Source organism: Rhinichthys klamathensis, unplaced genomic scaffold (assembly GCF_029890125.1).
Source record: "Rhinichthys klamathensis goyatoka isolate OS25496 unplaced genomic scaffold, OSU_Roscu_1.1 h1tg000011l_1, whole genome shotgun sequence".
Lineage (NCBI taxonomy): Eukaryota > Metazoa > Chordata > Actinopteri > Cypriniformes > Leuciscidae > Rhinichthys > Rhinichthys klamathensis.
This window is the reverse complement of record NW_026606564.1, coordinates 14914628-15202985: the sequence shown is the minus strand read 5'-3', so window position 1 is coordinate 15202985 and position 288358 is coordinate 14914628. Positions and strand designations below refer to the sequence as shown.

At 39.3% G+C, this 288358-nt stretch overlaps 6 protein-coding genes and 1 long non-coding RNA gene across 10 annotated transcripts; 5 read left to right on the top strand and 2 right to left on the bottom strand.

The window, feature by feature from the left end:
• Positions 1 to 1810: 1810 nt before the first annotated feature.
• On the top strand, positions 1811 to 6369 carry LOC130100284 (uncharacterized). The gene is made up of 3 exons (XR_008808846.1): positions 1811 to 1920; positions 2423 to 2491; positions 5986 to 6369. It is a non-coding gene; the product is annotated as an uncharacterized LOC130100284 (long non-coding RNA).
• A 12748-nt stretch (positions 6370 to 19117) lies between these two features.
• On the top strand, positions 19118 to 20427 carry LOC130096025 (GTPase IMAP family member 4-like). The gene is made up of 2 exons (XM_056262650.1): positions 19118 to 19825; positions 20410 to 20427. Exons 1-2 carry the CDS (start codon positions 19145 to 19147, stop codon positions 20425 to 20427), a joined length of 699 nt encoding a protein of 232 aa, XP_056118625.1. The 5' UTR covers positions 19118 to 19144.
• A 13-nt stretch (positions 20428 to 20440) lies between these two features.
• On the top strand, positions 20441 to 21726 carry LOC130096016 (GTPase IMAP family member 9-like). The gene is made up of 2 exons (XM_056262639.1): positions 20441 to 20444; positions 20894 to 21726. Exons 1-2 carry the CDS (start codon positions 20441 to 20443, stop codon positions 21724 to 21726), a joined length of 837 nt encoding a protein of 278 aa, XP_056118614.1.
• A 7587-nt stretch (positions 21727 to 29313) lies between these two features.
• On the bottom strand, positions 29314 to 67122 carry dsg2l (desmoglein 2 like). Its single transcript, XM_056262626.1, has 14 exons — positions 66992 to 67122; positions 61272 to 61394; positions 57902 to 58057; positions 55778 to 55916; positions 44959 to 45119; positions 44536 to 44670; positions 42430 to 42615; positions 41903 to 42168; positions 41667 to 41809; positions 40876 to 41097; positions 37776 to 37997; positions 36008 to 36135; positions 33386 to 33682; positions 29314 to 30366 (listed from the first exon to the last, which is right to left on the bottom strand). Exons 1-14 carry the CDS (start codon positions 67040 to 67042, stop codon positions 29425 to 29427), a joined length of 3171 nt encoding a protein of 1056 aa, XP_056118601.1. The 5' UTR covers positions 67043 to 67122; the 3' UTR covers positions 29314 to 29424.
• Positions 67065 to 74070, bottom strand: LOC130095998 (uncharacterized). Its single transcript, XM_056262615.1, has 4 exons — positions 73941 to 74070; positions 73422 to 73553; positions 72580 to 72903; positions 67065 to 67132 (listed from the first exon to the last, which is right to left on the bottom strand). The coding sequence occupies exons 1-4, from the start codon at positions 74017 to 74019 to the stop codon at positions 67065 to 67067; spliced, it is 603 nt and encodes a 200-aa protein (XP_056118590.1). The 5' UTR covers positions 74020 to 74070.
• Positions 74071 to 91688: 17618 nt separating this feature from the next.
• Positions 91689 to 115907, top strand: ss18 (SS18 subunit of BAF chromatin remodeling complex). Of its 3 annotated transcripts, none has more exons than XM_056265630.1 (10): positions 91689 to 91848; positions 93337 to 93413; positions 99037 to 99121; positions 100332 to 100458; positions 100714 to 100893; positions 101070 to 101234; positions 101880 to 101957; positions 103322 to 103444; positions 111465 to 111595; positions 115090 to 115907. In XM_056265630.1, the coding sequence occupies exons 1-10, from the start codon at positions 91780 to 91782 to the stop codon at positions 115114 to 115116; spliced, it is 1062 nt and encodes a 353-aa protein (XP_056121605.1). In that variant the 5' UTR covers positions 91689 to 91779; the 3' UTR covers positions 115117 to 115907. The 3 variants fall into 3 exon arrangements, with proteins under 3 accessions (XP_056121605.1, XP_056121604.1, XP_056121606.1); XM_056265629.1 differs by having other exon boundaries at positions 100714 to 100938; XM_056265631.1 differs by lacking the exon at positions 101880 to 101957 and having other exon boundaries at positions 100714 to 100938.
• A 24238-nt stretch (positions 115908 to 140145) lies between these two features.
• On the top strand, positions 140146 to 273128 carry LOC130100056 (zinc finger protein 521). 2 transcript variants are annotated; one of them, XM_056265624.1, is made up of 7 exons: positions 140146 to 140299; positions 161484 to 161642; positions 199398 to 202846; positions 203077 to 203161; positions 257346 to 257477; positions 265275 to 265390; positions 272068 to 273128. In XM_056265624.1, exons 3-7 carry the CDS (start codon positions 199754 to 199756, stop codon positions 272095 to 272097), a joined length of 3456 nt encoding a protein of 1151 aa, XP_056121599.1. In that variant the 5' UTR covers positions 140146 to 140299; positions 161484 to 161642; positions 199398 to 199753; the 3' UTR covers positions 272098 to 273128. The 2 variants fall into 2 exon arrangements, with proteins under 2 accessions (XP_056121599.1, XP_056121598.1); XM_056265623.1 differs by lacking the exon at positions 140146 to 140299 and adding an exon at positions 140679 to 140787.
• Positions 273129 to 288358: the final 15230 nt, after the last annotated feature.

Below are 288358 nucleotides of genomic sequence, written 5' to 3'. Positions count from 1 at the left end.
TTGGTCTTCTGTTTTTTTTTTGTTACCGGTACATTTTCCTGAAAATAGCAATCACACAATAAAAAAGTATTCCAGAGAAATGTCCTTTTCTGCACATTAATGTCAATTAAACTATTTAACATAAATGCTTGTGTACAGTGCTATGAAAAAAAATATTGATTTCTTCTATTTTTGTGTTCTAAAACTAAATGTTCCAGATACTAAATAGTCAGTTATACCAAAGAAATTGAACATAAGACAAAGGCAAGTACAATTACCAAATAATAAACTGTATTTTGAGTTTACTCTGGTTGCCTTTATTACACTATTTTGTTTAAAGATCTGAAACAATTTAGTACATGACAAATATATACGGGACTGTAGGCCTACATGTAACTGGATCTCATTTAAATACTATCTAAAATCAGGTTGACATTTGTGGTAGAATGTGAGTGAGCTTTAATGCATTTACCAGGTCCAGACAGGTCTTGCCATCATCTGTTGAGGGCCTTTTCACTTTCTCTCTTCTCCCCTTTCCCAACGCTTCCTCTGATGCAAAGAGGGGTATACTGTCAAAGGCACAGCCCTTTTCAATTTTTTTCCTCAAGTCAATTAGGGGCTGACGCTCTCCTAGAAACAAACAAACAAATACACATTACGTACATTAAGTAGTTTTGTTTATTCCATTATTATAAATGTTTTTTTTTTTCATAAGTTTTCACTTGTATTTTAATTGTTGAGCTTGTTGATAGCCTATGATTAATCAGTCTCACTTTATTTCTCACCATATTTGAAATTAGTAGGCTACAATCTTTACAACGCAAAGAATGGTTAGTTTACTTCTGGTAATTGTATTACTAAAACATATAGATTACAGCGATTGTATCACCTCTGAAAAAAACCCATTGTTTTGTCTTTCTATCAGAATTGAGTTCTGTGTTGTTGATCAGCCCTCGCTGAGCTCTGTGCTCGTGCAGCATCAGAATCAGCACCTCGCGCACCTGCGCGCGCGCTACAAATCAGTACAGAAGCAGCATTTTCCCCTATTTTCTCAACTGTGTTTGAATAAGATATCAATAAAAGTATTTGTACATCTCTCTAAATTAAATAACCCAAAGATATGAGGACATTAGACGTTATAGATAGCCTACTCACCGCTGAACTGGATGACTCGACAAGGCCAACGCTGCAGCTCGCCTGACGAAGTTTTCTTCCAGAAAACATATGCTTCCTCTCTTTTGTCCCACTTGTGAATGGCATTGGGGTGTAGTTTTGTCATATCTTTGTGTTTTATTTTTGAAAGTTCACATATATGAACGGTGTTGTCTGTGAAAAAATCTACCAAAACGTATTTTATATCCATCCTAAACTAACGAAGACGCTGACTGACAGTTCGCTCATCAAGTATCAGCTGCTCTCGAGACTCGTTGTCAGGGCAACGATTGCGTTGGCGCGAAGGAAGAAGATCTGGTCACGCACCTGCTAATTATCTATGCGGGTGAAATGTCCAAAAGGCGAAAAAAATACAAATCTTTTTTAGAATATGACTCTATTCCAAACAAAAAACATCCCAGAAGAAACAAGTACAAAATATTTCTGGAAGAGGATGAAGAAGAACCCCCCAGGAACACAAGTGTAAGGAGAAATACCAGCGAAAGTGATGTTGCAAGCCTGTCATCTCAGGTAAAATAAATAAAATTCAATTAAATAAATAAATATCAGCCAATATAACCTCCAATTCAGTTCTTTTTAATTATTATTAATTTTAATAATAATAATAATACACATTTTGCAATACACGGAGTCGGAGACATTATAAAACTGGCTTAAAGGTAATTTGTTTTTCTTTAGACACACACAGAGGACCAAGTTGGTGCTGACTCTGAAGAAGAAGACACACAACTGCTCTGCAGAGAAGAGGCAGCTAGGCAACTCACTGAGGTATTGAAAAATATTTCTTTTTCTCTTGATTTTACTTTACAGATCTACATATTTCTTTATTGTAATAATATTATTATAATAATAATTTATTTCATTTTGATTTTAGGCTAAATACAGTCAATCCATTGGTAGCACTTTACAATAAGGTTTCATTAGTTAACAGAATGAGCAATATATTTCTACAGTATTTATTAATTTTAAAGTTAATTTCAACATTTACTAATACATTATTAAAATCAAATGTTTTATTTATTACCATTAGCTAATACACTGTGAACAAACAATGAACAGCTGTATTTGTATTAACTAATATTAACATAAATTAATAAATACTGTTACAAATGTATTGCTCATGGTAAGTTCATGTTAGTTAATAGCCTACATTATCTAATGTTATCAAATGAGACCTTATTGTAAAGTGTTACCAATCCATTTACAGTTTACTATTGTAAAAAATATTATATTTTTTGTAAGCCTGAGGGTCATTTATGTTTTTCTTCAGCCAGATGACATATCAGGTGGTGATATAGAAGATGAAGAGCAAAACACACAATGGTTGAGCAATGAAGAGGTAACTATTGTATAGTCTAATAAATGACATGTTTACTTATGCAAATGTGCTATAATGTACATATACTGATCAAGGTCAAGGTGTCTTTATTAGTACCCGAGGGTAAATTTTTTACACATCTTTGGCCAGTGTCTAAATTAAACAATTCTTTTTTTAAGCTTTACTTTTTATGAAGAAGTTATCCTTTATCAATATGTATTTACAGTAATACAGATGAATAAAAAGTTGAGTAAACTTTTTTTTTTTAAACCCGCTGCAAAGCATTTGAGTTACAACTTCAGTAGTTGTTGTGCCAAACAATTTTTGAAAGTTGTACTGGTTGTTCACCCAAATTAAAATGTTAAGTTAAATCAACCTTCCCCTGGATATACTTTATGGGATGTTACCGTAATAATACCATGGAAGATAACATTTCATTTGGGGAAACCGATTGCGCCAACCATTCAAATTTAACAACTAATATTTATATGATATTATAACTGTAAATTAATTTAATTTAAGAATTAAAAAATTTAAGAATTAGTCCACTTAAAAAAGAATTTTACTTAATATTAAATTACACTGCAATCAATTAAATGTGTAATAAAGTTAACCCAAATCTCATGGAGGTGATCATTAAATGATGTTTTATTAACAAAGTTCGGGAGGAGCACGTTCAGATAATTAAACCTAATTAAACACATGTGGAGCACATTCAGATAATCAAACCTAATTAGACACGAGTGGTGCTTAATCAACGAGTTAAGCGCTGTGTGTATATATACAGCAAACTTACCTCCGTTCATTGACAGTTTAACAGCATCCCTCCACCACCCCATCTCCTCACTTATAGTCCTAATACTCTTACAACAACGGGGGGAGTACTCTGGGTTCGGGCAAAATTCCGAGCTCGGAGCCCTCCCCCCGGACAGCACGCCAAATACGCATAATCTTTACTCTGTTTAATTGATGTAAGTGTGAACTCGTGAAAGGTATGACGTAACTATGTAACTTTTTTTTGTTCAAAACATACAAAATGTATATGATGAGCGAATCCGTCATGAATCCATCTTCCAAACCGTATTTTTGTCTTCTCCTGAATCTCTATGGTACACCTACACTCACCGGCCACTTTATTAGGTACACCTGTCCAACTGCTCGTTAACACTTAATTTCTAAGCAGCCAATCACATGGCGGCAACTCAGTGCATTTAGGCATGTAGACATGGTCAAGACAATCTCCTGCAGTTCAAACCGAGCATCAGTATGGGGAAGAAAGGTGATTTGAGTGACTTTGAACGTGGCATGATTGTTGGTGCCAGAAGGGCTGGTCTGAGTATTTCAGAAACTGCTAATCTACTGGGATTTTCACGCACAACCATCTCTAGGGTTTACAGAGAATGGTCCGAAAAAGAAAAAAACATCCAGTGAGCGGCAGTTCTGTGGGCGGAAATGCCTTGTTGATGCCAGAGGTCAGAGGAGAATGGCCAGACTGGTTCGAGCTGATAGAAGGGCAACAGTGACTGAAATAACCACTCATTACAACCGAGGTATGCAGCAAAGCATTTGTGAAGCCACAACACGCACAACCTTGAGGCGGATGGGCTACAACAGCAGAAGACTCCACCGGGTACCACTCATCTCCACTACAAATAGGAAAAAGAGGCTGCAATTTGCAAGAGCTCACCAAAATTGAACAGTTGAAGACTGGAAAAATGTTGCCTGGTCTGATGAGTCTCGATTTCTGTTGAGACATTCAGATGTTAGAGTCAGAATTTGGCGTAAACAGAATGAGAACATGGAACCATCATGCCTTGTTACCACTGTGCAGGCTGGTGGTGGTGGTGTAATGGTGTGGGGGATGTTTTCCTGGCACACTTTAGGCCCCTTAGTGCCAATTGGGCATCAATTCAACATGCCACGGCCTACCTGAGCATTGTTTCTGACCATGTCCATCCCTTTATGGCCACCATGTACCCATCCTCTGATGGCTACTTCCACCATGTCACAAAGCTCTAATCATTTCAAATTGGTTTCTTGAACATGACAATGAGTTCACTGTACTAAAATGGCCTCCACAGTCACCAGATCTCAACCCAATAGAGCATCTTTGGGATGTGGTGGAACGGGAGATTCGCACCATGGATGTGCAGCCGACAAATCTGCGGCAACTGTGTGATGCCATCATGTCAATATGGACCAAAGTCCCTGAGGAATGCTTCCAGCACCTTGTTGAATCTATGCCACGAAGAATTGAGGCAGTTCTGAAGGCAAAAGGGGGTCCAACCCGTTACTAGCATGGGGTACCTAATAAAGTGGCCGGTGAGTGTATAATAAGTGTTTATATTTGAACTATAGTGTGTATATTTTAGACCAAGTGGGACGCCAGCTGCTGCGGAGTATCCCAGTACCTCCTTGACTGTTCATAGACTTAAACAGAGAGATGAAGCTCCGGCCACAATGTTCTTCCACAAGACACATGCAGTTCTGTTTATTAACTGCTAGAGCGCCAAAAGTTACATACAGTGTGTCTGAAATCACATACTCTCCGAGTAGGTACTATATTTGAATTTGAATTTAATTTGCAAAGTTAAAAACAATATGTTTTATATAATATGAAAGTGTGTATGATGCATGTAATCCGGACATACTACTCTGTCATGTTGTCATTATCATGTGACCAACCAGCATCAGTTACACACCCCTTCACCTCCATTCACAAATACTCTCCCAATGCTTCATGGGATATAAGTGTCTATCGAATGCGCACTTCAGAATCTCGCCGGAAGTAGTAGGTCATCCTGGGACTTATCGCCTACTGTTTTTTTTAAATATTCTTTCAGACGGCTGGCATACTCTTTTTCGCATGTTATATAGTAGCGAAGTATTAGATTTCAGAAGCAGAAATAGTGCACCTTTAACTAGCAACAGAGCATGTGCTAGTGTAATTAGAAAAGACCTTATCGCTGCATCAGCAACTACACATACTGCTTTTAAATAAAACAACATGCAGCATATAGCATGGTTTATTGGCTCATCCTTGATTTAAATACAGGCTCTAGTCTTCACCAAAACACAGACAGATACCCTTTTAAACTGCAGCATAATAGAACATTAAACACTCACAGATTTCATTTTGTGCAAAAACACATAAAATAACACTTCAGTTTAATATTTACTCTCCTGATAAATTGAGTTCACATAACTATTTTTCTACTAAGTGTGATTAACTTAATATTTAAGTGATATGAACTTGTTTTGTTAAGTAAATTTGACTGTTTTACAGTACATTGCTGTATTTCAATTCACAGTACATTTGATTTTACAGTAAACCACTGGCAGCAGAGTTGCCATAGTTTACATAGACTTGATTCTTAATGTGTCCTTACCTGGATGATCCACAACTGTTTTCTGGTTTTGTGAAGGTTGTGCATGAGTAATGTGGACAAATGGAATGTAAAATGACTTTAAATGATCATACATACATTTTTTTCCTTCTCATTTTTCATCTCTAGCATAGCAGTTCAACCAATCTTGAGGATGGAAATATCCCAACCACCACTTGTATCCATGATGGAGACCAGCCTTTGTATCCTGGAGCCAAACTTTCAAAAGGTGAAAGTCTGACTGCACTTCTGGGCTACATGCTACGCCACCATGTGACCAAGGCAGGAAGTCAAGATTTACTGCATCTGCTGCAGATCCTTCTCCCTGAAAACAGTTTACCCTCCACCAACTACATGTTCAATCGTGCTTTTGACACAACCAGCTGGCAGTTACATCATTATTGTCTGAATCCTGACTGTGGAGCTTACATTGGCACACTCGATGTCGAGAGTGTACTATGTCCAATGTGTGATACAGAATGCAAAGTATCAGAAAATCTGAGTAAAGGTTATTATTTGATGTACACCCCCTTGAGAGATGAAATTAAAAATCTTTTTGAAAATCACAACCTTAATGACAAACTATCACAGAAAAACAATTCTGATTGCATCCAAGATGTCAGTGATGGTGCACTGTATAAGAGAATTCCAATGCTGAGAGACCAGAGCAATATATCTTTGACATGGAATACAGATGGTGTCCCAGTGTTTAACTCTTCAAGTTATTCAATGTGGCCAATTCAGTGTACCATAAACGAGGTAGCTCTGTCTGAACGGAAAAACTTTGTGTTGGTGCCTGCACTCTGGTTTGGGCAAAGCAAGCCAAAAATGGAAAGCTTTCTAAAACCATTCATCGAAGAGTGCAGATCTTTAGAATCTGCAGGTGTTGTGTGGTACAACACTGTAACAAAAACTTATGAATGTTCCAAAGTTGCTGCCATTCTATGCACAGTTGACTCTGTTGCAAGGGCTCCAGTGCAAAATATCAACCAGTTCAATGGGGCACATGGCTGTAATTTCTGTACTCATTCTGGAGAGAGAGTGGAAAAGGGTGATGGGTTTACCAGGGTCTACCCACTCTCAGTACCCATTCCTAGTCTGAGAACACACGAGGGCATGATACATGATGCAGAACTGGCCTCTGTAAATAACCCAGTCAATGGTGTTAAAGGACCAAGTCTTTTGACCACATTACAGTGTTTTGACATGGCAGAAAGTTTTGTTCCAGACTATCTACATAGTGTCCTTCTTGGAGTAGTGCGCCAAATAACAGGCTTGTGGTTTGACAACAAAGTGCCAGAAGTAAACGTCAAAAATCCAAGTGTCTTGAAAGAGATAGACAAACGTTTGAAATCAGTGCGGCCACCAAGTGAGATAACCCGACTGCCACGATCTGTAAAAGAACGGCAAAAATGGAAAGGAAGTGAGTGGAGAACATTTCTTCTAATCTCTCCGTTTATACTGATGGGTTTAATCCCGACACAGTATTTCCACCACTGGATGCTACTAGCCTTTGCCATTTATCTGCTAACTAGTTCACATATTTCACATTTGAACATCGACAAGGCTCACATGGCTCTTTGTGAGTTTGTACTTCTAACCGAGTCTCTGTATGGGAAGCAAGAAGTCTCTTACAATATTCATCTCCTCACCCACTTAGCTGAGAGTGTCAGAAGACACGGACCTTTGTCCTTGACGTCAACATTCGTCTTTGAAGGACATAATGGTAGACTGCTCAAACTTTTCAATGGAACACAACATGTACCATTGCAAATAACTCAAAATCTAGCAAGACTAAAAGAGCTAAAAATATTATCGAGAGTTTACATTGCAGAAGACTCCCCGGCACATGAATACGTTTCATCAGCACTTCGGGGTTATTCCTTGTGCAAAAACGTTTCACAGGTCAGTAGCTGCAATTTTTTTGGTCATGGTCAGGTGAAAGAGCTACCACTGTCTCAGCAAATCTTACTAGAGAATTCTGGAATTCATACAGAACAAAATCAAGCCACCTACTTTCAGAGGTTTGTTTGTGATGGGACACTCTACTCCACTGATCACTATGACTCAAAATACTCCAGATGTAATTCCTTGGTAACCATTGGGCAACAGGTTGCAAAAATTGAACACATCATTGTTGTTCAAACACAGGCCACCCCCAAACAACCAGTTTTACTGGTAAGGTTATCAAATCAAATTCAAGCCTTTCACAAAAAGCGAACAGAGTATGTTTGCATGGATTCTCACATACTTAATGTCACATTCTGTGCAAGCTACAAGGCAGTACTTCCAACTGAAGTAACAAACAAATGTATAGAAATTGTAAAAAGACAAGATGGGCTTGTCATTTTGCCCTTACCAAACACATATGAACGAGATTAACAAATAATCAGAATCAGATTTATTGTGACACACCATCTCAATGTAATATGTGAGGAGGATAAAATGAATGCTTTGAGAAAAGAATGTTTATGGTTGAATCATTAGGACAAATTTAGTAAAATTGCATTGTGTATGCTTACCTGTCTATTAATTAAAATAACTCCATATAAATGTTCTAGATGTCTTGTATTAACTGCATGTTTTAATCTCAGAATGTGACAAATGAAATGTATATGTGTATAAAACGTACAAAATGCAATTCAAATAAACATGAATTGAAAATCATATGTGCACTCGCTTAATTAAAATAATTTTCTTAAGTAATCTTAAACTTATGGACGGTCACTATAAAATGACCAGAAAATAGCTTACTGAGGCATTATGGCATATTGCCAGTTTCAGATTAGTACTAAAACACATGGCACACATCATTAATATTAAGATTCCCTTTTCCCATCAAGAATGTTTATTTGCCTGGAAATGAGTTTCCCACAACAAATGGAGCATATTTCATATCCTTTTATTCTACGCGGGAAAGGGTCACGTTTCATGCCTCGTTTCTCCTCGATCTACTTTGATACTTCCCTGTGCTCTAACAATCTCCTGTGATGCTTCCCTGTCCTTTAATTATATACTTTGATACTTCCCTGTGCTCCTGTGATGCTTTCCCAGAATGATCTTCTGTGATTCTTACCCGAACCGCATCGATTTCCTGTGATACTCTGATCTTCCACAATCTCCTATTCAAGTAACCTGCGCTCAAACACTCAGCTGTATCGCTTACCTGCACACTCACCCTTGTGTCCTCGTCTGCTGTGTCTTGTGTGTTGGCTTCCTCCGGACACTGCTAAACCTGGTGTCACATCTCCATATAGTTATTCTTACCATCATCATCATCATACAATACCTCCACTGTGCTGTTGTTGTTACTCATCTTGTAATCTATGGTGTGTTACAAACTTACAAATGAGCACAAATTATATTATTGCCACTTAATTTCTGGTCAGGTATGAACTACCACTGTCTCATCACATCTTACTACAGAATTATGGAATGCATACAGAACAAACCTACTTTCAGAGGTTTGTTTGTGACACTCTACTCCACTGATCAGTATTTGACTCATATGGGCTTGTAATTTTGCCCTTATACATAAATACATACACCAAATACAAATGCACCAAATACATATGAACGAGATTAACTAATAATCAGAATCAGATTTATTGTGACACAGTATCTCAATGTAATATGAGGAGGAGAAAATGAATGCTTTGGGAAAATAATTTTTATGGTTTAATCCTTAGTACAAATTTAGTAAAAATGTCATTGTGTATGTTTACCCATGAATTGTAAGAACTCCATATAATTGTACACACACATTTGCATATTTTATGCTTCGGCTATATCTTCATTTTTGTGTTGTTGCTGATTTCGTGATTTTATTTGACAAATTGAATTCTCAGCAAGTGTCGACAAATCACCAAGTGTCATGCTATTTAGATTAAGTTTAATCTAGATCAACTTTTTTATTATTATTATTTAATATAGCCTAACTTAAGGGTTAATGTTGCATAGCAGTGGTCCATAGCTTTTACTTGCTTTACAGTAGTAGCCTACTGTATCCACAGCTACTTAATGTAGTATGAGTGGTAGGTTTATACATGGATTTCAGTACTTCATTATATTGCAAAACTACAGTTGTACTTCATTTTACTGCAGCTGTACTTACAGGTAGTGTGGTTTTACTGCTGTTGAACTACAATGTACTGCAGTTGTACTGTGATTATACTTCATTATACTGCAAATCTGTGGCTGTGCTTAATTATACTGCAGTTATACTGCTTTGAACTGCAGTTTTACTGCAGTTGTACTTCAATATACTGTAGTTGTTTTTTGTAAGGGCAGTTATCTCTAAACTCTTAAAAACCTTATTACCTTTTTGTTTTACTTATTTGGGAATGAGACACTTGTACCAGTTGCACTGAGACATTTCAAATGATTTCAAACATGTGTAATACTGCATGATAACCATTCACATTAAACTATATAGATTATTGGGTGAATTTCAGTTGATCTCAGCATGAGAGAGAGGGACAACATGGGGGAGGTGATTGACTTGGGGGTGCTAGTTTCTCAAGAGAGAGTCAAATCTTAATTTCCTTTGTTCTCTCAGAGAGTTTCGCTCTCTTCCAGTTTTTCCAGTTATACAAGGCTGACTTACAAGAACAGCCTTCATTTACAGGAAACGCTGTGTTCATTGTAATTTACAGAGAGGAAGGAAATGTAACTCTTTATTTCCTTTTAGACTGATATATTCACATGTACATTCTTTCTTATCACACAGCAGCACATCTTGATTAGACAACAGGTCAGAGTTTACCTGCTGTTTATAACCAAATCATCATAAAGTAAGTTTTCTAATTTATCCTTATGAAAAGGGGAAGATGTGCTTAAATTTTAATGGTGAATTTAAAAAAGATATTGTGAATGAATGTTTTTCTAAAAATGATATTCCTTATTAGTGACACTCATTTTGTAATTTAGTTATGGAGATAAAAATAAATAATCACTGTGTGAAATATTATTCAATCTAATTTGTGTTGAACACTTGAAAGGCACTTTTTAAATTACAGTGATCATTATTAAAGTATATACATAGTATAAGAAACTTCCCAAAATATATTAATAGTTAAAAACAAACCCAACTAAAGAAACCGCTAATCAATATAAGTGTGACTTCAAACGAAACATTTTCAACCAAACATCAAGAGGCTGACTTACAAGAACAGCCTTCATTTACAGGAGACGCTGTGGCATTTGCATTGGGCCTGTTTGTTTGTTCATTGTAATTTACAGAGAGGGAGGGAAATTAAACTTTATTTTCTTTTAGACTGATATATTCACATGTACATTATTTCTTATCACACAGCAGCACATCTTGTTCAGACAACAGGTCAAAGATTACCTGCAGTTTATAACCAAATCATCATCATAAAGTAAGTTTTCTAATTAATTCTTATGAAAAGCTGCTTACATTTTAATGGTGATTTAAAAAAAAAGTATTGTGAATGGATGTGTTTCTAGTTTAGTGATACTCATTTTGCAATTTAGTTTAGGAGATAAAAAGAAATAATAATCAATGTGTGAAATATTATTCAATCCCATTTGTGTTGAACACTTAAAAGGCACTTTAAAATTTGTAATATTACAGTGATCATTCTTAAATTTGACCTATTGATAAGCCCCTCCCCTTGAACACAGATGAGCCAATGGCAGTTGAATATCATTTGCACGGGGACTGGAGGTTTCAGCGCAATAGAGAAACATGGGAAGATCCGAAGCTCTCATTGGTTTTATGGTGTTTATTCCAATAAAATGGTAAAATGCTGTGCCTGGGATACTTGTAACACTGAGTCCAGGTATCCTGAGAGGATGGGCATGGGTATTCATGTATTGAATCACCGTACTGTGTGCAGGTTCACCAGCGCGTTTCAGATAAGATTTGCCCGAACGGACCAATTATCTGCGCAATACGACTGAAGCCTGGTTCATTTATTAATGATGTGGGTGCAGTAACCTGGTTCCCTAAGAATTCAACCCCAATCCCAATGAAGACGAAAAAGTTAATTTTCTGGTTGTCATACTCTCATTAAATTACAATTAAAGTTAGCGAGTCCATGCTATTATACAACCCTAAATAGATAACTGTTCTCACGTCATGTACAGTGTAGGTCAAAAACAGCCAGCTGCGATCTTGACGACCGTTTTGAACCACTGAATTTGTGGAAGCGAATTTCTAAAGTGAAATAAAATGGACCGAAAATTGACTGTTGAATATTATAGGTTGTATTTTTAAACATTTTGAATATTTTGGAAATGAAATATGAAAGGTGAATATGGATTATTGAATTTTTAATAATGAAAATGTGTTTGAAATGTTTTGAATTGAAATATTCACAGCTTAAATATTCAACCATGTTGAATTTCATCCCATAAAAACATAGGCCTATATATTAAATATATATGGAAAAGCTGATAAAGACACAAAAGCTGTTTACATTTAAGTCTTCACGGTTACTTTTGTACAAAGCTGTAAGCAGCTTTCTCTACCGTGAATGAGATAATAAGGTTATTCCCTATAATGCTGATGTACAAATCAAACGTTAAATCTGAGGTAGACATATATTTCTCTTGGTTTTTTAGTTTCCTTAATTTTATATCGTAGCGCTGTGCTATACAGTGGCTACTAGTGTTTCCCTCAATACGTCATAGCCTTAATATGCTTAACGTAGCTTAATAGAGTAATACAGTGACATAAAAGAGTAAACTCACACCATTTTGGGGATGTAGGCTATAGGCTACAGGCAAGCAAATGGACTCCAAATATGAATGTAACGCGCAAAGTTTCACGCTAAGCATTTCCCATTGATATACTGGCATAAAGTTGGCTTGACGTTGGGAGTTCGTCACAGACCGTCTCTAAAGTTACATATGACATTGAGATTTCATATGACGTTTCTAACTTCAATAGCATTTGAAGAGAATGACTTACAGTCATAAAACCAACTGTAAAGAGTTCATGTAGGTGTCAGGAATGATGCACAGCTCGATACGATTTTTGATATTAAAATAAATATGAGCTCATGCGGTAGTGAAAAAATAGCAATATTTACACATTATGCCTGACATCACCTACATGAACTCTTTACAGTTGGTTTTATGACTGTAAGTCATTCTCTTCAAATGCTATTAAAGTTAGAAACTTGTACCTCAATGTCGTATGTAACTTTAGAGACGGTCTCTAATGAACTTCCAATGTCAAGCCAACTTCATTCCACTGGGAAACGCTTAGCGTGAAACTTTGTGCGTTACGTTCACATTCTGAGTCCATGTAGCCTATAGTATAAAGTCGAGTGTGTGTGTGTGAGTGAGTGAGTTCATGTAGCCCATTTCAAGGAGCACTTCACCCATTTCAACATTAATCTTTATTGAACGTGGGTTATATATGTAGTCGAAATGTAAAATAAAATTTGAATTTGGTGCCCTCTTGACCGAGAAAAGACAGAAAATAACTTTAGGGCGCATTTGTATGTAAGACAACAACTCCCACAATGCACCACATTGCACAGCTCCGCAAGCCACTCCCACTAATCCAGAACAGCGCAAACATCAGAGAAAAGAAATCACTCTTTCGTCTACAAGGCTAACGTTAGCTGCCACCAGAGTTAGAAATTCATTTCACACAAAATGTCTAGTTAGTTGGCTGTGGCGAGCAGGACGAGGGACGTGAGAGGACGGCGCGAGTGATAATGAATGACACCTGTGAGACGCAGCGGTCTCATATCTCTCACGGAGGAGCGGAGGCATAAAAGGAACAGGCCTGATTTTATGTTGTGTTTTGTTTCTGTTGTGTGTAGCCAGCTGGCTTATACTTTTGTTTTGTATTTGTTTATTTTACTATTAAAATGTTTAAATGTTTGCCGGTTCCCGCCTCATTCTTCCCACAACAACGAACCCCGTTACATTGGCAAACTCATTAGCGAATTACTCCTCGTTTGTATTTCTTTCTATATGGTGAATTATTGCATGATACCTGGATGTTCAGTCAGAACATATGCGGTGCGAAACTAGGATGGTTCACATCACAACACAAACGTCCGTGTGCTCGTCTGATTCAGAGATTTCGTCCATGAGAAATTGCCATCGTTGAAATTCTCTGCAGCAGACGAACTCTATCTGTGTCCGTAGCGCACAGCGAGAGCACAGGCACCATCAGTCCGCCCAGCTCCAGCCAGCCCGGGCTCCTCGTCCGCCTCCTGATCCTCCATCAGCCTCAGCTGCTCTTCACTATATTGCGGCTCGTAAAAATAGCCACGCACAGCGGATTCGAGCAGCAGAATTTCAAAATCCTCTTCTTCCATATCATGTTTAGTTTCTTCCGTCATTGTCGTAGCTTCCTATCTCCACAGCGCTTGTTAGCTTAGCTTCCAAACAAGATGGCTGATATTGCTTTCTGTATCTGCAAGTGAAGTCCCACCCACTGATCTGTAATAGGTCTGTAGCGTGAGTGGGTCCCACACCCTGAATAAATGATGAGCTCGTGTTTGTAGTCTCTACACTTTTCAATGAAATGTGATAGGGGTGTCACGATTCTCCAAATCCTCGATTCGATTTCATTTTCGATTCTAAGGTCACGGTTCGATTCGATTCTCGATTTTTACATTAACTTTTTTTTAAAGCCGAAACCGGCCAATCAGAATGCTCTCTGTCTTACATGCGCTTCATGAGACACACACGCAAGGTCTCTCGCTCTCTCCCTCTCTCCCGCGCGCGCGCTATACGGTTTGGACTGGAGCACAGTTTTTTCTGTCTTGCATGCGCGCTCTTGCTCGCTCACTCTAGATTCCGGGAGATTCTAACTAATTTGCGAGCATCAGGGAGCCGCTATCAATATGCGGGAGACTCCCGGAACTTCCGCGACACTTTGGATGTCTACAAACTGTGGCTTTTTTGAAGCGCGAACGTTGTCAACATTACTCACTGGAAATCCCAAAAAACTTCCACACCTGCGACTTCAATGAAAGAGGAGGGGTTCACGTTCTGTTGATGGGTCTCCTGCATCTGTAGTTGCCATACTATCTTTTGAATGGCTGTAGCTAAGTTAGAGGAGGTTGACCATAGACTTGCAGCACTTCAACACGCCGTGTTTTTTCCGCTTGGCAAGCCGAACGGACGTGACATGGGGGCGTGGCAGTATCGACGATTGTGAATTAATTTCGATCAATTTCGATTTTAAATAAATTTCGATCGATTTCGATTTAAAATCGAAATCGTGACACCCTTAAAATGTGACTTCCTGCTTATTATGACGCAAAATGGCGATTTTTTTTTACGTCATAATAAGCAGGAAGTAAAACACTTAAATCCTTATTTCTCCCATCTCAGGGAAAAATAAAGGAAAAATCCACAATCATTATAATATATGACTGGGTTTCTAACAATACAAAGCTTAATGGAAATGGGTGAAGTGTCCCTTTAATATAGCCTAAATCCCCAATAGGGTGTGAGTTTGGTCTTTTATATTACTGTAGTAGTCCATTAAGCTACGTTAAGCGTTTTATATGGGTTAAGAGTTTAGAGATACTTTGCTTACTGTGGTTAGTGTGCCCTTTTTCCTGGGGTCCTTCATCCAAACCACCTCCTGCTCCTTGACAAGGTGGGAACTCCCTATAGGGTCGTCCCGCGTGACGTCACGCCATTTGGAGCAGCCATCTTGACGGTATAGAAAATGCAAAACCGCCGGTGATAATACAGCTCGTCGCAAAATATTCCTATCATTTTCAAATACCAAAAGCTAATCTTGTATTTTATTTAACACTTCTTTAAATCGTTAGAAACACAGGTTGAGACAACAGTCTCAATGACAGTTTATCATACTACAGGGACAGTGTCACTGCATGGTAGCCTAGTTAACGTTACAAGTATAAAAAAGTATTATTTCGTTTTTCTTGGATCAAACTAGATTCAACAAATTCATTTAAGATACACTTAATCTTGTTGGTGATTTTGTTTTGTGTTTTTCCCTGTAAACTCAGTTTAAAAATTATTACAGGTAAGTTACTATAATTTGGTGATAAAAATACATTGACCAACCTTTGCGGTGATGATTTAAAAATCCTTCCCCGCTGACGTCCAAATCAAAGAGTTGCTGACCCATCCGGACTCGTTATATCGATAGCTTTTGAATGCTTTTAATGAAGCTCCGGTGTAGCGTGATGGGAAGTGAATAAGGTAGCTGTCATTCATGAACGATCCGTTGATTGCGTCTGTCACGTGACAAATGAACGAAAGACGCGGAAGGTAAATTAATTATTTATGTTCCCTGTAAATTATTTTTGACTGCATTATAATGATTTCTTATTCAGAATATGATCAAGATTGCATAGGTGGATGTGTTCGGGGAATTTGGCGGTTAGAAGTAGAACGTTTAAAGCCACTTGACTTGAATGAACGAAATGACTCGGAAAAAAGATTCGTTCATTTTGATGAACGACTTCGAACAGGAGAGTCAGTAAAATGATCCGAATTTCCCATCACCTCAATGTCAGGAAGTTTTTCCTACACATTTAATGCCTGTAAAAAGAACTTGTGGTGCTTCATGGATCTATGATTCCTAATTCCTTTATCTTCCTCTTGTATATTTCTTTTTGTGATGCTAATAATAAGTGCGATGACATGACGTGAAGAGTTAGCTGACGGCCGCTGCTCTAATAATAGATAGTGGGGGGAAAAAATCGATTCTGTTCAGTATGGAGATATTTTGCGCACGCAAATACGTATTGCAATATTTAGGCTAATTATACTAATAATTATTTTATTAGTATAATAATATAATAATAATATATTATTACACCATATTATACACGCAATATCAATACTGTAGCGCAAAGTATTGCAATATTTAGGCTAATTATAAAATGATTATACTAATAATTATATTATTAGTATAATAATATACAAATAATTATATCATTAGTATAATAATATACTAATAATATATATTACCCACGGCTATTGCCACTGAGTAGCTGACGGGTGTATTCCGTCAAAATGGCTGACGCGCGGCTAGGGGTCACGTGACTGGGAGATCCCTATAGGTCTATGACCTTAGTCAATGCAAATTCCTATCGGAAGTTCATGTTCCACATTATGGGATATTTAGTCTTGGTCTGGGTATTTAAGAAATGCTTAAACAGGCTGTCACCTGCCCATATACGGGCAACCTAAATTTACTTCACTATATTACTATTAAATCCTAATCTAGTCATGACAAACTACATATCGTTGGAAAGGTCTAAGACTCCTTAATAGATATTTTAGTGCTGTTTTTTTTTCTTACAAATTATGTATGAACAGTAATATATGAATTTATGTCAAGAGTGCGCCTCAAAAAATCGACGTCATTACAGGTGTTTCTGACCTTTGTCACAAAAAGTTGACGCACACACTTTTAATAATTGAAACTTTGGTTTTTAATGCTAAAAGTTCATAATAAAACAAAATCTAGTATTTGTCAATAAAAAAAGATAAAATTATATTTTAAAAAGTAAAGTAAAAAGTCCTCTAAAAAGTATAATATATATTATATATATATATTTTATTATTATTATATCACATATTTTAGTAGTTATCACAAATTAGGTATCATTTGAAAGCTTACGAACTCAGAATTCATCCTATGACAACCGTTTTGAAATTGGACGTTGCGTTACCATAGAAAAGGTATTTTTTTATTAGGCCCCTCCTCTTTTGGGCATCATCTTTCATAATTTATTATCAAAAATGTTCTAATCTTGACACAACACATATTGTCAGAAAGGTCTGAGTCTCAAGGTTACATATTTAGTGACAGAAGTGATATTTGGATAGAAATTTATTAACTTGTTATGGCAGAATGCATACAATTAAATTCAATGGAATGCAATGGCACCCGGTGGGTATTTTTGGTATTACGCCTAAACAAAATTTCATGGGAACTTCAATGTTTGTGATATCAACTTCAAATTTGGAACACAACTTGGTTAGATATATGGCTTTGACTTTCTGTCATTTTTAGGCTGAAACCTATATTAATTTATATATATTTTTAATAAAAGTAATATATATATTTTATTATATTTTCATAACAATAAACTTAAACTTCAATAACTTTTAAATAATTTAATTCTATTAATTTATTCCACTTCAGCAATAATCTGCCAAGAGTCTTCTTTTAAAAGAGACCAACCATAAGTCTTTAGTACAAAGGCTTCATGAATTACAGCCGTTTGGGTAGTGCATTTTCACGTCAACGCTCAAAAAGGGGGGTGATAGCTAAAGGGTTAATGCGATTTGTAGCCTGATCCGCCCATAATGCTGAGTATCACCATTGTGTATCATTCAATGTTATAAGTTGTATTAATTTTCTTTTGTATTTATTATGTAATTGTCAACATACTTTTACTGACTAATAATACATTTTTACGTTTTAATTTATTCTGAGTTACTCTGAAACGCTCTGGTTAGTAACACACTAAAATACAGCTTAGGTGGACCAGAGAGGCACGCCAACTGAAGTTTTAAAGATCCGACTAACATCGGCATTAGTCATGTATTCTTAGACTGTAGAGGCTAATAATGGGTTTTCCGTTTAGAAGAACAGAGTGTTGTTAGACCAAAATCTAAATAGGGTGAGCCTCAACCTCTGATTATTGTATAGTATTATTCTAACTTAGTGTACGTGGAAAACCATGGCATGATTATACAAAGTTACCATTAGAATCTTTTGAAAAGGGGTATAATAGGTCCCCTTTAACACTTTGCTGGTGGTACCCATATAAACATCAAACTGTTAATTTACAACGCATTCTCATCCCAAGGCGTCATAAACTGACACTTTTGACATTTCGTCTAAATCCAACGCACATGGCACCCTTTAGCGTCAATATAATTATGGGTAGGTTTAGGTCTGGGGTAGGGTTAGGGTTAGACCACTAGGAGGCGCCTTCTGGCCCATATATATCTGTGTCTCATATTGACGCTAAAGGGTGCCATGTGCGTTGGATTTAGACGTAATGTCAAAAGCGTCAGTTTATGACGCCTTGGGATGAGAACGGGCTCTAATTTAACACCAGGGATTTTGCTGTGTTCATTCTCTGAATCACATGTAAGCACTTTTGAGGAAATTACCTTAGATCAAATGTGATGGTTTCTACTCAACATGCTATAAATGAGGCCCATGGTCTTGACTACATCTCTGTTCTGTACAGAAACACTGATATACAGCCAACACTTAGAACAATTGTGTTTTATACTACTTAATACGAGGTAAGTTTATTTTAGTTTTTGTTTCACAGTGTCTGATATGAGGATTCTCCTGCTGGGTAAAAGTGGATCAGGAAAGAGTTCAACAGGAAACACCATCCTGGGCAGAAATGTGTTTAAAGTGTGTTTCTCTTCTGAATCCACAACTCAACAGTGTGAGAAACATGAGGGAAAAGTGGACGGTAGAAACATCACAGTGATTGACACACCTGGACTGTTTCACACATCCATCCCAAGTGAAGAAGATCTGAAGGTTGAGATTGAGAGGAGTCTGCAGATGTCTGATCCTGGTCCTCATGTGATTCTGCTGGTCATCAAACTCGACAGATTTACAGAGGAAGAGCAGAACACAGTGAAATGGATTCGGAAAAACTTTGGAGAAGATGTTATGAGATTCACCATCCCGCTGTTCACTCGAGTTGATAAATTGGAAAAATCCCTAGATGAATTTCTGCAAGAGAGCATCAAGATAAAGGAACTCCTAGATGAATGGAAGGTGACATATCATGCCTTTAATAATGCAGAGAAGACCGATCGACAGGTCACTGATCTGCTGGAGAAAATAAAGGATCTGATGAATAAAAATAAAGGAATGGATGAATACTACACTGCGGAAATGTATCAGAAGGCTCAGAGTAAGATCAGAAAAGAAGAGGAAGAGAAAAAGAACCAAGAGAAAGAAAAAGAAGATGGAGTTGTTAAAAGAACAATTAAACAATTCGTAAAAGCACATTTTAAACCACTATCAATAGTAGTTGTAATAACATTAGCTTTTAAACTATACAAGATCTGGTCTGAGAGGAAATGATTCATAAATCAGTATGAATCACAGGTCCTGATCTGCATGAAAAAAATTGCATGATTACCCATATTTTGGGATTTGTATACGTTTAATTTTAACCATTCATAAATTAAATCATAACATGATGAGTCAACATAAAGAGCTACTTTTCGTAAATGTGATAACATGGGAATGTAAGCTGGAATCGCCTTGTAACAATTATACATTAAAATAAACAATAAAATGTATAAATTAATACAATTTGACCAGCTGATGTTTTTTTCTTCCTTTTCCTATAGGCTATTAAATAAATGTAATGTGATCTATTGAATCTACTTTAATACCGAACTAAAAGGATTCAAAAGGCAGGATTTGACACACACACACACACACACACACACACATTTATATAATATTGAGGGTCCTAATAGTTGTTTAGAAGGCTGTGCTGTTATACTGTAGAAGTGTTTTATTTGTAGAATTTGTTAATGTGTGTAATTGCAAACTATAATTGTGTCTCGCAGATTTACCTGACGCCTTAAAACTACTGCACAGATGGGTGAGTATGATCTGTATGTTTGCTCTGGTATTATGTGAAATGTTGTTAAAAGACTTGCCAAATCAAAGTGATGGCACAATGGCCTGTGCAAGCTCGAGACAAGAACTGTTTAAGTCCTGGGTTGGACTTTCCTATGAGATAAAGGCAGATTGGTTTAACACAATATATATATATATATATATATATATATATATATATGAAACATATCAGTATAAAATAACTTATTGTTAAGTAATTACTGCCTTATGTATGTATTTATTTGTCTTAAAGAACAAGGCACTACATATTTATTGTACTTTACATACTTAAAGATGCTTTCTGATCATCTATTATCTTTGGATAATCTAAGTGTTAGGTTTTTAAAAATGTTTCTGAGTTAATTCAGTATTATTTATTACTAAAAATATCTTGCATAAGAAAAAAAGCGTATGTATTTTGTCTTATTTTAGAGCAAATAGATCATCTCCGGATCGTTCTGCTGGGTAAAACTGGAGCCGGGAAGAGCGCAACAGGAAACACCATCCTGGGACGAGAGGCTTTTGAGGAGAAATGTTCTTCAGAGTCTGTCACTAAGAAATGTAGTGCACATAGAGCGATAGTAGATGGCCAGATAATCACTGTGATTGACACGCCGGGACTCTATGACACATCAATGAACCAAGCACAGCCTAAAGATGAAATAGAAGATTTGTTCAAACATTCTGGTGATGGTGTTCATGCATTTCTGCTGGTGATCAACCTGTGCACTAGATTTACAGAGGAGGAAAGTAATACTGTGCAGTGGATCAAGGATAACTACGGTAAAGAGGCTTTAAAAAACACCATTTTGTTGTTTACAAATGGAAAACAATTAGACTCCAATGAAACAACAATTGAAGAATATGCAGGGGAAAAACTGAAGAGGTTAGTTGAGCAGTGTAATAAAAGATATCAGGTTTTTGAAAACACAACTAATGATCGTTCCCAGGTCACTGAGCTTGTGGAAAAGATAAAGAAAATGATACAGGACAATAACCTTTACACTAAAAAGAAATATGAGGAAACTCAAAGAAAATTGTTCTATGCAAATGTTGCAGGAGTTGTAACTGGAGGAGCATTAGGATCAGGAGCAGGAGGGGGAGCAGCTTATTTAGCAGCTGCTAAAGCTACAACAATTGCAGCTTCAGCGCTGGGGGGGGGTGTAGGTGTAGCTGTAGCAGCTGGAGTTTGTGGAGTTGGAGCAGCGACATACAAGTATTTTAAAAGTGAATCATCAACTGAAAATAAGGACAAAGAAGCTTGAAATTAGATCATGTATTTTCAAAATGTGGACTAATCTTTCCGGGATGCCTCTGGCCTAGAAAACAGGGATATGCTCCAGCCCTATGACTTAGAAGGTTGTATAAGGAATACGAAAGAAAACGTGGCATGCCTTTGAGTATGCACATTACATAACCATGGGAATTAATAGAAATTTTAAAACATATATTTTATTTTAAATGGCATGTTTAATCCTAAAACAGGCAAAAGTGGAAAATGATCATCAAAAAATAATTTATTCTCACTATATCACACAATATCATCTGGACTTAAGGGAAACATATTCAAAGGATTTTTGGCAATTCGGTCACTGTAAAAAAATGATTCATGGGTCTTGTAATTTTCATAAAATAAAATGAAGGTGATAATTAAAAATATTGTGTGTATTTTATTAAGAAAATTGTGGTTCCGTGTTGCATAAAATTTTTTGGAAAATGTATCTCTTGGTTTTATAAGTGAAATGTTTTCCATATTTTCTAAGGAAACACATAATTTTGAGGCTTGAATTGAGGGACTGATAAAATTAAGGAAAAAGGGTTACCAATTTATTTTAAGAGAATTAGCTCAATTATGCGGTTATAGAGACACCATTATTAGTTCCCAGCATGCTTTGCACATGGCTGGTAATGGAGAGGAAATATTGAAATTAAGTGTTATTTTATGTGTTTTTGAGTAAAGAGAAATATCTGTTAATGTTCAGTTCTGTTTGACATTTGAAAGAGACTCTATTATGTTGAAGTTTTGATCGTTACCATTGCGCAGAAGAGTAGGGCTTATAGTAAGGTTGTGAATAACTGAATGTGTTGACAATCTGAAACATGTTGCTTTGTTTGAGCAAAAACTTTGTAATAATGCCAATGCAGTAACAAGTTTGGTTATGTGCTGTGCTAGCAGCATACAGTCTTTAAATAATGCGATAGAACTCAAAGTCAAATATAAAAAGGTTATTTCTATTCACTCAATTTCACACACTTTTGAGCGTCAACTTAAAATAAAAAAGCATAATTCACTAAAAATATTACACTCATTGTATCATAGACTAAATAATTAAGGGGATTTTACATGCTTTATTCAGGTAGATTCCATGAAAGAAATCAATCTTAACTACTCAAAAATATTATGTGTACCATAGTTTTTTTAATTGAATAGCAGTAACATTTTTTACAGTGTGGACTCTTTATTTCTGGACTGAAGTTGAGTCTTCAGGTCGGGGAGGAGAGAAGGATATGACCCGCAGGTCCAGGGAAACGTTTGGGATATTCTTTTTAGATGCATTATTTCCTAAAGGACTTAATCAGGAAATTGGTAATGGTATGGTTTATTGATTAGTGCTATTGTTTTTTGTGTTTTTCTTTCTCTTCCTCACTCGTTATGTCAGTGACACACATTACATTTTACATTTACATTTAGTCATTTAGCAGACGCTTTTATCCAAAGCGACTTACAACTGAGGACTAAAGCAAGCGAGTCATCGTGAAGAGGCAAAAACAACGCAAGAAGTGCTCAAAATACAAAGTTCAGACATTGCTCGGAGTAGCATAAGCCAGATAAGCAAGGATTTAAGGAAAAGGAAAGAATTTTTTTTTTTTTTTTTTTTTTATTCACATGGTACACACTTAGTTTTTGTTTCTGTATAAATACACCAGGTTAGGGGCATGTGCTGTATTTTTAGTGTAGGGGAGATAAGATGTCTACCATTTCTTTTTTATTAGACAGGTTAAGTAAAAAACAAGTTAGAAAGTTTGCGTTTTTGTTTTGTTCTTTGCTTTGGTACGGTCCAGTTGCCTTAATTATTGCCTGTGTGTGTACATAGATATTTACCTTAGTAAATATTTTCTAGTAAATAATTATTTTGTTTAATCTCTTCCAACCTCTTCGTTTGTTCATCATAGCACCTACAAATAAAAAAAAGTTTCACTTGTTCTGCCATTCCCGCTTGCCGTTTATATGTCTATGTGGTGTTTTTAATATGCTTTAAGACAAAGCATGTGTAAATTCATAAGTCGACAGCATTGCAGAGTATTTTCTGCTTAAAACTGCAGTGAACCAAAGACAGTCTCAAAAACACGGTTTGAAATCGCTGGTGTTTCTGACGTCACAAACGACCTTGTAACCAATCAGATCAACGTGTGATCGTCAACCAGTAGATCTGTGAGCTGAGTGAGTGAGTGAGTGGAGGCGGGGCTCATTTGCATATTCATAGAACCACGTATACTAAATGAGGCAAGGGTGTCAGGTTACATTCAAGATATTTTAAGTCATGAAGAAATTATGTTTCAAGGAAAAAACGCTTTAATATGTAATTTTGGTGCTCAATGATGAGTTTTAAGAGATAAACTGATACCTCCCGAAAATCAGTTTCTGCATTTTTCCTCACAACACTGATTAAATCAGCACTCCTCGCAAACACACATGCACTTTTGTTTCTGTCAAGAACCCTTGTTCTTCACCCTTGAACCCTCATCGCCATACCAACGGTTCGTGGCCAGGTCAGATTACGCAAAAGTTTTAGTAGTTTTTTGCAGTTCAGGCATTTCAAGACCAGACATACGACGCTCAAAGTAGTTGAAAGTCAGATGAGTCAGATGAAAGCTATTGCAGATCGATGCCAATAGACACCGGTGTACGTGTAACAAACTGATCCAACAAAACCTGGTGTACGTGATGCCGTTGTCAGTGTCTGTTGGTGCGGTGTGAAGTGGCCTTTATAAAGTACACACTATTGGGTGGAAGTCCTGCAGACTCAGAAAATAAACTTCAGCTGGTTCAAAATTCAGCTTACGAGAACAATATCTGAATATCATATCCATAGACCATCATTACTTATGTGTACATTATATTGTGCAATAATTTCAAAACCCACAAAAAAAGGCAGATCCTTTTCCTATTTGGCTCATTTGTCATCGGAAGACCAATGTAATAAATTAATAGAGAGAAATCAGAGCTCAATGTTTCTTAGAGAAAGAAATATTGGAAATTGTGAGAAAATGTAAGAACAAAAAGTCTACAGATTACAATGACTATAGTGAGAAAAGTCATTGAGGAGATTTTAAAACCATTAACATATATATGTAATTTATCATTTCAAACAGGTTTATTTCCAAAACAAAATGAAAACAGCTAAAGTAATACCTATACATAAAAATGGGAGCAAACACCACAAACTACAGACCTGTCTCCTTACTTCCACAATTCTCCTAAATTCTTGAAAAAGTCTTTAACAACAGATTAGATACATTCTTGGATAAACATCGATTACTCACTGAAAGTCAATATGGATTCAGATTCAACAGATCTACATCGATGACAATAATAGTCAATTGAGGAAATCACAATTGCCATAGATCATAAAAATTATGTAATGGGGGTATTTGTTGATCTTAAAAAAAGCTTTTGACACAATCGACCATGACATACTTACAAATAAACTGGAAAGGTATAGTATCAGGGGGGTAGTATTAGACTGGGTGAGGAGTTATCTAAGTAAGAGACAGCAGTTTGTGAAGTTAGGAAGATCCAGGTCAGTGTGTTTGGACATTGTTTGTGGAGTCCCCCAGGGGTCAGTGTTGGGACCAAAACTGTTTATTTTGTATATTAATGACATTTGTTCAGTATCTAGGTTGTTGAAGATGGTTTTATTTGCAGATGATACAAATATATTCTGTTCAGGTGAAAACTTACAGAAACTAATGAAGGATGCCACTAAAGAAATGAACAAATTAAAAATATATTTGATAGAAATAAATTATCATTACAACTAAAATAATGTTATTTGGGAATTGTAATATGACTATTCAGGTGAACATACAAATATATGGGGTTATAATTGATAGAGTTCATGAAAATACATTTCTTGGGGTAATTATAGATGACAGAATCAGTTGGAAATCACACATTAATTATGTACAATTCAAACTATCAAGATCAATTCCAGTATGAAACAAAGCAAAGCAGGTTCTGGATCAAAAATCTCGCCACTAGTTGTACTGTTCACTAGTGTTACCATATTTTATTTACTGTGCTGAGATTTGGGGACACAACAACAAAGTTTGATTACATTCACTATCTGTGCTCCAAAAAAGAGCAATACGATTAATACACAACTCTGGGTATAGGGATCACACTCACTCATTATTCCTTCAGTCAAAATTCTCAGATTTTGTGAAGTATCAATCAGCCCAAATAATGTTTAAAGCCAAAAATAATCTATTGCCGAGAAATATTCAAATATTATTCAGGAAGAGAGAGGGAGGTTATAAGTTAAAGGGGAAACACAACTCCAAAAACAAACAGGATAATGGACAACTAGGAAAAGTTTTAGCATTTCAAGCTCTGGAGTAAAGCTGTGGAACAGTCTCAATGAGGAACTAAAGCAATGTCCAAACATAAATCCATTTAAAATCAGGTATAAAGATATGGTTTTCAAGGGATACAGGGATCAAGTAGGGGTGAATAATCACAGAGTGTTTTGAGGGTTAGTAATTATCTTCAGTTTCATATTATTTCTGTACTTTGAATTTTATAATTTATTCTTTCCTATTATTTATTTTTTCCTTGTTTAAATAATTGGTGGACATTTTAAATTGGTTTAGGGGTAAAACAAAGTAGATAAATATTTGGAACGAGGGTCGATTATGTGTAAGCTTTTGATTTGTGGATAGAGGGTGGGATTAAATGTGTTTTTTCTTCTTCTTCCCACTCCTTTTCGTATTTGTAATGGACATTGACAATAGTTTTAAAAAAGTCCTATTGTTAATTCATTTTTTTGTGTTATTCTTATCATTTTGATTTGTCTACTTGATTTTTATTTTCTTGTCGGATTTTCTTTTTTTTATACATAAATTTGAAATAAACTTACTAATGAATAGTATTGTCCAGGAGTCAGACACACTCTCACTCGCTCTAAGTCAAGATTAAAGATTATATTTTTTAGTTAAGCATACAAATAATTAATTCATACCTCACAGCTCATGGCTTTAAAATAACGCATTTCTGTAAAGCTGCTTTCAAACAAATCTATATTGTGAAGTGATATACAAGTAAAATTGACTTTACTTGAGGTAAATTTTAAATTAAGACAAAATGACCGGACACTTGCATGTTCTTTGTTTATTTTATTCAATTATTATTATTGTTTAACACGTTGTACTGTCAGATCTTAACGGCAATACCAATCTAACCATCATTCCTAACTAATACAATAAACTGAAAATGTTTCTTAAAGATGATGTTTAATAAAAACTCTTACGAGCATCCACAGTAAGCAATATACTTTTTAATTCACATAAACGCATACAAATAAGATCATACTGATACATACAGCGTTACATACCACCAAGAAAAGGTGGAAAAAAACTACAGTGCAATTGATACCTTTACAGTGTCTATCACTTTACAGTCATTCTGGACAAATGACTTTAATTCCCATTTACGCATGCCATTGATAAAGGTGTTTGAACAGATTTAGTTTAAATGTGAACTGAAGTATACAGTAGTGGACTATAGCTCATCAACAGCTGGCGTTCATTAAGACACTGACAGACATGAGCTGCTTAATTTGCACAGTATGTGGAAAGGATAAAGCAACTAAATCTTATCCCACAAAATAAAAAAAATCTCATAAACAATGGTGATTATTCTAGATTTTTTCTAGATTAGTAAAAAAACAAACAACTATCTGACAAACAAAATCCTCACAAACAAAACCGTCACAAACATTACGATGTAATTTGTGCGGGAGTTCATCAACGGATGCTCATTACAGCCTTTAGGGTGAAGTATTTACATTTATTCATATAACAGATGCTTTTATCCAAAGTAACGAAAATGACAAATAAACAAAAACACAAGCAACAAACTTCATAAAAAACTGTATATTAGCAGTGCTGCGATATAAAATGTGTACACCTCCAGAACAGCACAAAGTTAGCGAAGAAATATAAATGCAACAAAAATATTTGTTTCTTAGTTTGTTTTACTGATAAGAAGAAGCGTTTATTTATGGTTGTGAATTAATGCTCATAGAAGAGTTGTGTAAGGGTCTCAGAAGGTCTGTTGAAGGCTGAAGACTCATTTCACCACAGTGGGAAAGAGTATGGCCCTGTTTACACTCGCTATTACGATGCGTTTTGGTGGATCGGATCACAAGTAGACGAGAGACACATTCCAGTTCACACCTGGTGTTTAAATCCGTCTCTTTTGTCCACTTTCACACACTTCTGTCCTGATTTCTTCGAGGGGAGGGTCTATGGCCGGGTGAATGTGTGGGTTTCTTCAGATCTCTCAATCTAACAGACAAAGTAAGCTCATGCAATTTACATATGAACACACCCGGAGACGACAGTAACACACACGGAGAGCTTCAGATTTAGTTTCTGCTCTGACAGACACAAGATCAGCCGAACGCTGTGAGTGTGTGTTAGAGATCAGGAATGATGAGGAACATTGTGTTTCATACGTTTTTCATCTTCAAACCAAACTTGTGTCTCCAGCCGACAGATAAACCCCGTCTGGCTATCGCTCTTCTCATAATGTCACGCATTAGATCAGTAGACGGAGAGAAGACGCTCTTTAGTGGCTGTTTGAACACATTCATCACATGAGCGTTTACACTACGAAAGCAATCCGGTCGAATGTGTTTTCAACTTCATCTGGACAGTGGACGAGCTTAAAGCCTCTTAAACCCCGTTTACAGCTGTGTTTAGTGTCTCCACTAGTGATCCGATCGACCGAAACACATCTTAACACCGGCTGTAAACAGGACACAAATGTTCTAGTACAGTAAGTGATTTTGTATCTGGTTGTGGAGGTAAAATCATACACCATTCGCTCTCTGGCGCTGAGGGTCCACAGGACGGTGCTGATCCAGATGCACTCCAGAATATTGAGTCTTGAATTTGAAAAGGAAAGCTACATGTAGGAGAGAGATACCATCGCAGAGTCTTAATTGTATATTATATGTAGTAAATCTACGTTTACTACATCAGCCAAGAGATATCTTGTTGAAACCACTATTTTACCGTTATTTGACTGTGGTGTGTTTATGTGCATACCTATATAAGGTATGCACATAAATGTATTTTAGAACAATTAGACGTGTTATATCACACAGCTATTAGACTGATCGCTAATGCACCTTACAGAACGCATCACTGTGAACTGAATTACCTTTTAAATTGGACATCATTACATATTAGATGGGAAATACACTGGTGTATTTTTAGTTATAAAGTCCTGTTTGGTCTATTACCCAAATACCAGCAAGAGTTGCTGCAACCACATGTTAGTACACATTCGACCTGGTCATCTAATCATATTCTTTTGATTATCCCTATAAAGAAAACTCAGCTTTTGGATTTGCTGCTCCAAATGATTGGAATGTGCTACAAAAGTCATTTTTTTCAATCTCTGCATTTAAAAAACTATTAGGGAATATTTTAATCACAGCTTGTAAATGGTTTAAATGAATGTATATGTGTGTGTATTGTAATATGCTAGTAAGTCTTTCAGGAGATTTGAACTCTCCTACCTAGGCTGTTGTTTAAAATAAGAACTTGCTCTTTAGTGGCTTGCCTGGTTAATCCATCCATCAATCAATCATTATAAATCAGCAGCGAGCGGAGATGAACTTACAGATGTGGGAGGGAATTATCAATCCGACATATTACAGATCGTGAGACTCTTACAGACTCTGAGGAAACCTCATATCCAACGAGCCAATAACGTCCCTCTCTCTGGCCCCTCCTGACATCCCCGTTCTGACCGGATGGACGGCCCTTCTGACCTCACGAGACTCTGAGGACTGCATTACTTCAGTGTTAACGATCTGAACCCCTCCGGAGACACTGCCTTGAGCCTGAACAGACGCTTTAGTGATCGGCTGCTTCTCAACGAGGACTACGCTCTGGTAGTGCTGCATTTCACGATTGGCAGATCCACGCAAGGCGGCATCGGATCTCTTCTGCTCCTCTACTAGCATGTTCTCCTGAATGCCTAGGAATGGGCCGGGCGTCACCAACACAGTAGGATGGGGTTCAACCACATAAATGGGGGTGGCAGAGGAGTAGTACAACGCAGGCTGCTGGACTAACAGAGTTGGGTTAGGAACCATCACCTTCTCATGGACATACACTCCTGTAGAGGACGAGCTGCTTGTCTGATGTGCTCCTGACGTATGAATGGTGGCGGAAGAGCTAGCTTTCTCCTGAGAGTGTAGCAGACTACCCGTCCCATGTACTTTCTCCTGAGAGTGTAGCAGACTAGCCGTCCCATGTACTTTCTCCTGAGAGTGTAGCAGACTAGCCGTCCCGTGTACTTTCTCCTGAGAGTGTAGCAGACTAGCCGTCCCGTGTACGTTGCCATCTTTGTGTGTGGTGGACAGGACAGGTTTGGAGGTCACATGGGTGGTCGTGCTAATTTCAGTCTCCATTGTAGAACCACTACAGATCTCAGCCAGGGTTTTGAACCTTATGTTAAGGTTATCAAGAAAAGCAAGGTCATCGTCTTCTTCATGCAAGAGACTGCAGATGTCCTCCAATGAGCCCATGCAAGATTCCTGACCCTCGTAGTCATAGACCTTCAGACATTCTCCCATTTCTTGCTGCTTAGACACATAGCCTGTTTTCTGTAATAACACACAAATAATGTTGCATTTCCTGACCCATTCATTTACCAAGTTCTGTCATGAAACTCTAGACAGGCTGATAGGTCCTCAACTCAATTTGGTAGCGATCACATCATTATCTACGTGGCGCAGCTGATTGGTTGCTGTTGTAATGAGTTGCAGCTCAACATTCAAATACTGGTAGCAGTAAAGCTATGCTTTCAGAAACCCTCCTACTTCCCCAGCTCCACCTGTATAGATCTGCTATGGGGGTTCATTCATGTGTGTTACATGTACAGCACCAGCATGTCACAACAATGTCTGTGAATAGGGTTGGGAATCGAGGTCAGGAATCGGATACTTGTTATAAAATGTAAATTTTGATTCCTCTTATCGATTCATTTTGTGAGCATTTCAATATGATTTTAAACCATTCAACCGCGAGACGACTCGCGAGCTGTTTTAGTGCCCAGGCATGTGTAACTATACTGGGCAACTCTTAAAGTGACAGCACTAATACTCCTGCTGCCGTCTCTATAATAACACTAATAAAACATCAAAAGACAAATAGAAAATTCACTCGTTCTTGCCTGAATAACTTTTGTAACTATATTTGTAATGTATATTTCATTTATAAAGTTACAGTTGATTACAGTTTCTGTACCTGAACACCTGAAAATCTTAAAACCCTTCAATCGTATCTTTGTTCAGGTGTATCTATTTGTTGCGATTGCTAATTTTTATTTGTCCTTTTTTAATTACTGAGTGTTTACTTGTCTTTAATAATGCTTGAACTTCATATCAGTTGGGCTAGTTGTTTTTCCATGGTATTTTTAAACCACAGGCAAACAGTGTTCTTCAGCCTGTTGATTTATGTTCATGATATTCAGCTACACTTGTTTTGCTTTTTTGATATCTAAGTTTTTTTTTACCTTATTGGAATCGAAATTAGGAATCGATTAGAATCAAAATCGTAATTGTTCAAATTTAAACGATACCCAACCCTATCTGTGAATGTATTTGCAGTAGCAAGTCTCAGTAGCAAGATCTACTCCGCCACGATCAAATACATTAGCATAGCCATATCCATTACCATACCAATCTCTATTACCATACCAATCTCCCGAGAGTTGTCATGACAGAAATACACCAATCACCCAAAAATACATCGCCAAAAAACATAGTTCTAACCGTACATACTATATTAAAGAATATTTTCATTTTACAATTTTTCTAAGTTTAAAGTTCAAGTTTAAACTGTCACTCTTAAAAGCCTTGTTTTCGGGTGCTAAGGGCCCATCCTTCAATCTTTTATTATTATTATTATTATTATATCTTAATCTGTAAAGTAGCATGTTTTATTACTTTCTCAGTGGTATTGCTTCCCTTAAGAGTTTGATTTTATTGCTTGTCATGGTATAATTTCAATCTAAACTAAATGTGGTTTAAAGCAAATTGACATTGTATTACAAATGTCACAATCCCATAAATTGTGATTCAACACAATATCATAATTGAATTGGATCTGAAACTGTGCAAGAGACCACAGCATGTGTGTGGAACAGCAAAAGAGCAATGCATGGATGTCCACTAGGGGTGGAACGGTACACAGAAGTCACGGTTCGGTTCATACCTCGGTTCAGACATCACGGTTCGGTACGATTTCGGTACAATGGAGGGAAAAGCAAAACAAAAATGCAGAAGGCATTGTATTTTTTAAATAAGTTTTATAAATAAAGGCATAGAACCAGTTTATTTGTAGTGCACTGACAATAGTTTTATATAATTAGTTTATTAATTAAATTAATGAAAAGATAAAAAGACCTTGCGATATGTTTGGTAATTGTACCTGAATTAATTTAAAATTAATTTGCTATATTTTAGATCAATATATTTGTTTTCCTTAATTTTAATTAACATTATTAATTAACAATGTAACATTATTCTCATCTGAATTATAAATAATTGATTTCTGTATAAAATAATACTAGCCTACCATTAAAAACACATTCGATTTTCTTTTTTAATCAATGTAGAATGTGTAAGATTAGAGGACAAGAAATGAAAACCAATGCAATATAACGAATGTCCAAAAGATGGGACCCACAGACTGTTTTGAAATGGAGTTGGATAAATATGTTTTTCTTTTAAAACAGTGTGTGTGTGTGTGTGTGTGTGTGTGTGTGTGTGCGTGTGCGTGTGCGTGTGTGTGTGTGTGTGTGTGATTTTGGTTGAGTGACAGTTGTAGGTTACAGTTTGACAAGAGTTTACAGTGTGCACAATGTTGTGTTTTATTGCGAGTGTACACAAATATAAGTAAACACTTTGCAGGTTTAATGATCTGTATGAACAAAATTACGGAATATGTTTTTTTTATGTTTCCACTGTTCGGTCGCGCGCGCCTCTCTCTCTCTCTCTCTCTCTCTCTCTCTCTCTCTCTCTCTCTCTCTCTCTCTCTCTCTCACACACACACACACACAGTTCGATCTCGCCTCTCTCTCTCGCGCACACACACACACTCCAGCATTGCAATCTTGACATCGCAGCCTTCATTATGCGGTCACACCAAACACGAATAGAGCGTCAAATTCGCGTTAGTCCAAAGCGAATAGGACGCGCGTATAAAGCCAACGTTTGAAGTGAACGCGCGTTCAGAGCTAAGCCGATGGTACAGATTATGTGTCCCTAAAGAACCCGCGTATCTAACGGTAGTTCCGCATTACATTAATTAATTTGCACGCGAGTTTTATTTATTTTTATACCGTGTATTCTCCGTGTAAATTCGTGCACCGAACCGTGACGCCCGTACCGTTTCGGTTCGATACGAATACATGTACCGTTCCACCCCTAATGTCCACGAGAGGACTTTTTTGAATTTCGGTAGTATTTCTTACCGGAAAACTACTATTAGATAGACCTATCTGAAAAACTTAAAGCACATATTCATTGGTGTTTTATTGGTCATGACCCCTTTAAACTCAATGCGGCATTGATATTTAATTTCTTAAGCTGTGTAAAACTGTGTAAAACTCATACTTACTTGAGAGTAGTAGTTGCCTAAGAAAGCGTCAGACAGTGCAAGTCCATCATAGTTGTCAAATCTGCTATGTTCGTCTTTCCTTTTTGTATACATGTAGTCCCCATTAGTCTGACTCTTGTGGTGATGATATGCCCCATCACGCTGGTCATATTGGTAGAAAGAGGACCAATGTGAGCCGTCAGCTCTCACTCCACCATGTTTTCCAACAGTTCCCTCACTCCCCTTACGAGCTCCTCCTAAAGCGTCCACATTAATGATGTCATCATGCTCTTTTGACATCTGCAAGAGAGCCATTTTCTGTAGGGCAGAGCACAACATATTTTTATGCCTCTGTTAACAGTGCCTGATACAATATTCACATATGAGCAACACGCAGGGTCTTAAAATAACACTTGCTTAGTGCCGAATCATCTTTGGCAAGTAAATGATATTACCAAATCACTTTAACTTGATAAGAATGATAGTTTGACCCTTGCAGATGTAAGCGAAGTGCATGATTTAAATAAAAGACAAAAAGAAAACTTTCTACTAAAGAAAACATTAAAACTTTAGGCCATCCGAAACTAAAACATACAACCAGAAGTGTGCTCTAAATTTAATCTAGGACGTCTGAAGTTTTTCCCTTCCTTACATGTGGAATATCCCTTTCATAAAGCCACAAATGGGACAAAATCTCCACATCTCCAGATCATCTGTGGAGGAACATTGTGCTTCTTGAGCCTCTTTAGATTTAGATCCCCAAAAGAAACCGCGTTTTGTTAAAAAGACAATTGGGACAATTGTATGAGATGAACCTCAACAGACTGCAGCAGTAAAATACAATCTATTGCATATTTTTGTCAGGGCAAGTGCTATTCAGATTAATAAATAACTCAATAAATAATAGGCATGTGTAATTATTAGGTTTAACAATTTGTGACAGTGAAGAGTAAACATTTCTGCAGCAGCGCTCTTTACTAATGTAACACAAAACCATATAATAATTAATATCTTTCATCCAAAGCCCTTGTTATATTTACAACTATCTCAGAACCAATAAAATTTTTGGTTGGGTAAACGTAAATAGTGGAGAATAGGAGTATAGTGGTAATGTAGTGGTGAACTACAGCAAATATGACTTTGCATTTTTCTCATTCCCATTTTTCTCCAATTTCTATTAGATATTTTAATGCCAATAACACAAATCATAGCGTTATAAATATAAAATGTAAAAATTTCTAAAAATGTGTGTGCCACCATCAGTTGTGCGCTCTGTTCTTTTAGGCATTGATTTGCCGCCATACTAAAAATTGATTGGCTGTTGGCAGCCATTTCTATTGTCTGATTGGATATGACTGGCGATTGATTAGGGTTGCCCTCCCCGATTACGTAACCCCAAAGTTTGGGACGATTCTAACGACCCAGGGCAGCATTTCTAAAAAGCATCATAAGCTTAAGTAGATCGTTGAGCGATTGCCACCAATGGTCTCTACGATAAACTTAGCGTACGATGGTATTAAGAAACGCAGCCCTGGTCAGTAGCCTAGGGAAGTGATTTCAGTCGAGCGGGAACCCCACACCATTCCTCCCACAGCTAATTGGAGTTAATACAGTAGATGAGATGGAAAGTGGTTGTATTTTTGAGCCCAAGACAAATTTCCCCTTGGGACAATAAAGTATACCATAACCTTAACCCTTAAGCGTGGGTTGCACAGGTGCCCACAAAGCTGGAAAAGGCTACAAAAGCATTTCTAAAGACCTGGATGTTCATCCATGATAAGATATTATTATATCAATTCTGGACTGTTGCTAGTCTCCCTGGGAAAGGACATCCTGAAAGAAGTTAGACAGAACCCAAGCCCTCCAGAAGATAAGACATGACATATAATATCTGAGTCTGAACTGCCACTATCAGTCTCTGTTTCTATGTTTGCTGATTCATATACAGTCAAACCAAAAATTATTCAGACACCAGATATCATTTTTGATTTTTTTTTTACTAGTTTGTTCATTTATGTAAGTGAGGAGGGCAAAATAAAGTAAGCTGTGACATAAAACCCAAAAATTCTTCATTCAGTGACTACCAGTAAAATGTATACAAATTTGGGACCAAACATTATTCCTCCACTTTGAGCTGACCATGTTTTGCTCAAGTGTGTTTTCTGTAATTGCTAATGCTCTTTTTACACACAGACTGAACAACATGAAGCATTGCTTGGTCACTGGTTGAGCTAAACTGGTATTATCTAATTGTGTAGTTAAATTTACCAGCTCACAGATATTCAACATAATTCATGTGTGAGAGTCTAACAGAAGGACGGACAAAACCAGTGAAATATCCACTGAGTTCTGCTCATGTTTGATCACCATTTTCTAAACTACAGCGAATAAACTGTGATAATGAGAGAAATGTTGAAGGTGTCTGATAAATGTTGGTTTGACTGTACATGAGGAGCTCTACTGACACTGGAGAAACAGAAACCAAGCAACCGGGAAAAAAGTAGTGTTGGTCATCACATGTCATTGGGACAAAAACTCTCATTAACATAACAGAAATGCCTTTTATCACATGTCTCTACTGCACCACGCCAGCTTAGGGCATGTGTAAGAGTGAAATCTGCCCTGTACTGTGGTGTCACATACCTTGTCCTCTCCCTGTCCTTCAGTGTTGTATGCTATAAGATGCTCTTTAGCATCAAATGCGATGGTCTTGAAATCTGCTGCAGCTGCTGCACCTCCACAAAGACAGAACAGCAGCAGAAGAGGAGCCACTGCGAACACAGACCACGCCGTGTTCATTCAGCTGTGATCATCTTTACACATATCCACAACCACACATGGTTCTTATGTAGCACTTACATTTTCCTGATATGTATGTACAGGTATACTGCGATTTCAAAATCCAGGATGTGTACATATAGGACCAGATGTAATTAGTATTTTGTTATTTTAAGTGCTTATTACTTGATTAGTTTTGGATAGAGTGGCCTTTAGTTTGACAGAGATGTAGGGCTAAAAAAAATAGGTAACACTTTATTTCGATGGTCCATTCTAATAATTATAAGTAACTTTGCAACTACATGTCAACTTATTCTCCTAACCCTAACCTTTACCTAATCGTCTACTAGTACTCTAATGACTGCTAGTTGACATGTAGTTGCAAATTCACTTATAGTTAGTAGAATGTGTAGAGTGGACCATCGAAATAAAGTGTAACGAAGAAATGTCATAATTGATAATAAAATAATTGATAAAGACAGACGGCTGATTGAAAGCCACTCATTTGCTGCTGCTCACTCTCACTCGTATCCAAGGTAAATCATCACCACTGTCTCCCTATTCATGTAGAACTAATGATACTTTTTATCTCACAATTGGAGTTTACATCTCGCAATTCTGACTTTTTATCATAGAATTGAATTATCTTAGAATTTTATCCACAAAATAAAACATTTTAAAAGATAATTGCGAGTTTATCCCACAATTGCTGACTTTATTTTTCAAAATTGCAAGATATAAAGTCGCAATTGCGAGATATAAAGTCAGAATTGCGAGATTTAAAGTCAGAATTGCGATATATAAAGTCAGAATTGCGAGATATAAAGTCAGAATTGCGATATATAAAGTCAGAATTGCGAGATATAAAGTCAGAATTGCGAGATATAAAGTCAGAATTGCGAGATATAAAGTCAGAATTGCGATATATAAAGTCAGAATTGCGATATATAAAGTCAGAATTGCGATATATAAAGTCAGAATTGCGAGATATAAAGTCAGAATTGCGAGATATAAAGTCAGAATTGCGAGATATAAAGTCACAAGCGTGTTATAAAGTCAGAATTGCGAGATATAAACTCTCAATTGCGAGATATAAACTCGCGAATTTCGAGTTTATATCATGCAATTCTGACTTTATAACACGCTTGTGACTTTATATATCGTAATTCTGACTTTATAACACGCTTGTGACTTTATATATCACAATTCTGACTTTATATATCGCAATTCTGACTTTATATCTCGCAATTGCGACTTTATAACACGCTTGTGAGTTTGTCTCGCAATTCTGACTTTATATCTTGCAATTCTGAAAAATAAAGTCAGCAATTGTGGGATAAACTCGCAATTATCTTTTTAAAATGTTTTATTTTGTGGATAAAATTCTAATATAATTCAATTCTAAGATAAAAAAGTCACAATTGCGAGATGTAAATTCCAATTGTAAGATAAAAAGTCGCAATTACCTTTTTTATTTTTTATTCTGTGACGGAAACAAGCTTCCATACTAAACTGTCTGTGTGAAAGCAGTAAAAAAAAATATTTCTAGAAAAAAATACATTTTACTTTTAAATCACGACACAAGCATTTCTATGTTTCTTACAGCAAGAGAGAGGTTAACATTGCTACTCACACAGAAGGAGCAGCAGTCCCAGCAACATTAGAAAAACCCCAGATATCCCAAATCTAGAGACTGTTTTTCCTGGCAGGCAAACTTTCGACGCGTCACATGTGCAGACGTCTATGCGCAGCATCTGAGCAGCACAGATCTTCCCCTGCTGGTCCCTCACGTCCACAAACACATGGTACACACCGGGCCAAAGTGTGGTTTGAGATCTGAATATCGCTGTAGTGTCTGAAAACAAGAAGACATTAAAAGATTCATACATGACCAGTTTGGAGGCAAAAATTCAGTACTAAAATTAGTTTCTAACATTTTTACATTTACTTTACTGTCTCAGGGTATGTTTACGCGACACCATTTTCAACTGAAAACAGATTTTTTGGGCCGTTCATTACACATTTCATTTACATTTTGGGGGCCTGAAAACACAAGCTTTTTGAAAACGGGTTTCAAAGTGACGTCATGCTACATGTTCACGCTGCACGCATGTGTATTACGTGTTCGCGGGGTGTTTCTTGACATCGCCAACTACTGGCCTGGCATGCATAATACAGCCTTTTAGGTCATTTTGGCAGATCTGTGTGAACGGGGATCGTTTAGGCAACGTTATTGTCTGTTTTTAGTTGTCATGTAAACATACTCTTAAGCCCTATTCTGATAGGATGTGGGATAATGTGATAATTACCAGAGCTTCTCCAGGATCCCAGAAAGCAACACAGTGTCGGCTGAAACTATGTTGCTGTCTGGGATTCGAATACTGTCCAAAATCAGACTGTTTCTGAACAGTGCATTCTTGTGCTTGTGGAGAAATGTCCTTGAAAAGGCCCCCAGGCTGCTGATGCACTCGACTGCATCCAGTTATTTATTCACCAGTGAAACGTGTTCATTGTGCTTATCTTTTGTTGTGTGGACTTTCAGTTTGTAGTCTGTTCTGTTTCTAATGTTTCTCCACATCAGTCCTTGTGTCCAGGTGTGTCTTAGTCTATTAGTTCTTGTGTATGTCTTGTTTATACATGCATGTTAATTCTGAATGCTCTGTTCTGTCCCCTGTGTTTCTCAGTTTCTTGGTTTTAATTACAATCAGTTACTTATTGATGGTTTCCATTTTAATGGAAAGTCTAAATGCAATGCTTACACAACACTTCTGTCATGCATCTGCATCTACAGCATTATTCCCATGAAAAGTGCTGTAAAAGAAATATGAGGCAAACCCTATTGCCCCTCATGCTGATTTCAAGTCATTTCTCAGTCTTTCGCTAGGGGGCGATTCATGATGGTAAATAATACCTCATGGCTTTGACGTTCCCAAGAATAACTGTGTATATATATATATATAAATATAATGTGGCACTGGCCGGAACAAAACTAAACAAACTGAACAAGTCCCTTCATGCACACTGTAAGTACAGTAAGCACTTAAGGAGGTGAAGCATGTTTTTCTCAGGCATTTCATTATGCTGTCATTAGGTAATACAGTTTAAGAGTCATTCAACTTTAAATTCATTTTAAAATGTTCAAATTGTTGACATTGTGTCAGCCCCATAAGAGACAAAGAAAGGATTGTATTTTCTTTTGGTTACGAAAATGAAAAAAGTACCCAGGCATGTAATGTTGTGACTGGAATAGAGTGAAGGGAGGGTGATTACAGGCTTATTTTTTGATTTATGATCATGTTTGAATATTTCCTGCATAATAAATTAGAACAGCTAAATACATTGAGATAGGTCAGAAACAAGTGATGGCATTGTGTAAATGCAGGAGGCAAACCCTTCTCAGTAGCGGTTTCCATCCAAAGTTAGGAATTACACTTTTGAGCGAAATTGGAATATCACACAGAACATTTCCAACACCGTTTCCATCCTGGGACTCGAAAAGGACAAAATCTTCACTTCCTGATACACAGGTGCTAAATAGAACTAAGAAAAGTAGGAGAAGCCACTGACTGACTGTATATATATATTTTTTTATATATATATATATATATAATTAATTGTGTCTCAGAGCATGCACACGAAATGCAATACACGTGCTAAAAAAACACAAGAAACGCAATAATCTTGTAGCCTGGTTAAAACCAGACCATTCTCCGTTGTAACTGAGTCATGGTCTGGCAAAGCGTCATAGACAAATCATTTCCAGAGGGGCGTCACCAACGGACGTCGCGGATAGACCTAAACCCAATCAGAGCGATGAAGGAGATGACGTATGCGGAGAAACATCTCCGAGTGTTGTTCTTTGCTCGGTTTTTAACAAAAAGGAAACGTTCAAATTGCTTAAAACAGACGCGATAGCTGATTGGAACGAGTGATGTTCGACGGCGGCATCCATCTTTGTAATGTAGGCTACAGAATCTGCTTCAAAATCCCAGCGCTGTCGTCATCGTGTAAAGCCCGCCCCAGCGTTTCTGATTGGTGCCTCGATTTCGGCGGATTGGAAATGGCGAATGAGCTCTTTGCCAGACTAACTGTCAGAGCAAATCTAAATTTGCCGGAAGTTGTCTGGGTTTTCCCAGGCTAATAATCTTGCTTTCAGAGGCGAATGCTGCTGTTTGGGAGCGCAGTCGTGTAAGTCAGTCCTGGGACTTTGTTCAGGCATTTCAGAACAACCGCAAAACATGTTTCCATTATAGTTTATGCGCATGTTTTCTTATCCGATAAAAAATGTATCCCGACTCAAACGAGTGCATATAGTTTTTATGTTTAGAGTCTATGCGCATCTTGGCATTTCCATCCAGCAGATTTTGATGCGATTTCCCAAAATGCGCATAAAAACAGGTGGACGGAAACATAGCACTGCTTATTAAGTGTGAACGGATGATAAATATGGACGTTTATGACTGAAGAATTAAATTACAGCCTGTCTTCACATCAATCAGTCAATCGCTTCATCCATCATAGCAATCGAATAGATAGACAGTAGAAATAATGCACATGAATAATATGGACTACTTTTATGTGGTGTTTGATTTTGACAGCTACAATCACTATCGTATTATTGTTGAAACACGATTATGATTACAGTAGCTGGAGTGATCTTGGAAAGTATGGTTAATAAAGTATTTTAAAATGTACACACAAGACAATAAGTTTCAGTCCTAGTTTTCCATTACCGTTGAGATATTCGACACGCCATGACTCCTTTGTTCTTTGGGTGTCCACGTTGAAACCAAAGGGGGCTCCGTTGGGGAAATGGTCTTCGTCCACAGCCGTGACATAAACCACGTGCTCTTCATAGCACAGTGTTTGAGACTGATGGATCAGCACAGGACAGTGGTCATTAAAGTCCTTCACTTGAATGGCAATGGTTCCTGTAGCAGTTTTAGCTGGAACTTCTGTAACAGAAGTGATATATTCCTCCCATGACTTTAAATGCAATTTAAATGTTTGCAATACAACAATATGTATCGTGGATAGTTCACCCAAAGAAAAAAATGTGTCAGTACTACATTAAACTACTATATATAATGTTGAATATAATGTGTAATGGGGGGGTTCTGATGATGCCAAATGTCTGATGTTACCAGTAAAAAGTGTCCTACATTATCTTAAATATATCTCGTCCGTGAAAGAGTGCAAGCATATTCGTCTACAATAACTCTGTATTTTCAGCTTCAGAATCATGAATATTGTTACTCTGGTGTCTCTATTGTCCTGTGCTTTGGGTTTCCAGCACCAAGTCCAAGCATATTCATTAACACCCACAATGTAATACCAAATTTAGCATTTTAATCAACAGAAAAAAAAATGTGTTAACCTTGAAGTCTTGAAGTATCGCAATAATATCGTATCGTGAGTTCAGCATCGTGATATCGAATCGTGACATGAGGGAATCGTTACACCCCTATTATTTATTGCTTGCCAATGCTAACTGCCTTACATACGTATCATGAGATTGACTTACCATTGGTGATGCAGATTATGTGGGCATAATATGTGCGATTGACAAGAAACTTGGACTCATAATCTGGAATTTTATTGAGTCTTATATCAGCCGTCCTCTCATCTATAATCAGCCAGTTGTCGACGTCTTGTCCTTTTGCATACCTAAAATGAATGAAATGAGAACTTTTATTACAACATCTGAACAAAACCACAATCTTGAGTATGTTAATTTTCACACAATGTTTGCAGTCTCACCTCACGTTAGTAGCAACTAATAGTGTGTCGCTGTCGATGGCTGCGTAGTTGGTTATGACTTTATTTAAAATAATAGTGGTGCTTTCTTCAGATATGGTGATGACTTTGACTGCGGGTTTGAAGCGAGGGCCCTCGGGCTGGTTGACCACACTGACTTGGATGGTGTACGTCTTGCTCTCTGTAATGACTACTGACGAGTGATACTGTGCCTTGTTAGAGACAGAAACCTGCAGCCGGATTTCCTTCAGCTCCTCATAGTCCAGTTCCTTCAAAGCGAAACAAAGGGTGAAAAGCAGGAAATGGGGGATGCAAGAATGCAGGACGCTTCCGATCGAACTGCTTCACATTTATGCCCGTCCCATGAGGTCCACTTATAATGCTGGTAAGATTTTTACATCAAAAGTAATCAGAAATTAAAAAATAAACGGCCATTTCTACCCCGTTTTTGGACACAGTTAGTGGACAAGGGGAAACAAAGCACTGTTTGTAAAGGCAAAACAGAAAAAAGGACAGTTTGGTCAGTTTACCTTAGTGAGAATCAGGATGCCTTCATTGGTCTTGCTGTCTGTGGTTATGGAGAAATAACTGGCCTCGTTTCCAGACACGATTGTGAAGACTGCCAGCCAGTTCTCAGAATAGATCAGATCGGCATCGATCGCTTGCATTCTCATCACTTCCACATTTTTAGTGTTTTCCTCCACCCTGCACTCATACTACAAACCAATCAAAAGATTCCACATATGTTAATAATTAGGGTTAAGTCATCGTTACCTCACCCTGGTGTTGTTCTAATGCCGTTTCTTCATGCCTTAAAGCTGCTGTAGGTAACTTTTGAAAAAATGTATTTGTTAAAACTGTCATTATGTCCTGACAGTAGAATATGAGACAGATAATCTGTGTAAAAATCAAGCTCCTCTGGCTCCTCCCAGTGGTCCTATTGCCAATTGCAGAAATACACGCTCCCGGTCAGAAACAACCAATCAGAGCCAGGAGGAATGTCTTAGCAGTGTCAATCACGCTCGTGTACGCGCTGATCACACCCCTCTCTTGCACAGCGTGAGCCGTCGTTCAAACTCAAGATTGCCGGCGTGCTGCAGCTGTGCTTATGACGGAGAAACAACCTAAACTGCCAATTCTCGAGTGACACCTGCTCATAAAACAAAGAGGTAAAAGGAAAAAGAATGATGACGATAAACAAGCGAAAAAGAAAGAATTACACAGAGCCCATTGACTCGGTGTCAAAACTCTAGCCGCATAACATGTAGATTAAATGTCACGCACTCTGCTAAGCAACAATTGAAACCTGCTAATTCACTGGCTTGTCATGTTGCTGAAATAATGTACTAGCACACCTTATCTAGCATTATATATCGCTAGAATAATTACTTACATACTGTAACGTTAGTTACCATTATATTAACGTTATCTTACTAGCTATTTATAACTTATAGAAAGAGTGCAACGTTATAAAGTTACATGTAGGCTATTGCAAAATACATAATGATTTGAGGACCAAGTTTGTAGTCAAAGTATGGGCAGGCCATAGTCAATGTAAAGCATATTATTGACGTTTAGTCACTATTAGTAAATGTGCCATATAACTTTTTATCCGCTGTTATCGGTGGCCCTGTTTACTAGCCTGCGCGTTCACGACAGGCTCCGCTGTGGAGGACGAGCTGTGGAGGGAGGGCTGTAGCGCAGCAGAGAGCAAGGGGGTGGGACCTGTAAGTTGTGCTTGTTCAAATTTTCAGGCTAAGTCAACGTTTTCTCAAAACTCCCTACTGCAGCTTTAAAGGTACAATATGTAATATTTTTGTAATAAAATATCCAAAAATCACTTGCACAGTGTGATATTTCCTGCAGTTGTGTACTTACAATATCCCAAAAGTTCCCAAAGTTTTTTAATTTAAGAGAAATTCCAAATTTAAATAATGGCTCGCCCATGTTCATGTTATTACCGTGTTCACATCTGTCAACCGTCATTCTGACTGTTCCGGTCCGGAGATATCCAACTTGGTGAAGAAAACTACACGGATACTTTTTTGTCATAGAGTGTCTAATAGAGTGACACTAACAGAGTGTCATGAACGTGTGCTATCCACAGAAGACCAACGGCCAAGGTCAGGATTTTTGTTAAATAATACATTATATTTTTGTTAATTTTTCACCAAACCCTATCGTGAACCCCAGAACACTTGGAATATATGACACATGTCGCATGGGATCATTCTGTGAGGCTTTTGCGTCTTTTTGATGCTTGTCGCTGTTCACTGCCATTACATGGACGAGCGCGAGTGGGACATTTGTAAAAACTCTCCTTATGTGGTCAGAAAAGAAAAGAGTGGGATACAACAGCAGGGTGAGTAAATGAAGACTTCATTTTAATTTTAGGGTGAACTATCCCTTTAAATTAGAAAACATTTCATATCAATTAAATGCCCTGTCCTTTCAATGTTTGTGAAATGTAATTTAAATATGAAATATAAAATATAATATATGCATTTTACAAGCTCACATCTGCATAAATCTATCATCACATCATGAAATAAAGATGTAATTTGGTATATGTTGCGGTGGCTCTAGCTGGACCTGAGATGTAGTGATACTCAAAAAAAAAAAAAAAGACATCTTACAAAGTGTTTCTCCAAAGTAGGAATGTTGTCGTTGACGTCAAGGATTTTGATGATGGCTGTCCCCATCCCTGTATTTCCATTTGAAGCTCCATCCATATCGGTTCCTTTAATGGTCAACGTGTATGTGTCTTTTTTCTGCGGTGAGAAAAGCACAAACTTCAGTCTCACGAGGAACACAAATATCAGCAATACAATACGGATTCATTTCAACAAACGTTGAATTCTGAAAACTTCATTTCAAAACCTTTAGTTAATATCTGTGGTAAAGCGATCCAGAAAAGTAGAAGAAATCAATGTTCTGAATGTCAGTCGATGGGAAATTTTCAATTTCGAAAAAGTCTGAAGTTACCAACAGAATCAGTTTTAAATGAGTCTGTATGCTAAGCGTTTTAATCATTTAAACTCATGTTAGTGACTGTATACCTCTCTGTCGAGCGTGTTGTGCATGACGTGTATCCAACCAGTCTCTCGATTAATGTAGAACATGTCAGCGTGACTCTCTTGAACGATGCTGTAGGAAATCTTCGAATTCAGACTTCCTTCTTCATCTGCGTCAGTTGCTGTGATTTTCATTACATACGTGTCTGAAAGATGACATACAAGGGTAAATATAGCACACCTTACATACAAATAAACTTGTGAAAAGAGTGTTCAAACAACCTGTACGAGCTCTTTTTTGAATATATAGTGGGAAATGTATTTTGTTTGTCTTTTACTTATTTTAATACTAGTTAAAGATCAAACAGGCCAGGATGGCACACCTCTGACCACTGTATGTGTCCTCGTGGTGCTATCAGCCAGTCAATGCCATCTTGGCCTATTTTCCTGCAGCTCCAAAGAGATTAGTCACATGGCATTTGCATCAAGACAGAACTGAGTGCGTATGAGCAGAGTTTCCATGCTGTCTTTGAGCTTTGAGATGAATGAGAGTGCTAAATGTTCCATGAAATTTGTAATTTGATGGGTTGGATTTTGGGTTTTTTAAAGACCCACTCCGATGAAAATAATGTTTTTCTAGGTGTTAACATGTTCTTGTGGCATTTTTCTGATGTTAGAGGACATATCTTGAGAAAAATAAGCTCAAAGTTGTATTTCTGAGTATTTCTACATTCAAATGGCTGTGAATCAGTAGCAGACGCTAAAATGCCGGCTAAAATAGACTGGAGTTGTGACGTAGTAACTCCACTGGGTGTCTCCACACGCGACGTCTTGGAGTGAAATAATGATCGGTGATCGTTGATAACTTTGATTAACTTCGGATAGTAATAATTAACGTGTATATAATACTGTTGCCCCACCGGTATTGGGGGTGTAAGCTAGCGGGAGAGACAGAGCTCTCAGCAACGGGCAGGGGGAGGGGCGTCTCCGTGCCAACGGCTCCGCCCACAACGCAGAGGCGAATTGCTAATGAGCTACTGCCGCTCTGATGAAGCGAAGTCCCAGAAAACGGCACAGGTTTTGTGATTTTGGCTAAAAAGGGCATAATCATAATTTAAAGACCACTGGGAATGTTTAAAAATAGCTCAAAATATGATCGGAGTGGGACTTTAACTAACAGAACACAGAGAGGAACAGAGGAGTTCCAGGGTCTCCTTAAGGATGTGTACTGTCCCCACTTTTATTTATTTTATATACAAATATGTGTCAAAGCATGTATGAGAACAGAATTATCATAAAATATGCGGATGACTCAGTTATTCTGAGTTTACTTAAGGAGAATGAGACCTCACATGGCCCAATTATTGAGGATTTTACCAACTGGTATGAGGAATCTTATTTACAGTTTAATATAGGAAAGACCAAGGATATGCTCATTGATTTTAGGAAGAGTACTCATCCAAGTGAACCTACCTCAATTAAAAGGCCAAAAAATAGAGTATGTACTATCATATAAATACCTTGGGACTATTATTGATGAGAAACTGAATTATGAAGAGAATGGTAAGGCTCTGTTGGCACCAGCGTTTGTATTGCCTAAGGAAATTATCTGTGTTTAATCTTGACCGAACAATAATGAAGATGTTTTATCATGCTTTTGTTGAATCTGTGTTGTCCTTTGCCACTGTAGTATGGTATGGTCATATATCTTTAAAGGCAAAACGTCAATTAGACCAGATAGTAAAATGGTCTGGCCGTTTGATAGGCGAGTGAAAACCAGGAGTGGCATCCCTAAAAACCAAACGTTACAAAGGATGGCCTTTTCAATTTTAAATGATGACTCTCACCCCCTGCACAGTGAGTTTCAGTTATTGCCATCTGCGAGGAGGTATAAAGTCCCAAGGTGTAGAACGAAAGGATATAGGGCCCTTTCACACCTACCTTGTTTGGTCCGGACTTTCGGACTTTTCAGTTTGGTCCGAATCAAAATTACAGGTGTGAAACCTCCCCTGGACCACGGTCTGAACCAAACAGATGAAATTTGGTCCGACGAAAAGAGGTAGTCTCGGTCCGGATCAAAGTAGGTTTGGTTCGTTTCTGGTGTGAAAGCATTTCTATATGGTTCGGACTTTCAGACCTTTTACAGGAAGATCTGGTGGTTCCCGCATAGCCGAAAAAACAGAAGGTGGCAGGAGAAATGAGCCGTGTAGCACATGAGGAGAGGAGGAGACGAGGTTTTTAGTTGAAGTATGGTCTGATGACATAAGAAGAAGTCAACTTGCAGTCTTCTCCTCCTTTCCTGCCGGCGACGATAAAATGTTCGCACGACGAGGACGTTCATTTGGCGAATTTGAACTAGCCTTGTGTATAGTTGGTGCTGCAGGTAATTACGCCATAAAAATAACAATATAGTTGTGACGATATGCGTCTGTTCGTTCATGTTGTCAAAGTTACCCGCCGAATTGACAACACGCTGACGTCACACACACGTCCATTTACAAACCAATCAATGTCAGGATGCAGCCCACACAGATGATGACGACAGGACGCACGTAAGTCCTTTAGTGCGCTCGCATAATTGCAGTGTGAAACCAAACCAAAACTTTCTGAAAGTATAAAATGTATCAAAATGGGAACTTTGGTTCGGACCTTGGTGCGGACTTTCAGGTGTGAAAACTATGGAGATATTTTTGGTGCAAAACTACTGAAAGCCTGTGACAGTAAAATGTGTAGTTGTAGAGAATAGCCACATGTGTATCAGTAAATTGGAAGTCAGAGAGAAATGTTTTAAGAGTTGCAAAGTTGTAGACTTTTTTTTATCTTCCACAAACACAACACAACAGTTACACCTCCTCAAATTCTCCATTGCAGGTGCACAAATCCTATTCTACAAATCACAAATTAAGAAACTCGTACGCTCACATTTGTGCTACAGTTGCTGCAGTAAATATGGTGCAAAACGCATTTACACACCCGCATCAAGAAATGTGAAGTCACGGAGAAATTTTGCTCATCTGCAAATCAGTATGTGAATTCATCCAATGAGAGTTGCACACTTTTGCACCAAGTGCACCGTGAAATGTGGTGCAAACGTGAGTTGTGCATCTGTAGAGGCAGTGGGCGGAGCCTACATGAATATTCATGAGTTTCCCGGCATGCGGATTAACAAATGGTTTTTCGGAAATGTTGTACTAGGGGTTTTATGATTTTACAAAGACAATGGGCCCTATTTTAACGATCTGAAACGCAAGTATCAAGCGCGAAGCGCAAGTAACTTTGTGGGCGGGTCTTGGGTGCTGTTGCTATTTTCCCGGCGGGATAAATGACACTTGCGCCCGACGCAAGTTTAAAAGGGGTTGGTCTGAAGTCGCTTCATTATTCATAGGTGTGGTTTGGGCGTAACGTGAAATAAACCAATCAGAGCGTCATCCAACATACCCTTTAAGAGCAGGCATTGCATGGCGGATTGTTATTATTATGGCGGATTTACCAGGCGCGCGCCAGGATTTACCAGGAGCGGTTCACAGCCGAGGAGACCGACGTTCTTGTCAGGACTGTGAAAGACAGAGAAGTGACGTTGTATGGGGATGGGAGGTTTTTTTTTTCTGGTTCTTGACGGACAAACTAATTTGTCAGATGTCCTTATATACATATGTGTCTTGCCACTATTGGGCAAACAGGTCTGATCCGTCATTACTACAATTAACCTGAAAAATTTGGGTAAATGTGTAAGCTAGATTTAGGCCTACATTTTTTTACATCTTCATGGACACCACAATGATTTCCCTCGTGTGGTAATATTTTTCCTTGTTATAATGTATGATTTGCAAAAATAAAAACTGCTGCATCTGTGTTGATGAGAGAATCAAAGTGTGTGCGCGTTGTGCACCCGCTACATTATGGCCAAGCATGCGCGCTTAAAATAGCATTATGAACAACGCGCAACGCGCCACTGACTTTAGACTAGGCTTTTTCTGGTCAGTGGCGCAATTGTTTTCTGGAACTGCAAAATAGCTCTAGGGAATGTTTGCGCCGAAACACGCCTCCTTTTTGCGTCGACCCGCCCAGGGAGCGCAAGTTCATTCCCTAGTTTACCAACGTGCGTCTGTGGAGGGAAAAGCCCGCTTTGCGCGGGTGCAAAATAGGAATGATACATGCGTCAGTGTACAAAGTCATTTGTGCCGGGTGCAAGATAGGGCCCCATATGTAATGTTTTGAGAGCACTTTCTTGAAAGCACTTTACGAAGTATGAGTATTTATTTTCTTGTTTTTATGTGTTTGTGGAGTTTTCTTTGTTTTTGTACTGGATGCCATAGAATGTCATTGCACTGTAAAACAAATTTACCTACGGGTACAATAAAAGTAACCTAACCTAACCTAATGAATTCAAGGAAAATAGGAAAAGACACGACAATGCTGGTGCACGAGAACTCGTACAGCCTCATGCCCTTCACTGGGCAGTATCCTGAATACATCCTGGGTCTTATTCACAAGGAAAGAAGGAGGCTGGAACCGGCGAATGGTAAACATAACTTTAATAATAAAATAAATATAAACAACATGAAAGTAAAAGCAAAGAGCCTGTGTTTCGCGTGTGTTCGGCCAGTCAGCGTACAGTTCCTATAGTGCTGGTTTAGACCCGACTCTGAAGGAGGAGCTTATTTATCCTAGAACTAAAATCGTTCCCAGTTCCTGTGGTGCGAATACGCCAAAAAGCATGTGCTTCTGCCATTATATCTAGGAACTAAGAAAAGGTTCCTCCGGTGCGAAAGCAGTAGTCAACATTTGAAGTGATTTTTGATTACTTCAAAAAGTTATACATTCATTTATATTTCACAAAGTTTTTTAACAATACCAGTTCTTGTCTTAGGACAACTTTGATGAACTTTTTTGATCCACTTCAGTGTTTCCTGTAGGATTTTTTCCAGCCGTGGTGGCAGGCCCATTTCGCCAGGGGGAGGGGGCGTGGCCCATGAGTGATATTGACCACGCCCCCTTATCCCAGGTGTTTAAACCTCCCCTAAGCATTATAACATGAAAGGCTCCAATAAGAGCGGCAAAGCAATTATGCGCATCCCGTGTGCAGAGTGATGCACTTGAAGCAACGCAAAGTCACAGCGTGCAGCGCTTCGCATTGAAAAGTTCAAAGCACAAAGCAAAGAGATTATATCTATCTATGCTTAATGTATTATATCTATGCAACAGTTTATTGAGCCTTTTCTTTTAACAGTTTTAAATTTCAGTTACAGTGCGCATGAAGAACAATTCATAGCGCTCTCTACTCTAGTGCTGTAATCTAACAGACACCCGGGAGAAAGGAATATGATTTAGAAAGCGCTATAAACTCCATCAAGATAAAGTCATTTTATGCAAACTATAGACCTTTATCTACAAAAAAAAGTATAATAATGGGAACATTGATCTTGAAGAGAGTGTCGTCGTGTTACTGTCGTAACCGAACACGACGTGCTGTTTGAATGCTGAATGCCTGAGGAGAGATGAGTTTCCATTAACTTTAACTTAACGACCTAAATATACATTTTTACCTCACATTATGCTATTGAATGACTTTAGAAGTCTTGGAATATAGTGCGAAAACTTTATGGTGCTTTACAATGTTTTGTATGCCTTTAGTGGGGCTTAAAAGCTGCAGCTGTGGCGGGATGATTTTAGGTGTGGCGGCCCGACACGGCAGAATGAATGTAGCGGAAACACTGCACTTCAAATGTAGTCAGCCAATCATATGTTTTTGTAAAGATATAATCTATCCTCTGTTTCACACTGGACACGTACACAGAATGGAAGCTGTGTATAAGGTGTGTGTGTGTAGAGTGGAAGCTCCTGCTGCGTCTATTGTGAAATAGGTACCAGGGTTAATGCACTAATCAGAGCATGAACATGTGGGCAAGACTTTACCTGTGTGTCTGTGCTTACATGTCCAAAGCATGACGATTCCTGACTTAAACTCAAAATTCAGTGAATCGTCTTGTTTCACAATGCGCATTCTGATGATTGATGCATAAATATGTGCAGTACAGAATGTGTGGTTCTTATACTACAGGGCCGTTGAATGCTTGAATCTGATTGGTTGACTTGGTTGATTGGCGGCAGACGACCGTGAGGGACTGCAGTCTTTACTTTCATTTTTATATTTGTTTATTTAACATTAAAAGTCTTTGAATGTTCGCCGGTTCCCGCCTCCTCCTTCCCATAACAACGAACTGCATTACGGTGTGCACTTATTTTCAGGGAAACGCACGGCTAAAGTAGTTCCGGCAGGTCTCGACCGCATTACAGCTCCATATCACTGCGCGTAGTCGACTGTAATAACGGAAAATGATACAATCCATAACAAGAAAAAACATGCAGCCCAATGTGCTTGATCTGTCTAACTTCACAATCAATGGAAACATGCAGTTTAATTGTAATAAATAAAGTATATAGTCCTATCTATAATCAATAGAAAATGAAACTGAATATATAAATAATCGCATTACCACCTCGAGTGTGCATTATTTTTCTAATAATTCAACGGCCTGTCGTCAACTATTCCTTACTTATTATCTGCTCAGGTAAGTATTTATATAACAAATAGTAATTACTGTTAAGATTTAGATTTAGTGTTTATTTAAAGGTCAGTATTTACTTTTTAAAGTGACCAGTATATAGCATACAGTACAAGGATCAGCCACAATTTTAAAAGCACCTGCATACTGGGAACAGCCCATGTTTCCAGCTCCCAACACATGAAATTCAAGAACTGGCTGTTGACTTGCTGCCTAATATACCCCACCCTTTGACAGCTGCCATTACGACGATCTGTTATTCACTTCAACTCTCAGTGGTTTTAACGGTGTGGCTGATCAATCATTTACTGTTTTGACTGATTTGAAAGACACTGAACTAAGACCAAGTCTTGGCTAGCTTGAATAATAAACACCCCCTGCTGACTGTCGAGTACGAGTATGGGATTATACTCTTCGGTCTCCCTAACAGCCCGTATCTCACTAACTCCAGAATAATGGCCTTCTTGGCATGCTTTACTGCTATGCATGTTCTTCCAGAGCTGAATATAGGCTATTCAACATGTGAAAACAATGCTACAGCATCTCCAAGCAAACAATACAGCAAACTATCTCCGTAAATGATAGTTAAGACACTTTTTATACTATTTTGGATATGTACATTTCGAAAAAAGAAATGTAAGACATTTTAAAACTTTTCCAGCACCTGCCAAGCCATGCATTTGTGTACTTGGACATTGAAGAATGTCTTTAGCTGACTTTTCCAACCGCGTGGTCATTCACAGTTTGCACATGCAAGTGTTTATTTTAATCAAGACCTTTTTCATCTCTAGCAAATGATGCAGATATGATCAACTGCTTTTATGTAAATATGCATGTCATTGTTGCTGTTTTACTGAGAGATAAACTGCCCCAAACAATTCAGTGAATGTGTGTTTTTGGACTTCTTTAAAGAGTCAATTCAAAAGAGCGATTAATTTAACAATTCATTCACCAAGCCAATTCATTAAATATATATGTATATTTTATTTCTTTGGTCTTTTGACTTTTTCTGCCAAATGTATGAGTTATGGTAATGTTGCATGCACATTTATTAGGGCTGTCAGTTAAACGCGTTATTAACGGCGTTAATGCAAACCCATTTTAACGGCGTTCATTTTTTTATCGCGTGATTAACGGTCTTTTTGGCCAAGCAAACTTTGCCGTTTTTTTCACATGCTTTTGCAGCAGGACGCGGCATTAGACGTTTTGTTGCTTCGTCCATAGATATCCATAATAAAGGCTAGATGTCTTATGGCGGAGTCTCTATCGTCATCACCGGCGGCCATCTTGTCACAGGCAAGCTTTCTGGCGGGCTCTGTGGTGCCTGATGTAAGATGAGTGATCAGCACGAACACAAATACTCTTATCTCGTTGAAATCTTGACGGATTTACAAACGGTTTGGTTTCTTACAAACGTTATTAACGTGGCTATAATTCTGGATGATTATTTATTTATACACTTATTATTCATAAGTATGCAGTGTCATAACTACATCTCTGACGTTTATAACAAACCAAACTGTTTGAAAATCGGTAGAAAAATGAGCAAGCTATGGTTATTTAAGTGCATACACCATTAAAACACAATGTTACGAGTGAGCGAGCTGCCTGTGACAAGATGGCCGCCAGGTGCGGACGTCGACCTCCATAGCTTGTTTTCATATGACGTCACGCCACTGCGTTGCCATGGCGCGAAATGCAAATGGAGGGCAGGAAGTGATTTGCTGTATTTGGAAAGCACTATAACAAACTCAAAATGCCTATGTTTTGCGTCGTTTATGGTTACTTAAATCGATCAAACCACGAGGAGTTTTTATCGTGTACCAAAAGTTGTTGTTCATAAGGGGGGAAAATGCAAGAAATTGACTGAAAAACTCCGGAAAAACGGCTTGCAAACCTATGTCTGTGGTCGGGAGCAGCCGGATGGGAAAATGCCCGTGTGTGCAGTGATCACTTCGTCAAAGGTGAGTTAATACAACTTAAGTGGCTATGTTTGTGTAACGTATAAGTTAACGTGTAACGTTTCCGAACTTTGTAAAGTCAAAGTATGTCTGTAAGACGAGGTAGTTGCTGATATCTACCGCCTCGATGGCAGGAAAATCTTTCAATTCAGTTGAAAAATCGCTCCTCTTCATAACGTAAGGATCACGTCCAACATATGTTTGATTTTTTGTTTATATCTTTCTCTTGTAATAGCGTGTAAAGTAGTACAGTACGGACTTTCCTCCATCTCGTCCATTGCGCTCTTCACTCCCTGCCCTCCATCTGAATTCCGCGCGTCATCATAATCACGTGACTGAAACCCAGCTATTGGCCAGCAGCGCGGACGAGACATCTAGCCTTTATTATGGATATCTATGGCTTCGACGACCAAAGCGCAAGCGGATCTAGCTAGACCGGAAACAAAACAACAGGCACGACGCAAATAGTTGGTTAACGTTACGTTTTGAGTGGATGACGAGCGCGAGACGCCGAAATGGATGCCAATAAGATTCTGAATGGAAAGTTTACTTTTAAAAAGTTGCCAAATGGTTCCATTGACGAGACCAAAGTGATCTGTGTGTTTTGTCGTTGTGAACTGAGCTATCATCATCGCTGCACGTCCAGTCTGAAATACCACTTGATGATGGCCAAGCACACACACACACACACACACACACACACAGCTGATGCGAATTCTCCACCCCCTCGTCAATATCAGGACCTCGTCAGTATTTCTTTCACCCTTTTATTGATGGACAGTAGGGGTGTAACGGTACATGTATTCGTATTGAACCGTTTCGGTTCGAGGCTTCCGGTTCGGTACGCATACAAACCGAACGATTCCTTGGACCATTTTTCCTGCCGACAAAATTCGCGCTGGCGCGATCACCACAACGTTGCGCAACATCAAATGGCAAGCGTAATGATAGCGGAACGAAACTGCGCTACTCATTATTGTGCTTCACGGACCGTTTATAAGTTCGGACCAGCAACATCTGTGCAGCGCGAGCCGATCTCGATCAAGCGACACTGTAACTACACAGCGCTAAGAGATCCAGTGAAGAAAACATTTGAGTTCGCCACTGAAGTAATAACATCGCTGCGAGATCTAGTGAGAAGCATTCACATTTCTCCGTTATTAACCGTAGATCTCTATTAGATCAAACAGCGCTGACGTGGACACCAGGAGAAACATTGCGCCGTGAATGAACTAGTAATACTTTACGTCCACAGACCAGCAACATTCACCATGGATTTAATATAGTAACACTAACTGTAACCAGTTTGGCTGGAATAGTGAAATGCTTTCAAGTACTTCACTTATCTTTTCAAGTACTTCACTTATCTTTTTCCAGCACTTCAAAACTCAAATATTATATAAATAAATATATGAAGAGTTCAGATGCAAAAGCCTCTAAATGCCATTTGAAAATTTCTTCTAGAATGATCATTTTTATGAAGCTTGTATATTTAAGTTCAGTAATTTCACTAAAATGACAATTAATAGGTAATCTTCATTGCCATTTAAGTGAAATTACTGAACTTAAATATACAAGCTTCATAAAAATGATCATTCTAGAAGAAAATTTCAAATGGCTTTTGCATCTGAACTCTTCATATATTTAAATGTTATTTTTAATGTGATGATGACCAAAACATTATTTGTTCATCCTTCAAAGATGACCCCCATTTATAGACCTGAAAGTTTCAAGATGTAGGAAAACTCACACTTATTTAAAACAAATTTTTTCTTTTAACAAATAGGAAATTCTCTGGCATTTCTTACTTTTTGCTGTATCGAAAACGTACCGAACCGTGACTTTAAAACCGAGGTACGTACCGAACCGTAATTTTTGTGTACCGTTACACCCCTAATGGACAGTGTTACATTGTGTGAGAGATTATTTGCTCCAAGTGAGAATGTTAGTGTGAAATTGAACACAGTATTGTCAATGTTGTTTCCAATAAAAAAACATTTGCACAAAGCAAGCCGATCCACTTTTCCATGTTGATAAGCGCATTCAAATGAGAAAAAATAATGGGACAAAAAGAAATCAAGAGACATTTGGATTAGATAAAAATGTGCGATTAATTGCGAGTTAACTATGACATTAATTGCGATTAATCGCGATTAAATATTTCAATCGTTTGACAGCACTAGCATTTAGGTTGGTTTTTTAAACCCACGTCCCCTCTAAATGAAGCTTAGACCACTAGCCTGACAAATCAGGAATCTAATATAATGCAACTCTTCATTTAGTCAGCTGTACAAAAACTTCAAATGATTGAGGCAATTTCATGAATGACCCCAGTACCTCTGCCGCTCAGCTCAGGAACAGATCCAGTCGTCACGTTGAACACAGGAGTACAATCGTTCTCGTCCTGCACCACGATTCTTAACTCAATATCCTTCTCAGCTTTACTCCCATTCAGAAACTCTGCCACCCCTCGAAGCTGGAAGACAGGAGATCACCAAACATCTCAACATGTTCAAACTGGGTTTTGGCATGAACTTACTTAAAGCTGCTGTAGGTAACTTTTGTAAAAAAAAATATTTTTTACATATTTGTTAAAACTGTCATTATGTCCTGACAGTAGAATATGAGACAGATAATCTGTGTAAAAATCAAGCTCCTCTGGCTCCTCCTAGTGGTCCTATTGCCATTTGCAGAAATACACGCTCCCGGTCAGAAACAACCAATCAGAGCCAGGAGGAATGTCTTAGCAGTGTCAATCACGCTCGTGTACGCGCTGATCACACCCCTCTCTTGCACAGCGCGAGCGCGAGCCATCGTTCAAACTCAAGATTGCCGGCGTGCTGCAGCTGTGCTTATGACGGAGAAACAACCTAAACTGCCAATTCTGACACCTGCTCATAAAACAAAGAGGTAAAAGAAAAAGACCGATGACGATAAACAAGCGAAAAAGAAAGAATTACACAGAGCCCATTGACTCGGTGTCAAAACTCTAGCGCATAACATGTAGATTAAATGTCACGCACTCTGCTAAGCAACAATTGAAACCTGCTAATTCACTGGCTTGTCATGTTGCTGAAAAGATGTACTAGCACACCTTATCTAGCATTATATATCGCTAGAATAATTACTTACATACTGTAACGTTAGTTACCGTTATATTAACGTTATCTTACTAGCTATTTATAACTTATAGAAAGAGTGCAATGTTATAAAGTTACATGTAGGCTATTGCAAAATACATAATGATTTGAGGACCAAGTTTGTAGTCAAAGTATGGGCAGGCCATAGTCAATGTAAAGCATATTATTGACGTTTAGTCCCTATTAGTGAATGTGCCATATAACTTTTTATCCGCTGTTATCGGTGGCCCTGTTTACTAGCCTGCGCGTTCACGACAGGCTCCGCTGTGGAGGACGAGCTGTGGAGGGAGGGCTGTAGCGCAGCAGAGAGCAAGGGGGTGGGACCTGTAAGTTGTGCTTGTTCAAATTTTCAGGCTAAGTCAACGTTTTCTCAAAACTCCCTACTGCAGCTTTAAGTTGTGAAATTGGATATATTCTCACCATCTATTTCACAACTTTTCACTTTTCAGTAGAAATGCTTATATATTGCCAGGCATTCATATTTCCCCACCCTTACTCTGTCATCCTTCTCCCATAACACATATGCTTGTCCTCCAAAACTGCATTCAATGAGAACAATGCAACACAAAATGACATGAAACACCCCTTCAAATAAACACAAATGGGATATGATAAACAGGAGGATAAAACAGGGTGTGCTAAAAATATCAGAGTATCGTAAAACCTCCCTTTTCAGTTTCATGCTGTTTATCTGCTCGGCTGAAGTGTGTGAACTCTGATCCACAAGCACACACTCTCTCTATCCCTTCACATTAGCTAGCTACACTACGATAAGCAAGTCATTAGTCGCCTAGTGATGATCATGTTCTTGTAAGCTGTGTAAATCAACATATTTAACTCACAGCTTAAGCCCAAAGTATGCTGGGGTTTTTTATACCTCGTAATGCAGGCAACCTGTCACTCAAATGAGATCCACCAATAGCAAACCACAACCATTCAATCTATTCCCCATGGACAAAAACAAGCCCCACATTTATTCTTGTTTCATTTCAACTTAACTTTGAACTTATTAACGTATCATGATTTCTTTGTGATAACAAATACATGCACACGCACAGTCTTTACCATGTGCTAAGGCTAAGAAAATGCAAGATATATTTTTTTTAGTATGAGCCGCACCTCATTTAGTAATCTAGTCATTCAGACAGAATGCATGACATTCATCACTTCATGACAATGAAGCTCTCCTGTGAAATGTTGCTGCGAGCTGCTATCTTTCAGACTGAGTCATCAGTACACTTTCATAGATTACTCAGGCAAGGACAAACACCCATGCAATAAACATTTACAGTCGTGCATGAAAGATGAAAGGGCTGCTCACGTAATAAATGGGAGTTTTCTCTCTGTCCAACACTCCGGTAATCCTGACCAGGCCGTTCGCACTGTTAACAATGAACAGGTTGACGGGGGGCTGGTTCGCCCCTGATCCAATCAGTGAATATCGGATACTGGTCCTGATCTCCTCGTCTGAGCGGATCTGAAATCAAATACATGTCATTCTTTAATGTGGGTTTAAAAAAACAGGAGCATCTGGAAAAGTGCTTATTTTGTGATCTGGAGAGATTCTCATTATTTCCTATTGCTCAACCCTGAAGTGTTCCCTAGTGTACTTAAGCACAATTTATTCGCATGTACTTAGTATAACTAAATGTATTTGTGGCATGCTATAAATTGGTCTGCTAAATTGGAACAACTAATTTAGTATTAAATGCATTTTAGTTGTACAAAAGCAGGTACTGAAGTTCAACTGAAGTTGTATTTTATATACTTGTTTGTGCTAAAGTGGAAGTATGCTTAAGTACACTTTAAATATACTCTTGTTTTTAAGTTTTGAAATGTAGAATTCACTACATAAACTTCAAATGTATTTTGGTGACATTACAATTGCAATTCGATTACACTACTATTATACTGATAAAAACCTTTAGTGATTTTAAAACATTGCAATGGAAGTAAACTTGAAGTCAAGTCAAGTCATCTTCATTTATATAGCGCTTTTAACAATGGAGATTGTTTCAAAGCAGCTTTACAGAGATAAACATACAATTTACGGTAACATAGATTGTTTTGGCTTTATAGCGATTTTTGAATAATGTTATTTCCAGCTAAAGTTGGTTTTGATTGATTCACTTTGATTGATTCACTTGTTCACTTGATTCACAAGTGTGCTAACGGCATCATTATAGTGTGCTTCAAATAGGCTACAATAAAGTAATCTTTATAAATAATGCCACAGCTTAAGAATTCGCCTTTTACTGACATCCTCAGTATACCAGTAACTCACTTATCCAGAGAACATCAGGGACACAATGGGAGCAGATACATGTAGGAACCACTGTGGTCTGGAATCAAACCCAGGTCTCTGAAACACGAGCTCTATCTTTTTACCAGTTGCGCCACCACGCAGATCCTGTATGTATCACGCAAAACTGGGGTTTCCCTTTCAATCGGACACGTTCGGTTACATACGTTCTTCCTTTACTGTTACAAGTCCTGCTATAAGCAAATAGGTTTTTCCATCAATGACAGCAAAAAAAAAAGTTGTGTTTGGAAATGCTGTCCAGTTAGCAGAAATAATTTCCTCACAATTTCTTTGGTTTGCACAAAAATAAAGTCTTATCTACAATTTTTTTTTTTTTTTTTTTTACATAGCATTTTCTAAAAAAAATCATTCTCAGATTTGAAATACATGGTGAGACTTGTGTCTTTTGCTGCAACGACATTTGCTGACAAATGTGCCAAATCTGCAACACACACTCCCAATAGAGTTGCTCTCTAGCGAGTTCGGTTCTGAAAGCCGATAGTTGGTGAGTGTGATGGCATTGACTTTATGGTCTATCAAGCAGATAACAGTCCGAGTGTCAACTTCTGCTTCAGCCGGAAGCTGAGATCCATAAGTGTAAAAGCCATCTGTTGTGTATAGTGTATTTTTGGCACATACATGTGTGTGTGACAAACTCCTATACACTCACCGCACACTGAACAAGCAAAAGACACAGGATAGAAGTGTTTTACATTTTTACACAACATTTTTGTGTTTATGTGGCCAATCATTTGTTGTGTTGTTTGTGTGTAGAGTTAATATGCAAAAACACCATTTTTGAAAGAGTTAAAATAGTTTTGATGTTTTGCATGTTGTGTGTGTGTGTGTTTAGTTTCAAGAAATAGTTTAGATAAATAGAGCCATAGTTTCAGAAATTGTGTGTAAGCAATTTGAAAAAAACTTAATATAAAAGGTATTGTAGGTAGGAATTTTATAAAAAAAAACTTTTTTCCACATTTGTTTAAACTTTCTGTATATATCAATGCATAATTAAAATGTAAGTACTCTGAAAAAGAAAGTATAAAAATCGAGTGTCTGTAGACCTCTCACGACTGTTTTAAAGACAGCTCATTATTTCCATTCACTCCACCCCCTCCCTTCTGGGCTCCTTCCAAAGCCACGCCCCCAAAACACATGAACGCGCGACTCCGACCGCTGAGCTGAAGAGCATTATTTACCTGAGACGAGCGGAGAGGAAGGAGCGCAGTGCATGTAGTGACATCATGTCAGAATCACATGTAATAAAAAATCTAACTTTATCATTATGAAGATAAACAAATAAGATGTATTTTAGTACTCACTATCAAGCTAGCATATTGATATTGGTAAAGTTTAAAATATATATTTATTGATTCGCTAACGAGCTAGTTATCTATAAGGCAAAGCTAAAAACAGGTTGCATGATACACGTTTTTCCATTGCCATCATTTACACTGTGATGAAGATGAATTTCGTGTAACATTCATAACATATATGGTGTTCTGCATGTAAGAGTTTCCATGATGAAAGCATTGTTGACTCTGATGAGGACTACACTCCAGAGACAAGTACCGCATCGTCAGCTCGAGGACAGATAAATCGTTGTTTATCCAAAGACTTTTTGTTCATTACCTTTTCTTTACTGTCTTCCTTTTTTTGGCTGGTTTGCCTTCGCGAACTGCATATGTGAATTTTGATTGGTCTTTCTCTGCCATTGTTTTGCTATTCCTAGGTTCCGTGCCTCTTGAATTCCTCAAATCAAACGGGTACGCGCAAATGGGAAGGTCCTGTGTGGCAAAAGGGTGGTTGCCATGGTTGCGAGAGAGTGACAGTCGCCTAAGCCAATCCTTTGTTTCGTCCCGGATGGAAATAATGAGCTGTGTTTAGTGCAGATTAAACGGTCTAGAGTCACTCGATTTTTATACTCTTTTTATCAGAGTACTTACATTTTAATTATGCATTGATATATACAGAAAGTTTAAACAAATTTGGAAAAAAGTTTTTTTTATTAAATTCCTACCTACAATACCTTTAAGTGTTAAGTGTTTAATATCACTATTAGTAAGGATAGTATGATCACTGTGTAATTTAAATGCAAGACATTTAAAGTGTACCTGAAGTGTACTACCAATAGTTCAACTTTAGCACAATCAAATAAACTTAAGTATATCTTTAGTTGGACCTCAGCACTATTTCTGGATAACTAAAGTGCATTAAGCACAAAATTACTTGTTCCAATTTATACTTTCAGTATACCAACAGTTCAATTGCAGGGTATTATGTAATGTATTTGTAGTATACTTAGCATAAATAAATGCATTTCAAATACATTTAAGTATATTTATTTTTCACTAGGGTTTATTCCCCCAGAAAACACTGCAGATCTTACTTTGGCTATGTATTCCTGCCCCGTATAGTCCTTATTTTCCATCAGTTTGTGGGGTGGGATTATCCACTCTCTCTTCTGTCGGATTTTCTTCGGCTGTCCTCCAGATGCTGAAGTGTCCAGTATCTACACAAACACAAAAGCACATCAGTGTCTATTTTACCCAAATAATGCGATAAACTACACTGGATAGGCTGTTAGGAGTAAAACAGATGTAAGAATCCAAAACATATTCAATTAAATAATACTTTAACAATTTTTTTGACAGAATTTACAGCTCGGTTGGACATGATGCGTGATTGAGGCTACATTGTTTACACTGAAATGCGAAAGTACCAAATATAAATGATGAAAAAAAAGATAAATAAACTAGTGTAAATGAAGTTTGTGTTCGTTTTAATGCCTGATATAAATGTGATTCTTAATGTAACCCTTAATTCATGTAATAATCTTTTATTTTTATCCTGATTATTTATAGTTAAAGGCATTTTTAGGTATGTTTTGTGACATGTTAATTGTTATTAAAGCTGCAGTCCGTAGCTTTTCCTCTTTGTCGCCATCTCTCTGTTCGAAATCTGTAACTGCAGTGATTCGCGGAATTATCATCTTTACGTGGGTTGTAAATCGGCATGAAACAGCGCGGATGAACACAGTGTTGTGAGGCGAGTGCTGCTGTCAGTCACCGCGCTGTGTGGATACTGGCATACAGAATCACAGATTCACTTTTTGAAAGTTTGACCAACATAAGAATTTTCATAAGAAAATGTCTTCTGAACAAGTAAGTAAAATCCATTTTTGTTCTGACCAACTAAGGGAGAAAAAGCATTCGACATGATAAGCTTCGTTAGATTTAATCAACGCGATTTACAGCAACCGTGCAAATTATAGCCTACTTTGTTCTCAAATTGTTCATGTTAACTACATCACATCAGCATTGCGTGACTAATGTTAAATTTAATGTGTTTTATAGTTACCTGTGTAGTTCAGAATTCATATTCTCCATAATAGCAAAACGAGAAAGGCACAACAAAGGAAACTCCATAACTGTGTGAATTAAGAAAACGTACTGTTACACGATTGAACTATTGAAATGTCTTACTTGTTCAGCAGAAAAAAGCCGTCTCTTCTTCCGTTTCGAACCCCTTCAAAACACGGAGTTCACGCACTTTTCAAAAGCCCCGCCGATGTTTAAATCCTTGTGTTCGCATGAGACGGTTTCTTTCTCTTTCTCTAGCCACCTTAAATCCGAAGTACGAAGTCTTTTGGGTTTTATAACTGCTGAATCTCCAGTTGACACTGATGATTGTTGTTTGGATCTTTCTGGATGCCATAAGTTTAATTATGTAAAGTGCTGCGAGAAAAGCCTATACATCTAAACATCTCCTCACGCGCAGTATAGCCGGCTAGCCGAAACTCCTTCTTTATGTGTACGGTTGTGACGTCATGACGCAAAGACATGCTCGAATTTCCCGCGGAAACCCACCAGTACCACTGGAATTAAAATCATTATTACAAGCTAACCGTTTTGAATCTAGCTATGGCAAGCAGATAGTTTTGACCACTGGCAGAATAAGTTTTTTTTAATATAATTATTTTGGATTATTTTTAACTTAAAAAAGTTACGGACTGGAGCTTTAAGCAATAGCCTAAGGCATAATATACATTTTTCATAGCTGTATGCTATGCTACTATGTAAACTAACAAAAAAACAAACAAAAAAAACACTAAGAACGAGAAATGTTTAATTTCACAATTTTATAGCTTTGGTTATATACTAGTAGCCTATATGAAACATATAATTTAATGGTTTTTATAACGTCGTAGTTTTGTCTGATTTGTAACCAGGCAATCAAGCGATTGCACACATTAGTAAGGAGTATGTTAAACTATAACTGATAGATGTCAAATTATACTGTGTTTTCCATACATTGGTTCACAATATCAACACCACCTTTTGGAAAATCTATTTGTGGTTGGCTTTGACATCGTTGAATAAACATGAGCACTGCACGGCACGTTTTTTATGAATGTATCTGAAGTGAAATGACCGTCTTTAAAAAGTTTCGATGTAATGTTCATTTAATCTTTCTTTATCTCTCCTGATAAAGCAGCGTTCATGAGCACTGCGTTCAGCCGTCACCGGGAAAACCGCTGTTTCTGCCGCTCATAAAGCGCCTCTTGATGGCAGATTTAGGATTTTTTCAATTCTAAGGGAAAAAAAGACTGACTTTTTTCCCCTCAGAATAGTTTATATCTCGCAATTCTGACTTTATAACACGCAATTGCGACTTTATATCACGAAATTCTGACTTTAACTTTAGCTGGAAGTAACATTATTCAAGAACCGCTATAACGCCAAAACAATCTGTTACCTTAAATGATATGTTTATCTCTGTAAAGCTGCTTTGAAACAATCCATTGTTAAAAGCGCTATATAAATGAAGATGACTTGACTTGACTTTATATCTCGCAATTCTGACTTTATATCACGCAATTCTGACTTTATATCAATCAATTCTGACTTTATATCAATCAATTCTGACTTTATATCAATCAATTCTGACTTTATATCTCGCAATTCTGACTTTATATCACACAATTCTGACTTTATAACCTGCAATTGCGACTTTATATCAATCAATTCTGACTTTATATCACGCAATTCTGACTTTATAACCTGCAATTGCGACTTTGTATCAATCAATTCTGAATTTCTGACCTTATATCACGCAATTCTGACTTTATTTCACGCAATTCGGACTTTATTTCACGCAATTGCGACTTTGTATCAATCAATTCTGACCTTATATCACGCAATTCTGACTTTATATCTCGCAATTCTGACTTTATATCTCGCAATTCTGACTTTATTTCACGCAATTGCGACTTTGTATCAATCAATTCTGACCTTATATCACGCAATTCTGACTTTATATCTCGCAATTCTGACTTTATTTCACGCAATTGCGACTTTATATCACACAATTCTGACTTTATAACCTGCAATTGCGACTTTATATCAATCAATTCTGACTTTATATCACGCAATTCTGACTTTATAACCTGCAATTGCGACTTTATATCAATCAATTCTGACTTTATATCTCGCAATTCTGACTTTATTTCACGCAATTGCGACTTTATATCACACAATTCTTACTTTATAACCTGCAATTGCGACTTTATATCAATCAATTCTGACCTTATATCTAGGGGTGGGCGCTATACCGGTATGAACGTGAATACCGGTATTATGTTGTGCCATGATATGGATTTTGCGATACCGAGGATACCGTATTCATAAATTCAAATTTTGCAGTTATATTGTTTTGTTCAATTTGGTAGCCTACTCCTTACAACTGTTAACACTAATGACGATACAGAATCGAATACGCTGTTTAAGGAAATGGCTGATTTGGCGCTTCATACGCGTGAAGTTGCTGAGGCGATTAACCGCTGTCCTGTGACGCGTTCAATGAAGGACCGTAACGTAGAACACATCGCTAGTGCTAAGCGGCTGTTAATAAAGGATGCATCTTTTGCGGTGGAATGGGAAATAACAAGGTAATGAGAGGCAAGTTTGACTTTTAACTTGAGCGCAGCATTTTTAGAATGCCGTTTCATTTGCGAGACGCGGGTGCAACACCAAAACAAGTTCGTCAAGCACAAACAAACGTTAAAGTTCTAGGCTACTGTATGTTTGAGATGTCATGTTTTCATGAAGGTTGAAAGCTGCTATTATTATCTTTGTTTTTACAAAACATTTACTGTTAATAATATTATCCACGTGGAGACATTTCCCCGCAATGCAACGTTAGGCTATGAATAACAGGACACGACACACACATAAGCGCGCGCATACACACACACTGGTCCACTATCTTTGTGGGGACTCTCCATAGACGTAATGGGTTTTATACTGTACTACGAACTGTAGGCCTTTATTCTGTCTCCTTACACTAATGAATTAGTTTGTATGAAAATTTTCATTGTTTTTTTCTTGTAGCCTATACTTTTAAGTTCTATTTATTTGGTGCTTTGTTCAATCTCAAACCATTATTTTATTTTTATTATTAAGATGTCTGAACAAGAGTTAACTGTAATCTGTGCAAACATTAAACTTAAATTAAACGTCTCGCTTTGGTCTACACTGGAAGTGTTCTGCTCGCTCTGCTAAAGCTAAACTATAATTACTAAAACTGAAACTAAATAAAATAAAAACTATATAGAAATGTGTTTGCAAAATAAAAACTAAATAAAAACTAACAAAACCATTAATGAAACTAGCTAAAACTAAACTGAAATTTAAAGCAAAATTGAAAACGATATTAAAATAAAACTAATTTAAAAAAGCAAAACTATAACAACAGATATTCCCGGAGACAGAGCACACCCGAAGACGGCTCTCACTCAGAAATCAGAAGTCTTCATTCGCTGCCGGTTCTCATTATGACAAGACGAGCAAAAAGTGGAAAGACATAACAAGTGCATTCAGGCCTACCTCATGTTGCACGTTTGCACTTTTTGAGGGAAAAAAATGGCACAATAATAAATAAAAAAAATTCAGGTCTATGTCCAATGAAATGCCTCACCTTTTTCTAGTTATCTACTGTTAAAATACATATTTTGCCTGTAATTTAAAATGTGATTCCAATTTTTTTTCTCATATCACGATATAATATCGATATCGTCCGGACAGTGAAAAATATCGTGATATGAATTTTTGCTCATATCGCCCACCCCTACTTATATCACGCAATTCTGACTTTATAACCTGCAATTGCGACTTTGTATCAATCAATTCTGACCTTATATCACGCAATTCTGACTTTATATCTCGCAATTCTGACTTTATAACCTGCATTTTGCGACTTTATATCAATCAATTCTGACTTTATATTTTGCAATTCTGAGAAATAAAGTCAGAATTGCGAGATGTAAACTCGCAATTGTGAGAAAAAAGTCAGAATTGTGAGATAAAAAGAAGCAATTACCTTTTTTATTTTTCATTCTGTGGCGGAAACAAGCTTACATAGGTTTACACCCAGTCATGCTTGAAAAAAAAAAAATACCGTCATATATCGTGAACCCGGTGTAATTTTTAAAAATACCGTGATATGGGTTTTAGCTCAATACCGCCCAGCACTACCTGGTGGCTACATAAAGTGCCAAGATTCGCCATAAGAAAAAATAATAATAGCCCAATTTTTAGACTGCCAACCTTTTGTTTGGACTTCCTCAAACTCGGTAATTCCCACCCTGAGTAAGATTATGCTCTTATCCTCTGGAAATCTGCTAACACAATAGTTTAACCTACCAATAATGTCTGTCTCCATAAACAAATTATGAGTGTGACATATAGCCTATACGTTTCTTCAGTGAATTTCTTTCCTAGAGTTCATTAATAAGACACTCATGTCATATCCCCTCTCAGACTATCACACATCTGTGTAAGAATGACCAGCAGAGAGAACAAACACACACACCCACACACAGACACACACACACACACAAGTTAATATAAACAGAAAACAACCATGTACGCTCTTAAATCATATATGAAACAATTATTTTATATTAGCACAGATTGATTGAAGAGTATTGATAGAGTGTTTAGAAAACAATCCAAAATGAAACAAACGAAACTTTCAGGATAGACAGATTTAAGCTTATATTCAGGTCAGCATGAACACTGGAAACAACTTTTGAATGTTTTCGCTCACCGCCAGACTCAGCAGCACCAAGAAGAGTGCGATCCCGCAGAGCTTCGCCATTCTCCGGCCGCCGCTCCTGCCGTTACTCGCGGAACTCTGACTCCTCGGTCACGGACTGACTAACGGTCAGCGGGGGAGGGGGCGGGGCTTCTGGCGCGGAAGAATGCGGGGTATGCGCGAGAGGGAGACAGTCCACCGTCACACCCAATATACAAGCACTTACAAAATAATTTAAATCAATCTTCTAACTGGACACTCGGATAATCTTCATTAATGTGGGAATTCTGTGTAATAATTATGGTACGTGTCAGTCAGTGCCCTGATAAGTTTGCAGTAAATTGTGTGTTCAGACTTTCTTATTCCTTGGAAAAAGACAGTATAGTTAATAAAACAGGGGGTTGCTTGCATACTTTTTAATCCCCCGCCCCTAAACATTATTATCTTCCCACTTGAGGTGCGTACCTTTTTATTTTATTTTATAAAACTATTGCCTGTCCGCATCCAACTAAAAGAAGTCCTGGGGGCGTTTGCATAAATTAGTCTTACAAGTTAGTCATCGATTTTTTTCAGTTTCATAAAAACGTACATTGGCCTAATGTGGGACTGAAAAGTAAGACTAACCGTCCCTTGACTAACTGGTAGTGGGTCGTACTAGATCTTAAGACACTGACTTAACATAATGGCTGAGTTTATGTAGCCTACTGGCCCCTGATTTCTAGTTTGTATTCTTTTCTTAGTATTTCTAAGTAGCTACACTGCAAATTGAAAAAGACAATTTAATACCCACAGAATTAAAATGAACATTTTCTCAGTGTATGCCTAAGAATCACCATTAACATGTTGAATTTGTCAACTATAAATGAACACAACTGTTACTCTGTAATACAAAAACTGCAAGAAATAGCACTTGAATTTTTCACACACAAAAGGAAGTCAGTGGACTCATTATGTGCTCTTTTTGGCCAGAATGATTGGAAATGAAGGATTTGCAAGTATGTCGCAGGACAAGAGTTACCGCTACAGTGTGAATAAATGGCATTGCACAGAGGGTGTGGGGGTGGCAGGGATTTCTATAAAACCGAGTTCAGGTTAAAAAAATGTGCTGCTGCCATCAGACCCGCAACAGCCTTTGAAACTGATTGACAGTGAGTGACTGGCCTATCGGTTTACTGTTGACAGGATCGACTCGATGCGTGCAGGAGAGACGTGCTTGCATAGTGATCGAACCCCATTCCACGCCTAGAAAAGTGGTTCTCTGAACTGGAGAAAGTACACTCTTTTAGTCTTTCAACCTCAACCCTGACCTTTCCATGTGCGCGAGAACGACATTGATGCTAACTGATGCGACTGAGCTTAAATCAACCATTCGTCAATGTAGTTCAGAATGTGTCTGTCTTGTGCAAGCAGCGGTGCTTGTGCTGCAGCCACGCATTTGGTTAAAAGGTGCGGGGTGATAAAGCTAGACCAAATGGAAGAACCCGATAACATTAAAAAATCCAACTTGCAAATTGTTAACTCAGTTAAAATATTTAAGTTGAGTGGGCAAATTTGAGTGCAATGTTGAGTTTACTTATAAAAACTATTTAACTGCAAGTGTACTACTACTATTTTGTCCAATGAACACAAACAATTAAGTTGAGAAAACTTAATATTTTTATTTCATAGTTCGAACGTTTAACTTCCCGTCATCGCTCATGCGCAGTCTGTCCCACTGTACGTTACCCAACCACGCTATCGAAGGGACTGGATCTCATCTGATTGCGGTACATTTTCTTTAAGCTTTATGAATGAAAATAGGCTATAAATTGCACACATATGTTGATAAAATATAGCATTATGTTAAAATATATATTTCGTGGTGACGATAGGCCTAAGTTTCTATTGTTAGATATTATCCACGTAGCAATTTGCTACTTACCGTTATTGTTACCTAGACTAGAGTGAATTGACTAGATAAGGATGTTAAAAATGTTAAGCTCGGCAAGTCGTGAATAAAGACTAAAATGCGGTGCTTGTGCTGATTGAGAGACAGAAAGTGTCACGGAATGGTCAGAACTGAGTCGAGGATACAAAAGCAGGATGAGATGATTATTAAATACTACAAAATAAAACAAGCTATAAACAAAACAAACCTGAGGGGGAAACCAAGAGGTCTCGGGCAAAAACAGGTAACACAAGGAAACAAGAAACATTGACAACGAACCAGCACAGGACAGCAAACACAGGGAGACTAAATAGGGGAACAAACAAAGGAGGGTAACGAGAAAGACAGGTGGGACAAATTAACCAATAATCAGATAACAAGATGGGAGGGGCTAGACAATAGACAGGAGAACACATGGCACAAAAGAAACACATGACATAACCCATGTGCTCACAATAAACAGAACTAGAACACAAGCACATGACAAACCGGGAATGTCAGAGCTCTGTCACCCACTAAGATAAAACCAGACAGAAGTGACAGAACCCTGACAGAAAGCTGCTTCGTGGCTTATTGTGATTCAATAGTGAAATACACATACAATTATGTCAACAACAACAACAAAAAACACCGTGTGTATAATATTCAAGTAAACACAGTCGGCAATGTTTTAAGCCCCATACACACCAGGACGAATATCGGCGCGCGTTATTCGTCAGCGTTTTTCAACGCGTTTTTTGTGTTCACACCCAAGCGATTTTCGCTGACGTTGAGCGAGTGAACATGCAAATTCATTACCTGACATTAGATGGCGCTTAATGTAAAACAGAAACAGTCCTATTTTGTAGTCGCTGTCGCGTTTGTCGTATAGTTCTTTATGTTCATATAGAACATATGTTCATACGTTCATGTCGTATAGTTTTGATACGGTGGACCATTCAATCCTCCTGACCCGTCTGGCCCAGCAGGTGGGCCTTCAAGGACCCGTGCTGCAGTGGTTCAAGTCATATCTTGCAGATAGAACCTTTTCTGTGATCTCTCTTCTTCTCCAGCCCCATTTTCCTCTGGTGTGCCACAGGGTTCGATCCTCGGCCCTGTTCTATTTTCCTTGTACATGCTCCCCTTAGCTTCTGTGATATCCCGGCATAATGTCTCTTTCCATCTGTATGCAGATGACGTACAAATCTATTTGCCAGTTGCCCAGAACTCCCCAGACACACAGTCCATTCAGACATGTCTGGTTGACATTAAACATTGGCTGTCACAAAATTAGCTCTGTCTAAATGAATCAAAGACTGAATTTATCCTATTTGATGCCTCTAGTTCAACAAAGGCAGCTCCCGATCTTGCACCCCTGACCACCCACCTCAGTTTTGTAGTCAGGAATCTAGGGGTGATTTTGGCCAATAATCTGAAGCTCGATAAACAGGTAGACTCTGTGATCAGGGCAAGTTTCTTCCAGCTTCGTCGGTTGGCCAAAGTCAAACCATTCCTCAGCTGTAGTGACTTCGAGAAAACAATCCACGCTTTTATTAGTTCACGCTTGGACTACTGCAATGCTCTCTACATCGGGTTAAATCAGGCCTCTCTGCACCGTCTACAGCTTGTCCAGAATGCAGCGGCCAGGCTTCTTACCAATACCCGTAAACATGACCACATCACTCCTGTCCTGCACTCTCTCCACTGGCTCCCAGTCGAGTTCAGAATCCAGTTTAAGATCCTACTGTTCGTTTTTTGCTCCATCCATGGCCTTGCACCTCTTTATCTGTGTAATACGCTGACCCTTTATTAGCCCAGCAGAGCCCTGCGCTCTTCTGAACAACATCTGCTGGGGGTCCCAGGGTCCAGGTGCAAACAGTGGGGTGATCGTGCCTTTGCGGTAGTGGGGCCGAAACTCTGGAACGCTCTGCCCCTGGAATTACGCTCCATCAAGGACCTGCCCCTGTTCAAGGCTGGGCTGAAGCACCATCTCTTTAGTTCGGCTTTTGACAATTGATGAAAAACTGATTAGCATAATGATTTTATAGATGTGTTATATTTTATTTTATTGTATTGTCTTGTATTTCACTTCTTTATTTTTTGTCCTGTACTTTTTGTCTCTGTCCAGCGCTTTGATCAACTCTGGTTGTTGTAAAGCGCTTTATAAATAAAAATTGATTGATTGATTGATGTTCCGACACCAACGTGACCAGCAGCTCTACATTCATCTTGCCTTGCATCTTCCTCGTCTTATTTCTTCCCGGCAGTGTAGACCATAGATATCCATAATAAAGGCCATTGGCCAGCAGCGTGGACGAGACATCTAGCCTTTATTATGGATATCTATAGTGTAGACGCTACTTGGCGCATCTTCTTCACCGTTACGTCTGTGTGCTCAGTAAGACCGTTTTGTGTTTGAGCGCCCCCAAGTTGTGTTTTACTGTAACTTCAGAAGCTCCAAACACGTGAGCAAAGGCGCCAATCTCATTGGTCGGATAGTTTTTGCGTCAAACCAAAAAAAACGAATCCGAGGCGTTTTTTAAAAAATGACGCTTTTACGCCTGGCGTTTTTCGTGTCGGTGTGCACACTCACATAGGCGCCCTTTGTTTAGTCACAAGGCGTTAAACGTCGACCCGGTGTTACCGAATATCGCGCGCGATATATGTTATGTTACACTGAACATAACCAATTTGGTGAAACCCAGATGTTTCAGTATTAGATCCATGCATGAGCTCTTAAAGTGACCGCAGTCTGTTCAATTCAATTTAATTTCAAGTTTATTTATCATGTATACAAATGTCAGCTACAATTTGTACATGTTGAGGCTCAGGCATTCTACAGTAGTGCAATAATTCAATACAAGTTAGAGGAAAAACAATAATATATAGGCCTATATATGCTAAACTAATGTGTTATGTTAAGAATATGCATGTTAGCTTTGTATATTAAATAATATAATGGGTAGTATGTGTGCAGTATGTTTTAAAGTGAAAGTGGATACAAATATTGTGTATCCTTAATTATGAGACACCGATGAGTCATCAACGCACTCACAGTGCACTGCCACGTCACAGCCGGTGACGTGGACACGATGAAGATTTTAAACCCGGAAGACGAAAAAAGCGGAAAAACTCAAGTTTAACCCTACTATTAGATCTAACTGATGCTAACATTGTCTTCAATGGTGTTCAACACGCATACCTCTGTAAAAATCTCAGAAAATTTGGTTTGGGGTTTCATGACCCTTTAACACAACTTTCCCTGATTAGACAGCATATAGTCAAGGAAGTTGATTTACGAAGGATGAAACAATTCTGTCGACACAGAGGATAACCACATGTACTCCACAGAAATGCATTGAACCAAAAACTCCAATCAAGCAAAAACATTTCATTAAACATAAGATTTATTTGGTGATAAACAGGGAACATTACATTCGAATAAAGCACTGAATTGATCTGTAAAAGAACTTCAGCGCGAGTTCGGCAAAAATCAATGTCACGATTTACATTGGACATGATGGTGATCGTGACCGTCGTGGCGATCGTGACCGTCGTGGTGACCGTGAACGTCGTGGCGACCGTGAACGTCGTGGCGACCGTGACCGTGAACGTCGTGGCGATCGTGACCGATCGTGACCGTCGTGGTGATCGTGACCTTCGTGGCGATCGTGACCTTCGTGGCGATCGTGACCTTCGTGGCCTTCGTGGTGATCGTGACCGTCGTGGTGATCGTGACCGTCGTGGCCTTCGTGGTGATCGTGGCAGCCGTGGCCGTGACCAAGGTTTCCGGCACACTCAGGGTGCCTTGGCAGTTCGGCTGCAGGTTTTGGAGGTTCGGAGGCAGGCTTCACTGGAGGCTTTGGCGGCTTGGCCGCAGGCTTCACTGCAGGCTTTGGCGGCTCGGCCGCAGGCTTCACTGGAGGCTTTGGCGGCTTGGCCGCAGGCTTCACTGCAGGCTTTGGCGGCTCGGCCGCAGGCTTCACTGGAGGCTTTGGCGGCTTGGCCGCAGGCTTCACTGCAGGCTTTGGCGGCTCGGCCGCAGGCTTCACTGCAGGCTTTGGCGGCTCAGCCGCAGGCTTCACTGCAGGCTTTGGCGGCTCAGCCGCAGGCTTCACTGGAGGGATACAGATAGTCATCTTTAGTATGTCCTTTCAGTGGCATTAAGCACAAAACTAAAATCATGAATAGCAAGTGTTTCAGAGTGAATTGTATTTTCATCTTTATTATTCATTTTGTAAAGCTCTTCTGTGAAACTGTGCTATGTGTGGTAAATTGCAGTTATTGTTGTCATGGAGTAGGATATGACAACAGAATTATAAAAGACAACACTGGGGTGGGGTGGGCTTGGGGAAGCTGACCCAAACACTCCATAACCAAGGACAGTCACTGTCATAGTAACACAACTTGGCACAATTTCCTCGTTACTTGCAGTTTCTTTGCAATTATTTGTGAAGTTCACTAGCAACGTCTGAGTGAAATCTTTCAGTGTTTCTTTTGGAAGACCTCTAGCATCCATCATTAAATGAAACTCACTGAAAACAGGTGGCACACATGCGGGCCCACAGGGAAATTGACAGCATTTATGTCCTCCAGAGCAGTCTCTATCAGAAGTACATCCTCGACTGGATGGCACGACTGTCAGCATCACCGGACACTGACCGGACTCTACAGAAGAGGATTCAAGAGGATCGTTAAAAGGGACCAGGGAGTGTTGTAATGGTTTCAGTATTTATAAGTCAGGGGTTTTGAAATAGGTCTCAAACTTGAAAATATGCAAATCTGCTTAAAATCAAGAATAAATTCCATTTAAATCACTAAACTATCAATCAGTTTTAAAGACAAAGACTGCTGTTACAACCTACCCCACTACTGGTGGGGTGTGTAATATAAGCACAATGCAGATAGAAGACATTGACAGTTAATGTGTTTTTCATAAATTTACTATTGCAACTAAGTGTACTGTAGCTACATGTTCAAAAGAAGTCATATTTTGTAAGGCACTTATTTATACATTTCTTCAGACTGTGTAATGAAGCTAAAAGATCTTCTCACCTGCGACTTGTGTTGTGCACAAGCATGCAGACAGGCACAATAAAACGACACTCAACGAGCAGTACACTCGAGCTGTCATCCTCTCGACCTGTGATCTCACAATAAGCTCTGCTGGAAAACGCGCTGAATTAGTCAGTCAGAAGGACAGTGAGGAACACAAACCTACAATGCAAATATGTGCTACTGAATCCCGCAACATAAATCGCTGTATAAAAGTTTTCTGAAAACGCGTTTTTAAAGATCCAAGGAGGTCTGGATAACTCCAACCCTGATCAAACTCACCTGCCTGTAGCTTTCTAGTAGCCTTATCTTGAAGACCTTGATTAGCTTGTCCAGGTGTGTTTGATTAGGTTTGGAGGAGCAGAGCACTTCGTTCACGCCAGATGTCGTAATAACCGTAATTAGTATTAGGCTATGATTAATACCTTGTCCAAATACCCACACTTGCAGTCTTTGCACTTCACTTGTCTACTTGCATGACGTCTAGCCTACTTGGCGCAGGTGTTTAAGTAGGCGTAGAGACTACAAGTGTAGAACTTTTGATTACTCGATTCGACACACTTATATAGTCTTGCAAAAAATGCAAGTGTTTACAGAACTTTTATTTATTATATTTTCAATGCTTTGCATTTTTTTTTAAAACGTACACGTCTGTTCAGTAGTCGGGCGTTTCTTCACTTTTAGCTTTGTGAAGTTGAATAAAAAAAACTTGTTCAAAAGTCACGTAACACAGTCTCATAAGTTTAAATAATTTGTCTAGTTTTAAGGTCTGTAAGATGACAAACTTAGATTACAAGAGAATTTTTTTTTTTTTTTCGACCTGCCATGAACAAATGTCATTTCCACCACATTTCAATATACAGCTGTTATGTAAAAATAGAATAACTCATGCCACTCAAGAATGGTTTAAGATCATTTTTGTAACTAGTTTTCCACTATGTACAATAATTATACATTTGTCAATGAGATAAATACAATGCCCTAAGGACCAAATTCTGAACTGTACTCTTGTCACACTTTAAAATGTAATATTGGTTTGGGCAAGAGCTTATTAGAAAATACTTGAAAATATAGAACTTGAATTTCTATATTAAGTAGAGCATGATCTCATAAATTGTGGATACATTTTTAATGTGTGATGATAACTTTTTAAATATTTTAAAAAAATGTGTGTGGTGATGGAAATGACAGGGTGTTGTGGAAATGACACTGAATTAACGTAAACGTATAAAAACAGTAGAGATATTTATTAGAAAAAAATTAAACTCATCACACTCATTAAACTCAATTCACAAAGTCATTAAACATAACCACCTGTTTTAAGTGTACTGCTGAGTTTGATGTATAAAACTGATTTGTCTCACAGATGAATGGTTACAATGCATACTTAAATAAAAATGGATACAAATTAAATCAATTAATATTAAAATAATATAATTTAGAAATAAAAATAATATCATAATCCATCCATTCATACATCTTCCGCTTATCTGGGGCCGGGTCACGGGGGCAGCAGTCTAAGCAGAGACGTCCAGACTTCCCTCTCCCTAGACACTTCCTCCAGCTCTTCCGGGGGAATACCGATGCGTTCCCAGGTCAGCCGGGAGACATAATCCCTCAAGCGTGTCCTAGGTCTTCCCCGGGGTCTCCTCCCAGTGGGACGTGCCCGGAACACCTCCCCGGGAAGGCGTCTAGGAGTCACCCGGAACAGGTGCTCGAGCCACCTCAGCTGGCTCCTCTCGATGTGGAGGAGCAGCGGCTCTACTCTGAGCTCTTCCCGAGTGACCGAGCTCCTCACCCTATCTCTAAGTGAGCGCCCAGCCACCCTGCAGAGAAAGCTAATTTCTATATCCGTGATCTTGTCCTTTCGGTCATGACCCCCGGTAAATCGAGAGCTTCGTCTTGCAGCTCAGCTCTTTCTTCACCACGACAGACCGGTACATCGACCGTGTTACTGTAGAAGCTGCACCGATCCTTCTGTCAATCTCCCGTTCCATCCTTCCCTCACTCATGAACAAGATCCCAAGATACTTGAACTCCTCTACTTGAGGCAGGAACTCTCCACCAACCTGAAGCGGGCAAACCACCCTTTTCCGACTGAGAAGCATGGGCTCAGAAGCTGCACCGATCCTTCTGTCAATCTCCCGTTCCATCCTTCCCTCACTCATGAACAAGATCCCAAGATACTTGAACTCCTCTACTTGAGGGAGGAACTCTCCACCAACTTGAAGCGGGCAAACCACCCTTTTCCGACTGAGAAGCATGGGCTCAGAAGCTGCACCGATCCGTCTGTCAATCTCCCGTTCCATCCTTCCCTAACTCATGAACAAGACCCCAAGATACTTGAACTCCTCTACTTGAGGCAGGAACTCTCCACCAACTTGAAGCGGGCAAACCACCCTTTTCCGACTGAGAACCATGGGCTCAGACTTGGAGTTGCTGATTCTCATCCCAGCCGCTTCACACTCAGCTACAGACCGTCCCAGTGCATGCTGAAGGTCCTGGTCTGATAAGGCCAACACGACAACATCATCCGCAAAAAGCAGAGATGAAATCGTGTGGTCCCCAAATCGGACACCCTCAGTGCCCTGGCTGCGCCTAGAAATTCTGTCCATAAAAATTATGAACAGAACCGGTGACAAAGGGCAGCCCTGCTGGAGTCCAACATGCACCGGGAACAAGTCTGACTTACTTCTGGCAATGCGAACCAAGCTCCTGCTCGCACAGGGACCGGATAGCCCTTAGCAAAGGGCCCCGGACCCCATACTCAGAGACCCCATACCCTCCACAGGACGCCGCGAGGGACACAGTCGAAAGCCTTCTCCAAATCCACAAAGCACATGTGCATTGGTTGGGCAAACTCCCATGCACCCCCCAGCACCCTGGGTATAGAGCTGGTCCAGTGTTCCACGACCGGGACGAAAAACCTTACTCTTCCCCCTGTAGTTGGAACACACCCTCCGGTCCCCCTTCTTAAAAAGAGGGACCACCACCCCGGTCTGCCAGTCCAGAGGTACTGTCCCCAAACGCCACTCGATGTTGCAGAGGCGTGTCAGCCAAGACAGCCCCACAACATCCAGAGACTTCAGGTACTCAGGGCGGATCTCATCCACCACCGGTGCTTTGCCACCGAGGAGCTTTTTCTTAACCCTCTGGGGACCAAGAATGCACCCGTGCGTTTTGGCAGATTTTTTTCACATAGCAGAAAAATAGATTTAAACTACTCCATCATTTCTGGTCATACAAAGATATGAAACATATTTAAAAAAAACTTTTAAATGTCTACTTTTTTATGTGCCCACCTACAATCGAAATAAAATATTGTACTTTTGTAAAATAAAGAAAATAAACAGGGTGTGCCGCGTTCTGCCTCTCCGTGTCCGTGAACTTTTTTTCTGGAGCACGTCTCTAAACTTAAAAAAAACCCTCAGCTAATACTATTCACCCAGACATGAGCAATATATGTTTATGATCATTTAAGTTTACTTTTAAATTATCTCATTTAAAACAAAAATAAATATTCCCTGTTTATGTAATCTATATAAAAAGAGAGAGGTGTCAGCCGTTCTCATTATCGTTCTCGCATCTCATTATTCCGCTAATGTGACACGCCCACGGAGAGCGCGCGCTATTCAAACGCTAATGATCTGAAGCAACACATTGAGACATGTAAAACGCCCATACAAACTCTGTAAACACACTTTATTTAGTCAGATTAATGTACTGTCGTTTGGCGCGGCTGTGAGGTATAATCCTGGGACATTTACCTACCTTAGAACAAGTGCTGGTTTATTTTCACTTCGAGGAGCGTGCTGAACTGTAAGTGCTTTATTCTTGTGCTTTGTTCTAATCGCGATATATAATAACGTTAGTGTCTGTAAACGCAAAAATAGCCTACTGTTTAAATTTGAATCATGTTTCTGTGTGTGTGTTTGACTAGTTTAGGATCGATTATAAAGTTTTAACTCTAAAATAGACATCAAATAAGCTTTTGTTAGCAGTTTCTGCTCATATGTTAAATATATAGTATGTTTTGTCAAAAATAAACTTATCAACTGTTATAGTGTTTGTTCCAGCTAGGCTATATCAAAATAATGAATCCTTAACTTTTAAATATGTATAATAAAAAATTTATTTGGCATACTTTAAAAAATAATACTTTATAAGAGATTTATGGAAAAAGACCATTTTCTTTTCAAGATGTTTCCAACTCTAACTTTGAACCAATTCTATTGAATGGCCCATATATGCTATTTGAACAGGATTTGTTTCCAGGTATGACTAAAAATGTGCTTTTGACTTTCATTTATATTTTGATTTTATATATATATATATTATGTCTGTGTGTGTGTGTATATATGTATATATATTTTCCTTGCATTCTTTCTTGTGACACACCTGAATGAAATGAATGCATCTTTGTCTTCTCAGATGAGAATCACCTAATTATACATGAGGGGGTTGGGCCGTTCACGCCCATTCGCATATTGCCTTTCAAACAAAAATTTTTTTTTTCACAATTTAAAGCAATCTATGGTGTTATGTGAATGATTAGAAAGGATGATTTTCAGATCATTTTGAAGCAAATACTCTAGGCCACAACTTCCATGAGTCAAAAGCCTTGTGGACAAATATTTAGTATGTGTATTGTGGCCTTATTTCAGAAACTTGAATTTTTAGTTTTATCAATAAACTTGCATAAACAATATTCTCTCAAAAATACAAACATGTACATACATGTTGCTTACATATTATGGTAGCCCTCTTTGTGCTAAATAGAGTGTAATTTCACCTGTGCCAGTAATATGTTTATAAGCAACTGAAAAAAGCACAAATGTCAGGGCATGTCAAAACATCTCAAGGACCCCAAAAACACCTTGGTCCCCAGAGGGTTAAACAAATATTAGGCTAAATCCTTAATGTTAATCAATTAACAAAAGATAAAATTGCTATAGTACTATAAGAGCAGATTGGGCTGGATAATGTGCAAGACCTTGTCCTCTTGGCTTGATTTATGCCCTCAATGTGAACTATCCTAAAGTATTAAAATTAATAGCTGCAATCCATATGGATAATTGGAAGGTTGAGCATTTATTTATTCCAGTTTGTACTCTAATTTTGAGCGTAGTCTTTTTTTTAAAATAAATCTTGAAGAGTGGAAGAGAACTTCATCACCTTGTGTACCTAATGCAGATAGAAAATGAGCTGTTTTGCAGAATTGTCAATAAATAAGTTCTGTAATGATAGCAATGTCTTTTGTATTGTGTTTTATTTACTGTATGGTTTACTCCCCGCATTTGGATTCGTAATGTGAAGGCTATACTAGTATCTGGGTGAGATATTTGAAGAAGTTGAATCAACTTAAAAAAGTAAAGCAACCAGCTGCAAAGCTTTAAGCTTTTTTGAGTTTACTGAACTTCAGGACCTCTGTAGTTGTGCTTACTCGTTTCTTTGGGTTAGACTGGTAGTTGGATGAACTTACTGAGGAAGGTATAAGTAACTTAATCAAATAAGTTTAGTGAACTTTAAAAAATGATTTGGCACAACTTCGAACACTGAAGTTGAGTTAACTCAAAAATGCTTTGCAGCTGGTTGCTTTATTTTTTAAGTTTACTCAACTTTTTATTTTCTACAGTGTGGTAAGCTTTCCCCCCGAAAGCGAACCTGAGGAACGTCCTGTGTTGTGGAAGGATGGATACGTGGAAGTATGCATCCTTGAGATCTATCGTGGCAAACCAGTCCTCCGATCTGATCTTTGGTACGATCTGTTAGCATTAGCATTTTGAATTTGAACTGCATGACCGACTGATTCAGAATGGGACGCAACCCCCCATCCTTCTTTGGAAGAATAAAATATCGGCTGTAGAAACCGGTTTCTCTGTCGGGGATGGGTACGCGTTCTATGGCCTCTTAGTCTTTACCTCCTCAGAGGTCTGACGCCGTAGACATATGGACCTCTTTCCCGTAGCCTTCTTGGCGATAAGAGCGGTACTCAGATCCACCTTACACCTCGAAGACTGCGGTTGAGACCCGGTCCTCCTTCTCTTTGGGGCAGGGGGGGATGGGTAGCAACGCTCTGCTTTTGTACCGCATGGTACGAGGAACTGGCTTTAGATGTTCGGGGCTGCTTCCGCACAGCGGCCCCGGAGACCCATGAACGACGCCGCTTGCTTATTAGCCTCCTGAAACCTAGCGACGACTGTAGTGACAGCGTCGCCGATGAGGCCAGGGGGTGAAAGCGTGGCGTCCATGAGGAAGTATTAATCTATTTCTTTAATGGTGCTTAGATTCAACCATAAATGCCTCTCCGTGGCCACCAGGGCTGCCATAGCACGACCAACAGCTCTGGCCGTTTCTTTGCTGGTCCGAAGAGAAAGATCTCTGGCCGACGCTTCCCTCATCCTCATTAAGATCTCCTAACATTTCTGCTTTGTAGGCTTACACCACACCTATACTCTGCAAAAAGTGCTTTTCCCTCTTAGTATTTTTGTCTTGTTTCCAGTCCAAATGATTAAATGATTCAAAATGATTAAATCAAGAAGCCAGTTTTGACTTGGGTCGAACGTCCTGCGTCTCCGCTGGCTAGACAATGTTTAATTTGGCAACAGCGCGAGACCAAACCTTCACCAGTTCCTCATTTGCAGGAGAGTGAGATTGGGAGTCATCACCCTCTGCTTTAATGCTTTCTACATCCTCAGAGCTGGATTATGAAGCACTGCAATGTGTGCTTCCTGACACTGGGAAAAGGCACCAGATCTATCAGGTGAGGCCTGAGGTAAGGCTGGGCTCGTCTCAAACCCGATCCCCATGATAGATTGCCACTGTGCCTCTGCAACAGCGAGACTTCGAACTCTGAGGAACCCGAGTCTGAGCGGAAGCGGAGCGTCCCTAAGGGAAGCTGTTCACAGTCAACGCTGCCTGTGCATTCTCCACTCCCAAACAAACAACACAAAGATTGTGTGTGTCCGCACACATGATGTAGCGTGGGCACACAATTTAAACTGCTGTTTGCTTGCCATAATGTATATATGACAGACAGACAACACCAAATAAGACACATGATTCACATAGAGCGACTTGCTGAAGACAGAAGCTAGCGTTACACTGTTTGGTCCGGCTTTATAGTTTCCTGGTTGGTGACGGCACCCACCTCTGACATCTGTCACACCATTGGACTGATTTCCCTCCTGCTTCACGACGCAATCCCGCAGAGATCTGTTAATCGTCCTTGAAAGCGAACCTTAATTTCAAGAGGCATATTATTCCCTTTTACAAAGTCATGTTGTTTTTGGGCTCTTCTAGAACAGTTTTTCCTGCCTGAATGTTGATTATTTTCCCCATATTCTCCATTGTTGCGGCTCCTCTTTTCCCAGTCTGTCAGTAACGCTCTGTTTAGTTCCTGTCTCTATAAAGCCCCTCCTTCTGAAAAGCACAATGCGCTCTGATTGGTCAGTGGACCAGTGTGTTCTGATTGGTCAAGCGCTTAGAGGGAAATGAGAAATGTTTGGGAAAATTTCACATCCCAGACGGTGTGTGCGACCGACAGCACAGGGCATCGCCCTCTACAGGCCCTTTATATAGGCTAGTTTATGGCAAATCTTTTATTAGCTACTGTTTTTCCACCCAACATCGGTAAAAAAAAAAAACCTGCTGTCTCACAATTATGCATAATCAAGGCCACATTAAAACTTTTTACAAATTATTATTATTATTTTTCGAATTTCAATATTATGTTCTGCGCGCTCGCTCCACTGTGTGTTTGCTCTAGGTAACTGCTCATGTGAGGAAGAGAAAAATATGTGGGAATGATTTCGTAGACACGAGTCGGGTGAGAAACGGAAAAGAATTAAAAAGAAAGAATAATTTCAGGTTAATAGCATTTTTTGGCTGCTCTATTATTATTCTTATGAGCGTGGCAGTGACTGTGGTTCTTGCGTAGCCTATGCGTGTCAGTGAGGACGGCATCCCACGGTAAGCTCTATATAGCTTTGCTCAGTCCATTTTAAATTCTGATTGCCGCATCTGAAATAGGTCAAACCACTTTTATTATTTGTCGATCAGATGCGCGTGAAAGTTGTGTTCGTTACTATACTACTTCCTATAGCAGCCCCCTCGCACACCAGGTTCGCGCAGGGCCTCCCCTCATGCGACGGCCTGGTCAAACCCCTTACCATAACCATGAGTTTCAACACACTAACTCAACCAGGCCTCACCCCTTTATTCTGTGTGTGCCGGGAATCAATGACAATTTGTCATACTAAAAGAAAGCACACAGACAACAATATGAAAGCAATACAAATTCTGAAAAAGCCTAAGCCGGTTTAGACTGCTTGAAATTCGTTTTTCAAAGCTGCAGTTATACCAGCTCCAGCAACAGCTCTACTAAAATTAGACACTTTATCAAGCTAAAGATATCAACACACTTCACAAAACTATCTGCCATTTATACTGTGACAGGCAGTCCAAAACCCCACCAGCCAGACGCTGCCAGCCTCCAACAAAAAGATTTTGAAAATGATTGATGCCACATAGATTTAAAATATAGACTATAAACAGAATATAAACAAGAGTGTTGCGCTCCAGCGTGCCTTCATCATACCAACGTGAATGGCTGTGATTGAAGCGTTCCTCGACTCGTCCTTGAAGTGGCAGTTTGTAGGGTGTGATGATGGTGATAGGGGACTGTATGCAGGGATATCCCCCATCACCAAGAAGAAAAAAGCCAGGTGGGGGGTACACAGCATTGACATAAAGAACACAGGTATCATGTACAGAGCCAGGAAAACCAACAAAGATGTCGAGGAAACGTCCCTGAGAGTCAAAGATGGCTTGCATTTGGATAGAATAGAACTGTTTGTCATTAAAATAGTCCTCTTTGTTACGAATTGGAGGCTTGATACGAATATGGCGTCCATCTATTGCTCCTACCACCTTGTCAGATGCTGTATGCCGAGCAAGGCGTCCAAATCGCAGGCCAACTTCTTCAAGTTCATCATGACGTGGAATGTCCATAATTTACCTGCAATGTCCATACCTGCAATGTCCATAATTTACCTGCAATGTCCATAATTTTCTGAGCAATTCTGTGCACCACACGGCACACTGTGGGTTTTGGCACAGAGAACGCCCGGGCAGTGACTCTGTAAGACAGTCCATGGGCAATCCAATACACACATATTAGGACTTCCAAATAAGATCCCCAGCCGTGGTCCTGGTGCCTGTGCAGAATATCCATCAAGCCATCCATTGATTTTCTTGAAAGGCGGTAGTCGGGTCGAATGTCTCTCTCAACATCAAAATACACCAGAAGGACAGGCATGGTATGATTCAGCCTGGCATACCTGATCAGTCTGCCAAACTTAAAAAGACAAAAAACAATTTGAATGATAGATTTAGGAAAACAGATCACACCATGAAAAAGTTTTGATACATTTTATAATTAAATTTATTAGAGGGAGTTGGTCTATTTTCATTGTAATTTTGGACACTCACTTGTGGTGGTGGTGGTGATGTAAACTACACCGCATTATACTGAGAGCTGTTTGTGATATTTTGCCCACATTTACTCACCAAAATTGACTAAAAGCTCTCAGTATAATGCAGTATAGTTTACATCACTTCATAGTTTAGATTATATCACAATTTATCTTAGCCAAAAACTGTTTTAATATGAATAACATTAACAGAAAGGTTGGTAGCTAAGAGTAAAAAAAGATATACATTTTTTCATTCAAAGGATTGTGTCATGTTACAGCTATTATTAGCAGCACACACATTAGCCAAATGATCGGTACATTGAAATGAAAAATAAAAAGTTAATTTACCTGTTGGTCGGGCATCAGCATACATGTTTGGATCCGATGTAGAAGCCTTCTTCTCCTGCGGTTCCTAATTCTTCTGGTAAGAAACTGGTGGTGAGTTGTGATCAACTTTAGCAGGAGAACTGTGAATACCGCGACTGTGGCCAGCGCCATGTTTGCTCTCCTGATCACAACAGAAGTTACGTAGATTGTGACGTGTGCAAAACTGTCCCAATTCTGCTCTTCGCGGCTTCGGGCCCTTACGTACTTACTCCGCCAAGTGCACTTTCAACAAGTGTCCACTTCGAGGAAGACCTTAGGGCGTAGTGTGCGTATTGGGACAGGGCCTATGAATGGGTCATTGAATCTTTGACTCAACCGATCCATTTAAAATGCTGAATCATTCAGTAGCCTGATGAAAACATGGTTGAGTGTTGCTGTGAGATGCGCGATGGTTCTGCTGTGGTCTTTGTTTTGAACCATTTTCGCTGCTGAAACAGAACAAAAAATGTAAGTGACTTAATGTTAACTGTTTATTGAACTGTTGTATGAAATCAAGTCACATTTTCAATCGTGATGTTATTCAGGAAAACAGCACTCGTCGTGTGAGGTTGCTTAACTGTAGCCGCGTTTCCATTACCCTTCAAATTGCGCAAATTGAAATTGCGAATTGAAATTACGCTTAATGGAAACACGTCAATTTCGCAAAAACTCCCATTTATCGCAAAAAAGTTTTTACGCTCGCATGAGGAGGTTTTTCAGGCAATTCGAAAAAGGAATATTTCGCAAAACTGCAATGGAAACAGTTTTTGCGCATTTACAGTCACCTGACTTAGAAGACGCGGTGTGTTTGGGGTCCGTCCGTGGTATACGCAAATAATAATGGGCTAATAATTATCATCATTATTATAACATTTATTAGGCTACATATTTAGAAGATGCTTTTATCCAAAAAAAGGAACAAAGCAATTCGTCAAATGTCATTCATAATGGTTAGACAATAATAATACAGGGCTAAGATTATCACAAAGAAACACAAGATTTTGACGCATATCCAAGTGTTTGTGCGGAGTATGAGCGCGCTGCAGGCAGGGAGACGCGGGCGCGAACACTTGCGTTTTCCTATCAACAGTGAAAACAACTTAAAATACTCTATAATTTCTGGTCATACAGAAAATAATAATACATTATTCGCAACTATGCTTTTATTTGTGTAAACTCAAAATAACAAGAAAACGTTGTGCTTTTGTAAAATAAAATAAAACAATCATGCGCGCTTTCATGATCTCCGTGAAAAAAGCTAAAGCTTGAAATGTCCACTTTAAAACGAACAAATTCGAATCGAAAGCTAATACCTTCTGATTATGTAATCCGTATGAAAGGTGCATTTCTCTCTAAAGGTGCATTCGCGCGGCGCGCCTCAGCGGAGATGGAGATGTTTTTAGCCGACACTAATTTAGAAAACAATAGTTTATAAAATAAAATTAAAATGCCTCGTTATTCTTTCAGACACATTTATTATCATTAGCCTATAACTCACCTAAATCACCTTTCTGTAGGCTGTGGTTCCAGAGACATAGGCCTAAATATGGCTCTTCTCATTCAGCACTGCGGGAAAAATATAATTTTCAGGTTCTAATTTGGCCTTAGAAAACCATTAAAATCTAAAAAAAAATTGTATTAAGTTGGGAATATTTTAAATGTTTAGTAAAGGGGCAAAAAGTCATAAACAAACATCTGAAATTTAGTCGATTTTTTTTTTTTTTCGCAGCATTTGTGTACAGTTTAAATTTAAAAAAAAAAATTGGTGTTCAACTTTGCATTTAAAAAAAAACAACCACCGTTCATTTTTCGTTTTGCAATACGGGTTAAATAAGGAAAAACGAATGGACACAAATGTACACTGACCGTTTGGACAGAGTTCTTTATTAAATTCATAAAAGAAACAATAGGCTACAGGAATACTGGATTCTAAACCTCAAAGAAATGCCACAATCAGACCTCGGAGCAGAAATGAGGGAGAAACACCCAGAAACTCCTTATGCCGTTCGCAGTATACGGGTCTTTCCCTGCCATTAATGCTTGGATAACGCACCACGTCTCCTTCTATTAATAATAATGTCTAGTGTGGTGGTGCGGTGGCTGTGATATAGGGATATAGGCTATAAAACTACCCGTTGATGTTTAAATGACTTATCGCGAGAGGGGAAAAAGTCGCATAACATCAGTTAATGGAAACGCCGTCATTTCGCAATAGTTTTTTATCGACATTTAGAAAAAATCGCAAAAGTTTTGCGCAAATCTGTAATGGAAACGCGCCTTGTGTTATGTTAATAATATAAGTTAAAACTCCACATTTTGAATTTTCTAGGCAGTTTTATGTTGTTAACTGTGTTTCTTTGTGTGAGCTGCACTCATTTGTTTCCATTTCTCCTCATGAAGCAGAGCGAGCCTTAACAGTGCAACCTTGTTACCGTCAGTAATTCGTTCGGGTCACTGTAGCTTTGCGCCGCCATCTTTACGACCGACGGTCTCAGTAATGCCTGCAATATGTTGTGGAGTTGGGCTGCAACAACAGCCGGAAGAGGAACCCCGAACTGGTGTTTTATTCTATACCAAAAGTAAAGGATAGAAGAAAGAAGTGGTTAGCTGTCATTCGAAGAGATCATATTGTATCATGTCTCATCTTTCTGTGCGCACACACCCGACCCGAAGCGCGCAGCCATAGACCCCTATACAGCGCGCGAGTAATGAATTGAGCTCTGTTGCGTGTCTGAATGGACAAATACACACAACATTATGTTTAAATGTCCGTTTTGGAGAGTATTCACGTAAAATAAGTCGGTTATGTCTTTAACAGAGTTGTCATCCAGTCTCTTTGGTAGAGAGAGAGAGACGAGGAAAACAAGCAAGCATGCAAATGGAAATTATCGCGACCAGAAAAATATCGAGCTCATTTTTATTATCATGCGATTAATTGATTTATTGACTATCGCGACAGGCCTAATCCAGATTAATGACAGCTAGCCGTGAGCCGTGGCTAACAGCTGGCAAGCTACCCGCTGTTAGCCACTTAGCTAGCTAACAACTCGCTACCTAGTCAGAGCAAACTACCACCAAAATCATACATTTGATTTTTTTTTTTTATAATACCTACATTTCCCAAGATTAAATATAAACCCTTGGTGGCCAGGAGCCGCACTTTAACTTCTTTTACCCATCCAGCCACAGCGTATTGATATGCATCGGTACTCTTGAAAGCCTTCAAGCGATGCCCACTGTATGGGGAGCGGTTATGCACAAGATATATATATATATATATATTATGGAAGGCAAATTGGGGCAAGTCTGGGGCAGATAATAATGGATAAAAGAAAATTGGGGGTAACAAATAAGGATCAGAGCCTAAAATTTAAATTTTCTCCAGGTATCTCTGTCTCTCTCTCTCATTCAAATGGGCAGTTTGGGCGGCCATACCGGGCGAGATCTGTCGTAAATATGGCGGCGGTCTGTTTGGTAGTGGCGAAAATGTATTTTAATTGCCAAAAACATCAGTAAAGAACTACACTACCCACAATCCTGAATCGGGATCCCAATGGAGAAGTCCCACTACTTCCAGAAATTGATCCTATTGGGAACCTACCAATGTTCAGATCTCTTCTTCTAAGACTGTTTTGATTATCTTTAATGAACATCATCATGAGCTGTTATTATCCCCTGTGTGGTCTGAATGCCAGGGTATGACAACCGCCATACGCAAACACCGCCTCTGGAGGGAATTATTATAACGAGGAATATTGTGACGTGTCGTTCCCGGAAGAAAGCTCAAGTCTACGATGGAGGCGTTTCAGGGAGTTCAGTTCTTTGCACAAACATCATGGAGTCAGTGTGTGTCATTTAATGCACAAATAAATGCAGTTATTAACGTAGCCTTTTGTAACAGTATTATCATATATTTTGAAATGTTGACGGGTGCGATGGGCGACTCGTCATACGCTGGGAGTGGTTTAAACTGGGATATGACAACATTATAGGGAAAATGAAGAGAGATATCCAGTAGATTTCTTACAAGAAAATGGCAGAATTTTATTTTAATAAAACTGAAATTATTAAGTCTTTGTCATCTTTATTCACTTTTCCTGTTATTTAAAGGAGACATATAGAGGGGAAGTAAATGTTTCAAAGATTACGAGGGCATTGGTTTTGTTAATGTGCATGGATACATTTTGATTTCACAGACTTCAGAAGATGAACAAAAGAGAAATGCTACCAGACTATGGTCGTCTGAAGGAGTCTCTCATAAACATTCACCATGTGTTTCTTATCTCTCTAAACAACAAGTTAATGATTCACTCCCAATCAACTGGTAAAGATAAGAGCTCCAGCAGGCTTTCAATGGAAGCACTGTTTCCCACTCATCTTGACATTGACACTGACTTTATTTTTCTACTGTTACAGTTGACAAGAGTGTCGTTTGTCATTGTGCAAGTCCTGTCTCGACAACAGTCAGATTGCATGGCGTATCGTAATGATAGGATGGTGTGTTGGTAAAGACCTACGCTCTGTTCTGTGGAAAAGCAGAGATGTGGGAACTCAGAGGTGTTATTCACTTCCCGCATTGAGTCAGTGACGAGTACGCCCAGTTCACTCCTATCAGTGTATATCAGACATGAGTCAAGTTTATGAACGCTGGTCATGTGGTTGTATATTAGTTTAGTTTTGCATCTCTGGCGCCATCTCTGATTGAAACATAAAATTGCAAGTAATTTTTTTTATTTTTTTTACGTGTCTATGTGGTGTTTTTAATACGCTTTAAGACAAACCATGTGTAAATTCATAAGTCGACAGCATTGATGAGTATTTCCTCCTTAAAACTGCAGTGAACCAAAGACAGTCTCAAAAACACGGTGTGAAATCGCTGGTGTTTCTGACGTCACAAACGACCTTGTAACCAATCAGATCAACGTGTGATCGTCAACCAGTGGATTTCTGAGCTGAGTGAGTGAGTGGAGGCGGGGCTCATTTGCATATTCAACAGCGTATACTAAATGAGGCATGGGTGTCGTTACATTCAAGATATTTTAAGGCATGAATAAATTTTTTTCCAAGGAAAAACGTTTAAATGTAATTCTGGTGATCAAAGATGAGTTTGAAGGGATACAATGATTGACTACAGGGGGACTTTAAACCTATATTAAATGTATACATTGAGGACTATAGTGTTATTTTAGATTTAATTATTACATTTCTGTACCTGAAATGAATACTACAGTTAGACCTTACTTTATTTTTAACTTTGTTATATTGTAATTTCTATGCTTGTAATTATTAGTGTATTTGTTCTTATTTATTTTACTGACTGTTCAATAATTTTTTACCTTTATTAGTTATGCAAGTATGGTATCGGAGTACCTAAACAAAACAAATATCCGATTCGTGACCCATAAACCGTTATATGATCTGAACCGTGAGTTTTGTGATCTCACTATACTACTAGGCATACATCCTAACAAATTTCATCTGACCAAGTAAGTAACATATCTGCCACTTTTGTTCTTGACCAAATGAAAACTAAATCACTCACGTCCCATGTTTATATCTATCGATTGCTCAGTCAGATCAGATCACACGCTGCATATTATCCAGCTATAATGAGCCACAGAAACGTCTGTCCGGCAGGAAAACAAGCCATCTCTCCGTGTCAGTCTTCAACCCCTTCAGATCTCAACAAAACCATATTTACTCTGGGTTTAACACAGGCTCTGTCGCTTTAATTCCTCAGGTGACTCCCCAGATGATAGACCTTTCTAGATTAAAAGTAGCCATCTAGATGACTTTTAAACTCGAGGCAACTGTATCCTTATCACACGCCATGAAGTGGCCTGGTCTTCTTCTGTCTGTTCAGAGACGTGACGTATACACACACAAAGATGAATGACTTTGACAAAAGCTCGAACTATAAATCAGTTTTATAAGCTTACTGATGTGAATCAGGGTAATGTTGGGTTACTCAAGAACTCACTTTTGTTATTTTAGGATGCAGTTTTTAACCAAAAAAAGTTACATACTGAATGACACCATGTCTGTGGATTGTATTTGTTAAACTGCATTTGTCATGATGTGATTCCACATGTCCGACCTCTGCTCCCTCTGCTGGTGATCTTCCCAATGTTGAGGAGACCAGGGATTATATTTAGTCCGTTTTCATTTTTCTCCCTCCATCTCCCAGTTTAGCTTTCGGAAGGGAATCAGAAAAGCTGAAAAAAAAGAGAGAAAAAAACCCAACATGAATTTTCAGTTCCTGTAAATGCATTAAACCAGACAAAAAACTTTTTTTCTTATTTGGAAATGTAAAAAAAATAAAATAAAAAATAAAGGCATTTAAATAAAATTTCTGCGTTTACTGCACAAAAATAAAATAAAAAATTGCAGTCTAGGGTAAGTTAGGACCTTATTTTTTTCTCCTGATGACACAAAATCTCATTTCAGCACTTTTGATGAATGGTTACACTATTTATAATTTTGTCATTTCATCTGAATATCAGCATTTGAGAGATTTAGTCAACTGAAGCAGTTTTGAGGTTAATTTATGTAATTTTGTGTCTATAATAGGCCTATATAATTTTTTATATAGCAAAATTTTTTATAACAAATAGACACAAAATATTTTGTGTCTATTTGTTAATGAGGGATTTGTGGAGTAAAAGGTATAAAGTTAGACCCTGGGGTAAGATGAGCCACCATAATTGGCACAGAAGGTGCCATTTAAGTGACATGTTGTTATAGTGTTATTTTTAAATTTAATAATTATTGTAATTAATGGGGTTATTATTCAGTATTTCCATGAATTAGATGTACATTTCAGACATCTTTGCTTTAATTTTCTATAGGTTAGTTGAGTGAAGTCCTTCAATTTGCATTCATAGTGATGTATAGTGTTGCTTGTTACTATGACATATTTTCAATTAAAACATGGGCAATTAAATATGTAAATACTCATATGCGTGTATAGGCTATAAGTCACAGAATAATTTTACCTTTCAAAATTAATATCTTTTTCTGGGATTATGCTCTCTCTGTCATCATTTATTAAATTATTAAACTGCTAAATTGTCAAAATGCAAGAATAGTTGATTTAGTATTTTACCTTAATGGCACTTTAATTAATCAGAATTATTTCAAAAGTCATTTATAACATTTAGCCCAAGTGGGGCTTTTACCCCAGTAGGGGGGTAAGATGGCCTCTGTGAATAATTTTACATTTTATTCTATAACAACTAAGTTTCTATTTATTTCCTATAATAACACATTGGCTGATGCATCATAATAATCCTGCACATGCTAACCCTATATCTAAATATGTTACAATTTAAAAGTAAATACACATAAATGCTTTCATCTTGCTTTTTTACAATATCTTCTGGTTGAATATACATTTAATTCTAGTAAATGTTGGTGTAGGAAAATGGAAAATTACATAAATGAATTATAATTTTCATCTTGCACCATATGTTGCACAAGCTTGCACATACTGGTACGGGAAATGTAAATTCGAGAAGTATATTCCAATTCCAATGTATTTAAAAAGCACATAATACAACAATGTTGACCATAGAGCCGCACAAACGTATTGTACTTTACATATACCGCTGTTTTACACATTGCATTTTAACTTGAATTGACCAGCGAAACGAACGCCATTTGGAATTCCCCCTCTGTGACCCTCAGGAACGAACCATTATTATGGAAAACAGGTGTGACGCCGCCAGTCTACCACCTATATTTAGGTGTTAACCGGGATAGCGTGTTTTACATACACACTGTTGGATAATATAAACGCCTAAATACTTTTTCCCAAACGCCTGGATTCGAGCCAGTCTTGCTGGTTGTTTGTTTTGTGTGCGATGAGCGGATCGACTCCCCCCGTCGGTCACGTGAGCAGTGGATCGCTCCGGTCTCGCAGCTCAGCGCGTTTGCTCGCCTCGGTCAGTGTGTGTTTGGTTCACCGTAGCGCTGATCTCAACCGACGGTCAACGAACATGTCTGTGGCTTTCGCACAGCACCGGCAGCGCGCCAAGGGCGATATAACGCCTGCCGGGATACAAAAGGTAATTTTCATGTAATCATTTACCAAGCGGAGCGGAATTGCGCGTGCAGGAACGGTTAGTGGGCTCGGCTAGTTAGCCGTTAACGTTACATCTCTCCCGCCAACACTCCCACAACACCGTAAACAAAACATTCAGAGACATGTTTATCGTCGTATTTAAACGCTCATACGAGACTAACACGAGTATGACGCAGAGCTGAAAATCTCTGATATTAATAAAATATATTAATATCTGCTGTGTCTTTGTTAGCCGCTACGCGCTCGACACTCGGATATCATTCACAATAGAGGCTGTTGTGTAACGTTAACGTTACTAGCATCGAAGAGGACACGTTCAATCGGGAAAAACTGACGTATTGTTGCTAATAACGTTACTTTACGCCTGATTTGGTTGTTAATCGCATATCGTTTCAGGCACGTATGCTAAATAGCCGAGTTCTCCGTATCGATTACGCACGTCTGATTTGACCTGTCCACCTTTATTCTTCGGCTTTTCGTCATTCATGTCTGATTTGATCAGTAAAACCTTTATTTTGTTGATGTTTGTTTCGCGGTTTTTATTCAACACGTCTGATTTATCGATATTTGTGCTTAATTTTCATTAATCGGGTCTGATTTGGTCAGTGAAGATTTGTAATTCGGTTTTCTATTACTCATGTCTGATTTAAGTTGATCCGTTTTCCCTCGAGTATTTTTTATTTTATTTTCACGTTTTATTACATTAGAAATTGGTCTCACATAAAATTTTCACAACAGAACAGCTGTATGATATATATTTTATTTAATAAAGCTCAGGATTACACAGAAAATGTAAGCCAGCCAAGCTTTTGCTTCTTGTGTTGGTCTTTCTATGAGCTGCTCTCTCTAAATCAGTGGTTTCCAATCCTGGAGACTCATATACACACAGCATCCACAACAATCACATCCTCCATTATCAGAAATATGATGATCTGAATCCGTATGCAATAAATACACATGCGTGCATTAACATTTGTTTGCCCTTTTTTTTGTCTTTTTGAATATTTTTTCATGTGATATTCATTAATTTGAGTCAGTTTTACTCTGAAATGGCGTGTAATTGTAGTAGTTGAGCAGCTCTGAAAGCTTCACACACACATTAGGTGTTTTTCACCCTGTCTCCCGAAGCTCCCGAAACACCAGCGATTTCAAACCGTGTTTTTGAGACTGTCTTTGGTTCACTGCAGTTTTAAGCAGAAAATACTCAGCAATGCTGTCGACTTATGAATCTACTTAAAGCATATTAAAAACTCCACATAGACACATAAACAACATTAAAAGCTTCAGGGGGACTTTAATGAATGGGAAACGCTGTATTAGAGGACCAGCTAATGTAGATCTCCTTAGTTTTGCTTTCGATGTGATGATCTGTTACTCAGATCTGATATTATTAGGCTTTTTTTATTTATTTATTTAGTTCTTTGTCTATCTTTAATCATGTTTAATTAACACTGTGACATTTCAAATGCAGTTACTGGATGAAAACAATCAGCTGATCCAGTGCATCATGGACTTCCAGAGTAAAGGGAAAACGGCTGAATGTTCACAGTAAGTTCTCGTTCATCAACGATTCACATGCACTTCATCTCTTTATATGTGTGTGTGTGTGTGTGTTTTATTTTTTAATGAGCCTCGGGTAAGTCGTACACCAGACTAGGGCTGTCGCGATAACCGCAATATTGCGGTACCGCGCTACTGAAAGGCCAACCGCAGAGGAATGCAAGTAACCGCAGCAACCGCCAAACTGCGTTTTCTTTTTTCATAAGGCCACCCTTCGTAGTTCGTACCATGTGTATTGAATGTTAAATAAGTTAATAATGATAACAAGACTGTTTATCATGGTGATTTGTACAGAGGCTTCGTGGATTTGGACTTAAGCCTAAACAGACAGTGAATGAGATCGACTGAGCGCGTGCGATTACCTGCGTCTGTCTTTGAAGTCAAGTCATGTATATTCGTGAAAAGGTTGCCGTTTCCAGGGAAAGCGAAATGTTTGTCGTATCATCCTTTTAACGTGTAAGGGTAGGCTATTTTCCATGAATGGCGTCAGCGCTGGTCAGCATTACACAGCGCGAGGAAGCCGTGGGGGGAAAGCAGCGAGTCACGCATTGGTCTCTATTGAAAAGTGGAGCTCAAAGTTAAAAAAAATAATTAACGCCTTGTTTCATTACATCTATCATTTAAGGAATCAGCTTTTTTGAACGTTTTCGTTGAATGAACGGTTTAATGACTCACTCAAAGACAGTCCGTTGGCATAACAATGTAACTGCGCGCTGAGTGACAGCCTTTCAATGCGCAGAGACGCTGTTTAGTTTCGGTTACATTGGTTACATTGTTTTTGTGTATGCTGACCACGTCATAACACGTATTTATAGCAACAAATAAATATAAATAAATAAATTGCGGTAATACCGTATATCGCGCTATTGAGCCACTCAAAATTACCACAAGGGAAATTCCTTCACCGCGACAGCCCTACACCAGACGCGATGCTACGCCGTGATAAAGGAACTTTTCCGTGTTAATCAGAGTTACTATTTCATCGACATCATTCAGAGTAGTGTTGTCACGGTACCAAAATTTCAGTATTCGGTACCAATACCAGTGAAAATCCACGGTTCTCGGTACCAATTTCGGTACCAAAGCTTAATTTAGATTAAATTTACATATATTAAAGTGTATATCACGGTTACAAAGATGGAAATTGTAGTATTAAAAACACTTTATAATAAGATTCTATTTGATAGATAACATTAGATAAAATGACCTAACAAACAATAGTTATATACTGTAGCAATTATTCTCCTTGGGGTTAATTTAAAAATGTACTAATACATTTTTTAAATCAAAAGTTTTATCTGTTAACATTATTTAATGCACAATGAATGAAGTGAACAAACATGAAAAATCAAGTGTTTGTATTAAATAACATGCATAAACATTAATCAATGTTGTAAAAATATATTGTTCACTCAATGTGTAGATGGATAACGCATTAATGTTAATGAATGGTATCTTATTGTAGTGTTACCAAACTATACAGGAGATAAAACATGTTTTATTTGACTTAACTGTACTTTTATTTAATCCAAAACTGCCAAAAATGTCACTCTTGCCTGATGTCTTCAAAGCTTGAGAACCATGTAGCTAATTTCTAATGCAAGGGCTAGAAATCAATTAATCCTTTGCTGATACTTCCTCTTCATCATGGCGAGCGCTGTTCGCACTGTTTTCTCCTTCTCTCCACAAGCGCTCGCTCTCGCGTGTCTCCACTATGCAACCATAAACAGTGACGCGCCTGGAAAAACAAGCTCGCACATTGCTTCTATTATTAAGCGCGCTTCCCGCGCGCCTACATTTGAAATTTGCACGCGCAAAAACGCGCTGTGTGAACGGCCCTTTATGGCAACGTGACATTAGCCTAATTCAACATTAGGGCTGCAACTAACGATTATTTTGATAATCGATTAATCGGACGATTATTTTTTCGATTAATCGGATAGAAATTAAGTTAGTTTTTTTTTTTTTTTTTACTAAATAAAACCGTAAATCAGGGTATTTATGTGTAAAAGTGTACTTTAAAAAGTGCAAAAGCCACACATTGAGTTTTACTAATATCAATATTTGCATTGTTTTTAATGATAATTGCTGATGGCAAGTTGACAAACATGATTATTGATAAAAAAATGATATCCAACATATTATGTTTTAACACAATTTTTGTTAAAACAAATTTACACACACATGTTGTTCAGATGTGAATATCTAAACTAAAAACATCTAAAATATATAATTCATTTAATTTTTATTTAAAATTAATTATATATAAGGAATGTAATGATAAAGAATATAATATATAATATATAAAAGAATATAATATAAGGATAAATTGATTAAATAAATATAGAAAGACTGAAAACAATTGTGTGACCGTAGAGCCGCAGTAGATCGCGTTTGAAAAACAATTAAAACTTAGTAGACAAATGCTATAAAAAGAGAACGGAATAGAGGTAACGTTACCCAGCAAGCTAACAGGCTTGAGTAAAGGACAGGAGAAATTATGCATTAGTGCACAAGCATTCGCTGAAAACCACTGAGTACAGTGACTAAAAAACAATATTTTTCTGCTGCTGTTATTAACTGCCTTTGTATTTAGTGCTTCGCTTTGTAAGCACCGTTTTAATTTAACCTATTTCTGCGGTAGCGCTATTTTAATCCATCACTTACGTTGCGAGCGAACTGATTGCGCAACCTGATGCTCGAGACAAAATACAGACATCCCAAGATCCCGGAAGTCCCGGGAGTCTCCCGCATATTGATTGCGGCTCCCTGATGCCCGCGAATTAGTTCAAACTCCCGAAATCTAGAGCGCGCATGCGAGACAGAAGAGACTGCTCCAAACCGTGTAGCGCGTGCGCTCGGCAGAGCGCCTGAGGGAGAGAGACCTTGCGTGTGTGTGCGTACCAGTAAACGCTCCCCTTGACGTAAGCAGACCAACTAATCGATAATGACATTCGTTGACAACGATTTTCATAATCGATTATAATCGATTTTATCGATTAGTTGTTGCAGCCCTATTCAACATATTTCCATATGTGGCTCTTTCCTCCTTTCTTGTTAACAAGTGGATTCAGAGCCAACGCATTAGCAGCGCCGCCGGTCGCCATGTCTCAGTGTTTTTATGAAGAGGACGCCACTCTGCCCCTTTCAGACAGCGCATCAAGAACCGGATTAACCCGGTACTCGGTACCTAGAAAAGCTGGTACCGTAACCGTTTTTTTTTTAAGTACCGACTTGGTACCGAAGTACCGAGTTTTTTGACAACACTAATTCAGAGTATGACTATGATAATCTCAGGTTCTGATTATGTGCTTTATTTAATGTTGAAAGTGTCTAATATATCATTCTGCTTGACCTTTATAGCCATACTGAAAGCAACGTTGCATATTAAAAATAAGTGAAAGGAAACGAGCGTTCAAACTGTGAACTCAATGTGATTCAGTCACTTCTGATTGGCTGTGGTTATAGCGATGCACCGATCGTGATTTTTCACGGCCGATACCGATTTAAACAGCAAACAAAAAAATAATGTTATGAAGAAAGTATGATTTGATTTGATGATTATGTGAAACCAGATGTTTATTTGATATTTAACAGGCCAAACTGGCCTTATTAAAAACAATAACTGTCACCACCTGAAATAAGTGGCAGTAACTGCGCATTACATTCAGTGTAGTTTAAGGTGAAATAAAAATGATCAGCCTATACAGAACTGACGTTTACTTCTAGCTTTTCAAAAGTGCATGCAAGTTCTTCTTTACAAAAAGATCCGAGGGAACAACAACAACATATAGTATTAATAATAGAGGCTCTCTAGATAATAACAGGCTATAATCTGTCATTTTTTGTTTGCCTGTTTTGCATTATCAACAGATTGTTGATACTCATCATGTTTTTTCGGGTGATGAACTTTCAAATCTCTGATCAAGTTTGTTGTGCCGAATGTCTTCGCTGTTGTTCCTCCACGATTAACTTGTCCTTCGCAGACAATGAGTTTGCAATCTTCACGTCCTGCTCACAGATTTCGTGAACGATTCCAATGGAGCCGGAAAAATCGTCGGAAAGAATACAAAAAAACGATCGTGCGTTAGAAGCAAAACCTGTCCGATTTATGGCCGGTCAACCATTCCTACTTTTTGATTGATTTTGTGGCGTCTCGTCTGGAGTGTACAGACTTAATTGCTTGTCGCTGGACTAGGGATGTGCACGAATTTTCCAATATTCAATCTGTAATTATTATTCGAAAAATAAAATACTATTTGAATTTTACTACGTTGTAGGGGTGTGCCGGTTTCAGGATTGGTGATGACGGTTATGACGTGAGTCAAATGTGACGGTTCGTAACATAACCGTCGTCGTCCGGGGGAGGGGGGGTTATAGGACGTTCGGTTGAATAACTGTTCGTCTGTTATAGGACAACTCGCTCTTAAAATGAACAGCAAGACAACTAGAAGTGAATGTGCTTTCCATTAAATGAATCACACACAGTAAACAAAACCTTAACAAATGAACTTTGCAATTTAGACACGCAAACTGCGTGCCGGTGCGGTGAGACATACATGCTGGGGCAGATTCGGCTTGAAGTCGGTCATCCTCGGACGCGGCGCCGCTGTTACAAAAAAAGCCGTGCACACAGCCAAGCGAAATGAAGTCTTGCCGGTCTTGCGCACCCAGCGCGTCATTTTTTGCCGTGCGGACGCGTCGAGTATAAACAAGGCTTTACTCCGTGTCAGCGCGCGCTCTGACCAGTAAAGGGGGACAGACCTCTCCCGAATCATCTCCAGCACTCAGCCTCCGATCGCACTACTAACTCCGCCTCTGTTCCCCTTTGTAAGCTGATATTAGTATTTAAACATTCTCTATGATAAAAAATGTTTGTAAAAAAATATTTTAATAGCACGGTTTTGGCGGTTATAGAGTTCTAATGACGGTGCTCAACTATAACCGTCGGTCTCACGGTTATATAATAACCGTCACACCCCTACTACGTTGCTTTGCTGGCCGTTAATGCAGTGAATCCAAAATAGCAAAATGATTTTAAGACGTATACAGTTTCATTGGGAGAGACGAGTTTAAGAGCAGAAAACGCAAAGTGCTTTTAGAAACCTTTAACTTTGTGTCAACGTCTGTCAGCGCAGCTTGTTTTCTCACTCGAGCATGTGGATATTATTGTTTTTCTCAACATGAACGTGAAACAATATAATCACGATAACCACATGCCGACTCGAGTGCGTACGTTCTGTACGATAACTGGGCAGTCTGCTTTATTTACATTTTTTCGGTTCGTGCTGCTTGAGCTTTAATGCTTTTGTTCTTTTTTTTTTGTTTGTTTACTCATATTGTTTAATGGATTCAACTAAAAGAAAACCTTAAGATATATAGTAAGCTCGATGAGTATATTGCCTAATAGCTTGTTCAGAAATGGTGACAAACTTTTTTTTTTTAAACGGCTTTCTCGTTAAACGGCATTTGAATAAACGAATATGCGATTTTTATGAGGCCAATTATTCGAATACAATATTGTTCAAGCACAAATAATCTAGGATACTGCATAATTCCTTTCCTGATTCAGTCCGTGATCAAAGTGTTTTTCTCGTTTCTCTTTTGACAGCTACCAACAGATGTTACACAGAAATCTGGTGTATCTGGCCACAATAGCAGACTCTAACCAGAACATGCAGTCTCTGCTTCCCGCGGTGAGTATTCACTCCCCGCTTCCCACGCGGTGGCCACAATTATAATGAAATATTATTATAGAAAATATCTCTGAAGTATATTACCATTAATATTTACATTTTTCTAGCACACCAGGGTGACTTGGAACATGAAATTGTCCAGCCATGACTTCTTGTTTTTACAGGAGTTTAAATATGAGGAAACTCCCTTAATCATCCAGTAAAACAACAGAATATAGCTCTGATGTGCAGCAAAAGATTGTTGAGCTTCACAAAAAAAGAGAGTAGCTGGAAGAACATAGCTAAAGAGTTGGGTCAATCAACTAAAGTTGTTATGAATCTGCCAGGAAGAGGACGTGTGTCTATATTGTGTTAATGCACAGGGAGGAGGAGGGTTTGAGTGGCCAAAGTCTCTCCAATGATCACAGATGGAGAATTGCAGAGATTAGCTGGGGTTTGGGGTCAGAAAGCCTAAACAAAAAAGATCAAACAACCACATGAGAGGGTTTCCAGAAAAATCCTCCTCGCTCCTCCAAAAACAAACTCCAGCATATTCAGTGGTCAGACACGACTGGAACTTAACAGGGACCGGATTCTGTGGTCAGACGGAGCTAAAAAACAGCTTTTTGCCTCAAACCCACCAGATGGTGCAAACGGGGATATAAAGTACCCCAATTTAGCTGGATCTTTAATGCTGTGGGCCTGTTTTATGCTGGAGGTCCTGGACTTCTTGTTCAGATTCATACAGGTTTAATGGATTCAGGCAAATACCAACAGATAAAAAATCAAAACCTGACAGCCTCTGCTAGAAATCTTATAACGGGCCGGGGTTGGCTCTTCCATCAGGACAATGATCCAAAACAAACATCCAAGTCAACACAAGCATGTGTTCACTGCTCTCGTCTCATTTTTTCAACGCAATAACACACTCAGTGTGAACAGCCGCTTAAGAGCGGTTAATCAGGCGCGCCATCATGTGGTCGCATCATTTTCTTCTCTTAACTGTTATAATTGCCATATTGTCAACATGTCTAATTGTAACATTTGCTAACATTGTTATTCAAGAGCGTGATTTCTCGATTTAAAAATAAAAAAATCGTGGCAAAACATTAGTCAAATTAATCGGTAAAAAAAATCTGAATGATCGCCCATCCCCAGGTGCATTAGGGGTATATGTGCTCCAGAGCGGACATCAGTGGTTGAGTAAGTGTCTCTCTGTGTTTCTCTATAGCCGCCCACTCAGAACATGCCCATGAATCAAAGTGGCGCGACTCCTCAGCTGCCCCATGGCCACAGTATGCCCCCCGAGGGGCCGCCCGCCGCACACATGCAGAGCCAGATGAACGGACAGATACCAGGTAAACTCAGACCAGTGCACTCACTGTTAAACTCCCAGAATGAACCCTTTAATCAGCCTAACATTTGAAAATCAAAAATTTAACTGGAACACTAAAGCAAAAGATATAAATAACCATCTTAAAAACAAGGGTTTTTGTGAAGCATCTAATGTGTATGTATCTTCTTGTTAGTGGCTTTGAGTAACGTTCTTATGATTTTTGGGTTTGGCTTGTATTTTCACATTAAATGTTATTGATCTCTGTCTGCTTCTGCAGGTCCGAACCACATGTCCATACAGGGCCCGGGACCCAACCAGACGCCCAGCATACCCAGTGGCTCCATGAACATGCCGGCCAGCAGCCATGGCTCCATGGGGGCGTATAACCACGCAGTGCCCTCCTCGCAGGGCTTGCAGTCACAGGGGCAAATGAACATGAGCCAGGGGCAGCCCATGGGTAATTACGGCCCTCGGCCCAACATGAACATGCAGCCCAATCAGGGTACATCTGCTCTCTAGTCACTGTCTTATGTTAAAACAAAAAATATATATATAGATTTAATACAATAATGTCAATCACATAAGTAAAAAAAAGTTCCACTTTTAAGTGTTTGGGCTTATTTTTTGCTCTAGGGCCCATAATGCACCAGCAAGCTCCTTCCCAACAGTACAACATGCCTCCTGCTGGTGGAGGTGGGCAGCATTACCAGGGGCAGCAGAACCCCATGGGCATGATGGGACAAGGCAATCACGTGATGGGGCAGAGGCCCATGCCCCCCTACAGGCCGCCACATCAAGGTATGCTCGACTTGTTTTGTTGAAGTGTCATGTGAAGGAGGTATTACTCATCATCGTCGGTTGTCTTAAAGAGGACCTATTATGCTTTTGTCCATGTTCAACTTTCTTTAGAGTATAATGTTGCTGTTTGAGCATCAAAAAGCTCTGCAAAGTCCCTCCAGCGGGAGTTCTTCTCTATATCAGTGTCAGTGTTTCTGAACTCCCTGAAACGCCTCCATTGTAGTCTTGAGTTTCTTCCGGGAACGAACGCGTCACAATATTCCTCATTATAATAATTAATACGCAGAATAAAGGGGCGGGGCCTGGTTGAGTTAGTTAGTAGTGTGTTGAAACTGGCGGTTATGGTAAGAGGCGGGACATTTCCCAAACACACTCGAAGCGCTCAACCAATCACAACGCACTGATCCAGCCGACCAATCAGAGCACATTGTGCTTTTCAGAAGGAGGGGCTTCATAGAGACAGGAACTAAACAGAGCGATACTGACAGACTGGGAAGAGAGGAGCCGCAACAATGGGGAAAATAAGGTGTTTTTTGAACATTCAAGTACGAAAATCTGGACTTTGTTTTTGGGCTCTACTAGAACAGACTTCAAAAGAAGGGCGCAATAGGTCCTCTTTAATGGTGTCTGTGTGTGTATTTTTAGGACCTCCTCAGCAATATGCTGGTCAAGAGGAATACTACACGGAGCAATACAGTCATGGAGGACAGGGAGCACCAGAGGGTAGGATGCATTGACTTGCAACCTGCTATTTTTTACCCGTTTTAATGTTTGTCCTAATTTAGATCTGTAGTTAGTGCAGTAAATGTTTGTTTACTCCTTAAAGGCGAACCTTGAAGTAGGGGTTGAACGATTTTTTAAGTCGACATGTATGTGACGAAAGTCGACTAGTCGCTGATGACGTCATTAATGAACAGAGAGACTTGTGTTGTCTTGTGCACAGCTATTGCATATTGACCCAGCGCTGCCTACAAGGTTATTGCTCCTACATGACAGCCTATTTTTATCAGTTATTTGGTCTATGGGTCGTTATATTTCTCACAGATTTCTGCTCGTTCTAAGTCAGTCACAGACAAAGTTGCACAGTAAAGATTACATTTATATGATTGCGTTGGTGAGACGGTGATTGCTTGTGAATTAATTCTTCCTGGCAGCGTCTCTCCACTAATAGTGCAGCTCTGTGGGTTTTAGTTACCGGTACTTAGAAATATATGCTGGAACTTTTCTGTTTCTAAGCTATTTCATTGATAAATCACAGAACATCATTGACAGTAAGTGTCTGCGCTGCTGAATATTTCTGTGCACGTGATCTGCACGTGGTGTGTGAGCTACTGTCTGTGTGTGTGTGCGTTACAATGCAGCAGCGCATTAGTTCAGAACGGTGATTCACTTATGTGTGCAATTAGCTGTTTAAAACCGTGCAATCACCCGATCAGTTTTGAGCATCCAGACGGTTATCAAACATATCTTGTGGAGCGCTTGGAGTATCTGTCATTTTAACTGTTGGAAATGGTGACGTCAAAGATTTCTTATCCTGTTGCGCCCCCTATAGGCCATGATCAGCGACTAGTTGACGTCAAGCTTAAAGCGTCATGGCAGAGCATTAAAGTCGACCATGCAACCCCAACCTTGAAGCCCATCATCCTTGCTATTATAAAACCAGAGTTTTTCCACCCCAAAATCAAACCAAAGAAATAACAAATATATTTTGCTCAAAAGAAAGTTGAAACGTGCTTAAATATCATGAAAATCTATTGTGTATACTAGGGATGGGTTGACAAGATTGATCTTTGATGAACCGATATCGATTCTTACATCCCAAGATCAATCTTTCATATTCAGTTTAGATTAATGCGTCTGCCATCCAATAATTACAATAAGCTTTGTGCTTTGTTGCTTTTGATTTAAAAAATAAAATAAAATCGTAGCTTTTTGTGCACTTCCCTCCACCCTCCCAGCCTGAATGTAGTAGTGCAGGAGGGCGAACAGTTGTGCATGATGTGCTGGAGTTCCTACAAACACAGTTCATGTTACTTGGCGGATAGCCTTAATAAAGTCTGTTAATTGCCTGGTCTTTTTTTGTGTAGGAAACGCACAGTATGGTCAGCAGCAAGAGGCGTATCAGCAGGGTCCGCCGCAGCAGCAGGGTTACCCGCCGCAGCAGCAGTACACCGGACAGCAGGGATACCCCGGACAACAGCAGGCCTATGGTAGGAATTATATCATCACATTGACAGATTAAGTCTGGGGTAGGGTCTTAAAAAAATGCCCTGCTTTTTTTCACTCACACAATCACATCCCTGAATGAACAAATCAAACAAAAGTAATTGAAATAGCTTAACACAAAACATTTTTTCAAGTGGTTTCCCAAAAACCAACTGAAAATGCACCTTCTACAGTCTCAAAATACATAGAATGGTCCAAAAAGTTAAGAGAAGATCTTATCGCCCCTTACAAACAAGGAACCGGATGCAAAAAGATAGCGAAGGAACTAAATCTCCCTAGAGAAACCGTTGGAAGCATAGTTTGCAAGTTCAAAGTTAAAGGTACAGTGGTTACACTACCTGGACGGGGCAGAAAAAGGCAAGTTTGGAAAATCACTCGAGTGACTGCAAAAGACCTGCAGCCAGACTTGGTGGCAACTGAGAAAAGCACAGTAAAGCTCGTACTAAACGCGTGCCAAAACTCTTAAGATGTACACCACTACTGACCCTAAAGCACAAGAAAAGTTGGCTCCAATATGCAATATTCATATAAATAAGCCAAAAAAGTTTTGAGATTCTGTTCTGTGGAGTGATGAAACTTTTTGGCCCTATGGATCAGCGGTATGTCTGGAGGAAGAAGAATGAAGCACTTGCTGAAAAGTCTCTGTCTACAGTTCAGCATGGTGGATCAGTGATGCTCTGCGGCTGATTTATATCCTCTGGCTCTGGAAACCTGCAGCGTGTGGAAGGCAAGATGGGTTCATTGAAGTATCAGGAAATCTTAGGAGAAAACGACATTTCATTTATACAGAGAGTCTGGCCTCGCTCCATTGACAAGCGTTAACTTCCTTGTAGGCGGGTACTCTGTTGAAGTTTAAAACTATTGGATCTGCCCAGAGTCACTCTGGTTCTGCCATAACCAATCGCTGACGTTTGGTCGTGACGTATGACGACTCAACCTAGCGCACGACATCAACGTCATCGTTCTCAGCCACTCCCTCTGTTCGCTGATAGGACCGGTAAAAAAATGACCGGAGAAAACCAAAGAATACAGCACAAGCCCAGACGTAGTACTGAAGGAAAATGAAAATTTAGCGGAAGTACGAAATTCCACCAAGTCAAAATTTGCACCAAAGTGCTGTACAATAAAACATTGAGCATATAAAGAAGAAAGCATAAAAATAAATCATGCAGCTTACAAAATATTAACACATTAAACAAAATACAATAAAAAGTAAAAATAAAAACCTTTAACTAATCTAATCTAATCAAAAGACAGAGAGAACATTAAGATTTAAGATCTGATTTAAAATGGCTAATGAAGGAGCAGACCTTACATTTTAAAGGGATAGTTCGCCCAAAAACTAAAATTAGCCCATGATTTACTCTCCCTCAAGCCATCCTAGGTGTATATGACGTTCTTCTTTCAGACGAACACAATCAGAGCTATATTAATAAATGTCCCGGCTCTTCCAAGCTTTATCATGGCAGTGAATGGTTGTTTCTGTTTTGAAGTCCATCAAAGTGCATCCATCCATGATAAAAGTGCTCCACACGGCTCCAGGGGTTAATAAAGGCCTTCTGAAGTGATGCGTTCGTGTAAGAAAAATACCCATATTTAAAACTTTATCGACTAAAATAACTAGCTTCCGGCAGACGGCGAAAGAGAAACACTTGACCCGATGCATGATGTAATGAGGATAGTGCAAAACACCAGTCACGAGTTAGAAGTCTAAAACGAGAATTCGTTAAGAGAAATGTGGGAGGAGCTTGATTTTGTTGCCTAGCCCTGTTTGTTTGAACCGCGAGAGCTTACGATTCTCCTATATCTACGTCACACGTCAAGGGCCGTACACACCGGGACGAATATCGGCGCGCGTTTTTCAACGCGTTTTTTGTGTTCACACCAAAGCGATTTTCGCTGACGATGAGCCGAGTGAACATGCAAATTCATTCCCTGACATTAGATGGCGCTTAATGTAAAACAGAAATAGTCCTATTTTGTAGTCGCTGTTGCGTTTGTCATAGTTCTTCATGTTCCGAGACCAGCAGCTCTACATTGATCTTGCCTTGCATCTTCCTCGTCTTATTTCTTCCCGGCAGTGTAGACGCTACTTGGCGTAAATCTTCTTCACCGTTACGTATGTGTGCTCAGCAAGACCGTTTTGTGTTTGAGCGCCCCCAAGTTGTGTTTTACTGTAACTTCAGAAGCTCCAGACACGTGAGCAAAAGCGCCAATCTCATTGGTCGGATAGTTTTTGACGCGGTGCGTCAAACCAAAAAAACGAACCCGAGGCGTTTTTAAAAAAATGACGCTTTTACGCATGGCGTTTTTCGCGTCGGTGTGCACACTCACATTGCCGCCCTTTGTTTAGTCACGAGGCGTTAAACGTCGGCGAATATCGCGCGCGAAATTTGTCCCGGCGTGATCAGGCCTTTACTCTTGTGGCGCAAGTCGACTTGCGTACGGCCGTCTGCCGTTAAACTGGTAGATAAAAAAAGAAGAGAAAAACTCAGTTGTAGCTGGTAGATAACAACATGCTACCAGGTTTCTTCTGCACCAAGGCTTGGTCACCTGACTTGAACCCCATAGATAATCTCTGGTGGGGGTTAAAGAAGGCGGTTGCAGTATGCAAACCCAAGTGTATTACTGAACTGGATTGTTCATGAGGAATGGGCTAACGATTGCTCAGAAAAGCTGCTGTCTGCTTATACATCTCGTTTGCAGAAGGTGTTGTAGTGCTGAATATGCTTGCCATGAAGGGGCTAATTTTGAGAATAAGTTGCATTTTCAGTTGAATTTGGGGAAACCACTTGAAACTTTTGTTGTTGTGCTATTTCAATTACTTTTGTTTGATTTGTTCATTACAAACAGCTGAAAGTCTGTAAATGTTGCCAATAAACCTGATTTCCAATGGGGGTTGAATAATTAGGTGTTCAAGCACGAAGTGCTGAAAACCTATTGTATTTGTACTGATTTTTATTATTATTATTATTATTATTATTATTATTATTCTTCTGCCGTAAAACGCATCGTGCAGAACAAACCGTAAGTGCTGGAGCTCTGAAACTTTGTCAGAGGGTAGTACAAAAATCGAGGAGAGCCTCAGAAAGTATGACCCCGATTGGCCTATAGGTGGCGCTACAGCAATCAATTGCGCGAAACTGCTCATAACTCCTAAACCGTATGTCGTAGACTCAAGTGTCTTATATCATTGGAAAGCTGGAGGCCTGAAGAACAAAACGTATATCTCCGATTTCATTTCCGGTATGCAAATTTTTCCGCCATTTTGAATTTTGTCAAAAACCTACTTTTGCGAACTAGTCCCTGGTTTTTCGCCCGATCAAAACCAGACAAATGCATACATGTTCTCTGGAGTCTGAATATCAATAATCATTGAAAAAAAGTTGAATTTTCGATTCACGGTCGCTAGGGGGAGTAAAATGATCGTTGTGGGAGGAGCCTATTTTACTAATATGGCTATAACTCGAGAAGTAAATGAGATATCTTCACCAATCTTGGAACACATGTGTATGAGTTCAATCTGAGGTCACAGTAAAAAAATCGCGTCGACCTAACACTAGGTGGCGCTATAACACACAAAAAACCTAAATCGGGCTATGACCACCTGACCGTTAGTCCGATTGACTTAAAAATTGGTATGCAGTGTCTTGGTCCAAGGTGCCATGTATGTGTATGAGGAAATTGGCGTAACTCAAAAAACATGGCCGCCATCGGCCAATGAATTTGAGCACCTATTACACGAGGTTAACGGAGGCCAATCGGAACGAAACTCGACGGACATGTTTGACTCATGGCCCAAGAGGTCTGTAAGAGTTTTGAAAGAAATTGGCCACTAGTTGGCGCTAACGAGTTTTACGGCTCTGTAATCACGTGGTGTTGCACACATCCCGAAAATATGCATATCATTTGATAGATCTCCTCAGGATGAACAACTTTCCCTCTAGAACCATTGCTGTCAATCAAATCGTTCATTAAATATTCACGAATATGTTAAAAACCTACTTTTGCGAACTAGTCCCTGGATTTTTGCCCGATTGGAACCAGACCAGTCTAGGACAATTCTCTGGACTCTCTAGATCAATAATCATTGAAAAAAAGTTGAACTTTTGCATTTTTCGTATGGCTATAACAGGGTCATTTAGAAAAGGGGCGTGTCAAATACACACAAAAGCCTATAAATCATAAATAAAAACTCAGAACTAAACAAAAATTGGTGAGCATATGTGTCATAACATGGTGAAGAAGCATGCAAAGTTTCATGGAGATCGGACCATAGTTGGCGCTATAACTGTCAAAAAGCTTTAAAACCATACATTTCCTATGGCAAATTGCCTGTATTGGCTGTAAATGCTGATCTCTTAAATGAATGCTCAGATCTTCTTTAAAAAAGGTCAAGAACATGTGTAATATCACTCTGTACGGCATTGAAAAATTTCAGACAAATCAGACAAAATTTGCCTCTATAATTAATTGTCACAGGAAGCCTCAAAACGAAAGTAAAACATTGGGCCACGCCCCCCCAAGCACGAATTCACTCATAACTCGAAAACGGAAAGTCTCTGCCCGCTGAAATTTTGATGGTAAGGTCCTCTCGGGGATCTTGATCCAAATCTTTCGTCGCGGGGCTCGGGAGCGCCCCCCCGCGGATCGCTAATCTGTGAGAACCCCAACTTGAAACGGCTGTAACTCTTGATCCAGACCATCTAGATCCTTGTGGAAGAGCTTGTTGGAAAGGGCTCGTCCTCATCTAGCTTCGATTCGAGTTTGGTGCGATTTGGCCTGGGCATTCCCGAGATATAAGCCCACAAAGATATGCATTTAAACGGACATTACTCCCGACAGCAATCACTCAGCAACACGGGAATGGTCTTGTTCAAGAGGGCTCCTCTAACCCTATCTAAGTTCTGAGTTTCAGATTTTTTCACTTTCTCGTTCCCGAGATATAAGTAAAAAAAAAAACGAATTTCCTGTCATTCATTTCAACCGTTTATGTAGGCTGTAAAACCGCTGTTGTCCACTAGAGGGAGCAACAGCATTAGATATTTTTAATCTTTTTTAACCAGTTTTCAGCAATGGCTAACAAACAAATGCTTATAATATAATATTAAATAATGATTTATTAGATAGTTTAATATTTTTACATCACAAATAAATATCTGAAATGCTTAAGGACCACAAAAAGAGATTTTCACAATATCATAACCCACAATTGTGTGTTTGTGTGTGTGTGTAAGCATGCATAATGGTATTCACATTGAAAGACTGGTTTGCTTTAGTGCACAATACTCAGGGTTTCTGCAGGGTTTAGTCAGTCAAATTTAAGACCTTTTAAGACCTTTTTATGACCAATATTATTTAAATTTATGACCTACTCGAATTACGAAAAATAACTTCCTTTCAAAAGTCTTTTTTTATTGACTTTCATTAAAAGTAATAAGTTTAATTATTTAAAGGTTCCATTTTCTTAAGAGTAACAAACTGAAGGCTCCCTTTTCCTAAGTATCAATAACACAGGAACAACACAACACTTATCACGATAATATCAGTCAATATCGATAATTATGACGATAAATGTCAATTCTTTATTTCTTTGAACTTTGAAGGCAGATTTTTGTTCCTAACTGAAAGTTGTAGAAACCAGAGCGTTAATTGTGGTTTTAAACTACTCTTTATTGTCAAAACATATCATGACAAACACTTGCCAAACAGGTGAACATTTCACAAATCTGAGGTAGAACATTCAAACATTTGTATTTTTTCCTTAACAAAAATAATATCTTTATTTCAAAATTAATTTCTTAGTTTCTGCATGTGCTAATGGGGGATATTGTTTCAAGTCTTGAAACAGGTTTGTGTTGCCTGGCTTTGATGGCACGTATCTTTATGAAATGTATGAAAAACAGTAGGCTATAGCCTAAATACATAAATACTGTAATTATATTCCATTAGTCCTTTAATACATTGTCTACATTAATAATATAATACAATTCAATATGTATCCCACATTTCATGGTGCAGTTAATATTACTAGGCTAACGTTACAGTAAAACCATGGTAAAGGATGTAAATGTGTAGATGGAAAAGCTTTCTGACTGTATAGTTGCGCACAGTGTTTCTCCTGTTCGTCAGCGCTGTTTCATCTGCCTTTAAACTGGTTTAAATCACTGAGACATTTGTGTTCTTCGCTGAATTCAAGTGCTTCTCACTGGATCTCGTGATCGAGACTGATCAAAGTTAACCATAGACAGTAAAAGAACGTGTCTGCTCTAGTGAGCTTGATCGCGCTACGCTGCCGTTTGGACTTTGAGCCGAGCGGATAAATGCTCCGTGAGGCGCGCGCGGTTCAAATGAGTTTCGTTCCGCTTTTGGCGCATAAACATGATCTAACATTTATCGAACTCTTGATATCGTTTTATAGAGAAAACATTATATCGCGATAATGAATGAATGAGCATATCAATTTAAGATGTGGCTAAATGTAATTTATGACCTTGTATGGAAAAGCCGGACGTTTTTATGACTTTTTATGACCCCGCGGAAACCCTGATACTGATTAAACCAAGTAGTTCAAAATAAAAGTGGTACTATAGCAATAAGTGGTCTTCTACTACCCTCTGCTGGACATTATACTTATTAATAGTCTTTTCACATGTGCTTTTGCATTCATATATTCAGACACTAAAAAATAACCTTATGTGACAATTACTATAATAACACAATCATATTTTGTCTTTCAATTCACTTTACTGTTCTGAAGCTTCACATAATTGCTAACAACGTGGTAAATCATAGTAAATCATGCTACAATCCTGCTGAATCATTCTAGAATGTGGTATATCATGATAAATTATTGTGTAACATTCGGTCACAACAAGGTAACATCAAGGTAAACTAAGACAAACCATGGTAAACTGACTATTGTAGTACATTGAGAAATATGAATCCTGAAGGACAATTGCAGTAAACATTTCTTTTTTCCATCACATAGTTCAAATATCTGTATCTACAACAGAATGTGTGTGTGTAGTCCTAGGTTTCTGAATAAATGCTGAATAATCTGATTAATAGCTTGCAAAGACATTAAATCCTTATAGACCATTAAAATATATTTATATAATGACTTTGTGTGTATGTGTGTGTGTGTGTGTGTGATCAAATGTCTACATATGAGTGTAAAAGCACCTGTGAAAACACTTTATTAATAAGTAGAATGGCCAGCAGAGGGCAGTAGAAGACCACTTATTGTCTCACTCTCATTTTGACACACTTGATTTTCAACAGTAAATCAAAGCACTAAAGCAAACCAGTTTTTCCATGTTAACTATTATAACACAATCATTTTTTGTCAGAGTTTATCACTTCATTTTTATTGGCCCTTCACATCAATGCAGCAATGTGGTAAATCATGGTAAATCACGATAGAAACATGGTAAATCATAGTAAAAAATACTATTACATGGTGGATCATGGCAAATCATGCTAGCAATGTGATGAATCATGGTAAATCATGCTACAATCCTGGTAAATCATTCTAGAATGTGGTATATCATGGTAAATCATCCTATAACATGGGAAATCATGGTAAACTGTGGTAAATCATGCTAGATTCATGGTAAATCATACTGGAACATGGTAGATCATGAAAAATCACACTAAATTTGGTATATCATGGTAAATCATGCTAAAACATGGTCTATTCCATCTATGATGTCAATGTTTAAATGCTTGCTACATAAAACTTAATGTCTTTTGATGCTTTTGTGCTTAACGGCCTTAAAGGCCTTAACTGCTTGAACACCGCTAAATGCTGCTAGCAGCTTTAATTTCGATTATAACTGTATAGTTAGTTGAATGTCTGAAGTAGACCATTAAAATAAAGCGTGGAACAAATCGTGAAGGTCAGCAATATGCTTAATCTACGTTCAGTCTACATTCCTAGTAAGAATACGGAGAACTTTCATTTATTCCCATCTATGAATACACTTCCTTTTATACCAACAGGTCAGTCTCAGGGCGCTCCCAGTCAGTACCCAAACTACCCCCAGAGCCAAGGGCAGCAGTATTCAGCCTACAGACCCCCACAGCCCGGCCCACCACAGGGACAGCCGCAGCGCCCCTACGCGTTTGACCAGGTGAGAAACCTCAGGCAGAGCATTTTCAAATGTCCACTTGAGAGCAGTAGCACCAGTGCCACTAAACTCTACAGATTATACCCATTTTCTAGCACTGGGGCAACATTTATCATAAAGTTGATTTAATCAGAAAATTACTATTGTTTTGCGTTTAAAAGTGCAGTTACTAATAACATTACATGTTTGTTTTTGTTTTTTTGAAAATTTAACCGTAAAGCAGTGAGCTTGAATTGATATGCTGATAGAATTAACTTTTATTAACAACAGTAATGTGCAAAAACCTCATTTTTATTGGGGAAAAGTTAAATATTCTGCTTTTATGTACCATTGTTGTTCTATAGTATCATAATGAAGTGACTGACAGCTTCATTGATTATAAAATGAGTGCTCTTTTATAGCTTTCTGTGAAGGTTTAGTTTTTCATGAGACTTTGGCTCAATCCCAATTCACCCCTTGGCCCTACCCCTCCGTTTTGCGGGTTCACGTCAAGGGGTAGGGTGTCCCGATTCTTGTTTAGATCGAGGGGTAGGGCTACATAGCCCTCGAAACGGAGATTTTTCAGAGGCACACTCCAAACGGAGGGCTACGAGAAAGTCCGAAGGCTTCACAAACGGTTAAACATTTAAATTTAGCGCCAGATGACACCATCGTGCACTTTATTTACTCTTATAATAATGATATAGTCATTTAAATCAAGAAATTGTATAATAAATTACCTTTCCGAAACAGAAAAGACATACATTTCGAGGAAGGAACGTTATAAGCATCATGTTTCCTCAAAGTTAAGAGCAGCTGCGCTGTTTGTCAGTCGTTGTCATGGAGAAATCCTGTAAAAACTCCGTAACGGCAGAGCCATCGCCGACGACTGATGACGTATCGGGTTCATGAAGGGTTGTTCCATTTCGTAGGGGAATATTTCAACCCCTTGGCCCTTGTCACTCTGTTTTAAGGGCCAAGGGGTACACTCAAAAACAAGTGGTAGGGCCAAGGGGTGAATTGGGATTGAGCCTTTGTGACCCTACTTTGTTCTATATTAAGGATTGGAAATGGCTTATAAGTGGTCCTCTGCTGCCATCTACTGTTAGAGTGGGCATTTCATGTCTTTTTTTTTTTTATTGCCACAGTGTTAGTTTTCCTACATCTTTAAACTTTGTTTTAATATCACATGGATATTTAGAGATTTGAAGTGCTGGAAAAAGTGTGAAGCACTTGAAAGTGCTTGAATTATACTCTCAAATGAGATGAATAATGTAAAAAAGAAAACCTTTCGACTATTTCTGCCACATTACCAGTTAGTTGCAGTTAGGTTACAGTTAGGGTTGCTACATTAAATCCATGGTGAATGTTGGTGATTTGTGGATTGAAAAGCCTTCTTTAACTTGTTTGTTCATGGGGACAGTGTTTCTCCTGGTGTCCACGTTAGATCTGATATCTGGTTTATAACAGAATCTGAGCTTGAAAGCTTCTCGCTTGATCTCGCTGCGATGTTATTCATTTTCACACTTTCTCACTGGATCTCCCAGCGCTGTGCAGTAACAGTGTCGCGTGATCGAGATCGGCCCGCGAGTAAACCTGTTCTGAAGTCAAACAAGTAGCGTGATTTTCGCTCTGCTTTTGTTTCATTTGCCATTTGATGTTTCTTATATGCAACCGAAATGGCAGCTCTCATCAGTTGGTCAACGTGGCGACCATTTGGTCCCAGTCTGGAGCCCTGACTTGAGATATTTGTTTATAAATACCGTTTAAAGGTAGCCTGACTTCGTCATACTCATATTCTAGAAAGAACAAGAGTCTGAAACTGATCCATTGGGCTGTGATTATGGGGCGTGTTTCAACCGAACCAGGAAAGAAAATGCCTCTGCATTCAATTGGATAGACCTACAACCAATCAGAGCAACGGAGTAAATGACGCATGTTCTTCATTCATCTTTCCGACCGACAAATGCCTTTATCGCGGTTCTCTGTTCCTCTTTTAAAAGCAATGCGCTGTCGATATCTTCTATAACAGACGCGATGGCGGAATATACACATGATGTTTCATAAACAAAGTTCGGGAGGAGCACGTTCAAATAATCATTCTAATCAACTTGTTATCAAACAATACCATGTCTAACGTTAGCCTATCAGCCTGAGAGGAAGCATAATCACTCAGTCAACTCACCTAACACTCCTCGACAGTTTTTCAGCATCTCTCGTCCACCACCCCGACTGCTCACTTTCTGTTATTTAGAATACGGGGGAGTAACGTTACTCTGGGTTCGGGCCGAATGCCGATCACGGAGCCTCTCCTCAGACAGCACGTCATATAGGCATTTATTCTATCTGACTTACTTGTAAGTGTGAACTCGTGCAATCTTAATTCTCCAGCGGCAGTTATCTTTGCTGTAAACGATTTCAACCCAAGCGCTCTTCAATGACGTGATGAATGCGTAACTGCAGATCATCTGTCAATCATCGTATAAAGTCCGCCCTGGCAATTTGATTGGCCCGACGTTTTCTGAACCGGTCATAATTACTCCTCAATGGAGCGAGTCCAGACCGAACTTCCCGACCAAAAAATGTTGTGGGCGGGGTTCGGGCTGGCATCCAGGCTAGTTTAAAGGGACAATGAGTAGGAATTTCTCCCATCTAGCGGTGAAATTGTATTTTGCATTCAAACGAATTGTGCTCTCAGCGCCTCGCTTTTTCAAATGCGTGTTGTATCTATGGTAGCCGTTATGTACCAAAAAGCTATGACAGGATGTCTTCTAATAGCACTTCGTCGAGTGTTCCTTCGGGTGGACAGGTTTGTTATTCAAACAAACGGCAACTTGACACAACGAACAAACGAATGTTACAGTATGAATTGCTGACTGTGAAACTTGCCGGGGCAGAGCGCCTCTCACCGCTCTGCCCCTCCGTTTCTGCCGCTTTCAGCTACGTGACGCTGGCTCTGAACGAAAACGCGTTGGCCTAGTACTTTTTGTTGGAGTACCTTTGTACTTTTTGGCGGAACTACATGAAAGCCTCCCTGGACCTACCCGTCCCATGTATATAAAGATAATACATTTTTCATTTACGAGGATAAGTCAGATAATTGGCAGAGGTATTTGTACACCATTGAGGACATATTTATGAATAAAAACATTGATTTTAAATAATAAAGTACCTAAAAAAGTACACATTGTCCCTTTAAATGAGAATCTGAGGTGTTTACAGTGTGACTGTAATCTGCTGGTGGCATCATGTTCACTAATGTAGTCATTAATTCTTGGTGTTCTCTTTTGAATCATTGCGTCTGTACTCGTCTGTGTTGACAACAACTCCTTTTCAAACATTAGTTTCTCACGGTCTTGGAATCCTTAAATATTTTGGATTAAAGCAACATTTAATCATCTCAGTTATGTCTTTGAAAGATAAAGAAATAATATTTTCAATTGTGACACGACTCTTTTCAGTTAATACAATGTCAGTTGCCGAGTCTGTCTTGCTTCAGCTTGTGTCTTTCGTTACAGGGGCAGTATGGCAACTACCAGCAGTAGATGATGAGGATTCGACTGCCCGCCCTTGCGTCTCCCATTTGGAGCTGTGTGTGATCCGGTGACGGGCCACTGCGCTCTCGAGATCTCTATACATCGCCTATGAAGAGATGAATCTTCCCCGCTAATGCAGACTGAACTCTTCATTCGGCCACAAGCATTTGAACAAACTGAACAATGATTGGCTCGATATCAGCACAGGTGATCTAATTGTGAAACGCCACAAAACACAATTGACAAAAAAAAAGAAAAAAAAAGAAAACGTTCATATTTTAAGAATTTCCTGTCGACTCGTATGTGCATTTTTAGGTTTAAAAGAAAAGCAATTCATAGCAGCAATGCCTTAAGTGAAACAGCTGCCTTATTTACAGCAACTTACAAAATCAGTGAAAATACATAAACATATACACACACAGCAATGTGCATAAGCTATGGGAACGTGTTTTGTTTTATAATAAAATTCAATGTGTGTTGTTGTTGTTGTTTTCTTCTCCTCTCCCGCAAATGTCAGAGAAGCAATAATGCTGAGGTGCGAATGAAGGCTAGCGGAGAGGGGGAAATGGTTTTAAATTTCAGGTTCAAAACTATGCTATGATGTATAAATGTATTTTATGCTTTATCAAATAGAGCTCAGATTGAGTCCAGGTGTTGAACAGTAGCTCAAAGTGTTGTCCCGTGTGCTTATTGACTGTATTGAATTATTTTTTTCTTGTTGTTTTGTTTTTGGAGGTGGGACGTTCCATTTAAAATATGTATGTCTTGCTGAAATTTGATTAAAACGATCTGGTACTGTAGTGGTTTGTATTGAAGTCATGTTTGAATTATGGTGCCGTTTTAAAACATTGAGTGGACTTAAGAGTCTCAATGAAATTGTCAAACTTGCTATCAAAGCAGCGATTTGTCTCTTTAGGGTCTAGTATTTGTAGGGTACCTGATTAGAGCTGGTTGCTAATGATGTGTTATCTTCAGTTAGCCTATGATATGTATGTTTTTGCTTTAGTTTAACGTAAGTGTGTAGAAGCTAAATCAAACAATCAAGTATGGGCTACACACCTGTGAGATTTTTTTTTTAAATATATGTATATATAAAGGTATGCACATACAGCTTTCACCTTGTACAGTTATTCACTGTGGTAATGCTATTGTGTTATATTTTTGATCATTTTGTTTTTGTACAGTCGAGTGTTTTTTGTTAATGAGTGAACAGCAAGTCGTGGAAACATAGATAATGAGTTAAACGCTGATATTGACATTTTACCAATATATAAAAATAGCGCTTAATTCACATGCAAGTAAAGACAGAATATGCGCTCTCCAGCCTGTAGCTCTTCAACTCTTATTGTTTCTTGAAGAGTCTCAAGTCGATGTTGGTCAATGAGAAGACATCAGAAAAGGAGACGTTTCATAAATTATTCAGTAAAATAAATAGTGTTGGCTGTTGCGTATAGACACAATGAAATCAAAATGAGAGCTTTATGGGTTTTAGCCTTGTGGTTATCTATATGCACTCCTAATCTAAAAACAAAACACTGGAAAAAAACATGAACTGAACAACCGGTAAAATGCAAAGAGAATAAACAATGAACTGAACTACTTTAGGATTTAAATAGAAAACAAAAAAATCAATCAAATGAACAACAGGTGCAAATCATAATCAAATAAAAGAGAAGCCACGGAAATGAACGCACACAGGAAACAGAACTAAATGCAAACCCACCCAAAACAATCACACAAACAGAACCCATCGTTACATGTATATTGTAAAATTGTGTATACAATATCCACTTATTTGAATTTTGAGACAGCAACAGAACAAAGCCAAGCACACACAGGTCATGTTGCAAGACTTCATCTGTACTGCAAACCCCTCCGTGTTGCTGCTGTGTGTTTGCTGTAGGATTTCCCAAAGCAATGTCATTACCATGGAAACCAATGCAGATATCCAAGGAAACGAAAGAGTGCCACAGGACACACAAATTGAATCTGAACAGTTGATATACACGGTGTGGACAGTCGATCATTTAGATCAGATTTCAATGAGATAAACAAATAATCCGATTTGGACCGCCAGTGTCTAAGTTAGAGGATATTCTGCATTGTGATAAGAGGGTTAGAAACGGCAAAAATAAGACGGCAACCAAAAATAAATCTGTTCACGAACCGTGCCGTCATAAAGATCAACACAGCTTCTGTTCATCTCACTCAATATTCAGACAATTATAATTCACAGCAGCTCTCAGGGCGAGACTCGGTGAACGACTGCAGTCGTGCTGGAAGGCAGAGTATTCCCCCTCTCTCTCTCTTCTTTGTCTTTCTCTCTTCATGACTGAGGAGTGAGGGGGAAATGCAGTTCTCTGCACACTTTAATTGGAGATGTGTCACACTAAATAAATAGTGTGAAAGCAACCAGAGGCTTGAACTGGTGGCCCAGGGGGAGCCGGCCGCAGCCACAGTGCCACGGGCCGCAGACGTGACGGTAACAGGCTTTTTACCAGTGTTTTACATCTCTGCAAAACCAGAACCTTTTTTCAACATGTTTATTCTAACTATACAGTACAAACATGGAAACACTTATTATGTGCCAATGTGGGAGAAATGGGCTTGAATCTACTCAGAAACCGTGTATGAATCCACACAAAAATCCGTAGTAAACATTCGAACTTTATTATCGTATTCTAATCTGTTCCGTTTTGAAAAGCGCATTGGTTTGTGTAACTGTATTCCAGTAATAGTGACTGATGATCTGTGGGATCATATCTAGTTCTGATATCATTGCTTTTGGCTTGTAAACCAACATGTTCATATTAAAGTAAATTATCCAATCAATCAATACTTTAAAATGTATCTCTACCCTGACTTTACTGTATCATAACATTGACATTTTCTATTTATGAAATATATGTAAATAAATATCGTAACGTATATCAATGTTTTTCAAAAAGCACCTCGAGTCTTCTGTAACACCAGTGACTCTTCATTGAACTGAGTGAGTGTGTCCTGTAGGGGGCGTTAGAGAACCTCAAATAAACCAATGTTTCATGGGTTTCACAAACCTGATCACAGCTCTGGAAAAATGTGTGCCAATGGCGGCTATCATATCTTATCACTTTAAACACAAATGGGCAAGTTAACAATGATTTTGACTTTAACTTGTTCTGACAGAAAAATCAGCAATACGAAACATAATGCACAGCCAAAGACGTTTCTGCAAGTGTTGAAGTTATAGACTGACAGACTTGATTGCAAAATTGAATGTGAACTGTACACCAGTGGTGGAGTGCTGCAAAGAAGAATTTACATGATATACATTTATACAATTATACATGATGCAGATTTTATGTAGGGTAGTGTTTTTGCATTTTTGGTGCTTGATAAAAAAAGGAATAGCAAAAATCAATGCTTTTTTAACATTTAAAATGCTCAATGTTGATATAAGTTTATTTGCTGTGAGTGTTTGATGGAGAGACAGAGCATGAGATTGAGTGTTAGTTACAGTGTAGTGAAGATGTTGTCCTTGATGTGAATCTCTGAGCCAGAGGATGATGGGATGCGTTGCTCTGGTGTGATGTGTGTAAAAGAGGATGTTACAACACCTATATGCATAGATATAAGCTGCTATTAGTCTATTTAATACACTTCACAGAACTTATAGAAGATGATGGTAAGCAAGTTACATGTAGCCAACATAGCATGACATTTTTTAAATATATTAAATCTTGTATGAATCATCATTAGTCTGTTTCATTCAGCATAAATGTCACCTGCATTTTGAGCTTCACTGAGTGCAAGTTGTGTTCAATATATCCCTTTTTTTATCACAAATGTAATTTTTACCAATGCCATTTATCTGCATCAGATACCAGTTTATAAAAGAAAACATTGGAAGGGCACATTTTAACAGAGGAAACCTTTTTAATAACTCTGGTCTCATTTTACATGAATATTTTATTCAGTGGCAGCCATGTGTGTATGTTTGCTATAATAAGTATGGATATTGGCCAAGAGCAAAGTTAAATATCCGTTTGAGATGCTTTTGTCCTTGAATGGAGCAGTGAGGGAACTCAGCGTGCAGTGTTGGTGAATCCTCGAAATAGCCCTCGGCGAAAGAAAGCCTGATTAACATGCCAAGAACCACTCCAGCTATCACTTACCAACTGTTTGTATTTATAGTTCCTGTCTGTGTGTGTTTGTGTGAAAGAGAGCTTGAGAATTTTTTGGCTTTTGATAGTGTGTTGTCCTGTTGTGTGTGTTACTGTGGCTCAGTCCTCACAGCTCCCAGCGGACAGGAGGTGTGTGTGTTTGTTCTAGAAAGAGCGCGGCTACATCTCACTCAAGGTCAAACCGTAATAAGGTCAGGATTGGAGAAGAATGCTATCGACTGCTTTGCTATCCCTAAGGTAAAATGTTTGAATATTAGATAAACTTTCCTTTTTTTAATGTAAATTCATAAGTATTTAAAAAAAAAAAAAAATCATAGCTTGCAGTAAAAAAAATAATAATAATCCACATTGAATCCAAAATGGCTGACTTCTGTTCTGACTCACCACTTTAGTCACTACAGAGTTATGCCTAATGGCTGAACACTGATGTCTGTGCCAATATTATTATTATTTTTTTGCCATGTTCAGCATGTTAAGTGCCATGAAAACCATGAAAGGTAATATATAGTTGTAATGATATGCTTAGAACAACAGCAGGGCCCTTCTCACTTTCAATGTCTGGGCCCTAATAAAGTAAAACAGAAAAAATGACTAAGGTTATCCTATTGTCCTTCCAAGAGTCTTTCATATCCACCTTGATATTAAATTAGAACTATAGAGTATATTTGAAATATTGAGTAAACATTATTCTTGCAAAGCACCTTATGTTATTGGCACTATGTGAAGCACATTTACTGTGACTGGCTGTAAACAAAGGTTATTTCACATAAGTAGAAAAATCACCAAGAAACCTCCCATTATGTAAACTCTTCATATGGAACCCATCAACTGCAGCAATTTTGAACAGGTTCATGCTAATTTGTTACAGTTTAAATATACTTAAGGTTTCAACCCTGATTGGATTGTGGAAACAATAGCTCTGGCTTATAGTTCGCATAATGTGGGGTGTCCTGAAGGTGGATTCCTCATGGGCATGGGATGTCTATGGAGGACATTTTCTCAGTAGCAGGATGGGCTTCCCACTTTTGCCAGATTAAAAAATCTGGATGTTTCTTCACTAGCTTCTCGTATACTCTCGGTGCAAGAGAGCTAGTTTTACGTTGTGTAGCCCATATAAACTGCTTATAATCTACAGTTATCTGTTTTCTTCTTTAGCGTTCTTATTGCCTTAGAACAGGGGTCTCCAAACTCGGTCCTGAAGGGCCACTGTCCTGCAGAGTTTAGCTCCAACCCCAATTAAACACACATGAACCAGCTAATCAGTGTAGTAAGACTAATGCTGCGTCTCAATCGCAGCTTTTCTTGGCCAATGACCGCCAAGAGGACGTTTGACTGACATGTAACGCAACCAATCACAGTTCGTTATGTTCCGCGTCATGTTTGGGGACAATATAATGTCGATGACCCTACAATAACAGACCAGCGTGCATCTAATAAATTATTCATTCAAGAACGTTGTGCGAGTTTACTGCAATAATCGAGCTCAATTACTGCAACAATTAGGTCAGTGTTTCCCCGACCCTGCTCCTGAAGGACCCCCAACACTGCACATTTTCTTTGTCTCCCTAATCAAACACACCTGATTCAATTCATAAGCTCATTAGAAGAAACTCCAGGACCTGAAATGGGTGTGTCAGAAAGAGGAGACTTTCAAAATGTGCAGTGTTGGGGGTCCTCCAGGACAGGGTTGAGAAACACTGTTATAGGTGTACTTGGAACTGAGTTGCCCTGGTTCAGACCCTTTCTTAGTCATGTGGGAAGAGGATGAGGCTCAAGCAGCTGAATGAAATGCAAAGATGATACTGCCAACACTTGCTCTGCCCTGATCCGAACAGGTTGAGCCTTCTGAGGCCCCGTCCACACTACTGCGTTTTCGTTTAAAAACGGAGACCTTTTGCTACGTTTGCACCTCCCGTCCACACTAAAACGGCAAAAACGGAGACCCAAAACGGAGAAGTTTAGAAACGCTGCCGATCCGTTTTTCGTTTTGAATCTCCGGAGGGCGTTTTAGTGTAGACGGGTCAAGACGGAGGACTTTAGAAACGATGACGTAGTAGAGGCTCACGCTCGGCTCTATGATTGGGTGTCATCAGTCATGGCGTATATCTTTGCTAGCAGCTGTTGTACAAGTAAATTCTGCATTTTACAACGCTATAACTGCCTACATGCGCCGGAGTCAAGCTATTATTCGAGCGATCTGTGACAATTCCCGTGTGCAGCGGCGGCGTTGACCGTACATGGAGCGTTGGTTTGGGGTTAACCCAGAGCATGGTGGGATAATTTTATCAATGAAGTTGTGTTTACAACGGCACGCGCATGCCCAGTGTTGGTGAATGGTCACGTGATCCGCGTTTTCAGTCGTTTTAATGTGGACGGAGAGCAATTCTAATATACGCAGCTAAAACGCTGGTGTGGACGGAGATCGTATTCGTTTTAATTATCCGTTTCTAAACTAAAACGCAGTAGTGTGGATGGGGCCTGAGGAAGATCTCAAGGAGTCAGAGAAGGATGGGGAAACCACTCTTCCGAGCACGGCACCAGAAGCCACCCCGGTGGCATTCTGCACAGCAGGGGGTTTGTTTATTGCCGTCTGTAGTCGGGCTACTGCTTGTCTTGGCATTCAATGGCTGGTAGATAGACCATGTCAAACATCTATCTGACTGGATGGTAAATTTTTTGCCCAAACATCCTCTTTTCCAAAGGTGGTGATTCCAGCGTTTCAGGATTGCAACGTGACAACGACCTGGGAAAAGACCTGGCGTTGGTGGAACCTGGCAAGGTGATTCCTTGCCCCAGAGAGGAATCTAAAGTTAAACTCTGTAACACAACTGTCGCACAAACAGCCGAGAGTATCAGCACAGATCTTTACAGCCATATCACCCTGTAGCCCAAGACTGGTTGCCCACTGAAGCTAAGCAGGGCTGAGCCTGGTTAGTACCTGGATGGGAGACCTTCTGAGAAAACCAGGTTGCTGCTGGAAGAGGTGTTAGTGAGGCCAGCAGGGGGCGCTCACCCTGTGGTCTGTGTGGGTCCTAACGCCCCAGTATAGTGACGGGGACACTATACTGTCAAAGAGCACCGTCCTTCGGATGAGACGTTAAACCGAGGTCCTGACTCTCTGTGGTCATTAAAAATCCCTGGATGTCTTTCGAAAGAGTAGGGGTGTAACCCCGGCATCCTGGCCAAATTTGCCCAGTGGCCTCTGTCCATCATGGCCTCCTAATCATCCCCATATATATATACACTGATTGGCTTCATCACTGTCTCCTCTCCACCAGTAAGCTGGTGTGTGGTGAGCGTTCTGGCGCAATATGGCTGCCGTCGCATCATCCAAGTGGATGCTGCACACTGGTGGTGGTTGAGGAGATTCCCCCTTCCATGTGAAGCGCTTTGAGTGCCTAGAAAAGCGCTATATAAATGTAATGAATTATTATTATTATTATTAGATCTTGTACATGACCTATAAACCCCAGGTACAAAGGGCCAGAGCACAGAATTCAGTTTTGCTTCTGTTGGCTTACGTGGCAGTGCTGGACTTTGTAATGAGAACTACAAAGAGCAGTAACTAAGTTGTGGGCCACCATATGAGGCTGACGGTAGCAGCGCAAAGACATCTGTGGTTGAACCTGTCTAGAAACATGGGTAAGGATTTCTGTATTTTCTTGACACACCTATGTCCCCCGACTGACTTTTCCGATCAGCAGTTGAAGCCATATAATCCCTCCTTGAATCTAAGAAAAAGAAAGGACAAGGCTTTTAAGTGACCCCAACCAACAGGCTGCTCGGCGGATCATCCTCATTACACTACAGGGCAGAACACAGCATGGGCCAGGGCACGTCTCACCGCCATCGCTCCCCAGAGCCGCAGAGTCCCCAAGGGCAAAGAAGAAGAAGCAGGGGTTGCGATACAATGTTCTGAAAGAAGTGGGGCCGGTGAAATTTTGCCCTGCCCCCACTCCTTTAAAATTCACCTCACATCAAGCAAGGGATTTGTTCCACACAGGACAAATAAACTGCCTACAATGTGTTATCACAATCCAGAGCATGTTAGCAAAGTCAATGGCGTCTTAAAGGGTTAGTTCCCCCAAAAATGAAAATTCTGTCAGTAATTACTCTCCCTCATGTTGTTCCAACCCCATAAGACCCTCGTTCATCTTCGGAACACGAATTAAGATATTTTTGATGAAATCTGAGAGCTGGATCACTCCTCCATACTAGTCCATAGGCTTCTTCAGGGATTGAACTTGCTGGCCTCGAAAAGTTATTAAAGACATCGTTAAAATAGTCCAAGTGACTACAGTGGCTCAATCTTAAGTTTATCAAGCGACGAGAATACTTTTTGTGCGCAAAAACAAACAAAAATAACGACTTTATTTCAACTATTCATGTCCTTCTCTTTGGGCCTCGAGTCAGTTAGCGTAGTGTGATTCCGTAGAGCTACGTCACACGTAGGCTCACTATTGGTCGACGCTGGTCATGTGGGTGATGCGTGTGACGTACAACAACAGAAGCTTACGCTATTAGACTAGTGAACTGACTCGAGGCCCACAGAGAAGGAAATGAATAGTTGAAATAAGTCGTTATTTTTGTTTTTTTTTGCACACAAAAAGTATTCTCGTCGCTTGATAAACTTAAGATTGAGCCACTGTAGTCACTTGGACTATTTTAACGATGTCTTTCATAACTTTTCGAGGCCGGCAAGTTCAATCCCTGAAGAAGCCTATGGAGGAGTGATCTAGCTCTCAGATTTCATCAAAAATATCTTAATTTGTGTCCTGAAGATGAACGAAAGTCTTACGGGGTTGGAACAACATGAGGGTGAGTAATTACTGTCAGAATTTTCATTTTTGGGTGAACTAACCCTTTAAAGGGCACCTATTATACAAAATGCACTTTTACATGGCGTTTGAACATAAATGTGTGTTGGCAGTGTGTGTACACAACCACCCTATAATAAAAATCCACCCAGTGATTTTTTAAAAATCCCCATAAATCATAAGCACTGCCTCAGAACAAGTTTTCAGTTTTGGGGATTCCCGTTTTCAGATTCGGGGCAATGTGACGTACTTTTGAACAAGCCCCGGCCACAACTGTTGACTGACACTGCAGTTTTAGCGTAGACCCACCCTGAGTGAGCTAAACACAGTCCGCCATTCTTTCGACACCGGAGCAGCTATAGACAAGATGTAGGAATGAACACGTCTTCATTTACTCTCGTTGTTACTCAGGGATGGATCTGTACTGTTCGTGGTCCAGCTTACAGTCTCCGGAGATAGGCCTAACGTTACTGGTCACCGATCACGGCAGAAATTAAAGTGAGAGCGCGCACTTTATGACAGCTCAGCGAGTCGTTTTACGGATATAAAGTTCACCAGTTTATTAAGCACCCACTGAAAAGGTGTGTATCAGTGGCGATTTCTTTAAGACTGCAAGGGAAGCTCAGCTTCCCCTATAATGTCAAAAAAATAATGGTCAAACGTGTACTATTGTGTTAACATTTTATTGACTAAAAATGCGTTAGAACACGTTCATCTCAAAGACGAGTTCGTTCAGAATCAGATACATATTGCAGGTCGGCTGACTCGATTTCCTTCTCATACATTCCCGTAGCGTCACAGTGCATTTCCCTATGGCATTTCCCCGTTGAAGCCGAGCGTCCATTGACTTCAATGGGGCTGCTTCGAACATTTTATTTCAGTGCTTCGAAACTAGACGGTCATTGGATAAATGCTGCGATTATGTCCCGCCCACGGACGCTCAGTGTCTCTGGAGCTGTGTCCCAATGTGAAGGCTGCATCCTCCGAAGGCCGTATTTGAAGGCCGATTGGCCGTATTTGAAGGCCGATTGCGTCACAGTGGCGTGACGAAGGATGTCCCAATTCAAATGCTGCACCCTCAGAAGGCCGTCTTTGAAGGCCGGTTGCGTCATCGCGGCGCGACGAAGGCTACCCTGATTCAAAAGTGACGCCAAATGCACCCTTCTTTTCTCCGTGAAAGAAAGGATACATAAATGGATCCTTATCGGCCTATCCTACCCCATAAGTCATTGCGCTGGTGACGACAGCATTTTTTTTTTTTTTTTAAGGGCGGCCGAGAGTTCGGTGATGGATGGCAAATTCACACTTAAATGTAAGTATTATGTTTTCATTTACTCAAATAGCTAGAGAAACCAGAGTTAAAAGCCACAGGTTTTTCTTTCTTATTCATCTTAATTCATTCGTCAACATTGTGTGGCTTCATTTGTCATGTGGCTTGAGGCAAAACTTGTGCTAATATTAGTGTAATAATTGTTTCAGGGAGCAAGGAGCAGACAGCTCAATTTATTAAATTGCTGTCTGAAAATGACCATTTCTTTCCCGGGCGAAAAACTCTGCCAGCGTGGCTTGGAGGTAAGACAACGACCTATTTGTAATATTTGCAGTAGTCTGTCTCACTTGTGTATTATAAAAAATATCACTCACCCTATAAAGCCCACAACGATAAGAAAAGCAGATAAGGCAATGGGGTTTCACTTTTACGTGTTTTTGTAGTGCTGTCATGCAAGCTATGTCTACAAAGGTTTTAACCAAATTTAAGTATCCAGAAATATGATTTCTGAAGTATTTCGTATGCATGTCCTGATGTGTCATATTTTGTAATGTTAAGGTTGCAATAATGTTAAGATTGCACTCATGTCTTAATATTTTTCATAAGTGTTTCCCCTTTGTTTTGTTTCGGGAGAATTCTGGAGAAAATGGACCTGCTGGGGAAGGTGACTCCCATGCAGGACAAAAAAGAATGGGACAACTTAAAAATTATATATATAAAGTAAGACCGTTTGACACATCTTTGCTTAAATGTATTGTGCCGTTGTTGTTGTTGTTGTTGTTAACAGGCATCCTTTATTTGCTCTGCCTTAGGACTGCAAGTGTCCTGGGACAGGTGAGGGAGTGAGTGGGAAACCCACTGCTGAAACTTGGCCCTGGTTTGTCCTCATGGATGCGGTGTTGGGACAGAGCCACACCAATTGCCCTGTCCTCATTGCCTCAATCCCTGAGGACAGACCAGGGCCGAGTTCAGGATTGTGTGACCAAGAAGAGGACGAGCCAGCATCACCAGCACCAGCACCAGCACCAGCACCAGCAGGACCATCAGCACAAGCACCACGAGCACCAGGAGCACCAGCACCACGAAGAAGGCGAGACAGAGAGGACAAGTTTTTGGACTTGATCAGAGAAGACATGGGACTGCAGAGGGAGGCAGAGGCCAGGAGAGCACAGGAGATTAGGAAGAGGATGGACAGGCTGTTTTCTCTTCTTGAAAGAATGATTGAGAATTTATATATATATAAAGAAAAAATAATAATTTCTGTACATTTTTTTTATGCAACTTTAAATGTGTAAATAAAAGAGAACTCATGGCTCTGGACATTGTTTATTTTTGTAATGGTCTCGGTGTTTGACTGCATATTTCCACTATCCACTAAGTTGTCTACCAACAGGTTTGCAGGACTGACTTGTGAAATAAATATTGAGATACTTTATTACGCTAAAGTACTTTTAATAACCACTAATACCGCATGGAGGAAAAACTACTAGTCATATATTTCAAACCTTAGTTAAGCAAAATTATCTTGCATACTCTAATATACTTAAGGCATCAAGAGTAAAAGTAAAGGTATGTATTCTTCTGGAAAAAAAACTCCTTGTCAGGGTTTTTATGATGGTTTTGCATTTATATTACTAGGCTACTTCATTACTGCGTATGTTGCATTTTACTTCTGAATATTTTCAAGGTTGATACATTTAATTATATACTTTTGTGTAGTTTAATGTAAAACAATGCATCATATTGTAAAATAACATAATTTTGTAGTGTTGCTGTCCTGTGAGGGAAAAAGTAGGCTACTTCACATTTGTGCCTGAATACTTAAAGAAGTATGCAGTTCCTTACATTCCACCACTGGTTATTTTGAAAATTAAAGTAACAAAATGTAGGTCTATTGTCACAATATTAACAAATCGTTGCTAAGTACAGCTGCGTCCCATATCAAAGTGCGCATCTGAAGCGCTCGGACAGGTCTAGCCTACGGAGGATTGTTCTTGTCGCCTAGCAACTGTGACTGACAGCTGCCGATGACGAGCACTGGACTTTTTTATATTCAGCTGGGTTTTATATTCAAATAGGGTTGAAAACCTGTGTAAATATATTCACCACGGTCCATTTCTGTACATAATAAAAAGAATACACTAGCCTAGAAAATCGCATCAAGGTGTAAGATATAAGTGAACATTTAACCTTATATATAGGCCTATTGTCTTTATATATATGCCTGGTATGTTTTTTTTTCTTTTCATATTTCATTACATTATTTACGTAAGTTAACATCCAATACTGGAACAGTTTAAAGTGTAATCCGGCCATTCAGGACGCATCCTCTGAATAGGTACGCAGTAAACCAGCTCTGGCCATGGTCTGGGTTAAGCCAAAAATACATGACTTGGCGGCACCAGAGCTGAAACTTCCTCCCCATGTCCTCCAGTAAAATATAAAACAAAAAAATGACAATAGCCAATTCTGGCTCCATAGCTGTATACTCAATTATATCAAATGAATGATCAGGATGGCAGCTGTACTCTCGCACCGTTCCTTGTCCCTTTTGTGTTTGGAGCATGGGGTCTGTCCTGACGCTTCTGTCTTGTTCAGTATCGGTTCTGGTGTTGGGACCTGGATGCTCCATGATATCTTTTTTTGTGGAATAAAGGTTTAGCCACTAAAATCATTGTCAAAACTTCCTCCATCACTCTTACCAGGACATGCGGGATGAGGTGGATAGGAGGGAAGGTGTTGAGAAGACTTCTCGGCCACTGGGCGCTTCTCAGTCCCGGATCGAGAAAAACTCCCTGCAGTGCATGTTTTGCCCTGCCAAACCGTACACAGATCATCTGAATTACCTGGGAATGCACTCTCGACTCTTGATTGGAGATTGCAGTTCGACACAGCAAATCTATCCCCTCCTTTAAATGTCCTGGGACATGCGTTGCCCTTAATGAACGTAGCGAGGGCCTGCCCACATTAAGATCAGGTGTTAGAATGCCGTTTATTGAGTTCAGCTCAGTATTCAACACAATCAGACACATATGCTAGTCAGATACACAGAAGCTAACTGAAAAACTGTCCAAGCACATCAATGTGAACTTTCTAAGCAACAGACCTCGGGTTGCCAGAATCAACACACGGACCTCTTAACCCATCTGACACATGTCTACACTGCAAACACCAAAGTAGAAGCATCGTAATATTTTCTTTTTTAGAGTGTTTTTTTTTAGTATGTTCCAGTCTGGTGTTAAACACTGCAAACATAATATCTTGATTTCTCGTTTGGACCATATGGCAATTAAACACAGGTCAGGAAACTTAACTCAAAGAACCAAAACACAACAGAGAATATGTGAGACTATTGTTTTAATTTATTACTTACTGAATCCTATTTTCTCGCACAAGCAATGCCCCAGGTCATCTTCCTCCCTCACAGTTCAAGTTAAGTAGCATGGATGTAGCCCTGGGCTATTGAGACCCCCCAAACCCCCCTAAAAAAGTCAATATTTTATGTTTTTCATATATTTTTTATTCACACATTTTTGTGATTCACACACAAACCAACACTATCCAGAGCTTAGTACAATTCAAAGGATCAAAATAATTTAGTTAACAAAATATTGTCATACTAACATACTGTACAATTTTTCCACATAACATTTATCTGTTCCTGAGTCTGACTTATATCTGTGCTTTCTTTATGCTGGCTATCCTATAACATAATAATGTAGCTGACAATGACCTGTACGTTGGAACAAGTAAGCGTGGATTCAAATAATCATCCTTGAAAATCCACCAATCTCACCTTGAGCACTGATACCAAAAAATCATACAAGTCTTTGCATGAAATTGGGACCAGGATTTGGATACATCCAACATCGTGAGTGATTTCTGTTTGCAATGGGTCAAATTATGCTTTGACTGACAACAAACCCAACTTGCATACAATCTAAAATGTTGTATTTTAATATCCATGTGCTATGTCTTTCTATATGTATCTGCTTTACTTTGCATGTTGTTTTTTCCCACTTCTCATACTTTTATTTTAGTCACTCACTATTAGCCCATTTGTTTCTGATGGTGAGTTCCACCCATATCTATTTGGTGTAGAGCAAGGATCCTCAAATCTTGCCCTGGAGGGCCAATGCCCTGCAGAGTTTAGCTCCAACCCTGATCAAACACACCTGAGCAAGCTAACCAAGGTCTTCAGGATCACTAGAAAACCACAGGTAGATGAGTTTGATCGGGTTTTGAGCTAAACTCCGCAGGACAGTGGCCCTCCGGACCGGATTTGAGGAACCCTGGTGTAGAGGGTTTACAGGGTTAGCTAGGCTTTGCTTTGTTGATTTCTTTCCACCGGCACAGATTACAAATACCTCTCGTATATGTGTGGCTGTTCCTCTCTGAGAATCTAAGAGACAGAGAGCTAAAGGAAGAGGGACGAGGGCTGTGTGTATGTCATTTAGTGAGAGGAGATCCATTTTGGAAAAGGGAACTATGGGGATGTAACTTTGCTGTCCGCTGGAGCCGTTGGTCCCTGGGTCTCTCATGTCAGACATACTGACAGCAGAGATGAGACCAGTGCAGAGATGAGACCAGTGCAGAGATCATCCCTCACCAGTGAGGAATATTCCAGTGAGACTATTTGACAGCACTGCTAATAAACTTGGGTCTGACATGTATGTATGAATGAATGAATGAATGAATGAGGCATTTATATAGCGCTTTCATATGTACTACTGTACACCCAAAGCGCTTTACAATCATATCAGGGGTTCTCTCCTCAACCAGCACCAGTGTGCAGCATCCACTGGGATGATGCGACGGCAGCCACAGTACAACGGCGCCAGTGCGCTCACCACACACCAGCTATAGTTGGGGAGGAGAGAGAGTGATAGAGCCAATTCAGTGGATGGGGATTATTAGGAGGCCATGATTGGCAGGGGCCAATGGGTGGAATGTGGCCAGGACACCGGGGTTACACCCCTACTAGAAGTGCCATGGGATTTTTAATGACCACAGAGAGTCAGGACCTCGGTTTAACGTCTCATCCGAAGGACGGTGCTCTTTGACAGTATAGTGTCCCCGTCACTATACTGGGGCGTTAGGACCCACACAGACCACAGGGTGAGCGCCCCCTGCTGGCCTCACTAACACCTCTTCCAGCAGCAACCTGGTTTTCTCAGAAGGTCTCCCATCCAGGTACTAACCAGACTTAGCCCTGCTTAGCTTCAGTGGGCAACCAGTCTTGGGCTACAGGGTGATATGGCTGCTGGCTGTAGACTGTATGATGATGACACCTTTTGAATCGCAAGTTAGTACAGAAGAATAAAACGTCATCAGCATGTGCTAGTGGTAAACAAATAGAGCAAGATGAAACGCACTTTGGCAATTGTGTTTTTTATGCGCGCTGAAAAAAGATAGTAGATGTAGGTCATAGCAGCAAACACACTGTGAGATGATCATGCTAAATTTACGACACTGTCAACGGCAAGACTGTGACAAGGCCGTCTTTGAACCTCTCTCACTGCACGATGTAGGACCAGCGTTTAGGAGCCCTGACCACAGAAATCACCACGATTGGCCATCTTTCATCTGGGACAGATCAAAATTGTACAATATATATCAGGCATCATGCGGGATTGAGTGTCTCAAAATGCATTTCAGGATCAAATAACTTCTAACTTCTATGTGAGGTCCAGGTGATTACCAAGCTTTATCTCACAGGTCCTTCCGACGTTTGCGGCTGGTTCTGATGTCTCAAGATCACGTGAGGATCTGGGCTGACACTATGGGACAGCAACAACCTGCACTGGGGCCCCGGATACCCTAGCTATTCGCCTTTGGCTAAGCCACACCCTAGAATGTAGATTGACCAATCACAGCGCAGCCGAGAACGAGCTCCCACAGAGGTCCGACACTTTTTCACAGCGCTCCATTGACTTTAACACAGGCGTCTCATATTTTTGGTCTCGGCAGGCTATTACCGTCGTAGTTTTATCTAAAATATGGTTAAACGTTGTGCCTGGGGCATTTGTAACACAGATACACGCGTTTCCCAGAGAGGTTGGAGGGGGGTGTCCGTTTTTTTCCCTTCCCAAAACCGAAGTCAAATCCTGACAAGTGTCATCTAGCACACGCTGCTAATAAATACAACGTTATACTCGCGTAGTCCGTTTGCTTTGTAATAACGATAATAGAAGTGAATAGAGACCTACCCAGCTTTGCATGAACAGTGTTGCTCCTTGATATTGTTAGTCCCAGCCTCCGTCTCCATTAGTAGGATATCTGCGGTGGGTCATTTGTTGACTGTGACCGGTTTGCTTTTGCCTCTATTTGGATGCCTTGTTGTTCCTTGCGTTTCACCTGTATGTCGTGACTCGTGAATATAGCCTTCGAACGTATATTGCAGCCGCTTTTGCCTACTTCTATCGGACACTTTATTTGCTGCTTTATAAAAGTTTGATTAATTTCAGCAGGAAGAGCTGTCACAGCATAAGCCATGTTGATTCCAGAGCCCAGATGAAGTTTGTTTGTCGGACGTAGCAACAGTAACTAAGGGGGGCGGGGCTTAGCCAAAGGCGAATTGGCCTGACTGTTCTACTTATTTCCGATTCTTCAGAGGTGTCCAATCCTGCTCCTGGAGGGCCACTGTCCTGCAGAGTTCAGCTCCAACTCCAACTAAACACACCTGAACCAGCTAATCAACGTCTTACTAGGTATACTAGACACTTCCAGACAGATGTGTTGAGGCGAGTTAGAGCTAAACTCTGCAGGACAGCGGCCCTTCAGGATCCCAGTAATAGTGGTCCTATTAAATAGGATAAATAAGATAATTTGATAATCATACCATTTAAAAACTAACAGCAATCACAAAAACATGACTATGTCCTTTTACTCACTGGAAATGTGCAAATCAAAACTTCCACAGAAACACTGCTGAGGTGAATGGCTGAACATGTGCTGTGATGAAACGGGATATGAATGAGATGCTGCCAGACGCTGCTGTCATGCTCTGCCAAAAACCCCGATCAAGGGCACAATGTCCCACCACCACCCCGATCTAATCTGTGCTGATGAGCCGGTGTCGGCCTCGCTCCGCGGGACGCCTCAGCCTGCACTGATCCAAATTGGAAGGTTACAAATATTAGCGGTCAGTCTTAACCAACACACTGGCAACACGGTGAAGGTGACAAATCATGTGCATTTCAAAAGAATGCATTCCAATGACTATATCACTGGCCTGTTTTTGTGACAAAGAGCACCAAAGCATTAAACAGTGCTGTAGTATGAGAGCAATAGCATGAGGAGTTTGGCAGCGTTGAGCTGTTTAATGGCACAAACCCAATACGGCGCTGCTGTGGGTGGTGGCATCACGTATTATAAATATGTCAAATATATTTTTTTAGAACTTTGAGCAAATATTGGGTAAATGCAATTTGTTAAAGGGGTCCTATTATGCCCTTTTCACATCCGTGACAAGACTTGCCAGTTTCAGGCCATTAAAGTAAGTTTTCACATTTCACATAATAATAAACATGACAATGAAAAGTTTGTATGCTTCTAACTACATCAAACTATGTGGAAGAATAAGTGTTGTTCCTAATGAAAGTTGGAGAAGCCTGTGAGGGTTTGGAGCACTGTTTGTTTGTGTTTGTGAGAGACGGCTGGGGGCTGCAGGTATAAAAGAGCCTCAGATTCGGGGAGAGAGTTTGACAGCGTGTTGGGACCATGCACACAGCTCACATTCAATTGAAAGACAACAGAGACCTCTTGACAGAACGAAACCACATACAAAAAATGTTTACATCCTGCAAACACTATGATTGCAACAAAAAAGCAAATCACATCAATCTTGCGTCTTTTGATCACACTTTGCTTGTGCTTTTGTCAGATGGTAAGTGGGGAATTTACTTGGGGGTGATTCCAAATATTTAAAGAGAATTCTCAACATGTAAAGGCTTTATAAATATAGTGAACATGATAAATAATACAAAGTATGGAGGTCACAACATGAGAGTCCTTGCAACCAGAACTGAGGGCCCGTGCTTTAGAAAACAATATCTAGTCTAGTTCCAATAAATATCCTAAAGGATAAACCAGTTTGGGTGCTGTGTTCTGTGCTGAAGAGTTTTTGGGCACGACTCAAGCATTGTTTAGATCAGTGGTTCTCAATCTTGGTCCTAGGGAGCCACTGCTCTGCACATTTTAAATGTCTTCTTTATCTGACACACCCACTTCAGTTAATAAAGCTCTTTCCTAACGAGCTGATGATCTGAATCAGGTGTGTTAAATGAGGGAGACATACAAACTGTGCAGAGCAGTGGCTCCCTAGGACCAGGATTGAGAACCACTGGTTTAGATCATGAACTGAGCTATTTTACACTTTCTTTCTTTTTTGCTGCTTCGTGGTCTTGGGGACCCAAACCATTGCATTTTCTATGTCTATATGCCAGTTCTTTAAAATTCACTTAAATGCGTTGTAATTAAAAATATAGCTGCAAGCAGCAATTAACAGGGTTCAAGCACTTTAAGGCCTTTAAACACAAGCTTAAAAAGCTATTATGTTTTATTTAGCAAGCCTGTAGCCACGTAGATCATAGATGGAAAAGAACATTTACAGCCAAAACAGGCAATTTACTAAGGAAATATATGATTTAAAGCTTTTTAACAGTTATTGAGGTTGAGCCTAGGACTGGTTGGCGAAAGTAGGTTTTTGAAATAATCTCCAATATTTAAAGCTGCAGTCCGCAGTTTTTCCTCTTTGTCGCCATCTCTGTTCGAAATCTGCAATTGCAGTCATTTGCGGAATTACCAACTTTACGTGAGTTGTACCTCGACACCCTTGACACGGCACAGCGCGGATGAACACAGTGTTTGAGGAGACTGTGAGGCTGTCAGTCACCGCGCCGGTGTCGATACTGGCATTCACAATCACAGATTATTATTTTTTGGAAGTATGACCAACATAATAATTTTAACCGGAAAATATCATCTGAACTAGTAAGTAACATCCACTTTCGTTCTGGTTCTGACATTGCAGTAAATCGCGCTGATTAAATCTAACGATCGCTTATAAGTTATCATATCACGCAAAACCGTGCAAATTATACTTTGTTCTCAAATTGTTAATGTTAACAACGTCAGCATTGCGTGACTACATGTAATGTCCTTCCGATATTATCCTTGTTTTGTCACATGCCTGTCCTGTCTTGTGTTGCACATGGGTGTTTTGTTATTTTGGGCCATGTGCACTTGTCGTTGTCTGATCCCTCCCCCTCGTTACCTGATTATTGTTTGAGTTCTTCCACCTGTCCCCTCTTGATTTGTTCCCTTCTTAAGTCTCCTCTTGTTTGCAGTCTTTGTCGGATCGTTGTTTAATGTCTCCAGTTCCCCGTGAATTCCCAGCACTTTCAGGTTTTGTTACGGTTTATGTTTATTCATTTTGTTTTCCCCCTCGTGGGTTTTGTTTTATGTTTGTTTATTTTGTAATAAATATATTCTCCTGCATTTGAGTCCTCACACCTTTTTGTCTTACCCATTCCGTGACATATTTTCACATGGGCCAGTTGCAGTCTCTTTTTTTCTGTAGCCACTCCGAAGTCCGAACGAAGTCTTTTGCATTTTACAGCGGGTGAATATGTTGTCACTGGTGATTTGTCTTTTGAACCTTTCTGGATCCGCCATCAAATTGATAAGTTTAATTATATCAAGTGCAGTGAGAAAAGGCTATAAATCTCCACCTCCAGCATCCTCACACGCAATATAGCCTACTAGCCGAGACTCCTCCTTTATGTGTACAGATGTGTGTGTACGAATGTGTGTGTACAGATGTGACGTAATGACGCAAAGACATGAACGAATCTCCCGTGGAAATCCACCAGTACCACTGGAGTTAAAAACATTATTACAAGCTTACCGCTTTGAATTGAGCTAAGGCAAGCAGAGAGTTTTGAACACTGGCTGGTTATGTATTTTCTCAAATATGTATTTTGGATCATTTTTAACCCAAAAAAAGCTACGGACTGCAGCTTTAACGAACGGTTCGATTGACAGTGGTTGTCCTAGAGGCAAAGTTGCTCAGAATGAGGAGTTCTACCATGCGGTATGAATGTTGTGGGGATGTGCGAAAAATTGTGTGATATACAATCGTTTAAGCAAATGCAAAGGTAAATGCGAAGGTGCTCCCCCCTAGGTGGCCGATTTCTTTCTAATTTCTCACAGGGCTCTAGGGCCGTGTGTCAAACAGGCCCAGCGAGTTTCGTTCCGATCGGCCTCCGTTAACCACGTCTGACTGACAGCCACTCGAACTTCATTGGCCAACGACGGCCGTGTTTTTCGAAATATTCGAATGTCTTTGAAGACAATCATCGCACCTTGGGAAAAGTCAATCTGACTGATTGTTGCGTAGCTATTTTTTTGTGGGTTGTTTTTTAATTTTTATAACACCACCAAGTGGCCAGTCACTGCGTCCTTTTTAACGCGACCACAGACCGAGCCCGAACATACTAACGCAGGGCTAGCTGTAACACACTTGTTTTAAATACTTCCACTCATGACCAGCATGACGAAACTTAGTGTATTTATTTACTAGTTACTTACGATATCATCACTACATAGAGAAATTGCACCAAAAATCTGAAATCTTTGGAAGATATCACTGAACATTTAACCATAGCAATAGTACATTTCTTAAAGGATTAATTCACCTCAAAATAAAAATTTCCTAATATTTTACTCACCCCAATGCCATCCAAGATGTTCATGTCTTTCTTTCTTCAGTGGAAAAGAAATTAAGTTTTTTGAGGAAAACATTTCAGGATTTTTCTCCACACAATGGCCTTCAACGGTAGCCAAATTGTACTTACGCCTACGTCCAGCGTGACCTTTCCAACGTGATTACATAATGCCTGGCGCGTCGCAGACCAGCACAAGACGAACAACTGTGGTAAAAAAGTATATACATTTTTATTATTTTTTAAAATAAGGATAAGACCCTATTCCTCAGCTGGGAACTGCACTGATTTGGACTTCAACAATTTGGTTACCGTTGAAGTGATTGTGTGGAGAAAAATCCTGAAATGTTTTCCTCAAAAAAATTAATTTCTTTTACACTGAAGAAAGAAAGACATGAACATATTGGATGGCATTGGGGTGAGTAAATTTTTCATCTCTGTTTTTTGTGTTTTTTTTAAAATTAGACAAATAACCAAATGTGGACTTTAGGAACCACTATCAGGCTCTTTACAGCTCTGAATATTTAGAGAGGGCCACAGAAAGACAAAAAGTTTTCCTGGATGCACTGGACTTTGGGTCAATGGATTTGGGCTTCATAGTATCCCTTGAAGATGACCTAAAGTCTGAGGAGCTGTCTGAGGCCTTTATCAGTATGAAAGGAGGGAAGACCCCAGGGCCAGATGGCATACCAATAGAGTTATATAAAAATTTCCATCATAAATTAATTCATCCTCTCTTGGAAATGTACCAGGAATCACTTGTACATGGGGCTTTGCCTCCCTCTTTGTGGTGATCACTCTGTTGTTAAAACCTGGCAAGACACCAACTGATCGTGGTTCATACAGACCAATTTCTCTCCTGAATAATGACTTCTTTAAAGCGCTAGCAAAGAGACTAGAAATACATTTGCCCAAGCTTGTTCACATTGATCAAAACGGCTTTGTTTGGGGGAGGCATGATTTCCATAATATTCGTAGAGTACTTAATATATTACATGAAAAATGTAATACTCGCGATAATGCACTTCTGTCATTAGAGCGTTTGACAGAATTGAGTGGCAGTACCTATTCAGAACTATGGAAAGGATGGGGTTTGGGGATACGTTTATGAAATGGGTCCGGATCCTGTATGCTAACCCTTTAGCTGAGGTATTAACAAATGGAATAACATCTGGGGTACACGCCAGGGCGGCTCTCTCCCTTGCTTTTCATCCTAGCAATTAAACCTCTGGCTATGGCAATTCGTACTCATGCATGCACATATTTCAGATATTACAGTTGGACCCCTAAGAACATCGTATTTCATTATATGCAGATGATATAATTATAATATCTTCTAATCTAAAACAAAGTCTATCCCAGCATTGCTAAATTAGATTGAAACATTTGGAGAATTCTCGGAGTATGAAATTGCCCCCGTTTAATCACCCTTTACACTCTCACAGGAAGGTTTTACTTTTCTTGGGATCCAAAGTACACCAACTGTTTTTTTCACCAGCTATCAGATTTGGCAATTGACCTGTTGAACAGATGGACAAAACTTCCTATTTCATTGATTGGCCATGTTAATATATCAAAAAATGTCAATCTTACCCAAATTTTTATATCTTTTCTAATCCATCCCCCTTCCCTCCAGATTCTTCTTTTTATGTCCTAATGAAAAAAACTTTTATAAGCTTAATTTGGAACAAGAAGCGCCCTCGTCTCAGGCTCTCCTTGCTTTACTTGCCTTATGATAGAGGGGGGTTAAACCACGACTAGTTCGCAAAAGTAGATTTTTTCGAAAAATCCAAAATACCTAGCCTGGTTAAAACCAGACCATTCTCCGTTGTAACTGAGTTATGGTCTGGCAAAGCGTCATAGACAAATCATTTCCAGAGGGGCGTCACCAACGGACGTCGCGGATAGACCTAAAACCCAATCAGAGCGATGAAGGAGATGACGTATGCAGAGCGGCGGAGAAACATCTCGAGTGTTGTTCTTTGCTCGGTTTTTAACAAAAAGGAAACGTTCAAATCGCTTAAAACAGACGCGATAGCTGATTCGAACGAAAGATGTTCGACGGCGGCATCCATCCATCTCAAAATCCCAGCGCTGTCGTCATCGTGTAAAGCCCGCCCCAACGTTTCTGATTGGTGCCGGATTGGAAATGGGCTTGAATGAGCTCTTTGCCAGACTAACTTTCAGGCAAATCTAAATTTGCCGGAAGTTGTCTGGGTTTTCCCAGGCTACAAAATACCCCAAAATCTCGCCAAATATAACAATTGAATCTGAGACGTGCGTTTTGTTTGTCTTGTTATAGACGGTTTCATCGAACGCACGCGCGTTGCCGGGGTTACGCGCTGGCCCGAAGTTAACTTCCGGTCTGTGTTTGTTAACCGGTAATATCATAATATCATTCTCTGGTAATATGGCGCCGACTACAAACGCAGTGAAAATTAAGGTGATGAGTAGACTGAAGTTGGGCTCAGGTTGTTGTGTTGTGGGATGCAACCTGAGGCTCTGGGACAAATACCTTATCAAAAAAAAAAAATGTCGGTTTCCTAAAAACGAAGGGAGACGGCGAGCGTGGATCACCGCTGTGCGATGAGAGGCTTGGCAGCCAGGCAAGAATTCAAGGATCTGTAGCACTCACTTCGTTACAGGTAACAAACTCATGATAAGCAACAGATAATTATGGAAGCTTGTTTCCGCCACTGAAGAAATAATAATAATAATTGCGACTTTTTATCTCACAATTGCGAGATAAGAAGTCAGAATTGTGAGAAATAAAGTTGCAATTCTGAGAAATAAAGTCGCAATTGCGAGGAAAAAAAGACAGAATTAACTTTTTATCTCACAATTCTGACTTTTTTCTCACAAAAAGTCTATGATAAACTCTGTTGTTATTGACTCTACCGGAAGTTAAGTTTGGGCCACAAAAGCGCGCATGCGCAGTAACGTTTGTTTATGTTGTTGCCGTTGAAACCGTCTATAAGGATTCCCATGTCATAAGACACTTGAGCCTGCGACGAACGGTATAGCAGTTACGAGCCATTAGGTACTTTTCCCCGCTGTAGCGCCACCGTCAGGCCGATTGAGGCGAGCCTTACGCTGTAGGCGGTGTGAGCACTACCAGCCAGGGGCGCCGCCAGCCATTTTGGGTCCTATGAAAGAATATGAGGTTGGGGCCCCTACCGCACCCATTCAGTTAATAAAATCGATCTCTGGGGCCCCCAAAAGTGCGTGGGCCCTTAGAACTGTCCTAACTTTCACCCCCTTAGCGGTCCCCCTGCCACCAGCCCTCAAAGTTTCAAGTCTCGAAGCCTTACGGTTTGGTCTGCCGATCACTGTAAGGGGAGAATGCTGATCCTGGAAAAATGTAACAATTACAAAAGGGTTTCACCACTTCGCACTTGAACCCCTGAAAAAAATGTAAAAAAAAAAAACTTTATTACAGCAAACAAGTTGGAAAAATTATTGAACAAATACGAAAAGCATATGCTAAGTATAAAAAACAACAGCATAACATAAAATTTGTTTATATGTAAATTAACCGGGAACCTTGGAAAGCACAAGAAAACAAATAGTGGGAATCTGTGTAAAACAGCCAATCAGATTATACTCTTATACTAAATAGAGAAAGTGCTTTCAAGTTTTGTGTAAAATATGCATCAGATGTATAGGCAGTCAGTGAGCGTAACATTGTTTCAGTTTAATGCCTTTGCATGCTGAAAATTCCTAACACAAATTTGTAGTAGAAATTAACTGGGATCAATAAACTACTACTACTACTCCATTGGGAGGAGGGACAACCCTTTAATATTCGATTTGAAATGTAATATTCAGCTGAAATATGTACAATGGTTATGTATTTGAATGGCTATAATGTAGGCTACTTTTCTCACAGAGCCACGTCTATTGAGCCTTGTCTACCAGAAGGGGGACCAATCCGCCTTCATAAGACGCGACAGAAGTCCAGGGCTCCGGATCCAGCGACTCCGGGATCCAGACGCCAGATCTTGCCGACGTCCCGCGGATTTTAATCATGCCTCTCTGTCAGTGTTTGAGAGCAGCAGGCTGACAATGATTTCCTCCGTGATTACGCACAGGGCGCGTCCCCGCGGGGATGGGGCCCCCTCTGGAGCCGTCCTCATGGCTTTGGGGGCCTCGCTTCCATTTTCCATTATTATGTGGACTACCGGAGCGACAGCGCAGAGCGAGACCTCGCAGGTTGGTGATGAGGAGGGAGCTCGCATGTTCCTCTCTGACTCTCTCTCTCTTTTTTTTATTTAAAAACAAAACAAAAAACAGACTCAGTTCTGATTCTCAGATGAAATGAGAAATTTGACAGCGTCAATTAGTCTTTAGTTCGTGCCATTGTGAGGAAATAATTATTTCTTTTACTCGTTTTTCGCTTTTTTAGTTTTTTCCCCCCGATCATTTACACCGCGTTTGAGGTCTGTCGTGCGCACTTATAACAGATACAATAAAGCATATGATATTAGTAGAGATGGATATGACATTTTAACTCTTCAGCTGTTTGAACAGATAGGCTAACAGGAATTGACCTGTGATTTTACCTCAGTGTGCAGTGTAATCTGGTGTTAGACTGAATGAGCTTTATGATCATATTGGAGATATAGCTCTAGATGTGTGATCTTCAGCGGGTTTCTGTAGGATGTCGCGTCGCAAACAAGCCAAACCAAGAGCTCTGAAAGGTAAGTGATCCTCCTCCTGTATAACGGGCTTTCGAGAAAGGAAAATAGGATGTCAAACATCTTCCCACGGTATATGCATGTGTTAGGCTATACAACGCCGTTATTTCCACAGGCAGCGCGCGTGAACGCAAACGATTCAATGCGCGAGATTCACGAACAACTATAAGCCAAAGGTTTGCGTTATGAACTACTTAATGTACCTGAGTGGCTATTTACAAAGGTCAGAATGAAAGTAGAATGCCATTCTGCTCTGTGTTTTATGATTTATTGCATATGTGGTGTACAGTAAGTGATGATATACGATATGGACGTTAAATTGGCACGCAAGTTTGGAGTGACGCATCACGTGACTGGAGCTTACCATGAAAGTGGGCGATTACCAGTAGGATAAATATTACGATAATCGTTTGACCATTACAACATGGACTTGATTATTAGGCTACTAATACTTTACCAATGATGATATTCCTTATATGTCGCAATGGATTTAATAACTTATGCTTGCAAACAAAATCACACACAATGGGGTGAATCAGGATTTTTTTAATTAAATCATTTATTAATATTGTTATTGATTTATTGATTTATTTTAAGAATAGTTATGTCATATAGCCTATTTCTCTGTTATTTCAGATAGGTATTCGGTTTTATTAAATTATTTTGGCATTTTGAATAAGCACTTTAAAGTAATGCTGTTTAATTCCCCAAACGAGTCAGAAACAAACTTGCTGGTACATTATGCTTGGAACCACTTTATATCAAGTTTCTTTAACTACTAGGGTAAGATGAGGTAACATAAGATAGTCTCTGGGAAATGGTGATCTAAGTTGAATATCAAAGTTTACTGTCTATTTGTTAATGAGGGATTTGTGGAGTATCTTTTTATTATTATTGGCAAAACAGAAGGCCCCGAGTTACTTGTTACTAGTGTTATTATATTTAATTGTGAACTTATTGTAATTCATGGGGTTATTCTTGAATAATTCCATGATTTAGATGCACATTTCATCTTTGCTATTCATTCAAACCTATAGGCTCATCGAGTGAAATCAATCCATTTGAATGAACAGTGATGCTATTAATTAAGCATGTATGTATTCACATCCTTGTATAGTCATAGAATAAATGTACCTTTAAAGATGAATCTCTGACCTGGATTCTGCTTTGTCTGTCATCGGTTAGGTTCAGTTTTTCAACTGAATTGCCAAAACAATTTAAATGTAAATAGTCGATTTAAAAGCAAATGCACATTGTTCTTAAGGGGGACTCTTCCCTCATCTTACCCCGCTTACAGTTAATGATAATTGGTTACACTTTATTTATAAGTGTCTATATTACAGTATTTATACATTTAAGTACTGAGTAATAATATTTAACTACATGTACTTAGGGTTTGGTTGAGGTTTAGTTGCATGTAATTTTGTATAATTTGTAGTTATTACTGCAGTAAGTACATGCAACGTGTGTACCAATGACACTGTAAATTAAAGTGTTACCTAATAATTTTATACAAAACTATTTTACATGTTTTTTAAGCTGTAAATGCATCTACTTCTGTAACTAACTACAGCTGTAATTCATTTCATCTATAATTACACTGTCAATATACTGCTCCCCTTAACTCTACTCATGCCATTAACCCTGTGCTAACCCGAGTCGTGTGCTCCTCAGTAACAGCACTGCTCACTGTAACACCCTCACTGTACTCGATATTTCTATGTAACTAGTTAAAGACACCTAATATTAAGTGGGGCCTTGTATATTGGTATAGTACAGCTGGAATTACATGCTGTTTTTTTAATATACAATGTAAAATCATGTATGTACACAATAAGTGCATTGTATCAAATGATTAATTTAAATGTTAGTACATATAGTAGTTAAAGACATAATATAAAGTGATGAATTCTGATGAATATTAGCTACTTGAATTCAGTTGATTTTTGCAACTATACACACACATTTAGCATTTTTATCCTAAACAACGTTGCATTTTCAACATCTACATTTTATCAATACATTAATTTCTTGGTAGTTTCAGGCAGTGTGTTGGTGTTGTAGAGCCATGCTCTGGTGTTTGAGCTGGAAAGAAACACATACAGTCTTCTTACTTACACTGTTCACATTGTAAACGCTCTGGCACTGATGAGTGAAGTGTGTGTGTGTGTGTGTGTGATGGAAGTCAGTGGGCACTGAGTGTGAAATCTTCTGTCATGGAGACTGAAGGTGGATTAAATGCGTATGAGTTGTGTGTTTGATCTTGGGGAAGAGAATTCATATATACAATTATTTTTTTTTTTGTGCAAAAGGCCATTTTAATATATAATGTGCTGAACAAGGGTGACAGCGTTATTGCTTAAGGGAATACATCATGTCCACAGGCCAAAGACATACATCATCCGCTCGTATGCAAACACTTTCTCCTCTCATGCTGACATTTACTCAGAGCTGCCCATCTGCATTACACACACACACACACACACACACACACACACACACACACACTCTCCCGCTGTGTTTTGCAGTGTTCTCTGTGCTACTGTAGATTGTCAGTGTGTGTGGGACAGCTCTCCTGATGGCCATAAACGAGAGTGCCTTTATTTCTGTACATTAGCTGGATGCTTTTTGAGGAGCATTTTATATAAAATACCAGCTCTACAATTTTTCATGCAAATATTTTGACTGTATTCGATTACTGATCAATAGCTTTCTGGCTGATAAATGTTGTACATGGCCATGTCTTAATAATACATTATTTTATGCATGCATTGTATACACAAGGGATAATCCACGGCTAGGTGTGCATTACACGGTCTTAGAAACAACCACCTGACGCAAAGTGCATTAAAGTCGTGTAATGCACAGCTAGCCGTGGATTATCCTGGTTATACCATGATTACTGGCCAACACTGACAAGTTAAAGCTGGCGTTGATGTTTGCAGTGCAAAATGTGACTTTTATATTGAAAAGTTATTTTTGTCAGCTTTGACTCGTGATATCTCACATTCTGTACCCTTTAAATCTGGCGGAGAGACAAGTATAGTGCGCTAAGATTACTTTTATTTGAGTTATAAAGTTTATTTAAATCATTTATGGAGAAAGAGTGAGATGCATGTGTGAATTACCTGCGTCTGTGCAGCGTCTCTCTCTACTAGCATTGAAGCTGTGAGTTTAATTACTTCAAAAACAGCCATTACCCCCTCGTTGCTGAGAAATATGATCTAGGAATTCAGTAACAAAGCTAATTTATTAATAATATGTTTCTTTGTGTGCACAGCACAATCTACCATCAAGTGATGTGTGTGTGTGAACAGTGATTAAACTGACTAGAACTACCTGTGAATTACATGGTTTAAACCAACCCCTTCCAGCCAATCAGAATCGAGTATTCAGACAGACCATAGTATAATTATATTACAACTGTGCATAATTTTTTTTTTTTTTGTCTTATGATATGTGATATAAAATCAGGTTATAGATTAAGCAGAAACTTTTGTGTGTACATTTCATTTCTTTGCCATTGGATAATACAACAGCCAATGGTATTGAAGGCGTTCTAGTTGACAAACATAGCGAATGTTCATAGATGTAGTTTTACTGTTAGTGGTCCGTGATGAAGCGCTCATTAACTTGATTATCATTAGGAAGTTTAAAAGTCATTAAACGGTGGTATCACTGTCCTTGTTGTGTCTTAAGAGTAATGACTTTCTGCTTAACTTCAATGGTCTTTTCCAGTCTAAAATATAATATGGAAAATATGATCACATTTTACTTCATAACTTTAAACGACGATGACTGTCCTCACACATCTATAAACCTAAAAAATGTATACTATGAGATTAAGATATTGAAGTATTTTTTTCTCCCTTCAATGAAAATAAATCATACACGTTTATGGATCATATAAATTTTAAGAACAGTACTTTGTCAAGAAGACTCTTTTAATTTCATGCAAATGCTCATTTTATTTTCTTTATCAAAAGAATTCACCCCACAGTCTTATAGAAGTATGTTGTAAGTATGAAGTAAGTATAGAAGCAGTTGAGTCAGTATCTCCTAATATATTCAGAAATACTGTAAAAATGTAATTCACACACACAATGACTTGAATACATCACAAATCAAAAATATCTGTCCTAAAATCATAAAAAAATAACTATTTGAAGAAAATTCTTGTCAAGAAAACATAAGAAATTTGGTGTAATCATTTATTATTATTTCTTAGATAAAATATTTTAATACGACTGGCTGCTTCACTGCTTATTGATATTTGAAAAAAGTTTTGTTCACAAAGTCAATTTTTGAAAAATGTATAGAATTCTTCAAATACTTTCCCTAATGCTTTTGTGGTAGAACATAAGAATGCCAAACTACTATAGAATAATTATTGCACAATATCTTAAAGGCTACCTGGAGTACATCAAAAAGTGCAGGACAAACAATGACCACGTTTACACAGCAGCAAAATACGGTCTTGTATGTGAGTCCTTAAAGGAGAACTCCGGCGCAAAATGAACCTTTGGTCTAATTACACATTGGTACCTAGTCAACCGTTATCTGAGATTTGTTTTCATGATTATCGAATGTAAATAGTTTTATCTCTAAAAACAGTTTAGCCTATAAAGCTAGTATAACGCTAGTATATTGGGCATCGAGTAATGACAAATAAAAATCGCTTGTTAATACCACTAACAAGGCTGAAAATAGCCCCACACTAACACGGTAGCATAATGAGGGTCCCTACCTTCAAACCGAAGCATTGAGAACTTTGTCAGTGTCCAGACAGTTTAATAAGAAGATATTTAATACATACAGTCAACTTCGCGTATACAGACAGGAGCCATCTTTGAAAAACAGTCTCTACCAGTCGATCTACGAACGCCGATCCAAGCCTGCTGTTCGCGCTCACCTTATCACAACTTATAGCTCGTTCACATCTCACCAGCGCACTTCGATCGGCGTTCGTAGATCGACTGGTAGAGACTGTTTTTCAAAGATGGCTGGAAGATGGCTCCTGTCTGTATACGCGAAGTTGACTGTATGTATAAAATATCTTCTTATTAAACTGTCTGGACACTGACAAAGTTCTCAATGCTTCGGTTTGAAGGTAGGGACCCTCATTATGCTACCGTGCTAGTGTGGGGCTATTTTGAGCCTTGTTAGTGGTATTAACAAGCGATTTTTATTTGTCATTACTCGATGCCCAATATACTAGCGTTATACTAGCTTTATAGGCTAAACTGTTTTTAGAGATAAAACTATCTACATTCGATAATCATGAAAACAAATCTCAGCTAACGGTTGACTAGGTAACAATGTGTAATTAGACCAAAGGTTCATTTTGCGCCGGAGTTCTCCTTTAATACAGTGATGTTCACACACAGTTCAGTTATTTACGGGAGTGAACCGCATTCTATAACCGAACACACACCTGTACATTTTCAGGAGGTTTCGGATGAAGTCGCAGCTCGATTTGACTCTTGTCGTGTCAAAAGTGATACGATTTAAGTTGTATAGACGTCATCATCATCTCTGATATGACTTTGGTCACTGTTGCTACGGTTACTAGTAAGAGCACACAGGCTTGACTCCTGTTACACATTCATACAGACGGTATTCGAGACGCTACTGTAATTTGCTGTTTGAACAGGACATTTCAAGACTCTGGTAGTAAATGTTGTAAACCCCCAAAACTGACCGTAGCCAATATGTCTATAAGTGGAGATTATTATTTTAAAAATGTATTCTAGTACAAATTAACAATTACTTATGGTTTTACACTGCATTTTCGTGCAATATCCCAAAGTTTACTTGGGAAATATGTAGATTGAAAGCTGGCAGGTATTAGGCATGTGAAGAGTCGGTGTCAGAAAATAAATGCCTCATCTAGAAGTAATGATAAACTGCTGGATTTATAATACAGTTTGTGCTGCTGGGTTTACATGGGTCAGGTCTAGAAGGTTTTGTCACAGTCTGGGCAGAAAGGAGTAATTCCTCACTTTCTTACATGGATAAAACAGTGTTCACATTTAGGTGAAATTAACATTTTAAAGGTACACTATGGTCGTTTCTCAATACCAAGTACGCAAACTTCGGAGTAGTTCGGACTTGACAAGTTCGACTCAGGAGAACGAACTCCCGAGGAGTTGATGTTATAAAACACCACTCTGCCTCTTTTCATTTTCATTTAAAAAATATCTTAAACATATTAATGGCCTCACAAAAGTGGTTCAGGCAACGCAATTGATTATCTTCACTGCATATATTTAAAACAACACAAAATATAAAACACAACCCTGACTCTATTTGTTTCCATTTAAAAAATATGATACATAAAAAATAACATTTTAATATTGATCATTAAAACTGACATTTAGCAAAAAGAGACAGGGTTGTGTCATTTTATTTTATTATATATGTACATACAGTGAAGATAATGTAGGCAATAATAAAATAAATATATAAAATAAAATGAGACAACCCTTTTTGTTAAATGTCAGTTTTAATGATCAATAATAGCCATTATAAAAGTATAAGTAGCCTAAAGGTATAAAAAGCTATACAATAAGAAATAAAGCAAACGATTTTTAACATAAGTCAACTCTCTAGGCTACAATGTTAAAGTTAAATAGACTAAATATATACAATTATGAAACTTCACTTTGCCCTCAGCCAAAACGTTTCACCAGGGAACAAATGATAGATTAATGAGACAAAAAATCGCCCGTTAGATATACACAAGACGAATTATATCTCATGTTTAACCACTAAACTAGAGACATCCGAGCCAGCGACAAACGTCAGAAGCACTAGCCAAGGTACGGCTGTTCCAGGCGGGGTAGACGAGCACTGAGCGCCCGGTGATCGCCTGGGTCTCACAACTCCGAACCCGTCAGATCATATTTTCAAATAAGCGCTCTCTTTATAAATAAACTAAAGATTTGAGCTTTAAAAAACGACACTCTCGCCTGAAACACTCTTAGAATTACATTTCGTGACACAATAACTGTAGCATTTTTAAATTACGCGGGTTTTCTAATCTGCTATTGACGCTTGCTGGTTGGTGCGAGATGCATTCTGGGATACCTGGCTGTCTCAAGTCCGCACACGTCACCTCTCGATGCATCCTTGGGAAAAGGGGCGGCTCAAGAACACATCCGGGGATTTGAACTGGCTAGATGTGAACTCTGAATTGGAACAATGACTGATGACGTTTCACAAGTCTACAAGTACAGACAAGAACGCATATTGAGAAACGGCCTATGTAACTGACAGAGGTTCACTATGTATAGCAGAGGTTAGGTGTCAGAATGAGTGAGGAAGGTTGACGTGGAGCCGCTAAATCTCCAACCTCCGGAGAATCACCCGAACGCCGAACAGAGGAGAGTCTGCTGGAGAAAAGAGAATGAGACAGAGCTCGTAATAAAACAAGAATCAACATTAGCTCAGCTTTTCAGAGATGGAGAGAATTGAAATGTTGTAAAAGCGATGCGGAGATGATGGTGTTTTTATTCCTCAACCGGCGAGTAAGGTGTTTTATTGAACAGATACATTGCTATATGTATCTCTTTAACAGAGTTGATTGTAAAGCATTATCTATTGTGAAGAGTTATTTCATTGGTTAATGTTGCGCTGTGCTGGAATTTATTTTCAAGGAAGTACCGCAGGGCTGCCAACTTTTGAGTTCAGCTTAGTGTGAGATTTTGGGGGGCGGGGCTTGGGTTATGGGGGAGGGGCTTATTGAGGGGCGTGGCTTGGTGTGGGGAAAGATACAAACACTAAATCCTTGCATTAGCAGAAGTGTATTAAATATATATTGATTGTCAAAGTATTTGGTATCTGTACAGAATTTCTTGGGAGATTTACATTACATTTAATTTTACATTTAACATTTTAATTGACATTCTGTTCTTAGAAAACAATAATTAACATTAACTACTAGGCATGTCCATATTTGTCATCTGGAAATGCTTTTGTACTGTTTTTATGATAAAGTTATGTAAAATAACTGCTCAGTGCTACAAAACAAACAACTCTATATTGCTAACTTAATTCTAAACTATATAACAGGCCTATTACCAGCCTAAACTGGATGGAGACAAGGAGCGCCCTGTAACTCACTGACCTGCCTGCGTTCACAATTCACACGGTGCAGATGGGAGGGAGAACGGCTGACTACACAGTTTATGGGAATAAATTGTGTATTTCCCTCACAATTTTCACAAAAAACTCACACTGTCTGTCTGGTCTCCAGAGCCGGTCCGAGCCTTTTGGGGGCCCTAAGCAGAATTTGATTTGGGGGGCCCCTCCCACTACGCGAAGTCCCCTGTGCTTGACGATTATTGACACAAATGTCACGCAATAATGATACATTATGAATGAATACAGTAAGGTTATGTATCAATACAAAATAAATAGGCCTACTTAATAAACAATAGATGCCTACTTAAATAAAAAAGTTTTAACTTTTACTTTACTCTTTTACTAACTCTTTAAAACTTCTTCAAACAAACTGTCTCAAAACATATAAAATAAATTATTTGCTAAAATAATGACAAAACTGAGAAATCAGAAATATAATAAGAGCAAGGGTTCAACAATGCCAATTATTGTTGAAAACTGTAAAAATATTATTATTTCTCAACTGTATCAATACAGTGTAACTGTCCACTGGGTTGTGTTGCGAAAGACACGCAAGCTCGCTTAATCACCTCTCTGCCGCCGTGCGCGTGCGCGATTAGGAGCGCGCAGTTAAGAGCTCAACACATCTGTCTCGCATGCACGCTCGCTCGCTATAGATTACAGGATATTTGAACTAATTTGCGGTAAAACTAGTCGATCACGAATGGCTCAACTGGTAGATCTATAGATAAACTTATCTTTCAGGCATTTGACCGACCGGGTTGACACTTCAGCGTGAGAAATCGGGGGTGTGGCGTGAGAGCGTGAGAATTGGCTCAATTGCGTGAGTCTCACGGTGAATGCGTGAGAGTTGGCAGCCCTGGTACCGTGTCCAGGGTTTGAAATTAACACCCGCCAAATGCGGGTAAAAATCAACTGTGGCGAGTAACGCTGTCAAATCACGAACCAATTTGGCGTGTTACTATGTTTACTCACTTTGCTGGGGAAGTCCGTGTAAGCCAAATACTGAACTCGTGAGTCATCGTGGTCTATTAAATACAGCGTATTGTGCAGAATCTGAGCATATCTGGGTTACTTGAACATGGCCGTCACTACACAACAAATAACAGCGCACTTCTTCATTTGCATTAAAGCAATAGCGGAGATTAAAAAGCATTTGGTTAACAGAAAAGACTAACATTTGGTTAACATTTCTTTGGGTGTTCTTTGTACTGTATTGATTTGTCCACCTTAAACATAGTTTTGGTGATGAGGATGAAAGAGGAAGCTGGAGATGGCTGGATGACAGGATTTTGATTAAACAAGAAATGAATGAATGAAATCCCAAACTTTATGAAATAAAATCTATCTATATCTTTATAATGATTTCCATTACACGAGAGTAGATGTTAAAACTTCATGCTGATTTGTACTCGGCTTTCGCCAAGATAAGCAAAACTAAGACGTAGCTTTACAGTAACCTATGCTTCTCCATCCATTTACGCTTCTTTCCATATATATATATGCAAGCTGTGACATAGTTAATCTGGTTAATTTCTTTTTTCTTTCTTTTTTGGCTAGTAGAAGTTCTAAATGGCCGGTGAGTGAAAAAGTTAATTTCAAACCCTGACCGTGTCTATTAATGGGTAAAGCTACAGTGCTGTCTTCAGCTTGTCAGCTTGAGATGCTTTTTAAGCCTAGTAGTCAATGTTTTATGAGCAGTAGGATAGTCTCTCTTTTTTTAGTTATGAGAAAGAACCATATTCATCCTCACAGTCACGCAGAGCCAAAGCACAACCAAAACAATGTTCTTCCGCAAAACACATGCAGTTTTTTTTTTTTTTCTGCCAAAATGTACCTTTTAGTTGCCTTTAAATGTGACACTGCTTTCTTTAAAAGCTAGATTAAGAAAGACACTTACAAGTAAGGTATGCAATTTTCGGAGAGGCTAGCAATAGCAAGCTAGCTTTGACAGAATAAGATCCCACCATCCCTTCAGAGCGCCTCCAAAACGTGTACAGTAGAGTCTGCAAAGAGTCCCGAGACGAGAGACGGCGTTGAACTACCTCATTTCTCAAAGCACATAACATTACAATCATACTGAACAAACAACGTAAAGAGCAGTGACCTGTACCACCTGACTGCTGCAGATTCATTTCAGCGTTGATAGTGTGGACATAGATCCGAGTATAAATCCGAGTCACAAACCGCTGTGAGTATAACGTCACGGGTTTCCATCTCTTCCAGATTGCAGTAGTTCAGTCGTGAAAGCAGCATAAGCTGGTTGTTTTGGGTGAGGAGGAACTCTAAAAGGCGGCTGCTGTTTCGTTTGCGGTACTCTGTGACTAACGTCTGTCTAATTCATAGCATGAATCGCGCTCATGATGTGTGATTATGGAAATACATATCGACAGGCAGGTAGGGATCGTATCGTTGCATTCGTATGCAATGACTGGATGAATATTTTATGGTCCTAAACCTTCCACAGACAATATATCTACACATATAAATACTTTTAGACCACTTAACTTAGTGATTGCTCTCAGGATGCGAAGAGACTTTGACCCAGCATAACAAAACAGTTTCTGGAACAAATCGCCTATACCCTGCCTTTAATACTTGAAGCTCTGGGATGAAAAGGTAGTTTGAAATAAGACTGAGCCAAAGATATAATTCCATCAGCTCTCCAGTCTGTCAGTCTGAAATACACTGCCAGACTCGTCAGTATAACTCCACAGGAAGACCGACTGGTGCTGCTTTTCATCGATATCTGCTAAATGGCAAGCAACTCGGTTAACTTATATTTTTGCATTTAGATGATCTTGGTTTTGGATCATTTGGCTGATGTTCGACGCATCTTTGCGCTTGACCAGAAAGCCTTCCTTTTGCTTTCTATTGTGTGTAATGGAGGACTTTTTGTTCTGCACTGTCGGTCAGTGCCAGCGAGCAGCGGGGAGGTCCCGTCAGGCGTCCCGTTCCTCTGTGCCAGGGAATGAAAGTGCAGATAGTGGAGGTATAATGGAGACCGCAGGGGTAGAGCTGAAGTCTCCTCGCAGAAAGCTTCATTTCTCATGAAGCAGGTGGGAGTCTTTGTTCTCCTCGTGCTCATAAAATCCATTTAGTTCTGTACACCTGGCATACAGGAGGAACATTTTCTGTTTAATGGGTAGAGAATGAGGCCGTAATGAAGTGGCAGACACATTTTGCAGCACAAGCTCTGTGGATGGAAGACATTGGTACCTGTAAAAAGCACTTTATTGGCATTGGTTTAGGTCTTTCAGTGTAGCTTACATATTCGCTGGAAAGTTGCCATTTGTACAAAGAAAATGTAAGGATTGTTTTTAGAAATCATATCAAACCAAAATACTGTAACGATCATAGACATTGGGGAGGCACCAGAGAGGTTTTGCATCCTCATCAATATTAATGGTCAACAAATATGGATTTTTCTGCTTTCTGCTATGGGCCTTAAAGGACATCAGCTAACAGTCGAATTCTCATTCTCTGTGACAGAAGAGCAACAGAGCCACAGGCAGTCTGCTATTTTAAATGGTAATGCTTTATTCTGTTCTTTCAGCATTGAAAACTGTGTATTTGTAAAAATCTGTGTGGTGAGTGATTTACATACAGATGGAGGTTTGATATAAAGTAGAAAAGTAGAATAAAAGCGAGATTTAAAAGATCTAACTCAGCTGATGTAAAGGTAAGCGGCGTGCTGAACCGTCGGAGAGCTTCCGTAACACCACAAAGCAATATAAGGAAACTACATGGCTCCGTTTAAGGCCAAATAGTCAGAAACCCAATTGCTGGTTACAATAAAAAAAATCAATGTGTAAGAATTGTGCCGTTTTAAATGCTAATAATGCAGATACTGAATCAGCTGCTCGAGCGGGCCAGGGAGTATAAGATGCCGCTGGTCCTGGCCTTCGTCGACTACGAGAAGGCCTTCGACTCGGTCGAGATCAACGCCGTGCTGCTCGCCCTCCAACAACAAGGCATCGGTGACGAGCACATTGCCCTGCTGCAGGAGCTGAACACCACCATCACCCTGTTCGACCGGCCGCTTAACATCGAGGTCGGCCGCGGGGTCAAGCAGGGCGACACCATCTCGCCCAAGCTCTTCACCGCCTGCCTCGAGCAAATTTTCCGGCAGCTCAACTGGAACGAGGTCGGCATCAAGATCAACGGCCGCTGGCTCAATCACCTGCGCTTTGCCGATGACATCGTGCTGATAGGCTGTTCGGCGGTCGATGTACAGCAGCGGCTCGACCAGCTCAACCAGGCTGGCGCTCGGTTCGGCCTCAAAATCAATCTGGTCAAAACCAAGTGGATGCGCAACGACCAGGTGGCCGTCATGTCGGCCACCCTTCATGTCGGCCAGCACCAGCTCCAGCAAGTCGATAGCTATATCTACTTGGGCCAGGAGCTGACCACCGACCACAAGATTGGTCGAGAACTGGCACGACGACGCCGAGCCGCCTGGGTCAGCTTTGGCTCAATTGCAGACGGCCACCAACAGAGCTTTTGACCCGGACATCAGGGCCGCCCTATTCAACAGCACCGTCCTGCCGGCCATGCTCTACGGGGCCGAGACCTGGACAACGACGGCGGCCGACCGGCAAAAGCTGGCCGCGACTGAACGCACAATCGAGCGCCGCATGATCGGGGTTAAACAGATCGGCCACGTCCGCAACGAGCAGCTGCGGGCCATGACCAGGGTGGCCGACGCGGTGGACCTGGCCAACAAGGCCAAGAAGCGCTGGGCCGGGCACCTGATGCGGCGGACGTACGAAAGATGGACGCGCAAAGTCACCGTCTGGTTGCCGATCGACATACAGCGGCCACGCGGACGCCCTGCAACACGATGGCGCAACTCGCTACGACAAGATCTGGGACACAATTGAATGGGGCTCGCCCAGGACCGACAGACCTGGGCAGATCGTTGTGGTCTGCGCTGACCACCTTTGGCCGGCGAAGACAGACCGATTCTGGATTCTGGAATGCAGATAACACACACTCCATTGTTGCTGTATGGTTGTTTAAGGTCAAGAAACGTGACTTTTTTAATTACCATTATGGTAAAGCATTTATATAGCGTTTCTCTCACATTCTAGATCATGGGTGTCCAAACTCGGGTCTGTAGGGCTTCTATCCTGCAGATAAATAAATGTCCCATTGTCGCTTTATGGTTTTTCCCTTTTTAGGCTTAAACAAACTCCAAACAGAGGAGAGTCTGCTGGCGAAAAGAGAAATGTGACACAGCTCGTAATAAAACAAGAATCAACATTGGCTTGACTTTTTTGGAGATGGCGAGAACAGCGATTTGAAGTGTTGTATAAGTGGTTATATCTCTTAAGCCTAGAAGTGAATGTTCAAGTGTAGCTTCTTGAGTGTGGAGTAAATTAATTTATTCCTCAAAGATCTCTCTTTATCCCAGTTTGCATATTATTTATCTTAAACCAAAAACCAGATTAGAGTGAATGTGTTCCATATAGCCGTCTCTACCAAATTTCAGTAGTTTGTATTGTACCAATTACAGTGAAAATTAATAATACCTATTCCGATACCACAGCAAAAATGTATTTGCTGTTAAACACACTCCATTTAACTTTGTAACTATTAATAATTATAAAGAGCCTTTTAACATTTTTCTATTAAATACACTTTGCTTCAAAAAAAGACAATTAAACCGTAAATAAGAAAATGAAGAAGAAAACTAATTGGAAGCAATAGACAAAAAAGCACTGTAATGTTCTAAGTACACTCACTTTAGATTACATTGGATAGATGTCTTTTCCTTTCTTATTAGTTCTGTTTGATTATTTTTAACAACTTAACTGACATTTACACTTCAAGAGTTTTTTGAAGTGTGTATCCGCGTGTTTTTTCAGCTAATTGACCTTTTCAGTTGAAAATCCGAGAATGAAGCTAGCAGCAGCAGTTGTTAAATGTATCAGCATTTTACTGAATTTTAATGCAATGAATTTAACTATAGCTCATAAAGTTTAGATATAAGATGCCAGCACTCTTATAAATGTCTCCCAGAGATCACCATCACTTTTCAAATATCCATTATGAGGACACGTTGTGGCTTAATGCTCTTATTTTGTCTTTGTATATGTGTGCTGTGAGAGCCAGCCCAGATGGATAATGTATTTGTGAATCTGGCCTGCACATGGCGGTGCAGCAGAGCTCTGTGCGCTGGCATATGGATGTGAGGTGTGGTGCTTGAGTAGACGAATGCCTCCTGTCATGTGTGTGGCGTTCAGCGGCGCTGAGCAGTATTCAGGTCATGACTGAGTCCAGCGGATCTGCTGCTTCATTTGTCTCATGCAAAGGTCAGCTCTCATGTGTGTTTATTTTAAAGCTCATATGGATGATGGTACCTGGAGCCTGTCGCCCGTTAGCGATGTTAGCCATGTAGCGCTGGTGTGAAGACATAAATACAGTACAACGGATGATGAAGGCGTCTGATATTTCATGTTTGAGAGTTGTTTCTTTCAAATATTCACTCTCATCCGAGAGATTTTAGAAGACACGTTTACATGCCCCTAGCAGAAAATGCATGCTAATAATTTAAACGAAATAAGAGGGATCATACAAATTTCATGCTAGTACTGTCCCGAATAAGCGGTTTCACAGATGTTTACATACTGTGTTGTCCACAAGACAAAATAATAACTGAATTTACACAAATCAACAAATGTTGCAAAAGTTTACACCCCCTAGCTCTTAATGCATAGTGTTGCCATTGTGATCCCTGTAAGTTTGTTAAAATTAAGGCAATGTGCATATATATAAACTTATGAGCAGAACTGTAAGTGTCAACAAAAAAGGAGAAATTTACAGAAATAAATAACTTTGGGCTTAAGCTATTAGAATTGTAGATTAATTATATTTTTGGTTTCGAAATCAAAAAATTAAATCAAAGTTTCCCTTAATGACATGCTTTTTAATGTGTCATCCTCTCTGGAGATGTGTATACACAGTATGTATGTTGGTACAGTTTAACATGGATAGTGCGCACGCACTTACGTAAGTTTAAAGTCACCATGAAATCTAATTGGACATTTCTCGATTTTATGAAATATTGCAGTGTTGATTCTAAAAGATTTATCCATGCACAAACATTTAGTTAAATTCATGTTCCTGGTAATCTTGAATCAGAATAACTTCCTCTTGCAGCATCTCTTCTCTTCTCTGATGATGAGGGCGGGGCTTTAACCTGTCAATCACGTGAGATCAGCCAATAGCAAACCACAACCATCCAATCAATTCCCATGTCATAATCAAGCCCCTCCCTACATTTTACTCAGAAATACATCACAATAGAGAAGAAAAGACTAACACAACTTTCGTTTCATGCTGACTTTAAAAATAGTTATGTTATTATTGCTGTCCTGATGTGTGAAACTTTCTGTTATGCCGTGTTTTCCCTGGAAACCAACAGAAGCAAATTACGGAGGGAGACGGCAGCGTTATTAACTGGCTCTACACAGTATTATGTGTCTTCATAAATGAACAAAACAGATAAATTATGGATAGAAAAGTAAAGTACGCCATTCTTCTCACAAAAAGTATTCATTAATGTTCAGTTGCTGTGCAATATCGTACTAATCCATGACCTGATTCTGCTCCATCAGGTCACATGCTTTATTATATACGTGACAGTCGAGCAGTGGATGTTGTTCATGTCATCTGTGGAAACTTACATATAAAAAACAATAGTGTGAAAAGTAATTTCCTCCAGTCATCCTAGCATTGGGAGAACAAGTCCTCTGGAGCGGCACCAGATGCCATTGAGCTGACTGAGGAGAAATGCAAAGTCTGGGTATAATGTGCAATAAGCAGCAGAATATGAGTGTATTATCTCTACAGTAACACTGCTGTGTGTTGTGTTGCTGGGATCAGTGTGTTCAGCCGTCTCATCACAACCATTTCTCTCGCTGTCTCTCTCTTACTCTTATAAAACTGTATTTTTTACAGCTCTGGCCCTTGCTATTCTTTGGAGGAGAATATTAGTCGAGGAGTGCATTAGAGTGTGTGTGTGTGTGTGTGTGTGTGAGAGCTACGACAGTTCAGAGAAAGAAGATCGATATACAGAATAAACTTGTGCTGCTGGAGGAATTAGAGAAAGGAGAGAAAGGAGAAATCACTTCAATTCATGGCATTTGCTGTATTGATAAAGCTGCCTGCACTTTTCAAGATCTGTCTGTTCACACATAGAGGGACCAATTTCTCAGGAATATATATTTGCATTTTATATTTTCTTGGAAAGATGTCATGTGATGCTCTGCTGCGGGGTCGCTTGTTTGTTAGACTGTCGACAGAAGAGTGGCAGGACTGTGCTTTTAGAAACAGACTGAGACTTTATGGCATGCTATACAGGGAGAACCAAGGAGATTGTCTAAATACTTGATGATGTTTCCCTGAGTTGTTCAGTAATGCTCTCTTTCTACAGTGCTTTGTGTGGCGGCTGGGGTGTATTCCAGGAGAGCGGTCAGATCCTCAAACGCTGGGTTATTGATCCGTCTCGCTGCAGTGCACATCCATGGCAGCATCTCTGGGGAATTCACTTGCACAACGATTGTTAATGTTCAATCCTAAAATAACAGCTATAGGTGCAGCTCATCTCTCAGCGAGTTCAATCACGGATCGCTTGCGCTCGAACTGTTATCTAGTATAAACTTCCTTAGTCTGATGATGCAACGTGATCACATGGGTATTTGTAGGTATTTTACATAAAATACGGTTCCACCACGTGCACATTTACTTGCATGCACTTGCACACTAAAACGTACAATATTGAAGAATGATGACACCAACTAAAATGTAAATCATTTACATGAACAACTTTGCAGATGCGGAAATGAATATTTTATTCATGGGACTAATCGGTTGACTTCTGGTGCCAAGTTGTTTCAAAGCATTACATAATTTGAAAACCCTTTAAAATCTACAAATAAATCGAATTTCTGTAATCATTATTTTTCACGTATTTTGTTTGCCGTGGGACACTGTAACAAAAAAAAAAACATAAAATACACCTCAAACGCTGCATAAAATGACAATAAAATAATCCATTTTATTCTTGTGCTGTAATCCAAATTAAGCAGAATCCAAATGATTGCTTTATGTAATAAACAAATACAAATACCGGCCTTTATTTAGTAATTGTAACCTTCAAATCTCACTCTGTCTGGATGTTGGTTAGAGTAGGTAACAGCTGTCGAGAACATAAAAATGCAAAATTAAAAGCCATCTCTCAAGAACATGAGACGACTTTGTTCTTAGTTGTGCTTTGAGACCATGATCCATTAGATCATGCCACATATTTGGAGAATAGACTCTGGTTGTATCAGGTCTGGTGGAGAATGTCACATCTGGGAACCAATAGTAGAAAAGGACCATTGAATCTAATGAAGATCAGGGCTTAAACAAAACAAAACTTTCGCTTCTTTCTGAGCTGAATCGGTATTCTACTTTTACCATTATGAAAACTTGTTTTAAATTATTTTTGCCTATACTTTAGATAAGAACTTAAATATAACTTAAATTATTGTTTGAATAAATACAGCGTTTTCTTTACTCAAAAAACACAACGTTGGTAACGGCTAATGTTTTATGTGTTTGAGGAGCAGAGAAGAGATTCTTCTATAAGTCTGGTATTTGTCATCTAGTATTCGCCAATAAATCCTGCACTTCATCTTTCATAAGTTATAAGATTATAAGATTTTGGCCAAATGTATTAAAAGACAGGAAAAACTGAGCACCCACAGCTACCGTTAATGACTGATAAAACACACATCTCTGACATTTGCTGGTGAAAAACCTCTTTACTCATTTTGAGCTTGATTTTGGTAAATTGTTACAAATATAATGATACATGTGACCTTACATAAAGCCGCAGTACTAACTTTGACCACATGGTGTTTAATTATTTAAAAACATTTCCTCAATAGTTTTTCACTAACCTCTAATTTTCACTGGTTTCAAAACACACACCACGCTGGATATTATCTGCAATTTTCCCTTAAATGTAAAAAGCATAACGGTTGGTTACATATCCTCGGAAAAAATCCTGCGATCCAAAAGCTAATTTAGCGACTTTGACAACTGTCGACAAGTAACTTTATAATCTCCTTTGCGCTAGTGCATACATATTGCCTACAAGGGAAAAGTAACCATAAAGATGTTGAATTAAACGTAAACGCAGCTTTTCCACATATATCCTGGCGATTATAATCGTAGCATATACTTACCGCTTTTCACTCAATTTCTGCAAATCAGTTTTTGTGGATGAATGACTGTCTCTCTTTAGTCTTCGTCAACACGCGCTTGCACCTCCTGCTGGTGAGGATGACTTACAGCAGGGGGAGATTATATATCGGTACTCTACTGCTATTCCTGCAGTTCCCCGATGTGCAATGTTGAATTTTCTGTCGAACCCCTGAATTTGTGGAAGCGAATTTGCAGAGTGAAATAAAATGGACCGAAAATTGAAAATTATAGGAGGTATTTTTAAATAGACCGAATTTTTTGGAAGTGAAGTCTGGAAGGCGAATAAGGATTACTGAATTTTTAATAATGAAAGTGTGTGTGAAATGTTTTGAATTGAAACATTCACAGCTTAAATATACAACCATGTTGAATTTCAGCCCCTAAAAATGCAAGCACTGTTAATGCAATGCACTGTAACAAATTTCTAACCTCCCCAACTCAAAATTTTCTAGTGACTAGGGCTGTCAAACGATTAATCGCGATTAATCGCATCCAAAATAAAAGTTTGTGTTTACATAATATATGTGTGTGTAGTGCGTATAATTATTTTGTATATATAAATACACACACACATGCATGTATATATTTAAGAAAAATGTGTTATTAATATATAAAATATTTATATTTATATATAATATTAATTATGTATAAATATATATATAATATATACATGCAAATATTTCTTAAATATATACATGCATGTGTGTGTATTTATATATACAAAATTATTATACACACTACACACACATATATTATGTAAACACAAAGTTTTATTTTGGATGCGATTAATCGCGATTAATCATTTGACAGCCCTACTAGTGACTGATTTCTAAATTTAATTTTAACACTTTGCAGAATTTCACTTGAGCCAATTGAAAAATTTAGATAGAAAAATTTTGAGTTGGGAGGTTAGAAATTTTTTTTTTTATTGCTATACAAGCTTTTTTTATTAGTGCTATTCAAGCTTTTTGTTTGTTTGTTTCAAATACATTTGTCATTATTTTCCTTCCATATCAAAACTAGTAAGTTCGACCTGCTGTAAGTGACCGGGCAAATCTGTTTGGCAGCCATTTACTGGCGGACGCTAGACTGCAATTTGTGTTCCTAAGATTCCCACATGCCAGGCAATCTTTCTAAAATGAGCAGTTCTCTGAGGACAAAATGGAGCCCATAAGTTCATCTGAGAACAGTCAGTGGTTTCTCCATTATAGACAAAGCCGTGAGTTACTTGAAATGGGTACATTGAAGTTCCTTGAGTGCAATAGGTAATCACAGAATAATGTCGAGAAACGGGGATATTCGCATCATGGTCCTGATCACCTCTTCTTGTTTATTTTGCAGCTGATAGTACATTACGTCTTAAGTGATCTATATGGTCTACTCAATTGGGGACCACGTCCGGCAGTTTATTTCCAACCATGCTCTTAGAGCCTAAATCTAATGGCAGCCAATCAAACACCTAGCCTGGGAAAACCCTGACAACTTCCGGCAAATTTAGATTTGCTCTGAAAGTTAGTCTGGCAAAGAGCTCATTCAAGCCCATTTCCAATCCGCCGAAATCGCGGCACCAATCAGAAGCGTTGGGGCGGGCTTTACACGATGACGACAGCGCTGGGATTTTGAAGCAGATTTTGTAGCCTACATTACAAAGATGGATGCCGCCGACGAACATCACTCGTTCCAATCAGCTATCGCGTCTGTTTTAAGCGATTTGAACGTTTCCTTTTAGTTAAAAACCGAGCAAAGAACAACACTCGAGATGTTTCTCCGCCGCTCTGCATACGTCATCTCCTTCATCGCTCTGATTGGGTTTAGGTCTATCCGCGACGTCCGTTGGTGACGCCCCTCTGGAAATGATTTGTCTATGACGCTTTGCCAGACCATAACTCACTTACAACAGAGAATGGTCTGGTTTTAACCAGGCTATCAAACACCAGCTTTGTGAACACCTCTTCCTCAATACATTACGTCCAATACTTTAACAAGAATGCATTGTTGTTGTCAAAGGCCAATCCATGACAATTTGTCTGCCACAGTGTTTCTGGAAGATCAAATTACCTTCAATTGCCTGGCGGCAAGTGTTAATTTCCCACACTGGTCCTCCTGAAAAACAAATCAATGTAAAGCAAAGCAAAAGTAAAGCAAAAACAAAGTAATGCAAGTTATCAATACAATTACTGCTTGAGCAAAAAGATCTCTATTATCTCTGAGAATCTCTGCTTGTCTAATGTGGGAACGGATCTCAAGCTAGGGGTCACCATTGATGACCGTCTCTGGTGTGCTTGATCTCTCAGATCCAGACGCTGTTGCTGAGGTTGAGTCGAAGGATGAAGGAGATGGCCATCTGAGGAGCCGGATCTGTCCCGAGGAGGAGGAAGAGGAGGAGGAAGAGCAGGTGTTCGAGCCCCTGAGCTCTCTCACGCCACACAAGACTCTTCAGTGCCACCTCACAGGTAAACAAGGACCACAGTACATTTCTAAATTAGACACACCATCACTTTAGGCTCGCTAATGATAGCTAATAATAATGCTAAGAGAAAGGGATAACAGACAAAAATGTTTGGAACTGCACAAAAGTACAAATTAATTGCACAAGCTCCTCCAGAATGTGCATTATAAGTGAACTGCATTGTGGACCGCACTCAGATCGCCTCTAGTTTGCTTTAAAATGGTCAGAATTTCTTTGAAACATTGACTTTGCTAGCTAATAGCTAACAGTGTTGTGTGAAGCTAAACATATCTTTCTGTTTTATAATTTGAATGCTGATTCATTGAGAAATACCTTGACATTTGTGCATTGAGCCCATGTGTAGGCGTTAGTTGTAGATCCATTAAAAAAAAAACATGAAAGTGTACATGACTGAGTCTAACACTGTTGTGTAGATGACACTCGGGTCTGACGCGTGTCTGCCATGTTCAGATGCAGCCGACCTTGCTTCATTATTATGGCTTTTTCTCTAGGTTGGAGATTAGGTTTCTATAAGTCAGTACTTCTACATGATTGATTTTACTGTATTTGATCAGTGACTTCAGAGCAGCCCCTCATTAAAAATCCCTGTGTCTCTGACAAATATGTCTTAATTGTCCAGTACTTGAGATGGGGGTTTAAATGAGTTCCCTGTGGAGGCCAAAAGAAGAATGTAGTCGTCATTTGTGAACGTTTATTTATGATTAAATACGTTTTTGCTTCAGATGGGTCTGATATTACAGCCGTGCCGCAATTTTTATAAAATTTTCACAGATTAAATTCAGCAGAAAAGGCTTGAACACAGTCATTAAGCTTCATAATAAGCCTGATTTACTGTAAGCCATGCAAACCTTAAAGTGTAACTTTGCCGATTTTCAACCCACTTTGTGTTGTGACAGTGTCGGTAGTACAGTGCGTGCTGAATTATTAGGCACGTTGAATTTTTTTTTTTTTTAGGCACATTTTACCAATTCCAAACCACATTAATCTTAATAACTACTATTAATTTTGTATTTAATCATTTATAAGTGATATATACACTTGTTCATGAAGGCTGTAAATGAAAAACGCCTTATATTCAGGTGTGCAGAATTATTAGGCACGTTTTCTTTTACAGCCAAAAAAGAGATTTAACTCAGACTGAAAAGTCAAGAATTATTAAATGCCCATGAGAAGGATGCAATACTAATGCAATACTAGAAATTGCAGTTAAGGCATGAGCATTGGACAGGGAAATGCTCAAATACAGGTGGAGAAGAAAAGACTGAAGAATTAAGGTGAAGAATTAAGTGTGAAACCATCAGGAACCCTTTAGTCTACATCTGAGTTAACGTGTGTATATATATATATATATATATATATATATTCCTTGTGAAATACTAGTGTGTGTGTGTGTGTGTGTGTGTGTATATATATATATATATATATATATATATATATATATATATATATATATATATATATTCCTTGTGAAATACTAGTGTGTGTATATATATATATTCCTTGTGAAATACTAGTGTGTGTGTGTCTGTGTGTATATATATATATATATATATATATATATTAGGGCTGTCAAATGATTAATCGTAATTAATCACATCCAAAATAATATTATTATTTTTACATAATATATGTGGGTGCACTGTGTATAATTATTTTATATATATAAATACACACACATGCTTGTATATATTTAAGAAATATTTTCATGTATATACTGTATATAGATTTATATATAATTTATATTATATCTAAATATAAATATTTTATATATAAATAATATTTTTTTCTTAAATATACATGCATGTGTGTGTACAAAATAATTATACACAGTGCTCCCACATATATTATGTAAAAAAACTTTTATTTTGGATGTGATTAATCGTGATTAATCATTTGACAGCCCTAATATATATATATATATATATATATATATATATATATATATATATATATTTATATTCCTTGTGAAATACTAGTGTGTGTGTATATATATATATATAATTTACTAACAATTACAGAACAAAATAAAATACATTTTTTAATTAAGACGTAAATTAACTTTAGTCAGACAGAGCTTGCTACATGCAAACTTCCTATATACTGGACTCTTATGTCAGAACTGGCACAGTGTAATTGAATGAATTATTATGTGTTAAACAACGCATATCTTTCAAGAGGTCAAGGTTTAGCTGGTTAGCATGGTGTAGTTAGCCCAGCTAGCACAATACATGCAGTGACTACACCATTCATTCATTCATGGGCAAAAAAGCCTCTTTCTCCTGGGAGGACTAGTGAAGGTGTGGAGACGGTGCTCGTTCTGGTGCTACGATCAGCCAATCGGCACTGTCATGATGTCATTTAGCTGCGGCTCAGGTGATTGGCTCAAACCTGATCGCCCATGAGAACAAATGGAAGCAAGCAGGTTGTGTATTTCTGGGAAGGCCTGAGCCAGGTGAGATGGTTACAAATGCTAACGAACAGCTTTCTCCTGGTATTACAGACCCGGGAAAAAACAACACAATACGATATTTATTGCATTCCTCATATCTCAGGTAGAATATACAGTCAAACCAAAAATGAATCAGACACCAGATATATGTTTTTATATTTGTTTTACTAGTGTGTGCAGGACACTATAGTTCATTCATGTAAGTGAGGAAAGCAAAATAAAGTAAACTGTGACGTATTATACATAAAAATTCTTCATTCAGTGACTACCAGTAAAATGTATACAAATTTGGGACCAAACATTATTCCTCCACTTTGAGCTGATCATGTTTTCTTCAGTGTGTTTTCTGTAACTGCTAATGCTCTTTTTACACACAGACTGAACAACATGAAGCATTGCTTGGTCACTGGTTGAGCTAAACTGGTATTATCTAATTGTGGAGTTAAATTTACCAGCTGACAGATATTCAACATAATTCATGTGTGAGAGTCTAACAGAAGGACGGACAAAACCAGTGAAATATCAACTGAGTTCGTCATGTTTTACCACCATTTTCTAAACTATAGCGAATAAACTGTGATAATGTGAGAAATGTTGAAGGTGTCTGAATACATGTTGGTTTGACTGTATTTGATATACAGTGGTGCAGGGAACACTGACTAAGGGTGTGCGAAACAATTTTCCAACATAAAAGCGAGTAACACACAAAGAGAGCGAGTCTGTAAGAGATGTCACGTGTCACCTGGATCAATGGCTGCCGTCGTCTCGGCCCGGTCCAGAGCAGCTTTAACACCTCTCTGTGCACTTAAGCCATGACCACTGCAGTGCGTTATGGGAATGGGCCTGATGGATCCACCCGTGTCCCTGATGTGATTGGACTATTGATCGTGCTAATGCAGAACTGCAGAGAGAGAGAGAGAGAGCTATAGGAATGTCTCCCACAGGACCTGCTGTCTTCCACAGGAACAGGAAAGGAAGAATATCCGCACCCACCCAGCGTTCCTCACACTAACCCCCAACCCGAGCTCTGGGTCCCCCGGGGGGGGGGGGGTCTTTCTGCCGGGGTAGAGAGGTATAACGCTCCCCAGAGAGGGGTGGGGGAGCAGTGTTTACCTCTCGAAGCTCTCGCTGTCGGTGGGGTTCTGGCTCCGGCCCGGCTGAGGATCGAGTTTCTGCATCCTGACGGTTCAGTCCTCAGGGACGCTGGAAATGCAACAGCTGTCCATCTCCTCATAAACGCTCAGTGATACAGATCCTCAAGGTCAACATCATAGGCAGCTGACAGATAGACACACGTATCCAGTTAAACAAAGAATGTTTTTTATTCATTTATGTGCAAATGACCGTTCGCAAAGACCCGGCCCCTTTAGTTACTGTTGCTATGCCCGACAAGCCATGCCGCTCATGTTCTCAAGCAGTGAAAACGCCTCAACTTTGAAATTTGTCAATTTTTTAAAGAAATTTAAACAATAAATACCGTTTTGTGGCACTTTAATGTGTCTGACAGATCGCTGTATCCTCAGTTAAAGCTGCTCGTGAACCGATCATCTTTTCCTTCTAGTTAATTTATAGCATCAAATAAACATGAATGAACATCAGAAGGAATGTTGTTTCAATCGTGGAAAGACGTCAGTACACACCGTTTTTCAAGATCTAATCCACGGACGTTAATCTACTAACTCTCCTGACTGCTTTGTCGGACAAAAAGGGCAGATTCGGCGGATGGCGGATTTTGATTCGTCAGATCGCCTGTCAATCAAACAGGGTGAATAGGCTTTATGCCGAGCGTCACGTGACCAAGCCGGAAAACAGATCACATCGCTTCCGATTCAGGTCTTTTGTATGTGCTTCATGAATTTTTTTGTGGTTTTACTCAAGATAACTTAAAAGGAGCAGGCAAAAATGAGCATAACCAATGTCCCTCGCATGTGCAGATTGATATTTAAACGTTTTTTAAATTTTTCTTCTTCACACTAACGTTTAGATATTTAAATAGCATAAAACACCGATAACAAAGTGAACTTAGTAGGTTAGCTGATTACCTTAAAAATCCATTGATATCGTAGTTAGTTCTTACGGCCGTTAACACTTTCTCTGACAAGCGGATGCAATGAGACCCGTTTTCCGGTTTGGTCACGTGACACTCGGCATAAAGCCTGTTACTGTATACGAGATGACAAGATGTGACGTTCTTCTCAGAGCGGTTCATGATCTCGGACTCAGAGTTATGTGTGTCTATGGCAGCGCTATCAACACCAATATGAATCTGCAGTGGTCACATTGTACAAGTCGGAGCTCTCCGAAATTTCAGAGATTAATTACGAGTTCTACGAGGATGGGAACACTTTCTACATGTCAGAATCTTGTAATTACGATAATTACGACATGGAGTGAACGGATATATAATTATAAACTGCTAGCAGGCACTGAAGCCACCAGAAGTTTTGGAGCGGCCATATTGCTTTTCCCAACTGACGGAGGGCATCATTGGTTGACAGCCAAATCTATGTCAACGTTTATGGTCTTTTCAAGAGGATAAGAAATATATAAAAATCATTAAGATGCGTGCGTCTACTGCACACTGATGACACATAATATTTATTTATGTACACAATTATGTAAACTTAAAAAAATGATTAAACATGAACTTATCTGGGACTGATGACTGATTTGATTATACAAGCGTCTGTTACTATATTACACTATATTCTTTTAAAATTCAAAGTTTATGCTCAGGAGCTTAAAGTCGTGAAGCATGTATTTTATTTTCTGATGTCTTTTTATTGACCAACATCCTCTTCAGTCTCGATCTGGAAACTGTGACCATTAAAACATTACAGGACAGAGCAAATCCAATGGTGTTTTAGTAGTTTGCATAGGAATTAAGTGTTAAATTATTTATTATTTAACCAATGTTTAAATTATTATCTTAACTGCTTCAAGATACACTCTGTTAACAAACTCATTTTTAAGTCAATGAATATTTTCGTTTTAATGAGCAGGAGAAATTCCTGAGCAAAAAATAATTACCATTTACATGCTTAATTTGCATTTTTTTAGAATGTACAGGGAAACTTAAGATACAAAAATAGTGACTCGTTAGGAAATGTTTAGTCATTAAAACCAGATGATTTTCTATTAATTCAATAAAATGAGTGAGAATATGACATCTTGAGCAAACCAGTTGTCTTTTACAGATCAGTGGATTAGACCTAGATTAAACTAAGGTTATTCTTCCATTCTACCTTTTTTTCAATTAAAGAATCAGAAATACATTTAAAAAATGCTAATAAACTGCCTTAAAGTCTCACTGAAGTGCCTTGAAACGCACAGCTTTATTCAGTGTGATGTAATTTCCACTGAAACAGGGTGACTGGGCGGGGCTTATTGAGCAGCCCCTCCCCTTTTCTTATATAGCCAATAGCGTTTGATTTATATCACAGCGCCTTTGAGCTCGGTAAAGCCGCATTTGACAGCTTATGACAGCCACAGTCTAATAGATTCCCCTTTTAGATTTTATATGAAACTGTTACTGAAGAAAAACCGTGATCATGCTGAGGATGTGTAGTTTGAAATGTGTAATTTATGTTGGTGCACGGCACTGGTGTTATCTCTTCTACTCAACTGTGCTGTTTCTAATGCAGAGTCTGTCTAACCGTTTCTCCTAATCTCATCCATTGCTATAAAATACGACACGTTTTGTGGTCCACGCCGACTCGTGCCTATGATCCGCTCTGTGTTCTCGTGTCTCTGGACCAGAGCTGCGGCGGTTCGTTTCGTTCCAGATGAGGTTGGACGTGGGAATATCCCAAATAAAATGGCAGTCAGACGTCACATACACATGTTGTGACCACATGATGTCGCTGGCACAACGAGACGCATCTTGTTTTCCGCCAATTATGGCAGAAACAACATAAAATCGCTTAGAAAACAGCTGACGAAAAACAAAAACCAAGGTATTATTATATTAACTTAATGTCTAATGTTAAAGTTTGTTTTACGTTTATGCTCATTGGAAGCAGCCGATATCTTGGAAGTGAAATGAAGTGACGCGTCTCGCTGAGGTTCGGGTTGATCGATGTACCCCGAGTTCATAGGCCGAAAGTTGCATTCCAGATGTTATTTCCCAGAACGAGGTGGGAAAAAAACAATTTCCAGGCTGTCTGGAATGCAGCATTAAGCCTTGTGACGTAGTTGTCATCATCAGTAGGGATGTGCGTGCAGCCCAATTTTTGCACAATGCGGGCGACTTTAGCGCTTAAAAACAAAGTCCACTCTTTTCTATACTCAAAGTAAACTTCTTTGGCCATAAATCTGTGTTTTTTCTGCACGAGACGGAGCGGAATGTGGAAACTGAAGTACACCCGGAGCTTTACGCAAAACCAGACTTCATTCGCCCTGATGGAAAGCATATTTACACTGAATCATTCGTCTGAATCATTCCCTCTGCCCTATATAGTGCATTGTGATAAACACTCACCTAAAGGATTATTAGGAACACCATACTAATACTATGTTTGACCGCCTTTCGCCTTCAGAACTGCCTTAATTCTACGTGGCATTGATTCAACAAGGTGCTGAAAGCATTCTTTAGAAATGTTGGCCCATATTGATAGGATAGCATCTTGCAGTTGAGGGAGATTTGTGGGATGCACATCCAGGGCACGAAGCTCCCGTTCCACCACATCCCAAAGATGCTCTATTGGGTTGAGATCTGGTGACTGTGGGGGCCATTTTAGTACAGTCAACTCATTGTCATGTTCAAGAAACCAATTTGAAATGATTCGAGCTTTGTGACATGGTGCATTATCCTGCTGGAAGTAGCCATCAGAGGATGGGTACATGGTGGCCATAAAGGGGTGGACATGGTCAGAAACAATGCTCAGGTAGGCCGTGGCATTTAAACGATGCCCAATTGGCACTAAGGGGCCTAAAGTGTGCCAAGAAAACATCCCCCTCACATTTACACCACCACCACCAGCCTGCACAGTGGTAACAAGGCATGATGGATCCATGTTCTCATTCTGTTTACGCCAAATTCTGACTCTAACATCTGAATGTCTCAACAGAAATCGAGACTCATCAGACCAGGCAACATTTTTCCAGTCTTCAACTGTCCAATTTTGGTGAGCTCTTGCAAATTGTAGCCTCTTTTTCCTATTTGTAGTGGAGATGAGTGGTACCCGGTGGAGTCTTCTGCTGTTGTAGCCCATCCGCCTCAAGGTTGTGCGTGTTGTGGCTTCACAAATGCTTTGCTGTATACCTCGGTTGTAACGAGTGGTTATTTCAGTCAAAGTTGCTCTTCTATCAGCTTGAATCAGTCGGCCCATTCTCCTCTGACCTCTAGCATCAACAAGGCATTTTCAGAAACATACGGGTGACGTCACGGACACCACGTCTATATTTTTATACAGTCTATGGTTGTGATATACTCTGCAGTAGTCAAAAAAGAGTACGGAAAGAGTAAACAACACAAAGCAGCAGATCATTCTCCATCATTTTTGTTCCGGTTCAGATCCGCTACTTTTGTTGTTCTATCTTTGTGAGCAAATGTCCTGTAAATGACGTGACTCAGTGATGCCCTCTGACGTCTGGTAGAGTACAGAAAAGAAATTGAATTGCACATGCGTTGAACTCGTCCGTCCGCGGTTGAGTATACTTTAAAAAGCTGGTGTGGAAAACAAGGTATGTGCCTTTTGTAGGCACTATTCACTCTTCACTGCTCTCCTTCCATTGCATTTTGAGAGTGAAAACAAGCATTTAGAGTCTAATACAGAGAAAGTAAGGTTTGGGAATCTGATAAACCCTCAGACTGAGGATCCATTTGCAAGGTTTATCGATAAAAGGTATGCGGTATATGGTGGCATATTGTATGAAATACTCAAATCTTGTACTTGAATTAAAGTGCAGATACTCCCATATCATTCCAGTAAAAGTGTGAGTACTCCTTTTACATGTCTACTTACTTTTAAATGTACTAACGGTACTGATCTTTAAGGGCGATACTTTGTTTCAATCAATTGATATCCTGCTTCCTAGTGCTTAAAATGCCTGTTTAAGAAGAGAGGAGTCTAATGTCACAGACAGAGAGGTTAATAGACGAGAGCTCAGTCTGACATTATGAGTCGTCAGTTAGCCAGCAGAAAGGAAGATCAGTGGACGCCTGCATTAAATATGCATGATTGCAATGACGAATTTTTTGTTAGCAAAATATTTCATATTTTAATATCAAATCCATTAAAGTGTACATGCATGTTGATGACAACATACTGAATAAAAGGTGTTAAAATGTGTAAGACTAAGAATAAATAAATTTCACTTTAAAACTGACACGGCATCAGAGAAGATGCTCTAAGCACTAAAAAAATATAATAACAATTTTTTAAATTATTATTATATATTTACAGTTAGGGTTAGGTTTAGATTTAAGTTGTTTCAAACCTGTATGACTTTTCTTGTTCTTCTGCTGAACACAAAAGAAGATATTTTGAAGAATGTCGGTAACCAAACAGTTGATAATGTTTTCCCCCATACAATCAAAAAGCTGATGTGCAGCAGCAAGCGCGTAAAGTCGTCATTGCAACCAGACACATTGCACACAGATTTCCTAAACGGACTGCACTGAAAAGCTAGCTAGAAGCGTAGAAATATGTTAGAAGAAGCCTCATTCGTTAAGGGTTATATGTGAGTACATGCTCAGCATTACTCACAGCACACCTGCATGTGGAAGTGATTGGACTGTGTCATTAGATAATAAACCCGCCCACCATTCGATTAATGGGCACAATTATATTTAATATTTTACATGTATTAAAGGGGCGGTATAATGCCCTTTTCACAAGATTTAAAATAAGCCTTTGATGTCCCCAGAGCGAGTATGTAAAGTTTTAGCTGAAAATACCACACATATATTTTTATAAAGCAAGTTAAAATTGTCACTTTTTGAGGGTGAGCAAAAACTCACCGTTTTTGTGTCTGTCCCTTTAAATGCAAATGAGCTGCTGCTCCCGGCACAGGGGGCGGAGCTTCAACAGCTCGTGTCCTTTTACCTCACACAGACGTGCGCTGAAAATTTCATTTAGCCTTTTATGTTCAAACCAGAGTCATATGATGATGGAGAGACTCAAGAAGAAGTGACAACATGTAGCTGATGTGTAGTTATCTGCTAGACATTGATTAGCATATTCTGTCATGATAATCTATAAATTGGGTTCCCAGAGGGGGGGGGTTTATGTAAATATTAGGGTTGGTGATGTCACTAACCCGGGAGGAAGCTCGTGTAGTCTCTACCAGCCTTTGTTGTAGTCCTTAAAAAGCCATTTCTGTAAAAGAAAATATCTCCCTTTGCTTTGAACTCTATGCGTCGTAACTTTGCAGATGTTGTTTATTCTCAAACAGCAACATCACACACTAACTAAAGTTAGAAAATTGAAATCATAATCAACCACTTTTAATCAAATTATGAAGAACGAGGGATTGGAGATGCTTTTCTCAGTGTTGTACATTGATTCCACATGCTTTTCTTTTTCCAGTGGCTTTCAATATCCCAACATTTGTTATAAAAAAGTAATAATTTAATTGATAAATCAAGACATATGCATATGCAAGATTTGTTATGTCATATTGTTATGTGTTAAAGTCCCCCTTGTGGTGAAAATTCAGCTTTTAATGTTGTTTATATGTCTATGTTGTGTTTTTAATATGCTGTAAGACAAACCATGTGTAAATTCATAAGTCGACAGCATTGCTGAGTATTTTCTCCTTAAAGCAACACTAAGTAAGATTTTTTTACCTTAAAATAATGTTTCCAAAATCGTTTCAGTGGTTCATCAAGTCGTAACAGGGTGAAAGGCACTCGCTTTGCGGTCCTTTATCTGTTATATCCACGCTGTATAAGATTAGTAGTATTAGCAGTAGATTAGTAGTCGGCTGCGCTAGGCTAAATTATTTACCACAGCGGTAATGGACAATTCCGCTTCCAACCTGTAGGGCGACCGCAGAGGAAAAGTTACTTGGTGTTGCTTTAAAACTGCAGTGAACCAAAGACAGTCTCAAAAACACGGTTTGAAATCGCTGGTGTTTCTGATGTCACAAACGACCTTGTAACCAATCAGATCAACGAGTGATCGTCAACCAGTGGATCTCCGAGCTGAGTGAGTGGAGGCGGGGCTCATTTGCATATTCATAGAGCCGCGAATACTAAATGAGGCAAGGATGTCGAATTACATTCAAGATATTATAAGGCATGAAGACATTTTTTTATGGAAAAAACGTTTAAATAAGTAGTTTTGGTGATCAAAGATGAGTTTTAAGAATACAGGGGGACTTTAACTTCTCAATATGTTAACTGCTCAAATCCGAATACAAATACAATTTTTTTTCCATCACAACAGATACAGTATTCGTTTTTTTCTTGATGCATCTATTACAGATCCTGCCAATGCATATGCATCGATCCGGAAACGTGGATTTTTGAATCATGAGCCATTTGTTAAAAATGGAATGAATTGCGATTTAAATGCTTAAATTAAAAAGATCGGTCCGTAGCTCTCATCGACACATTTTCTGAGCAGCTCGTGTTTGATCTCTCCTCAGGACTCACCGGAGCAGAAGACATCTCTCCGACAAGAGCGCTGTAGTCTCGGGTCAAAAAGCTCAAACTGATAAAGCCTCTCGTTTTTTGAAACGTGATTACATGCATCATTGTCTTCCGAAAACCACAGTTCATAATAATTTCAGAAATATAATTTCTGTCATGACAGGTTGAGCTAGTGTTTTAGCAGTGTCACAAATGAATGAACTAATCACTGATAAATTCCCCAGTTCAACAATGCCAAAGGACTGCAGTTATCTTGTGCTTGGCAGTGTTAGTTATGACTGTGTATATCTGTAGCGTGTGCCACAGTCTCAGTGTTCAGTGCAGCCCATGTTAAAGTCAAAGTGTCATTAGATATTCAAAGCAGCTCCAGTCTCAGGAGACATATCTATTCCTCTTCCCCTCTCTCTCTCCTGAGCCTCACACGGCACATCCAATCCTGCTCCGTATAAACTATTCATTGAGCTCTGTCTACCATCCATAGCTCTTCCCTGATAAAGAATAAAGAGAAACAGGTGAGCTATCTTTCTATCGGTCTTTCTGGACTTAAGCCAATGGCGAACGAGTTCCTACTCTGCTTTCCATTGCCTGCAACATAGACATTCAGAAATAACATTTTTATAACTTAATGGAAACATCAGCAAAATGTTCTTTGAACATTTTTTTATTTATTTTTTGTCAGCTGGGATATTATTCAATTAACGGGGAAACGCAGATCCCAAGACAATGGCAGTTTTTTTTTTTTACACTGCGACAGCAGAATTAAACAAAAAACACAAACAATGAGAGATCTTGTGAAATAAATGAAACATTAAAACCACATAATCGAATTTTAATTTATGTTCCGAACAGAGAACCGATCCTGAGCTTTAGGTACTGAAGGTTTTTGAGACTTAACGCACAGACTCATTGTTCACATTATAATCATCTGGATTGAATCACTTTCAAAGTACTACATTTGATGAAGAACGTTTGCCTTAACCCTTTAGAACCTGAAGCTAAAATAGGTGTTTTTCACAAATTTTGATTTTTTTGACTGCAAAATTCTAAAATAATGTGCTATCTTCATGTGCAAGGTGTCATCTTTTTCAGAAAAAGATTAGCTTTCAACAAATTACAGTTATTGACCATTATGGAGTGGTGAGTTTGTATATAGAACTTAAATAGACAAAAAAAAAAAATTAAAAACGAGAATACTTTTTCTGATTTTTATTTAGAAAAAAAACAGAAAAATCACAAACGAAAGGAACTAACACTTTAAAGTTGAAAAATGAAGTATAATACATCAGATACAAGTCTTTTTTGTGACATTGCACAGTTTTCATTTAGGACACTTTTTTTCATACACGCACACATACACATGCGTACACCACATGTAAAGATACGTGAAAGAGTAACGGCCATCCGCCTCCCAAGTTTCATTAAATATCATCCCAATCCCCTCTTCTGCTGTCTTCCACTTCTTTCGCGATGTATTTGTAAGTTTCTTTTACTATTTTATGCAATCCAAAACACTCTAACCTGCCGCGCTCGTATCTCTCTGTTCAAATCCTTCCTTCCCGCTCTGCCAGAAAGCTGCTGTCATTTGCTGACGGAATTACCGTAATAAGCCGTATATTGCCGAAAAGCGCATGTTGTCTACTGTCAATTTGAATGGTTTTGATAGTGCGAACGGTTGAAGAGTTACGGTACAATGAATACAGCTTGCTGGTCTGTGTCGGCGACGACACAGCCGGTTCTAAAGGGTTAAGCATTAATAAAGTATGTTCTACAAATGTGTTGTACTATGAATACTACTATATTTGTTTGTTTTTTTGGACCATGATAAAAACCCTGACTGAATGCTCATCAGATCAGAGTTTACCGTTTAATACTAGTTTATACAGCAGATCTTAATTATTTAATTACTGACATGAATTACCAAGCAAGGTCATGTATTGGGAAAGACAAAGTAATAAAAAAAGAAAGAAAGAAATCATCCTGGCTTTCATTGAAAACACTCAGGTCTTAAGCCTGGAAATCCTGCCTTATGCAACCCAGTCTTTTTAGCAGGCATTTATTGCTTCAGAACACAAATCCTCCGCTAAAGCAACCCGTTCATGATCCAGAAACCCTCACGCATGTCTGCAAACGCACAGCCTATACTCAACATCGCTGTGGAATAATTCCTCGCCCCAGATTTTTGTGCTCTCTCTGTGTTTGCTTGCACGGTTGGAAGCCGTATTAAGTATTAAATGTTTATAAGTCTGTGTCTAGTCAAGAGGAGGCTGGTTTGCTCTCTCTCCCTGTTTGGCACGCGACTGCAGATGTAGAAAACAACTCAATAACAGTCTGTGTGTAGAACAATCCAGGCTAATGTAAAACTATGATGCCATGGAAAAGGTGGGATGAACATTCACTTTCCCGGGTTTCTACAGAAGCGGAAGGCATCATAGTTGAGTAGACTTCTAAGAGAGACAACAAGCAAATATAATTGTAGTATTCCCATTTACTCCAATAGCAAAATATTAAATATGCATTTTTTTTCCACGATGTTCCAAAAGAGGTAAAAAAAAAAAAAACATTGAGAGATTGAATGTTGTTTTAGAAAAACCCTTGCAGCAGTGCTAATTTTTATTTTAAATAAAAAGGGAATATAACACAGTATAGTGTTATAACAAGTAAACTGATATAAATGTATATTAAATTGTGATGTTGATAACTGTGGAAAGGCATCATTACAGTCTGTGAAAAGGGTCCATAGAGAATCATCCACAGCCGATTGTAGACTGTAAAATGTAATATTGATTCAGCTGAGATATCTGTCTAGGTAAGGTAGGCATTTAGCTAGCAGGAGTTATTCGACTGCATAAGAAAAACAGCACAACATTAGGAACAACAAGACTCTGCAGTTTGTCTGGGTCCTTCTTTATATTGTACTGTGCAGATTGTGCTTAGTGATGCCCTTTAGCCATGACTATATTTTAAATGTAGCACGACTTCTCATGTATCACTGACATTACTGCTTAAACTTTCCAAAATGTATCCTGCCCTCTTTGACTAAAAGGCAAAAGTCCATACTGATGGCCAACTTTCCAAATCTCAGTTGTCATCATATACTTTCTTAGGACCTTGTTCAAAAACATTGACAAAATTAAGCTGATTGCTACAGTGGTCCCATAGTTTGAACCACTTTAATCTTCATTTCTTCTGTTTGAGTGCATAAAAAAAATTTATGACAGTCATTGTGGATATGTCAAATTTCATAATGAGTTTTTCACATATTACACTTTATTTCGATGGTCCACTTTAGACATTATACCAATTATAAGTAACTTTGCAACTATGTCAACTAACTCTCATTAGAGTATTAGTAGACTCTCTGCTTGATATCTGCTGACTCTTTATTTTGATGCTCCTCCAAAGCACTCTACTGACTATAAGTAACTTTGCAACTACATGTCAACTTATTCTACTAACCTCAACCTAACAGTCTACTAAAAGCTGGAATACACTAAATGATTTTTGCCCCGATAGTTGCCGAATGTGTATGATGGGCACAGACTTCAGGCTTTGATTCCATCCAGTCGGAGGACATCAAAACATGTTTGATATTTTGAGTGGATTTCAGAACACATAAAGTTTTTATAAGCAATGCATCATACACTATAATACAGTCATTATACACTGACCAGACGATGACAATCAAGGGTGCGAAGTCACAAAGATCGAGAAAAAAACGGAAACAACTTACGAGATTAGATAAAGACAAAAAAAAAAAAGGAAAAACTTACCATCAGGGATCACGAGCTTGGCGCTTGGCGAGTGATCGTGTTGAGATATTAGATGGAGCCGCGAGCTCGCAGCGTGCCATGCATGAAATAAATGTTAGAAAACGCAGAATCTGCCGTTTGTTTAGTAATTGTTTGCATCAGTTTCAGTATTCACACAGTGGGGTTAACCAGCTGACTTCCCTCCCAGGAAAATACTAAAATCCTTATAAATATGGAAAAATCACTGAAGAATGCGTCATGTGTTTCTGTTTAGTGTATGTATGATGCCTAGCTTTTCTCTCAAACCATTTACAAAGTTGGCAAGTTTATGATGTCTGCTGTTAAAAATTTGTTCAGATTTTAAAAGTCGTGTAGTGTATTCTGGCCTTAAGATAAACCCTGGAAAAAAGGAGAAGAACATTTGAAAACCTTTGCAAAGCCATATACAGAGGGAAGAATCTGACCAAACTGCTTGTTTCTTGACATTTAGTCTCTGTAATGATGGATAAAGTAACCTGAAGGAAGCATCGCACTGCAGTCATTTGGGCCGAGTAAACCCTTCGCCTGAGGATGGCCAGAGGTCAACTCCACACGAGAGCCCACTGCCAGTCCTCTACCCCTCCCGATATACTGTCTGTTTAAATCCAGCGTATGTCTCTCACCGGACGCTGGAGGAATGACTGATGGTGCAGATCTCCAGAGACTATTGACCTGAGAGGGATTGTGAGGGACACATTGGTTTAGATTGGCTTCTCATGACTGTTTCAGGCCAGGTGTGTTTGATTCATAATTACATAAGAAACAATTAAAAAGAGCAGTGAAATGCAAAAACATTTCTTTTGACTCACACACCATTGGATGCATTTGTATCTGAGTATTGCTGCTGCTGTTTCCCCATTTGTTAACACACATCTGTCACAGTTTCGGCCTCTCTCTACACTGGCCTGTTCAGTATTCCAATCTCGTCCTCCGTTGAGTGATTTTGCTCAGACACGTCGAGCTCTAGGTAAAGGGTCCCTAGAGAGCGCGCTCTCAACCCCTGGGTCGCCACATCATGAATACATTATGATCCCCCCCCCCCCTTTCCATTCGGTTGCCACGACAGCACTTTCTGAGCCAGCGGCCAATGAAGATGGCGTCACTGCCGCCGCCTCACTTCAGATCTTTTTAACCAGCGTTTGCATGGCGTCTTCTGGTCAGTAAAGGAAACGCTGTGCTACTTTTCCCATTTGCCATCTCTGTTCCTTCCTTCAAAAGACCTGCTTTGTTTACAATCTGCTCTTCGTTGTCCTTTCTTTCAGCATATGTATAAAACATGGTGCCTCAGGTAGAGGAGGTTGTCCTGTAAATGGCCAGCGTGTGCACGCTCCGAACACTTCACTGAGCAATCTGTCAGCATGTCAGCAACACATGTTTTGTAAAAAGCTTCCAGTGGGAGCCAGGGGAAAAGATCGCTCCTGCCAGACCAGAGAGGAAATGCTCCCCCCCGCCTCCCTCCCTCCCTCTCCCTCATTGTGGTGGGTTTTCTAATGCTCGTATGTTCAGCCCAGAGCCGTCTCTCTCCTCCTCCCCTGAACTTCAGAAATTTGAACTGCCAGACCCTTGGGAGACTTCCAGCTCTTTCCTTTTTCTTCTTTTTCTGCTACTTCTTCCTCTCTCGCTCAGATGAAATGGTGGAGCTATATTGTAGCCGGTCCCCAAGCGGTCTTCTCTAATACCTGAGTTTCTATAGAAACTGGAAATTACCGGCAGGATCCTTCGGGGACTGTTTTATCCGCAGCAGGATGAGGGAGGCCAGACCGGCGGGGAGGTGAACACACGGCTGAAATGAAGGAACGTCTGAATGACGGGGGCCGCGGGGCTTCGTCTCGTCTGTGGGTGGGTGGGGAGTCTTCACGTGAAGGGCTCTTGTTTAATAAACTTTCAGCACGGCATCATGGGGGTAGACAGCTCCACAAATACCCGTGTGTGTTTCCTTTTGCCTGAGCGGCAGCTTTATGTGTGTTTCTGCAAATTTGATTTTTCAGACTGCCTTTTTTCCACTGCGACTGCCTTCTCCACCCCCTCTGCCTCTTAGTATGCTGTCGTCTTTTTCAATCTGTTTACTTCCCTGTTCTTTTCCTCTCTCACCTCAGCGATGTTGTTGTGCGGTGCATGTCTGGATCACCACTCCCGCTGCTGTATTTAACAAAAGTTGTATTATTAGGCTGGTTCTGGTTCATGCACTGAGGCTTTACACTTTTGTCACAACATTAAGTTTATTTTTTGTATCATAGCTTCGGGGATACACATATCAAATCATGAAAAACAGAAATGAAACAAAGACCTACAGTGGAGCAGGGATAGGTAACTTCGGTCATGGAGGGCCACTGTCCTGCAGAGTTTAGTTCCATCCCAAATCTAACACACCTGCCTGTAATTTTCAAGCAATCCTGAAGACATAGGTTAGATTGTTCAGGAGTGATTAATTTGGGATGGAGCTGGACTCTACAGGACAGTGGCCCTCCAGGAACCAAAGCTGGCCATCCCTGACCTAGACCAATTTCTAAGATGGGATTCCTCAAATCAATCCCTGGAAGGCCAGAACTATACAGACTTCAGTTCAACCCCTGATCAAACCTACCTGTAGTTTCCGAGTTACTCTGAAGACCTTGATTAGCTTGTTCAGGTGTAATTGACTAGGATTGGAGCTAAACTCTGCAGGACATTTGTCCAAGATCTAGACCGAGGGGTGGTAGTCGAGGAACTAGTCTATTTTAATTAACTAAAATTGATAACATGCTACACTTCATGTGGCATTCATTTCATACACTGATATGTTTGTAATGGTGAAGATAATGGGTCGACCTATGGATGAGGTCGTGTTTATATAAAGTTTTTAGGACAGTCTTGTCTGAGACCCAGATCCAAAAGATTTTAAGAGCAAGACCATAAGTCCTCTGGTGGAAAATTGGGTTCAGTTGGGTCCAACTCTAATCTTCTCTCATTCCATAAAGAGGATACTAATGTCCTGCAAAACTATTTGGGGTTTGTAAATAAGTAGATGGCAAACAGATCAAAATCAATTCTAATCCTCAATTATTGAGTACTCTACTTGAGTCCACTCACTCATGAATATTGCTTTAGACTTGAATCCTCGGATTTAGTGAAAATAATTTTCTTTTCAACTGTATCAGCTTTCTGGAACGATCAGTCTTGGTCATTGTGAGTTTTTAGAGCATGATCTAGACCTCACTTCAGGTCCAACATATATTAAATCTGTTTGTCTATTGCAGCCAACAACCTCATCCAGTGTAAGTCCTGCTTTATGCAAAGCACATCTGAAAATCTTAAGTTGGCATCACACATGGGTTCAAGGAATGGAAAGTTTGAAGTACTGTATGTAGCTACTAGTGTTTTTCCCCCTCATGCAGTTATAAAGAATAGGGACTCTAGCATTTGCAGAACCTGATTTCGCCCAAGTGAAACATGTTCCTGGATCAACATCTTTGTTGATCCTGGATCAACATTTAATTCAACAAATCAGATTTGAGTTTATGTCAAGTTTCGGCTTTAAACCAGGGTTTGGTGCTTCTACACCAGTGTTATTCACCTATCATTTCCCTCTGATTCTAGGGATAAGTTATGGGTAGGGGTAGGTTTCGGGGTAGGGATACGGTTAGGATTACATTGAATTACAAAAAATATGTTGACCCATGAACACGTCTAACTCGGCAAAATCAGGACGTGCCTAGCATTAAATCTTTTTAAGTCTTCTGAAGTCATACGTTAGCTTTGTGTAAAGAAGAAATAACTTCTAACTGCCATTACCAGATCATTTAACTGGACCATTTTTAACTGGTTTTGTGAATTAGATCAACCAATTCATTAAAAAAATCTAGTCACAACTCTAGCTTTTTTACATCTCTCATGAACATATTTCAAGGTTCCAAAAAAATTGTGATATACATTTATTATATTAAATGAAGCACGCACCTGATTGCTAACAGGACTCAGTTGCTCATATATTGGATTTAAAATACCATTTCAGCATATGCTTTTTTTATTGCCACACATCTTTCAGGCTAGCGTTAATGACTCAATGATCTAAATGCATGTCCTTCATTACTTTAAAATTCTGTAGTTGTTGTAGGGCATAAACAAGTGTGGCACAGAACTAGAGATGGAATTGGGATCAGAATGGTAAAACCGTAATTAAACCCTGAAGAATAGATGGAGTTAGTCACTTTATACCATGGGTATGTGTAGATGCCATTTCTTGCATATTAATGAAGCACTGCAGATATCTCACAGTAGTACACACACTAAACTGTATATGCGCCTTTGAATAGTGGTCATGGATGTAAATGAGGTTAAAGTCAATATGCACCATAGGCTTTGTTTTCATTGTTCTAGCTCTGTCTGTACTTGTGTCTCTCTTCTGTAGTGAGGAATAAGGGAGGGTGAGATGAATCTGACTGGGGAGAAACAGAGATGTTTGTTCATCTGGAGCGGATTAGAGTATGTGCAGTTAAAAAGACCAAAGCAGAACGCCAGTGTGTGTGAGTCTGGTTTGCTCCACATTGTTGGGACTGAATGTCCTCGCAAGGATAATAAAACCTGAAATCAGCTCCGTTATTGGGAGCAGCCAACGGTCCCCTTGAGCAAAACGGCTTAATAAACATACTAAATAATGTCTTGATGAAAATGTAAGAATGCAGCAAGGTTTTTGTAAGGCTTAGGTTTTGTGTGTAGAGGTAAGGTTAGAGGACAGAAAATATAATTAGCTTACTATCAAAACAAGAGTCAATGGACATTCCCCACCATGTTTTGAAGAGAAAAAAAAGCTAAAAGAAAACGAACACTTAAAGTCTGACTGCTGTTTTCAACCCGCTTTGTTTTGTTGCAATGTTGGTACAGTAGTATGTGTAAATTTACAATGATTACTTATTTTCCATGTTATCTGGACCGTGAAATGCAGGTTTATTCGTCAGCATAATCTGCCGGATGACGCAATATTTCTACAGCATATCTTTGTTTTAAATTACCGGAAAATATTATGATGTTAGCTTGAGAAAGACAACATACTGTTATATGATGTAAAAGCTGGATTTGATTTAAAAAGTGTTAAGCATTTTGTATCTCTCATACTTCTTCTTAATCTTTTTCTGGATAAAACAGTCCTTCGCTGTTTGTCGCCCATGGATGAGGTGTCAAAACCTTCAAACTGACTTTCTAATCAGGCTTTCTCAGGCTAGCATTAAAGATTGTTCACAAACTTTACTCATGTATGTACTTTTAGGATTTCAAGTATACAATCAGCACACATACAAAGACTTTCAACAGGCGACAAATACACCGATTAAATAATAGTTTCTGCTTTTTAACATTTTAACATTTCTTGACAATTATTACAAAACAACTGCAATAATAATACATACAAGAAAAACAGTAGTAATATTTAGTGTATGTTTTATTTACCTGGTACTCAACTATTATTCAAATATTTTTAATAATCACAGATCATTAGTCATTTAATGCTCAGTAAATGCTGTGTGTGTCATTATGGTCAGCTTTAGTTTACCGAACTCTGGCACTGCCTCCCCTGCCACCCTCACTGGTGTGTGTGTGTGTGTGTGTGTGTGTGTGTGTGTGTGAGCTCGGACAAGGAGTTTTGCCCACCTTTGTCCAAATCTAATCATTAATGAATGCAGTGTGTGTGTGTGTGTTCAGGCTTGGCAGTATGTCAGTGCATCTTCACACTGATGGGGAATTCATCCTGACATTTCAGACAGGAGTGCATGAAAAACACGCTTTTCACTTGACACTTGTTTTTTCTCTCTTCCTCCTCTCCTCGTGTTTTTTTTTTTTGCGTTCAGACATGTTCTGCTGTTGTTTCACCTGTGACGTGTGAAACTGGAACGAGTATTAAGTATTAATCTGATTAATCAGATCCAGGGTGAAGGGTCCGCCCACTGTGCTGATTTCTATTTGTTTTATTGTTTTGTTTTTGAAACTAGACTTTCCCAGATCAGCCATGATGTCACATGCCTCCTGATACTATTTCTCTTTCCATTTTCGCAGTTCTGTGCATTTATGCACTTGACATTTATTTTCGGTATCACTTTATTTTACAGTGTCTTGTTACATGTAGTTACTATAGTAGTATTACTATAAAATATGAATAATTACAAGCAACTAACTCTAAACCAAACCCTATTCCTGTAGTAAGTACATGGAGTTAATAATTATTACTCGGTACTTAAATGTATATTTACACTTTAACAAGGACACTTTCAAATAAATTGTAAACCTCTTTTCTTTCTCATCTAATGAAAGAGTTCTTGGTAAGATGTAAGCAGCTAAATATTAATATTTGGCAACCGTTGTGTGTTATAAATATTGAAAAACCTACTATAATATCCTGTGATGTAAAGTACTTTTTTGTGTGCAAATTTTGCCGTTTTGAATAAGGTTACACTTTATTTTAAGGTGACATATTTACATTGTACATACTCAAATAAGTACTGAGTAATGTTAGTTAACTACAAGTACTATAGAGTTACGGTTAGGATTTGGTTTAGGGTTAGTTACCTGTAATTATGCATACTTTACTGATATTACTATCGTAAGAAGGTTGGGAATGTAGTAACTAGGGTTGGGAATTGTATGAAATTTTCCAGTTCCGGTTTCAATCGTTTCAATTTTAACGATTCTTATTGATTCCTAATTTCGATTCCTATAAGGTACAAAAAAAAAAAAAAACTTAGATATCATTCACATTTATTTTAAGTCTTATTGCAAAATATTTAATTGTAGTTGAATATCATGAACATAAATCAACAGGCTAAAGAACACTTACACAAGGTGTGTTTGCCTGTGGTTTAAAAATATCATGGAAAAACAACTAGGCCAACTAATATAAAGTTCAAGCATTATTAAAGACCCGTAAACACTAAGTAATTAAAAAAGAACAAATAAATTAGCATTCGCAAACAAATACATACAACTGAACAAATGTTCGATTGAAATAATCAGTGTTTTAAGATTTTCAGATGTTCAGGTTCAGAAACGTATCATATGTAAAATAACACTGCACTTGACAAATAAAATACATTACAAATATGTTACAAAGTTATTCAGGCAAGAACGAGTGAATTTTCTCTTTGTCTTTTGATGTTTGATTAGTGTTATTATAGAGACGGCATCAGGAATATTAGGCTGTGGTCACTTTAAGAGTCGCACGGATCCATTCAAGCGATATTTTTTTTTTTGAAATGCGCGTTTCTAATCGAGTCACCGGTTCTTGGAAATTTGGAACCGGTTCTAAAATTTACCCGGTTATCAATACCCATCCCTTGTAGTAACATATAACTAGGTCACCTTAAAATAAAATAAATGTTGCCAAAAAACATAGGCTATCATTTACATGACTATCTATTTGCAAATAGATATATAGAATATATATTACTTCACAATCTTAAGGTCTTTTTTCTTCCCTATTCGCCTTTGGCTAAGCCACACCCTAGAATGTAGATTGACCAATCACAGCGCAGCCAAGAACGAGCTCCCACAGTGGTCCGACATTTTTTCACAGCGCTCCATTGACTTTAACACAGGCGTCTCTTATTTTTGGTCTCGGCCGGCTATTACCGTCGTAGTTTTATCTAAAATATGGTTAAACGTTGTGCCTGGGGCATTTGTAACACAGATACACGCGTTTCCCAGAGAGGTCGGAGGGGGGTGTGCGTTTTTTCCCCTTCCCAAAACCGAAGTCAAATCCTGACAAGTGTCGTCTAGCACACGCTGCTAATAAATACAACGTTATACTCGCGTAGTCCGTTTGCTTTGTAATAACGATTATAGAAGTGAATAGAGACCTACAGCTTTGCATGAACAGTGTTGCTCCTTGATATTGTTAGTCCCAGCCTCCGTCTCCATTAGTAGGATATGCGGTGGTTCATTTTTTGACTGTGACCGGTATGCTTTTGCCTCTATTTGGATGCCTTGTTGTTCCTTGCGTTTCACCTGTATGTCGTGAATATAGCCTTCGAACGTATATTGCAGCCGCTTTTGCCTACTTCTATCGGACACTTTATTTGCTGCTTTATAAAAGTTTGATAAAATTTCAGCAGGAAGAGCCGTCACAGCATAAGCCATGTCGATACCAGAACCCAGATGAAGTTTGTTTGTCGGACGTAGCAACAGTAACTAAGGGGGGCGGGGCTTAGCCAAAGGCGAATTGAGTCTTAAAACCAAGTGAAAGAAGAAGAATAAATGTGGGCGGGGCTTGATTTTTCTGTGGGGAATTGATTGGATGGTGGTGGTTTGCTATTGGCTGATCTCATGTGAGTGACAGGTTGCCCCGCCCTCGTCATCAGAGAAGAGAAGAGGGAGGGGAAGTTATTCTGATTCAAGATTACCAGGAACATGAATTTGAAAAAAAGTATGTGCACGGATAAATCATTTATTGTATATACTGTAATATTTATATTTAAATTTTTTATATCCAAGGCCCTTTTTCAAAACAAGCATGCAAATTGTTGAATATTAGGTAGAACGTAAGTATTTGTCTTTCCAAAAAAATGAAAAAAATGAAATAAAGTAAAAAAAAAATAGAACAAACGCACGGACACTTGGACAACGAACCCCTTTAGAGCGACTCCTGATACCAATAAACGTTGTCACACACTGTTTGCCATTTTGAAGTTGTGGAAACAAGACATGCTGGGAAATGTGTTTGGTGTGAAACAGACATATGAACTGCTATGAGCAGTTGGAGTTTGTTTGGCTCATCCATCTGCTTTTTCTTGGCCGCCTGTATTGGTTGTAGCCGAGCACACACTGGTGTGTATGGCACTCGCTGTCTCAGGGTGGGGAGCCAGTGAAGCGGGCCGGGCTGGGCCGGGCTGGGCTCTGCTGGGGGACAGATTGCCCTCCCCCCGGTGGGCCGCAGGGGACAGAGACCCAGCCAAGGCCCCGGGCAGAGCCTTCCTGTTTGCTCACTCATACCTGACCCGCTCAGCAGCACTTCCCTCCCCGAGCGCTTCACGCTGAGATGAGCCCGAGGACCAGCTGAATAATGGAGCGAAGAGCTGATACAGAAACCTTGCTAAAGCCAGTATTAAGCTGAAAATATTCGCTTTTCCATCATGATTGTCCCATGATCGTTGAAAATCTCTGCAATCAGCTTTTAAAAAAAATATGTCTCCTTTATTGAGGGAATCCAGACGCGTTCTGATCAATATCGGGTCTCGGCAGTCTGCGGTTCTTAGTCTCGATCGATGTTTTCTCGCACAGTAAATCTGGAGAACAGAAGGAGAGGCTGTCCTAGTTTTCATGTCCCAATCTTTCATTTGTCTCCGTCTTTCTGGGTGTCCACCTGTGCTGTGTGATTTCTGGGACACTGACCAAGTGTTAGTGCGGGTAAATGTGGACGAACCCGTTGACGCGCTGCTGCTCTCCTGTGGTGGACAGAAGCTGTGTGTGTCAGACGCGTGCTCGGATCTCACAGGAAGAGCGCTCAACTGTATTGATCGTGCACTTGCGTAAAGTGTACTTCAAATCTTAAAAATATATATTTACTAGGTACTTGCAGATAATATTATAATAATGACACAAAAGGCCACTTAAAGGGATTTTAAATTCTGTCAGTAATTACTCTCCCTCATGTTGTTCCAACCCCGTAAGACTTTCGTTCATCTTCGGAACACGAATTAGGATATTTTTGATTAAATCTGAGAGCTGTCTCACTCCTCCATACTAGTCCATAGGCTTCTAGGCAATTTCATTCTGCCAGTCCAGAAAAGTTAGTAAAGGCATCGTTAAAATAGTCTGAGTGACTACAGTGGCTCAACGTTAAGTTTATCAAGCGACGAGAATACTTTTCGTGCGCAAAAAACAAACAACAATAACGACTTTATTCAGCTATTCATTTCCTTCTCTGTGGGCCTCCGACGGGTGTTCACGAGAGCCGCGACGCATGCGCGGGAACTGAGAAGAGGACGCTCACGATCATTTGATGGGAAAGTGTGAAAGGTAAGCCATTCATTTTGCGGCATTGGTAAGGCACTTTTACGTTTTCTCGTTGGTTTCTCACGACATCCAGGAAATGCACACTTTATAAAACACTACATCGAGACCCATCTGCGTCAATTTTCCACACAGAAGAAAATCAATAAATTAATATCTTAATTTGTGTTCCGAAGATGAACGAAAGTCTTACGGGGTTGGAACAACATGAGGGAGAGTAATTACTGACAGAGTTTTAATTTTGGGGTGAACTAACCCTTTAAGTAAGGAGAGAGCACTTTCATGACTGTTTCTTAATACACTTCTTGAAAGCCACGGACAATACTAGACCAGGGCTGCGTTCAGCTCCGACAAAGCGTTGCACAACGTTTTTTTAAACCGAAACGGTGATGCGTTGAACGAACTGTTCTGATGACGCAAGACTTGCAACTATGGCAGCTGAGAAAGGCTATTCTTTGTGTTCTTTGTGAAGAATTTTCTGAGCCTGATGAAGTCGGTATAAATATGTGTTTAATACTACAAAATATGCCCGATGTTACAGTTACTGCACTTGCCGCCCAGAACACAAGAGAACATCCCAATCGAGTGAAGGGATTTGTGGAAACTGAAATGGAAGCTCATCTTACCTAATAAAGACTAAAACACATCTATTTAGCCTCACATACTGACTTTATTTGTAGTTCATACTGTATTAAAACCCTGTATTTTCTTTCTCATTTTTAGGAAAAGCACTTAATTACCATTGTTTATTTCGATACCAAATGTCATACACTTGCAATGAAGCTAAAAATATAAACAACTACATCATTATGTTGATATCCTATATTTTACGATAAAACTTACGACAAACATGTCTTCTAATATCCTCAGTTGTTGCGTATACCGAGCTGCATCGAACACATTTGTAAATGACTTTCCTTGAACCCATTGTGCGAGTTCACTTTAATACCGTGTGCTTTATATACATGTTGTTGCTGATTGGACTGCAGTTCTGACACACCCACCAAACAAGAGAAAACACATCTCAAACCCGTTGCACACCGGTGCACGCCGTTTCCAGGAAACATGACGTTCAACCCGGAAACTGTAGCAAAACGCTGCGCACCGTTTTGAACTTGAACGTGCCGCCAGAGACGATGGTAACATTAGGGCTATATATACACAAGGACTAATGACTCAACAAGAAACACCTGAACACAATGTAACAATGAACCAATAAGAATGTAACACGAGAGACTAGGGAAGCACATGACATAATCACATGACGGGAAAGGAATAACATGACAAAACCAGGAACCTAGACAACGCCAAATTAGAAAATAAAAGACATGAAACATTCAAGTGAAAACAAAACCCAAAACCAAACGTGATAAAATGTCAAATTAAAGTACATTTTAAATCTTTGTTTTAATGATCTTTTGTTGTGTTTTAACCCTCTGGGGACCAGAGTGTTTTTGGGGCCCTTTGGATGTTTTGACATGCTCTGACATTTGTGCTTTTTTCAGTTGCTTATAAACATATTAATGGCACAGGTGAAATTAAACTCTATTTAGCACAAACAGGTCTACCATAATGTGTGAGCAACATGTATGTACATGTTTGTATTTTTGAGAGAATATTGTTTATGCGTGGTTATTGAAAAAACTAAAAAATAAAGTTTTTGAAATAAGGACACAAAAAACATACTAAATATGAGTCCACAAGACTTTTGACTAATGTACGTTGTTGCCTAGAGTTTTTGCTTCAAAATGATCTGAAAATCATCCTTCCTAATCATTCACATAAAACAATAGATTGTTTTAAATTGTGAAAAACATTTTTTTGTTTGCCAAGGCAATATGCGGATGGGCGGAACGGCCCAACCCCTATCATGAATAATTAAGTGGTTCTCAGACAGTGACCCTGCATAATAATGAGCCTTTCATTCAGGGGTGTCACACAAGAAAGAATGTAAGGACAATATATATATATATATATATATATATATATATATATATATATATATATATATTGTCATTGCATTCTTTCTTGTATATATATATATAGCCTACATGTATATATATATATATATATATATATATTTTGTCATTGCATTCTTTCTTGTATATATATATAACCTACATGTGTATATATATATATATATATATATATATATATATATACACACACACACACACACACAAACACACACATATATATATATATATATACAAACAATCAAAATATAAATGAAAGCCAAAAGCACATTTTTAGTCATACCTGGAAACAAATCCTGGTCAAATGCTATATGGGCCATTCTACAGAATTGGTTCAAAGTTACAGTTGGAAACATCTTGAAAAGAAAATAGTCTTTTCCCATAAATGTCTTATAAAGTATTATTTTTTAAAGTAGACCAATACAATAAAAATAAACCAGTCGCATTTCAAAGTCGCTCGCGAAATGACCGCCAGGTGGCGCAAAGGGACATTTATCAAAACGTAAGTGGGGCTAATGTCAATTAACAACAGTAAGGATGAAATTCTACAAGTTATGGTAATTTACAAATAAGCCTACAACAAACATTTATTTTTAAACAAATATTTTTAAATATGCAACATGCACGTTTAAACAACAAACAATACAATCTGAACCAGCGCTCCTGTATCGAGACATGCAGCGCGTTTCAGTTACGATCCTGGTTCCAGTGGCCTTAATACATTCACGGCTTTTTAAAATGTCACAAAGCGTTTTGAGATGGTTTTGAATGAAATATTGAAGTTTATAATTAGGGTATTTTGGCACACCACGCCGAGTGGCTATGCATTATTCTAAAATCTGGCTTTATTCTGGCATGTTGAATTAGAGTTTGACAAACGCGGCGGCGCGTTCATTTGGATTTATTTTTCTCATAACAGCTAAAAGAACTTACTGCGTAATTGTTGGTCATACAGATAAGATATCATCTTTTAAAACTGTAAAAGGTCTACTTTTATTCATGTAGGCTAAAGTAGGCCTACACTCACACAGGCTAACGACAAAACGTTTTCTCGCTCATGTGAGAAACAAACGTTTGGGCATTTCTCAGTGAGGAAATTAATAGCCGAGCGGTAGAACTTACGGTTCATCATCAAGATGACACGGGTTCAAATCCCGATCAAACATGGTCTACTGCAAATTTTATATTTATTAATGCAGAGAGATTTGTCTAGCTCTAAAACTCTGTTACGCCATACAGTTTTTTGGTTATATTTATAAAATAAAATTACCATGCATTTCCATTTTACACTAGGAACAATAGTATCGAACACAACGACGTTGCATCTGTACCAATCGTACGAGGCTACCAATCGTAATTTCAAAAGCAGTTCTGTAAAAAAAGTAATTTTACATATATAGCCTATATATATATATTTTTTTTTATTAGGCCTATTATTATCATTATTATTTTGATTCCCTACAACCTAGAGTTTTTAAAAACATGGTTTTAAGTAAAGTGTGATTTGCCAGGGGGGACGGGGATTTCCTTCTGGTCTAAACATCCCTGCTTCTGCTGAATTATTTGAATCCCCACACCCCTCCCTCCACAGTAATCAATGCTATAGGCTACTTCACCAATAGACCATATCAAATATAAAATAGAGATATGCAACAAGCACGTTTAAACAACGACAAACAATAAAATCAAAACCAGCGTTTCAGTTGTTCATTAGTTCAAGTGGCCTTAATGCATGCACGGCTTTTCAAAATTTTACAAAGCGTGTTGAGATTATTTTGAATGAAATATTGAAGTTTATAATTAAGTGTTTTGGCAGACCACGCCGAGTGGCCCTATGCATTTTTCTAAAGTCGGGTTTTATTCGAACTTTTGCTAACGACAAAAACAGTTTATCTGTCGTCTCTGTCTCCGGGAACTGCGCGTCACAAAAATGAACCGAAGCCACTTCAGCTCAGTCACTATAAGAAATCGGCTCTGTCTAAAGCCTTTAAATGTCTAAATATTCTGGCTAATAAATGTTATCTGATTATGTAATCCATATGAAAACGAGAGGTACAGAGGATGTACTCAAACATGTAGCCTGTAAGCGCTTCCCAATGAGAAAATGACAAGGGTGAAAATCTCGCTCTAATTAAATGTAGCAGGCTAAATCGCCCTGAATTAAAATGTAAAAACAGATCAAATAATGTATTTGTCGAAATGTTGCGATATTGTTTCATTTAAGTTCATAATTATTCAATACATGTTATTTAATTTAGCAGCATTACCACAAAGCACCGTGGTTCGATATTTATTTGAATAAAAAAATAAAAAATAAAAAACTTAATTCACAAATTGCATGCCTGGTTGAAAGGATCCAAAGATCCATGTAGACTTTAATATTGAGTTGAACATTTTGTTCATGAAAACAAATTAACATGCGTTTTTTTCAGATTATATTTAGTTTTGCTTGGAAAAAGCTGGCCCAAACCAGTTTTATTTCATCAATTACTGAAATAATGAAATATTTAGTAATAAACTTTTATGATAGAAATATCACTAGGCTACATGTAACTAAATCATTTAATTCCTTCATTATCAACACTGTCTAGAATAGCGATTTAAGTGTGAATTGCGACTTCTCTTTGTGTTAAGTCAGCCTCAGACTCCGATAGCCTGTGGGGGGTTGGGGGACAGTTCAGTGCTGTATCGAGCGCGCAGGACAATAGGCCTAGGTGTTAATGTTCCTCTTTCATATGGAGAGCGAGGGAGACTAAATAAACTTGTTAAAAAGAGATTCAGCGCGAGAGAGGCAAAGAAAAACGCATGTTTTAATTTAATTATGTTGCTTTGGACAATTTTCGTTTTGTAGGCCTACTGTTTTAATTGTTTAATATAGCTGTCATTTCTTTGGCAATACAAATTTAAAATGTCGCAAGAATAAGATTAGCCTAGTGTTTCTTATTTTGCATCGCAAAAGAAATAAACTCTAAACCCGATGCAACCCTGTTTTAAATTAAAAAAACTGTCCCGACACTTTATTTAAACCTTGAAATGTTCGAACTTGGTTTCAAACTTAAGTAATTTTAGTGTTCTTTTACATTACACAATAATTTAGCAGACTAAAGACGAGCTTCTTCATTTTCATTTTCTGATGCAATCGGCTGACAATCTTCCTTCATCAGTTTTTGTCGTTTGTGCAGCGGCTGCGGTTCTACAGGAATGTAGCAAATTTATGTTGTAATAATAATTAAACAAAACTCTTGACTTTAAATAAGTAAACAGTTATAAACAGTTAGCTATTTAAGCATCAAGAAGGTTAAATATAAACGCTGTTGGCCAACATCAGTTAACAACATGTATGCTACATTGAGATTCGATCTCGAGTCGATTGAAGCTCCTCGAAGCTCGTGTTGTTGCGTTAACCACTGAGCTATCGTCTGTACGTCTGTAAATGTTTTTATTGCAATGTTTTACTTTTTCATTATTTATTCAATTTCATTTCAGTAGCCTAATTTCAGTATTGTGATTATGAATTATTTTAACTATACGTTTCACTTGTTGAATTCATCTGCTACCAGCTTTCAATCGCTCTGAATCAGTGCGGTGCGGCAGCAGATTACGCATTAGAGAGAATAAACAAACACTTTTCAGAGTCTATGATTGTAGCGCCTCTTGGCGGTAAAAGGCAGCAAATACACCACACATTTTACCGCCGCGGTGGAACGGCTGATGTGGGCATTGTCATGGCTTGCCTCAACATTTGCGTTTGAATAGCGCGCGTCCTCCGTGGGCGTGTCAGATTAACGCGTAATGAAGTGTAATGAGCTGGGGAAAAAAAATCTGACAGCACTCTCTTTTCGTACAGATTACATAAACTGAGAATATTTGTTTTTTATATAAATTACATCATTGAAAAGAAGAGAATTCAAGCTTCATAAAGAAAAATCTCTCGTGCCTGTATGACAAGTATTTGCAGAGTTAGAGTTAATTTTTCGGACGTGTTTCAGAATGGACTGCACTGACAGAGAGAAGGCAAAACTCGCATCATGTTTATTTTTCTTTATTTGACAAAAAGCACAAAACTTTGTTTTTATTGTGAGTATACAGAAAAATAATAGACAATTAACAAGATCGATTGATGTATAACACTTATATGTACGATCAAAATCAACAGAGTATTTTAAGTCTATTTTTCTGCTATGTGAAAAAAAAACGGCAAAACGCGCGGGCGCGTTTCTGGTCCCCAGAGGGTTAAAGAAGAACCCTTATTTTGACATTGTAAAGTATGTGATTTTTGAACTGTAGTGTTATTTGATAATACAAGATAATATATTTTAAATGTTCTATAAATTTGTACTGAACTTCATCATTAAGTCCCCTTCACACCAAGAATGATAACTATAACGATAACTGTATTTCATCCTCACCAGCGGACGATATCGTCCTGTTTATTATAATCGCGCACTTCAGTTTTGCCGTCTGTCGCTTTAAATGCTCGAGCTCTTAAAGCAGGAAGGATTCTGATTGGCTGTCAATGTTTTTATCATTCATCAGCTGGAAAAAAATCGTTCTGTAAGTGATTCCAACGATATTGTTTCTCTGTGCCGTTATCATTATAGATGTGGTGTGGGATCTGCTATTCTTTTATATTTAGATTTTTTTAGAGCTATATCTTTAACGTTATCATTTTAGTTATTGTCCTTGGTGTAAACGGGCCTTTACAGCTGTATAATGACAAATATATTGAAATACATGACATACAAGTTTCAATATAAATGGCATTAAAGTATATTTTAGTTGACCATAAATGCTTGTCAGTACATTCAGCAGTGCACTTTAACCATATCTCAAAGACAATAGAAATAACTATGACATTACATATAAAGATGCACTTATGCAATATAAGTACGTTTATTATCTTCTTAAAAGGATTGACCAAGTTAGAAACAGAGCTTAGAAACACATGACTGAAGTTAATCGAGGACCATATTAGTACAAATGTATTTGAATGCAAGCCTATATAGGACTTTTGATTCTACAATTAAATTCTTGCAGTGCCATATGAGTCTGGATCTTCTCATATGCAGATAATCAATACTGGATGAGTGTAATCTTGTAAAAGAAATTTTCTGAAGGTTATTGCGTATTGTCATGCCAATTCGTATCTGTGTGTGCATTTAATATAAACTATGGCTATACAGTGCTTTACAATGACCCAAAGCGTCCAACACTGCATCCCTGCTATCATATTCAGGTCTCGTAACAACGGTAGAAAATATATGCAAAACTAGTTTTCCAGTGATATTTGGCTAGATTATGTTTTTCTCAGCGGTCCGGGAATTTAGGTCAGCATGATGCAATCCCAGCTGAGGAGTCAGTAACTGGCCTCCTGAACGAGATTAAACATCTTAGCCGCCGCCTGTTTGAAATTATGATGGATGAAGACTCTAGCTGATCTACAAGTCAAATTCATCAATGCATTCCCATATTGCGCAAGGAAAGGAGCCTTCGAATGTTGAAACGTCACATTGAAAGTAATATTCCAGCTTATACATAGTTTAAAGAATTAAGGCACTGGCGAACTCAGTGTGAAGCACACACTCATTCAAATGAGGCATAACCAAACCTCATTGGTATTAGTATTATAAACAACAACAATAATAATAAGTGATGTCAATTTTTGGAAGTTCCTAAAAGATGGGTCTCAGTCCACTTCCAAACATACTCTGGTGCGCTTCGACTGAAATATGAACACAAGATGTGACCCTAAAAAGGACAGAAGGCTCAAGCATCATCATAGTCACGATGTTGCCCATCACAGTTCAGTACAGACGTCAGAACCGTGTCTCCTCACAGCAGATCTTCGTTTGTGTGTGTGACGGAGGGATTCCTGCTGCTGTTTTCACTCCTTTGGTCCGTGATGCGTTCAAATTTGAGTCGAACCGCACCAGAGTATGTTTGGAAGCGGACTGAGACCCATCTTTTCTGCGTCTCGGTCCGCTTGTTTGGTTCGGTTGGCAGCGTTCACACTTGTTGAAATGAACCCCACTAACAGAGCAATCGCACCAGGGTTCGGTTTAATACAACCACACATGCCAAGTGTGAACACACCCTAAATTGTTTCAGTTTTTTGGTCAGGACCAAATGAACCAAGTGAACTGAACTACAAGTGTGAATACACCCGTAACTCTTTCCCCTCCAAACACAGAATTTTTCCAGGTGTCCGTGTTTTCACTGTTATACGGTAGGGGGCGCTATGACGCATCTTCTGAAAGAGTACTGAATCTCCTGATCTAAACGCATGCGAAGATGACGCAAGAAACAAACATCTCATATGTAATCAGATGCATATATAAATAACGCAATCATCAACATTAAACAGCATATTTATCAAAACTGCCGACCCAGGATGAGCTTTAGGACTGTGAAGCTGGACTCGATCGACTCCAACCGTGTTTTGATCATCGTTCTGAATCCGATCGAGACGGTCTTTGACAAAAATTTTGCTCAAAATGTTGCTTTTTTATTAAACCCACATTCAAGTGTTGATAAAAAACAGAATAGAATAAAAGTTAGAATAAAACTTTTTTTTTTTAAAGCAGAGGCCCTGTTCTTTCTTTTGAAATGTTCAGATATTCATACAACAAAATATTCTGGGGGCCATGACATTTTTGTGAAAATTATCAAAAACATGGTGGCTGGCAACTTTTTTCAAAAATGCTGGCGGGTAAAGAGTTAATTACCTTTTAAGTAACTATACTTAGAACTGGTATTTTCCTTTAGTAGGTTAATATATTTTTTTGCATTTATGTTAAGCATCAGTTTTGATGTGAACATAAACCTCATTCGTAGTGCAATGTTCCTGTACTTGACTTTACAGTGAGCGCTTATGCTGTGTTTCATTTCAGACGCCTCTAGACTCAGTCATTGGTGACACAGCTTTTGCTTCTGCTTAAGGTCAAGCCTAAAAAAATTGGGTTATTGACACCTCCGACTTGGGAGATGGCCGATCATCATTTTGAATTTTGTGATGGCAGCTGGGGTGGCAAAATACATTTTAGGGGAGGTCAGTGCGACCCCAGGCAGCCCATCTGGATACTTCCCATTTTAAAAGTATTGCCTGAACACCTACACATTATACTTTCTAGCCTGAGACTGGTGATGCCTACCAATTTGAGGTCATTTAATTCTACATATCTTTTGCATGATGCCTGCTAGGTTACAGAGAAGGAAGGGTTTTTTTGCCTAGAGAACTGCTCAAATAATGCACCTTCTTCATTCCTGAGAAGTACAAGCATTTTCCCATTGTTTTCACAAACTGTTCATTATCACCCTTACAGCTCATAACATCGTCCTCTGTACTAAGAGATTTCCCTTTAAACATGCTTTCATGTCATTTCTTCCTGTCTGCTTCCTTCTTTAGAGAGACCACACCAGTGGGCTGTTAGTTAGCAGCGTACAGTGCCTTCAGGACGTATTCACTCAGCTAAACCTTCAAATGTCAACAGAAGGAACTCTTATTTTCCCCCTAAGGAACTATTCAGGTGATTCAGCACCTTTTTATGTAGTTGTTTTCGAAGCAAAAAAATAATGACCAAACTTCAGTTATAATGATTCTTTACAGATCTACATCTTTATAGAAGCCATTAAAACTAGTTTGTTCTGTATACAAAAAAAAGATACTTTTGGCCAAATTCTAAAAAATACTCTAGTTCCTTATATTTAACCTTAAACTAACCTTAAATATTTTTACAAAATAAAAACACACACACACATATATACATACATATATATGTATAGTAAAAATATTATTATTTTATTAACTTAATTTAACCATAAACAAAAGCTAAATTAAACATAATATAAAAGTAAAATTTGTACTTTTTTAGTCGATGTTTAATTTAGTTTACTTACTATAAATAAAGACAGTAATAAGAAATACCTTAATGTTTCAGTGTATTAGGGAGCAACACTAGTTATACTTGTCTATTTAAATGCATTATTCCATTTCCAAGCACTCATAAAGCTGATGTTTAAAGTGTTTCCAGCTGTGCAGAGCAGAAAAAGTGGTTACTTTAAGAGCTACATGCACTGTATGCTTAAAAACAAACCAACGTCAGCCCATAAGATGGAGGTCTTCCTCTCTAGAGTGGCAGGATGTTGGACGAGTGATGCTCAGGAAGGCTTTGGCAGGCCAACAAAGACAGACCCTCAGCTGTAGGGTGTAGGTTTTCAGGACCAGCATCCCCTTTGGCAGGCGCACAGAGGCTGCTGCCATTAGCCGGGGATGAGGACCCATGAGACTCTGGCTTTTATTTACTCAGGCGGCTAGCGTCCTGCACATTTCTCGTCTGAGTGAAGTAAGGGTATAAACAAGACAAGAAAGAGAGACAAAAACATGCTTTCATTTGCCCTGACTCTGATCCCATCAGTCAGTGTTCACACACTTGCTCATGGACACTAGAAAATCCTGACATTTACATCTTAAAGTGTGTTAAATCACAGTTGGCTTGTTGATCGGAAGTACATTATTATATATTGCATTGCATTATTGGTAACCGTTTGTGTTTGCATTGTGACTGAGCATTACTTTTTTAGTTCTAAACTGTGCAATAGAAAAGGGAGAATTATTCAGATTGTGTATCTTGGGCTGAGCTGTGTAAAGCTGTGTGTTTAGAGGAACAGCAGGTCAACCTCTATTGTCATCTGTTTCCTGAAGATAGGCTGTCATGGCTTGAGTGCTCATAAATGCATGTTACCCTGGCAGAACCTGAGGTAAAAACAAAGGAAGAGACATGAATATGCGAGTGGGTTGCTTGAAGATGTCTCATAAATCCTAGCCATTTCCCCTTGTTTTTTCCCTTTCCCAGCAAAACCTCATTGGCAGTTCACTCCATTATTTAAGTAGGGATATGGAAAAATTGACCAGTTTATGGTTTGTATGAAGAACTAGTTAGTTCCCTTTAAATCGGTCAATCCCGACGTAACTACGGGTCAGTGAACCGACGAATTGATATCCCAACTCGTCGGTTCACTGACCCTATGTGACGTCTCCGTTCCCTCCTTCAGGGAACGAGGTTTACATACGTAACCGAGACGTTTTAAGGAAAGCCTGTATAATTAGGTTGCATATTTCCACCAGCTCCTGATCAGACATATTTGTTTGGGATATACGGACACTAAGCAAAGCCCTTCAAATATTGTAATTAATAGGTAATAAACTATGTCATAACTTTTGTCCTTGGGGTGATTCTCGCTCTGCTTGCAAAAGTTCATTACTGTTAGGTTAGAAATATGGTGATTGCACAACATCCAACAGTTTGAGACTTTTTTTTGTACTGCAACTATTTTAAAGGGGTCATTTTTCTGTTCTGACAGACACCTGGGAGTGTGGGTACCACACTATAACAAATCAGCACCGGAACATATCAAGCCCAAAAAAAGAAAAGAAAAAAGAAGCAATGCTTTTCATTGGGTGTAGTTACTTTTTCAGTGGAAAGTAATAATGTGAACACTACTCACACCAGACAATTTCAAGGGTGACAGTGATTGTCTGGAAGTTTATTGTTGAATGCAAAGAATCTGCACAAAAGTGGTGTTTTGATGGCTATGGCGGATGCTTTAAATTGGATGAATTTGGGAGACAAAACCTTTCGGTTTTAGTCATTTCCAGTGTTGACTATTAGCATAAATAAATTACAACATGCTATCAGCGTGCCAAAATGCTTGCAAAAAGGTGACTCTTACTTATTTGAAAATTGCATCTCACTTTAAATTCATATCATATACAAACTATTAAACTCAGTATGTTCACCTCACTGTCATTCAAAAACCGACTGGTCGATTAGTCGACCAACTTGGACTTTCCTTATATTGGAGGAAATTTTACTTGTTTGCTGTGGCTGGTCATCTTTTAAATGATTGCAAACTCTGTTGGGTATATACTTCAAGTATGTAACCACAACACATTACAGCCACTCGCGCACGGAAGATTGACAATTAGCATACAGTTTGGATTGGCGGTATGGTTCAGTTCTGGGCAAGAACTCCCTGCGCATCCATGCAGCCTAGCGTGGATAAGAGCAGGAGAGCAGCAATAACCTCCTTAGGGTAAACGGAACCGAACCAACATGAATGTATGCAGATATCATTGAATCAGAATAAATTCTCGAATTATGTTGTACTTTAAAATCTTGAATTAAAGGGAATCAGAATGCCAGAGAGGAGGGGACGAGACGAGAGGAGAGGAGAGGAGGAGCTGGGGATGGAGGAGGGTAATTAGCTATATAGGAGGGTAATTAGCGATAGCTGCTGATAATACTGAAGGAGCTTATATATGTATACAGTGATAGGCGTCGTATTCCTATAAGTAGACGTGGATCAGCTGAGAGTCAGCTGATGTGAGCTTGACTAACGTGACCTGCCAGAATTGACTCTATGCTTGATAATTGTGTGTTATCGAGGGGCACTTAAATCGTGGTAGCATATCATCAGGAAACAGATAGAACTGCCTCTAGACAACTGGAATGATGAAGGCAGGGGTCTGTGAATTTTCAGCCAATCTAGAAGTAATTTTCTATAACATACTACTGTAACTTTCCTAAAACAAGTCCTTGGCTAATGTATAATGACACCTAACCCCCCACCTCATGTTTTTTTAATTAAACATGAAAAACAAATATATTGTCTGTGTCATAGTTTGAAAGACTAGCATCCTTGCAAATATTACTGGAATGCATGGCATAATGGACCTTGCTTTTCATATAACTTTACCAATATATATATATATATATATATATATATATATATATATATATATATATATATATATATATATATATATATAATTTTGAAAGGAGAAATTTCTCACAAATGCCATTTTGTTAGAAGACAGACATCTTGTTGCATCTGAATACCACAAAACAGTAAAAAGTTAATATAATCTATCTTGTCTTCTGGATGTTTTTGACAGATGGAACTGATATAGAAGATGACCCATCCTGCTCTTGGCCTGCATCCTCGCCATCTAGTAAAGACCACACATCTCCAGGCCATGTCGAAGACTATGAATATGGTGAGGATGAAGGAGGTGCCAACCTACCCTACCCATGCCAGTTTTGTGCTAAATCCTTCAGTCGCCTGAGTTTCCTTAAGTGCCACGAACAAAGTCACAGAGATAAACTTCCCTTCAGCTGCACATACTGCAGTCGCTTGTTCAAGCACAAGCGCAGCCGTGACCGACACATCAAGCTTCACACTGGTGACAAAAAGTACCACTGCGGAGACTGTGACTCTGCTTTCTCACGCAGTGATCATCTAAAGATCCATATGAAAACACACGCTGCCAACAAGCCCCATAAATGCCCAGTGTGCCGCCGTGGGTTCTTGTCCACCAACTCGCTTCATGGACACATGCAGGTGCATGAACGTGGGAAGGATGGAGCGAAAGGATTGTCTCCTCAAGAATGGAGGTTAAAAGAGACACGCAAATGCAGCCGCTGTGAGGAGGGTTTCGACATGCCTGAAGAACTGCAGAAGCACATTGCAGAAAGCCACCCAGAGTGCTCTTCTCCTGTAGGAGGGAGTCTAGAACCTGGTCTGCAGTGCATTTATTGCCACGAGCCATTCAGTGATGAGGGAACGCTTCTTAGCCACATCGATCAGGTGCATGGGAGAGACCAGAAGAGCAACACATGCACTGTGTGCTTTGATAACTTCCCCACTGTAGAGGAGCTGTACACTCACATGGATATTCACCAAATACCAGAGTCCAGCAATAGCCCCTCCGTGTTGCCCGTAGGTTATACTTCTGTTTCAAGCACTACCCCAGACTCCAACCTTTCTGTTGACAGTTTGTCCATGATGGAGACCGTTTCCACTGTCCCCAAGACACGTGGGAGAAGAAAGAGGGCCACTCATAATGACGTGTATAGGCGATCTGCCAAACAGCCAAAAATTGAATACAGCTGCATTTACTGCAACAAACAAGTTTTTTCAAGCCTCGCTGTGCTGCAGATTCATCTTAAAACAAAGCATGTTGACAAGCCAGAGCAGGCGCATACCTGCCAATTTTGCTTGGAGATCCTTCCATCCCTTTGCAATTTGAACGAACACCTGAAACAGATCCACAATGCCGAGGATCCCTCAGGTGTACTTGCTAACCTGTCTGATGGCCTGCTACAGTGCAATTTCTGCCCAGAGGTGCTTGGAGATCTCAATGCTCTGCAAGAGCACATACGGCACTCACATGGCTTTCCTAGTCCAGTAGCCAAAGAAAGTAATGCATTCTTTTGCCCCAAATGCTTTATGGGATTTTTAACTGAGGCCACTCTAGAGGAACATGTCAGACAGACCCATTGTGACTCTGGAAGCTTGCAATTTGACTCTCCTCTAGCCGTCACTCCAAAAGATTCTGTTGTGGATATCTATTCTTGCTCTTACTGTACCAACTCCCCCATTTTTAACAGTGTTCTGAAGCTTAACAAACACATAAAGGAGAACCACAAGAACATCCCTCTTGCACTGAATTATATCAACAATGGGAGAAGATCTCTGCGAGTCCTCAGCCCCTCATCCCCAGTGTCTGGAGAACAGGCCTCACTATTCAAACAGAACAGCACTTCCTTATGTTCAAGCGAGTTCATTTGTAACCAGTGTGGGGCTAAGTACACCAGCTTAGATCTTTTCCAGACACACCTAAAGACCCACCTTGATGGTGTCGTGCCACAGCTTACCTGTCCACAGTGCAACAAGGACTTTCCTAATCAGGAGTCTCTGCTTAAACACGTGACTGTTCATTTCACCATCATGTCTACATACTACATCTGTGAGAGCTGTGACAAGCAATTCACATCCGTTGATGACTTGCAGAAACATCTCCTGGATATGCACACCTTCATGTTTTTTCGCTGTACTCTCTGCCAAGAGGTGTTTGACTCTAAAGTGTCAACTCAACTCCATCTTGCAGTGAAGCACAGTAATGAGAAGAAGGTATACCGATGTACTTCTTGCAACTGGGATTTCAGGCATGAGGCTGACCTTCAATTGCATGTCAAACATAGTCACCTTGAAAATCAGGGCTGCTCACACCGTTGCATTTTTTGTGGTGAGTCCTTTGGCACAGAAGTAGAGCTGCAGTGTCATATTACCACCCATAGCAAGAAATACAATTGCCACTTTTGCTGCAAAGCCTTCCATGCTGTTTATCTGCTAGAACGTCACCTTCGTGAAAAGCATTGTGTGTTTGAGGGAAAGACCCAGAACTGCAGCACCAATGGGTCCATGTCAGGTAGCGGTGATTCAGTTGCCAAAGATGATGGAGACTTCCAGGGCTTTCTGACCAACAGCCATGGAGGAACTGGTGCAGGGGAGTCTCGCAACAGTCATGATGGCAGCGAAGAAGACTTTGATACCTCAGAGGTCATGTATAGCTGTGACATCTGTGGTGCATCCTATACCATGGAGTCCCTCCTAACCAATCACCAATTTCGTGACCATAACATTCGCCCGGGAGAGAGTGCTATGCACAAGAGAAAGGCAGAAATGATCAAGGGAAACCACAAATGCAACGTCTGCTCTAGAACCTTCTTCTCGGAGGGAGGACTTCGGGAGCACATGCAAACACACATAGGGCCTGTCAAACACTACATGTGTCCCATTTGTGGAGAGCGCTTTCCTTCACTACTTACTCTGACAGAACACAAGGTCACTCACAGCAAAAGCCTGGACACTGGAAGCTGCCGGATTTGCAAATTACCTCTGCAGAGTGAGGACGACTTCCTAGAGCATTGTCAGATGCATCCAGATTTGCGTAACTCTTTGACTGGTTTCCGCTGTGTTGTCTGCATGCAGACTGTCACCTCAACCCTAGAACTCAAGATCCACGGCACCTTTCACATGCAGAAGACTGGACCAGCATCTACAAATCACCAAACTGCATGTTTAGCTGCCACACAACTTCAACACAGTCAAAGCCAGAAAGTCTTCAAGTGTGCTGCATGTCTCAAAGAGTTCTACTCTAAGCAGGACTTGGTGAAACTTGACATTAATGGTTTGACATATGGCCTGTGCACGTTATGTGTCAATGCTGCTGGTAGCAAGAGCTCAACTGTTAATGGAGGGAAACAGTTGCATCATGGGTCTCAAACGTCAACGGGTCCTGCTGCTGGATGGACCCAAGGGGAGAGCCTTAGCCCTGGTCCTGTGAAGAGAAAGACTCTCTCTTCTTCTTCCTCGTCTTCATCAGTATCGCCCTCTATTTCCAAGACCCGTTGTTCCAGCTGCAATGTTAAATTCGAGTCAGAGGCGGAGCTTCAGGCACACCTGCAGACAGTACACAGAGACCAAACACCAGAGGGTGCTCACTTCAGGACTCCAGAGGGCTCCCCCATGTCACGAGTTAGCCCCACCCAAAGTGATGAGGTAAGGTGTGCCTCACAGTAAACCTACATACTCAGAATATTTGCCATCAATACAATAGTGATAATTATTGTTTTTAAAGATTTATTGTATAGTTTACTGAATTAAAGAGGAGTGGTAAAAACAACAACAAACAATTTTTATGCATACAAAAGACATGTATTTTCTTGTTTAAGCATTATTGTCCTACACTATTCATCTTTATATGATGTTTCTTTTTTTCCACTATTCAGAAGAAGACTTACCAGTGCATCAAGTGTCAGATGGTCTTTTACAGTAAATGGGACATTCAGGTCCATGTTGCCAATCATATGCTAGGTAAGACTTTATTCTAATTGGATCTGTAACAACTGGCTAAACATATTTCAATGTCAATTTTGGGTATGTGACCCCAACATGAACCCCTTTTCCTGTTTTTCCATTTGGTTCAGATTATTTTTATTTATTTATTACACCTTAATGATATTACTGGAAAACCCACTGAAATATATCTATTGTCAAAGAATGTTAAAGAGAACCAAGTTTTTTAAAGAAAAAAAGACTTTGTGGTTGTCTTCTCTCTTGTTCTTTATTTGTTACTTTTATTTGTTCCTATTCATGATTTGAGGGGTTTTGTGGGAAAATAATGTTTTAACTGAATTCCCTCTGCTTGAAATAAGCATGTTCCCTTTTTCTCAATAGAAGCTTTTCATTTTCAGTTGGTTCTGCTGAAGCGCATTCTGTTGCAATCTCACATCAAGTGTGTGCAAATCTGGACTGTAATTCCCTCTTAACCAGCATGTGCCAAAACTGCAAAGGGAAAAACAAAAGCCTGATTTGAGAAGCTTTAAATACCTTTTCCCTTGAAAAAGAGCATAATTCCTCCTGTTAATGGCCATCTGTAAAGATGAGGTGAAACGGGGGCCGTCGGGTCATCTACGCTCAGCTGTCAGTGCTATTAGCGTATGTAATGGAGCAGGCGCTGCTCTTCAGGGTGTTGTTTCTAAGCACATGTCCCTGTTTTATTGCCATCGATAACTCAATATGTAGAGAATTGGAGGCTGTTAAACATGGGCACAAAAGCCTTGTTGGTCCTTGTAACCTGACCTTGTGGTTTGTAAATATAGAAAAGTGTGATTTCTTTTGTGCATATTTGATTTACAGTCATTAATATTGCTGATTTCCACAGAGACATCTTTCAGAAAGCAATCAGATCTCACACCGATAAGGCAAGGAGGCGGAGGTAGGTGTGAACTGGACGGTAGGGACGGGTCTTGGCCACAGGAGCCCTGAGGTGCCTGCAGATAGGAACTCACAGCTTGAATGGCCCAAATCCATATTTGCACTTTTAGTTGGTTTGTCTGTTGTTGGAGATGTAGAAAGGCTTCAGCGCGACAGAGAGCTTGACTTTCATTCAGAGACCTCTTGCATTATCAACCCCCCCCCCCCCCCCCAAAAAAAATCAAGAACATTCGATTTTTCACCATAATTGTCACCAGCATATTTCAGATGATGCGAGATGAGGCAAAAGGAAAGATGGCAAATTTCCATCATCCTCTAAAGCATCCTTTTTTGTCAAGTTGGTTGACCACCTTCTCAAGGACAGTCACACATGGGGGTCCTGCATGTGGCATGAGGTGGGGGTGGCTGATTACAGTGGCTGCAAACACATCCAGCCTTGTGTCGTTCCGTTCCACGGTGGGGAGTGAGTGACCCGGGCAGTCCAGCCAGGGTAGGGTGGATGAAGTGGATGGCAGAGACAGTTGGTGGAGGCTTGGAGCAGTGCATGATGCACATTTGTTGTCCAGCAGGCCACTCTGTGTGAGGCAGCACTGTGGGCTGATGTCATGCTGAAAGGAGAGAGGAGAAAATCTTGTGAAAAAAGAGGAATGAAGTGGATAAACAGAGCAGGGGAGACATTATTGCAGTGTGCAGCATGTTTTATTAGATGAGTTATTTTTAAATGGATGTTTAAATGGATCATGTAGATTGATACATGTTTTTAAAATGTCAGTCAGATATTGTTATATATTAAAGAAGACTGTGTGCATTTCTTGACAATATTTCTTATTTTGTTGGCTTTTCCATGGTGACGGTTTCAGCGTGGCAATGCCCAACGGAAACTCTAATGGATGTGAATAAATGGGACAAATGGTTTGCATTCTAGGATGATTCAAGAAACTTGAAATTACAGATGAACTGAATATCAATACATTGAAGAAGGGGAATGTGAAATGTGCAAGAATAGAAATGTACAAGACTCTCTGCTGCATTGACTTGTAATGGATTATTAAGGCCATAATCAATGTACAGCAGATTTGTTTGTTTGATTTGTTTGTTTATTTAAGAGTTTAGATAACATTTTCAAACTTAAATTTTCAAAAGACAAATCTAGACCATAAGGATTAAATTGCATTAAAAAATTTTTTTTTTTGCATGTTACAAAGTCAAGTCAATAACCCAAAGGTGAGGTTAGTATGTGGAGAGTACGTCCTATGGACTTACCTGATGGGAAGTACTACATAGGGCCACAGCGAGTGGTGACAGAGCAAGGCTTTGTCCAGGGAAAGACACAGGGTTCACTAACAGGGAACCCAGACAGTAGAAGAATACATACTGTATATGGGATCACCATTAGGGAATCAGCACTTAGCCCACGTACAAGGGCTCACCTGAAAAGGGGCATGCCACAAGTAATGGGCCTGGTAGCAAATTTCTCCACCAAACTCAACCACCGATGAGTGTTTGGAGGTAGGAAAAGGCATCCTGGGTTCACCAGACATGGGGAACTCACAATGACAAAAAAGTGCACATTATCACCTCAGAGACGGGAAAGGCGCGAAACGCAAGCGACACAGCCAACAAGTTGTCTGAGTTTTTACCTGTCAGTACCCAACACTCGCGATGAAACTGGATCTACGCATAGATTATAGAATCTTGTGAAGGTGTTGGGTGTAGCCCAGTCCGCAGCTCTGCAAATGTCTTCCAACGAGGCACCATTCGCCAAATGGTGATAAAAGGGACTGTGATACCCCCTGGGAGTGAGGGCTCACTCTACCAGAGGCATGGTACGCCTTGGGCTTGATAAGTCAGGAGAATGGCATCCACGATCTAGTGGGCCATTCTTTTTTAGAGACAGCCATCCCCTACTGCTGACCTCCAAAGGAGACAAAGAGCTGCTCGGATCATCTAAAGCTCTGTGTGCGGTCCAGGTATATGTGCAAGATGCGCACCGGGCACAACAGAGATAGGGCTGGGTCTTTCTCATCAGGAGGGATCGCTTGCAAGTTCACCACTTGATCCCTGAAAGGAGTAGTGGGAACTTTGAGCCGTGCTGGGCCAGGCTGGGGCTTTCAGGACCACATGAGAGTCAGCCAGATCAAACTCTAGGCTAACAGAGAGGGCTTGTAGGTCCCCAGCTCTCTTGATGGAGGTAAAAGCAGTCAGCAAGGTAGTCTTCATGGAATGTCTTCAGGGCACTGAGCTAAACTGACCAAGGACCAACGAGAGATCCCAAGAGGGGATGAGGCGCAGTCTCGGCGGATTTAATCTCCGTGCAGGAACCTAATACTTTGGTTGTCTTTCCCCAGAGTCCTGCCACCCACAGTGTTGTGGTTTGCTGCTATTGCAGTCATGTACACATTAAGGGTAGAAGAAGACAAGTGCTTCTCTAGGCCTTCATGGAGGAAGGAAAACACTGACCCAAAGCCATATCTCCGTGGGTCTTCAACTCGGGAAGAACACCATGTAGCGAAAAGGAGCCACTTCAAGGCAATAAGCACACCTAGTAGAGGGGGCTCTTGTCTGAGCATTTGAATTCCCTCCCCGTCCCTTCCAGGGACTAGACATGGAGGTTACAGAGATCCTTCTTCAGGGGGATTCGCCAGAGAGGGTCTGACCATCAGCGTGAGCTCCAAGATCCAAGTCTGGTTAGGCCAGTATGGAACTTGTTCTTCTTCCTCCCTGATCTTGCACAGTGTATGATAAGGCCCACTGATGTAAACACATTCTTGAGCAGGACCCGGGCCAGCTTTGTCCCAGTGCGTCCCTGCTGAGGGGGGCCTCGATCAGGGTATACCACACAGGACAGTGGGAGGATTCCTGGAAAGCAAACAGGTTTGCCTGTGCATCTCCGATTCGACTCCAGATCAGCTGGACCACCTAGGGATGGAGTTTCCACACTCCGCGAAGCATAACCTGTCGTGAGAGCAAGTCCGCTGCGCGATTGAGGTCGCCCGGGATGTGAGTGGCTTGCAGTGACTTCAGGCGAGTTGAGACATGCGACGAGAGCAGAGACCGCCCTTGCAGTGTATATACACCACTGTCGCTGTGTTGTCTGGATCAACACATCTCTGCCCTTACTCCCACCCGTAGAAATGCAATGTCTGTCCAAGGGCTGAAAGTGCGGTGACAGATCGAGTTGTGATGTGTGCCAAGGTGCCATGCCCATCTCGGGACTCGAGCATGAAGCCAGTGTTGAAACGGTCTCATATGCATTAAAGTGGCGAGTGGCGTTACCACAGCTGAGGATGCCATATGCCCCAGAAGCCTCTGAAAATATTTGAAAGGAACCGCTGTATTGTGCTTGTATTCGACACAACGTGGAAGTGACTGACTGATAGGGAACAATATTATAACGATAGACAATAATATAATTATTAAATTGCCAAAACAAGAAACATTTACAACATTAAAGACATACGTTCAGAGACAATGTGCAAGGCATCTGTGTCTAACACAAAGCAGAATTATGAATATTTCTATGCTTGTGTCACCGGCTTGTGTATGAGAGGCCAGGACCATAATTTAGTTCAGTAATTATGCACCAAAATATTTACAAAATCATAGACAAAACCAAACTCCGCCCTACATTTGTTCTTGTTCCAAGAGCCGTTTCACTTGTAGGTCACAATAGAGAAGAAGATAAGAAGAGACTATCTCAACTTTAGTTTCACACTTACTTTAATGACTATGTTTCTTAGAATACTTAAGTACACATTTAAAGAGTGCACTAAGATTAATTAAAAATAATATTTTGTCGTGCTTTAAAGAAGTACCCCTACTTTGATGTGTACTGTAGTGTGTTATTCGATATTACATTTTAAGTTGATGTGATTTATACATGACATGCAAGTTTCAATAGAAATGACTTTGAATTATTTTAGTTGACCATAAATGCTTGTCAGTACATTCAGCAGTACACTTTAACCATATCTCAAAGACAATATAAATGTAAAATTATAAATAAAGATACTACTTGTCCTACTTGGTCAAAATGTTAATTCACTAACTTTAAAAAATCAATTTTAACTATAATACATTTAGTTGCAATTAACATGCAGTTAAGTGTGCTAAAACATTAAATTCAGTTCACTAAATATATTATTTTACAGTGTTTATTATTCCCGTAATAGGTGCTCTTTGCTAAAGTGCACTACTTATTCAAAAGGGCATTCAGCAACTGTTACACATGACTTGAATGGTATGAATTCTGTAGATGTTTAGGGCTCTCTGTGTTTGTGGCATTTGTGGAGCTTGGCTCAGTTTGGTTTCTCTTGGTTTTCTTATTGCTTTGGCCCCCTGGGGTCTGCTGGTGAACAGGATGCTGATTAGTGAGACTCTCATTGAAGTCCTTCATCATGCCCTCTGGCTGCAGTCATGGAACCCTGTGGAATGTTCCAGAGAGTTCTAATAAGATTCAGGTGCTTCAAACCAGTGGCCCCATGCCAGATCTTTCCTAACTCCCAGCACCATCGTTTATATCTGTCCTGCCCAAAAGATCTGAATACCCTATGGAGATTTATATTTAGATATACTATAATGATTATTGAAGCAGTAGGCTTTAGTATTATTGTCTTATGCTAATGTTAGTGATGTCAAATTATTTTTATGTGTATGCACATTTTCTTTTCCGTTGAGGTGAGTTGAGAACTGTAGGTGCGGTTGCTTGTAACACTACAGAAAACATTGATATATACAAGGCCATATAAATAAAATAATAATAATAACAATAAAAATAATGTGCACAGATAAATAATTTATAATAATCACTGCAACATTCTGTAAAACACATAAATAAATAAATAAGAAGTGTCTATTTTGATTTTATGGTAACTTTAAGCATTTTCATTCAAAAAGATATACAGATATTTAGAGTAAATATATAAGGATATATGAATTGTACCAAAAAGAGAATTCATTCTTCCATGGAACACAAAAGTAGAGATTTTGGAGAATGTCCACACTCCAATAAGGACAAAATACAGAAATGCCAAACATGAGGGTTTGTAAATGATGAGAGAATTTTCTTTTTTGTTGGAATATCCCTTTAATTTCTGAGGAGACAAAAATTTCAGTGAAGAGCATGAGATAATTAAAAAAATGTAAAGGTGAAAACTGAAGGTAATTCTTTTTTTATTTAGCATAATTTTCAAATAAATGTTGTCAAATTTAGCTAAAACTGCATGTGAAAATATATAATTGAATTGTGTGCCTTCATAAAATGATTGCTATGAAGTTAATCTTAGCTAGGGTAATCAATTTTAGTTAAAAATGTTATTAATGTAATTTACATCACCATCATTTCCACCATAGAATGCTATTAACATAATCAAACATCATATAAGATGTAATGGAAATTATACTGATTGAAAATAATGACAAAATTCTGCCAAACTGAGTTTGTTTTCTGAACATCCATAGAGCCTAAAGTGCCTATAGTTGAAGAAACACACAGAAACAGAATATATACAGTAAGCTCCATTGATTAGCTTTGTTGCTCGTGTTCAAATGCCCTTGAAAGAGGACCATGAGCAATGTCACTGCCCACATTGCCATCCCCACCCCCCACACACACCTTGAGACTCAAACCTTAAACACTCTGTTTCTCTGATTCATTTTTTATGTTTCTAATTACTAATTAACTTGAGAGATTTCTAATGTAGTCCTTCTTCAGTGAGGTGCGTGGAGGGCAGCAGATCATTAGCTTCAATAATGAATGTGGACAGGGCAGATAATGGCCTGTGATGTGCCCACACCGACGGCAGTCTTCACGAGACAAAGGCTTGAGCCAAATACAGCGAGACGACACAAAAAGACCGGGAAACGTTGGTTGCTCAGATGTTTTATATGTTGATGTTAAAGGCTGATCAAATGTGTTTAAAATAATTATAATTTTAGCATATTTAGACACTTTTTATTATAAGCCATTGTCTTAGGACCTTAAAACATGGTAAATAAATCTAATGTATAAACTGAATTGAATTGAAATGGATTACTGAGTTTAATTGTCAGTTAACCCAGTAACCTGGGTTGTTCTTTAAAGAGATGTTGTCAAAGCATCATGTCCGTCAGCTCAAACCAATCCAACTAATCATTAATCTGCCATGATTTTATCTCATCTTTAATGATATTTCTTACTTGCCATCTATTAACGAAATCGTTAATCGTTACTTTGGCCTGAACTACATGAGATCATGTTTCAGACCTTTCATTACATGCTTTAAATAAAGATTTTAAAGGGATAGTTCACCCAGAAACTAAAATCACCCCATGATTTACTCTCCCTCAAGCCACCCTAGGTGTATATGACATTCTTCTTTACGGCGAATACAATCGGAGTTATATTAAATAATGTCCTGGATCTTCCAAGCTTAATAACTGCAGTGAATGGGAGCCCAAATTTTGAAGCCCAAAAAAATGCATCAATCCGTCATAAATATAATCCATACGGCTCCAGGGGTTAATAAAGGCCTTCTGAAGTGAAGCCATGCGTTCGTGTAAGAAAAATACACGATACTTCCGGCCGTCTGCAGGAAGCTAGTTATTTTAGTCGATAAAGTTTTAAATATGGATATTTTTCTTACACGAACGCATCGCCTTTATTATCAGAAGGCCTTTATTAACCCCCGGAGCCATATGGATTTACTTTTATAATGGATGGATGCATTTTTTTGTGCTTCAAATTTTGTGCTCCCATTCACTGCCATTATAAAGCTTGGATTAGCCGGGACATTTTTTTAATATATCTCCGATTGTATTCGTCTGAAAGAAGGACGTCATATACACCTAGGATGGCTTGAGGGAGAGTAAATCATGAGATACTTTTCCTTTTTGGGCGAACTATCCCTTTAAAAGCGGGGTTTCACAGCGATGCCATCGAAGACCACTTTGGGTTCCAGAAAGACCACTTTAGTTAGTTCATTTTTCTTAGTGTGAAGAACAATTGAATAATCTAAAGAACCTTTTTCCACTATAAAGTACTTTTTTGTGTGAAATGGAAAGGTTCCATGGATGTTATTAAATGCCTACACGGAATACATTTGATATATTTATGTATTAGGCCATCTTGAGTCTATGATTTTTGTGTGCGTGTGGGTGCAGTTGGTGCTAAATGTTTTAGTAAATTTAGAATAATTTAAGTAATTGTTTTAATTGATGGATTAATCTTTTTTGGCATGAAAACACCCACTAAAAATCCTTTTTAATATGACAGGTCACCCCTTTCCAAATGCTGCACCGTAAAGAACATGCATATTTTGGTTGTGGTTTGACTTGAATTTAAGCATATGCATATTGATAGTGGACTTTGTTATTTCCGAAAGTCTTTTTTTTGCTGCTGTTGTTGTAATGTCTTTCATCTTATTCCGATCTGCTGAACCGTGTACATAGACAAACTTTCCCCAGAACAAAACATAACTGTGGAAAAAGTGTATGTTCATTTGGGAAATCATTTAGAACTTTAAGTCATTTTCAAGGTTCACCAGCGTGGCATGCTCAGCATTTCCCGTCATTAAGAGCATGAAGTGTTAATTGCAGTTTGATCTCATTAGTGATAAGAGTCATTTTCTGAACTTCTCTGATGAAGACTTCTCTTCTCGCTTCTTAATGGCAGCGTTTGCTGCCAGTGTCTGCTAACTCTGCCGACTTTGGGGAAAGATGCTTACGCTGTAATGATTACTATCATTAAGAAGTATGGAGGTGCCAAGCGTTGGTGACCCAGCTGTTCATTAAAGCTGAGGGTTTTTTCGTAGCCGGAGCTTGAGCACCCACCCATGAGCAGACCTCCACCTGCGCATCTCCATCTCTGTCCACACCACACCATTGACCTCCACACAAGTCCTGGTAATGTCTGTCTGTAGGTTGTTGGTTCAACTAAGTGGAATTTCATTTTGTTCGTGTAATAGTATAAACATTATCATTTATTCTTACTAAATATCATTTAATTGTATATGCCATTTGGATGTGAACGGAAACATTTGCCCCTCGCAACTCTGCTCTAGGGTTTTACTATGAAACAGAAAGATCTGTACTTTTACTTAATACATTATTATTGTCAAACTTCAAATCATCTGCTGTGAGCAAAGTTTCTGTTATTTTCAATTGTAGTTAGTTGAATATCTGGCTGGACATTCTCGCATTCAGTCTGTGCTTTTCTTTTTAACATTTACATTTACATTACATTTATGAATTTCCCAGACGCTTTTATCCAAAGTGAGTTACATTGCATTCACGATATAGATTTCGGTCCAGACATTCACTGGGAATTGAACCCTCGCCGATGTTAACACTTTGCTCTACTGTTTGAGCTATAAGAACACCTCATTAACACATAATGTCGTTAAAAATATTTGTACAAATTCATCTTGTGACCCCCTGCATTCTTTTATTCTGTGCTTCGTTTAGGTATTTTCAAATGGAAGAACACATCTTATGTGAACACCTTTTTTAACCCTTTGATGCGCAAGCTATGGATACCCCCTCTAATGCACAACATGGGTCTAAAAAGACCCGTATTCATTTCCTATGTTATTTCATGCATGGATTGGCATTTTTTTTTGTTTCACCTTTTGAAATCACTTTATTTGAGCATTTAATATTTCATGATCTATAAATTTCATGATTTATGAATATTCTAAATATCTTGTTTTCTATTATCACAAAATTATATTTTAATATTTCCAAGGTTTTGTGTTAATACATCAAGTTTACACACATGGGTCTAAAATGACCCATCTATGCAAGCGTGATAAAACAAAAGAATAAAGAAAGCTTTTTGTTAAAATAACCAATGTCACAGTTATTTAGATCAACACATTTACTGTAACACTTGAAATATGTTTATTGGCCACTTTGTCACACATAACACACATATAACCGATAACACTGAAATTGAACTGTAGTGTAGTGCAACTGTAGGGGGATCTCCCCACCACCAATGTGCAGCATCCACCCGGATGATGCGACAGCAGCCATAGTGCACCAGAACGCCACCACACGACGGCTTATGTGACCGATTGCATTGATTTATGACCACAAATAAAAATGAATATGGAGGTACAAGGTTTCTGCCCAACAGCCACAATATATACTTGTATATATAACTTTCTATTGCAACTTTTATTTTGTTGACCTAGCTATTAGATAAAATAGAATATATCGACCGCAAGCTAGCTAATAGTATTGGACATGTTTCTCTTTTGCACTAGTAATGGATTTCAAGGTCAAGGTAACCTTAGCCTAAATGTTCAAATATTAGGCCATATCTAGATGTCTTTCACAAAATATAAAATATTTTCTCTGTGACAAAAATTTATTAAATAAAACTTACATGCATGAAATATACAAAAGCAGCTGTGTTGAATTGTGAAATGTGTGGCAGATGAATAGTTTTCTGCAGTAAATGTATTTATACTATTTATAAATATCAAAGGTTCCTATATGGGTCATTTTTTACCCATGTGTGTAAAATTGATGTAGAAATACAAAAACCATGTTTGTTTATAAAGTAAGAAAGGAAAAATAAACATAATGATTTGTGGAAATCAAAAACAAGATATTTAATGAATACCTGGATTAATAAATGATAAAATACATTTCTTTCGAATATTCAGCAAAGAAACATGAATACGGGTCTTTTTAGACCCATGTTGCGCATTAGAAGGGTAGTGACACAAAAATGATTTTTTTTCGAAAAGTAAGAAAGGAAAAATTTAAATAAGGATTTTTAATGATCTAAAACAAGCTAATTGAGGAATACCTGGAATACTGAATGATAAAATGAATTTCTTGCAAAGATATAGAAAATGAAAACTCAGTCGGGTCTATTTAGACCCATGTTGTGCATCAAAGGGTTAAAAAAGGGTGTAACTGACTAAACAAGTAGTCTTTTAGTCAACTGGCTATCTGAAAATGTGTTGTTCTTCATGTCTATCATAAGAGGAAAATAACTCTATTATCACTCCACAGTCTCTACCTTTTCATACCAAAGCAAGTTTGTTGCATTCTTAAGGCCCGTTCATTACCAAGAACAATATAGTTTTAAAAATTGTTCTAAATATAAAAGAATAGCAGAGTTCACGCCACAACTATAACGATAACGGCACCAAGAAATAATATTTCAGAATAATTTTTTACAGCGGAAGAACAATAAAAACATTGACAGCCAATCAGAATTCATCCTGCTTCATAGGGCCCGAGCATTTAAAGTGGCAGATGACAAACCTGCAGTGCGTTTTTAATAAACAGAACGATATCGTGCATTAGTGTGGATGTTCATATGGTTATCGTTATAGTTATCTTTATAGTTATCGTGCTTTGTGTGAACAGGTCTTTATATCTAGGCATGCATTTCTTAAAACAACAACAACATTTTAACTAAAAACTCTCAAAAAAGTATTTCTTGACTTATTGAAGTTGAATAATGATCCATATAAAATACAACACAAGTAAATGGTAAAAGTAAAGGTATTCCTTCCTCGGGCCAGACCATGTGTCACCTTTCAGATAAAACATAAACATCATTGTACACGTAATTAAAACTGATTAAAGATTAAATTATAAAAGATTAAATTATCATTCAGCAAAAGATGATGATACAATGGTGGTGGTTGAGGAGAGAACCTCTGATATGATTGTAAAGTCATAATTATATGAAAGCGCTATATAAATGCCTCATTCATTCATTCAAAATATGTCCATTTAAGAGGGGATCATAAATAATATTGTAATGTTGTGTGTCTTTGTCGTATTACTTGATTCTTTCTCCGCTTCAAATTGAGGTTCTAATAAACCTGTGGGGCTTATTTAGCTGTAATGGCTGTCTCGCTTATCCCGTCCATACCTGTCATGCACATATAAGGCTTGCTATTGGATTCATCTCTCCTGTGCATCTGAGACCATGGGTCCTGACGTGGCCACAGCCTTCCGGTTGTTTGCCAGCTCTTGTGTCTGTGTGGAATTGAGGTTGTATGAAAGCAGTTCGGCGGCGGCGGCGTCCCAAGCTGCCCGTTTGCTTGCCTTCATCAGCATTCCACCGATGAGAGTAATTAAAGCTCAAATTAATTCTGCTGTAAGCAGACGAGCCGCTGAATAACTGATATTGGAGGCGCGATGATGAATGCACCACATCAAGGGTGAAGCCCTGGAGACACTGCAGAAAAAAAGACATCTCCTTTGTCTGCTCTCATTTTTACTCTGGCTCAGTTCCATAACCTAGTGAGCTGACTTACTGCCTACATGGGGACCTGCCTTTTAAGGCCGCATATTAACTGAGATGAAACCTCAGATTTGAAACACTCTATAGGTAGCAACAACAATAGTGAAAAGGACTGTAAACAGTGCCTTAATGTGGCTTGGCATTGACTCTACTGAAGGGATGGAACGGCATTCTTCCGAAAGATATATCTAACATGTCGGTCCAAAATCTGCCATTTGGCTGAGATCTAGTGCCTGCAACGGCCTTAGCATATGACCCAATGGACCCAACCCATGCCAACAAAATTCACCCACAGCATAACAAAGCCACCAGATCCCCAATTTTTCATTTGATTTTTCATTGTGCATACATGTATATGTCCTATCTCAATGTCCAATATGGCCCCCTCTACAATATCCAGTTGGAGGCATCTTACCCTCTTCTGCCGGAAAACTGCAGCCAGATGGAGGAGTTTGATTAAACAGCAGTGGAAGACCAAATGTTCTGTTGGATCCAGAGTCAGGCTGTGAGGGTGATCATGTGGGGGGTGTTGGGTGGGAGTCTGAAATGGCCTTCTGGTGTGAGTGGGCCAGCGCTCTTTCCAGAAAGAGGCAGCCGCTTGGGTGCAGTAATGTAGAATCCCTTTTCCAACAACCAGCTGGGCCTTTTAGGAGCTGCTATCCCCGCAGCAGACACCCAGCAGCCTCTGAGCAGCTTGACTTCACCATATGTGGAGGTTTTTTAACGCTCCACCTGGTTTCCCGGGAGGAAGTTGAGCCGCTGGGATGCCAGGAGCAGGTGAAATGCTCTTAATGTAGCCAACAGTTTTAGAGAACAGCTCGATGCGGATGACCTTGGAGCTTGTACCCAGGAACATGGTCAGTTTTAACCGGTAACTTCATATCCAGATCTTTTTGTATTTTCCTACACCTAAAACACTGGACATAAGAGTGTAAAACAGGGACAATGCCCATGCAGTATCCCTGCCCCCGTCACCACACTTAACAGCGTACAATCTCCCAGGAGATGAAGTGGGAATTCTGATTAGACCCCTTGTAGAGAAGGCTCAACAGAGGATACTCTTTCTTCACCTTTTTAGGAAGTTCAACCTGCAACAGGAGCTGCTTTAACAGTTTTACTCAAATTTCATTCAGTTTGTCCTGCACTCTTCAACAACTGTCTGGTTTTGGACAAAAGAAGGCTACAACAGACAGTCATGATTGCTGAGAGAATGATCAGTGACCCTCAGCCCACTCTCTAGGACTTGTGCTGTACACTACCAGAATACGGAAACAAGCAGAGAAATAAATGTACTAATCCCACGCACTAAGGCCCTCCAGCAAACGCTATAAAATCTCCAGGAGTCTAAGTAGGAGGTTAGTTTGCTGCTCAATGGATTGGCAACAGTCCTTCTACAGGAGAACTCAAACAAGCTCATCTACTTCAGTGCCATGCATATTGTGTTTGGCTTTTCGGTTGGGCTACCATGAAATCCATGGTTCAATATGTACTGTTCCTCGATGGTAACTTGGAATAGAAATTAGTGAATAGAATCGTAATTACTTGTAGTAATAGTGATTAGTTTGACAACGTGAACCATCTATCCATATATTTCCATGTCTGCTACATGTACCACACTTAAAAAAGATTCCACACTTTAAATGTATTTCTGGTCACTAGTGTGGGCTTGTTAGTGCACAGCACAATAAAGTATTTCTGTCTGTTTGAATGAGTGCTGTGAGTGAGGTGTCAGAGACCAGCGCTCTCTGTGTGTCTTGAAGCATTTCTGTTCATGCTCAGATGGGCAGAATGAGAAATAGCTGTCTCCTGTTCATTTTACACGTAGAGCACTGTTTTTATGGCACAAATAACAAAACATTGATATGGAATTGTTGTGTTTTGTGGTCTGAACGTCAGTGGAATGACACCGGACACATCACAAAGCTTCAGACATAGAGGTTATGCGCGTGACGTCACCGCCGGCCGGAGGGACTGCTGTTACGCCCACTGAGTGGCAAAAACACTAAGTGCCAGCTTTGTTTTCAGAGTGAATGCCGCGAAAAACACATAAAACACATCTAAAACAGGAAAGAGCTTTGAGATTGACTGTGCAACTAGATTTGACAAGAAGTCTAAGGTATGTTTTTACAGACTGCCGAAAGCTACAGATCAGAGAAATAAATGGATTCACTGCAATTCATAGAAACAACTGGATCCAGGCAGAGAAACGTGGATATGCACTTATCATTTTTGTTTTAATATACTGAATTTAGGGGTAAAATCATACCCTAAATATATATTGTATTGCCAACTCATCAATTCATTATTTACCATCGTATATTCTGCATAATTGGATGTTTTTAAATAAACACTGACAAAAAACGATACAAGTTTTAGGGCTGGACAGATATGATGATGTATATACAACATTGATATTAGCCTGACTTCGTCATACTCATATTCTAGTCAGAATGCTCCATAGGGCTTTGATTATGAGGCGTGTCTTATCCGAACCAGGAAAAAAAAACTCTGCACTCAATTGGATAGACCTACAACCAATCAGAGCAACGCAGTAAGTGTTTTTTTATGAGCTACGCAAAGTTGTCAACAGAACTCAACTACACACACGCTGGAAGAAGTAGTAAAATAATGAGTGTTGCTTCTTTTACTTGGTCCTCCATGAGTGCGACCAAAGGAGAAACCACAACGACCGCAGGGTTTTCATTGCGTCCCATCTTCTAGTGACCATCGAAGCCAGCTGATAAAATAAACTTTTGCCGAATCCCATAGGAAGGACGGCAAACACATCTTTCCGATCGACAAATGCCTTGATTGCAGTTCTCTGTTCGTCTTTTAAAATGAATGCGCTGTCGATTTCTTTTACAACAGACGCAATAGCAGAATCTCCACATCTCAGTTCTCCAGCGGCAGTCATCTCTGGGGGAAACCAGTTCAATCCAAGCGCTCTTTCATAACGTGATGATTACGTAACTGCAGATCATCTGTCCATCATCGGATAAAGCCCGCCTTGGCAATTTAATTGGCCAGACTAATTCTGAACCGATTATAATTACTCCTCAATGGATCGAGTCCAGACCGAACTTCCCGACCAAAAAATGTTGTGGGCGGGGTTCGGGCTGGCATCCAGGCTACATTGATATGAGTGATCACCCAGATTTAGACCTACCTTTGTTGTATTTATATAAAGTGCTCACAGGCAAATTTGCTTTATGTATTTCCCTGGCGTCGAAATCAGGCTCATATAGGCTACCAAAATGTCAGGAAACACGATTCCTGGCTGCATGTCAATATCCATGGATCACTGGATCTTTGGTAACCGTTAGTCCAACCGTTAGTTTAAACTGATAATCGTTTGTTTTACCCGTGTTTCCCCTATTAAATCCAGTCACACAGCAGCTCTTGTGCCACTCAGTCCGACTGATTAGACATTTACCACAAATAAGACGGTATCAAAAAGTACTGTTGTTTAAATATTTGAATGACTATTAGTGTTATTTTTCTAATAAGTTGGTTATAGTCACGTCCAAACACTTCAGGGTTTAGACAAAAACCTGACATTCACCTTTTACACCTCAGCAACAGAATAATTGTTTCAAAATAAACAAGAAAAAAGAAAGTCTCATTAATAACAGCGTGACAAATGTGTCGGATGGCAGAATCAGCATGAAGTGTACAGTTTGCAGGACTGTGTTATTTGACAAGCCTTCCTCTTCCTAGACTGAAATTCTGTCTGCTGAAAGAAGAAACCGTGTAGTTTGTATTTAAAGGCTGTCTTCCCCCATCGCAAGGCTGCGTGAGTTCAGCGCTTTGACCTCTGTGAGGTTTGTGTTGGTCTGTTTTTTTCTTTCGCTTGGTCTTCTTGACAGGTCTGGCAGCAGATCACAGCTGGTTTTCTACTGGCAGGAGTCAAGGGAAGCTGATTTCCTCCAAAGCAAACAGCCATCTGAGAGCTGAGGCTTTTCACTGGAAGAGTAGCACATGTGGAAAACGGGTGACTTTAAAGTGGAAAATGGAGCTATTCACACAATCATCTTTATGAACAGAGCAATCGCATGAGAGTCCTGTTTGTGCAGCTGTTGCCCCCATTGCATTAGATGTTTTGTGGCTTGTTCCTCACACAGTGCCTACATTACTCACCCTTAGCCAGCACGACTCCCAGAAGACCCGAGCTGTGTCACATTTGGGCATACCGATCACGTGTACTCTTCACATTCCCCATTACCTGGAATACAGCAGGGTAATATGCCTTGACTCCAGCTAGGGGGCCAGAGAGGGCTCTTTCCCTTGAGATGAGAGCGCAGCCGCAGTCACATCCAGCGGGAGGGAGTTGCTGAAGGCTTTCTTCTGTGCCTGTGTGTGTATAATTGCAAGTGCAGAGGGAGCGTGTCTCTCAGTTTTGTTATTGTGAGGTGCAGACAGCAGCCCGAGGGTTGCCTCCATCAGCGCGTGGCCTCACACATCAATACAAACACACACACAACACATTCTCCCACAAGGGCGCCTACCCTCAAAATCCCCTGCTAATGGAAGCCACTGCAGGTTTTCATGCACAGCTCCGAGTAAATGTGATGCCAACAGACATTTCCTTCATGAAGAAAGAGAAGAATACTGAAAATACTAAATTGTGTTCATCGTAGTTGTTTTACAACATAGTGCCTTGTATTTGATTCAGGCTAAAGCCCAAAGTATACTTCGGTTAATTTTTTTGCGCATATGCATACAGTTGAATGTGTAGCCTTACAAAGTACACTCCATTTGAACGCTTGCACAGACGCAGGCGGTCGACACATGTGCTCTAGAAAGTTTCATCTTTGTCCAGTATCTGTGCTATTTTTCTCCAGAAGTCAAAAATGTCTGTATTATTCTAAAGTAAAGTTGTGGCTCTCTCATAACCCTCACACAAGCGCTTGTCAATGCGGGTGTCTGTAGTTGTTGCAGTCTCTGGTATTGTGTTGTTGTTCCATCTCTCTGCTGTGGAACAACAGCCTGGGCCAGTGTCGTCTCCTTGTGGAACATCTGATCAGTGCAAAACAAACCAAAATCTGTCGGTGCATGTACTATTATGGTGATGAAATTTGCATCACGCTTACTGTACGTGAAACGCCTCGTACACGTAAAAATTAGGGCTGTCAGTTAAACGCGTTATTAACGGCGTTATCGCAAACCCATTTTAACGGCGTTAATTTTTTTATCGTGAGATTAACGGTCTTTTTGGCCAAGCAAACTTTGTCGTTTTTTCCACATGCTTTTGCAATGCGCTATGAAACCCATTCATTTCAATGGCTTGCGCCGCGCAAGGACGTTTTGTTGCTTCATCAACCAAAGCGCAAGCGGATCTAGCTAGACCGGAAACAAAACAACAGGCACGACGCAAATAGTAGGTTAACGTTACGTTTTGAGTGGATGACGAGCGTGAGACGCCGAAATGGATGCCAATAAGATTCTGAATGGAAAGTTCACTTTTAAAAAGTTGCCAAATGGTTCCATTGACAAGACCAAAGTGATCTGTGTGTTTTGTCGTTGTAAACTGAGCTATGATCATCGCAGCACGTCCAGTCTGAAACACCACTTGATGATGGCCAAGCACACACACACACACACACACACACACACACACAGCTGATGCGAATTCTCCGCCCCCTCGTCAATATCAGGACCGCGTCAGTATTTCTTTCACCCTTTTATTGATGGACAGTGTTACATTGTGTGAGAGATTATTTGCTCCAAGTGAGAATGTTAGTGTGAAATTGAACACAGTATTGTCAATGTTGTTTTCAATAAAAACACATTTGTACATTTGCACAAAGCAAGCCGATCCACTTTTCCATGTTGATAAGAGCATTAAAGAGAGAAAAAAAAGGGACAAAAAGAAATCAAGAGACATTTAGAATAGATAAAAATGTGCGATTAATTGCAAGTTAACTATGACATTAATGCGATTAATCCCGATTAAATATTTTAATCGTTTGACAGCACTAATAAAAATATATTTTACACCCGACGTATACTTTTGGGATTTAGAATATTATTATTATTAATATTATTTTTTTTACTCTTTCCCAGCCATTGACAGAATTTTCGGGCTTTCCGTGTTTTCACTGTTATACGGTAGGGGGCGCTGTTACACATCTTCTAAAAGAGTACTGAATCTCCTGATCAAAACACAGGTGAAGAAGAAGCAGAAAAAAACGATATTATATGTAATTAGATGCATATGTAAAACATTAAACAGAAATGTCAACCCAGGACGAGCTGTAGGACTGTGAAGCTTTGGGGTGTTTATGGACTTGATCGACTCCATCTGTGTTTTGATCGTCGTTCTGAATCTGATCTGGATGGAGTCTTTTTGGATGTAGATTTTCTCAGCTTAAGCTAAGTGTTGATAAAAATAATGCATGAAGCTAGAATAAAAATGTTTGTTTTGATTTTTAAAGCAGAGGGTCTGTTCTTTCTTCAGATATTTCTGCCATGGACATTTTGTGAAAATTATCAAAAATGCTGGTGGTGGCTGGCAACTGTTTTCAAAAACGTTGGCGGGGAAAGAGTTAAAACCCCCATGATATCAAAATATTGTTCATTTGTGTTAGCTTTGTGTTCATCTTTAAGCTCATGTACTCCTAAAAGTTGACAACTAACTTTTTATCAGATTTATGCATGTAAAATATACAGTCTTCTTCTACCAGAAAAATGGACCAAAGATATTAAAGACATCATTTCAAAACGCATTGATCAATATGCTTGCGTAGACTTCAGTGCGCTAGTTTCTCTCCGCATTCTGATGGTGAATTCTCATCGACAATAAACACAAGCTCCATCCAGCACATTTACATTAAATGTGATTAATAGTGGATAATTTCACGTATTTGTGCTTCTGTGTCAAAATGATCTGTTATTATATCCGTTTAAGATGTGATTTCTGTTCATGTGTGCCAAGATATTTGCGAAATCCCAACTGGACGATGTTTTACGGCCATGTCCAGGATAAAGAGTATGTATGATCACCCAATATACATACAGTTATGGTGATATTAAATGACTTAAACCGTGATATAAGACTTTGGCCATATTGCCCATCTCTAAGTCATTCATTCCCTGTGTGATGTGCAAAGGCTTGCGTTTGGTTTGGTCACACACCACAAGGTGTCACTGTGGCCTCAAAGCTTCAGCACTGGCGCTCATACCTGTCAAGTTTTGGATTTGAAAATAAGGGAAATTTTCCGGCGCCCACCGCGAGCAGTCCCACCACCCCAACCAAGCTACAGTATCCCTTACATTTTAAGACAGGTGTTATAGCCTAAATGAAAACACACACACACACACACACACATATATATATATATATGTGTGTATTGTAGGCCTATATATATGTATGGTATAGCCTATATATGGTATACATTAAGAGCATTATTTAAAGGCTTATTTGCATATTTTCTGTTCATTTAACATTGCTTGTCTTTACATCTACATTTTATTTTCATTCCACACATTATTTTCATTGCATATTGCTTTTCTTTTACAGTTTTTCTTTACATTTGCAGTTTTTCTTATCATTTCACATAACTTTTCTTTACTCTTTTAGTGAGTTATTGAACAAATTTGTTGCAGACTTTGTAATTAACTGTTTTGGAAGGAGTGTATTTGTGGGCTGGGCCAGAGTGGTTAATTTTACATGAGAGTAGAGCAAACAGTTGTGTTGTCTAACGTCATCCTATTCTCTGTAACAATCTTTCGTACCATGCTAAACACCCTTTCTCGTGTTGACATACATCATTCCTTCCCCGTGTGAGATGCTAAAGTCGCAGTTACAAAACGCGTGACTGTCCCCCACCCCATGCTCCTCTTCAGAAAAGTAAATTCGCTATCCCATTGATCGCGGTATTAGTACATCAGGGTTTTGTTTTTTTGGCAGGAGTGCCTTGCTCTGTCCTAGCGTCCATCATCCGACTCTGTTTTTGTTTGTTTTTTGTTTCCCCCGCGTTGTCACTCATCATCTGACCTCACACACTAACCTCGCGACAACTGCCACCTACAGTACCTGTAGTTATCGCGAGGCTATAGTGACAGAGCTCAGATTGGGAATGTTTTTTTTTTTTTTTTACTCCGCCCGGGGTATTATTATTTTTCAATAACGCAGGTTAAAATACGGGAGATTTACGGGAAAATCCTAATACGGGAGGACGGCGGGAAAGAATGGTAAAATACGGGACTTTCCCGGCCAAAACGGGATACTTGACAGGTATGCTGGCGCTCTGAGCTCGATTGCTGATGTCTGAGGTAAAACACGCCCCCCTCATTAGCATACGGACAAAGACATGTAGAAACAAATAAATGTGGAAATAAAAAAATCTTAGAAACAAATAAATGTGGAAATAAAAAATTTTTGAAATAAATAAATGTGGAAATAAATAAATGTAGAAATAAATAAATGTGGAAATAAAAAAAATGTGGAAATAAAAAAATGTAGAAATAAAAAAATGTGGAAATAAAAAAATGTGGAAATAAATAAATATAGAAATACAATTTTTTGGAAATAAATAAATGTGAAAAAAAAAATGTAGAAACAAATAAATGTGGAAATAAAAAAATGTAGAAATAAATAAATGTGGGAATAAAAAAATGTAGAAATAAATAAATGTGGAAATAAAAAAATGTGGAAATAAAAGTGGAAATAAATAAATGTAGAAATAAAAAAATGTAGAAATAAAAAAATGTGGAAATAAAAAAATGTAGAAACAAATAAATGTGGAAATAAAAAATGTAGAAATAAATAAATGTAGAAATAAAAAAATGTGGAAATAAAAGTGGAAATAAATAAATGTAGAAATAAAAAAATGTAGAAATAAAAAAATGTGGAAATAAAAAAATGTAGAAACAAATAAATGTGGAAATAAAAAATGTAGAAATAAATAAATGTGGAAATAAATATGGAAATAAATAAATGTAGAAATAAAAAAATGTAGAAATAAATAAATGTGGAAATAAAAAAAATGTAGAAACAAAAAAATGTGGAAATTAAAGCTGCAAGCAGCCTTACGGGGCCAAGCCTTCAATGGTTCCATGGGTTCAAAAAGTACTTAAAAATACTTTGCTTTCCAAACTTTAAAAGAAACTTTAATAACCAAAGTATTCTTACTTATTAACTTCTTACCTCACAAAAGAAATGAGATCATCCAGCTGCCGAGGTTCAGTAGTAAAAAAGAGAATGGACTCAAAATAAAGACTTTGCATATAAATGAAACACACGTTGTATTTAATAGGAAGAAAGAATAGTACAATGCTTTTCAGTATGATAAAGAAATTGAAATGACACAACTTTATAAAGTTGTAAGACAAAGGACTTGAACCCACAATCTCTGGGTCATATGCCTGTCACTCATTGAGCCCCTGGGAAGTCATGTGTTTCCATAGATGTAGAAGTTCCATAGTTCAAATGAGAAATAACTCAAAATGAAGATTTAGTATTTAAATGGACAGCATGTTACGTTTAATGAGTTTAGTTGATATTATTGTGATTCACTGTTAGGTGGTTGTCCTGCACCTTTAACAAATAAAGTTAGTCCAAGATGCAGTATATAGATCAATAAAATATTATTTTACAACATTAAGATTAACAGGTTCTTGTAAGAATCTTACAATTCTGGACTTTTGGTACTACTTAGGATATTGAACTGCACTAAAGGAGAGAATGTTTTGTTTTTGCATGTGGGTCCTAAAGTCTGGAGCAGGTTTCCTGATAATATTCACTATTCTGTCAAACATTCCTAGTTTAATTGTAGATTAAACACTTCTCTTTAAACAAGAATTCACGCAATGCATTTTATAATCTTGTAATTTTGTTATATTAGATCTAATACATATTTTTATGTTCTATTTTCAGTTTCTAAATTGTCATGGGCATATTAGATATTAGTTCATTAAGTTAATATTCAGAAAAAATACAAGTACTCCACAGCAACTCTAGGGGTCACTGTTTGACAAATGGAAATTTTGCATGGTGTGTCTTTGATGTAATACAACACTATTAACTAAAGCTTAAAACAATTATTGAACCTGGTCTTTAAACTGTAGAAGTTTGTCAGTTTATAAATCCATTAACACCATATACCTAGCCTCCCTTTGTTCTACTAATGGTCACAATTGTGACCTGACGAATAATCAAGTTTTTTGTATGGATTTTGAGATATATTTTTGACGTAATTGTTAAAGATTGTTTAATATCCTTATGTATTCATACATGTTATCTCAGGGAAAAGAAATTGGAATTACATGGGTTAACTGCCATATGCAACTGTAACCTATATTTTTGCTACAAGTACATTACTTTGACAGTCACCTTTGATAATGTCTTGTACAATTAAGTTTTTTTTTTTTTATGCTGCCTAGAAACAATATTGTGAGAGGTGATAAAAATGTGAATTAAAAATAACTATTATTTTTAGTTTAAATACCATTTAGCACATTGGATAAAGTAAGCAAATTAGAGGGGGCCTTTGAAGTGATTTTAAAGCACCATTGTTGCATATTTAAATCTTTACAGAAAAGAATACCAACCGTTTATTTAGTTATTCACAATGACACTTATGGTTACACTACTTGCTTTTCCCAGTATGGTTTGTGAAACTAAACTTAGTGCCTAGTTAAGAATGGCTAGAAGAATGCACGCAACTTTCCAAATGTAAGATAAGCCCATGCAATAAAGGTCACATATTCCAAGAATTGACACACATTTGTTTTAATAAAATAAAAAAATACATTAAACAACATTTAACAAAGCTTTGCCATAAAAATGAAATAAAAATCAATCAGTAGCATTTCAGAACATAATGGACAAAATTAACCTAATTTCAATAGAAAACATGACTTAAATCAATATTTGCCATTCATTAAAAAAACACAAAAAAAAAAAACACCAATACCATCATTTCAATATATATACACACACACACAACCATCTTAGTTGTGCATTTCAATACAAAGTCATTTTTGTATTATTTTTACAGCACTCTTCTTAGTCAAAGGTTTTTTAGCTGGTGTAATAGGAGGCGTTGTTGGCTCAGATGGTCTTTTAACTGGAGACTTGGGTTCTGGAGTGCTTTGTGTCTCTGTGACACAGAGGACAGGGTTGATTTCATCGATATTAACTTCAAATAAATCCTCATCACTGGGATGAGCGGATGAAGCGTTTTCAATATTGGTGACTTCCAAACAGTTATTATATGTTAAAGTCAGTTCATCGGAGGATAGAAAGTTCTTCTATATCTTGTGAATCACAAGTTGACAGTTCAAGTTCTGGTGCTATGAATTTTGACAAAGTTGAGTTCGAAACCGTAAGAGAAGTTATTTGACTGTCTTGATTTATCTCAATTATTCCATTGCATTTTGTTATATAGCTTTTTGTGTTCCGTAGAATTTTGCAAGTCGGGCAACGGTGAAATTGCTGTTTGATGTTGAATTGTTCTTGTGATTTGTGGCATTTTGGACATTGTTTTTTAATGTTTATTTGCACCCCTATTGGCTTTTGTTTCACCACTGTATTAGGTAGAGAGGGTTCTTTACTGATTTTAGGGCCTTGACCAGGTGGGAAAACTTGGTCCTGTGCAATAGGTTCCATGGTTGTTTTCAGGGTTGTTGTGAGGCTCTTAAGGCTGTTGTACAGTCTAGTTTTAAGATTGGTAAAGGTGTAGGAGTTACCTAGTTGCAGTTTTGAAACTTGGTTTTCCCAAAGAGTAAGTTGAATTTCTCCAGATGGATCTTGCAAGGAACATTCTTGGATCTCACAGTCTGTACCCCAGGCCTTTACAGTAGTTGCGTTGTTTAGCTTGCATACTGTTGCAGATATTTTAGTGATCTGAAAATTTAAAGAAAATCGTACATGTACAATCAAAAATATACATCAATAAACATGATTACAAGGGAAATGTATACAACTGCTGTTGTGGTCATAAGAAGAGGAAATAGCCAAACTTTTCCACACATTAACCAATTTGAAACGCATTAATCATGTTTGTAAAGCATCTAGCAAAGATAACTGAGAAGCAGAGTAATCTTTGCCTGTGCATCTGAAAAATCTTTCACATTTTAGCATTTTTTTGAACGTCAGGCTACTTTAAAATGTTTTTCTCCCCATAAAAACGATTTTGCACAATCTACAGAGGGCTAATATATGTGATTGTACTACTCTCCAGAGCATTACTACAACAAGTAAACAACCCTGTAGGCTATTTACACAGTGAGAAGGTTGAAAAAAAAACAGCTTACCAATTGTCGTGATCCCAGAGTTTTTGCTTCTTCTACAGTGAGTTTTTCTATCTCTTTTGGTGGTTTGTGGGGAAATGTAGATGTTGCGACTTCCACAGCAGTACTCCGATCACACTGAATGAAATATTCAGAATTATTGAGGCCTAAAGAATGAAAAAAGTGAGAATTGATATGGGCTTGTTTGTACAATGAATTTGAAAGGAATACGATTACTGAAAGTTTATCAGATAGAAAACAGGATTAAATAGCTAGACTACCACTTACTTGGCTTTTTTGTTATGTTTGACAGTTTAACCGCTGTCCGATTTAATGCTAATGTTGTCCAAGTTTGATGTTTTTCGTGCGCAAAGATGACAGCTTGGTGATATTCACTGCGACCTGTTTGCAAAGTTGCATTAAAAAACTTTGAGTTTGTTCTAGACAGTTGCACTCTGGAAACTGCATGAATGTAAACATAAATGCAGTTGTCAGATTCACTGGTCTCTGGTCTATTTAAATATTTGTTCATTTTTGCTGTTGCATGAAAAAAGAGGTTTGCAAGTGGTGTGATTTATAGTAGATTAGGCCTACTAGAACAGAAATTGACAATGCTTGGTATGCAATTAACAAACGATTCAATTAGGGTGATTGCAGGAATTAGTAATACATTCATCAAATTGCTGAGTTAATCATTTTAGAATTGGGAAGCTTGGTTTAGTGGAGGCAAGAAATGGATCTGAAAGTCTGCTGGAAATAATTGAAAGGTAAATTTACTTGTATAATGCCTTTTAGGGATGGAGAAATGAAGCCTCTTGAACTTAATTAAGCTTTACTCTGATTGTTTTGGGAAAATATTCAAAGCATCAGGAGCAGCAATAAACCTGGAGTGCAGCTCTGTGTATAATGATAGTGTATTGTTTGATGTGTAATGATATTTTGTTGCTTATTTGAGAATAAATAATTGTATACATTATGTAAATTCTTTAGGTTAGCTTTTACTAGTCTTTTTGGCAATATACCTCAACTAATTGATGTTGATCCAAATAATGTACTGTTAGAATAGTAACTATTTGTAATTTAACATTCATGTAGTAACTAATTAACTTCTATTTACAATTACAATTTATTTTTTAAAACAATTCTTAATGTTAGATAATACAAAAATGTTCATGTATTTTAATGTGATTTTATGGTTTACTATTATGATAAAATTACTTTTATTTATTGTCCACATGACGAGAAGGAAAAACTGATATTCAAGTCACTAAGTAAGTCTAATGTTTATGGGACTTAAAATAATTAAAAGATATGCATATGTACACATTCAAATGTTTAATGTCAGATCAGTTAATATTGTGGAGTTGGTCAAACCATTTCTTGTATGGAATTGAAAGTATTCTTTACTATATACTTTGCAATAAAATGTTGCCAGTGGTTGATCAATTGAATAGGCATTTGTGTTCTGTTTGAAGCTTTATGTATTTAACTTGAAATGTAAAAAAGGCAGCACAATTTAAAAAAATAGAGGTTTACCTAGACCACCACAAACATCTTATCATACCCTTCTGCTCTCCAGTTCACTACTTTACACACAATGCACAAACACATATATGAAGTTGAGAATTAACACATGGAGGCAAAAAAAAAAAGAGGATACGACTATACATAGGAAGAAAACAACCAATTTATGTAACTGCTTACAATGCAATTAGAATAGTTGAAAGTCAATGACTGCTCATTTGTTCACAAACCTTTCTGGATATTTAAGACTTCAGGTAAGAATCAACATAGAATGAACAAAAACACATTTCTAATCCCAAAAGAAAGATTACAACAATGCTTATCTGGATAATAAAGGAATTGAAATGACAACTTAACACATTTTTTTTTTAAATTAAAGTTGTCCCACATGGGGCTTGAACCCACTATCTCTGGGTCAGATATCTGTCACTCATCTCATTGCACCACTTGGAAGTTGTGTTTTGGCCAAGATGCAGAAGATCCATAGTTCAAGTGAGAAGCAACTCAAAATGAAGAATTTTTAAATAAATTATCTGTGTGTTCTATTCTACTAGCTCCTTCACCTGGAACAGAAGCAACTTGTCCACCACTTAAAGCCTTATGGTTTAGCCTGATAACTGAAGAGCCACATTAGAAAGAATGGCATCTGGCTAGCATGCTAACCAATTAGTATGCTAAGCTAACTAAGATAAGGCAACAAACACAGGCTAGGTCAACTGCAGAGAGGAAGATCTTTGGTATGGGGGCTACTATCAAAAACCTGTTCATCATTTCTGTGCAGCTCGGTCCAAAGATCATCTGATCACACGTTGGACTACTCACTACAAGTGTTTCATAATCAATTAATTTCATAATACACAATTTTAAAGTTGTCCCACACGGGACTCGAACCCACTATCTATGGGTTAGATGCCTGTCACTCATCTCGTTGAGCCACTTGCCAGACATGCATCTACACAGCTGCCGAAATTCAATATTTTCAAGAGAGAATCAAGTCAAAATTAAGAATTTTGAAGTAAATGGAGAACATTTTGTATTTAAAAAGTTTAGATTAAATCATCCAAAATTGGTCAGATTACTACTCATTACCATCACTACAAGTGTGCCAATTTTCTAACTTGTGGTTCATAGGGCTGCCATTGACTACCCTTCTGGAAGAAGAACAACAATGAATTGGACGTAAAAGCACTGCATGTTGTGTGTGGCAGCTTCAGATGAGATCATTCTTATGCACAATGCCTGGAACAGATGCAACTTCTGCATCTTTTCCTGCCACAGTACCTCATGCGGTCTGGGCACATGTCACACTGAGTGGCGAACCCACGACGCTGAACATCGGGATCCGTGGTGTAACACGTTGAGCTAATCACTCATGCACGTTCACCAGCCTGCTGAGTAGAGGTTTCAGTGTGAGAATGAGTTCACAAAAAGTTCCATGACATGTTAACCAGATAAGCATGCTAAGCTAGCTTAATGCTAATTTAGCTTATAACGTGGTACATCCAATCCTGGCAAAATAGATATCGTCGGATTCGACATGATGCAAGGAATCGATAGACACCAATTTTATGATTTTGTGACAAACTGTTCACAAGTTACAGCCTCTTAGCCAATTTTGGGTTGACCTTGTTAAATTTGTGACATCATAACTTTTTTATTACAGTATAGCAAAAAAATCGGGAACAGTACTTTTATGCGGCTCGGTCCGAAGATCATTTGAGCAAATTTTGGACAATTTTGGACAAATTTTGAAGGAGGAGTAGCGAAAAAACTGTTTTACATTCGCTCCAATATGGCGGCCAGTCACATTGTTGGAAAATGACAAATGAGATATCGTCTAAATCGGCATAAACCAAGGAACATAATGTCATAAAGAACTCAAAATTTGAACAATATTTTCAAATGTTATAAGCGTTTTTTCAAAAAACAATGATATATCTGGAACACTAGGTGGCGCTGTGATCAAACTTCTCATGTCGCTTTAGGACATGGTGTCGGTCATCCCTACCAAATTGTGTGCTGATATGTCAAATAGTTTAAAAGATATTGCAATTTATGACAAAATTCAAAATGGCGGACACGTGGTACATCCCATCATGGCAAAATCGATATCCACGGATTCGGCATGACGCAAGGAATCCATAGATACCACAATTATGAATTTCTGACAAACTGTTGAAAAGTTATTGGCCAAAATAGCAATTTGTCATATCTCATGACCCGTAGGTGGCGCTATTCCCAACTTTGGCATGGGACCTCAGAACATGCTTCCGATGAAGTGTACCAATTTTCGTTTCCATTGATCAAACTTTGGCCGAGATACAGCCTCTTAGCCAATTTTGGGTGGACCTCGTTAAGTTTGTGACATTATAACTTTTTTTTTCCAGTATAACAAAAAAATCGGGAACAGTACTTTTATGCGGCTCAGTCTGAAGATCATTTGAGTGCATGTTTGGAGAAAATTGGACAAAATTTGAAGGAGGAGTAGCGAAATAACTGAATACTGTACATTTCAAAATGGCCACTACTGTAATGGGCGGGGTCTTAATGTAAGGTATTGGTTGTGATCAGCATGATGAGTGGAATCAGGTGTACTAAGTTTCATGTCTCTAGATCAAAGGGTTCAAAAGTTATAACCATTTCAATGTTGAATTTTTGAACTGGTGGTGGCGCTATAGAGTTGGTCCTAGAGGGTCAAAAATTGGTCCAATTACTATTCATTAGCATCACTACAAGTGTGCCAAATTTCATCATTTTCCTATGTACGGTTCATAGGGCTGCCATAGACTTCCATTTGCGGAAGAAGAATAATAATAATAATAATTAAAGCTGCAAGCAGCCTTACGGGGCCAAGCCTTCAATGGTTCCATGGGTTCAAAAAGTACTTAAAAATACTTTGCTTTCAAAACTTTAAAAGAAACTTTAATAACCAAAGTATTCTTACTCATTAACTTCTTACCTCACAAAAGAAATGAGATCATCCAGCTGCCGAGGTTCAGTAGTAAAAAAGAGAATGAACTCAAAATAAAGACTTTGCATATAAATGAAACACACGTTGTATTTAATAGGAAGAAAGAATAGTACAATGCGTTTCAGGATGATAAAGAAATTGAAATGACACAACTTTATAAAGTTGTAAGACAAAGGACTTGAACCCACAATCTCTGGGTCATATGCCTGTCACTCATTGAGCCCCTGGAAAGTCATGTGTTTCCATAGATGTAGAAGTTCCATAGTTCAAATGAGAATCAACTCAAAATGAAGATTTAGTATTTAAATGGACAGCATGTTACGTTTAATGAGTTTAGTTGATATTATTGTGATTCACTGTTAGGTGGTTGTCCTGCACCTTTAACAAATAAAGTTAGTCCAAGATGCAGTATATAGATCGATAAAATATTATTTTACAACATTAAGATTAACAGGTTCTTGTAAGAATCTTACAATTCTGGACTTTTGGTACTACTAAGAATATTGAACTGCACTAAAGGAGAGAATGTTTTGTTTTTGCATGTGGGTCCTAAAGTCTGGAGCAGGTTTCCTGATAATATTCACTATTCTGTCAAACATTCCTAGTTTAATTGTAGATTAAACACTTCTCTTTAAACAAGAATTCACGCAATGCATTTTATAATCTTGTAATTTTGTTATATTAGATCTAATACATATTTTTATGTTCTATTTTCAGTTTCTAAATTGTCATGGGCATATTAGATATTAGGTCATTAAGTTAATATTCAGAAAAAATACAAGTACTCCACAGCGACTCTAGGGGTCACTGTTTGACAAATGGAAATTTTGCATGGTGTGTCTTTGATGTAATACAACACTATTAACTAAAGCTTAAAACAATTATTGAACCTGGTCTTTAAACTGTAGAAGTTTGTCAGTTTATAAATCCATTAACACCATATACCTAGCCTCCCTTTGTTCTACTAATGGTCACAATTGTGACCTGACGAATAATCAAGTTTTTTGTATGGATTTTGATATATATTTTTGACGTAATTGTTAAAGATTGTTTAATATCCTTATGTATTCATACATGTTATCTCAGGGAAAAGAAATTGGAATTACATGGGTTAACTGCCATATGCAACTGTAACCTATATTTTTGCTACAAGTACATTACTTTGACAGTCATCTTTGATAATGTCTTGTACAATTAAGTTTTTTTTTTATGCTGCCTAGAAACAATATTGTGAGAGGTGATAAAAATGTGAATTAAAAATAACGATTATTTTTAGTTTAAATACCATTTAGCACATTGGATAAAGTAAGCAAATTAGAGGGGGCCTTTGAAGTGATTTTAAAGCACCATTGTTGCATATTTAAATCTTTACAGAACAGAATACCAACCGTTTCTTTAGTTATTCACAATGACACTTATGGTTACACTACTTGCTTTTCCCAGTATGGTTTGTGAAACTAAACTTAGTGCCTAGTTAAGAATGGCTAGAAGAATGCACGCAACTTTCCAAATGCAAGATAAGCCCATGCAATAAAGGTCACATATTCCAAGAATTGACACACATTTGTTTTAATAAAAAAAAAAATACATTAAACAACATTTAACAAAGCTTTGCCATAAAAATGAAATAAAAATCAATCAGTAGCATTTCAGAACATAATGGACAAAATTAACCTAATTTCAATAGAAAACATGACTTAAATCAATATTTGCCATTCATTAAAAAAAACACAAAAAAAAAAAAACACCAATACCATCATTTCAATATATATACACACACACACACAACCATCTTAGTTGTGCATTTCAATACAAAGTCATTTTTGTATTATTTTTACAGCACTCTTCTTAGTCAAAGGTTTTTTAGCTGGTGTAATAGGAGGCGTTGTTGGCTCAGATGGTCTTTTAACTGGAGACTTGGGTTCTGGAGTGCTTTGTGTCTCTGTGACACAGAGGACAGGGTTGATTTCATCGATATTCACTTCAAATAAATCCTCATCACTGGGATGAGCGGATGAAGCGTTTTCAATATTGGTGACTTCCAAACAGTTATTATATGTTAAAGTCAGTTCATCGGAGGATAGAAAGAGTTCTTCTATATCTTGTGAATCACAAGTTGACAGTTCAAGTTCTGGTGCTATGAATTTTGACAAAGTTGAGTTCGAAACCGTAAGAGAAGTTATTTGACTGTCTTGATTTATCTCAATTATTCCATTGCATTTTGTTATATAGCTTTTTGTGTTCCGTAGAATTTTGCAAGTCGGGCAACGGTGAAATTGCTGTTTGATGTTGAATTGTTCTTGTGATTTGTGGCATTTTGGACATTGTTTTTTAATGTTTATTTGCACCCCTATTGGCTTTTGTTTCACCACTGTATTAGGTAGAGAGGGTTCTTTACTGATTTTAGGGCCTTGACCAGGTGGGAAAACTTGGTCCTGTGCAATAGGTTCCATGGTTGTTTTCAGGGTTGTTGTGAGGCTCTTAAGGCTGTTGTACAGTCTAGTTTTAAGATTGGTAAAGGTGTAGGAGTTACCTAGTTGCAGTTTTGAAACTTGGTTTTCCCAAAGAGTAAGTTGAATTTCTCCAGATGGATCTTGCAAGGAACATTCTTGGATCTCACAGTCTGTACCCCAGGCCTTTACAGTAGTTGCGTTGTTTAGCTTGCATACTGTTGCAGATATTTTAGTGATCTGAAAATTTAAAGAAAATCGTACATGTACAATCAAAAATATACATCAATAAACATGATTACAAGGGAAATGTATACAACTGCTGTTGTGGTCATAAGAAGAGGAAATAGCCAAACTTTTCCACACATTAACCAATTTGAAACGCATTAATCATGTTTGTAAAGCATCTAGCAAAGATAACTGAGAAGCAGAGTAATCTTTGCCTGTGCATCTGAAAAATCTTTCACATTTTAGCATTTTTTTGAACGTCAGGCTACTTTAAAATGTTTTTCTCCCCATAAAAACGATTTTGCACAATCTACAGGGGGCTAATATATGTGATTGTACTACTCTCCAGAGCATTACTACAACAAGTAAACAACCCTGTAGGCTATTTACACAGTGAGAAGGTTGAAAAAAAAACAGCTTACCAATTGTCGTGATCCCAGAGTTTTTGCTTCTTCTACAGTGAGTTTTTCTATCTCTTTTGGTGGTTTGTGGGGAAATGTAGATGTTGCGACTTCCACAGCAGTACTCCGATCACACTGAATGAAATATTCAGAATTATTGAGGCCTAAAGAATGAAAAAAGTGAGAATTGATATGGGCTTGTTTGTACAATGAATTTGAAAGGAATACGATTACTGAAAGTTTATCAGATAGAAAACAGGATTAAATAGCTAGACTACCACTTACTTGGCTTTTTTGTTATGTTTGACAGTTTAACCGCTGTCCGATTTAATGCTAATGTTGTCCAAGTTTGATGTTTTTCGTGCGCAAAGATGACAGCTTGGTGATATTCACTGCGACCTGTTTGCAAAGTTGCATTAAAAAACTTTGAGTTTGTTCTAGACAGTTGCACTCTGGAAACTGCATGAATGTAAACATAAATGCAGTTGTCAGATTCACTGGTCTCTGGTCTATTTAAATATTTGTTCATTTTTGCTGTTGCATGAAAAAAGAGGTTTGCAAGTGGTGTGATTTATAGTAGATTAGGCCTACTAGAACAGAAATTGACAATGCTTGGTATGCAATTAACAAACGATTCAATTAGGGTGATTGCAGGAATTAGTAATACATTCATCAAATTGCTGAGTTAATCATTTTAGAATTGGGAAGCTTGGTTTAGTGGAGGCAAGAAATGGATCTGAAAGTCTGCTGGAAATAATTGAAAGGTAAATTTACTTGTATAATGCCTTTTAGGGATGGAGAAATGAAGCCTCTTGAACTTAATTAAGCTTTACTCTGATTGTTTTGGGAAAATATTCAAAGCATCAGGAGCAGCAATAAACCTGGAGTGCAGCTCTGTGTATAATGATAGTGTATTGTTTGATGTGTAATGATATTTTGTTGCTTATTTGAGAATAAATAATTGTATACATTATGTAAATTCTTTAGGTTAGCTTTTACTAGTCTTTTTGGCAATATACCTCAACTAATTGATGTTGATCCAAATAATGTACTGTTAGAATAGTAACTATTTGTAATTTAACATTCATGTAGTAACTAATTAACTTCTATTTACAATTACAATTTATTTTTTAAAACAATTCTTAATGTTAGATAATACAAAAATGTTCATGTATTTTAATGTGATTTTATGGTTTACTATTATGATAAAATTACTTTTATTTATTGTCCACATGACGAGAAGGAAAAACTGATATTCAAGTCACTAAGTAAGTCTAATGTTTATGGGACTTAAAATAATTAAAAGATATGCATATGTACACATTCAAATGTTTAACCTCTTAACCTTCTCCAGAGCGTCGGCGCACTGAAGCGTTTTTTTATTTATTTAGTTCAAATATACTATCAGATTTAATGTTATACCTTGACAAACTATACATCATTAAAAAGATATAAGACTCAAGATTCAGTATTTGACCACTATTGTATTCTGAGAAACTTATAGTGACAGTTATGTCTTAATTTGTGTCAGGAGTTATGAAATGAAAAAAACGAGTCGATACCTTTAATATGAATTATGAGCGTCAGCTGGTCCATTCATAAAAAACACTCCGTGCTGTCCTCATGATAGCGATTCACAAAACAACGTCCCTGAGGGCTTTTAGCTCAACAATGTGCAGATGTGGAGAAATATTGATATATTCTCATAGATTCACATCATATTTCTATAGACAGGAATAATATTTATTGAATTTATACCCAAATGCGTCGATGTAATCATAATGATCGCTTCTTCCTGAGATGTGCTGTGTTTTCCATTCATACCAATAGCATGGGGGCGCTATTATGTCCAATAAAAGTCCATATATGGATCATGAAGAAGACCCATAGTCATGTGACATTCCAGGACGTCACTGAGTGATACAGAAAGTACAGAGATCGCTGTAACATGCAGATAAAGATGTTTTGAAGACAATAAACATGATTGCAATGATATTTGAGTTACCTGTGTTCTTCAAGCCATGCCAGGTATTTCATAATAATAGATTATATTTATAATGTAATGCTAATCGATATAGATTTCATCATCGTTCAGAACACTAAATAATACATTTTCTGTCTGATTTTTTTTTTATCTGAAGCCAAGTTAGATCACAGAAGATTATTTAAAACACTAGACTTGCGTTATATAGTGAGTTTGGAGCGCAAACATAGTTTTAATCTCATAAATGGTCGTGTATTGATGGTGTGCTAAGCTAACATGCTAGCGAGCCCAGGCGCACCTGCCACGAGCAGTTATTGTTTTATGATTTTTTTCTAAATAGGAATGCTTACTGAAATGTTTCAGTGCATTTGATACCAGTTTCAAATATTTAGTGAGAACTTTGATAAAAGAAATTAGGGTTTGAAACCCTATGAATAGCTTGTGAATAGCCAGTCGTTAGTAGCTATAATGCAGACAAAAGAAATGCATATTTAGAGCCATAATAACCAGTCTGGAGAGGTGTAAATGTGTGCAGGGGAGACTGAGACTGAATGGGGCACCACAAAACAATAGAGACAATAGACTGAATAGATGACTCAGAAGATGACTAAACATCAGTTTGCTAATAGAGTCTAATCAAAATAAAGTAATTTGACATGATCTTGAAAAACATTTAACTAAATACAGAGCTTTATACTTAATCATTTTCAGATTTTAAATATAAAATGGTCAGACATGTGGCTTTAGCTGCAGTGCATTTCTAGATTGCTCCAGGGCCAACTTCAATTTTATTTTCATGAAGATGTTTCATAAAAATAAATTTCTAATAACTTTACAAAACTTTGAAGCTATTTAAAATTGTTTTTTTCATTATGACAATAATTAATTCTACATTTACAATAAACAACCAAGTGTCAGCTTTCAAATGAGATCATACTTGTGCTTTTAGTGCAAAGGGTTCATGAACTGTATCTGTTTTAGTTTGGGTATGTCATTTCTGGGGATTTTTCAATAGTGGGCTTGAAGCTTAACAGGTTAATGTCAGATCAGTTAATATTGTGGAGTTGGTCAAACCATTTCTTGTATGGAATTGAAAGTATTCTTTACTATATACTTTGCAATAAAATGTTGCCAGTGGTTGATCAATTGAATAGGCATTTGTGTTCTGTTTGAAGCTTTATGTATTTAACTTGAAATGTAAAAAAGGCAGCACAATTTAAAAAAATAGAGGTTTACCTAGACCACCACAAACATCTTATCATACCCTTCTGCTCTCCAGTTCACTACTTTACACACAATGCACAAACACATATATGAAGTTGAGAATTAACACATGGAGGCAAAAAAAAAAAGAGGATACGACTATACATAGGAAGAAAACAACCAATTTATGTAACTGCTTACAATGCAATTAGAATAGTTGAAAGTCAATGACTGCTCATTTGTTCACAAACCTTTCTGGATATTTAAGACTTCAGGTAAGAATCAACATAGAATGAACAAAAACACATTTCTAATCCCAAAAGAAAGATTACAACAATGCTTATCTGGATAATAAAGGAATTGAAATGACAACTTAACACATTTTTTTTTTAAATTAAAGTTGTCCCACATGGGGCTTGAACCCACTATCTCTGGGTCAGATATCTGTCACTCATCTCATTGCACCACTTGGAAGTTGTGTTTTGGCCAAGATGCAGAAGATCCATAGTTCAAGTGAGAAGCAACTCAAAATGAAGAATTTTTAAATAAATTATCTGTGTGTTCTATTCTACTAGCTCCTTCACCTGGAACAGAAGCAACTTGTCCACCACTTAAAGCCTTATGGTTTAGCCTGATAACTGAAGAGCCACATTAGAAAGAATGGCATCTGGCTAGCATGCTAACCAATTAGTATGCTAAGCTAACTAAGATAAGGCAACAAACACAGGCTAGGTCAACTGCAGAGAGGAAGATCTTTGGTATGGGGGCTACTATCAAAAACCTGTTCATCATTTCTGTGCAGCTCGGTCCAAAGATCATCTGATCACACGTTGGACTACTCACTACAAGTGTTTCATAATCAATTAATTTCATAATACACAATTTTAAAGTTGTCCCACACGGGACTCGAACCCACTATCTATGGGTTAGATGCCTGTCACTCATCTCGTTGAGCCACTTGCCAGACATGCATCCACACAGCTGCCGAAATTCAATATTTTCAAGAGAGAATCAAGTCAAAATTAAGAATTTTGAAGTAAATGGAGAACATTTTGTATTTAAAAAGTTTAGATTAAATCATCCAAAATTGGTCAGATTACTACTCATTACCATCACTACAAGTGTGCCAATTTTCTAACTTGTGGTTCATAGGGCTGCCATTGACTACCCTTCTGGAAGAAGAACAACAATGAATTGGACGTAAAAGCACTGCATGTTGTGTGTGGCAGCTTCAGATGAGATCATTCTTATGCACAATGCCTGGAACAGATGCAACTTCTGCATCTTTTCCTGCCACAGTACCTCATGCGGTCTGGGCACATGTCACACTGAGTGGCGAACCCACGACGCTGAACATCGGGATCCGTGGTGTAACACGTTGAGCTAATCACTCATGCACGTTCACCAGCCTGCTGAGTAGAGGTTTCAGTGTGAGAATGAGTTCACAAAAAGTTCCATGACATGTTAACCAGATAAGCATGCTAAGCTAGCTTAATGCTAATTTAGCTTATAACGTGGTACATCCAATCCTGGCAAAATAGATATCGTCGGATTTGACATGATGCAAGGAATCGATAGACACCAATTTTATGATTTTTTGACAAACTGTTCACAAGTTACAGCCTCTGAACCAATGTTGGGTCGACCTTGTTAAATTTGCGACATCATAACTTTTTTTATTACAGTATAGCAAAAAAATCGGGAACAGTACTTCTGTGCGGCTCGGTCCGAAGATCATTTGAGCAAATTTTGGACAATTTTGGACAAATTTTGAAGGAGGAGTAGCGAAAAAACTGTTTTACATTCGCTCCAATATGGCGGCCAGTCACATTGTTGGAAAATGACAAATGAGATATCGTCTAAATCGGCATAAACCAAGGAACATAATGTCATAAAGAACTCAAAATTTGAACAATATTTTCAAATGTTATAAGCGTTTTTTCAAAAAACAATGATATATCTGGAACACTAGGTGGCGCTGTGATCAAACTTCTCATGTCGCTTTAGGACATGGTGTCGGTCATCCCTACCAAATTGTGTGCTGATATGTCAAATAGTTTAAAAGATATTGCAATTTATGACAAAATTCAAAATGGCGGACACGTGGTACATCCCATCATGGCAAAATCGATATCCACGGATTCGGCATGACGCAAGGAATCCATAGATACCACAATTATGAATTTCTGACAAACTGTTCAAAAGTTATTGGCCAAAATAGCAATTTGTCATATCTCATGACCCGTAGGTGGCGCTATTCCCAACTTTGGCATGGGACCTCAGAACATGCTTCCGATGAAGTGTACCAATTTTCGTTTCGATTGATCAAACTTTGGCCGAGATACAGCCTCTTAGCCAATTTTGGGTGGACCTCGTTAAGTTTGCGACATTATAACTTTTTTTTTTCCAGTATAACAAAAAAATCGGGAACAGTACTTTTATGCGGCTCAGTCTGAAGATCATTTGAGTGCATGTTTGGAGAAAATTGAACAAAATTTGAAGGAGGAGTAGCGAAATAACTGAATACTGTACATTTCAAAATGGCCACTACTGTAATGGGTGGGGTCTTAATGTAAGGTATTGGTTGTGATCAGCATGATGAGTGGAATCAGGTGTACTAAGTTTCATGTCTCTAGATCAAAGGGTTCAAAAGTTATAACCATTTCAATGTTGAATTTTTGAACTGGTGGTGGCGCTATAGAGTTGGTCCTAGAGGGTCAAAAATTGGTCCAATTACTATTCATTAGCATCACTACAAGTGTGCCAAATTTCATCATTTTCCTACTTACGGTTCATAGGGCTGCCATAGACTCCCATTCACGGAATAATAATAATAAGAAAACTAACAGATACAATAGGTGCCTCTGCACCTTCGGTGCTTGGCCCCTAATAATTAAAGCTGCAAGCAGCCTTACGGGGCCAAGCCTTCAATGGTTCCATGGGTTCAAAAAGTACTTAAAAATACTTTGCTTTCAAAACTTTAAAAGAAACTTTAATAACCAAAGTATTCTTACTCATTAACTTCTTACCTCACAAAAGAAATGAGATCATCCAGCTGCCGAGGTTCAGTAGTAAAAAAGAGAATGAACTCAAAATAAAGACTTTGCATATAAATGAAACACACGTTGTATTTAATAGGAAGAAAGAATAGTACAATGCGTTTCAGGATGATAAAGAAATTGAAATGACACAACTTTATAAAGTTGTAAGACAAAGGACTTGAACCCACAATCTCTGGGTCATATGCCTGTCACTCATTGAGCCCCTGGAAAGTCATGTGTTTCCATAGATGTAGAAGTTCCATAGTTCAAATGAGAATCAACTCAAAATGAAGATTTAGTATTTAAATGGACAGCATGTTACGTTTAATGAGTTTAGTTGATATTATTGTGATTCACTGTTAGGTGGTTGTCCTGCACCTTTAACAAATAAAGTTAGTCCAAGATGCAGTATATAGATCGATAAAATATTATTTTACAACATTAAGATTAACAGGTTCTTGTAAGAATCTTACAATTCTGGACTTTTGGTACTACTAAGAATATTGAACTGCACTAAAGGAGAGAATGTTTTGTTTTTGCATGTGGGTCCTAAAGTCTGGAGCAGGTTTCCTGATAATATTCACTATTCTGTCAAACATTCCTAGTTTAATTGTAGATTAAACACTTCTCTTTAAACAAGAATTCACGCAATGCATTTTATAATCTTGTAATTTTGTTATATTAGATCTAATACATATATTTTTATGTTCTATTTTCAGTTTCTAAATTGTCATGGGCATATTAGATATTAGGTCATTAAGTTAATATTCAGAAAAAATACAAGTACTCCACAGCGACTCTAGGGGTCACTGTTTGACAAATGGAAATTTTGCATGGTGTGTCTTTGATGTAATACAACACTATTAACTAAAGCTTAAAACAATTATTGAACCTGGTCTTTAAACTGTAGAAGTTTGTCAGTTTATAAATCCATTAACACCATATACCTAGCCTCCCTTTGTTCTACTAATGGTCACAATTGTGACCTGACGAATAATCAAGTTTTTTGTATGGATTTTGATATATATTTTTGACGTAATTGTTAAAGATTGTTTAATATCCTTATGTATTCATACATGTTATCTCAGGGAAAAGAAATTGGAATTACATGGGTTAACTGCCATATGCAACTGTAACCTATATTTTTGCTACAAGTACATTACTTTGACAGTCATCTTTGATAATGTCTTGTACAATTAAGTTTTTTTTTTTATGCTGCCTAGAAACAATATTGTGAGAGGTGATAAAAATGTGAATTAAAAATAACGATTATTTTTAGTTTAAATACCATTTAGCACATTGGATAAAGTAAGCAAATTAGAGGGGGCCTTTGAAGTGATTTTAAAGCACCATTGTTGCATATTTAAATCTTTACAGAACAGAATACCAACCGTTTCTTTAGTTATTCACAATGACACTTATGGTTACACTACTTGCTTTTCCCAGTATGGTTTGTGAAACTAAACTTAGTGCCTAGTTAAGAATGGCTAGAAGAATGCACGCAACTTTCCAAATGCAAGATAAGCCCATGCAATAAAGGTCACATATTCCAAGAATTGACACACATTTGTTTTAATAAAAAAAAAACACATTAAACAACATTTAACAAAGCTTTGCCATAAAAATGAAATAAAAATCAATCAGTAGCATTTCAGAACATAATGGACAAAATTAACCTAATTTCAATAGAAAACATGACTTAAATCAATATTTGCCATTCATTAAAAAAAACACAAAAAAAAAAAACACCAATACCATCATTTCAATATATATACACACACACACACAACCATCTTAGTTGTGCATTTCAATACAAAGTCATTTTTGTATTATTTTTACAGCACTCTTCTTAGTCAAAGGTTTTTTAGCTGGTGTAATAGGAGGCGTTGTTGGCTCAGATGGTCTTTTAACTGGAGACTTGGGTTCTGGAGTGCTTTGTGTCTCTGTGACACAGAGGACAGGGTTGATTTCATCGATATTCACTTCAAATAAATCCTCATCACTGGGATGAGCGGATGAAGCGTTTTCAATATTGGTGACTTCCAAACAGTTATTATATGTTAAAGTCAGTTCATCGGAGGATAGAAAGAGTTCTTCTATATCTTGTGAATCACAAGTTGACAGTTCAAGTTCTGGTGCTATGAATTTTGACAAAGTTGAGTTCGAAACCGTAAGAGAAGTTATTTGACTGTCTTGATTTATCTCAATTATTCCATTGCATTTTGTTATATAGCTTTTTGTGTTCCGTAGAATTTTGCAAGTCGGGCAACGGTGAAATTGCTGTTTGATGTTGAATTGTTCTTGTGATTTGTGGCATTTTGGACATTGTTTTTTAATGTTTATTTGCACCCCTATTGGCTTTTGTTTCACCACTGTATTAGGTAGAGAGGGTTCTTTACTGATTTTAGGGCCTTGACCAGGTGGGAAAACTTGGTCCTGTGCAATAGGTTCCATGGTTGTTTTCAGGGTTGTTGTGAGGCTCTTAAGGCTGTTGTACAGTCTAGTTTTAAGATTGGTAAAGGTGTAGGAGTTACCTAGTTGCAGTTTTGAAACTTGGTTTTCCCAAAGAGTAAGTTGAATTTCTCCAGATGGATCTTGCAAGGAACATTCTTGGATCTCACAGTCTGTACCCCAGGCCTTTACAGTAGTTGCGTTGTTTAGCTTGCATACTGTTGCAGATATTTTAGTGATCTGAAAATTTAAAGAAAATCGTACATGTACAATCAAAAATATACATCAATAAACATGATTACAAGGGAAATGTATACAACTGCTGTTGTGGTCATAAGAAGAGGAAATAGCCAAACTTTTCCACACATTAACCAATTTGAAACGCATTAATCATGTTTGTAAAGCATCTAGCAAAGATAACTGAGAAGCAGAGTAATCTTTGCCTGTGCATCTGAAAAATCTTTCACATTTTAGCATTTTTTTGAACGTCAGGCTACTTTAAAATGTTTTTCTCCCCATAAAAACGATTTTGCACAATCTACAGAGGGCTAATATATGTGATTGTACTACTCTCCAGAGCATTACTACAACAAGTAAACAACCCTGTAGGCTATTTACACAGTGAGAAGGTTGAAAAAAAAACAGCTTACCAATTGTCGTGATCCCAGAGTTTTTGCTTCTTCTACAGTGAGTTTTTCTATCTCTTTTGGTGGTTTGTGGGGAAATGTAGATGTTGCGACTTCCACAGCAGTACTCCGATCACACTGAATGAAATATTCAGAATTATTGAGGCCTAAAGAATGAAAAAAGTGAGAATTGATATGGGCTTGTTTGTACAATGAATTTGAAAGGAATACGATTACTGAAAGTTTATCAGATAGAAAACAGGATTAAATAGCTAGACTACCACTTACTTGGCTTTTTTGTTATGTTTGACAGTTTAACCGCTGTCCGATTTAATGCTAATGTTGTCCAAGTTTGATGTTTTTCGTGCGCAAAGATGACAGCTTGGTGATATTCACTGCGACCTGTTTGCAAAGTTGCATTAAAAAACTTTGAGTTTGTTCTAGACAGTTGCACTCTGGAAACTGCATGAATGTAAACATAAATGCAGTTGTCAGATTCACTGGTCTCTGGTCCATTTAAATATTTGTTCATTTTTGCTGTTGCATGAAAAAAGAGGTTTGCAAGTGGTGTGATTTATAGTAGATTAGGCCTACTAGAACAGAAATTGACAATGCTTGGTATGCAATTAACAAACGATTCAATTAGGGTGATTGCAGGAATTAGTAATACATTCATCAAATTGCTGAGTTAATCATTTTAGAATTGGGAAACTTGGTTTAGTGGAGGCAAGAAATGGATCTGAAAGTCTGCTGGAAATAATTGAAAGGTAAATTTACTTGTATAATGCCTTTTAGGGATGGAGAAATGAAGCCTCTTGAACTTAATTAAGCTTTACTCTGATTGTTTTGGGAAAATATTCAAAGCATCAGGAGCAGCAATAAACCTGGAGTGCAGCTTTGTGTATAATGATAGTGTATTGTTTGATGTGTAATGATATTTTGTTGCTTATTTGAGAATAAATAATTGTATACATTATGTAAATTCTTTAGGTTAGCTTTTACTAGTCTTTTTGGCAATATACCTCAACTAATTGATGTTGATCCAAATAATGTACTGTTAGAATAGTAACTATTTGTAATTTAACATTCATGTAGTAACTAATTAACTTCTATTTACAATTACAATTTATTTTTTAAAACAATTCTTAATGTTAGATAATACAAAAATGTTCATGTATTTTAATGTGATTTTATGGTTTACTATTATGATAAAATTACTTTTATTTATTGTCCACATGACGAGAAGGAAAAACTGATATTCAAGTCACTAAGTAAGTCTAATGTTTATGGGACTTAAAATAATTAAAAGATATGCATATGTACACATTCAAATGTTTAATGTCAGATCAGTTAATATTGTGGAGTTGGTCAAACCATTTCTTGTATGGAATTGAAAGTATTCTTTACTATATACTTTGCAATAAAATGTTGCCAGTGGTTGATCAATTGAATAGGCATTTGTGTTCTGTTTGAAGCTTTATGTATTTAACTTGAAATGTAAAAAAGGCAGCACAATTTAAAAAAATAGAGGTTTACCTAGACCACCACAAACATCTTATCATACCCTTCTGCTCTCCAGTTCACTACTTTACACACAATGCACAAACACATATATGAAGTTGAGAATTAACACATGGAGGCAAAAAAAAAAGAGGATACGACTATACATAGGAAGAAAACAACCAATTTATGTAACTGCTTACAATGCAATTAGAATAGTTGAAAGTCAATGACTGCTCATTTGTTCACAAACCTTTCTGGATATTTAAGACTTCAGGTAAGAATCAACATAGAATGAACAAAAACACATTTCTAATCCCAAAAGAAAGATTACAACAATGCTTATCTGGATAATAAAGGAATTGAAATGACAACTTAACACATTTTTTTTTTAAATTAAAGTTGTCCCACATGGGGCTTGAACCCACTATCTCTGGGTCAGATATCTGTCACTCATCTCATTGCACCACTTGGAAGTTGTGTTTTGGCCAAGATGCAGAAGATCCATAGTTCAAGTGAGAAGCAACTCAAAATGAAGAATTTTTAAATAAATTATCTGTGTGTTCTATTCTACTAGCTCCTTCACCTGGAACAGAAGCAACTTGTCCACCACTTAAAGCCTTATGGTTTAGCCTGATAACTGAAGAGCCACATTAGAAAGAATGGCATCTGGCTAGCATGCTAACCAATTAGTATGCTAAGCTAACTAAGATAAGGCAACAAACACAGGCTAGATCAACTGCAGAGAGGAAGATCTTTGGTATGGGGGCTACTATCAAAAACCTGTTCATCATTTCTGTGCAGCTCGGTCCAAAGATCATCTGATCACACGTTGGACTACTCACTACAAGTGTTTCATAATCAATTAATTTCATAATACACAATTTTAAAGTTGTCCCACACGGGACTCGAACCCACTATCTATGGGTTAGATGCCTGTCACTCATCTCGTTGAGCCACTTGCCAGACATGCATCCACACAGCTGCCGAAATTCAATATTTTCAAGAGAGAATCAAGTCAAAATTAAGAATTTTGAAGTAAATGGAGAACATTTTGTATTTAAAAAGTTTAGATTAAATCATCCAAAATTGGTCAGATTACTACTCATTACCATCACTACAAGTGTGCCAATTTTCTAACTTGTGGTTCATAGGGCTGCCATTGACTACCCTTCTGGAAGAAGAACAACAATGAATTGGACGTAAAAGCACTGCATGTTGTGTGTGGCAGCTTCAGATGAGATCATTCTTATGCACAATGCCTGGAACAGATGCAACTTCTGCATCTTTTCCTGCCACAGTACCTCATGCGGTCTGGGCACATGTCACACTGAGTGGCGAACCCACGACGCTGAACATCGGGATCCGTGGTGTAACACGTTGAGCTAATCACTCATGCACGTTCACCAGCCTGCTGAGTAGAGGTTTCAGTGTGAGAATGAGTTCACAAAAAGTTCCATGACATGTTAACCAGATAAGCATGCTAAGCTAGCTTAATGCTAATTTAGCTTATAACGTGGTACATCCAATCCTGGCAAAATAGATATCGTCGGATTTGACATGATGCAAGGAATCGATAGACACCAATTTTATGATTTTTTGACAAACTGTTCACAAGTTACAGCCTCTGAACCAATGTTGGGTCGACCTTGTTAAATTTGCGACATCATAACTTTTTTTATTACAGTATAGCAAAAAAATCGGGAACAGTACTTCTGTGCGGCTCGGTCCGAAGATCATTTGAGCAAATTTTGGACAATTTTGGACAAATTTTGAAGGAGGAGTAGCGAAAAAACTGTTTTACATTCGCTCCAATATGGCGGCCAGTCACATTGTTGGAAAATGACAAATGAGATATCGTCTAAATCGGCATAAACCAAGGAACATAATGTCATAAAGAACTCAAAATTTGAACAATATTTTCAAATGTTATAAGCGTTTTTTCAAAAAACAATGATATATCTGGAACACTAGGTGGCGCTGTGATCAAACTTCTCATGTTGCTTTAGGACATGGTGTCGGTCATCCCTACCAAATTGTGTGCTGATATGTCAAATAGTTTAAAAGATATTGCAATTTATGACAAAATTCAAAATGGCGGACACGTGGTACATCCCATCATGGCAAAATCGATATCCACGGATTCGGCATGATGCAAGGAATCCATAGATACCACAATTATGATTTTCTGACAAACTGTTCAAAAGTTATTGGTCAAAATAGCAATTGTTCATATCTCATGACCCATAGGTGGCGCTATTCCCAACTTTGCATTGGAACCTCAACACATGCTTCTGATGAAGTGTACCAATTTTCGTTTTGATTGATCAAACTTTGGCCGAGATACAGCCTCTTAGCCTATTTTGGGTGGACCTCGTTAAGTTTGCGACATTATAACTTTTTTTTTCCAGTATAACAAAAAAATCGGGAACAGTACTTTTATGCGGCTCAGTCTGAATATCATTTGAGTGCATGTTTGGACAAAATTGGACAAAATTTGAAGGAGGAGTAGCGAAAAAACTGAATACTGTACATTTCAAAATGGCCACTACTGTAATGGGCGGGGTCTTAATGTAAGGTATTGGTTGTGATCAGCATGATGAGTGGAATCAGGTGTACTAAGTTTCATGTCTCTAGATCAAAGGGTTCAAAAGTTATAACCATTTCAATGTTGAATTTTTGAACTGGTGGTGGCGCTATAGAGTTGGTCCTAGAGGGTCAAAAATTGGTCCAATTACTATTCATTAGCATCACTACAAGTGTGCCAAATTTCATCATTTTCCTACTTGGGGTTCATAGGGCTGCCATAGACTCCCATTCACGGAATAATAATAATAAGAAAACCAACAGATACAATAGGTGCCTCTGCACCTTCGGTGCTTGGCCCCTAATAATAATAATAAGAAAACCAACAGATACAATAGGTGCCTCTGCACCTTCGGTGCTTGGCCCCTAATAAAAAATGTAGAAATAAATAAATGTGGAAATAAATAAATGTAGAAATATTTTTTTTTTAAATAAATGTGGAAATAAATAAATGTAGAAATAAAAAAATGAAGAAATAAATAAATGTAGAAATTAATAAATAGATTTTTAGTTGAAAAAATACAACAATACGTATAAATAAGGAAAGAAAAGTATAAATACTCATTTATTTTTGTTTTTTTACATTTCTTTGTATATTTATTTATGTATATATTTATGTTTTTATTTTATTTTTTTACATTTCTTCACATATTTATGTATTTATTTATTGATTATTTTGTCAGATTTGGAATTCCATACAGAACACTGTACTGTAATATTAAATATGTCCATTACAACATCCCTTTATCTTACTTTCAGGATAATTTGTCTAAATATGATGTAGTTTATTATCTGTGACCTCATCTGTGGACACATCTCTGACTACATTACAATTCCACTTCATCACATATTTAACAATTGATAAATAATTGAACTAGTATGAGTAGTATAGTAGTCTAGCGGTAGTATAAGCAGGGAGAAATTGTCTTTGGGCTATTACATTTATAAATGGTAATTCAAATCGGTTATTATATAATTTATAACATTTCTGTTGTTGTTTAAGAAAAGCATCATTGGGGTAATTGTTTTGTTGAAACGTGTACAGAACACGTCTGTTTTTACTCATTTGAATGCATAAGCCACGCACAAGAAATAATCAGTCATCCAGGATGTATCACATTATGGCGTATAATAATTGTCATACATGGCTGCCTCAGATCTGTGTATCTCGCTGGCTGTTGTATAGCAGGACAGGATCCGACGCGAGCGCTTGGTTATATCCGGCGTGTAGTCTCACAGGACCGGCTCCTTCATTTGGCATGCTGCACAACAATCTGACTTGTTTGCTAATTGTGTCCTGTTCAGTCTTTATCTGATTGGTGCTCTTGCCTCTTTTGAATTGTGAAACTATGGCAACAGGCATCAGTGGGGCGGCTACAGGAGCGCACGAGCCAGAGCTTCACATGTAGAAGAGATATCATCGAAATGCTTTATAGATTGGCACGGAAACATCCAGATCTCTTCAAACGCTTATGCTTTAGTCCCAAGAGTCGAAATGGCTTTTATTGACCATGTCTGATGCAGTTCCACAGGCATCTGTCTCTCGTTCGCGCCGTAATTACAGACAAATGTCTCGCTTCTCATTTTTTCAGCAAATTATTCTTGATCTCAATGAAAATGTAAGAATAGAGAGAGAGGAAGGGCGGTGTGGAGGAAGTGTGAATGTGCTGCGCGAGGCAAGATCTCGTCCCGCGTTGATTCATCACGTCTCACTGCTGGATTGTGAAGGGCCGTCTAATGAAGTTCAGCCCGTCAGAATGAAGGGACTAATTCTGATTTAGCTGAGCTAATGAACTTCCTCTCTCCCAGTGTGAGCGGCTCACGGGGCGGCCGACACACTGGCGGAGAGAGAGCGTGGAAAACGCTTGGAGAGGGTGTAAAATGAAACGTGTGCGCGCTGAAATTATGCTAATGCTTGACTTCAGGTATATCTGCTTAATATTTTACGACAAGGATACAGAATTGTTCAAATCAAGTCTTACATTTTGGAACAAAAGCACTTACAAAACGATGTTTAAATCTTCACGTCACAGAGTGAGGAGTGCATTTAACCCTCATCCAGCCCTCGCACTTCGTCAAATATCTTTCCCTCGCGGGTCAAAATGACTCGAAGCCCAACAATTTTTTTTTCTATTTTTTTTTTTTCAGAAAGCTTATTTTATTTCATTTTGAGAATATTTTTTATTTTTGAATGCATTTTTTGAAGATTTTTTTATATTTTTTTTTACCTTTAAATTACTAGATTTGATCAATAAATAATAAATAAATAGTAATTTAAGCACATTCCTCGCATTCTTCCAACTTAAATTCAAAATAACTCACAATTCCATGTATAACCCTTTTAATTCAGCTCAAAATATCATACATCGGGTGTCTTTGCTGACCTAATAATAAAATATAATAATATAACCTGATATTTCATGACTCTTGCCACTAGAGGGCCTTATAGCTCTATATGCAGCAAATGAGCTGTTCCTCTGGGTCCTAAAGTCAGTTTCTCTTCAGTGTGCATTCACATACACATGTAAAATAATTTTTGGTAATGTTTTAGCATTTTTAGTTTGAATTTTGAGGTTTTTCTATGTGTACTGAAGCATTCCTCGCATCCCATTCATTCCTATGGGGGTCAAATTGACCCGCGAGCGAAGGATTGTTACTTTTTTAAATTTCCACCACGAAACTCCTCGAATACATTCAAATTTTTTGTGTGTGTGTGTATTCGTGGTTCAAGTGCGACAGAAGTCCTAGTGTCTTTGACCCCTCTGGCAATTTGTAATAATATATATATATTTTTTTTTAAAGAGTTTCGGGTCAAAATGACCCGTCGTGGATTGAGAAATCAATTTTTCCTTGATCTTTTGACATGTAATAGATCATTGTGCTGAGTTTCAGACCTTCATAAGGATGCTAATGTTGGGAAAGTGGCTGTGAATGTCTCAGTAGAGCATTATTTTGTTTGTTCGGTTCTTTCACTGTGGATTCTTTGGTAAACCAGTCACAATTCAACGCAGGCTTTTCAAACAGACTTTTTTTAATGGAAATATATAAATATATCCGACAGTAATGTAAGGACAGACGTTCAGTCAGACATTCTTTGTCACAAAATAGTTTGTTGTTTATGTATCAGTAAGTTAAGCCAATGACGAAACAGTCAACTTGTTCAACAGTCGACAATCCTCTGCTGTTATTACATTATATACAGAAACCAATCAAAGATCGCCCGCTTTATAATGTTTGACTGCGTCACACCACCGCTGAAATCTACCGCATCTGGCAGGTGTTAATGTCAATCACTTCAGTCCAGCATTCTGCACTCTTGCTGTCTACACCCCAGTGATGACTATATGCCAGTTAATATGATATGATATCAGTTCTTTGTCATAAATGCAGTAGACTAAATATGAAGTGGGAGCAATTCAAGATGGTTTCCCATCCACTGTAAAATCTGGGCTTATTTTTGTATTTGTCTATGAACTTCCTTTCATCTAAATGTCATGAGACTTTGTGACTTATGCTATAAAATTGCTTAAATTTGTTATAATATTAATTTTATAACCGAAAGCAAAACTATTACAGGGAGTGATAAGTGAGTGAGTGCTCCTCTGCGGCCGTCTACTGGTTATAGTGGTATTGCATGTTATCTTCATGTTAAAAGTCTTTGTTTTCCAACAGATGACAGAATTACATTAAGAATTACATGTTGAAAAAAATTAATTATTTTTCAATCATTTTTTAATAATTTAAGTATTTATTTAACTAATATTTGCATGTATAATATATATATATATATATACATCATTTATATTATATATAAATACTTTATATATAAATAAAAAAATTACTTAAATATATACATGCATGTGTGTGTATTTATATATACAAAATAATTATACACAGTACACACACACATATATTATGTAAACACACACTTTTATTTTGGATGCGATTAATCACGATTAGTCGTTGCCCAGCACTAATATAAATATTTTACCCTCATATTGCCAATTTAGACAATTACAGTAATATACATTTCTAATGTCTGTATTCTTAATGAATATTAATGAATATTAGCTGGTTATCTTAAATGATCAGACATTAATTAAATATTCAGGGATTGACTTGATAGGCAGTGTAGAACCTACTGTATTGTTCATGTATGCAAACAATATATTAAATTGATTTGTTTTTCACTCATACGCTCATTGACGACTCCCCCCTAATATTGAAATCCTACAATCGCCGCTTCCTGTAATAATTTGAGAACAACCTTTAATAACCTAAAATAATTAGAGTTTTCTTCTGAAGCCAGTCCTGATTTGAATATGGCTGTGAATCACATTAATAAATGAATAATGATCTCCTGGAAAGATGAACGTATGAAAGCAACTAAAGAGGTTTCTCTCCCTTTGTCTTCATCAGACGCGAGATGTCAGATTTGCACGCAGGTCACATGCAGAAACGCTACAGCGAGTGTAAACACGTGTCTGTGTGTGTTTGCCGATCTGTGAATCCACAGCTCAAAACCACCATTAATCATAAACGTTTGATTTGATACATTTCCCTTTTAACGTCCTCCTACATTATTTCCAGCGTTAAATGAATAAAGAGGCGGCAGTCCCACATGAGCTGCTGAACTCATCAGGGAAATCACACACACACACACACGGGAGGAGGAGTCCGTGTTCAATTCCCAGGGCTTTAATCACTGTTAATTTGGCTCATTATGTATGAATAGATGCACGACTCCCCCTAGTGAGCTGTTCTCAGGTCAGTGTCTGCTGCCGTAGAGCTGCAGCTTCACATGTTTCCGTTGCAGATCAGGCAATCTCTCAATCCGCTGTCACAGGACTTTTATATTTATACTTCAAATAAATACGGTTCTTCAAAGTTTGTTCAGCAATCTTTTTTTCTGCTTAAAATGGAGCTTTGCCATCACAGGAAATGTTACATTTTAGAAAATACCACAGTAGAAAACAGTTATTTTATTGATTTATTTATTTGTTTGCTTGCTTGATTACAGTTTTTTTTAAGGATCCAATATTCATGATCAAGTCATTTAGATAGTACCCGGATTTTGGCGTGTTCGCACCGCAGGAACTAGGAACGATTTTAGTTCTAGGAACTCCTTTTGGAGGAACTAATTGAACTCTTTCTTTAGAGTCGGGTCTAACCCAGCGCTATAGGAACTACCAGTGACGTTAGTGTGCGCTGACTGGCCGAACGCATGCCAAACACATTCACCCGCCATGTGGTAAAACGGTTAACCCAGCGCTATAGGAACTACCAGTGACGTTAGTGTGCGCTGACTGGCCGAACGCATGCCAAACACATTCACCCGCCATGTGCTAAAACGGTTAACCCAGCGCTATAGGAACTACCAGTGACGTTAGTGTGCGCTGACTGGCCGAACGCATGCCAAACACATTCACCCGCCATGTGCTAAAACGGTTAACCCAGCGCTATAGGAACTACCAGTGACGTTAGTGTGCGCTGACTGGCCGAACGCATGCCAAACACATTCACCCGCCATGTGCTAAAACGGTTAACCCAGCGCTATAGGAACTACCAGTGACGTTAGTGTGCGCTGACTGGCCGAACGCATGCCAAACACATTCACCCGCCATGTTTTAAAAAGCAGTGTAAACAGAAGAGCTGACACAGTTATGGTTTTGTCGGGAAAGGATGATTCGTCTTAAAGACGTGTCCACTGAGTTCCTACTGGCGGTGCGAATGCAACCAGGAAAATGTTCCTAAGGGAACCATTAGTTCTCGGGGTAAATAGTTCCAGTGCGAAAGCCCCTATAGTGTATTGTGTTGTTGTTCCTGTCCGTGGTGTAGCTAGTAAGATCCACTGGTTATCACCAGCAACCATGAGTACCTCAAACCATCACATTCATCTGTTCAGAAGTGCAGCTGATGTAAAGATGTTCAGACTTTTCTGAGTGATCAGACTTGCATTATATAACGGGCAATAAAAGCAAATAGAGTTACACTGATATAGAGACCAGAATATCAAGACTTGGAGGTGGGTGCAAAAAGATCAGAAGCCATGCAGACAATGTAGCCTAGCAATGCCCTGACAGTCACCCAGAACGCCCTGGCCTTGCGAAGCTGCAAACACAGATGTAACATGAGCTGGTAGTTGTGTGTGGACTGCTGTAGTTGTGTTTGAGGACTGTCACAGTGGAGGCTGTGCTGAATGCCATCTGTGGCCACCTGTGCTAACGACTCCTCTGGGGGTTCGGCGGGCAGCAGATGTTCCCATGAGGCCCGTTCCCCGGGGGTCACATCTGCGCACACAGGACACCTCTGATAGCCTTCAGAAAACCAACTCCACTGTATACACACATGTGAAAGGCACATTTAACACAGCGTAAAAGGGTACATTTGCACGACAACAACTAAAAACGTGGTATTATTCATGCTAGGCCAGTAGAGGGCGATGTCACTTTGTAAAGAACCGCTACACGAAATACACATGCGCATGACGTCACCGGTTACACCGATTCGTGTTTTTGTTGTCACTTTGTCGCCATCTCTGTTCGAAATCTGCAATTGCAGTCATTCGCGGAATTATCAACTTTACGTGAGTTGTACTTCGACACCCTCGACACGGCACAGCGCGGATGAACACAGTGTTTGAGGAGAGTGTGCAGCTGTCAGTCACCGCGCCGATGTGGATATTGTCATTCAGAATCACAGATTATTCTTTTTGGAAGTATGACCAACATAAGAATTTTCACCGGGAAATGTCATCTGAACTAGTAAGAAACATTCACTTTTGTTCTGGTTCTGACATTGCAGTAAATCGCGCTGATTAAATCTAACAATTGCTTATAAGTTATCATTTCACGCAAAACCGTGCAAAGTAGCTATACTATGTTCTCTAATTGTTAATGTTAACAACGTCAGCAAGCGTGACTACATCATGTAATGTCCTTCCGATATTATCCTTGTTTTCGCATGGGTCCGGTTGCAGTCTCTTTTTTTCTGTAGCCACTCCGAAGTCCGAACGAAGTCTTTTGCATTTTACAGCGGGTGAGTCTCTAGTTGTCACTGATGATGATCGTCGTTTGAACCTTTCTGGATCCGCCATCAAATTGATAAGTTTAATTATATCAAGTGCTGTGAGAAAAGGCTATAAATCTCTACCTCCAACATCCTCACACGCAATATAGCCTACTAGCCGAGACTCCTTCTTTATGTGTACAGATGTGACGTAATGACGCAAAGACATGCTCGAATCTCCCGCGGAAATCCACCAGTACCACTAAAATTAAAAACATTATTACAAGCTTACCGTTTTGCATCGAGCTAAGGCAAGCAGATAGTTTTGAACACTGGCTGGTTATGTATTTTATCAAATATGTATTTTGGATAATTTTTAACCCAAAAAAAGCTACGGACAGCAGCTTTAATGACTTAAAAACACTTGCTTTTTATTAATACTTTTTGTTTATTAAAATAAAATGTTTTCATGTTGTTGTGAGCTGATCCATATCCTATTGTTGATTTGAAATACTTATACTGTACTACTTTATTAGGTCGTGATGAAACACAATTCAAATAAAATTATAAATTTAAATGAAATGTATATCTGAAAAAAATATGTATATTTCTAATCTGTTCAGAATCATTTGTTATGGTTTTAGGAGCAATATATAGAACACATAATAATGATTTACTTTAGTTTGTTGGGGTTCATCAATAAATATGAATTTAATTCAAGAAGAACATTTACATTTCTAGTTATTTGAGCCCTTTTTTATTGTGGTACAGAGTTGTCGTCAGGTATATGTTCAGTTTGTTTGTGTTTTAGTTTACGTTTACATGACAACAATGTAGGATACTACAAACTGAAAAGTTTTCCCTTTGCGTTTTTGAAAAGTACAGATGATAACGTTGTGAGAACGATCCTCTTTCACACAGATCCACAGAAATGACTAAAAACGCTGTATTCTGCTGCCAGGCCAGTAGAGGGCGATGCCACTGTAAAGAAACACTACGCTCCTATAGACTGAACGCGTAATACGCATGCGCATGATGTCACCGTTTTCACAGATTCATGTTTTTGTTGTTTACATGGAGACAATAACTATAGTTTTCAAAAACGTGCACTTTGAAACGCGTAAATTTGTGTTCTCAGGCCCCAAAACACTGTTGTTGTGTAAATGAATGCTCAAAACACATGAAAAGTTTCTGTTTTTAGTTGAAAACGGTGACGCGCAAACGGCCCCTGAGTTTTGTTTTCCGTCCGTCTGTTTCCCTTGTTAGTTTCTGATGATGTAGCGCTCCTGTTTCAGTTTCTGTTGATTACTCCATGTGTATTTAAGCCTTCAGTTCTCACAGCTCTTTGTTCGGTGTCGTCTAAGTTAAACGTGGGTTAATATTAATAATTCCTGAGTTTCTAGCACGTGTTCCTCGTTGGATTTATTATTAAAGACGGTTTGTTTCTTGGAATCTCCAGCGTCATGCGATTATTGCAACCACTCGTGACAGTTGTCTTATTTATTCATTTGTTTATTATTGGAGCTATTGTATGGCAACAAATCAATTGAGAAAAAGTATTTGGTAGAACATAACATGTACCATACATTTATGCAATTAAAAACTTACTCTGCCCATACAAGTCTTTGTTTCAAATCTTTGTAAATTAGAAATCAGATTGCCATGAACTCTTATAAAATGAAAGATAACGCACATGGATATTAAAGTAATGAGCATCTGATGGCTTCAGTGTCTCATGTTCTTGATTCACTACATAAGATCCTATAATGTGAGATTTCCAGTGACACAGGTTGTGTTTGTGTTTTTCTGTCTTCTCCCAGAGGAAGGTCTCGTTCATGAATGTAAACTATGCAGTCAAACCTTCGACTCTCCAGCCAAACTGCAGTGTCACCTCATCGAGCACAGCTTCGAGGGGATGGGCGGCACGTTCAAGTGTCCCGTCTGCTTCACAGGTACTTTTTCTTATATTTGTGTGTGTGTGTCTATATGTCAGAGCAGAATCAAATCAAACCCCTGATTGGGAGGTACATCAAGCGTATACGCTGCACCTTATACGACCACACTTCTGCCACCACAGTAACATGCTTCATTTGTCTTCCTCTCTCTTTCTCTGGCTCTCTCATTCTTATTGACTTGATCTACAGGGTTTTTCTCTTTTTTTTTTTCATTTTGGCTTTATTTCGAGTTGGCGCCTGACAGACAGGTCCCAGATCTCCTTGCGCACTCATATTGATCATGCAGCAGAGAGAGAGAGAGAGAGAGAGAGAGAGAGAGAGAGAGCAGCTTGGTGAGGACAGCATCTGCAGTGCAGAAATCATGACAAACATAAGACTAATGCCCCGTTTACACGCATAAGACGCAGATATTTCCCTGCGGTTTGGCCTCTCATTTACACGAAAACCCCGTTTTTATCACAGAAAACGATGATTTCAAAAAACGGGGTTCTCAAACGTCACATTATGCGCCAGAAAATGCTTAACGTCATGTGAGCGCCCTATGTTTACACGTGTTGTTCGTTGTTGTCGATTCTGATTGGCTCGCATGGCTTTATCCTTCTCCCTACACTGCCGCCCACAGGTTTGGCAGAGTTATGATGGCGCTCGACGGCGTATTTATGCGGGTTGATGTAAATGACAACTTTTTTGAAAGCGATGTTGTGTGCACGATGTTATTATTGAAAACGGAGGGGAGGAAATATTCGTTTCTCTAAATACCCGGCTATGTGTAAATGTGGCTTAAAGAGTTAGTTCACCCAAAAATGAAAATAATGTAATTAATGACTCTCCCTCATGTCGTCCCAAGCCCGTAAGACCTCCGTTCATCTTCGTAACACAGTTTAAGATATTTTAGATTTAGTCCGAGAGCTTTCTGTCCCTCCATTGGAAATGTATGTACGGTTTACTGTCCTTGTCCAGAAAGGAAATAAAGACATCATCAAAGTAGTCCATGTGACATCAGTGGGTTAGTTAGAATGTTTTGAAGCATCGAAAATACATTTTACAAAAAAATACAAAAAAAAAATACAAAAAAATGCAAGTCTTCCTCTGTGTGGAACTCTATAGACATGTTTGCGAAGATTGTTTAGTTTCCAGCGTGCGTCTCCCTCAGACTGTAAACGAAGCTCGGGCGCACCAGACACACACACACCAGACACACGTCAGCAGCGTCTTACGTCAGCAGCGGCACTGAATGCGGATCCACAACAGAACCGGAATACACACACACACACACACACACACACACCAGACACACGTCAGCAGCGTCTTACGTCAGCGGCGGCACTGAATGCGGATCCACAACAGAACCGGAAGACACACACACACACACACACACACACACACACACACAAGACACACGTCAGCAGCGTCTTACGTCAGCGGCGGCACTGAATGCGGATCCACAACAGAACCGGAAGACACACACACACACACACCAGACACACGTCAGCAGCGGCACTGAATGCGGATCCACAACAGAACCGGAAGACAATACAATGCTGAATAAAGTCGTAGTTTTTGTTAATTTTGGACCAAAATGTATTTTTGATGCTTCAACACACTCTAACTAACCCACTGATGTCACATGGACTACTTTGATGATGTCTTTATTTCCTTTCTGGACAAGGACAGTATACCGTACATACATTTACAATGGAGGGACAGAAAGCTCTCGGACTAAATCTAAAATATCTTAAACTGTGTCCCGAAGATGAACGGAGGTCTTACGGGCTTGGGACGACATGAGGGAGAGTCATTAATGACATCATTTTCATTTTTGGGTGAACTAACTCTTTAAGGCCTTGTCCACCCTGGTTTTAGTTTTATAAACACATCTTTTTCTTCTTACAAAGATGACAGAAAATTGACATTAGCGGGCAAAACATGAGAGTAGTTTTAGCGTTTTATAATGGTGAGTGAGTGCGACCTGGACGCTTCAGTGAATGCTGAGATATTTAGCTAAATAAAATTATCCTGCCAGAAGAACTGCGTGATAACTTGATTATGTCTGTTCCGTCTGTATCCTCTCACTGAGCTGTCATGAGGTTTTCCACATGCTCAGTGAGGTGAATTTGCCGTTTTCCGACATTTCAGTGTGGATGAAACTTTTGGAAAATGATTGAAAACGGTAGTGTGGACGGAGAGCGTTCTGAAATGAAAACGCTGTCTCAAATGTATCCATTTTAGTGTAGATGTAGCCTTAAATGCATACATGCATAACATATAAACACTCATCGAGGGCCGTTTTCCCACTAGAGCTTTATTTGGCATGGACCCGAGTATGTTTGACATCAGAGTTTGAATCATTTGATATGTCATATTATTCGCATCTCTTGCAACTCTCAAAATTCACAGAATGGCATTTGGAGCAGATGATGATGATGACACATTTTATTTATATTGCGCTTTTCTCCAACCCAAAGCGCTACACAACCAATATACAGTACCAATATATAAAGAAGAGATAAAAAGAAAAGAATGCTCTATGATAGATGCAAGTATGGTTCTGTGCAAATATCTCCTTCATGGTTATGTATATCTACAGCGGTGCTAGCACTCTCAGTGGCCGCTTTTCCATCACCCTTCCAATTGCGAATTGAAAATACGGTTTGAAAATAAGGTTTTTACGCTCGCATGAGGAGGTTTTTCAGGCAATTCCAACAAAAAAAAAGGAATATTTCGCAAAACAGCAATGGAAACAGTTTTTCGCGTTTACAGGTCACATGACGCACGTCCTTTAAAGATGACGCGGTATGTTTGTACAGAAGACGAGAGTTCATTATTAAACTCATAAAAGACAAAAGTATTACGAGAATACTGGATTCTAAACGACAAAGAAATGCCACAGTTTATCAAGATCTCGAAGCAGAAATGAGGGAGAAACACCCAGAAACTCCTCATATGTGTATAACCCAGTATAATCGCCATTAATGCTTAAAAATACGTCTCCTTCCATTAAAATAATGGCTAGTTGGGATAAACGTGAACTTACCAACGTCCATTGCCATGATTTTTGCAATGATTATCGCGCGAGGAAAAAAATGACGTTTTAGTCGCATAACATCGGTTAAAGGAAACGCCGTTATTTCGTACTCGTTTTTTATCGACATTTAGAAAATATCCCAAAAGTTTTGTGCAAATCGGTAATGGAAACGCAGCTACTGTTGACACCAACGTACTGTGGTTCAGAGTCAAATATAGTGTGAAGACAGACCTCCAGGGTCTACGAGTGCAACTGAAACTATCAAATCTAGTGTGAAAACCGCCTCAGACTCCAGCTGATACATTTACCAGTTCCACTGGTTCTGCCTGGCCTCTACAGGGACAAATAATAATCGCAAGTAATAGGATTTCAATTCACCAGTGGAAAATCTGGAATTATATACATTTTTATTTCATTATTTCAACATGACTAGTTTTAATAGAACAGGTTTGTTTCGGGACTGTAGACGGAGAGAGTGGAAGCAGAAACGAAGGAACGCGTTTGGGGAAGGACAGGCGCTGCGTGATAATGCAAAGCGAGGGAGGATGAGAGGGGGAAGGAGGTAAAAGAGGAGTTGAGGAGCCATCCAGAGGCAGCGGAGAGATGTCAGAAGTGTCGCTCTCACGGGACGATTTGACAGCTATGTGAAGTCAGGCAGCCCGCAGCTGAAAGTAGCTCCATGTACCCTGGAGGAAGCCGAGCGCAGAACAAACACTCTGCGTGCCACTTATGAGCTTTTGTCTCACTTTACACAACAAAACATTCCAGTTTTACACTCAATTGTGTACACAATGATGCTGCTTGGCTTCGTAAAAATAGGCCCATTAATGCAAATAAATAACTAGTTAATTGTCCTGTACATTGTTTTTCCAGAAGAATGTGGCTGAAAAACACATTTAATAACAACAATTAAAAAGTCAAATATGCTCAAATTAGTTTCTTAATATTGAGTCAATTCATATGAAAATCTCATGATACTGTTTCCTATTAGCCAATCATAACAGGGACATTTACTGACAAACCTTGAAAACTGATTGTTTCAGACAGAGGGTTGAAAATAGTCATTTTTCCTCATAAGTTAGACCAATTCTTACGCCGTTAGTTTATATTAACTATTGCATTATCTTATGTTATTACACGGCTCTGTGGAATACTTGATTCTGATTGGTCGATAGCGCCATCCAGTGTTGTGTTATTCCCCGATAACAACCGCTAAAAACAGAAACACAGGCTCATCCGGGTTACTGAAGCCAACAACGCTATACTCTTTCTAGGAACGTTTTTTCTTCATGGAAGTTTTGCTTTTGGTGAGCTAATAAAGTATTAACTCAGTCGAATCAATATTTTGTGTACATTTATTTAATTATGCCATGCAGAATCGTGGACTCGCTCTCTCTTGTTTCATACAAACGCAGCGGCGGCCATTTTGCAACACTGTTGGATTATAGGATAACAAACATCTCAAATCAAAATCTCTTATCTCCATAGTTATCTATGTGGCGAAATGCTGTGTAATAAGTGTATGACTGTAAAACGTATCTCTTAAATGTCCGTCGAGTTGAACTTGCCGGTGAAACTGCTCTCTCCGCGGAAGCTTTGCGTTTAAACGCCTAATAAAATATTTCAACTCAAGTCAATATTTCGTGTGTAATTATTTACTTATGTGGCAAGTAGCCGTGTAATAACAACCGGCTGGATGTACATTATCCCGCTTATCGCAGAATAAACCCCTTCAGTGTGAGATAACAACCGGGTGGATGTACATTTTCCCTTACTTGACAAATAAAATCTAATTGTAAAGTGTTACCGTTAAAGGAAATTGTACTCTACTGTTTGGCCAGTAATCTTTCTCCACATGGTTGAAAACAAATCACATCCATCTTTTTCTCCATTTGTGCTCGTGTTTGGGATGTTAAACCCACAGATGGACGTCCAGATCATGTTACCTGAGTAAGTTGAATTAGAAAACACAGGTTCTCGTTGCCCCTAATAAAGCTAATTTGGGTCTAAATCCAAAATCCAGTGCAGTGGCATGAAGGCAAAAGTTGTTTATCCCTCGTAAGAAATTCAAATGAAGACCAGAACTCACTCTTTACCTCAGAGACACGACTAGCCACCCTTAAACATATGGGTCTCTAAAAACAAACAGCATGTTTGAAGTAGTCCTGTGAGAATAACTGCATACTCGCACTCTCATTCAGCAGCTCTATGGCGTAATTAAAGGCACTATGTGTTTTAAGTGCCATTTCAAAGATTAGATGTGACTGAAATCAGGCTACGCATAAATAAAGAGTCTGCATGAATATTAATATTGTCAATATAATTAGCACTGTTGACTAATAGAGACAGTGTTTTTGCACGTAGAAGGGACTGGCGTTCCGGTGCTTGTTTATTTTGCAGCGTGTCCCTACAGTGGCTCTAAATAAAGCACATCATTATTCCTCACTGTTCACTATGACTCAAAGCACCGGATTGACCATTACCCAGAGCCAGCCAAATCACGGATTGGGAAACAAAGCCGCGCTACATGTGCAGTGTTTTGACGCAGGTGGAATCGGTTCTCCCATGATGCAGAGGACTGGAAACATTTGGGTTTCCCAACATCTTGATTCACTTAGTTGTGACAATACTTCTTTCATATGCTGCCAAACTGTAAGATTTGTGCTAGGAAAACAGCACATGTATCTTTCCTCATTTGAACCGAGTAATTTTAGGGGGGGGAAAAGAGGAGAAAATTATTTCCAGGTCTGATTCACTTAAATAGACATTAAGGCATTTTACACCTGGTGTTTCAATCCGTCTCTTTTGTCCACTTTCAACCACTTCCATCCTGATTTCTTTGAGGTGTAATGTATGGATTTTTTCAAATCTTTTGATCTAATGGACGGAATAATTTACATATATAATTAAGCAATTCCATATGAACGTGTCCGGAGACGATGGGAAAAACACACCGAGAGCTTCAGCTTTAGTTTCTGCTCTGACAGACACAAGACCAGCCGAACGCTGTGAGTGTGTGTTAGAGATCAGGAATGGAGAGAACATTGTGTTTGGGACATTTTTCATCTTCAAACCAAACTTGTGTCTCCAGCCGACAGATAAACCCCGTCTGGCTATCGCTCTTCTCATAATGTCACGCATTAGATCAGTAGACGGAGAGAAGACGCTCTTTAGTGGCTGTTTGAACACATTCGATCACATGAGCGTTTACACTACGAAAGCAATCCGGCCGAATGTGTTTTCAACTTCCTCTGGAAGTGGTCGACAGTGGACGAGCTCAAAGCCTCTTAAACCCCGTTTACAGCTGTGTTTAGTGTCGTCCACTAGTGATCCCATCGACCGAAACACATCTTAACACCGGCTGTAAACAGGGCCTCAGTGTCTACATTTCTACCAACTTTTTAATATTCGAAAAGATTCGCTTTGCCTTCTGAAAAGGTAGTTTTATTGTTTGTACACGGCTAGTCAAAATAAACCCCCACTCATTCTTTATTATAACTTTTTTCACATTTTTGAATGATAGTACAGTCATTTAAACTATGAAAAAACACAAATGGAAGTATCAGAATTATGCAGTGATCAAAAATGTTTAATATTGTCTTTGTCTTGTTTCCAGCTGTTCTCGCTCTGTTCATTCTCTCAACCAACTTCATGAGGTGCATCATGGGATGTTTTATAAACAGTACTGACATTGTTTAAATACAGTTTAACAGTTTTTGTCTGTTTTCTACACTATCTGCTCCAAGTTAACTCTAAAAGAAATAAATCATTCACACTTTTAGTTTTGTTTTTGCATATACACTACTATTCAGAAGTTTGGGCTCAATACGTTTTCTGAAAACTTTTATTTAAATCAAGGACCAGTGACAGTGAAGACTTATACACTGTTGCAAAAATTCTGTTTCACTTAAATGCTGTTCTTTTAAACTTTACATTTATCAAAGAATCCTAAAAACAACCCAAAAAATACCATAGTTTCCACAAAACTGTGAGTGCCAATAGCCTGCCTTGTTGGCAGAGGTTATTTACACTAACTCCGCCCACAACACTAACTCCGCCCACCTCTGTCTGATTAAACCAGACACGATTATAACAGAAAACCTGTGGAGACTTACTCTTTTATAATCACGTGGCGTTAGGTTTTCACGTGACCGCCCAGAGTTTAAATCTGCACTTTCCCCGACACATAACAGCTTGGAAAGGTATTTATTTATGAATAAAAATTAAGAAAATACATGGAAATAAAGTGTCTAACAGGTATTAATAGTGGGAATAAAGGTGCACGTAGTGTCTGTTAGTATTTTCACTTACTATAAATAGCAATTAACACTATATGCACTTAGTGCAAATTATTGAAAATAAATATTTGCACTGTGGCTAAACATTCAGCTCAATTGTTTTCAACCTTGATAATAATCAAATGTTTCTTGAGCAGCAAATCATCATATTAGGATCATGTGACACTGAAGACTGGCGTAATGATGCTGAAAATTCAGCTTTGATCACAGGAATAAATTACATTTTAAAATATACTTATAATAATTCACAGTATTACTATTTTACTGTATTTTTATCATCAAATAAATGCATCCTTGGTGAGCTGAAGATACTTTAAAAAATCTTACCGACCCCAAGCTTTTATATAGGCACAATTTGTATTTTTCTAATTTCAAGAAATGAAGCATTTCCAGCAAAGGGTTTTAAAATGCATAACTGGCAGTGTTTGTGGAAAGATGTGCAGTTAACACCCGTGTTGTGTCCCGTTGCAGTGTTCGTGCAGGCGTGTAAACTGCAGCAGCACATCTTCACCGCACACGGGCAGGAGGACAAGATCTACGACTGCTCACAGTGCCCGCTGAAGTTCTTCTTCCAAACCGAGCTCCAGGTGAGATGATCTGAGGAGAGCACTGAGGGCGGTCACATGACCACACCCCGTCTTCTGGGTAGTAGAAATAAATCATGGGAAAGAAATATGGTCGTAAACTGCAATGGCATCATTAACCAATACACTTTGCATGATCCGTGTCAGTAGATAACGCCCAATACCACTGTTATGTCAGCCAGTGAAACGTGAGCAGAAACAAAAAACCAAAGCAACATTGGGAGTGCCGTCATGGCATCAGTCTTACTGTAATATAGCATTTTCAGCTCAAATAACTGACGGCAGAACTGAGCTCATGACCATAAGCAAGTGCCATTGAGCAACTGTCATTATAGACCTCCCAAGTTGATTTTCTCCGCTTGTGACTTTGACTTTAATTAGCTAATGAACTAATGCTTGTGTTTGTAATGTCTACACTTCTAATGTATAGTATATCATAATCTATAGAGGATGGAAAACTGGTTTTGTGGCCCCCTTTGCCTTCCACAATTAGTTAAAACAAGAGGATTTACATCATGTTAGTTGCAGGTTTCGACTCTTGAGGGTCGTGTGACCCCATGGCAATCGAGTTTGGTCTGAGCTGTGGATCTCTCTGAGAGGATTCATAACTTTAGTGTTGTGATGAATATAAACAGCTCTCGTGAAATCTCTTGGTTGACAATGAGACATTTCATTGATAAATAAATGGGACAAGTTATCCAGACATAAGCAAGGTAGCCTTTCCTGGGAGTGGCTGGAGCTCTCCTGGGAAATATACTAGATATTGCTTGTTATTAATATAATACATTTTATATGATCTCATACATGTGCAATTTCAATGTTGTCTATACGCGTTGGGCATTGTGTGCATTGATGTAACAAGCAACTATCACTAAACCAGACCAAACCTAAACGAATATTAAATGCACGTTAATTAATATTACTCTATACTTGTGTAATTACACTGTAATGAGGACTCCAAGTTGGAATAAAATGAAAATCACCCTATCTATTGTCTAAATGCACAATTCATCCATGCATGTTTAAATTTTTTTTTTTTTTGAAATTTTTTTTGAAATTTTTTGACTGATTCAAGCTGATAGAAGAGCAACTTTGACTGCTGTATACCTCGGTTATAACGAGTGGTTATTTCAAAGCATTTGTGAAGCCACAACACGCACAACCTTGAGGCGGATGGGCTACAACAGCAGAAGACCCCACCGGGTACCACTCATCTCCACTACAAATAGGAAAAAGAGGCTACAATTTGCAAGAGCTCACCAAAATTGGACAGTTGAAGACTGGGAAAATGTTGCCTGGTCTGATGAGTCTCGATTTCTGTTGAGACATTCAGATGGTAGAGTCAGAATTTGGCGTAAACAGAATGAGAACATGGAACCATCATGCCTTGTTACCACTGTGCAGGCTGGTGGTGGTGGTGTAATGGTGTGGGGGATGTTTTCTTGGCACACTTTAGGCCCCTTAGTGCCAATTGGGCATCGTTTAAATGCCACGGCCTACCTGAGCATTGTTTCTGACCATGTCCATCCCTTTATGGCCACCATGTACCCATCCTCTGATGGCTACTTCCAGCAGGATAATGCACCATGTCACAAAGCTCGAATCATTTCAAATTGGTTTCTTGAACATGACAATGAGTTCACTGTACTAAAATGGCCCCCACAGTCACCAGATCTCAACCCAATAGAGCATCTTTGGGATGTGGTGGAATGGGAGCTTCGTGCCCTGGATGTGCATCCCACAAATCTCAATCAACTGCAAGATGCTATCCTATCAATATGGGCCAACATTTCTAAAGAATGCTTTCAGGACCTTGTTGAATCAATGCCACGTAGAATTAAGGCAGTTCTGAAGGCGAAAGGGGGTCAAACACAGTATTAGTATGGTGTTCCTAATAATCCTTTAGGTGAGTGTATATCTCCCTGTGAAAACGACAGACTTCTCTCTGGTGACAAAGAGTTAATCACATCACCACATTTACAAGCCGAAATCGCTTCTAAATTTCACTAATATATTAAGCATGTTTTCATCTCAGAAATCTGGTCATCTTAAGCTAGACTGCTACCCTGTAACAGGTGTCTGATGTGTCAAGAGATTATGGAGAACTTGCATAGACAGAAGTATGAATTCAAACAAGAGGGTTTATTTGTTGGTTTACTTGCTGTCAGAATTGTACCTATTTTTTCTGTCATTCTGAAAGTGAAGTTTGTTTTCCGTGGCTCTAGTTCTCCGAGTTCTTGACACAGCAGTCGTCTCAGCTCAGTCGGAGAGGTCAGAGGTTATCAGGACGGATGGATAGAGTGATGATTTATTTATTTGTGTAGAGCTGAAGATGAAGGGCTGTGTCAGACAGTCTTCCCCCTACCATCTCCTTAGGCTCAGTGAGGAATCCTACATCGCCACTGACCTGCCAAGAGCACAATGGGAAAAACTCAATCTATTCAGCTCGTAAAGCAGCAAACACCTCACCTTTACACCCTTATTCACACAATAGCACACACACACACACACACACACACACACACACACCTAAATACAAATATGAATGTTACTTATTTGTCAGATTTAATGCATGTGCTTATCATTTTCCAACAGTTTGGACTAAAGTCCTGAGCCTCTTTCGATTCCATAGTTGCATGTTTCAAGGTCAACCATTGCAATTTGAATGGTTTTGCTGGTCAGTTGGGTTAAGGTTATATCTGCTGATATGGAAATATTTGCTTATAAAATTAGGTCTGTCTCATGATTGGACCCTTTACTTGCACATACTGTCTTCTCCACAATTTCATCAGCATTTTATGAGTTACAGCTGCCTTGATTGAAAAGGAAATGTTAAATATGGTAAATTATGGTCTGCTTTCTGGTGGTACATCCAAAGAATTTTTTTTTTTTAAATTCTGTTTATCAGGTTATCAGCCCCTATGCAGGAGAGGTAATATAACAGCATTAATTGCGAAGGCACTGATTGATTGATTGATTGATTGATTGATTGATTGATTGATTGATTGATTGGTTGGTTGATTGATCGGGCAAAATCTATTAGTTTACATAGAAAGGCATTGTGTTTGCACTGAGAAGATGTAAATATGACAATGTCTTTTAGTCCAATCAGTGACTGGTTAAACTGGATAGCAAGTGGTTTATGAATAATATGCAGGTATTTGCACTGGAATACTAAGGAGCAATTGTTCACTCAATACCCAAACCAATTAATGGAGCTATTCCTCCGACTAATTCATGACAGCAACAACATGAAAACCCTGTTTCCCTGAATATGTTTTTTACAGTGGACTAAACAACTCACCCAGTTTTCTAACCATAGTTTCCTATCACACAGACTTTTGACATCAACTCTGAATTTCTATCTTACAGTTCACAGCAAAGCACAACAAGGGGAAAAAAAGCTTTATAGTTCAGTTTTAAGATTTGCTCGGATGTTTCTCAATTATTTGTACACAAAAGTGTAATGAAAGCTCCGATATTACCCATGAGTGACACACATGGATACAGGTAGATCAGATACAGACAGCAACGAACTCCGGCGTCCTGTGAGAGTTTGCGGTGTGTTTGTTCCCGCCTCTGGCTGGGTCTGATGTGTGTATGCAAACACATCGTCTTGAGACGGTGACAAACCCTCACTGCAGCCCATCAGCGAGCTCATTCTCTGCTCATCACCACTGGGACACGCTCAATCCAAACAAACACTTTTGATCTCTGACACACTTCTGCTTCCTGTAAACTTCCTGTGAACTTTTTACAAGCAGTTTTACTAATGCGAATTAAAAGATACTTTGCTTCAGCACGCTGTTGTGAAAATGTTTCATTTCAAGCCGTTTCATAAGAATCATTGTACTGATGGCATTATTGAGGAGAATGAATCTTGCTCAAACTGTAATATCTCATGCAGTGGGACTTAGTAAAGCCCATTTAAACCAGCATTTTCAAGTTGTAGCCCATGTGTAGTTAGTGTGCATGCAGCTTTCATCAGCTAGTATCAATTAAGATTTGGAACATTTGTACATTTATAACGAATTGTGTCACCACACCGGTCAAAAAGACAATGATGAAGTAGTATTCACGCGCTGATGTATTCATCTTTATTGTGTGATAAAGGAGGAATTAGAAAAAGTTATTATTTCCAGGATTTCCAGGAAACATGCACTGCTGTTCACACACTATGAAACAACTCACAATCTACTGTAATGTATCACAGAAAAGCATAATTGACATTACTTTCAAACAGATCTTGGGTAAGTGGTAACAGTGTCCCTTGTGTAACAAATATATCCCAGCTCTCTTCCATCGGACCTGTTTAGGGAAGCAATAAAAGGCGCACTGAGAGGGCATCAACTACCATGGCAGTGCTATGTTGTCTCCCCAAGGCACCAAATGGTGATTTCAATTTCAGGTGCTCATGTCGCAACATAGTGTCGGACCAGATCCGGTGCATGTGGAATCCACGTGTACCAGACGTGGGCCGGATCTGGGCCGACACTATGTTGCTGTCTGGGGTGTAAGAGAGAACCTAAGTGTGTTCTTCACAGTGTGGTGACACGTTCACAAGCTACAGAAAGAAACTTGTAGCCCAAGCCAATGACACAGTAGACTTCAATGAGTAGGTTGTTCAAGACCGGAAGATATGCACACTGAACAAGTTCTGCTCACCAACTGCAAGCCTAATCACCTCCCAGAGAGGCTTTCAGCCACTCCTGAGAGCTCCTATCCTGTCCTCACACAGAACATATCTAAGTTGACATCTCCAGCCTTTCCCAGTGTGTCATCAAGTTTGCCAGACCTGAATGTCCCTACTGTGGCACAGTCATCATAGTTGACCAGAAAATTTGCTAAAATAACAAATTGCACGTAACAAATTGCAGTTGTATGCCCTGGATGTTCTGCAAGTCGCTTGGATATTTGCTTCTAACTGTCTATAGATGTAGTGGTTCTTTGTAGCCTGTACAGAATGATTGTAATAGTGCTTAACGGTTACTAGGTGGCCTAATGAAATTGTGACAACATTAGCACAAGTTATCAAGGTTACAGTATTATCGGATCAGACTGTACGGTTTGACCATGATAAATCTGCACCATTGGTCGCTGCTGCAGGGAAGAGTGCCAGAAGATGAAAGGATAAATGGATGGGTAGAGGGAGGGATTTTTACTAACCAAATCTGAGCCATTGTGGAACATCTAAGAGATACCATCTGGGGGGAAAGAGATAGCATTCAGGAAGGGAATGAGTCTGGACTGGTGCTCTGTGCTCATGATGCTCTGTCAATTTAGTTGGTTTTCCAGTGACAGAGCGTTTGGGGATTTGACGGGGTCCAGGCATGGGTATTGGAGAAGTCGAGCAGCATAGCGTTCTTGTGTCCAGACAGCAAAATAGACACTATATTTCTGTCTGGGGGGATTCCCGCTATTGTTGGATGCTCTGATGGGCTGTCGCCTCTCTGAAATTGGCTGAATCCGTAATCGCCCCCTAAACCCTCATTCACTATTCCCTACGTTAGTCCACTAATGCTGTTCACTTGAAGAGGTGAATGAAAACGAGTGAGCGAATTCGGACAGCTGTTGAGCATACGTCGGTTGTGCACTCGTTATTGCGGTGCAATGTGGGATTGAATAAGTGCACTCAATAACGTCCACTATGGTTTTGGACAACATTACAAATGGCTGTCCCCTCAAATAACGCCCTATAGTATAGGTAGCCATTTCGGATTCAGACATTGTCTTATTTGGGAAGATTTGGATCCTCTTCACAGCATCTCTAGTGTGCATTGTCTCCGCCAGCTCCACTACTTCAAACAGCTTGAGGAATCTTTCATTTTCAGCCCAGGGCAGCAATGTGAAGGAGTTTGTTAATGACCACCTTCTCGCCGACCTGGACCTGTTGGGTTGACCGGAAAAACAACCAGCATTGTGCCAAGTGGGCTGTCTGAATATGGATGGAATCACTCAAAAACGCTGGATCGCACCAACCAGCGAAAGTCCCACCTGGATCACCCAGACAGCAACGTAGTGTCGGCCCAGATCTGACCCACATTTGGTATGCGCGGAATCCATATATACCAGATGTGGCCCGGATCTTGGCCGACACTGTTGCTGTCTGGGTCAGTATTTCCCATTATAATTGTCTGTAACACTGAGAGGGAGAAAGAGTGTCCACATCATGCTGCTCTGTGAGAGTCAGAAAATGAATTCCAGTGATGCCCTGCTAATCTCCCGAGGCTTTTACTGCTACATAAGCTCCCTTCCTTTATGAAGGATATTGCCTTCAGGTGTTCCCGACTCATTGTCTCTGTTCTGCTGCTAGAGGTCAGAGAAATATACTCTGGTCAAGGTCAGGCACTTTGATTAAACCACTGTAGATTTGTCACATTTCAATAATGTTCGAACAAATGTAAATACAAAAGCAATACAACAGTTCTGTTCTGTCTTCTGCCAAGTTCAGAATCAGTGAACTTGGCAGAGTTCAATCAATTTTTAAAACTATTTAGATTTTGTCAAACAGGAGCAATCTAACGCAATCTTGTATTTTTCAAAATCAAAAGATAATTGTGCAGAATCAATGTGTTGAAATATACGAACCCAGTGTGGAAACATTCCCATCTGTGCAGAATGCTTTAGGATGAATTGAGAATCGGTTACAATGTTTATTAACTCAGCGTTTTCTTTTGCAGAACCACAGTCTGAGTCTGCACAGCAGCTAACAACAGAACTGCCTGATGGAGAACCAAGACCCCACCCTGACCAATACATATATGGATATTTCTTTTTGCGTTGCACTCAACTTTTTGTCAGTCAAACAAAACGATTATAAAGAAAATGAAGACTGAGGGTAGGAGTTTGATTTTCAGTGTTTAATATCCAACCAACCTATTTGTAAGTAAACCTTCATGTTTTGCCTTTCCTTTTCTTGTAAAGAGTCTTGATTTTTATTGTAAAAAAAAAAAAAATGTGTTCGAACACTACAAAACAAACAAATCGTCAACCAGATTCCGCTAATATGAGGACAAACTTGGGCTCACAAACCAAGATGATATCAGGAAAAAACTGAGCCTTCATCACTAGCCCAGCCTGCCCATGTCTGATGCCACATGCCTCATGTTACCAGAACACCATGCTCAAATGTCACATTTTTAAATGACATAAAATATAAAGAATGATATGTTAAATATATGCAAAATCAGAACAAGACATAAGCAGCAGCGTTACATTCTTAATGATCTTCTCCTGATCCCGAGGACATCACTCAGAGTTAGAGAAACTGCTGTCCATCCATGTTGACTTATGACTTGTATATTTATGTTATTAATGTTTACTGCTTGCTAAAGTCTGGATGTATCTGGAAATTGTTCTTTCTATAAGAAAGGAACTTATTCTCTGTTGTCTCTCTTTGTCTCATTGGGATGGGCTACACAAATGCTGTCAGGAGCATGTCAACGGCTGACTGATGTGTATTGCCCTGCTCCTACTGTATCAATGCTGTGTCCTATATGTACAGTGTATACCAGTTTTGCATCAAATGAAATTGACATGCACTTTTGCAACACTCCATACTTTAATGGATGTTCTTGTTTTGAGCTGACTACACACTTGATAAAGTGGCAGCTGGACATTTTATTATGTGTCATGACATGTCAATTAAAAAAAAGGTATAAAAAAATATTAACTGGGGTCCGATTTTGTTGGACCTTTTTGTGTTCTCATGTGATGAAAACATTAAAATTGTATGAAGATATGGATGTACTGTGCTTTTCCAAAGATGTTTTATTTTTGTGTTCTATGTGCTTGTATGTATATATTATTTTTCCAAACATCATCATATGGAATGAAAGAAATATAACCCTGTGATATATATATATATATATATAACACCTTTATTTAAACAGGACATGTCCCATTGAGACAGTCTCTTTTACAAGGGAGTCCTGTATAAAAATGCCTGAATGCCTTGGGAAAAATGCCTGAATTTCTGTGATTGGCTTTTTAATGCATTTTATAAAACGGTTAGTTTACTAGGTGGCATGACTGAAGATGAGTGGTTTGAGGAACAATGTGGAGAGACTTCTGAAAGATTGAACCATCATGCTCCAGTGCTGGAAGATAATATTGATACATTCGAGAAAAGTCGTAATGAAAAGAATACCGTGCAGTAACCCCAGGGTGACTGGTGTGGTGAAAAGGGTTGCAGCTCGACACACTTCAGCAGTAATGTAGCGTTACGTGAACAGATATCTGAATGATCCACCTTTGAGTTTGTCCTGGTGTTCAATGAGAGACCAATTCACTTCATCAAATAATGTTTTTGCTGGAGTCGTAAAGACGATGAGAAGAGAGGGCCGTGATAAAATGGAGCATCACACACTGATTTCTGCACCATTAAACTGTCTGATGCGCTCAATCCCATGCAACACACCTGAAGGACTTGTAAACAAAGTCTGGTTTGACGTGCAGTTACATTTCAGAAGTAGATGAAGAGGGGGAACCGAGAACTTGTGCCAGACTCATTCTGCATTTTAACCAATGAAAATGGTCTCAAGTATGTGCCACATCTCGGCCGTGTGGAATCCACGTGTACCCGATGTGGGTCGGATCTGGGCCGACACTATGTTGCTGTCTGTGAATGTGTGAGCTTTAATGAAGAAACAAAAAAACACAAGGACCCACATGAGATAAATAAGGAGAGCAGACTTCATGTTCCAACAAACTGGGAATCCGCTTTGTCCTGTTGCTTCTCTAGAAAAGTACTTGTCTCTTCTGCCATCAAACCCCCCTGCTTTTTACCTGCACCCCAAAAGGCAAAACCTCTCTAAATGTGTTTGGTACGTAGATCACGCAGTGACACATAAATCATGTTAGCTAAATATAATTTACATGATCATATCGGCTGTGTTTAATCTTAGTGATTGTTTTCTCGTTTTTGACTGTTGCAGATACACTAGAGAGCCTGTAGGTGTGAATTACCCAGCAACAATGTTGCAGAGAATTTGTAAAGCAGCAGGCACCTCCAAGATTTACACAAATCACTGCCTTCGCAGCACCATGGTGCAGAGATTGTCCAATGCAGGTCTCAAATTCAGGGAAATTATGCCTGTGAGTGGACATTAACGTAAAAGTTCACTACAGAGCTACTGGAGGCCAAACTTAAATCAAAGAAAGCGCTGGAACGATATTCCTGCTGCAACAGAAAACCCTGCTGAGCCTCAACTAAAGACAATCACATCGAATATCACCACAGTGGAGCCGTTTGAAATGAGGCAAATATTGAATGCATGCACAATAAACGCAAATGCTCAAATAAATGTAAATAAACAACAAAAACAATAAAAAATTATATCTTGGTAGGCAGCATTCTAGTAGCTAAATTAATAATATTTCATTTAATATGTTAATGAAATAGATTAATAAGACCCATCAAAATATGTGTCCTTGTGTTTTTATTTTGTTGTATCCATTTTGGAAATAAACCATTTAAAACCATAAACCAAGTGAAGAGGGAATATAACAGAATAGATGGACAACCAAAGTTTTCTCATGCTGAGAGATAAGCAACTTTATTTGTGTAAGGAAATATCACATATGGTTTCAAATCTAACTTGGATTCCACATTATTAGTCTGTTTTCCTTTTGGAGATCAGCACAGGTATACTATATGGACAAAGGTATTGGGGCACACCTCTTAATTCTTGTACTGGTATTACCAACTACCTACAATTAGTTAGGGGTAATTAGTCTTACTTTTCGTAATCAAATTAGACCAATGTACGTTTTTATGTAACTGACTCAAAAAGGTATGAGCAGTCTGTGGTAGATTTTTCCCTAAACTTTACCTTACCTGACCTAACTCTACCTGGGGCGTCTCCAATCGACACCCAAACGTCTGCAAATCGACCCTTAATAAATAAATCTGGGGCGTCTACAAATCGACACCCAAGCGTCTACAAATCTCTTACGTCTCATATAAAGTATATTAAAACCAAAATATCCAAGTCATTAGCAATATTAAATAAAGCCAAAGAACGTCTCGGTTACGGATGTAACCCTCGTTCCCTGTGTAGGGAACGGAGACGTTCCGTCGGATGACGACGAATGGGGTTTCGCTTAGGAAGCCTATCGACTTTGAGTACTACAAAACGAGCCAATGGCAAAGAAATGCCATGGGTCTGTGGAATTTGCATGGCGCAACTCCGCCCCACCTCGTGGGTATAAAAGGAAAAAGAGCTCGTCTGCACAGTTCAGGGCTCCAGGAATATAAACGGCACGAAGCGACCTCAGATGCTTCTGACTCCATAAGAGGAGGTGGCGGGCGAGTTGCGACATACGGCGGGAGCGCAGACCACCTTGACAGTTGATGTACGCTACAGTCGCGGTATTATCTGATCGGACTAGTACATGCTGGCCCCTGAGCACGGCTCGGAAGCAGCGCAGGGCGAGCTGTACAGCCACCAACTCGAGGCAATTGACGTTGCACATGGCGCCCCAGCCCGTGGCAGAGGCATCTGTTGTTACAACAACATGCCGGGAAGCTCGTTCCAGATCCTGAGTCAGATCTCAGGATCTGACTCAACAAATGCCATATGCACACCCGAAAGTGGCAGCATCGAATCTTCGCTTCCTGAAGATTCTAGCCCGCCCTGTGATGCTGCGATGGACACCCGAAAGTGGCAGCATCGAATCTTCGCTTCCTGAAGATTCTAGCCCGCCCTGTGATGCTGCGATGGACAACAGATCCGATTCTGGAGCGTCAAAGGAAACCCGCGGGGCATCCGAAAAATAGACCCGGGGAATCCCTGAACACTCGCGGGTTGCGTCACTGAAGAGGGGGGCGTGGTCCACGGACAAACAGTCGGCGGATTTGTTCCACACTCACACCCTCAGGTCACCCTGGCCACCAGCCGAAGTAGCACCTCACATGGAGAGTGTTAGATCGGGGTGTGGATGAGGGGACTCTCTCTCTAACGAGATCATTGAGTCTCGACCGTAATGACGCGATGGTCACGTTCCCGCGGGGAGAACGTGAGTCATCCACAAACGCTGCTCTAGCGTGATCAAGCCCAAGCACGCAGAGCAGAGAATGTGCCCATCAAAATCGGAAATGAGTCGACCGCAACCAGAAATGCACGGGCGAGCCGTCTTTAAAAAGACGTGCCGCGTGCAAGCTCTTTTGTGAGAGGAGAAAAAAACTCCGCGATGTTGAAGCGAGCAGGGAGAAACACACTCATTGGCAGATCACTGCACAGATCAGCAGGCAATGTGAACTCGCTGCAGATTGCCGTCACACCAACACCGGAGAGAGTGGCTCGTCTCATAGAGTGAAGTCAGAAATGGCTGTGGAGTGAAGAGATGCTCTTGGCTCCGAAGCGAAAACATGTCTGCATTCTGCCGGGCTTCCTCCTTTTATACCCACGAGGTGGGGCGGAGTTGCGCCATGCAAATTCCGCAGACCTATGGCATTTCTTTGCCATTGGCTCGTTTTGTAGTACTCGAAGTCGATAGGCTTCCTTAGCGAAACCCCATTCGTCGTCATCCGACGTAACTCGGAGTGACAACGAAAGGGAACTATTGAATCAGGCTTCTCCAAGTTTGCTGTATTGCTCCTTCATACTCCCATACATGACTTATTGTGTGGAAGTATGGGGGAATACTTGCAAAACAAATACATACCCAATCTTCATCCAACAAAAAAGAGCTATTCAAATCATACATAAAACTACATATAGAGAACCAACAAACCCATTGTTCATTAAACTCAAAATATTAAAGTTCAAAGATTTGATTGATTACAAAACTATTCAAATTGCTTTTAGAGCACCTAATAACCAATTGCCTAGAAATATCCAAGAGCTTTTTCAACTGCGAGAAAACACTAATATCAAGGAATATCAATGTTTAGTAAACCGTTAATTCGAACAAATAGTAAGTTCCACTGTGTGACATCCCAGGGTGTTCCCCTTCAGTCGCTCACGTTCGACGTGACGACGTTAGGGGATCACTTCAGGGAGCCCTATCAACTTCGAGTATCTAAGAACAAGCCAATGAACGTTGGCGTGCGTGAACGCGTCACGCGCCCCCGCCCCGCAGCGCGGGTATAAAACAGGAAGCGGGCGCGAGCACCCACCGTCTTTCATTTCGGAGCGCGAGTTTCCTGTGACTGATGTCTAAAGATTCAACGCCTTTGAAGACTTCAAGGAAGATCTCTCTGTTCCAGTGTTGCTGTGACGGCGCGATCAGCGGTGGCCGCGAGCAGTGCAGCTCTCAACTGCTGTTCTCACAGCACTATTGTTTGTGTGTGTGTGTGTGTGTGTGTCCACACAGTGGCTACCCCTGGGCGCCTCAGCACTGTGAGAGCAATTTCCTTTTTTTTTATTTTACTAAAAGAGCAACACAAGCGGACCCTGCGTCTTTTTCAAGATGTCATTCCGCTTGTGCGTTTCTGGATGCAGTCGTTCCCTGGCGCCAGCAGATGGCCACAATAGCTGCATCTCGTGTTTGGGCGTTCGGCACGCTGAAGCAGCTTTTGTGGATAGCTCATGTTCCCATTGCGGGAATATGACTATCACAGCACTTAGATCGAGACTCGCTTACCTCAAGGGAGGTGCAGTCCCCTAGCCTATGCCCCGATCTAGTGCTTATTCTGCCCCGCAGAATAGGCCTACTTCGGCGCATGACCAGGGTGATCTGAGGATTACCGTGAGGGCTTCCCCGCCGAGGCAATCTCCGCGGGCCCCTCACGCCTCTCATGTGCTGTTGCCATCGGCGCCCTTTGGCGAACGGCTCGGTCCTTCTCCGGAACGACCAGTCGTTTCCTTTGGGGCACCAGCTGACGATCAGATGTCGATCGCAGCATCGGAGGGGGAGCGGTCATCTGGAGATGACGACTCGGCTGCGTTGCCCCCTTCGGGGTGTGTAGCGTTGTCCGAGCCGGATCCAGAATGGGCCGCTATGCTCTCCCGGGCCGCCGAGAAGGTCGGGCTTGCGTGGAATCCTCCAGCACGTCCCGAACCTTCTCGGCTGGACGATTGGTTTCTCGGGGCGGGCCATGCTGGTTCTCAGTGCGCCGCCCCGGTACCTTTCTTTCCGGAGGTGCATGAGGAGCTTTCTAGGACGTGGAAGGCACCGTATAGTGCCCGAAGCCGTCCTAGTAGCTCCTCTCCCCTCGCCACCCTCGACGGCGGGGCAGCTAAGGGGTATGTGGGGATCCCCCCAGTGGAGCGGGCTGTCGCGATGCAGTTGTGTCCGGCATCCGCCTCCTCCTGGCGGGGTGACCCACGCTTCCCGTCCAAGGCCTGTAAGTTCTCGTCCGGTCTAACGGCGAGGGCTTACAAGGCCTGTGGACAGGCTGCTTCCGCTCTTCATGCCATGGCGCTCTTGCAGGTCCACCAGGCCCAGGCGCTCATGGACATGAACGAGGGTGGTTCTGACCCAGAGCTCCTCCGGGAGCTCCGTGTGGCAACCGACCTCGCCCTCCAGGCGACGAAGGAAACCGCACATTCAGTCGGTCAGGCGATGTCCACCTTGGTGATCCAGGAGCGCCACCTTTGGCTCAACCTGGCGGACATGAGGGACACCGATAAGTACCGGTTCCTGGATGCCCCTCTCTCCCAGGTTGGGTTGTTCGGCGACGCGGTCGAGAGCTTTGCCCAGCAGTTCTCGGCCGCACAGAAGCAGACGGAGGCCATCCGACACATCCTGCCCCGGCGGACCGCTGCTGCTCCCACCCGCCCGCCGGCCGCAGCTCCTCCGTCTTCTCGTCGCCGAGGTCGGCCTCCTGCGGCGTCCTCCGCTCCCGCTAAGCCCCAGCAGCAGCCATCATCCAGGCCTCAGCGTGGAGCAAGCCGCAGGAAGTCGACCCCGCCCGTCCAGGCCGCTGCCAAGCCAGGAGGCAAGCGCCGGTGCAAACATCCCTGAGACGGGCGGCCCAGAGGTGGATCAAGTTGCTCTTCAGGAGATGGCGGACTTGCCACCCCTTCCCCCGGTGGAGGGCCGGGTGGAGTATCCTTTGTTTCCTTTTCTTTTTGTTCCGCCACTGACCCACGGGTCAGTGGTACCCACCTTGTCAAAGAAAGAGCAATTTCTGAAACCTCTGGGCCCCAAGAGGGCGCGCTTGGCAGTCGACGACGCTATGCCTTGTCACTCCCGAGCCCCTCTTCCATCGCCAGCGGGCAGCAGTGGCTGTGTCCTGGACGCACTGTCGCCTCCGCACACTCACTCTGCCCTCCGATGGAAGCAGGTACGTCTTGCACCACACGTTCAGACCCCACTCCGGGCCGCTATGCCGCCCGAGTCGGGTCCCTGCATTCCGTCACGCTGCCCCACTCCGGGTACGTCTGTGGTGCCGTTGGTCCCGCTTGCTCGGTCTCTGGGAGCTTGGCTAACGCTTCCCAGTCCGTCTCGCTGGCTCATCCGTACTGTCAGACTCGGCTATGCGATTCAGTTCGCCCGGCGCCCCCCTGTTTTCAGGGGCATCCTGTTCACCCGTGTTCTGGCGGACAGTGCCCCTGTTCTCAGAGCGGAGATTGCAGTCCTACTGGCGAAGGACGCAATCGAGCCGGTCCCTCCAGCCGATATGAAGACCGGCTTCTACAGCCCGTACTTCATTGTACCCAAGAAAGGAGGTGGGTTACGGCCAATCTTGGACCTGCGCGTCCTGAATCGGTCCCTTCACAGGCTACCATTCAAGATGCTTACGCAGAAACGCATTTTCAAATGCATCCGTCCCCAAGATTGGTTTGCAGCGATCGACCTGAAGGACGCGTACTTTCATGTCTCGATTCTCCCTCGACACAGACCGTTTCTTCGCTTTGCGTTCGAGGGACGGGCATATCAGTACAAAGTCTTACCCTTCGGGCTGGCCCTGTCGCCCCGCGTCTTCACGAAAGTTGCGGAGGCGGCCATTGCTCCCATGTGCGAGCGTGGTGTTCGCATTCTCAACTATCTCGACGACTGGCTTATTCTCCACCAGTCGAGAGAGCAGTTGTGCGAACACAGGGATTTGGTGCTCAGTCACCTCAGCCACCTAGGGCTTCGGGTCAACTGGGAGAAGAGCAAACTCACCCCCGGGCAGAGGATCTCTTTTCTCGGTATGGACTTGGACTCGATCAACATGACAGCGCGTCTCACCGAGGCCCGCGTCCAGTCAGTGTTGAACTGCGTGAGTACGCTCAGACGCAGAACAGCGGCACCACTGAAACTGTTTCAGAGGCTCCTGGGGCATATGGCATCTGCAGCCGCGGTAACGCCGCTCGGATTGCTTCATATGAGACCGCTCCAACACTGGCTTCACGATCGAGTCCCGAGATGGGCGTGGCAGAGCGGCTCGTGCCGGGTTCCAGTAACCCCGCACTGTCGCCAAACTCTCAGCTTGTGGTCGGACCCTTCGTTCCTGCGGGCAGGTGTTCCCCTAGAACAAGTGTCCAGGCACTCTGTGGTCTCCACGGATGCCTCTATCACCGGCTGGGGGGCCACGTACAACGGGCATGCAGCTTCAGGTCTGTGGACGGGGCCTCAACTGCATTGGCACATCAACTGCCTCGAGTTGTTAGCAGTACATCTTGCGCTGGGCCGCTTCAAAACGTCGCTACAAGGCAAGCATGTACTGGTCCGTACGGACAACACTGCGACCGTTGCGTACATCAACCGTCAGGGTGGTCTACGCTCCCGCCGCATGTCACAACTCACCCGCCATCTCCTCCTTTGGAGTCAGAAGCATCTGAGGTCGCTTCGTGCCGTTTACATTCCGGGCCTGCTCAACCGTGCAGCCGACGAGCTCTCACGGCAGCAGGTGCTACCGGGAGAATGGCGACTCCATCCCCAGGTGGTCCAGCTGATTTTCAGGCGCTTCGGGACCGCACAGATAGATCTGTTTGCCGCCCCGGACACGTCTCACTGCCAGTTGTTCTATTCCCTGACCGAGGGGACCCTCGGCACGGATGCTCTGGCACACAGCTAGCCCCGGGGTCTTCGCAAGTATGCGTTTCCCCCAGTGAGCCTTCTGGCACAGACCTTGTGCAAAGTCAGGGAGGACGAGGAGCAGGTCTTGTTAGTTGCGCCGTATTGGCCCAACCGGACCTGGTTCCCGGAACTAGTGCTCCTCGCGACAGCCCCTCCCTGGCCCATCCCTCTGAGAGAGGACCTGCTCTCTCAGAGACGGGGCACCCTGTGGCACCCGCGTCCAGACCTCTGGAAGCTCTATTTCTGGTCCCTGGATGGGACGCGGAGGTTCTAGGTGACCTACCCCCAGCGGTAGTTGACACCATCACAACCGCTAGAGCCCCCTCTACGAGGCGCCTCTATGCATTGAAGTGGAACCTATTCGTTGAATGGTGTTCTTCTCACGAGGAGAACCCCCGATCATGCTCGATCAGAGCCGTGCTTTCCTTCCTGCAAGATGGGTTGGAGCGAAGGCTGTCTCCCTCCACCCTTAAAGTGTACGTTGCCGCTATTGCCGCACATAACGATGCTGTTGATGGTAAATCCTTGGGGAAGCACGACCTGATCGTTAGGTTCCTGAGGGGAGCGAGGAGACTGAATCCTCCTCGCCCACTCTCTATACCCTCTTGGGATTTGTCTCTGGTCCTTTCGGCACTTCAGAGACCACCCTTTGAGCCTCTGCAATCAGCTGAGTTAAAAATCTTGTCCTGTAAGACAGTTCTCCTGGTTGCATTGGCCTCTATCAAGAGGGTAGGGGACCTACATGCATTTTCGGTCGACGAATCGTGCCTGGAATTCGGCCCGGATAACTCTCACGTGATCCTGAGACCCCGGCCCGGATACGTGCCCAAGGTTCCTACCACTCCCTTCCGGGACCAGGTGGTGAACCTGCAAGCGCTGCCTTTGGAGGAGGCAGACCCAGCCCTGGCTTTTCTCTGTCCCGTCCGCGCTCTGCGTTTGTACGTGGACAGAACGCAAAGCCTCAGGACCTCAGACCAGCTCTTCGTCTGTTACGGAGGCCAGCAGAAGGGAAAGGCTGTCTCCAAGCAGAGGATGGCCCACTGGATAGTGGATGCCATCGCCTTGGCTTACGAAGCCCAAGGCGTGCCTTGCCCGCCCGGGTTGAGAGCCCACTCCACAAGGAGTGTCGCTTCTTCTTGGGCGCTAGCACACGGCGCCTCGCTGACAGATATCTGTAGAGCTGCGGGTTGGGCGACACCTAACACGTTCGCTAGGTTCTATAGCCTACGTGTTGAGCCGGTTTCTTCCTGTGTGCTCGCTTCAACCAGCCGGTAACACCGAAGTTCCCGCTCTAGTGTCGGCTTGCTGCGCCACTCCCCTCTACGGAGCGGATACGTGCGCTCTTTTGCTCCAGTCGAGTTCCCCACCCAGGTGAACCCTGTGAGTTCCTTCACACCCCTTCGGCAGTTGGACGTTGCGGAGCGTCCGACGCCAGGCCTAGTGCTCGTATGCTTGTGTAACTTGTGCTAGGCTGGGTTCCGTATGTGTGATCCCTGCGGCGATCCCATATGAGTATTTTTCCACGATCAGCTCCCTGCGGTGAGCCCGTGTCTTTCCCTTGGCAGAGCTCGCTCTGCTGTCACTGTCTGGTGTAGTCTCCCCCTCCTTAGGTGGAGCCACCCCAGTGACATTCCATATGTTGCACTGCCCCAACCGGCCAGTCCATATGTGTATTCTCCACATGGTACCTCCCTTCGGGCAGGATGTGGCTCCGCAGCGTCCCTCTCCCCTGGAGAGGCACGCTTTCCCAGTGTTATTCAAGAGTTCACTGCGTGGGTATGTGGAACAGCAGGTTCTCCCTCTACGCAGGTCTTCCGACCCAGCATTGGGGGTCTGAGAGTCTTGCGTAGGGCACTGGATGTGGCAGCAACCGATGGCGTTTTCCATGGGATCCCCTAACGTCGTCACGTCGAACGTGAGCGAGTGAAGGGGAACGTCTCGGTTACTGATGTAACCCTCGTTCCCCGAAGGAGGGAACGGGAGACGTGACGTCCCGCCGCCACAGTTGCTGACCATCGCTGTACGGCCAACATTAAACTCGGCTCCTCAGTGAAAAACGGTGGGTGCTTGCGCCCAGTTCCTGTTTTATACCCGCGCTGCGGGGCGGGGGCGCATGACGCGTTCACGCACGCCAACGTTCATTGGCTTGTTCTTAGATACTCGAAGTTGATAGGGCTCCCTGAAGTGATCCCCTAACGTCGTCACGTCGACGTCACATCTCCCGTTCCCTCCTTCGGGGAACGAGGGTTACATCAGTAACCGAGACGTTATCCTGTGGAATAACAGTAATAATGATGTAAAGTTATGTAAAAACTTATTGCAACTGAAATTTCTATTTAAAAAAAGAATCCTAGATGGATATGAGCTGGAACAATGATTTTCTTTCTTTTTATTGTTGATTTTCATTTAGTTTGAATATCTAAATGATGCAAACAATCTAAGTAGCTAAAATATATCATTGAAGTGGGGGTAGGACAAGAAAAGTTATTCTAACTTCTTGTTATTTGACTGACTGTTATTTGGATCATCTGCTGATGATCTTTTTTGTTGATTGTTTGTTCTCGTTTAGTTTTGTTGTCGTCTTTTAACATGTTCAATAAAGAATAAAAAACACTTAATAAATAATTCTTAATACTCTAGCTCCTGCGTCTACCGTCGACAACTGTCCGGGTTCCCTAACTCTTAACTTGTTTCCTTAAACTTACCTGCTTCCTTAAACTAACCTGCTGCGCAGCAGTAATAACTGACAGACTTCAGCAAATGTCCTCTAAATGCTTTAATTACGACCGGGAGATCTCAGAGCAGTTCTCCGGAGAATCTCCCAAGAAGAAGCAAGGCCGGAGGATCTCAGACAGATTCCATTGTGAATATAATGAATTTTTCTATTTTATAGAATAGGGGTATGGCAACAATGCCATGATTCATTACATAATTTCCCTACAATTTGATTGGTTCTTCATATGCAAACCCTTCTGTTACAACAACACACAATTCAGACCTCACTTATTTGGCTGTACTAATCATTAATATAAAATCTAACATGTAAGGAATGTAATTACAATTAATTTGCAATAAGAGAAGGTAAATGATCCAGAAAAGATCCCCACATTTTTCCAAAAGTTTTCGGTGATTTCCTAACATTGAAAAGGATTTTCTCAGGGGTGCAATATGACATGAGTTCACTTATCCATTGTTTTCTTGATGGAGAATGAGTCGGCTTCCAGGTCACTATATAATTTTTCCCCCTGCAGTCCCTGCCAACAGTGTGAAATACTTTTTATGATGAGAGGAACCTAATAAACCAGTATCCAAATTATTCGGATATCCAAATTCTAGGATCATTACTAATTGGGATACCTATAACATTTGAAGATATATCAATTATATATTCCCAAAAGTCATTCAAAATAGGACAGTTCCAAAGCATATGGAGTAAATAGCCTTCAGACCTTTTACACCATTGACATTTTTTAACATGTCAGTATTTAACATGTGAAGTTTCTCAGGAGTATAATATGTTTGATGCAGAATATTAAATTGGATTTGTCTATGTTTGGTAGAAATCATATGTCATATTAACTGGACTAGGGTGGACGCTACACAGACCAGTAGCTGACAGTTCCACAACTATCTTAGCCAATTTCATACAAGCCGACAACTGTCTACAGCAAGCTGTAGATTTTGGAAACTTAATGATCCAGTTCACATCAATAATGATGCAATGTTGATATTTGATAAGTAAGTCATGGATCTCTGGAATAAACAAGCAGTTAAAATGTATGGCAACTACACAATGTTTATCCCTTAAGGAACACCCACCATATTACTAAGCAACTATTTAATGGGCAAATATCCTCTGGATTTACTAGGAAAGCAGCTTCAGAAGGATCAGATATTGCAGCAGTGGTACCTGAAGGTATCAGTGACTCCCTGCAAAGGCATTATGCAGAGAAAGTTCTTGACGTCAACAGAGATGATGGATATTTATCATACCTGCCTCAGAGTTCAGAGAAGAAACCATCACCTTAAATGCCAATAATGACCATGACAAACCACCTAAACACTATAACATAGCAGTCCACCTTTTTAGAGAAGTTTGGAGACTCATTGCAAAGCAAAGTTCACAGCACTAAATTTCCAAAGACAATTATTGAAATTTCTCTGTGGAGACGATAAAGCCAAACTTTTGCGTGGAAGACTGTCTGAAGTCTGTACCAATTAAAGATGCAGCAATTACACTTGCTTCTGAACTCAGCGAGTTGTTCATCAGGGGGGCTTGAATCTGACAAAGTGGCTAAAAATTCTAAAGAATTAAAGTCAATACCTGTTGAATACTGTGCCAATTCATTGCATGAGGTCAAACTAGATCAAAAAGATTTACCATACAAATGAAACCTTGGAGTCCTGTGGGATGTGGAAAATGATTGCTTTACATTCAAAGCCAAGACGATTAACAGACCTGCAACAAAGAGCCGGTGCTGAGCACAACCAGTTCAGTTTAAAATCCCCTGGAGTTTGCGAATGTTACAGATTGTATAACACACACGAACATGCAGATGAAGGTAAATACCCAATTAATAAATCCACAGGTAAATCCACATAAACAGAGTGGCATAACACATCCAAACATTGATGAGACCCGACAACAATGAACAGAAGCAAGGGAACTTAAATACACAGGCAAACAAGAATGATTAGACACACTTACCTGATCTGAACAATCAAGGCAGGGGAAACGGTGACAAATGAAAACAAAGTCCACACTGAGTGAAACTGTGACATTATGCCCCCTTCCGGAGATGCACAACCTTGTGCCGGTAGATGAATGAAGGAGGAGACTCAGGTGGAGGACAAGAGTCCAGGAGAGGGATCGAATGAAAAGTCTAGGGTGGTGCAGGTGTTGTGATCCAGGGAATGGCCTTGAACAGGGACAGGCAGGTGATTACCTAGGCCACAGCCAGGACTGCGCTCCACAGTCTCCACAGGAGTCCAGACGGCACCATGGAGATGACCGGAGGAAACGGCGATGTAGGAGGTGGAGCCCACCACGCAGCTGAAGAGCCGATGTAGCGTAGAGACTAGGGCTGTCACTTCACGTTCGAAAATCGATTGCACAATCGATCGGACCAACCAACACAAGTTTCGAAAACGAAAATAGGGAATCGATTTTAACAGCCTTTTTTCTTTTTTTTCTTTTTTTTTACCAAAAATGTTTTTTAGGTGGACAGATCAAAACAGCACACAGAACATGTAGGATGCTGGAAAATAACAATGTCTTTTCTGTTAACCAAATGCTTTTTAATATTCGATATTACTTCAATGCAAGTGAACAAGCGCGCCGGTGTTTGTTGCGTAGTGACGTGTGTGTTCAAGTAAGCCAGAAATGCGCAGATTCTGCAATACATGAAGTTCCTAAACGTAAGTTTCCAGCGCTCATATAAACCACTTTCCAAAAGGCAACGCTCTCTTCCATCTTCAAGATCACCAGTTTTAACTGAGCCTCGTCCATCTTCTCTCCATTCTTCCGCTGCTAATACACCGATTCCACCCATTTCAAAATGTTCAGTCAACAGCCTACGTCAAGTCCTCTCCAGCTCCGGAATCCATTTCTCCTGCAGATCAGCAAAAGCTCAACTCTACGATCTTTTCATCAGTTCTTACAGTTCCAGCATTCCATCAAACACTTCAACATCTTATAAAAGCAAGACTTGCACCTCTTCTACCTCCGTTTCTCTCCCGGTTCGGCGTTCTGAACCCACACAATCCCAACGCGCCGATCCAAAGGCCGCCGGCGCCGGCGCCGCCGCCGCCGCGGCTCACACTTCCTTGTCCGCCGGTATTTCCACCCGGCCAGCAACAGCGGCCGCAAAAAACAGTTCCGCTTCTTCTCCAGCTCTCACAAACTTCATGCAGTCAGCCCCACTCCCCAGGCAAGAACCGAACTCACAAACACATTCCTCCGACTTCCCTGTGCTTCTCCAGTTCTCTCTAAACTTCTTTATAATAACCCTTGTGCCAGGTCACCCTCGCACACAGTTACATTTCTCTCACCCTCAAACCAACCTACTCAAAGAGCGGATCCTAGCGCGAGGTTGCCTTCGGTAGCCATCTTCCCTCTTTCCTTCCATTCCAATTCGCCTCACCCCTTTTTCCCCTTCTATCTTCCAATTGTCTCCTAATATTCTTTCCAGTTCACATCAGAGCGTGAGGTTGCCTCAGCAAAAGATTTCTACACTTTTCCACACAAAACCTCCCCTTCCTCTCACTTCAGGCCATGCCAGCTATCTTGGACACCAGCAGTGTTCTTCTTCTTCTTCTTCGTCTTTTACTGGCGACTTGCAACCAATTGAAGCATTATCGCCACCTACTGTATCTTATTTACTTTTGCTTAAATCCTTAGGTTTAGTCCAGTTTGTTGCAGATAAGAGGATATGATTTTAAGCACCATCTTTCTGGATTTATTTGAGAAGATATTTGCAATGTTCATTTGTTTGATTCCTTCATGTTCCAGTCCATTCCTTAAATCCATTCTTTGATTTGAGTATTTAATACACTCAAACAGCACATGTTCCACAGTTTCCACCAGCAGTGTTGGGGAGTAACGGAATATATGTACCGGCGTTACGTATTCAGAATACAAATTATGTGTAGGCCCATCTGTATTCCGTTACAGTTACAATTTAAATAGTTGGTATTTAGAATACAGTTGCATTGTTGAAATCATTGGATTACATTACGATACTTCTGTTTCACGAGTTTAGTCACTCTCTAAATAAATTAAGGCAACTCAGCATTTCCCAGAAACCCCAATGTGAAAACGGAAAATGCGCGGTTTGCGTGATCAGTCACAATGAGTCGGAAGAGGAGCAGCGGGAGCTAGAATAGAGATGTAGCCGGAACTACAACAGAGACAGGGCAAGAATGCGTTTCGATCTCGGAAATTCAAACAGCATTTCACATTAAAGAAAGAGAAGGGAGAACGAAATATAGCCTAGCTGTGCAGTGCAACCTCTGCTT

Coding starts and splice junctions, on each gene's coding strand:
- dsg2l (XM_056262626.1), bottom strand. CDS start 67,042: ATGGCGAAGCTCTGCGGGATCGCACTCTTCTTGGTGCTGCTGAGTCTG. Junction 58,058..61,271: donor GGCAGGAATACATAGCCAAA/GTAAGATCTGCA, acceptor ATTTGATTTCAG/ATCCGCTCAGACGAGGAGAT. Junction 44,671..44,958: donor ACAACACGCTCGACAGAGAG/GTATACAGTCAC, acceptor TTCTCACCGCAG/AAAAAAGACACATACACGTT.
- ss18 (XM_056265629.1), top strand. CDS start 91,780: ATGTCTGTGGCTTTCGCACAGCACCGGCAGCGCGCCAAGGGCGATATA. Junction 100,459..100,713: donor GATGAACGGACAGATACCAG/GTAAACTCAGAC, acceptor CTGCTTCTGCAG/GTCCGAACCACATGTCCATA. Junction 111,596..115,089: donor GCCCCTACGCGTTTGACCAG/GTGAGAAACCTC, acceptor CTTTCGTTACAG/GGGCAGTATGGCAACTACCA.
- LOC130100056 (XM_056265623.1), top strand. CDS start 140,748: ATGTCGCGTCGCAAACAAGCCAAACCAAGAGCTCTGAAAG. Junction 203,162..257,345: donor TGTTGCCAATCATATGCTAG/GTAAGACTTTAT, acceptor GTCTTCTCCCAG/AGGAAGGTCTCGTTCATGAA. Junction 265,391..272,067: donor TCTTCCAAACCGAGCTCCAG/GTGAGATGATCT, acceptor TTTCTTTTGCAG/AACCACAGTCTGAGTCTGCA.
- LOC130095998 (XM_056262615.1), bottom strand. CDS start 74,019: ATGACAGCTCGAGTGTACTGCTCGTTGAGTGTCGTTTTATTGTGCCTG. Junction 73,554..73,940: donor GTGCACAACACAAGTCGCAG/GTGAGAAGATCT, acceptor CCTCTTCTGTAG/AGTCCGGTCAGTGTCCGGTG. Junction 72,904..73,421: donor ATGTGTGCCACCTGTTTTCA/GTGAGTTTCATT, acceptor CAAAGCCTGCAG/TGAAGCCTGCGGCCAAGCCG.
- LOC130096025 (XM_056262650.1), top strand. CDS start 19,145: ATGAGGATTCTCCTGCTGGGTAAAAGTGGATCAGGAAAGAGTTCAACA.